General features: G+C 40.9%; 4 protein-coding genes across 10 annotated transcripts in view; 2 read left to right on the top strand and 2 right to left on the bottom strand.

Moving 5' to 3' along the window:
• Positions 1-896, top strand: part of GTF3A (general transcription factor IIIA) — a gene marked incomplete at its 5' end in the record, with an annotated part of 15,550 nt that extends 14,654 nt beyond the window's left edge. The window contains one exon of the mRNA XM_004458543.4: positions 1-896. This exon is cut by the window's left edge and continues 2,698 nt beyond it.
• The window catches only part of MTIF3 (mitochondrial translational initiation factor 3), an 11,313-nt gene extending 2,488 nt beyond the window's left edge, over positions 1-8,825 (bottom strand). Inside the window, exons 1-2 of one of the 2 annotated variants that reach the window (XM_004458517.4) lie at positions 8,596-8,825; positions 1,681-2,196 (exon numbers count right to left, since the gene is read on the bottom strand). In XM_004458517.4, coding sequence (XP_004458574.2) covers positions 1,681-2,140 — 460 coding nt within the window. In that variant the 5' untranslated portion in view covers positions 2,141-2,196; positions 8,596-8,825. Of the gene's footprint in view, positions 1-1,680; positions 2,197-8,088; positions 8,373-8,595 lie in introns of those variants that run through there. The other variant, XM_058277027.2, reaches the window with a different exon arrangement.
• Positions 8,826-80,195: 71,370 nt separating this feature from the next.
• On the bottom strand, positions 80,196-161,515 carry LNX2 (ligand of numb-protein X 2). Its single transcript, XM_004458519.5, has 10 exons — positions 161,332-161,515; positions 123,644-124,155; positions 115,720-115,967; positions 113,814-114,013; positions 103,433-103,801; positions 96,217-96,357; positions 92,008-92,185; positions 87,962-88,193; positions 84,518-84,676; positions 80,196-82,484 (listed from the first exon to the last, which is right to left on the bottom strand). The coding sequence occupies exons 2-10, from the start codon at positions 124,045-124,047 to the stop codon at positions 82,349-82,351; spliced, it is 2,067 nt and encodes a 688-aa protein (XP_004458576.1). The 5' UTR covers positions 124,048-124,155; positions 161,332-161,515; the 3' UTR covers positions 80,196-82,348.
• Positions 161,516-161,656: 141 nt separating this feature from the next.
• POLR1D (RNA polymerase I and III subunit D) lies at positions 161,657-216,753 on the top strand. 6 transcript variants are annotated; one of them, XM_023588785.3, is made up of 4 exons: positions 161,677-161,796; positions 162,147-162,789; positions 189,559-189,633; positions 214,984-216,753. In XM_023588785.3, exons 2-4 carry the CDS (start codon positions 162,764-162,766, stop codon positions 215,246-215,248), a joined length of 366 nt encoding a protein of 121 aa, XP_023444553.1. In that variant the 5' UTR covers positions 161,677-161,796; positions 162,147-162,763; the 3' UTR covers positions 215,249-216,753. The 6 variants fall into 6 exon arrangements, 5 of the variants coding, with proteins under 5 accessions (XP_023444553.1, XP_071064274.1, XP_004458578.2 ...); XR_011645789.1 differs by lacking the exons at positions 189,559-189,633; positions 214,984-216,753 and adding an exon at positions 163,201-163,836 and having other exon boundaries at positions 161,657-161,796; XM_071208173.1 differs by lacking the exons at positions 189,559-189,633; positions 214,984-216,753 and adding an exon at positions 163,694-164,262 and having other exon boundaries at positions 161,684-161,796.
• The last annotated feature ends 71,605 nt before the right edge of the window (positions 216,754-288,358 follow it).

Here is a 288,358-nt window from a genome sequence, read left to right as displayed (position 1 = left end):
TGAAATCGGGAAGAAAGCACAACAGTGGAGCCTGAGAGAAGAGGCCAGTAAGAGACAAGCCTGGTGCCCTCAGCTGAGCTCCAGGAGACGGTACACCAGGAGGGGAAGGCAGAGTCCAGGCAGAGATCACTTGCTTCAGCACGTGGCAGCTGACGGGTGAGAAAGCATCTCTTATGGTGCTTTTGAGCTGGACTTTTCATGGCCTTGGAACTATAAACTTTTACCCCAAATAAATCCCCTTTATATACACCAACACATTTCTGGTACTTTGCTTCGGCAGCCCTTTGGCAAATTAAGACAACTTCTCTCCCATTTGCATGACCAAACCTAGAGTCTGGCAGTACCTAGAGTGGGTGAGGATGCAGGAAAGACACTTTGAACTGCTGATGGGAGGAAGAGGACCTGGCTATTCCAGCGTGGGTTCACGGGACCTAGAGTGTGCGCCAGGAGACGCCGACAGCTCTGCTCCCTGTTCGTGAAAAATGGAAACCCCAGAGTCCATGAAAAAGGATAAACAAAGTATGGTCTATTTGTATAATGGTAATTATAAATTAATTACAGCTATTATGTCAACTTCAAATCTTGAAAACATCTGATAGTATCACATTTTTTCACATACAAAATATACTGCTTAAGCATACATATATATAATAACTGGAATTTAAAGATGTGGATTGGATGTACACACCAAATTCACATGACAGCTGGGACAATGGGATTGGAGAAGGCACAGGGGGCTTCAACTTCTCTAATGTTTTATTTTGTTTAAAAAATCAGAAGTATGACCATGTTAACATTTGTTCGCTCTGGGTGTTGGGTAACAAGTGTTGGTTATATTGCAATATTTTTCTGTATGCCTTTTAATTCCCAAAATAAAAGCATTTTATAAAGTTCTCAGTGAACACTGTCTTACTTCCCTAGAGCTCTCACCAGTTGGTCTTATTTCTGCGAGGGGAGGCGAGGAGAGGCGAGGGGAGGCGAGGGGAGGCGAGGGGAGGCGAGGGGAGGCGAGGGGAGGCGAGGGGAGGCGAGGGGAGGCGAGGGGTGGCGAGGGGTGGCGAGGGGAGGCGAGGGGAGGCGAGGGGAGGCGAGGGGTGGAGAGGGGTGGCGAGGGGAGGCGAGGGGTGGCGAGGGGAGGCGAGGGGAGGCGAGGGGTGGCGAGGGGAGGCGAGGGGAGGCGAGGGGTGGCGAGGGGTGGCGAGGGGTGGCGAGGGGAGGCGAGGGGAGGCGAGGGGAGGTGAGGGGTGGCGAGGGGTGGCGAGGGGAGGCGAGGGGAGGCGAGGGGAGGCGAGGGGAGGCGAGGGGAGGCGAGCCTCAGCTCTGAATCGTGTCACTGCACCTGTCACTGCTCTGCCCATCACGAGCTAGAGGACAAAGTAGGAACAGAGTTTGTGTCCCTTTAGTTGTGTTCCCTTAGTTTTCCCTCATTTTATACTGGTTTAAAGGAAGAAATGATGGACACAGGGTATCAGGGGAAACAAAGAAGAGAAGAGGAAATAAGTGAGGGATAAAGGAGGAAAAAAAAAAAGGGCAGTGGAAATGGTGGTGGAACCACAGATTTTCTGAAAATATTCCAGCTTCTCACTTTTCCACTGTCACAAAGCACCCTGGCAAATGCTAGAATTTACCCGGCTGGTGTGTCATCTAAAGAACCCGGGGAGCGCAGAGCAAGACACTTACCGGCTTTGGGTGTCGCTTTCTCCCTCTCTCTGAGCCTGAGGCGTTCCTCGTGAATCTGGAGCCCCGTCAGGAGCTGGTACTCCGGAGGGTCGGCGCTGCTGTTCCTTCTAACAAGCCGCAGGTCTCGCTGGTCCAGGAGCTTGATCACGTCTGCCCGGTGCATGCTGCCCAAGTCACTGCCCTGCTCGTCAAGGACGCGAATAACTCGCTCACTAATTTTTCTTCCAACATTACTAAAAACTGTTTCACTCTTTCTTTTCTTTTTTCTTTCATCCTGCCTGCCTTCAACAGTACAAAAAGCTTTTGCCTGAACTAGGCAGGAGAGTCTGGGGGTGGAGGCGATAATGGACAACCGGGCCGGTGCGGTCCTGCGCACGACGTGTTCCCCAGAACATCTCAAGCAGCTCGTTTCAGTCCTGATGGTGTGCAGGGCTAACCTCTTTAGAAACAGCGCAGTCATGCTGAGAAGCTGGGCGAACAGCTCATTGGAATCCAATCGTCTGTCCCCGTAGGTGGCTGCGGGCACGATACAGTCTGTGAATGTTACCCAAGTGCTGTTCTCTGGACCCCAAGATCCCCAGTGGGAAAGCTGCAGTGATGTGTGCTGTCAGGTGCCCTGGCCAGGATAACTCATGGCAGTCCTCTCCGTTTATTAGGAGACTATAAGCCATCCTTGCACAGTGCTCCCCCATGCACTATCTCATTTAATTCTATTTCCTACAGCTCCTATAGTGTGCCACTTATGAGAATGTAGTACATAAAAGCCTTAGCAATTCATAAACATCAATCCATAGACTTTTAATATAATCAACTGCTAGTAATTTATCAATATATTTGATGGTTTAGAAAAGATAAGAGCACTGTTAGGGGAAAGGAGACAACCCAGGCAGGAGGCCGGCCCACTGGAAGTATGAACTGAGACCACTGGAAAAGAAATCCCTGACAAACCAGACAGCTGCCTCATAAACTACAAAGACCACCCACAGGCCAGAAAGGCTGCTGGCCATGCACGGTGACGCTGGGTGACTTCTTGGTTGTGACGCCGCAGTTACACATGGCACGTTGATGTTTTGATTGCTTCTCTACCACATTAAGTGTCTCTCTCTTGCAGGGACGTGTTTGGTAAATCGTAGGAGCACAGGCTGAGGAGTGAAAAGAGGACCCACCTTTCACCTGGTGGTTTGCTGAGACACAGCAGAGAATCAAGAACCCAGGGAGGTGGGACTTGTCAAAGATGAGAGAGGAAAGGACCAGAGGCCATCTGCATGCAAATCCCCCGGGTCGTTTGTTAAACATGGAAGTTCCCCGACTAGTCCCAGACTGAATGAATCAGAACCTGGGGTCTGAGAAACCACGCTCCAGGCAGTAGCTGGAGATCACAGATGCAGTCTGCAGTGGGCTAATTCAAGGGTTCTGGAGGTAGGGAAGCACATGGCATAAAGATCTGGAGCCAGAGACCCCTGGGTCAAACCACAGCTCCGTGGGTTTGGGGAGGTCACTCAACCCCTCTGATCCTGAAAAACTGGGGCTAGTAGTACCTCTCCTAGCAGGGTTGTTGTGAGACTTAAAGACAAGGAATGAGAAGTGCTACCCACTGTGCCTGGTACTTTGTGGACACTCAAGAAATGGAATTTATTTTTTCTTTTAGCAAATATTTCTTCTGGTGCACATGCGAGGCGACACAATCATGGGAGGTAAGGGGCCACAGAAAGCAGGGACCAGGCAGGGATCTTGCAAAATGATCCTGCCAGTCCTCGTTATGGACATTTCTGGACCTCTCAGCCACTCTCCTGATTCCTGAGAATATTGCTCTCCCCACTCCCTGTCTCTCTGGTGTGTCTCCCACCAGAATTCCTGGTGATTTCCATATCCTCACTTACCTACCCTGCCTCGGAGTTCCTGGAGCTTCTCCCTCCAATGAGCTGTCCTCCAACCCCCCTCAGCTACCCACTGCCAAGGTCACACCCCTCTGAGACCTTGGCATTACCAAGAAGTATGTCCCTATCACACACAATGCAGATTTCCAGCACTGCCATCCCCTATCCACACCTGTCTGTCCAGCTCACTCTCCCAGCCCTAGCTTTGACCCATTGGGGTCTACAACTCATCGATCCTACCACGTTCACCACCCCTCAACCCCTCATGTTGACATGTGACATGAAAATAAGAAAAGCATGATAGGTGATTAGAAAGTGATGGGATGTGCATGTTCTCACTGCCCCCCTTACCTAGCTTGATAATACCCAAATATGCACATCTGGCTCCAACCTCTCCCCTGAACTCCAAACTTGGGGACCTAATGGCCTATCCAGCATCCTCACTTTGAAGTCATCCGAGAATTGATACGTCCAAAGCTGGATTTTTGACCTTGTACCCAAACCTGCTCCTCCTGCAGTCTTTGCTCGATAGGCAACACAACCTTCCAGTCGCTCAGGACCTGGCCCTTCTATTTCCCTCAGTGATCCATCAGCAGAGCCTCTTGTGCAATCTCCAGAATATCTCCAGGATCCAACCTCTCCGACCTTCTCCACTGCAATCAGCCTGCTCTCAAAACACCGTCACCTCTCACCTGGATTACAGTACAGCCTCCTCTTTGACTGGTCTCCCTGCTTCTGCCCTTGTCCCCCTCCCTGTTTTACCCACACAGAATGCAGAGCAATCCTTTAAAACCGTATAAGTCGGATCTCAGCCCCCACACCCTTCCACCGGCCGCCCACCTTCACGCAGGGTAGAAGCCCTGGACGAGCCTCCACTGCTCTGTCATCTGGCTTCCACCTACTCTCTGCCCACGTGGCCCACCACACCCTTTGGCTCACGCTGTTCCAGCAGGGTGGTCACCTTGCTGTTCCTGCAAGTACTAGCCATGCCTCTCCTTGCGCCACTCTCCCTCAGCTATCTGCACGTCTCTCAAATGTCACCTACTCGGCGAGGGCCTCCCTGCCTGCCCGCTGTAAGACAACATACCCCATCATTTCAAACTCACTTACCCTGACTTTGTAGAAAGCCACTGCATCTGCCTCGACCTGGCCCATTCACTATACATTTATTTGTGTATCTGTTCGCTGCCTCTCCTTACTAGAAGGTGAGCTTCATAAGCAAATAGAAGTGGCCCTTATTGTCCCCTGCTGTGTTCCCAAGACTAGAGCCCAGAGCCTGGCCTGATGTACACTGGCTGGACGAATGTGTGAGCAAAGGAAACAGGTGAGGAGGCATGGCAGAATCTGCTGGCATCTAGCTTCCAGGCCTTCAGGAGTGTCCCCCCCATCTACACAAATCACAAATGCTGGGAAACTGCACTCTTCCCAGTCCTAGCTGGCATTCCAAATCTCCACTGGCCCTGGTGAGGGACCCATGGCCGATGTTTCAACTCAGAATGAATGAGGTGAATTGTTACCTAGTCACTGAGGACTCCAGCTGTGGATGCTCTAAAGGCTCTATGATGGGAGAGGGGGTGGATTTTAAATAGCTGAGGTACTGTTTAATACAAAATTAGATATTTGCTGGTAGAGGAAACCCCCAAACCAAAAATTCAGAAATCTCTGAGGAGACTAGAGAAGACTTTTTTCCATTTATCATTAGATAAGTATCAGCAGCATCAAGTCCCAAATGTCACTAGGTATTCTCTAAGTATCAAAGTGCTAGATGCTATAGGGAATTTAAGTTCCTGCTCTATTAACGTGGTAAGCTTCATGTCTAAAGTAATAGTTTTATTTCTTTCCAAAGTCCATGTCAATAACAAGGCACAGAAGTTGTTACATGCAAAGTCATAGTACTAAATAGATAATAATTGTTAAAATGTGATCTATTCTTTTTTTCTTAGCAGTTCAGGATGAAAGCTAGTGTATCCTGTTTAGTAACTTAGCAACAAATTAAAATAGAAAATACTATTTTTAAATGTAGGATTATTTTCAAACAAATAAACAAACAAAAAACTAGGTACAAAAAAGGTGGAAATTTATAAAGAGCCCTGGTTAATTGAGGATGATGACACAAGTGATTCCTACCCCCACCCCCAGTCTTTCTAATTATTGTTTATAATTTTTTATAAGGAACAGTATTAGTCTTTTATACTAATAAATATATTTTATATAAAATAAAAGTTATTTTTTAAAAAATGCTACAGGACTTTTTAGAGCTTTAAAAACACTTTCCAAGAAGAGGAAGAGGTAAAGGGTAAGAAGAGAAAAACACTGTTACTATGTTTTGTTTTGTTTTTTAAGTTCTTTACCATATTTTGAGTAAAGCTTAAAATTTTCTTAAATAGCAAAGTAATTCACTGCAATTATGCTTTCATACTAGCTAAATTTTGGCTTTAGATCACCAAAGTTGAAGATGTACATGTTTCTTCAAAATATGCCCCGCCTAGAATGAAGCATCCATCACTGTCAACAAGTAACAACACATGGCTAATCTAGTTTCACCTCTTCCACCCGCACCCCCACACATCCTTGGATTATTTAGAAGTAAATCCCATTTTCCCATTTCCCCATTTCATGAGTAAATACTTCTGTATTATCTCTAAGAGGTAAGGATTCTCATCTTTTTTATAACTACTACTACATTTGTCCCAATTAATATAGTCAAATATCTGGTTTTCAGATTTCCCAGATAGTAGTATAGTTTTTTTGGTTTGCTTGCTCATTTATATTTCATTTACAGTTTGGTAGCTTGAAGAGACTCCCACTGGCCAAATCTGGGATAATTTAAGCATTAAGGACTAGGAGTTGTAATGCGTTTCAAGACAGTGAATGTGTAAAACCTAGGAGGGAAAAAGCTCCTTCGCCACCCCTGGACATGACCCATACCCTGTCTCCGTATTTTGACAACTGGTACTTAAAGGGAAAGAACGGAGCACATATCCTACCTTTACAGGAACCGTAATCATCCCCTGTAAATGAGGAAAGGCTCTTCTTTAGAGGAGAATGTCAGCTAATAAATGCAGAAGGAGAGTAAACATAACTAAAAAGGCACCATGTTGCCAACCCCGGGAAATCACGATTCAGGCAAGGGTGGGTGCAGAAATCATCAGGTAGAAAGCTGATAAGGAAACAAGGCATTCATGGGATGCCAAAGTGTCACCCCACGGACAACTTTCAAACAAAAAAGGGAAAAGCACATTTTACCAGGAGGGAGCTGGCCATCACCATGGTAACAAAGGCCACAGTGAGCAGCATCCACAGGGGGCAGCACGCCCTGCCTGCCCATGCCTGTGACGTGAGCCCAGCACCCAGTGGAAGGTGCCATCTTCTAGGAAGCATTCTTGCCGAAGAGGTTTAACCAGAACCTAAGAGTGTGCAGACCTCGCTTCCAATTTATAGGGAATACAGGGCCAGATCTGGAGAGGAACCAAGCAGACGGCATCATGAGGAAACTAGCGGACAAGTCCAGCGTGTGGGACAAGATAACTAGCTTGGGCTTTTTAAAAAGCCAGTCATTGGGAACAAAAAGGAGGGGGGAAGCTATTCCAGAATAAAAAGGGCTCAGGAAACATCATTGTAAAATGCAATGTGTTTGAAAAAGGCAGCTAAAGACACACGGGATGGAAGGGAAAATGTGAACACGGACTAGGTAGTAGAAAGCCTAGGGGGGACTGTCAGTTTTCCTGGGTGTGAAATGGAATTCTTAGGAGATGAATGCTGAAGAATTTAGGGAAGTTTCATGATGTCTGCCACTGATGATGACTGAAACGCACAGTAAAAATGTAAAGTCAGATGAGCAATTATGGGAAAATGTTACTTAATATCTGTTAAATCTAAGTCATAGGTATATGGGTGTTCACTTAAAAAAAAATAAAAAAATAAAAAGCCCACATGGATGCAAAAATTCACTAGTCATGCCCACACGATTATTCCAGGCTGCATTTCGCTGTAATTTAATAAACTGGCATTCTTGCTGTATACAACTTAAAACACATAGTCCCTTCATGTTTCCAGTCTATATCCAAGTCACTTTATGAACTTACAATTCTGATTTTTTTGGGTAATGCATATCGCCATCAAGCCCTATCAACTTGACTCCCTAACTCTGCAGCCCACCCACTTCTTTCCATGTTCACTGACACAACCCCAGTTCACAGCACCCACTCGTTTAAACTAGGCCCTGTCACCCACACCGCAATCCTCCCATCACTCCTCCCCCCAGAGCCTGATATCCCGCACCCACCGCCTCCCTGCAGGTCAAAGACCAGCATCTCCGCGGAGGCCGGAAGCCGTGACGACCTCCAGCTCAGTCCCTGGCACGCTGCCCGGCTGCCTGGAAGCGCTCCATTTCGTGCGTCTGCGCTTTCTCGGGCACCCTCTGCTCTCCCCCACGCTGAGCCCTTATGCTCCACGTTAAATGCACTAAATCGGTCACTTCCAGCACTTATCATCGCCGTAACTCCGGGGTTAACTTGTTACTATTTCTCACCTTCACAAGATGGTAAACTCTACCACTCGGAAAGCAAATTCGATTTATTCACTACCTACTGCGCCCGGCACAAACAGTTGTTAATTCTCCAGACCCTCCCGGCACCCTCTGCTTCTCCGGGGCTGAGGTCTTTCCTAACAAGTTCTGGGAGCCCGGCTTCTCAGAAAACTTATTTTACTTCTTCCAGGAAGAGCGTGGCGCCCAGGGTCCACTTAGGGACCGCTGGGATTCCGTGGCTGCGGTCCCGCCAGCTCCCTGGTCGGCACCCGCCCACCCCGGCAGGGCCCAGCAGGGGGCGGGGCTGCGTGCGTACGTGCGTGCGTACGCGCGCGCGCAGGGGGAGCCGGGATGGCGGGCGGGACGTTGAGGGCGCTGGGAGTGTCGCCGCGGGCGCTAGGCCCTGCGGCTCTGGAAAGCCGAGACAACGTTGCGGCCAGGCTCGTGGTCCCGTGCGAGGTCCCCTGGCACCTCGCGCGCTCCGCTCGGAGGGACGGAAGTGGCACTGACCTTCCGGGGACGTGGCCGGCACCGGGCCGCTTCCTCCGCAGGCACGACCCCTAAGATAACGTCCTGCCGCGCGGATCCCCGCCTTCGCGCGTCGCCTTTAGCGTTTCTTCCCAGGCGCGGCGTTGATAAGACCTGGCGGAAAGAGGCGGTAAAGGGTTATGGGGCCTCAGCTGCTTGAGCCTCGCCTTCCTGTCACATGGCAGGGCCAAAAAATGGCAGAGCGCTCTCTTCCGGCCTGTGGAGGTCTCTCTTTTTATCCGACCCAGCAAGAGGGCGGGGACTCAACCTGAAGCACGCCTGGCTGAGGTCCAGTTGAAAAGGCTGCTCACGCCCACCCGCGTGGATCAGCTCTCAAACTTAATCTTTCTCTTTTGGGGATTCATAAATAATTTCAGACTGCCACAGTTATTAGCGCTAGACATGTCTTCATGCTGCCACAATGACTACAGTACTAATTTAAAAAGCTAATTTTAGGCTAATCAAAAGAATGTTTATTTTACTGTTATGTAGGTGCCTCGAAGTTTAATGGACCATGATTTATATATTCCCTCTCCGTTAAATCATAAGCTCTTTTAAAGGCGGTTTTGTCAAAATAGGAAATTGAAGTCTACAATGTGTGAGACCTTATATAGAATCAACTAAACATAGTTGAAAGCAGTTATCTACAATGATAGTGGCTTTCGCACTACAGTACCAGCTTAATAACTGAGAGGACCCCTCCCCATGTTCTCCTTAGTGTTTACAAAGGTGTCAACAGGGACGAAGAAAGCAAGGGACGCCAGCTACTTCACAAACCTGAAGATACTCTCAGCCCAATACCATGTTTCTAATCTCATAAAATATTAAAGTTGGAATCATTCTCATTTCAGACAAGACTGTGATTAATCTGTTTTTAAAAACATCAGGAAAGGAGGTGTACCCTCCGCCAAAAGCCCTTTTCGATGTTTTAAAGGACTTGGGGACTTCTTTAAGTAACCCAAATCCAGCATGTTGCCACTTAAGCCTTTTCCCCCAGTAGAGCTAGAGAACATCTGGTAACTACACCTGTTATAACCCTTCATGTGCTCTCCAACTATTGTGAGATTCTGAATAAATTTCGTAAGCATTTTTAAGAGTTTTCATAACATTAAACTCCAGATTGATCACTTCTCATGTCAAAAAATATGGCACCAAAAAAATAGAAGCAACCCAAGTGTCTATCAACGGATGAATGGATAAATAAATAAAATGGGGCATATACATACAATGGACTATTATTCAGCTGTAGAAAGAAATGAAATTTTGATACATGGGACAATATGGATGGACCTTGAATACATCATGTTGAGTGAAATAAGTCAGAAAGAAAAGGACAAATATTGTATGATCAGTGATAGGAAATAATTAGAATAAACAAACTCATAGAGTCAGAAACTGGATTATAGGTTACCAGGGGCCACTTAGTGATCAGAGAGTTAATGCTTGAGATGTTCAGAGTTTCTGTTTGAGTAAAGTTCTGGCAAGGGAGGGTAGTGATAGTAGCACAATATTGTGTATGTAGTTAACAGCACCAAATCATGTATGTGAATGTGGTTTATAAGGGGAAATTTTAGGTTGCATATATGTTACTAGAAAAACATTTTTTAAAATGGGCATATGATTTGGTTGAAAACGTTTTTAGAAAGCATGTGATTAGCATAATTTTGTTAAACTAAGTATGCTTAGGTACTTTTGTGATAAATGTTTATGGTTTTTGTGATTGTGGTCTAGTTTTGCAAATTTGCTGTATATTATAAACACTTCTCACTTTTACAAATTTAGGCTTTATTATCAGTTTTTCTGTACTATCTGTAATGACAAGCCGATTAAGTCCCTAAATGTCTGTTGATATTGTATTGATTAAATAAATGATGGTAAGTTACAAAAAAAAAAGGCAAAAAAATGGCATCAGTAATTAAAACACGGTGGCTGTGAATGAGCAAGATAAATTTGTCTAAAGAAAGTGATATATTGTAATGATTTTTTTAAAAGAGTATTTTGCTATGTAAAAGAGTATTTGTATATGGAAATTCCATTTGTGTTCTGTGAAAATTCCGTTGTACAACTGAATGAAGTAGAAAATAGGTTCAAGAAGTCTCCTTTGGAAATGGGACCATTTGTTTCTACTTCAATGGTATTGAGTTTTGAGGGGTTTTGGTTAACATTGGTCATTTTGAAACATTTTTAATGAAAATAATCCCCATTGCCATTGTTGGACGTAATGCAGAAAAAGAAGGAGCTAGTCCATGAAACTTTTCAACCCATGCTGATAATTACTACCATGTAAATCAAAGCAAAACACGACCAATTTTTGACACAGCATTTTACATTTTAAATAAAACCCCTTAACGTTTTAAAACACCCACACAGGACGTTCTAGTTACAAAATCCAGGCCATTTAAGGAAGGCAAGACTACAGCAAAGGTAACATTAACAATAAATTGGTACTCTCTCTGTCTTCCATCTTGGAAGGGAAAAGTTGCTCAAATGGGGAGTTTCCCATGTTTACTGTAGAGGGAAGACTTCCCACTGTACACTGGAGCCATTGTGCTGCCCCTGAAAGTTGCTAAGTCCTGCTGCAAAGATTTTAAAGCTGCATTGCTGGCAGCCTAGGACACATCCGTGACCTTACAAAAGTGGACATGAAAGCTCTTAGTTTTGTCAGTTTTCTTTCTTTCTTTCTTCTTCTTTTTTTTTTTTTTGCAACAGTAAATCTACTAATTTTACAGTCAGTTGAACAGCAATGGATTAATTTGTTTAAAGTCTGCATTCACAAAGAAAATCTGAACTTCAGTGGCTTGAATGCCTGCCACTGCAGTGCGCTATTTGAAGGGTAGACGCTCACACAACTTGTCCTGGAAGGAGAGAGGCCGTCTACTGTCACCTGCTTCTCAGCACAGGTGCTGACCCCGCCGTCTATTCTGGGCCTCCTGACAGGGTAGCAGTAAGGCTGGGCCTTTGTGTGCTACAGAGAACACTGTTCCAATGGTGGGGCCAGTTTGCTCCAGCAGCCACAGGAAGCAGAAGAAAGAAGAGGTTAAGGGCCATCACGAGGGTCAGAATAGGTTAAATTTAGTTAACATCAGGGCTTATAGCTTTTAACAAGAGCCTCAAGAAAACTTAGTCGAAGATGCATTTGTTTCTTCTTTGTCAACTTTTTTTTTTTTACTCTATTGATAGTGACAGCTTAACAAAGTTTTTATATACTAGAGGTTTTCATCCTTTAGAGGATAAAGAACTGTGTTCCTAAAAAGAGCTGCAGGTGGAGGACTTTATAAAGCTTCCATGATTTTCAAATTGGAAACTTAAAATAGGCTCCCTGCTTGGCTAAGTCAAAAATAATCTGTGAGAGATGTTAACAAAAAATCCACATTAGAAATGGAAGCACTTCAGCAATAAGATTCAGAGGCTCAAACAACTAGAAGTTTCTCCTATGTATTTTAGCCAACAATTCCAGCTGTTCTGAATTACCACAGAGGCCTCCTCTTAAGTTTCCAGAGGTGTATTTCTTTAAATTCAAAGGATAGTACTGGGAAGAACTAGTTTATTTCTATGAAAAGGTGGCCATGGATTTCTCTATCTGTCCTTTCTGCTCTATCATTCTGTTACTCCATGTTTTCTCTTCAAGGACCAAATGTTATGGAAATTGGCCGTTCCAAGAGGGTCATGTAAGCTCCCTCCTTTCAGTTGGAAATGGTTGATTGTTGAGCACTGGCGCTGAGTGTGCTGCATCATAAGGAGGCTTCAGATGTTATTTAGCTGCTTGACTTTTGGGAATGAGTTTTATACTTTCATTGAGCTGCGGTTTTAGAAACCTGAACCTTGGTTTCCAGAGCCGTGTTTTCGAGCTGCTGGTCAGCCAGGTAAATATAATCCACACTTCTAAGTACTGTACCATAACAGCCATTTGGAAACATGTTTATTCCAGGTAAAGACTCATTTCATTAATATTTAGAAACTAAGAATAAAAGTTCTTATTTTCCAGACACTTAAGCTTACCTGTCTAATAAACACAAAACTTCTTTATTCTAACCATTTTGAATAAAATTATTTTATATAATGTTTTACAAACTTTATTGCTCTCTGAAATGCAATGTGATGAACATTTTTTAGGAGCAGAGTATCATGACCATACATTATTCTATGATAGTATATAATGCAGTGTCACCTGTATTAATTGCTATTTAATTGCTATACACTACATGGCCCCAACTGCCATGTTGTTTGAAATCATAATTCTACTTTTTAATAGCAAGTCCCTCACTATTATACTGTTAACTGCTCCTTCTTGCTGCTCTAATTGCCTAACTAGCTTTATTAGTGATCCTGCCTGTATTAGTCAGCCAAAGAGGTGCTGATGAAAAGTACCAGAAATCTATTGGCTTTTTTTTTTAATTATTTATTTATTTTTAAAAATTACATTAAAAAAATATGAGGTCCCATTCAACCCCACCGCCCCCACCCCTCACTCCCCCCACAGCAACACTCTCTCCCATCATCGTGACACATCCATTGCACCTGGCAAGTACATCTCTTATAAAGGGTATTTATTTGGGGTAGAAGCTTACAGTCACAACGCCCTAAAGAGTCCAGCTCAAGGTACCATAAGAGATACTTCCTCACCAAACTCTGTTGCCACGTGTTGAAGCAAGATGGCAGGCGATGTCTGCGAGGGTTCAGCCTTTTTTTTCTCTTAAGGCTCTGTGGGCCCAGCTTCTTCCAATCTTAGCTGTAGGCTGGAGGGCTCGTTCCTTTCTAGGCTCAGCAGCTCCGGTCTCTTCACAAGGTCAACTGTAGTCTATCAGGCTCATCTCTCTTCCCAGGGCCTCTGCCATGTCTATGGAGCTGCTTCTCTTCCTCTGTGTATCTTTTCCGTATATCTACATCTGTTTTTTGATTGAGCATCCTTTTATGTAGCCCAGGGGCGAGGACTCAAACTGAGTCATCCTAATGACTGGTCAAATCAAAGCCCAAATCTTGATTTAATAAACTAAAAGTGGAATCTCTGACTTGAATACAATCAAAGGAGTATCATGCCCAGAGGAACAGACCAGTTTACAAACATAATATCTCTTTTTGGAATTCATAAATACTATCAAACTTCCACACTCCCCTTCTAACGTTCTGCTCAGAGTTAAGTTCAGTCTACCCTGGTCTAAAGTGGGGGTGGCCTAAGGTGTCTTTAAATTCTGGGTCCCCCTACTCCAAATCATCCATGCCCTGCTGCCAGGATAACCTTGTTTGAGTATAGATTCACTCACACGTTTTCCCTGGTAAAATCTTTTGTTGCCTTTTCCCAGCCTGCCTGCTGAATTGGATTATAACTTTACCCTAGGGTTGATCGCTCTTTGCACGTTACCCCTGGCATCTTGCAGGAGATGAGGCCTCTTTCCCAGTCTCTGCTCCTGTTTACACCTGCTGGAAGGGGGACCCCACAGTCCAAATGTCCTGCCTCCTACACCCCCACCCCACCCTGACTCTGCTTCCCATTCACAGCTGATTGGACCAAGGCAGAAGTGTGGCCTACATACTGCAAATCAGTACACAGAGTGTGACACCCTGAGAATTTGAACTGGGAGACTATGTGAGTGGCAAAGACTATTTGTGGTAGAGCTATTAATCAGATATCCACACTCCTGTTCTTTCCCAAGTGTGAGCTGAGCTCATGGCTGCCCAGAATAAAGATCGTATGCTCAGTCTCCTTTACAAAATGTTCTGGCCAATAGAATATATGAAGCACAATAACCAACAGTCCTGGGACAGTTCTAGCTTGTGCCTGTTATCCTGATATTAACACCGTCCACCTTTACTCTCACAAGGTTTACACTAAATAAGCAGATATGGTACATGCAAATTCCAGGGAATGCTCTTAAAAGGAGTGTGTGTGTTTCTTCCCTTCCTCCTTCCTGCTGGCTGGAAGGTGGGCATGATGGGTGGAGCTTTGATGGTGCCCTGCAGCATGAAGCTACAGTTGGTAGAGCAATGAGATAGAAGGAACCAGGGTCCTGGTAAATTTACCTCTGGGTTTCTCAAATGAGAGCAAGAAATAAGCCTTTATTTTGCAGCTGTACATACTCCTACCAACACAGTTCTTGAACTAAAAAGTCCTATGACGTTTCTTTCATGACACAAGACAAGGCCATGTGTACACTAGAGTTATTCAGGCAGATGAAGCTGGTGTGCAGTGAGAAGCAGGGGAATGAAATAGACACATGGAAAGAACCGTGCAGAAAGACAAGTGACTGTGGGGCCCTGGGAGAGATGGAGGAAGTAGCCTTCATTCCCAGCTTCCTCATTCTAGTTCTCTCACGATGTCCATGGTCTTCATCCCCTCCCTGCCTTAGGTAACTCTTACGTGGAGGTTTTTTAGTGTAGCTTTCCATTTGCTGCAACCAGACATCTTTCCAGCTTTGGCTCTCCACCCAACAGTGCCCAGCAGCCACACTGAACTTCTTGCTTTCCCTGGCCATGTCTGGGACTTCTCTGCCTCTGTGCCTTTGTTCATGCCATACCTTCTGCTCAGAACACAGAGCCATCTTTCAAGCATGATCCCAAGTACCACCTCTTCCAGGAAGCCTTCCCCTAGCCCAACTGGATGCATTTCTCCCTTCTTCACACCCCTTCCTGTGGCATTGATTTTTCTCTATCTTTTAATATAGTGATTTGTATCCTTGGCATATCCCACTTCCTACTTCATCAACTCCTGAAAGGCAGGAACAGGTTCCTGTCCTAGTTTTTGGGTGTCTCTGGCAGCCAGCCTATTGACTGTGCATCTTTCATAGATGGTAAGTATTCACTGAACAGCTGTGGGCTGGAAAATACACAACTAAGCCTTTTCTGAACGGACTCTGAAATGGGAGAACTAAGAGAAAGCAGGCCTTCTTTTGAGTAAAGTGTATCAGCTTTGGTGCAAGACTTGGTGCTCTTTAGAGGCATCCCTTTCTTTTTTCCAGCTTCCAGTTGTGTTCCAGATAACATAGGGTACTCACTAAGTATTTCATTACAGTTTTAGGAGGAACTTTTCTAATCACTGTGGGAAGCTCTGATGAGATAGGCATCTTTTGTTGAAACAAACTTCTACACTAAGCATCACATTTATTTAACTCTTACAGCAATTTACAGTTACTGAATTAGAAACACAGAAAGTCTAAACAGTTTATGGAAAGTCCCAGAGAGAGTCTGTGACTCATAGAGGAGTAACACCTACATCTTAAGTTCTCCTTGCATCAATTATCCCATTTTGGACTTGATAATCTGCAACCTTTGCAGCCAAAGGGGTTCGTTCAATGTACTCATCGTCATTATAGTCAGAAGGGTTGTTAAATGCTCATTTGTTCAACAGCAGGTTGACCTTGCTATACCCAAGTCAAACAAATAAGGTCTGGTTCCCAGTGCAGGGGAATAGCCAGTCTAGACACTTCTTTATTTTTCTGAACATAGCTGTCAGATTTTATGACTGACCTGGTCAAATGTTTTGGTATCAATGGTCACCATCAAAAACAGATATCATAAAATGGATACAGTTTTCATTACAGTGGCAACTTGAAAATATTATAAGAGAATGCACCAGAATAATGTGGGCTAAAAAAAAAAGCATGCTTACCTCCCATTTATCATGCATCATTTCTCATCTATAATTGAGAGCTGCTGGCAATTCGTAGTACTCCCTTTTCACGGTCAACCATCCTGTCATGATCCTCTGGCATGTATAAGTCATTCTTATTAATAACACATTTGTATAAATAATAGCGTGTCATAGAAGTTGCCGCTGATTTTACTTATTTAATTTTTAAAAAATAAATTAGAATGGCTTTGCAGCTATTCCTTGTGAAATCATCCTGAAGCTCACCTGCATACCAATTGGCCTTGAGGTATGGGAGAGCAAATTGCAGAGTTACAGGTGGAATGACCAATTACCCCAAACCTGTTTTGCCACAGCCCAGCCAACTTCCAGGACCCCCTTAGGTTGGCTGGAGACCTTGCATGACCTTCTTCATCTGCTGGGGCAAAGGGAACTGATCCCCAAGGTGAGAAATGCTTTTCTAGGCTGTAGCAGTTTGATATTATTTATGAATTCCAAAAAAGACATTTGATCATGTTTGTAAACTTGTCAGTTTCTCTGGGCATGACAACCTTTGATTATATTAGATTCCCCTGAGGTATCTAATTAAATTATGTTACAATTAGGGCTTTGATTCAGCCATGTCATTACAATGCTCAGCCTTGAGCATTCCTCAGACTCTCACAGGAAATAGACACACAGGGAAGGTACACAGAGGATCCTGCAACCCAGGAAGAGAGATGAGCGTGGCCTCAGCTCCTATTTTCTCCACAAGGTCAGCTGTAGACTATGGGGCTCTCTAGGCTTTGCCTCTCTCCACAAGGTCAGCTGTAGACTATCAGGTGAATGGCTCTGTCTCTCTCTCCCTGGGACTCCAGCTTCAGCATCAAGCTCCAACATTAAAAGCCCTTAACTCTGTCCTTTGCCATGCCTTTTATCTGTGAGTCCCCACCCACCAAAGGGTGGGAACTCAACACCCTACCGGCATAAGAGGTTTACATAATTATTTAATCCAGTAAACACTTGAATCCAATATAATCTAATATGCCCAGAGGAAAAGACCGGTTTACAAACATAATCCAGTATTTCTTTTTGGAATTCACAAATAATATCAAACTGCTACACCCAACATTTTCATCATGTCAAATAGAAACCCTGTTCCCATTAAGCAAGAACTCCCCCTCCCCCTCACCCCGCACCCTGTAATCTACTCTCTGCCTCTTTTTCTTATTCTAAGTATTTCACAGGAAAGAAAACACACAATATTCTTCCTTACATATCTGGTTTATTTCACTTAGCATGACGTCTTCAAGGTTCATCCGTGTTGTTGCATGTATTGGCACTTCATTCCTTTTTACTCCTGAATAATGTTCCATCATATAGATAGACCACATTTTGTTATCCAATCATCGATTGATGGACATTTGGGCCACGTCCACCTTCTGACTACTGTGAATAGCTAATGGCTTCAGGGCACATATTAATAATAACAATTAATATTAATGAGGATATAGACACATACTTTCATATGCATGCATGTATATATGGCTTACCAGGTGGCAGGACCTCTCCTAAGCACTTCCTATATGTCAACTCATTTAGTTCTCAAAAATTGTATGATTAGGTACTATTATTGTCCTTCTTAGCTATCCTTTCATAGATAAGGAAACTGGAGCAAGAGAGGTTAAGTAAATTGTCCACAGTCACGCAATGAATAAGTGGGAGAGCTGGGATTAAAACCTAGAAAAGTCTATCTCCAGACTCCATGCTCGTAGCTACTGTACTATAGTGCTAGCTAAAATAATACGGTGGCACCTTCAAATGCACCTCTCAGGTTGTACAGTAAAATTTCTCATGTTCCCCCTCAACTAGAGCCCTACATTTTTTACTTTTACATCTTCAGGGCATGATGCTTTCATAGGGGCACCTACACGTTTGTTGAGACCAGCTCAACATCAGGAACAGGCTCGAATGGGAAGTGGCACAGAATTTAAGGAAAAGACACAAGAAGTAGGAAAAGATGGGAGCAGGGGACTCAGAGTCTCCAGGACTCAGAGCCTCGACCCAAGCTTCCACGTCATGTTTATTGAATACCTCAGGGATGGGAGTCGAGTTACTTTTTATTCTTTTAGATAACATTTGGCCAGAGTAACCTCATCCACACTTTTCCCATGTATGCCGTGCAAGGTTTAAATGTTTCTTTCTGCAAACAATTATGGGTTGCTCAGAACAGGGTTCCGTCCTGAAAGGCCCTGATATTCTAAGGCCCGTACCCTCATTCGCATTATGGATACATTTTAACCTCCGGCCATATCTCCACATTTCCCCCTTTTGGTTTTTGCAAAGTAATGAATACTGCTCCGGTGGGTTCTTATATTAATCCCTGAAGGGTTTGTAGCATGCATCTGAGGGCTAAACACAGACAGGAACAGATAACACACCTCCTAGAAGACCCCCTCCCCAACTCTTAATCATGCCATAGGGTTCAGGGATCTTAATCCATCCGCAATTCCTGCCATAGTTTGTGAGGCAGGAAGCGATTGCAAATGAGCATGTTGAATGCTTGTTATTTGGGCTTGTGATTGAGAAATATCTAAGCTTAAATTGTCTCTGTGGCCACGCAAATTGACGTTTCACTGATTCCTAAGTCATATCACTGCTATTATATACATAGGGGGTCACACAAAAACTAGGTATATTCCAATCACATTGTAGGTACAAACGCATATTTACAGTTTGTAATTCTCCTAAGCTTAGAACAGCATTTTATACATAATCTATAACTGCAGTAGATTATACAACAACAAACAATAAGACTTCCAACTAGCAGACATTTAATGAATAGACTTCCATTTCTCATGGGCTTAAGAGTCCCAATTTTCAGGAACTTTATACACTCTTTAAGTATTCATATGAACTTTTACTCACACAATTTTAATTAACAAAGGGTTAAAGGATCCTTTTAATTTTATAATACTTTTAAACACTTTCCATTCAACTTATAACATATTAAAGGAACTTAACTATTTTATTACTTGAATTTTTTCAAGGTAAAAGAACAAATCTTTTGCAAAAGTTTGAAATAAAAAGATACTTTTCAGGATTTGACTTTCAGAAAGCAGGTTTGAACATTATGTTCCTTTACAAAAACAAGAACAAGGAAACAGTAAGGTTAAAGTACAAGAAGCTATTTTGATAAACAGACTTTTTTTGTATACTGATTATTCAGGAGAAAAACTTTATAAACTTTTACTAAAACAGACTAATGACTTGAGAAACTTTGAGAAAGAACAAAATTTTAACTTTGTATTAGTATACTATTTGCTATTAAAGTTTTTAAATCTTAATAGACCATCAAATTTTACTGAACTTTAACCATAAAAATTCCTTTTCTGCACACTTTCTGCGTTTTCTGTATTCAGGTTTTGTCTCAAATTTACTCTTTTTAAAATAAACAATCATTTTATCTTAGGACAAAATTATTTTCTGTTTCCATAATAATAAAAACACATTCTATACACCCTTCATACATAAGGTACCAAAATGATTTTGGAAACTGTCTCCAATCAAACCTTTTATGATATACAATTACCATTAACACTAAACAAACTGTTAAAATAATGATTCAGTTTGGTTATATGCAAATATAACTTTTCTTTATTTCAAATACCTAGTAGCATGCAATACTAGAAAGTCTTTTAGAAACAAGTTGTCAGGGGAGGCTGGCTGCCAACAAGTTTTCCTGTTATAAAATTACTTTTTGTTGTTATTATCGGTTCAATTTTTGTTTAATAATGACTTCTTGGAATTAGTCATTTAAATACTTTAATTCAAACAATGCTTCCACAAACTTCTTATAATTTTTTATAACCATACAGACTATAATTATTTTATTTTAAGACAAATTTCACCTTCACAGAACACATTTCCTTACTTAAAGTTACCATAATATCTTCTATAACTTGCCATATGCATTCAAGTTTTGTCCTGCATATTTCCATTTTGATTTTATGAAAACTAGCCATCTTATTTTAGGACAAAACACACTTTTTTGAACAAACTTACTGAGTTTCAGTCAGCACTCCCACAAACTTTTTACCTTTTTAAATATTCATTTAAGTTTTACATCTTCATTTTATCCTGTGAAGAAAAATAAACTATTTCAATTTAGGCAAGACCTATTTTTTATGAAGAGACTTATAGTAATCTCATTAATCAAGACTTGTGCTAATTTAATTTTTGGCCATTTGAACAGAGCTCTTTTAGAAATTTTTATTTATCAATTTATATTACCATCTGGAGGTATGAAAATATACACTGACATTGAACAAACAGACAAACACAAAAATAATTACAACTCACTAACAGAAACATAAAGCTTGCTAATTTGACCCATAATTCTTGCTTTTTGGTATCACTGTTTCCAAGCCCTCCAGCATTTCACTTCTTTAATTTTACAGCTTTTAAGATTTCTTCTGGAATCCATGTTGCCTGTAACATGAGAGCTTGTTCTTGGAAACACTTTTATTAGTAATCAGCAACCAGTTAGGATAACTTGAGCAGCATAAATACAGTTAAGCTCTTATTGAACAGTTTGGACAGTTAACACACATTTTTTGGGTTACTACTCTCTAAGACTACACTGAGACTTGAAGTTCAGGAGTAAGCTATTGATTCAAAACCAAAAATTCCTTTTGACACCGTGATAAAAATTTTGTACTAATTTTATTAATTTGGCCAAATAGGCCCAATCAGATTCAGCACAGAAACAAAACAGAACACCAGTGTTGCCATGTTTTCCTCCTCTTCCAGCGGCTTAATTCTATCAGCCCTCACTAGCCCACAGCCACATTATCATGTAGGCAGCAGGGGGTTTGCTTTGCACAGTTGCTGCCAGAATATTTTTCTTATCTTAGTCAACACTTCGACAGAGCATTTTCTTAGAAGCAAGATTTCACTAATAAAGGCCTTATTTAGCACTCTTGCCTGTGTGGGAAGTTGTATTTGTGAGTTAACCTTTCCTTGCACAAGCAGCTCAACATGATTTCCCTCCATTCTAGCCTGCAAGATGCCCTTCTGTAAAGAGGCTAATGTAGGCTGGGTATTTCCAGGCACAGGTGTAAGGGGTAGAAGTCAAGAAGGTAGATCAGCTTCCTCGAAATTAATTAATGGAGGGGCCGTAGGCAAAGATAGTTTAGAATCAAAACCTTTAGAAAATTTTATAGGGGAAGGGTCATCATGGACCTTTTCTTCATCTTCTTCTTCATCCTCTGTTTGTAAAGGTTCTAGGATGGACTTAATAATAGTAATTTTTAAAATTCCTTACCAACTCATTCCCTATCAGTTACTTCTACACTGCCCCGTGCTGGGAACCGTGAACAGTGAGCCTCAACAACCAGTAAAAGTTCCATAATAGGGGACTCACTAGCTTTAGCTCCCCCTGCTTTGAGGAGCTGTTTCAGGAGACAGACGTAAGGACGATACTTGGTTGTACTCTCTCCATTTCCCATTGTAACCCTCTATAAGATACACGAGAGTGTCCCTACCAGTTGAAGGCTTCAGGACCGAAGGCTTCAGAGCCACTCGGGGCTCTGCAACGATATACCAATTTCAGTTTTGCTCTGGCGATCCTTCTCCTATTCGAGCCGCCCCATATTGGGCGCCAGATGTTGAAACCAGCTCAACATTAGGAATGGCTCGAACGGGAGGCATCACAGAACTTAGGAAAGAGACACAAGAAGTAGGAAAAAATGGGAGCAGGGACTCAGAGTCTCCAGGACTCAGAGCCTCAACCCAAGCTTCCACGTCAGATTTATTGAATATCTTGGATGGGAGTAGAGTTACTTTTCCATTCTTTAGATAACATTTTGCCAGAGTAACCTCATCCACACTTTTCCCATGGATGCTGTGCAAGGTTTAAATGTTTCTTTCTGCAAACAATTACAGGTTGCTCAGGGCAGGGTTCTGTCCTGAAAGGACCTGATGTCTGTACCCACATTTGCATTATGGAAACATTTTAACCTCCAACCACATCTCCACACATGTTCACTGATGGAAGGTTGGGGTGAAGGAGGGGGCAAGGGGGGGAGAGAGCAAAGGAGGCAAGAGAAGGAGGGCGGGTGGGCAGGGTCTCATAAAATATTACAGGGAGCTAACATTTGCATTTTTTCCCTCTTTATTTTTTTTTTTAAGATTTATTTATTTATTTAATTCCCTTCCCTCCCTCGGTTGTCGGTTCTCTGTGTCTATTTGCTGCATCTTGTTTCTTTGTCCGCTTCTGTTGTCGTCAGCGGCATGGGAAGTGTGGGCGGCGCCATTCCTGGGCAGGCTACACTTTCTTTGGCGCTGGGCGACTCTCCTTACGGGGTGCACTCCTTGCGCGTGGGGCTCCCCTAGGCGGGGGACACCCCTGCATGGCAGGGCACTCCTTGTGCGTATCAGCACTGCACATGGGCCAGCTCCACACGGGTCAAGGAGGCCCGGGGCTTGAACCGCGGACCTCCCATGTGGTAGACGGACGCCCTAACCACTGGGCCAAGTCCGTTTCCCTTTTTTCCCTCTTTAAACCTTCAGCTACAGTCACCTGTTAAGGTGCAAATGGGATGATTTTATCTTTTGGGTGGGAGAGACTTTTCAAAGCAGGACTATGGAAATGAATAATTCACTTCAGTAAATAAATATTTATTTAGCACCTACTGCATATAAGGCACATACTAGAGGCAGCGAACAACACCCCTCTCCTCCTTCAATCAGCTCCCAACCTCGAAAAGAGAAAGAGGCACACCAGCTTGCCACGACTGAGTTGACCGCTGTGGCCACACTCCAAATAGACACAGCACAATAGATCAGCAGGGTCAAGGGGAGGGGCCCGGAAGAGGGGCAACGGAAGGTGGGTGCGGAAGGGGAAGGAGGAGACAAGCCAAGTAGGGACGATTCTCTGAGTGTGTGTAGCTAAGGGTTTTCTCCAGAAGAGAAATGAAAGTGAACGGCAAAACTCACTTCACTATAATGTGTATAAAATTATATTTAAGAAACCAATATAGTAAATGGTATACAATTCTCCATCCATAGTACAGATTCAATCATGTTCAAATAACCCTCTCGTTATGCTAGCAAAGGGTGAGGGTTTGTGGCCCTGCCGAGTATTAATAGTTGATAGAAATGGATGCCCCTATTTCTGATGATTATTGAGCACAGAGTGAGGAAAATGATGTAAACAACATTGCTTCTATAGGTAAGTAATTTATTTTTAAAGGAGGCACCAGGAATTGAACCCGGCACCTCATATTATGAGAAGCAGGTACCCAACCACTGAGCTACATCTGCTCCAACAACATTGCTTCTAGCATGTTGCTCCAAGAGCTCGGCTGCGACTGAGAGGGCTTGTGTGGTACCTGCTGGGACTCCAGCCTGCCCAGTCTCTGCTGCTCCTCCCTGAGGACACAGAAAAACAACCAAGAGTGTGTGCTCCTGCCCTTCCTGGAAAGGCAGATGCCTTGAGCTGTTTTCATGGACCGATGAGTTCTCCTGGATTTGTGTTTCCTGAGCAGAGGCTGCTGGGCGAACCTTGGGCTTTGTCTTGGGATAAAACTGGACTTAAATCCTGCCCTTGCCATTTGTTCATTGTTAGCCTTGGGGCAAATTACTTAACTTCTCTGTCTTGGCTTACTCCTCTGCTAAGCGACAATAATTTAAATCTATAGCTGGAATGTGCATAAATATTAGATACAATACAATGTTTGTTGTTATTGTTTTATGATATACACATTATATTAGGTGCTGTGGGAAGGGCAAGTGCAGGGTTTGTATAAACTGCTGACGTCAGGACGACTACAAAGGGGCCATAATCTTGGGTCTGACCAATAAGAAAGGCTCGGGGAAAACAGCAGACAAGGCCGGACTGAGTGAAATGGACAATGGGTGAAGTTCACACTGACTGCCCCTGAAATGGCCTCACCACCCTGGGCTACCATTACGTTCCCCTATCTTACTCCTCTTTTCCCACCTATAAGCTGACGCCACCATCTTCTCTTCTGCTTCCTGTGAGAATTTCAGGCCCGCCTGGGGTGGGGGTAGGCGGTGGTTTTTTGTCGTGTCAACTTGGCCAACCTACTGGACCCAGCTGTCCAAGCAAACACCAATTCAGGAGTTGCTCTGCAGTTTGGGAGCTGTGATGAACATCTACAATCAGGTGACCTTGAGTGAAGGAGCGTCTCCTCACCACATCCGCTAAAAGGCCTTAAGAGAAAAACGGAGGCTACCCTGGGGAAGAGGGAAGTCCACCTGTTGAACTTCAGCTCCTGCTTCCAGCTTGCTGGTCTGCCCTGGAGTTTTGGACTTGCCAGTCCCCAGAACTGGGTAAACCAGTTCCTTGTAGTACATCTCTTTAGATGTGATCCGTATTCATCATATAATCTGTCCTAGTGGTTCTGTTTCCTGGGAGAACCCTGAGTGATGGGGGAGGTGGATTTTGGCGTGGTTGATCCTTTGGAACTCTTCCAATGAGTTCCAATGAACTCCTCCCCCAAGCTCCCTGTTTCCTGAAGTTCTCAGCTGAGAGCCATGACCTTATTCAACTCTATTTGAGGTTTTCGGTCCTGTTCTTTTCTGGGGAGGTGGGAAGAGGGGAGGAAGCTCTGAGGAGGAGGCATGGAGTGAGGAGGGAACAGTGATGGGGGAGACAGGGCTGGGTGATTAGATAGAATTAGGCTCCCTGAAGCCTGGGGCTCCTTTGAAACAGGGCTTCCTCTGGGGAGGGGGCAGCCCAGTCTTTGTTGAGCCTTCAGAGGGGCTATTTATACGTTCGGTTTTCAATTCAGAGTTGCCTCCTGCACTGGTGACACTCCAGCTTTGCTGAAGTAGTGTTTAAGAAAGAAAGTAGTAATTATTAATGGCACACCCAGATGTGGGGATCAAAATTATTCCACAACAAAAGCTTTCACATAAGCCTTCTACTCCCACTGCTTCAAGGGGAATCTGGGATCATCTTCATTTCTAGCTAAAGCAAGGTCCTTTGGGGAATAAATTAAATAAGTCTTTCTTGCCCTTGAAATCCATCCCTCTCTTGGGCTTTCAAGTCCATATTCTGACTTGTGCACCGTGAGGCTCTTATCCCTCATCCTTCATGCCTCACTGGGGTGGATAGTGAGGTGAGAGGGGAGCAGGTATAGGCTGGAATATCTTATCTGAAACAAAATCTTTCTCACACTCCAGCATTGTCTGTCTCCCTCCCCGTTCCTAGCCTGGCTACTTATTTGCCCAGTGTAGTGTCAGAAGCCTGGCAATTTAATGCCCAAGCCTCAGGGCATGCCCAGCTGCTCCCTGACCACAGCTGGTTGAGAGACCCCAAGTGGTGCCAGTAGAAGAAACACCCAGTTAATTCCTGGTCGCCCCCACCTCCCTGGGAAATAGGCTTGGTGGTCATTTGAAGCCACTAAGTTATGGGGCGGTTTGTTATGTAGTAACAGACAATCACAGCCCATTAGACTAATATTCAGGAAATGAAAATATTGCTCTTTCGGAAAGCAAAGAGGTAATAATTTTTATTAGCAAAATCTAGAAAGGTATTTACATCTTTCGAAGCAGAAACCCTGCTCTTCTAGTAGTACCCAAAAGAAATTATTCAAAAAGCAAAAACCATACGCATGAAAAATGTCATTATAACATTATTTTGAAAAAGCCTGCAAATAATCTAATGGGGCTAAAATTAATGACAAGCATACTAAATTGTGATACATCAATGCATTAGAATGTTAATCTTCTTTTTAAAATGATATGGTAGAATTCCTCTTGGGCAACTCATTTGAAACCAGTGGTGGAATGTTGGTTCCATTTAAAATGCTTGTTTTAATATTTTCAAAGCATACACATTTATATGATTTGCCTACCTTCTGATGTCGAGTCTGAGCCTTTTATTGGGCATAAACTGAGAACCTTTAGTCCCATATTGTCTTGTGCATTGTCATACACTTAACTACATTGTGGTATGAGATATTAAAGGCATATAGAGGAAGCAATATGATGGCCAAATAATCTAGATCCCCCCCACACACCATGTTTTCAGTTATTGCCCTACACTCTATTTCTGAAGCATTCATTTTTAATGCCTGACTTTTATTGAGATTTTCAACTTAGTTTTTAAAATTTTATTTTATTTTTTAATTTTTAAAATATCTTTTTTTAAAGTTAATAGATCACACAAAACGTTACATTTAAAAACATAAGAGGTTCCCATATACCCCACTCCCCACCCCACCTTCATCAGTCTTTTTAATTGTATATATTTTTTAAGATACATAGGTCACAAAAAATGTTACATTCAAAAAATAAAAGAGCTTACCTTATACTCCCCACCTCCTCAACTTAGTTTTCATAGTAACACTTGCTCTTCCTGCACTGGCATGGTTCATGTAATACTTAAACTGTGAATTCATGATATCAGCCATGACTGGCAAGAAGAGACTTGGGCACAAACACAACTGAGTCCTGGTGAGAGGACAATTCAACAGGTGGGCGCAGAAGTGTGGAGGGGTGTAGCCACAGGGAGCCTCTGATCTCAGGTTTTGGGAGAACTTCAGACCTCAGCGAGTTTGCTCGCAGAGACCGTGGAGGTCCATCAGTGGAGGGCAGTGAGAAGCCTTCAGCTCTGTGAGCACTATGCAGAAATTAGTTTTAATATTAAGTGAAGAAATACAAAACGGCATATATACAATGGCAAAAATAAGTGAAAATGTAACCTAGAGGACAAAGACTGGCGGTATATCACAACAAACCAATTCCAATAATCGACAAAGTAAGAACTGTTTCTGATAGCAGTATAAGTAAATGCTAAAACCTAAACTATGTTATCCCTCTGTGTTAAATTCATTTTATGGTCAAGGCCATTGAAGACTTCACCAAGCCTGTTAGAAACATTTTTAAAATGCCATGCAGGTCATGGAAATAATTTCCTTAATGAATCATTATTTTAATGCAGTGGGGTTTATTTATGTCACTATGTCTGTAGTCCAAAGGATGAGCTAAGTGATTTTTTTTTTCAGTTTTCTGCATTTACAAAATGGTAATTATTACGTATCCTCTACACAAAGTTTACATCTCTCTGAAATTTAATTAACCACAGCAATTGTTCCTGGTGACACACGTGTACCTATCTCTTTGGTAGATGAGAGAAATGAGTAGAGTCCAAAATTATCTATGCAAGAATGGTCATGAAGAAATTTATAGTTTGGCTTTGGCAGTATTTTTATATTTCAATATGAAATTCTTTAACGTTTGGATAGATTGCTACCAGTAAGCAAATAATGAAAACGAAATTCATTTCACATTTATTTCACAAAGCACCTGCCATGTTCCTAACCCTGTCCTGGGAGCTGGATACAATATAGGAGAAAGTCACATGTCCTGCCTTCAAGGGACTTCAGATTCAAACTAATTTATATGAACTTGAGTGTTGAGGTACCTCGGAATTAAGCTGTTCCACTCCACTCATTTTACAAATGAGGAAACTGAAGCATGCAGAAGACGAGTAACTCACACTGATGTCAGGCCCCCACTTTGTCATAGTTCCAGGCTTGCATTAGCAAGGGAAATTCATTAGCAAACAGCATGGCGTTCAGGCGCAAATAACTACTTTAATCTCTTTCCATGGTGGGTTGGGATCTTCTGTGTTTACTATTTCTGTTTATAAACATGTACATTACATATGAATTGGGGCGATAGGACAAGTCTCCAGATCTTAACTCAGTTGGCAGGGCTGTGCCGCCGTCCAGGGCAGCCTTGCTGCCCTCTGACCGCTGCTCTTCGCCCCTGGTGCACTGGCCTTCTCTCCTTCCTCCAGGGGCTGACAGGTCTCCGCACAAGGCCCCTGTCTGGGGAGTCGTTCCCGCTGCCCTTTATCTGCAGGGCTAGGCTGAGTGCCGCTGCCTCTTGGGTCCAGTCCAAACTAGGACCCCAGGGATTCCTCCCCAACACTTGTGGGCTTCCCTACGCGCTGCACCCCTTGATCCCAGCGCATCTGAGAAGGTGTGTAAGCTCCGTTCTGTCACTGACCCCCTGGCATCCACCTGAACTCCCGCCAGGTGTCCACTACCTGCGGTCAACAGAGGTGAAGGCAACGAGAGGGGGAGGATCAGAGCCTTAGTGCAGGGTGATTGACGAGGGTCTAGTCTCTCCTGAGCTTGACTTTCCCCATCTGAATCAAAGGCTTCTTGTCTCAAGGAGACAGAGGGATGGGGAGAATCAAGGACACACAGCCCAGCAGAGTGCCGAGCCCAGAGCAGGTCTTTTCTCACCACAAATCCAGACTGATGCGGCCTGAAGCTCCGAATGCCCATGCCCCCACAAGCACCCCAATCGGACTGGCTCCTTGTAAGGAGCATTTCCCGCAGACAGGGAGGCGGAACAGCTCCGAGGCCCTGCGGGCTTCATATAAAGTCCGCAGGTTCTTTGCAACACCTGACCCCCGCCCCAAAACGCGTCTCCATCAGCATCATCACAACTGTCTGCCTGATCCGGGGCCAGATGCCACCTTAGCAGGAGGGGGTGGCGAACACCCTTCCTGGAACTGGACCCCTTGGCTGTTGGACGCCTGCCCCCGAGATGATGGTGGTATAGTAAATAACCGGCGGTTTGGGAAGTGGGTTCTTTCCTCCTCTGCGCTGTCCTCAGCTGGGCGCTGCACCTGTTGAAGGGTTTCCACTGAGGAGCCAGCCCCCGGGGGTGTGATTGCGCCCCGGTGACAGCAAACCTTGGTATAAAGCCACAGACCGTTGCAGAACGATTGCCCTGATGGGAAACGCTGCTCTAGACCCTTGCAAGTGTTCGCAGGCCCGGGAAGCTGAGAGCTGGTTTTTCTAACTAAGACACCGATTCAGATTCAGGGTTGACCAAGGAAGGCCCCTTATAAGGGCCCCTCCACAGGGACCACCTGCTCAAGGGTCAGCTGAGTCAGGGTCCCTCTATGCAAATCTGCTTTTCTTGAAGATAACATCTCCCTGCTGTCCTCCTCCCTTCTCTCTCGGAGCCAAAGACAGCGCTTTCTGGGGGCGCAGATACTATATCTTTGTTAGGGAGCTGGGGCCTTTCTTCACTTCTCTGGGTGCTATGTATTATTGTATGCGACTTCTACATCCAAAATGTGTTTTTCATTTCAAAAAAGAACAAAATAAAGCTGAGGTTAACTCTTGCATTGGGAAGCCCCAAAATCGCAAGGGAGTTTCTGAATCCTACCTGTAAGCAAACTCTCCACAAAAAGAGAACCTGGTGGGAAGCAAATTTGGCCCAACTGATAGAGCGTCCGACTACCACATGGGAGGTCCAGGGCTCAAACCCCGGGCCTCCTTGACCCGTGTGGAGCTGGCCCATGCGAAGAGCTGATGCGCTCAAGGAGTGCTGTGTCATGCAGGGGTGTCCCCCACGTAGGGGAGCCCCATGTGCAAGGAGTGTGCCCCGTAAGGAGAGCCGCCCAGTGCAAAAAAAGTGCAGCCTGCCCAGGTGTGGCGTTGCACACACGGAGAGCTGATGTAGCAAGATAACACAACAAAAAGAGACAGATTCTGGGTGCTGCTGACAAGAATGCAAGTGGACACAGAAGAACACACAGCGAATGGATACAGAGAGCAGACAATGGGGGGAAGGGGAGAAAAATAAATAAAAAATAAATCTAAAAAAATAAAAAAAGAGAACCTGCAGTACATTGTGCAGGAGATGCATTCATTGCAAAAGACTCTTACCAGCTTCCCATGAGGAGAGCGCTTCTCTCTTCATGGGTGGCAGATTCCTGCTGTTTAGGAACAGACAGTGGGGAGATTTCCACCTCCATATTTTCTTCTGGGAGAGCATCTCTACCAAGTAAGGTTGAAGTGGACAGATAGAGGGGTTGACTCTAAGCCCCCTTCTGCTGCTGCCCATTTCTCCCAAATGCCACATATGCATGTCACCTCCATTGCATGTCACGAAGGAACGCTCTTGAGTCCTGCAGATGGTACTTGCCAAACCATCTCCAACTGCAGTCTTCCTTCTAGCAATATAACCCCAGCTCTTGGTACAGACACGCGGTAGATGTGCAGGAGGAGATTCCATCAACATCTGTTACCTTGAATGACATCCATGCTTTGCGTTGGGATGCAGGGATGTTCTGGTTTGAAGAGCCTTTGTTTCTTTGGTGGTAAAAGCAAGGATATAGAACCATGTGCAAGATATAGTCTCAGCTATAAATTTCCTCCCCCCACACACAAGGTTATGCACACATGCATTAAAAAAAAATACTTCCACCAGTACACAAAGTGTAATGTTGTAAGAAGCTGTCTCTTGGTGGTTGGGATTATAACTGTTTTTTAGTTTCATTTTTTGGACCTTTTCAAAATGTCTGTAGGAACCTTATTACTTTTGTAATCAGAGGGAAAAAGATTTTTAATGTCCTTTAGACGAATACCCTTGAAACAAGTTAATGCTTAAGTCGTCCTCGGGCAACATTTTCAGAGGCGTTAATTAACATCTGGGCCTTGGAGAAATGGAGCAGGACTAAGAGCTGCGTTGGGCAGAGGCAGAGTGGCTGCAGGGACGCAGGGAGGGCCTTGGGCCGCGGGGGACAGCGACGCCGGCGCCATAACCTTCCTGCCGCCTGCCTGCGCCTCCACCACTCGCCCCAGCCCCTCCTCCGCCCCGGCTCCCCCGGAGCTCTGAGCAGCCCCGCCGGGAGTTGGAATGTCTCTGGCCTTGCAGGTGACAACTAAATTGCTGTCAGACACTTCTCCAAGCATTTAAAATAGAGGGCATTCCCTGTAGGAACTTGCTTTTCCCGCTGAAGGAAGTGTCAGCTGGGACTGAGAGGGCAGCCCCAATCAGCCCTGGCAGGAAGCAACACCCTCCCCCCCGGCTGGCTGACACCTGCTGAGACCATTCTCCTGGCCTCCCACTCCCCCCACCCCACTCCTGTCCCCACCAGAGCCTCCCACACCAACCCAGCAGGACGCCAGCTGACCCTGCAGCCCCTGGGGTCCAGGCCCCCTCCATGCCCCCATGAACCTGGCCAGCAGGGGACGGGGGAGGAGCGGATGTGAGGGAAGGCAGCCCTCAGACTGGGCCCCTCTCGTCCTGGTGCCCAGGGACTAGCGGCTGTCCGAACTCACCCATCCCCAGGTCCCCACCTGTTAGCAGGACCCACTTGAATCACGACAGGGACGTTTTGTCCCCAGTCTACATAACCTGCAGACTGCAAAGACGAAAATGTCCCTTGGCTCACAGGGCCCTCCTGTGGGCTCAGGAAGCCGCCCCTCCCACCTCCCCGCAGGTCCGAGGTCCTCCCGGCTAAGAAGAGCCGTGGGGGTCAGCAGGGGACGCGCCGGCCCTCTCACGAGGCTGCCGTGCACACGGCCACCCCGCACACAGTGGGGGCTTTCTCCTCCCTTTCCCGAAGTCCCAGCCTGCACCCACCCCCTTGGCAGCGGGCAGAGAAGGGGGGGGTGATCCTTGACCCGGGAGGGAGGTGTGTGGGCTCAGGGGACCAAGGGGCAAAAACAGAGGGACCCCAGGAGCACAGAGGAAGGCAGGGCCTGGTTCAGCCGCACCGCGGGCGGGGACCCATGGAAACAGGCCTCCCAAGGGTGTTCTCTTAGTGAAGGGGCGGCCCGAGTGAGGGAGGCTGGGCCTTGATTAATCCAGATGACTGGGGACTTTATAAGCGGAAGACGTTCAGACAAGGTCAGAGAAAGCCACCCGGAGGAGCCTGGAGTCCACGGGTCCCGGAAGAGAAAGGAGAGGACGTCGCTGTGTGACCTGAGGCAGGGAGAAAGCCGAGGATCCCAAGGGGGCCTGGCAGCCCGCGCCAGTTGTTTCAGACTCAGGGAGAAAGCGTGGCCTTGCGGAAGCCTTGATTTTGAACTTCATCTAGCTTCAAAACCAGGAGCCAATAAATTCCCATTGTTTAAGCCAGTCCACTGGGTGGTATGCGTTGTAGCAGCAACGGCAGAACTAAGTCACCACCTACGCCGTGCAGGCACCCTGGGGTGTGTGGGAGGCTGCCTCAACTCTGACTTTGGGGTCATGGGAGAAGAGAAGGGCAGTGTAGCCGGCATGAGTCTAGTGAGTGAGAGAGCATAAAACCATCCATGTCCCTGTAACTGAGAGATCAGCTCTAACTGACCTCTTGTTTACATTTAATTCTAGTTCTACATATGATCCTATTTTTGATGGATAAATATAATAATTAGGGATCGTATATATGTACAGTCTTATATTCTGCTTTTTAAAATTAATGTTATAAATGTTTTTTATCTTTCAATGTTCTTCTAAAACGTTATATTAATAGGTTTATAGAAGTCCCTCTTCTGATTGTTTAAGAATTTAAATGTAAACTGTAAGGCTTGCTTTACAAAACAGTCATAGCTCTTCTGTATTCATTTCCAGTTCATTATGGGAACACCCAATGCCCTTTAAACAGTGTCTTAATATACCAGAGGTACTTTTACAAATACTGCACAGTGGGTTGGCTTAAGCAATAAGCATTTATTGTCTCCTGGCTTTGGAGGGTAGAAGTACAAAACCCAGGTGTCGGTCAGCAAGGCCGTGCGTTCTCCCCGCGGTCTGCAGCATTCTGGTGCTGGCTTGACGCCATCCTGGGGCTCCCATCTCGGCCTCTGTTCCATGGCTCTCTCTCCTCTCTGGCTTCTATGTCTTCTGGCTTTTACTGGGCTTTCTCTCTTTTATAAAGCCTCCAGACATGTGGATTAAGACCACATATGGCACATATGGCTGCCCCACAACTAATAGTTACATCTTCCAAAGGTCATATTTATAAATGGGTTTATACCCACAGGAATGTGGATTAAGATTAAGAACATGTCTTTTGTGGGGCACATGTTAAACCCTATAAACTAACAGTCCAATGCGTCCATTTCAGGACTCCCTGCCTCCTACGTCCCACCCACGTTGTTCAAGAGCAGTTGATCTGTCCTCAGTCTCTCGGACGCCAAATACCAGGCTAATGACACCAGGGCCCCAGCAGTCCAGCCCTGCAGTTGCTCCTGGCTGCCACATGGTGTCACTGTTGAAGAGTGGTCCAGTACACTCCCCATCCATCCATCCTAGGATGTCCTTCCTAGCACAGCCCCTTTGAGTTTACATTTCCAGGATCAGTCATTGTTTCCTAAGATGTAAGATTTGTGGAAACTTCAGGCATGTCCAAGATCAGCCACATATTGTTCTGAAATCAATTCCTTCACCAATTCTCAGGGGCCTTTATGAACCTGTTGACTCTCTATTTCCGGGATCTAGCTAACATCCCTTGTACTAGATTTGAGCTACCCTGTTGTACCTGGTAGACATTTCTCATTTCAAATTTGCGAGAGCAGTGGCTGGACTACGGATCCATTCAGGGAACCCTGAGCTTCTCAGGCAAATCAGCTTACATCTTCCCAGCTAACAGATCAGCAAACCAAGGAGTAAGCACCTTTGCTAAACCATATATTTATAGGAAAACATTGAAACAATTCTCAGCAGATTGAAGAAGATCTACTTCAGCATGATTTTCTTAACCTGTCTTGAAATATTTTTCTAAATAGAAATCTCATCCTCCAAGCACCCCATGACCTAATTGTGGTCCCATTGCTTGGATGTCTGGTCCTACCGGAGACCCTTGAGTTACCTAACATCCCTTAATAAATTCCTTCTGTTTAAACACCACTGCTGTTTACAATGCCTAATTCCCACCAACATAATCATGTTCTGTACAGGATTAGGTTGCAGAATGCCTGACGATAGCGATTTAAACACAGAATGGTTTATTTGCTCCTATACCAGGACATTCTGAATATGGTAGCCCAGGATGGGTTGGATGGTTTTATGAAGGATTCTGAACTCTTTTTCCAGCCTGCCCTGCTCTCCTTCATGGGTGGCCTTTGTCCCCATGGCCTTCTAGATCTTCTACATTAAGGGTCAGCCAACTTTTTCATAAGGGATCAGAGAGCAGCTGGTTGGTTCTATGGCCTTCATGGCAACTGTCATTGGAGGGCAACAGCAATCACAGGCATACATGAACAAATGGGCATTGTCGTGTTCCAAAAAAACTTTATTTACAAAAACAGTCTGCAGGTTGGATTTGGCCTGCAGGCCGCATTTTCTATGCTCCAGGAAGATGAAAGAAGCACAAGAGCCAGTGTTGGCAGCCTTCTGCTCATCTCATTTGTCAGAGCTGTGTCACATGACTACCCCAGCAGCACTGGAGGTTGGAAGACTGAGCATTTATTAGCACCCTCAGCCCCCAGAGTGGAGCTTCTCAAACGTTTTCATGTCATGTTATGCACAGGAAGTGATAAATCTGTGTGCATGTGGGGCAAATAGTAAGCCCCCAGCCCACCCAGCTACCCTCAGAACTGAAGGAATGATCTTCCCATTTGCAGATACTCATTGGAAGGCCAAGATGTGGAGAAATGAAGTCCAGGAAGCAGGCTGCAGGACAGAACCAGGGCCCACCCGCCCACCCACCGTGTTCACAGACCCAGGGACTGCCGATTTAATACCCTGTGGGAGGAAAACTCTCCTCCACAATACAAACCTGCCTTTAGTCAAAGGAGGCTTGATAATCGAGTTATCTGAGGTAATGAAAATAGTAGTATCTGTTCTAAATTTTGACCGTGAAACTTTTCATAGGCAGTGTGATCTTAAAATATATTTTAAAATGTGGTGAGACCCTTATTCTTGGGCTTACCAGGAGTTGGGAATTGACACTTCAAGTTGGAGTTTATCCACCAGAAATAAGGACTTCTTTCAGCATCCTGTGAGTAGCTGGGACATGATGACAAGCACTGGCCAAAACCATAAAGCCTCCTATTTTAGGATCAGTCTGGATATTTTTAAAAGACTCCCAAACCTCAAAAGCCTCCCCACTGTCCAGATCCAGCTCCTGATTTCCGTGGCCCCTCTGGGACCTCTCTCTGCTTTGAACTTCCTTCTTATAAATGAGTCGCAGCTGCGGTGGGGGACAGATGGCCCTAGAGCTGACCTTGCTGTTACTAGAGATGTGTCCCAGTACCACCTTTGAATTGTTCTGTGTCCCTAGCCACTCTTTGCCTGCAAATAATAGAATATTTGGTTAAATGATCCCAAAGCCAGAAGGCTGTGAGCATTGTTTATTTAACGAAAAGCCTGCAGATGGGCAGCCCACAAGCTCTTTTGGTAACTCAGTGATGTCATCAAGGGCCAGAACCTTTTCTGCCATCTTCCATGGATCAGATTTATTTTTCTTCACGGGCACAGCATCGGCTTGTCATGACAACATCCAAAGCATGAAGGAAGGTGTAGCAGTTTGATATTGATGAATTCCAAAAAGAAATACTGGATTATGTTCGTAAACTGATTTTTAACTCTGGGCATATTAGATTATATCGGATTCATAGGTTTACTTGATTAAGTAATTATGTAAACCTCTTGTGCCAGGGTGTTGAGTCTCCACTCTTAGTGGGTGGGGACTCACAGATAAAAGGCATGGCAAAAGACAGAGTTAGGGTTTTCCGTGTTGGAGTTTTGATGTTGGAATCTGATGCTGAAACCTTAAGCTGGAGCCGCAGAAAGTAAGCACACAGAGGAAAGAGAAGCAAGCCTCTTGGGCTTAAGGGGAGTAACTTATGCCTTATGGCCCAGTATCTGTAAGCTCTTACCCCAAATAAATACCCTTTATAAAAACCAACCGAGTTCTGGTATTTTGCACCAGCAGCCCTTTGGCTGGCTAATACAGAAGGGGATAAGCTTCAAAGTCTTTCTCTTCTTCCACGTCTCCTTGACAGAGAAGAAGCCTCCACCTTATTTCCCCAAGTCTCATTGCCAGAATAGGGTCACTTGCCCAACCTGAGAGTAAACAATGACAAAAAGCGATGAGATTGGCATGACTGTCTCAGATCAATCACAAGTCAGCCCTTGCAGCTGAGCATACTAGTGACCACACAAAAAGGGTTCCATGCACAAACCAGAAGGGGGGATGGTTATCCTGCAGGCAGTCAATGGCATCGGTCATTGTCCCTCCAGCTCTGCTGGTCACTTTCCTTTATCTTTATTCCTTACAGTTATAGGGCAGAGGCCATGCCTTCTGTGTGTTTTTTTTTTAAAGATTTATTTATTTATTTCCCCTTCCCCCTCACCCCGGTTGTCTGTTCTCTATGTCTATTTGCTGCGTCTTCTTTGTTCGCCTCTGTTGTTGCCAGTGGCATGGGAATCTGTGTTTCTTTTTTTGTTGTTGTTGCTTCATCTTGTGTCAGCTCTCTGTGTGTGTGGCACCATTCCTGGGCAGGCTGCACTTTCTTTTGCGCTGGGCGGCTCTCTTTATGGGGCACACTCCCTGCGCATGGGGCTCCCCTACGCGGGGACACCCCTGCATGGCATGGCACTCCTTGCGCGCATCAGCACTGTGCATGGGCCAGCTGGACACGGGCCAAAGAGGCCCGGGGTTTGAACCGCGGACCTCCCATGTGGTAGACGGACGCCCTAACCACTGGGCCAACTCCACCGCCAACCTTCTGTGTTTTTATTATCCCCAATAGAGTGGTCTGTCCAAAGGGAAACCCAAATACGTGCTCCCGTGGAATACTACTTGGCAATAAACAAGGTACATGATGGATATATGGATCAACATGGATGAAAACCAGAGATGTTTGGCCAAGCAAAAGAAGCCAGACACAGAAGAGTTTGTGCTGGTGTATGATTCCACTTATAGGAATACATAGAACGGGCAAAAATAGTCCAAGGTGGGAAAAATCTGAACAGTGGTTGCCTCTGAGGGATTACCTAGGAAGGGATATGGGGATGCTTCCTGGGGGGCGGGACATGTTCTATCTTGTGATTAAGTGTGGGCTACAAGGGAGTATCTGTTTGCCAAAATTTTACTTCTGAGGTGTGCACATTTCCATAAGTGAGTTGAGGTGGGAAGTGGGTGGAGGTATACAGATGAAACAAGAATGGCAAATGTTGCTAGTAGTTGGAGTCTTGGGTGATGGGTACATGGGGTTCATTATTACCTGTATTAGTCAGCTAAAGGGGTGCTGATGCAAAATACCAGAAGCCTGCTGGTTTTTATAAAGGGTATTTATTTGGGGTAGGAGCTTGCAGATACCAGGCCATAAAGCATAAGTTACTTCCCTCACCAAAGTCTATTTCCACATATTGAAGCAAGGTGGCTGCCGACATCTGCCAGGGTTCAGACTTCCTGAGTTCCTCTCTTCCATGGTCTTGCTTTTCTCCAGGCTCAGTGTTTCTCTCTTCCCAGGGCTTGCTTCTCTTTCCTTTGTGTGCTTACTTCCCAGGGCTCCAGCATCAAACTCCAACATCAAAAACCCCAACATCAAAATCTCCAACTCTGTCATTTGCCAGGCCTTTTATCCATGAGTCCCCATCTGCCAAGGGGTGGGGACTCAGTGCCCTAGCAATGTGGCCCAATCAAAGCCCTGATAATAATTTAATCACATCTAGGTTTACAAACATAATCCATATCTATTTTTGGAATTCATAACTATATCAAACTGCTGCATTACCATTCTGTTGATTTTCTATGTTTGAAGTTTTCCAAAATTAAGGAAAGTTAAGTATTTCTCCCATTTCCCTCATGCCAATGGGGTCTTTATTGTGTATCTCCTCTGCCTGAGGCTTTTCTCAAGTAAAGACCCTGGTTCAGCAACACTTTGCTGCCTCCTGGCATCATGAAGCAGGGCCTGGTGTTCTGTGAGCATCTTGGTCACCTGGCAGGGGCCCCGGTGCAGACCCTGTGGACTCTGCTGCCACAATTGGCAACCTTTGGAATGCTTGTGGGCAGAGATGGTCACCTAATCTTTATGTCCAGCACCTAGTGCAAAGCTTTCTTGAGACTTGGTGTTCACCAAATGTTTGTTGAATGAATAAATGAATGGAAGCTTTAAGCCAATAAGTTGCAGTTGTCATAGGCTGGAAACTTTTTAAAAAATGAATGCATCATTGGCAGGACCCAATGTATCAATGGATTGTACTCCAAAGATTCATTTGGATGTGCTGATGAGTTTCTCCTTGTGGTGAAGAGCTCAGAGCAACCCACAAACGATGGTGATCTAATCACCACATCGTAACCTTGTTCAATGAAAACACCCATTCTGAGACCCAGCTCTGGAAAACCAGACTTCAGACAGAAGCTGTCAGCATGTAAAGAGGTGGTCTGGATTTACCGAGGAGCCATGACCCCAAGCAAGGCAGACACGAAGTCCCCTTGGAGCCTCTTCTATTCCAGCCTGGGTAGATGTTTTCCATGAGCTCCTCAGTGTCTGGTTCTTCTCATCGCCAAGGACAGCTTCAGGATTTCCACCCAGGAAGGGGGCTAGGAGGCCATGCCTAGAACCAGTACTGGATCTTACTTAGATTGCAGGTATATGTGGGGTTGCTTACAGGGGGCTACAGAAGACAATGATCAGGAGCAAAAAGCCTAACCCCCCTGCACCACTCCTTGGCGCCGTCACTCCTCATCACACGGCAGTTTGTGTTGCTTTTAAAACTACCTACCTTCCCCATGGAGGGCAGGCACCACAATCGCCTTGTTGTCCAAGGTAGCCCCAGCACCCAGGAGCTTCTGTTGGATGTGGCATGGCGGAGATGCCCAGCACAATACCCCAAGTTGTGCCAGGCTGGGGCGACAGAAAGAAGGCTTTCCAGGAGACAGAGACAGTGTACCCCACGGGCTGTGTGCTGGAGGTCGACTTACAGGATCTCATCTTATATCTCCCAGTGAGAATTCCCATTGTACAGGTGGGGAAACTGAGGCTTGGAGTGGTTCTGCTTGGAGAGAGTAAAGTGCACACACTTGCATACAATACCTACTACCTACTACCTAAATACACAGGGCCAAAGCCCTCATCACGGCTGACTGGCTCCTGTCCCCAAGCACAGTTACTATGACACTGCAGCCAGGACCATCGAAGCCAAGAAATCCTACACCTTAGCCAGCCAGTGTCTTTCAGGCTTGGCATGCATCCAACTGAAAATGCTTGGCTTCCCACTTCTTCTCAAGGAGACCAGTGTATTAGTTTCTTCTGGCTGCTATAACAAATTATAACAAACCTGGTGGCCTAAAATAACAAAGATTTATTCTCACAGTTTAAGAGGCCAGAAGTCCAAAATCAGTCCCACCATGATCAAATCCAGGTGTTGGCAGAGGTGTGTTCCTTCTAGAGGTGTCAGAGGAACTGCCTCTTCCAGTTTCTGGAAGCTGCTGGCATTCCTTGGCTTGTGGCGTTGTCCTCACATCATTCCACCCTCTTGCTTCTGCTGTCACAGCTCTTCTGCTTCTTTAGACTTAGTCTCTTTCCTTCCCCCTCTTTTAAGGACACTTGTGATGACATTTAGGGCCCACCTGAATACTTCGGGATCATCTCCCCATCTTGGAGTCATTAACTTAATCTCATCTTCCAAGATTCCCTTGCCATCTAAGGGAATATCCACAGTTTCTAGGCATTAGGGTATGGACATCTTGGTGTGGGGGCCACATCACTAGCCCACCCCACCCCGCATCAACCCCATGCTCCAGCGGGAGGACCTACAGAGCGGAGTCAACAAACCAGGTAAACAATTCACCTGGACATGCAAGCTTCAAACTACAGTTTGTAGGAGTAGAGAAGAGCAAACTCAATCCCAGGGCTCCTTGTGCAAATCCACATCTTTCCTGTCCTTGGTGAAACACGGGCATCATTTTATGTAACTGCAATCTGAGGACTGATGCCATCTGCTGCTTTCCCACCTAGTACAGCGTGAATCTTAGCTTACTCTTCACTGTCACTGAGAACTTCTTTTAAATGATTCTTTGATGTAAAAGAGGACTGGTGGTAAGAGGTAAGAGGTTACCGAGGGAACAGGGGATGGTTCACATCAGCCAGATGTGTTCCTCCCCTCAAAGTTAGCCTGGGCACCCTGCCCCCCCGGCCCCAGATACCTTGCTCCAGGACAGCTTAAAATGCTGTCAACTGAAAGCTTAGAATGCTGTCACCCCTTTTTCACTGCTGAATGAAAAGGATGTACAGGAGATACACCGAGGGCTGGGAAGAGGAAAAGAACGAATGAAGGGATGAGAGGACATGTTACACAGATACAGTCCTGTGTAGCAGTCCACATGTATGTCCTAGCACGTCCAAGCTCAGCAGCTGAGCTGTGAGAAGACGTTTGCTTAAGTTCTCCAATCCTGAGGCGATGTCTGGCTGAAGCAGCAGCTGCATCTACGTCCCACAGAGAAAGAAAAGATGGCCAGCACGAAGCGGCATGTGAGAGTGCATCCGAAGATTATTCTGACTCTGTCATTTTCTCTTTTTAAATCTTACTGTAAAGGAAAACTGGAGAGAATTTTATCATAATAGGAAGAAAAAAAAAACACCCAACAATACCCTTTGGGCCTGTAGTTTCCGTAATTAGCTCAATGTGCTAATGAGAGCCTGCAGGAGAACAGCATTAATTAATGGGTGAATTTCACTTTAATAATGTATAGGCAATTTTCTAAATGCAGATGGCAGGGTCCGGCAGGGCGGCTCTACCCAGACCTACTCAATATGGTAAGTGTCTGAGGAAAGTGGCTAATTTGTCAAATGCGTCATGATCCTGATTAGAAGAGAAGTAGAGCCGGTTTGCTCCCCGAGGTAGCATTCATCTCCGGCAGCCCGAGAACCCTGACCTTCTTCCCCACGGCCTAGGTTCCCCAGGCTTTGTGTCCCTCCTATTGTCCTGAAACGAGTCTTCCCCCTTTGTGGCTTTCTTTCTCCCCCTTTCTAATCCCAAGGGAAGAAGCCCAATGGGTGACCCGAAAGGGACAGAATGTGACTCGGGCACAATGGCACTGTTTTAGAGAAAGTCCTTCCAGGCAGTGGGACACTCTAAAGTCATCGTTGCTTTAAGAAATAATTTGCAGGAAGCGGACTTGGTGCAAGGGATAGGGTGTCTGTCTACCACATGGGAGGTCCGCGGTTCAAACCCTGGGCCTCCTTGACCCGTGTGGAGCTGGCCCAGGCGCAGTGCTGATGCGCGCAAGGAATGCCGCCCCACGCAGGGGTGTCCCCTGCGTAGGGGAGCCCCATGTGCAAGGAGTGCGCCCCGTAAGGAGAGCTGCCCAGCGTGAAGGAAAGTGCAGCCTCCCTAGGAATTGTGCTGCCCACACTTCCCGTGCCGCTGACAACAACAGAAGCGGACAAAAAAACAAGACGCAGCAAATAGACACAGAGAACAGACAACGGGGGAAGGAGGGGAATTAAATAAATAAATAAATCTTTTTTTAAAAAAAGAAATAATTTGCTAGTAGCCATTTATATGCATTAAAAAACACCTGTAATGCTGATGGTAGCGAGACACTGTGAATGCAATTAATGCCACTGACATGTTTAAAAATGGCCCACATGGGCAAGTTTGTGGTAAATACATGTTACCATGACTAAAATCAACAACAACCCAGCAAACCCCCAAACACCAGGGATAGTCTGAAGCTGAGAGAAGAGAGGAATTCTTCACTTCTTTCATCTTTCTATTTTATAGCCTGGTGAATAAAGGGCTCTGATTTGGGAAAATGTCCAGGCATCAGAACAAGCTTTCTCCTCCAGGATGCATTAAGCACTCCCTTGTGCTTACATGTTGCAAAGCCACAACTACAATAACTTCAAATTGCTCTTGGTCCATAACACCACAACAATTCAAAATTCTTTAAAACTATCATCTTGACAATAAAATCTCAACTCAATACATCCTCTGTTAGCTGGACCCAACCCAACTGGAAAATCCACTTAAATGGACATGGATTTAAGAATCAAAATGGGAAAATGTTTCAAGACTATGGCGCTCACTTAGGAAAAAAAAAAGAATGACAGGATCACTGGTTTATACCTAGTTAAGCCCCTACTTCATGGGGTGTTCCCCATACTCCTGAGAAACTCTCAGTCACTCTGTGGACTTCATAATTCTGCAGTGACATTCACAGTATACTCTGAGGAACTGCAAGGTCTTTAAAAGAAGACCCCACCTACTCATCATTGTGTTACGTCTCCTGAGGCGGAAGTTAAACCATCTCACTTTCTAGGAGCACTTTTATGTGCAGGAGCTGGAATTTCTTCTCTCAAACTCATAAGGATTTGCAAACTATGTTAATCATACATACATTCCTCCTCATAAATAAATTCTGAACCCCACACAGTGCTAAAATCCAGGGTGTGGTAGATGGAATCAACTACCCCAACAAGAGACTTGTTGCTAATCTTAATCTGCATTCCTATGGGTGTGAACCCATTTGTAAATGGGACCATTTGAAGATGTATTATCAGTGAGTTAAGGTGAGGACTCGCTGGTGAATGGGGTCCTCTCAGTTTCCTTTTGGGTTTGGCCCAACCGAATCAGGGTGGGCTTTAATCCACATTGCTGGAGGCCTTATAGAGGGAGGGCAGACCAGAGAAAGTCACAGGAGACCAGGGACATCATGGTGTGATGGAAGACAGCCATCACCAGAATGCTACAGACTTGAGGGAGAAAGCATGGTCTTGTTGACATCTTGATTGGGACTTCTAACCTTCAAAGCCATGAGACAAGAAATGCTTATTGTTAAAGCCAACCTACTGTGTACTCTTTGTCATAGCAGCTCTGGCAAACTAAGACACAGTATAACCACAGAATCTATATATTCGGGAATGTTTCGAGGGCCGCATGGTTGATTTTGAAAGGCCCCCTGGGCCACACAAGGATATAGAGGGGGCCCAGTTATGATCCACCCTGGGTGATGTTCACAGGTACCAGGGAAATTGTGCAAACCTATGTACGACTCCATTGACGGGCCCAGTCAGTGACTTTGAACTTGTAAGTAATCTATTCATTTATCCAACAAACATACAACTTATTACCCCCTCCTTTCTGCCAGATACTAGTGCCGAGGAGTGGCAAGAAGAATGGATAGAGTTCCTGTCCTCATGGAGCATACAAAGTAGAGGCGGAGAGTGATTAAAACAATGATATACATGGTAAGTCAGTTAGGTAACAATGACCCTTTACCATGCCTAGCCAATACATCCATGTGGTTTGGGGTTGTGGGTCTTGGGTGCTAAGGGGATAGGACAGTCTAGTTGAAGCCAAGACCAGAATCCAGCCAGGCCAGAGGCTGTGGGCTGCAGAGAGAGCTGCTTCAGGAGGCAGACCACCTGGACTCCTGGCCCATCGCTGCCACTCACCAGTGAGTAAGAGTGGGCAAGTAACTGAGCCTGTTTTCTCACTTGCAGGATTCGGTGGAGCACCTACCTCGTAGGGCTACTGCGGGCATCCAGGAAAACGACGTAGGTGTGGGGCTTGTGTCCGGCACCTGGAAGATGCTAGTTGTTAGCTTACTAAGAGTCCTTGGCCAGAAATCCAACTTGTTGAGGGCAGTGGGCTTTGGGAGTCTCTCTGGGGAATGTGGAAGAAGAGTTCAAGAGGGAAGGCTGCTCCAGGGCAGAAGGGTCACTGGGTCAGTGGCGGGGTGGCCCCTGGCCCTGGGGCTGCCCTGAGGCTCTGCTTTGCATTTCCAGTGCCAATGAGGTGGGGGTGGCAGGTAGGGAGCTAGGAAGTACGTGGGTGTCCAGGCGGGACAGGCCTGGGAGCCCCTGCGTTTGAAGCTAATATAAGTTCTGAACTTGGAAAGGCTTTCCTAAATCTTCATTGCTCGCCTTTAGGCAGAGGGTCCCGCAGCCATTCAGAGGAGGACGGGACCACGTTTTATCCCCTCCGTCTTAACTTTCCCTGGAAGCCTGAGACATGAGGATGCTGTCCTGGGCTTGTCTGTAGGGGAATTTAAGTTCGTAGTTTGGGTTTTAAAACTGCAATTTGAGCCCATTAGAGACAGATTGGGCTATTGGCATACAGGGGAAAGCAGTGCATTAGCTTCATTCCCGCCTGTAGAGATCTGTAAAAGCCACCGTGATTTTTGCAGAGTGAGGTTGCTGAGGCTGCTAATGAGTCAGGGCAGCACCGGAAGCCCCGAAATCAACACCATAGGGTCAGAAAAAGACAGGAAGGTAAGCAGCAGGACTCTGTGCGTCCCACCGCACAGCCGCTGTGCGCCGGTGCGGGATGCCCGCGCATTCAGCTGAATATTCGCCGTGATGGAAGGATGTCATGATTAGCCCCCATTTCACTGATGCGGAAGCAGAGGCACAGCGATGTACACATCCTGCCCGGGTCAAACGGGCGGCAGGTGGTGGGGCCTGCCTCGGTTAGCACATGCACCCAGCGCAGCCGCAGGCTCCGGGCAGGGGAGACAGGCGCCGTGGAGAGCCTCCGTGCGGGCGCCTGGCCTCCCCCCTCCCTGCACCCACTTGCCATCTGCACTTGGGTGACTTTCCTGACCTGGGTGAGCCTCAGTTTCCCATGTAAATAATTTGCCTCCATTGTGCCTGGCCTTGGACTAGCTAAGAGATGCAACGAGGCCACCCGAGGGGCCCCGCCCGCTGGCCGAAAGGACCCTGGGAGGCTGCGGGCGCATGGGACACCGCGGAACCCAGAGAGGTCCGCAGGACACACCGCCTCCGCCCCCTGCCCTCTCTTGGGCATCGGCCCTGACTTTTGGGGCTAAGACACAAGTGCCCATCTGCCCATGGCCACCCCTTCTGCTGCCTCCCCAACCCGGGGCCAACACCGCGCGGGGACGCGTCCCAAACCCTGGCCTCCCTGGGTGCTGGGAGGTGTGCGGGCGTCCCAGCCCTTTTCTTCCTAACCACCCCTGCTCGACTCCCCAGCGCCACCCCTCCCCCAAGCGGCGCGTCGGTTCCCCGCCCCGGATCCCCAGGGCCCGCTTCCGGTCCGCTCTCTGACACTGACATTGGATTCCTCATCTGCAAGCAGAGGCGGCGAGTGGTCCAGCCCTGGGGGAAACTTTGAAAATGATTAATGTAATTATTTAGAGTGCTTTGAACTCTCTGAGGTTAAGGTTTATTAATAGTGTGATCATCATTTGGATGGCAAGTATAATTAGCACAGATATATCATATATTTTGCCCAGAAAGCGGAGTCTTTAGAAGCCGTTATTTGTAATTTTACGGATTGGCTGGCCCCAGCGGGGCAGCGCGCAGGCAGGAGGCTTTGGCAGGAAGCCCGGGAGGTTGCTGGGATTGAGGAGCAGCCTGAAGGCACGGTGGGGACAAACGGGGCTCCTTGGGGTCCACTGCCCAAGTCAGTGAACACGACGGCGACAAGGACGTGGCTCCAGAGGCACCCTCTTCCGAACGTTTGGCACCCAGCTTCTCGGGAAGCCCGCCACGCGCTCCTCCTTCCGGCTCCTGGGCTGAGCAGTGAGGACTTAACCTTCCCAAAGCGAGGCGTGGCGGGGCCCCTGGCAGGGGAGCTCCAAGCTCTCGGGTTGTTCTGCCTGAGCAAAGCGCCCTCGCCCTGCTAACACGATCAGCGGGAGGCTCTGGGCCCCACCAACGATGCGCTTTAGGGGGTGGCTTTTGGGTGAGGCAGAGTCAGCTCCACCTCGGGGGGCCTGGGCGCAGATGAGCCAGGGGGGCGGCAACCATGCGCGTGCCAGGGAGCTTGGATTCCAGGGCTCAGCGACCCCCCTCGGTTGGCAATTCTTCACACCTGCCGTCACCCCGGATGCCGGAGAGGAACCCTGCCCAACGCAACGCGCGGGCTCCTGGCCTCCGCCCGTGTCTCTCGGTGGCTTTCATCTGTGTCCTTTCCCTGCCGTAAACTGTACCCCTGAGGATACCAGCTCTCCACGCCTTCTGAGAAGCCTTCCAGCAAATGATCGGAACGGAGGAGGGTGGTTGCAGGAAACCCTCGAGCTTCCCAGTCGGTGTCGGAAGAGAGGGTGGTTGCACGGACTCTGCTTCCTCAAATGCCAAGGGCCCGCCTGGAGTTTGCCTCTTCCCAAATCACTGCAGCCCCCACGCCCACCCCCGGCCTTTGGATTGGCGCGCCCACCCTGCTCTGGCCTGCGGCTGCCGCCCCTGCCTCCCCTGCCGGGGATCGGGCTGTTGTTGCACAGGGGGCAGGAGCAGGGCACCTGCGTTGGGAGACGGGGGCGAGGAGTGTGCAGGAAGGGCAGGGAATCGTCATAACTGTGGTGTGGCTCTGGGGGCCGTGCTGAGGGCCCTGGCCTTTCTTTCGGGGCCCGCTGGCCTCCCGAGGCATGGAGTTGCCTTCCTTAGAGCCCAGCTTTTGCAGTCCAGATGCGAATGAGCTGCCACCACTGTGTCTGCAGGCAGACGGCAGAGCGGCAGGAGAGCCGCGCCAGGAGAGGGAGCGGGGTTTACACGTGCACACACACGTGCATATACGTGCACGCACGCAAATAAACACATGCGTGCAGACACATGCACAGAGACACATGCACATGCAGACACACGAACACAGACTTGCACACGTGTGCACGCATACATACTCACATGCATGTACACACATCACACCTACACACGCACACACACCTGCACACGTGTGTACACCTGAGCGTGCACCACACACGCAGAGATGTATGTAAGTACACATGCACACACGCGCACACACATTACTGACCAGTGAGGAGGAGACAGGTGGGTGAGTTGGGCAGCGGGGTTCAGGGTTCCCCTCTGCCTCTTTGTCGTCTGTTTCCTAATCGGCCAGGAGAGAGCCTTGAAAGACTTCGCCTCAGAGGTCCCATATTTCAGCCCCTTGGTGGACCCCGCGGCCGCGGCTGGCGCGTGTCTGAGGTCCGGTCCACCGTGGTTTCCGAGAAGGTCAGCACCGGCCTCTGCTCGGCCGCCCCTGCTAGTTCTGTTACCTGAACCCAGGCGTGCTCCGAGTTCCTCGCACCTTCCAAGCCTGAGGTGCGTGGCTCGTGTCTACGGAGAATCCTTGGCCTCCCGAGGCGGTGTCAACACCCTCATCTCAGCGGCAAGAGGCGAAGGGTGAGCGGGAAGGGGCAGCGAGCCCTGCTTTCCAGGGGCACCCACGGGGCTGGCTCAGGGCCGCAGTGCCCGCCAACCGCCCGGGGCCAGGAGAGCGGGTCACCCTGGGAGCCTGATGAGCTGCCCCTCTATTACGCGAACGTCGGCAGCCCTGGCTGGGTGCCCCATGCGCGGTCTACAACATAAGCTCCAGAGGGTGGTGGTGTGGCTATTTCCACAACTCACTCCCTGGAGGGGCAGGGGCACTTCTTTCCAGTGATGTCTGCTTTGGGCCAAGCCGTCCTCTGCAGGGGATAACCTCTGAGTAATTTGGTCCCAGGCACTGGCTCGGAAGCAGTAGATAGCACAGCCTTGCTGCAAGGCCGGGCCTTCCATGGTGCAGCTCTGGACCACCTGGAAATCAGTGATATGAGCAGTGAAAGAAGAATTTCCAGGTTCGGACCCCCAGAGTCTTATCAAGACTGCTGGATGGCACTGCCTCCGCCCAAAGCTGCTGCTGCTGTAGAACGTGGCGGGCGTGGCGTCCGGGGGAGACACCGGGCGAGGGGCCCTGCGCCGTGCAGTGACTGGTCTCCACTTCGTCCGAGGGGTGCTGTGCAGAGCCTTCCACCTGTACACTCGTTATCCTGGTGGGTCCCTTTAAATTAAAACAATATGTGCCAGCACGGTGCTCTCACTGGTGCCTCAGCTCCATCCAGCCGGCTCCCGTGGGGAGGAGAAGGCTGGAAACTGCATCCTAATGGCCCAATTAGGCCTAATGCTGTGTACTGTTGACTGTTTAGTCACCACCATACTGTGTACAGAACTAATTGTGGTGAAAGCAAATGAATGGTCAGGAAACAAACAGGCTACTAGAAAATAATTACTTGGAGTGTTTCTCTTTAGTACCTGTGCAGCGGATTTCATTATAGTCAACAGCCTCTAAGCTGCTTGAAATAGTGGTATTTGTCATTTTCATAGAAACTTGATAATGACATTAATTTATCTTAATGGCCTGTTCTATTGTTATAAATAGTAAAATTAGCTTAAATTGTCTTGCTTTTGCTGGTTTTGGATGGCTGCGGAGGGCCCCGCAGCAGCCGATGAGTAGATAATTTGGTGTGCTTGACAGATTTCCAATAATTTGTTATGTGGAGCGTGAGTAAATGCTAGCGCCATTAATGTTCCTTTTCCTCTAAATTCATTACTGCCCTTTTCCCTTTTATCTTTTTTCATGTCTGGGCCATTTTTCTATGTTTCAAGTGGAGCCACAGAGCCTATTCATATTCAGCTGGCTCTTAACATTCTGCACATAGCGAACATCCTGTGGAAAAACAACCCTTGATGAAATGATGAGCCTCGTCGCATTTATGACTGAGGAGCGGGCAAGGTGGGGGCTCCCCGGTATCAGGGCCTGGGTATAATTAAGTCAAATGTAATTTTAAAGAAATTTAAATGTTTTCATTTTATGGCAGAGGTAAAAACACACTCCAGGGAGACTCTAAGAAGGTGTAAATGCATTAATAACCTTCGTTCTTCCCTTTCCATGCCACCCCCATGTCAACTCCACGTGGCATTTTACCAAAGGTTATTGCGCAACATTCCCTCCAAATTCGATTCTAATTAATCCCTAAAAATTGTTACAACTCATTTCATTTCTGTAAGCAGATATGTTGACATAATATCTGGAAGGAACGTGAAGGCTAGTCGTCACTAGAAATCCTCCTACAATTTAGTTTATTCACTCTCAGTTCTAAAGCTTGGTCTTTATTTCCCCATCGATTGACAGTGGTCTCAAAATCAGCATTTTTGAGGGTCAGCTCCCTTACTTTCCTGCTGTGGCATGAAGGATAACAAATATTAAAGAGACCCACTGGAGCTGTTTGCCATTTTAATCATGTGTACATTCTGGCTAACAAATATGAAATAGTTATCCTATCCAAGGGATTGAACATTGCAACTCAAAATCAATCTCCTTTTATGATTTTGGCAAAAAAATGTGGAATGCTCGGTGCTCATAGACACGGATTCTTAGCCTGAGCTCCACCACCCATCCCACTTCCACCCAGGGTGGAACACCCATCTGGGGTGTTGTGAGAACATACGTATATTTGGTGAGAAGGAGGCTTTCAAATTATAAACTGCATCTTTTTAAAAAAGCGAAGTTAGCACAAGAGAAAGATTGGCTTTCTTATGATGCTTTATTCTCAAGATATGCAGCATCCTCCTATCTGCAGAACTCTCCCCAGTCCTGTGTGGTCTTGTTGGGAGTGCCAAGAAAAGAAGACACACTGAATTATTTTAAGGAGACCCTGGACACTTCTGTCAACCCAGAAGTCCCCAAATGACAACTTTCATACCGAAACAGAAAATCAAAATGTGAAGAACTTTTCCTTTTCAGGGGCAAAATTATTTCTCTTCTCCACTGATGAAAAGAACAGGTTTTAAAAGCAGCCTTGTTCAATAAAATCACCAAAATGTACTCCTGAGTGTATGACCAGGCTCTTTAAACCTCAGGCAGGAAAGAAGGATAATGTTCTAATAATGTGCTTTATGGGAGAGACGATTCATAAAATATTTTTCCTAAAACAGAAAATGTGTCTGTCTGCCTTGTTCATTTATAAAATAATAGTTTAGCGGAATTAGGTGCCAGCTAAATCCCTTAGTCAGTTTGGTTGGTTTCACCCAGAGTCCATTAGACTAGGTTATGTATCTGCTAAGGAGGCTGCAGCCTGTCAGTGGTGCATAATGGATCATGCAATTGAATAATTAGGATGGTGCCCACCAGAGTGGCTCTAAGTAGAGGGCTGCAGGGATTTCCATTAGAAACCTCCATTTCCGTGGTTAGAAATCCATCTGGGAAGATTTGGCTGAGGCTGAAAGTTAGTGCCAGGTGGGGAACTATGCGGAAAGAATCTCTCCAGGGGAGTGCCCTGGTACCCAAAGGTGAATGTTAGGTGAATTAGAGCTGCGATGTTGGAAGGGCTTGAGCCCTGCCCCTTTCCCTATCTAAGACAAATTTCCCAAGCACCAGATTAGATGGAATCAGCTAATTCCCCGAGGGAAATGCCTGATCTGCTCCTCTTCCCACAGGCTGGAGCCAGCAGAGGTGCTTTAGGGAGTGGTGGCCCCAACCATGCCTGGCCACCCTCCGAGGCCACATCCTCAACTCTAGCACAGAGCCTGGCTTGTCGGGGCTGCTCAGCAATATTTGATGAGCAATCAGTTGCATAGACCTCTGCTCAATTCAGCGAGAAGCAGGAGAAGACAAGGTGCAAACGAAGGGGATAAGGTTAGAAGAAGGACAGGTGTGGCTTCCTGCAGATGCGTTGTAAGAAGAGAATGAAGTCTCTGGGCCATTTTTTAAGCAATCCAGAACCCTCAGCAAGTATTTATTGAGCAGCCACCACGTGCCAGCTGCGCTAGGTGCTGGGAATATGAAGGTGACCACAAAAGGTTCCTGCCTTGAAAAGCTTTGCAGCTCCTGGGGGAGACCAGGCTGAACAGGGGATGGCCCATGTGCAGGGGGCACCTTGGCACGGTGTTGAGCGCAAGCGTTCAAGCACCTGTCTTGATAGGATCTGGGTCTATGGAAACTGCTGCTGGAAGGACAGAAGGTTTTCATTAGAGGCATGACTACAGTAGTTGGACGAGATTAAAACCACCTGACCCCCTCTTATTAGCTGGAGGACAGTGGGCAAGTCCCAGGACGCCTCTTAAGCCCAGTTTACTCCGCGTTGGTTGGGGTTGGTAAGACCCGCCTGACGGAGTTCTGGGGTTTCAGGGAGAGACGTTATGCCTCAGGGCACTGTGAATCCCCAGTATCCGAGTCTTAGTTGTGGTCCTCATCATTCACTGGGAATCCATGCAGGTCCAGGTGACTTCCGTTCCTGGAACACGTACGTACCTCAGCATGCACCCAAACACGTGAATCAGGTCGTGCCAGCCTTACCTCAGAGAGGAAACCTTTAGGAGGCTGTGGCGGGTTGAATCATGGTCCCGGTTTGGACGTGTTCGTGGTCTTGGCCCCCATTCTGGAGGGTGGACCTCCTGTAAATAAAACCTCTGCAAGAAGTTACCCCAGTCAAGGTGTGGCCCAACTGAATCTGGGTTTTAATCCAGTTTACTGGAGTCCCGTATTAGCAGAGCGAATGTCAGGCAGAGCGAGAAGCCAAGAGTGACAGCCAGAAGCTGGAAGTCCGAGGAACCCAGAGGAGAAGGAAGACACTGCCGTGGGCATCGCCATGTGGTGGAAAGCCAAGGGGCCCCCAAGGTCGCCAGCCGGCCAGGAGACGCCACCCCCGGGAGGAAGCAAGCCTTCCAGCTATGAAACCGTGAGCCAATACATTCCCATTGTTAAGCCAGCCACAGTCTGGTGTTTGTTGTAGCAGCCGGGGAAACGAAAACCAAGGTTCAGGGAGGCAGATGTGGCTGAAGCGACTGAGCTTCCGCCTACCACATGGGAGGTCCCAGGTTTGGTTTCTGGTGCCTCCTGGAGAAGACGAGCAAGACAGTGAGCTGATGTGACACATAGGCACAGTGAGCTGACACAACAAGGTGATGCAACAAGCCAACACAAAGAGGAAAGACAATGAGAGACACAACAAAGCAGGAGCTGAGGTGGCTAAAGTGATTGGGTGTCTCTCTCCCATGTGGGAGGTCCCAGGTTCAGTTCCCAGTGCCTCCTGAAGAGAAGATGAGCACACAGTGAATGGACACAGAGAGCAGACAGTGAGCGCAAACAATGGGGTGGGGGTAGTAAATAAATAAAATAAATCTGTAAAAACAGAACGAAGGTTCAGTAATGTGCTCTCCCACGATGGCTGGTATCTAGTAAAATGGCAGGATCCACACCAGGATGAGTCTGTCTCAGCGCCCTTGGGTTCAGTCTGCTTGGTGGGGAGCCCCTGGACCTACTGGAAATGTGCACCCCCACGCGACCTGCACCCCCAGCAGAGAGGAACCCCTGCCCAGGTGAGGGTCACTGAGGGACAGAGGCTACAAGGGACACCACTAGGGGCCGGTGCACCTTCGCCCAAAATATCCCAAAAATGGCTCAACGCCCTTTAAGGTCCCATTCAAAACAAAGACATGCTACAAGCCGTGTCACCTCCCTGGTCCTTCCCCCTCAGCGCCTGCGCTCGCTGTCTCCCCAGCCGCCCCCTTCACCTCACACTGGTTCCTAGCCAGACCCATCACCTCCGTATCTGGGTGCTATCAACCGTCTCTGATTCCCCCTCTCCCACTGCCTCTGCCCCGGACCCTTCACGCTGGCTCAAGTCTCCCCAATCCTAAAGAGGAGCCAGTTACTTAAAAACAACCCTGCAGCCACTCCATCGGTCCCTCAGCTGTGGCCCTCGCTGTGCCATCTCCTCAAGGCTGTGGCTGGCCGGTGAGAATCCAGAAGGGCCCTGCCCTGCCTTCCTCTCGCTCTTCAACCCATAGCAGGCCAAGCCCAGGCAGGGGCTCATGGCCATTCCCTGCTGCCCCCGGCTCCCGCGTCCTCGCGCTGCTGGACGTCTCCACGCCCTGGCACTGGTGGCCCGGCCTCTCCTCCACACTCTCCTCTTCTCCGCTCCCCACCACACGCCCTGAGTCCTCTCCATGTGCCAGGCCACTCCTGCACTCCTGCTGCTGGTGTTTCCCAGGCTCCTCACAGGCCATCTCGCCCACCTCCACGGCCGGTGAGAGCAGCCCGAGAACGGGCTCCCGTGCCCGCTGCCTCTCCCTGCCTGCACGGTTTCCTCCGTCCCTTCTTCCCTCAACCTCTCTCTTCCTTTCAGCATTTATGGGCATCATGCCTGGTCCTGCGCTTGGCCCCTGGGGGCCCGCTTGCGTCCCTCGCACTCTGCTGGCCCCCTTCTCTGGGATGTCCCTCCGACAAAGACCTCTTGAAACTAGCCAGGTGCCCTGTTTCAGGTTCTTGTGGCGGATGTCACACATCAGCACAAAGTCTCAGTGTCTTCAAAGAAAGGGAATTTATTCTCACAAAGTTCTGGAGGCCAACATCCAAAATCAAGGCTCCTGCTGAGGCTCGGGAGAAGAACCTGTTCCACGCCTCTCTCCTCGTTCAGGGGCTGCCAGCGACTCTGGCATTTCTTGCCTCCCGGCTACAAAACCCTCATCCCTGCTTCCATCTTCACATGGCCCTTTGCCCTGTGTGTCCTTGTGTCATCTTCTTCTGTATCTTAGAAGGATGCTCGTCATTGGATTTAGGGCCCTCCTGAAACCAGGTGATCTCACCTTGAGCTCTGTACCTTAATTGCATCTGAGAAGACCATTATTCCAAATAAATAGCATTCTGAGGTTCTGGAAAACATCTTTTGCAGCGTGACACTATTCAACCCACCACGCAGCCCAATCTGAAACCTAGATACGTCCACTCTCCACCCAGCCCTCATGCTCCCCATCGAGTCCACCACAACCATGTCAACCTTGTCTCAACAGTATGCACAGTTCCCACTGTGCCTGCCTTCTGCCTTGCAATGGGGCGCCTGTCCTCATGGAGCTTACAATCTAGCAGCGGGAGCGAGGTCATCGTGGCAGTGGGTGTTGTAAGGGAAAGTGCTTTATGCCGTACTCCTGTCTGGAGACTGTTGGTGGTGCCTACCAGTTCAAGCCAAAGCCCCGTAAAGAATAGTGCAGGCGTGTCTCAATCCAACTCCTGCCTGCATTGCCAGACCATCCCCTGACACCACTGGCTTGCATCCTTTTCACTAACCTCACTTGACTCTCGACATTCCCACACTTAGGGGAGCCCTTAGGTGCCAGGAAGCTCTTAGCATCTGACTTCATCCACTCAACCACATACCTTGGCGGTTCATCTATGCCGTTGCATGGTTAGTGGTTCACTCCTTTTTATTGTTCAGTATACCATTGTATGAACCTGCCACTGTTTTTTTTTTACAATGTATTTATTTCTCCCCACCCCCTTGTTGTTTGAGCTAGCTGTCTGCTCTCTGCATCTGTTTGTTGTGTGCTTTTTGTGTCTGCTTGTCTTCTTTTTTAGGAGGCACTGGGAACCGAACCTGGGACCTCCCATGTGGGAGGGAGGCCCCCAATAGCTTGAGCCACCTCTGCTCCCTGCTTGTTGTGTCTCTCGCTCTGTTTCCTCATTATGTCTCCTTGTTGTGTCACCCTGTTGCATCATCTTTTTGTGCCATCTCACCACACCAGCCTGTCACTTCGACTTGCTGTCTTGCTTGTCTTCTTTTAGGAGGCACCAGGAACTGAATCTGGGACTTCCTATGTGGTAGGCAGGCACCCAAATTCTTGAGCACATCTGCTTCCCTGGACCTGGCACTATTAATTTATCCATTCTTTTGTTGATGAACATTTGGGTTGTTTCCAGGTTTTAGCTACTGTGAATAATGCTGCTACAAACCTTCTTGTCCATTCTGAATAATGCTGCTGTAAGTATCTTGTGCATGTCTTTGGTGGATATATCAACTCCTCTGTCTTAGGTGTGTTCCTTAGAGGGGAACTGCTGGGTCATAGCCTATGAATATGTATGGTTTTAGTAGGGATTGCCAACAGTTTTGCAAAGTGTCTGAACACATTTACATTCCCACCAACAAAGTACACCCTAACCTTGACAACATTTGGTATTGTAAGTCTTCTGAATTTCACCCATTCTGGTGGTGGCGCATACTTTTTCCAGGACCTTTTATCTAATTTAATTTTTTTCTTTGTAGCAAAATTTTCGTTTTTATATTGGTGTTTTAAAAATGACCTGCCATGATAATTTCTTCCAATTCTTTAATGTCAGCATATTTACCTCCTTCTACCTTTGAGATAGATATGAAAATACTTTTTTACAAGTTTTTTTAATAGGGCTTTTTGAGCCTAACTATTTCAACAATTGGGTTAAAGCTGTCTCCTCACAGGAGCATGAAAGGGGCAGCAGCAGAGGGGGCAAGGCAGGGCCTGAAGTCACTCTGGTGTGACCCTCAGCTCTGTCACTTAACCTCGTTGGCTTGGCGAGTTTACACGAGCTCTTGGTGACTCAGTTTCTTTCTCCACAAAACTGGGATAATAATAGAACATGATTTATGGGGCTGTTATTAGGATGAAATAAGTTATTGCACAGAGTTAATACTCATTAAATATTAGCTCTTATTGTCACCTGGTTTCCCCAATGATTTTATTAAAAAATAATTTCCTTCCATATTGTTTTCTTATTCCTTGTTAGTCCTAGTACTAGCTCCAGGAAGTTAATGCATATATCTGGACTCTAGGCTTTATTTTATTTTATTTTTTTCTGCTACTTAGCAAGTATTATTCAATTTTATTGATAGTTATTTTGATAATATATTTTATAATGATCTGAGAATTTAAGCTCTCCTGATTCAGCTTTATTTTCCTTCCCTAATGCAGTACTCTTGTCTATTTATTTTCCACATGGATATTTTAGCAAAATTCCTGTGGGGTTTTTAACTGCTTTTGAATTCTATCTATAATTAGCCACAGGAGCTTTCTGATCTTCCCAGCCAGAAAGGCCCAATACCCAATTTTCCAATAATCCCTTTGTTTCTCTCACAGGAATATTTACTCTTCTTTCAATGGATTTGGAAATTACCACACCATAATAATTTCCAAATATAACCTTTAAAACTTCTGTGACTGAGATTTCCTCATTCACTATGTTTTCTGCATATCCCTAGTATATTATTACAACGTGATTGATTTGGGGAGATTTATTTTACAGCACGTCAGTTTTGTGCACTCAATTTTTCTTTACTAGTTTCCTGTTTGAGGAGGGAAGACAGCCAAGCACAGTGGGGAGAATGTGCGCTTTGGAGCAGCAGAACTGGCTGTAAAGCCCACTCTTTCCTCTCACGGCCTGTGTGTGAGACTTTGGGCAAGTGGCCCACCTGCCATGAGCCTTTGGGGTCTGCATGGTGAGGGCAGGGTCACAAGAGCTGGGCTCTTTTTATCAGACTTTGAGCTAGAGCTCCAGACCTTCTTTCTTAAAAATTACACAAGCCAGATTGGCATTCTGGAAACATGTCGTTAGCAAATGTGATTAATCAACATAATAAACCATTCATTACACATCAATACAGTGTAATGCTCAAAGCCACTCATAAATGTCTAGTTACACACATTTACATCCCCTGATATGTCATAAAGAAAATCATATTTACTCATTTCACATGTTAGAGAGTCACCCCACATACACTTCTTGGGTTGGAGAGAAGGTCAGCCTTTCACAATCTGTGCTGCTGGGAAAAGAGCAGGTGAGAGAAATGAGAGGCCAAAGCTCCAGTGTAGAATCATCTTATTTATAACATAGCAAAATCAACAGGCCGTCCTTGCAATCATTATTTGATTTAGTATTCATAGCAGCCTGTGAAGTAAGAATTATTCCCATTTCCCTGGTAGGAAAACTGAGGTTTAGTGAGGCCAGAGAGAGAGAAGCACGGCTTTGTTCGCTGTTGATGAGCAAGGCTCTCTCTCTGAGGCAGAATGGCTGCTAGACACCTTCTCTATCCCTTTTCCCTAAAAAATCTGCAGAACCTTGTATTCTGGGAGAGTGTCGCTGGACTTTCAGCACAGAGGGGCGGCACGATTCCAGGCTGCCCTGTACACCTGTGCTTCAGTTTGCCAGCCTGTGACTGCAAATGCCACAGACTGGTTTAGCATAAATAACAAGCATTTGTTGGCTCGCAGTTTTGCGGCTACAGAAGTCCAACTCAGGGTGTGGACAAGACCTTTCCCCTGAAGACTGGCGCTCGTGCTGCCCGGCTGCCGGCCTCGGGGTCCCTCGGCGTGCCTCAGCCCCCCGCCCGCGTGGCGAGCTCCCTCTCCTCGCTTCTGCTCTTTGGGTTTCCTCTGATTTCTGGCTTCTCCCCGTGGCCTTTCCCAACTTCTGGCTTCTGCTTTTTCTTTTTTTGTTTCTAAGGCTTCTGGTAATGTGGGTTAAGACCCACCCTCGTTCAGCTGGGCCACATCTTATCTAAAGACAACTTCCGGAAGTCTTATTTACATGGGGCCACACCCACAAGAAGGTGCTTTAAGATTAAGAACATCTTGGGAAATGGACGTGTAGCTCAAGTTGTTGAGCGCCTGCTTCCCATGCACGAGGTCCTGGGTTCAATCTCTGGCACCTCTGAAGAAACAAAACAAAGACCGTTCCTGTGTTGGGGTATGGGATTCACCCACCACAACCCACCATGAGAAAAACAAAAAAGTGCTTACTGCAGAGGAGCTGCTCAGATCACGGCAAGCGGGTGGAGGTCAAGGTGTGGAGTTTCTTGTTAGTAATATTTCTGTATTTTAGCTCTATGTTGTTGACACATCCAACAGTTACATAGGGTAAACCCATTAAAAGCTGTTACCTGCTATTCAATAAAATGGTTATAATTCATTAGGCTTCTAAACTTAAAAATCAAACCTCTGACAAAGCTTAAAATTCGAGGGCGGCATTCTGGAGGCTTTTTAGGAATGAGTAAGTGGGTGCTGCATGGAGCTGTGGGGAAGCCTCTGCCCGACTTGCTCACTGCAGCGTCCTGAGCCCCAGCACAATGCTGGCACGAGGTATGTGCTCAGTTAGCATCTGTTGAAAAACCACCCATAAAGAACTAACCCCAAAATGTGCAAGGACCAAGGACCTTCCCTGCTGCTGCCTCCCAACCCTCGTCCTGCAAGGGCATCTATGAAACACAGCAACATTATACTCAATGGTGAAAGCTAAAAGCTTTCCCCTAAAATCAGGAACAAGACAAGGATGTCTACTCTAGCCACTTCTATTCAACATTGTCCCGGAGATTCTAGCCAGGTAAATGAGACAAGAAAAAGAAATAAAAGGCATCCAATGGAAAGCAAGAAGTAAAACTCTTTTTTCAGGTGACATGATCTTGTATCTAGAAAAACTTAAGGAATCCGCAGCAAAACAAAACAAACCATAAGTGCTAGTAGCTGGGTTCGGCAGGTTTCTGGATGAAAGAGCACTAAAAAAATGAATTGTTTCTCTATACTCGTTAAATGAATAATCCAAAAATGAAATTAATGAAAAAGTTCCATTTAGAATAGCATCAAAGAATAAAATAGTTAGGAATCAATTTAGTCAGTAATGTGAAAGACTTGAACACTGAAAACTACAAAATATATGCACAAGGAATTAAAGAAGACCTAAATCCATGGAAAGAGATCTTCATGGATTGGAAGATATAATATTGTTAGGATGGCAATACTCCCCAGGCTGATGTACAGATTTAATACAATCCATACCAAAATCTCAACTTCTTTTGTTCCAGAAATTAATACACTGACCTTCAATTCAAATGGAATGGAGTGGGTGTAGCTCAGTGGTTGAACACCTACTTCACATGTATGAGGTCCTGGGTTCAATCTTGGAAAAGAAGAATAGAGTTTAAAGACTATTACTTCTTAATTTCAAAACTTAACTTCAAAGCTATAGTTATCCAGACAGTGGGGTGCTGGCATTGGATAGATATATAGATCAAAGGAATAGAATGGGAAGTCTAGAAATAAATTCCTACATTCATGGTCAGTTGATTTTTGACAAGGGTGCCAAGATAATTCATTAAGGAAAAGAATAGTCTTTTCAACAAATGGTGCTGAGACAGATGGATATCCACATGAAAAGGAATGAAGGTGAACCCCTACCTCATACCATATACATTGACCCAAAATGGGCCAATGACCTAAATGTAAGAGATAAAACAATAAAACTCTTAGCAGAAAACACAAGAGTAACTCTACATGACCCTGGGTTAGGTAGGCAATGGCTTTTTAAATATGACATCCAAAGAAAAAGTCACAAAAGAAAAAAGATAAATTTGGACATCATCGAAATTAAAAATGGTTTCACTTCAAACCATGCCATCAAGAAAGTGAACAGGGGAAATGGACTTTGGCCCAGTGGTTAGGGCGTCCGTCTACCATATGGGAGGTCCGCGGTTCAAACCCCAGGCCTCCTTGACCCGTGTGGAGCTGGCCATGCGCAGTGCTGATGCGCGCAAGGAGTGCCGTGCCACGCAAGGGTGTCCCCCGCGTGGGGGAGCCCCACACGCAAGGAGTGCGCCTGTGAGGAAAGCCGCCCAGCGTGAAAAGAAAGTACAGCCTGCCCAGGAATGGCGCCGCCCACACTTCCCGTGCCGCTGACGACAACAGAAGCGGACAAAAAAGCAGACAAAGAAACAAGATGCAGCAAATAGACACCAAGAACAGACAACCAGGGGAGGGGGGGAAATTAAATAAATAAATAAAAATCTTTAAAAAAAAAAAAAGAAAGTGAACAGATGGGAAGCGGATGTGACTCAAGTGATAGAGCTTCTGCCTACCATATGGGATAACCTGGGTTTGGTCCCTGGAACCTCTTGGTGAAAAAAAAAGAAGAGAAAGCATGCCCGCGTGGCAAGCCAGTGCCCATGTGAGTCCTGTGTGGTGAGCCAGTGCCCACATGAGTGCCTGCATGAGTGAGTCACACAGCAAGATGATGACACATCAGAAGAGAGACAAGGGGAGAGTCAAGGTGAAGCACAGCAGAAACGAGGAACTGAGGTGGCACAATTGACAGAGAACCTCTCTCCCCATCAGAGGTCTCCAGGATCAAATCCTGGTGAATCCTAGAGGAGAGAAAATGAGAAGAGAAGACAACACAGACAGCAAAACACAGCAGGGTGGGAGGATGGGAAGGAAGGAAGGAAGGAAGGAAGGAAGGAAGGAAGGGAGGGAGGGAGGGAGGGAGGAAGGAAGGGAGGGAGGGAGGGAGGGAGGGAGGGAGGGAGGGAACAGAAAATATACAAAGTAGAATACAATATTTGCTAATTATGTATCTTTTAAAGGATTTGTTTCTAGAATATGTTAAGAACTCCTACAACTCAACAATAAAAAGTCAAATTACTCTCTTTAAAAATGGGCAAATGATCTAAATAGATATTTATCAAAAGGAAATATACAAATGGTTAAAAGCAAATGAAAATATCCTCAATTTCTTCAGTCCTTAGGGAAATGCAAATTGAATCAGAATGAGATTTGACTTCACACAACCAGGATGGCTATAATTAAAAAGATAGAAAATAACAAATATGGGTGAGAATGTAGAGAAAATGGAACCTTCATACACTGCTAGTAGAAATGTAAAATGTAAAACAGGGGAAGAGAGTTTAGAGAGAGACTATAGTAGGTATGGGGCTTCTTTTGGGAGACACAGAAATATCCTGGAATTAGACAGTGGTAATCGTTGCCCATCCTTGTGAATATACTAAAAACCACTGAATTGTATACTTTAAAAGGGTGATTCTTATGCTATGAGAATTATAGCTCAAATTAAAAATAAAAAAGCTATCGAATTTTTATACATCAGATATATACTGATTTATATATATATATATATATATCAGATTTATACTGATAGAAAATCTATATTGTTTACAATAACAGGAAAAACAAATGTATAAGAATAAATCTAACAAAAGATATGCAACGTATTTTTAGAAAAAAGCTTTTAAATTATTGAAACACATGAAAAATTACCTAAATAATGGATAGAAGCATAAAGTTCGTGCATAGAAAATGTCAATATTGTAAATATGATATTGTAAAGATGCTAATTTCTCTGAATTGATCTACAAATACTCAATGCCATTCCAATCAAAATCCCAACACGCTTTTTCAAGGCATTTAACAAGCTGATTCTACCATTTTATGTAAGAGAAAAGAGCTAATAATATCCAAATAATTTCTAAAGAAAAAAAATGCGTAAGGTCTGTCATATCAAATCCACAGGGAAAAAATGAAATTGGACCCCTATCTAACACAAAGACCAATTTCTGATGAATTAAAGACTTAAATGTAAAGGGAAAATTTTACTACTCATCGGAGAAAATATAGGACAATATCTTTATGCCCTAAGTGTAAGGAAGAATTTCTTAAACAAGTTTCTCAAAGTACTAATTACAAATGAACAGATTGGTAAATGCAACCACATTAAATGACAAACCCTTCCTTTGCTCACTGACCATACAAGGCAGCATCCTGGATTGGAGCTTGAGGCCAAAAAAGGACATTGGGGAAAAGCTGGTGAAACCGGTTCTTGTTAAGGTGCCTGTGTCGCCTTCCTGACTTTGGCAAATGCACTGCGGTAGTGTAAGGCGTCAGTATTAGAGGAACTGAGGAGTGTGCAGGACACCCAGGGATTCTCTTTATTATCTTTGCAACTTTTCTGTAATTCTAATTATTCCAAAATAAAAAGTTTATTTAAAAAAAAAAGACAATTCCCAAACTGGGAAAATATTTTGACAACATGTAATCAGCGAAGGATTGATTTCCAGAACGCCTCTGCTTCTAAGGACTCAGGCCCGCCCTGACTCAGCGTGGCCTCCCTTAGCTCATGGCTGGTTGATGGTCCTGTGGACAGGTGAGTGGGGGCCAGGACTTGAACACGGCCTTTGGGGGACCTCGTTCTCCGCAGCCCGCTGTTCACTCAGCTGCAGGGCGAGGAGCCTCCCTTCCGAGGCCAGCGGTGCCTGCCAGGTGTGCAGCCTCAGGCGTGGTTTAGAGGCTGAGGCCCTCGGTTGAGAAGGTGTGTGTGTGAAAAATGAACAAATGCAAGATGCTCAGAATCTGCAAGAGTGAGAGATCAGCCGTGACATGGGCCTGCCCTTAGCTGAGACAGGGCGTGCCCTTGGGGTCAGCACTGAGCCCCCTCCCTGGGAGCGGGACCAGCCCCCCCACTTCTGCTGAATGGGCTGCCTGCTAACACCCCAAATCTCCTTTCCTTGAGAGGACACCATTCTCCCCCAAGCAAATGGTTTTTATTTTTTGTAATTTCTTGTAATGTTGGATATAATCAGTTTATACGATAAAGAAAACAATGAAACAAAAAATTGAAATAAAGGAAACAATGTTATAAAACAAGTGAGGGATGCTTTGAAACTCTAGGAGATTTCTGCAGGAAGTAGCAGCGTCTCAAATTGGGGCCACCTGAGTTGCTGACGGGCACAGGGCCGTTGGAGGGGAGCCAGGGCTCGGGAGGAAGGGGGTTCAGTGTGAGATGAGTGGAGTCTGGGGGGAGAGGAGGATGTTCAAGGGGCCGGGTGGGGGGCAGCCCGAGACAGGCGGGCGGCTGCGGGTGCAGACACACTAAGCCACAGAGAGGCCCTGGTGCTCTCCTGGGTCCCCCAAGGACTGTTGCCCTTCACACGGGGGAACCTCTCGGACGTGAGCAAGTGAGCCCACGCACCCCAGTTGGCGCCGGAGCCCCAGGATTTCAGCCAGGTCATCCCCACGTCCAACCTCTAGCATGTATTTTCAGTTAAGGTTAAAACACCTGGAAGTCAGAAATGGGATTGATCTTATGATATGTAAAAAACGGAAAAATTAATTCAGGTATACCACATAACGTTAAACCGCCCAAGTGGTGAACCCAAGTCATGGCGCCGCCATCCAGGCCTGGGAGCAAAATACTAACAGGGCCCCAGGAGCCCTTTCCCGTAGGGCCCCTCCAGTCTCCACTTCTTGACGTTTTAGAAAATGGTTAGTGCAAAACAGAGTGAGTCGGGAGGCTCCCAGGACACACGTTCGCTCGTCTCTGTGATGGTTGTTTGGTTTCCCACCATCCAGGAGCAGACATGCCTGAGCTAGGCCCCGAGACCTAGAGCCGCCAGGAGCCTCACTGCGTTTTCCAGGGGCGGCACCTGCCGTGGAGATGTGCATTAGTGACGACGAGGCTTCCTGTGTATCTGTTTCAAGACTTGCCGCGCTGAAAGTATGAATGAATGAAGTCTGTGAAAGAAAGCTCTGAGTTCTAATGTTTTTTCTTATTAATGTATTGCTCCTTTTTTCCTATTTCGTCGTTAACTAGGGGCCTGGAATGGGCTGCGCTCTCTTGCCATCATTCCAAGAATAAGGTCCTGGGAAAAGTTGTGGCTTGATGTTGTCTATGTCATTTGCTTAAGCATCTCCACTGGGTCAGCGATCATCTGCTAGAAACATTTTGGAATCTGCTTTCTCCAGTTTCTGCAAGATCCATGTGAATTTGTCTTGCTCTGTGGCGGGTGTGGATCATAGAGGCATTTTCCCCTCTCTGGCCCTCCGAGCAAATCTCAGTGCTCTTTTGATTTTATGAGTAGAGCTTGAAGACCATCTGGCTCCAAAAGTCTCCAAACGTGAAACTCCAAAGCCCTGGCCAGTTGTCCTGGTTGCACATTGCCGCCTCACAGTGCACAGCCTTGGGGTTGCGTGGTGAGTGGGGTTTCTTTCCTCCGGTGCCACTACCTCCCTGAGAGCTTCATGCCCCAAACCTCTACCACGTCATCCTACCTGGTTTGCCTTCTCTTTCTATTCCTGGAGTTTTATCTTACCCAAGAGTCCCCAGCCAGGCTGACTCACTGCTACGATAACTGAAATTCTCATGATTGCCAGAAAGGAATGTAGGAACTGGCTCAAGTCTCACCCACATATGGGAGTGACGGTCCTAACTGATATATCTGGGTCCCTCTCTGGGATGGGTGGGACCGAGCTGTATTTACTCTTCTACCTTCCTGCCATTCCCAGTCGAGGGCTCGGACCTGTCAGTTTGGAGTTGGCCAAGCGCCTCGCCTCCGACCCCTCTGACAGGCGAAACCTGCTGTGCGCAGAGCAGCTGTGCCCACGGTCCACAGCCCGAGCTGCCAAGGCAGGGCTGAGCTGTTGACCGTCATCACCAGGGCAAGGCTGCCAGCACGACCGCGGAGCTGTGGGTGGGGTGACACACCAGGCCTCCCCTTGCCTCTGGCTTAGCATCGTGGCAGGGCTGCCTGATGCGGACACGTGTGTGGGACGATGTGGGCAAGGAACTAGGGAGTCCGGCCCTGGAGAGAAGCCCCTGTGTGGTTGGTCAGGCTGGGCCAGAGGCAGTTCCAAAGGCTTGAACTGGCAGGGTTCACGGCGGAGCAGTGCCCTCCCACCAGTCGGGGCGCACCGCCAGGGCACTGCAGCCTCTGGAGGGAGTTGCAGTCACGGACTCAGGCCCCGGCCACCCACGCTCTTGCCCATCTCTGCGTACACAACGCGAGACCTTCCGCAGGTGCCTCTGCTGAGACCTCTTCATGGGGGGGGGGGTCTACCCCGAAGACACTTTCCCCACCCTGACTCAGTCCACAGTACCTGACTCAGGACCTTTCCACTAGACCCCAATTCCCAACCCCCAGGTCCCAAGGCCAAAAGCCTGCAGGAGCCTTTTGTTTAGGGCTCTCTGGGCAGGGGGACGTACCCCACCTCTGTGCTGACCCTTACCCGGTGGTCTTGGTCCATGGCAAAATGGAAGAAGGGGCTTTCGCACCTTTGCTCGTTTACCCTCTTATACTCCTGCAGCAGGTGACTAAAACGCTCCACTGTTCCTGCTCTTTTGGCTTTGGTCGTCTCAATAGGCTACGTCAACACCCGGCAGCTCAGTTTAGCTCCTTCAGCTCAGCTCAGCTCAGTTCTTGACAAGAACAAGCACAGATTACAATAAAAGTAATTCCTTAAATCTCTATACTTCTTTTTCGTTTGCAGAGTAAGTTCGCCTTTGTATTAGCAACCCAGCTGCTAAAACAAATACCCTGCAGTGGGTTGACGTCAAGATAGGAATGCACTGGCTCACGGTTTCCGAGGCCTGGAAGGCTGCTTCCCCCAGGTTGCCCTATCTCCTGGCTGGCTGGCCGTCTTTGGAGTTTCTGGCTTTTCTATCACACGGCAGTGCCCAAGGGGCATCTTCCTTCTCTTCCAGGCTCCACTGACTTCCTGGCTTCTGGCTGCCCCCTGGGGCTTTTCTTTCCATGTCTGATTTCCTTTGTTTGTAAAGACTTAGCCCTGTGGGATGAAGGCCGGGTTCAGTGTGGGCACACCTTGACCTAGAACACCTCCCCAGGCCTATTTACAAATGGGTTCACGTGCCCAGGGCCAGGGCTGGGACCTGAGCAGACCTCGTTCAATCCCCAACAACATTCATCATCTCCTGTTAATTTTCCATTTTACTTTGTGAGGTTGGAAAGGCTGCTAGTATTATCCCATTGTACAGACCAAGACACTGAGGTTCAGAGAGGTCAGCAGCTTTGCCCAAGGTCCACAGCTCGTAAGGGCTAACCCTGAAATGTATTAAAGTGTCTGAGTCCAAGTTCAGTGCTCCCTGAACTCTACCAGGGACCCAGTGGGGAGGAGGCCAAGGAAATCTGAATTCCCTCAGGTGAAATGAACGGTTCCCTTGGTGTCTGACCTCAAGCGAACCCTCAGCCTCATCTCTGGGGAACAGCTGCTCCCCGTGTTGCCGTGTCTTTGAAAGGTGCTCCCACGTGGCCAGGATGCAAACGTGTCTCAGGGATGGGCCCCCGCTTGGGCACCTCTCTCATCCAGGACTTTTGTGGTTCCTGATACCTTTGCAGGGACACTCGGGACTTGAGTGTTGGGGAAGTCTCGGGGAAGGCCTTGAATTTCCCCCCTCCTGTGGAGGCCTGGCAGAGTGGGTGCTCCACGGAGGTCTCAGGCGTGGGCTGGGGGGCCCTCCTGGTAGCCCGTGTGCACGTCTCTTACCAATGCCAACTTGGTAGCTTGAAGTGGGCCATGGCGGAAGCATTTACACCACGAGAGCTGACAGCACACGAGGCCGGGCGTCCCCTCTCCCCACTGCAGCCAGAGGAATGCAAACAGGGGGACTGACAGGAGGCCAGGAAGCTGCACCTCGGCTTGCTTTTTTAAGTAAGGTGTGGACATGGAAGCGGTCCACGGGGAGATGCGTCGTGTTCAGAAGGCGGGGTTCTGCCAAGTAACAGAAGGCACGTCGGCTTGAGAGAGGAGGCTCATTGGCAGGCTGCGACAAGACACCCACTGCCTGTGTGGCCGCCCCGAGCCCTGGACCGGGGAGTTGGGGCCGCAGGCGGTGCGAAAGCAGGGCAGGCTCGCGGTGGACTCCCGAGACAACGCCACAGGCAGGCCAGGCAGCTGACGCTCCACCCAAAGGAGATCCTGTTGCATCTGCGGCTCACCACGCTCTGCAGTCTTTGGCTCATGGGTGCCATTAGCTGGTCAGGCTCAGTGTGTAGGGAACGAGGCCACGCAAGGTGCAGCGTAGCTCCACGTTCTGTTCTTTCTCATCTCTGCTCCATGCTTCCGCTTGGTTCACATGGACCTTCTTCTTGGGTTCCCTCCTGAGCAACAGCAACCCATGATGCCAATCCAAGAGCAGGAAGGAGGCTCCTGTGACCAGCCCACCTGGGAAGGGCATGACGAGAGCCATGGCGGCTTTCCCTCGGGGGAACGTTCCAAGGCTCTGCTGATCCCACAAGCCACTCTGTGAAGGCACTGATGGATCTCAGATGGGAGAGGTTAAGTAAGTCCCCAAGCTCACCCAGGTAGTAAGGGGCAGGTAAGGTTTCAAACCCAGGTCAGCCCAGCTCCAAGGCTCCACTCCATGGGCCAGAGCCAGCAGGCTCAGCAACAGGCACCAGACACCCAGAGGCCGGGGTCCCTGGCCTGGCAGAAGCCTCATCTTTAGTGCCCTTAGTTTCTTTTACCACTTGTGCCTTGTCTAATCTAATTTTGAAATTACGCCTTTACGCCTAGACCCCATCACAATGAAATTCTGGAAACATGTGTAGTTTGGATTTGGCAAGAATTGGAGTCAAAACGGTGTGACTGCGGGCAAAGTGTTTCTAAGGTCCCTTCCCAGCATCCACGCTAGGGGACCAGATGGCCAGGCAGGGACGTAGGAGCAGGGGTGGGAGGTGTCACGCGATGGGGAAAAGGACAAGACACCCTATCCTGAGCCGAGGCTCCGTTCCTGGCATCTACACAGAGCTGGGCCTTGGAATGAGAGCCACTCATCTTGCTCAACTTCACACTGTCTACATTGGACAAATTACTTTACCTTAATTTCTACATCACAAAATGGGGAGGATAGTACTTTGTAGCATTGCTTGTCGTGAGGATTGAATGACACAATTCGTTTTAATTTCCACAAGTTCCCTTTCACATCCTTCTTGGGCACAGTGTGACTTGCTTTGGCATTTTTGCCCTCTTTGAGTATACCCTGTACATTTCTTTCAGTTTGACTTTACTTTTGAGACACATGTAATTCATGTTCCCTGAAAAACTGATAAAACATCCAGAAGTCAACCAAAATCGCCCATGAGATTAATGACCAGAAGTAACCTCTGTTAACACTTTGAAACATCCTTCCAGACTTTTTTTAAACATGCATCTGCACATATACTCACATGCACACTGTTTTTAAAAACATTTTTACAATTGGCACAATGTTTGTAACCTAGTTTTTCCTCACTAAGTTCTTTCCATATCAGTGAATATACTTCTATGATAGTGTTTTTTAGACTTCACTTTTTTAAACTGAAATGAGGGTCCCTGAGAACACTCTGGGCCACCCATCCCTTACTTGGTGCCATAGCCCGCTCTCCCAGCCTTTTCTCATCCACTAGGCGGCCACACTTGGTCAGGGGGCTGCAGGGCCACGTGGCAAGGGCACCTTTGCCCCTGTCCTTGACCTCCTCACGGGGCCCTCAGCAGGCTTCGCTTTGCTCTGGAGTCAGGAGACCGGGTTCCACTTTAACCTCTGCCCCTTAGCAGCTCAGTATCTGCGGGAACGCTCCACCTCCCCGAGCTTGAGTTTCGTCATTGTCCTATAAGGAGGCGGCCTTTGGACGGCCTTTACCTGAGTCCAGTCTTCTCAGGGCACACGCTGATGGAGGTATGGTTAACCATTTGTGAAATAGTTCAGTTTTTATTCCAGAGAAAGCACCTACAGTATAATGTGCATCCGAGAAAGGTTTGCATCGTCTGAATTATTTTCCCATTTGAAACCCAGAATCTCACTCAAATGGCTTTCCAACCCATATTGTACTGAAGTATCCTGTTTGTTCCATTAACTATTCACAGAGTCAACTGGGGAACTGTTGTTATTAATTTCAATGGAAAGCTAAAATGCAGTTCATTTTCTATAATTGCAGGCCCACAGTCTAAAGAGCCCGCAAAAGCTTTTAATCTGAGGCATTTTTAGAGGAGTATGATCAGAATTACATTGAACATCTTTTGAAGGCACATAATTATCAAAAGCTCCACAACATTGACATTCAAAGAGCCCATACCATCGACGCTAAACTCACACGCAGCGCACAAGCCAAATGGCCGGCTCGGCACTCGCCCACGGGGAGGGCCCACGGTGTTTGCACAACTTGCTTTTCTGTTTTATTCCAACTGTGTAAGGTCTTTTTTTTTTTTTAAGATTTATTTTTTATTTCTCTCTCTCCCCTTCCCCGCCCCCCAAGTTGTCTGCTCTCTGTGTCCATTCGTTGTGTGTTCTTCTGTGACTACTTCTATCCTTATCAGTGGCACTGGGAATCTGTGTTTCTTTTTGTTGCATCATCTTGTTGCATCAGCTCTCTGCGTGTGCGGTGCCACTCCTGGGCAGGCTGCACTTTCTTTCATGCTGGGTGGCTCTCCTTACAGGGCGCACTCCTTGAGCGTGGGGCTCCCCTACGCAGGGACCCCCCTGCAAGGCACAGCACTCCTTGCGCTCATCAGCACTGCATGTGGGCCAACTCCACACGGGTCAAAGAGGCCCTGGGTTTGAACTCTGGACCTCCCATGTGGTAGGCAGATGCTCTATCCGTTGAGCCAATCCGCTTCCCTGCGTATAACTTATAAATGAGCACTCCTCTTTTGGGGGAGGAGTGTTCACCATTCTTTCCGAAGGGGCGTGCCATCTTACAGGTCTGAAGAGACCTGCTAGGACAAACAGGTGCGCTAGTGTCCTCTCTGGCCTCCCCTCTGGGCACACTTGCAGGATGTGTGGGTGCTGGCAGCCCTGCGCCCCTGGCCTTCCGTCCTGCCCCCTCCTTTGTGCTCTTGACAGGAGGGATAATTGGGTGCCTCCCTGGCATAAGTGCAGAATTCTCTCTGCAGTAGGGGAGGCTGGACATGTTAGAAGGGAGGAGGCTATTGGGGTCACAGATTTGAGCCTGGAGGAGGCAGAACCTGGAGGGTCCCAGGATGCGGTGTGTGTGTGGGGGGAGGACGGATCGGGGGAGGCATGGGAAGGGCAGGGCGGCCTCCCTGAGTCATTCTCAGTTGTCCCCACCACCAGCAAGGGCATGGCACCTTGGGAAACTATGAGGCGTGAGCCCTGGCTCTTGTTTTCAAGGAGCAGAGTCTGGTTGCAAAGGCAAGACTTCACGTGGGAAGAGGTTCAGAAAAATAAGAATAAAACAAAAACCCAACCTCAGAGGGCTTGGGTGGGCCTTCCCTGAGGCTGAGGAGGGAGCGCTCTCCAGCTGGGCGCGGGGGTGGGGGCTCGGGGAACGTCTGGGCGTGGTGAGGCTAGAGTGGCAGGGTCACAAACGGACAGAGAAGGGAGGATGGAAGTGAAGGTTTGGTTCTGGGCAACCAGGGGTGCCTATATCACTGGGAAAACACAGCCAGCCACTTGAACTTCAGCCCCGAACACCAGGTCCTCTGAAACCCCAGGCAAAACGCAACAGAAAAGAGCCATGGGGAAGGGATAAAAGAGACGAAGATGTGGTTAGAGGCAGTGGGTTTACAGGCTGGTAGAAGCAAGCTACAGAAAGAGCAAGATATGGTGAGGAAGAATGTGAAGGCACCGAGAAGAGCGAGATGGAGCCTGGAGAGGAGAAGTATCGGGGAGGGGACAGGCGGGTAGGAGAGCAGGCAGCGAAAACCAGAGTCAGGACTTCCCATGACGTCAGGGCGTTGTAGACCCTAACTGCACAAAACCCACTGGCTCCTGCAGTCTCTCATCATTCCTCCTTCGGCCACAGGGAGCGGGACTTGCGCGCCAAGCAGTGACTTAGATTCATGCCTGAGCGCGTGGAGTTTCCAGGCAGGGGCAGGGCAGAGGGTCTGCTCCTACTCTTGGCAGAATCCTCCCGACTCTGGCCAAGCACGCCAGCTTCCTTCAAGTCCTGTTGGTGCCATTCCCAGCCTCATTTGACCTGCTGGAGGGCCGCAGGGCCTGCCATGGCTGGGCGTTATTAGAAGGGGTACGCCTGTCAATGAGACATGGTATTTCTAAGAAGCCCTTTCCCGTCTGTACTTCTTGAAAATATAAAACCCCGTCTAGAAGATCATGTGAAAATAATTGTGCATTGGGGACAAGGCTGATCATGAAGTGTCAGGAAACAAACCTGCACGGGGGCAGAAATGACCTTCTTTCCAGGTGGCAGGAGCAGCTGGAGAGGTGCAGGCTCAGGCAGGATCTGGCCACTGGGGCAGTGTGTCCAGCTGTGCCTCGCTGCCTATCCATGGAAGATGGTGAGGGGAGAAGTACAACAAACGGGGGCACGGGCCAGATGGTGGAACAGAAGTGAAGGCAGGAGTAGAATTCAGAGTTGTGACTCCCCGGCCAGTGCTCACACACAACATCAAAGGAATTGAGTGCTCACCTAGCACGGGATCTGGTGTGGGCCCTCAGTTTGAATGTGGCACAGAATATAGCACAGTGGGGTCCCGGTCCTCGGACCTTGGGACATTACCTAACCTCTCTGTGTGACTGTCTTCAGAACTAGGGCAATGCCAGCACTTAGTTGGAAGCTTGTTGTGAGGAATAAACGAGTAAACATATCCCAAGTGCTTAGAGCAATGCTCGGTACATCGTCGGCATTCAGTAAATGCCACCGCAAATTCACATAAGCACCGAGCCAAAGGAATCACTGTCAGGTTGAGAGGCTGCATTTCTGGAGTTCTCCCCATCTTTTCCTGAATTTCAAGGTCAAGTTCTCAATGTATGCAGTCTCCAAACCTTGAAATGCACTTGAGGTTTTCTGTCAAACATGTAACTTCAGAGCTGAGAGTAGCAACTGAGAAGAGGTCTCCGATGAAGGTCCTCTGTTGAGAAATTAAAATGGAAAAATAATAGCTCAGATAAAAGGGTGGGCTGAAATGAGCTTGCTTTGACACATCAACCCAAGAATGCGTGTCCCTTTCAAAGTCCAGGGTGAGAGTAAATCAGAACACCGATTTAGCGTAGTTTGTAATCTTGAAAGATTCCTACTCATGATTGGAACTTTTTAAAAAAATTTCTTTCTCTCCCCTCCTCCACCCCCCAGTTGTCTGCTCTCTGTCTGTTTGCTCGTGTTCTTCTGTGTCTGCTTGTGTTCTTGTCAGTGGTATGGGGAATCTGTGTCTCTTTTTGTTGTGTCATCCTGTTGTGTCAGCTCTCCATGTGTGCGGTGCCACTCCTAGGTGGGCTGCACATTTTTCGTGCTGGGGGGCTCTCCTTATGGGGCGCACTCCTTGTGCATGGGGCTCCCCTACGCGGGGTATACCCCTGCGTGGCATGGCACTCATTGTGCGCATCAGCTGCGCGTGGGCCAGCTCCACACGGGTCAGGAGGCCCCAGGTTTGAACCCTGAACCTCCCATGTGGTAGGCGGATGCTCTATCTGTTGAGCCAAATCCGTTTCCCAGGATTAGAACTTTAACTCCTGGCCTCTGCAAAGGTCTAAGAGAATACAGGAAAACTTACTTTTCATCTACTTGGTCACACACATTGTGAACTCCCCAAAGAAAAGGGCTGGCTCACTCATTTCTATGTTTGTTGAATGAATACTGAACGTGGCAAAGTAATCCTTGGTGAGGAAGGCAGATGCGAGAACTGGTGGAAAGCAGTTCTCACCTCATCTTCGGAAAGTGCAGTGCCATCAGAAAGCTCCTGATGAGATGTGCAGTCCCGCAGCGGGCATCCCATAGGGAAAGGGGCTGGGGGGTTCAGGTTTCTGCTGGCCATTTTTTCACTTGCCAGTGGTGTGCAAATGAATAAGTCACTTAACTTAAACCTCAGTTTTCTTCATTTATCAAATGACTGTAATCTGCACTAAACCATACTGCCTAAGGTTACTGTGAGAATGACAACTTCGTAAACAATGCAAAAAGCACAAAAGCAGAACTGCTCAGTGTTAAACAAATGTATGAGGTCATTATGTTAGCCTTTTGTTACCTGCACTTCTTGATCATGTACAGCAGCTAAAATAAGGAAATCAGCCTAGAAAATTATGCCAAAATAGGAAAGCAGAAATAAACGACATTCTTGCATAGACTCACAGACTGATTCTATCAATTTCAAACTAGAGGGGTCTGGTCTGGCTTGAGATGGCCTTTTGTCTCACTTCCAGACTTTTTGGTTTCTTTTGTTTCTATTAGGAAAAATTTCAAATATTCCCTTACCCCTTGCTGTTCCCTTACTCCCATTTTTTTTTGCTTTGTTCGCAGGAGTATTTGATGGCACATCCCAGACAGCATGTGCTTTCATCCACAAATACTTCAACCTTCTGCCCGCCTGCTTGAAAGCGGGCTTCTCTTCGGCATCTGCTCCTTAGCCCTTTGCCAGCCTACGTCCCAGCTCTGCCTCTCTGCTGCAGCCGTCCTCTTCAAACTCACCAAGGAGGTAAAGCCAGTTTGTAGTTCTCACCCCCAACTTCTCTGCAGCTTCTGACACTGTTTGCTGTCCCCTCCTTTAAAGGCAGTGCGCGGCGGGGGAACATCACGTGGTAGGCACAGCTCAGTGCGTGTGGGTGGCTCAGTACCGAGTGCCTGGAGGAGCTTCCAGCTCTGAGGGGGGCAGATTGCACCAGAGGGAGACACGACGGGAGTGAAGGCAGATGGAAGGGCAGGCGGGGGGTGAGAGGAGGCAAGCATGGGGCCAGGAGTCTGGGCAGCCGTGGCGCAGCCGGCACTTGGCTGGGCGTGGAGGGATGGGCAGGACGTGGCAGGGAGGGATCGGGCCAGAGAATCAGCAGGAAGGGCCTTCCGGGAAGAGCGGGCAGCAAGGCATGCCGGGAGGTCGAGATGCATGGCGTGAGGTCTGGGGACTGGAAGGCTCTCTTGTGTGATTCAGGTGCCTGAAGGAATTTGCTGATGAATGTGTCACATTTAGGAAGACACATCGTTTTGAGAATAAACCGAATTTTGAGTTCAGAGAGACTTCTAAAAGTGGTTTTAATAATTCACTTGCCGTGACATTTGGCCATTCCTCGGGGTGGGCGATTCTAGCCTTATCTCTTTGGGTCTACACAGAACTAGAGCTACTTCCCATGGAGCAGGATGCGTCAGCCACTTCATATGCAGTCTCTGAAACTTACAATGACTTGGCAAAGCATTGTTTTTCTCATTATACAGATGATAAAATGGAGGGCCAGGGAGGTTAAGTGAATTGCCCAAGGCCTTCTAGGCTAGTAAGTGGCAGGAGTCAAAGCTAGGTCTGTCTGGCCCATTCCACTGTGCTGTAAAGCTGGCCCTCCTCTACACGGGCCCCCTGCTTGTGCCAGCATACGTCAGTGCTTGTCTGTTACAGATTACAGGGGACAAAGGAGCGGAGGTGCAGCTGGCCTGCCTCAGCCCAGAGCCCCTCCTATCCACAGTCAGCCCACAGGGAGGGACCCCGACTGAAGGCACCGAAGATTAGCCTGCTGGCCGTGCCGCGCTCAGCACAGGCCCATTCGCCCTCTAGCGCATGTTCTGCCCCGCTGTCCCTCCTCTAAGAAGCTGCCCCTGACCTTCCCTCTCACACCATTCCTGGTTCCACTGCTTGTTCTTCATCTACCTGGCTTTACTTTCTTCCCAGCATTTATCACCACCTGAAATTACGGTATTTCTTTTCTTTGTTGTTTACCACGTACCCGCTGTAGAATGTAAGCTTGGAGATTGCAATGATTTTATCTGTCCTGGTAACCGATGGGTTGTGAGCCTCTAAAGAATGGCTGGCATCATACTAGTACTAAATATTTGTTGAATGAAAGAAAATGATCCATCAGGAAGTGTTCTGTGCCTTATGCATACCTGACATTCAGTTAATATTAAAGGTAACAGATGAAGAGGTATCCCCTCTCCCTGTTTCTACCTTATAATCTAGCTGGGATGAGGCAGAGATCAGAGCCAAAAGATTAATAAACAAGCAATCATGTATTAGCATTGGATGATCAATGGATGGAAGACAGAGGGAATGTGATTTTGGCCCAGAGAAAAGAACTTACGATTAGACTCCCCAACAGTGGAAAAGGCTGAAATGAAGTAGTGAGGTCCCTGTCAAAGGGAGCACTCATGCAAGAGTAAGATCATCGTATTAAGAAGTGAGTCCTATGTCAGAGAAACGGGAGAGGTCTTCCAAGGCTAAGGTCCTAGGATTTTAGTTCAATGGGGGAGAGACTGTACAAGGTTTGGAGGCCTGGATGATACTAGCACATCATAAATCCCTTTGGAATGAGAGCAGACAAGAGCTCATTTTCCTTAAACATTTACTAAATATCCACAGGGCGAGCTTTATATGCACAATCTCATATAGTGAGACACCTTAAGCGTCCACCACTCTCTGCAGGGCACCCACACATCTCAATGCAGGCTGGGACCCCAGGAGCAGGAGTCCGGGCCAAGGCCATCCAGAGGCCAGGCAAGGATCCTGCACTGTGACCTCCGAGGCCTGACAGGCCAGAGAGGGAAACAGGCACCGAGAGGAACTAATCTGCAAAACTGCTCTGTGAGCCCCTTCCCTGCAATGTTTGCGGCAGGAGCGGCTCGGGGTCTAAGCTTGCAAAGGAACACACCTCATGACCTTCTCTGCTTGTTCTAGAGTGGTTGGGTGTAAGAAGGCATCCCCCCAAACATCTAGGACAGGTAAAGAAAAATTTTACTTTTAACAGCTTCCCCTACCCCCACAACCTTGACAATGGACAACTGTTCTCTTCCACGAGAGTCTAAGCAATAGGTATGTCTCACTCACCTTTCTTGTGCTAGTGGGAGTCAGTTTTCAGGGATGACTGGAATAGCCCAACTTCCAAGCGCTATTCCAGGAGAAACAAAATCTGTACTGCAGGTGAGTGAGTTAATGGGGCTCAGATGGAAATCTCTAGGTGCCCCCCATAGGCAGCCGACGGGGGCTGCAGCCACCCTCTCCCCAGGGGAGGCGAGCTCTCTCCCATCTGCAGAGATGGCGTGGGAGCTCCAATGCTAGTCTTTCATTCCTGTACTTGATTAAAGATTTAGCATCTCTTACCCTAGGCACTTTATAGCTATTAGGCACTGTGCTTACATGTACAACTTCACTTCTAAAGAGCTTTTGTGTTGCCATAGAAATTAATTGGTGGTATAATTAAATGGAATAGATTTACAGTGTAAAACTGCAAGAGCTTTCTAATGAGGACCCTGAGGAGCTGAAACCTTTTCTTCAGCAGGCAGAGGAGAGACAAGAGAAAATGCTCAGTACAAGAATGCCTGTGGCCTGGGCAGCATTTGAATCTGCCCGTGTCATGTATACGTTTATCACTAATTGTGGATGAATGGAACAAAGTCTGAGTTATGAAGGATGAAATCAGGTGTTAGATAAAAGTGATCGAGGGCCTACCTCAGTACCTTGCACACACTCAGTGGGTGCTAGGTAAACTCTTAAGTGACTATATGAGAAAGAAACATATCAGTTGCTTTAACGTGCATGGCTATTTCTTAAGTACTTAAGTAAACTTGCTAAGTCTTATTTTAACATGCAGCTTAAAGACCCCACTTTCCATGCTTTTAATATGTTAAGGTACCCATTCTTAACATTAAGGGCCAAGTTAACTTTAATCCCATCTGTTTTAGCTTTCGAATTCCAAATCAGTTAAGTCTGCAGGAATGGAGCTTTCCTAACCTTTAGGCATAGATGAGTTGTATTACATATCCTTAGAAGCTGAAACCCAGGTTGTTCCTTTCAAATTTAATTTTAACCATCCATTTATCTGACTAAAGCTTCAAACATTTGAGGAATCAGAAAGCTACAGCCACTTTTAATGTACAAAAGAATGGAAACCAACCTCTGAAGTTACAGCAATAAAACCAGCAGACCCCGTGGTCTTTTAGACAGGAAAGAGCAATAGGGGAGACAGGAGAAGGAGTTAGTGGCTGGAAAACCTGCTCAAGTTGCAAAGGATCTTGAGAAAACAAACCCCTCTAAATTTGTTTTGCAAGACCCTTGGAAGAAGTGTCCAACTGGGGGATAATTTTCCTCTGAAAACATCTCTGGATTTAAAATATAAATTACATTTGCTCTAAAAAGGTTGCATTCAATGAATTTGGCAGGACTGCCTTTTTCCCACCGGAAAATGAAAAATTGCTTTAGTGACTCCCAAACAACTTGAAAACTGGCACCATGACGGTAATGCTATTGCTACATCTCAAGATTTTATGAATGCTTTGATTACAACTGGACTGCAACTTCAATTTCCAGATTGTCTGGGTCAAATGTTGCCACTAATCCTACTCTGCCTTCTGTTTTCCACGTGGTCTTTGTGGAATGTTCCTGCAATGTTCAGAACGATCACGAAATATACTTGTGTAGATTTTTCAGTATTTTACATAGTCCAGAAACTAAATCTAAAAAAAAAAACCTTGACTAAATGAAACAATTATAAGAAACCTGGGTGGAGCTAAAATACTGGTCACCATTTAGGGGATGGTTAGAGTTAAAGCAGTCTAAGATCCTTGTACTTTTCAAAGGACAACAGAGCTAATGAGCAACTTGAGACAGGAAGTTAAATATGCACAAAGGAAAATTTAAGGAACATTTAAGGATAATTAATAAATGGACCAAAATTGATCTATAATTCTAAAAACCAGTGGAAAAAAAAATAAAATGCAGAAAAGCAGGGTAAATTGAAAGGATAACATAAGATAGGGGACAAAAAATCCCAATAACCAAAACAATGTAATTGACTAAACTGACAGAGAAGAAATTACAAAAGTGCATAAAAAAGAATTTGCTTAAGTGTTATTTATATAGTGATCCACATTATAATGATAAACTTCAGTTGATCACATCATTACAGCTGAAAAGTAACAAATTGGGAGTACCTATTTGCTGCACATATAATCCACATCAAAATCTGAAAGACAGAATTTCTACAAATTCTTTAGCTGTAAAGAAACACAGTCCATTGAAAACGGGCTCTTCACCAGTAAAGATATCCGAAAGGCTAGTAAACACATTGCCAGGCTTCACCAGGAATTAGGGGAATGAGAAAAGAAACCATAATGAGGTACCATTTCACCACCTTAGCTTGATAAAACCAAATGTCAGCAAGAATGTGGACACCACAATCCTAGGGGAAATGTACCTGGGATACAACCACTTGGGGCATTAATTACCTTGCAAAGATGTACCAACCCTAAAACCTTGAAATGCTCCCCTTAGCATTTGCCTAGTCAGGTACCCCTGACACTATTATTTCTATTCTTCCTCTGATTTGATCCTACTGCTAGTGGTTTCTAACTGTGGCTGCACATTAAAATTACTGAAGGGCATGCTAAAGCAAACAAAAAAACAAGAAACAAACTTGGTCTCCAAGGCCTATCCCAGACCAATGAAATCGGCTTTCGTATTTTTAAACAGCTCCCCAACTGACTTTTAGTCGCAGAGAGGATTGGCTAAGAATCACTGCCTTGGAGAAGCTCTCCCTTGTGTACAAGGAGATTTGCTTCTGAATGGTCACAGTAGCATAACTTAAAATGGCGAGAAATGGCAATAACCTTAAACGCTCATTGACTGGGAATTAGATGTGGCTCAAGCAGTTGGGTGCCCTCCTACCACAGAGGAGGTTTTGGGTTCGATTTCTAGTGCCTCCTGAAGAAGAAGAGCAAGACAAAGAGCTGACACAACAAGATGATGCAGCGAGATGACACCAGGAGATAACATAAGAAGGAAACACAATGAGAGACACAACAAGCAAGGGTGGAGGTGGCTCAAGTGATTAGGTGCCTCCCTTCCACATGGGAAGTCCCAGGTTTTGTTCCCAGTGCCTTCTAAAAAGAAAACCAGCAAACACAGCAGACAGTGAGTGCAAACAACGGGAAGGGAGCTGGGGGGAGGGAAAGGGAAGGGAAAATAAATTAATCTTAAAAAAATGCCCACCAACTAATGCATGGATATAAAATTGTCATTGAGTATATAGCAGTGAAAATGCGTCCACTAGAGCTGCATTAATAAACATGAATGAATCTTGTTGGAGCAAAAGTTACAGAACAATACATTCATACAATAGCATTTGCATAACATTTAAAAAACATGCTGTTGGGAACTGAATCATGTCTCCTACAAAAGGCATGTTCCAGGTTCCAACCCCTGGTCTTGTGCACACGAACCCATTTGTAAATAGGACCTTGGAAGATGTGATTAGTTAAGGTACCTAAACTGAATGAGGATGGCTGAAGTCCTTACAAGCAAAGGAAATTGGACACAGAAAGAAAAGCCACAGGGAGCAGCCAGAAGCTAGAAGTCAGTGGACCACAGAAGAGAAAGATGTCGACATGTGCTCTGCCATGTGATGGAGGAACCCCAGACTGATGGCCAGCTGGAAGATACCGACCCCGTGAAGCAACGAGCCCTCCAGCCTCTGAAGCCATGAGCGAATAAATTCCGGTTGTTAAACTGACCCATTGTATGGTGTTTGTTTTAGCAGCTGGGAAACTATAAAACACATGCACAGCAATCTATATTTGAAGGATGTATAAATATGTAATATAAGTATCACAAGATGCATGGGAAGGCCAGAAAGAAGTAGATGTAGATGGAGACTGACCTTCTATTCAAGCTGTGTGGTGGGTATACAAGTATGCATTGTATTATATATCCTTTTTTTGCCTGAAAATTTTTCTTATAAACAAAGAGTGAAAAAGCCTAAAATGGAGACAATTTGTGGAGACAACTCTTTGAGGGAAATTTTACTATGAAATGGCAGAGTCAAAGGAGTTTTTCTTTTTTTTTTAAAAGAAATATGCTTGCCCAAAGAGGTCAGTATCAATTTTCCGAAGATGAAATTTGAGCCCTTGGTCCACGTAGGGATTCTAGGCAGAGAAACAGCACAACAGTAACATGTACGGTGACTGCCAAAATGTTTCTGTCTGGCGAAGCACCAAGCAAGCATTCGGTGTGGCTGTGTACGGAGTGGTAGTTTCTATATGGAACTAAGGAAGGATAGGAAATAAGGTGAGTGGGGTAGATGGGGCCAGATCATGAAGAGGCTTTTACACAATTTTGTGCTTATCCTGCAGACAATGTGGAACCATTGGAAATTTAAAGCAGGGCAAGAATATGATCAGAGTGATCACTGGGGTCAGGATTTAGGACAGTTACTCTGATGAAAGAATTTTATCAGAAATTCTTTTCTGTAGAATTGTGACTGAAAGATGGAGAGAAAAATATACAAAAGTAGGCAAATGTTGGGGAAAACGTATTTTGGTTTCGGATATGCTGAGCTTTAGGAAGCTTAAAGCAACAGGGCATTCTGTATATAGCCTGTGGGCACCACAGGCTTAGGGGTGGTTGGTAGGCAAAATTGCAAAATAGCAGTCAAAGAAAGCAAACTATAATAATATTTAGGTAGAAAGTGATCAGGGCTATAATGCAGATATAAAGGCCAATGAGATCTGTAATTCTCTTTAAAGTGGGGAGGAGGGAAGAGGCAGACAGAAATGATCTGTGAAGGGACAGTACTCAGATTACACCTGTACGTATGGGAAAATGTGAACTGCAGGGAAGGGAATTCATTGCAGTTAAAGTAAACAGACGAATACACGTGGAAGCAGGAAACAGCTGGGGAATCTGCTGGAGTAATGGATGGTAAATGGGACTGTGAAATCATTTAGAAAACTGAGCTGGGATCAGATTGTGGAAGACTTGGTTTGAACTTAATTTATTAGGAAATGGGGGAAATGACTTTGTTTCTTTTAACTAAATATTATTATTTGTATGCAGACTAAGTATCCAAGCCATAGGAAGAAGAGAAACAGCAAAGTCAGGACTGCCTGAATTGGTAAATGCTGTGATGCTGAAGTGGTGAGGAGAGGTTCTAGAGCAGCACTATCCTATAGAAATGTAACGGGAACCACACATGTAGTTTAACATTTCCTAGTAACCGCATTAAAAAAAGTAGAACGAAACTGGTAAAACAAATTCTAATAATATATTTTATATAACTCAGTATATTCAAAAGATCATTATTTCAACATGGTGTACTGGTCACAACATTGGACAGACCGCGCCAGTCAGAGGTGTGCTGAGGTAACAATCCCAAGAGTCAGGAGAGATCCTATGTATTCTGTCTATAGGACTGTGAATTAGAGGGTGGACAGGAAAAAAAAATCAGGATCACAGGATGAGTGAACTTCTGCTGTTCAAGAAAAGAGACAACACTGCTATTATGGAAATGATGACTTTTATTTCCATCCTGAATGATTATCACATCATTATTTAAACATATCTGAAAAATCCTGAAATAATTTAAAGGCACAGAACAAATCAAAATATTTAACCAGAGAGTTTAAAATGAGAAAATCCAAATATTTCCATAGTAACAATAAATTATGAACAAGTTTCCATCACCAAACATCATTCTGACCAGTAACTACAGTCTTTTGTAAGAAAAGCTGTAGTTTATGCTGAGTCCATGACTGCCATGATAAAAATAACATGGAAAAATTTTTTCCCTCCAAAAATACTCATTATACCATGGGGTTCAATGTAAGTACTTCATATATAACAAACCAGTAATTATGATATTTGTTGACAGATGGTTACTCCCCAAGAAAAATGATGTACTCTTATAAAATGCTTTAAAAAATAGCAAAGTAGGTTACAAAATTCTATCTGGGAAGCAGGAAAAAAACTTGTTCCATATCAATTAGAATATCAAAGCATTCGAATATCAACTTGCTTCAAAAGCCAATCATCACATAACAGTAATATACTGTAGGGGGCATTTCACTGTATCCTGGTTATATGTTGTCCATACAGTGTAGCGAAGGGGTTGAACATATCAGTAAGCATTACGGTTGCCATTTCTTGTTTATTCAAAAGAGATGTTTTTAAAAAATCACTATAAAACTAACTGAAATCATCAGTGACATGCAGATACACTAAATCCCAGCAAAAAAACTGCTAAGTTGGAAAATAAAGTGGTCATGCTTCACAACAGATGATAGTGTTTTGAAATACATTCTCTCATCATCAAGACCATTTATTCCAGGGGACATTTGTAAATTAGCTCAGATTCTTAACTAGGTTTCTAAATGAAACTTTTTTCAAGTATGCATAATATTAATAAGGTAAAGATACTTTTTTCTTATTCACTTCTTTATGTGTTCTTCCAAAGGAGAACCATGTTGAATAAAGGACAAACAAAATAGGAAGCTCATAGCTTTCAAAAATATTTCAAAAATATGAAATAGTCTAGTGACCAAGAACTGACTGAAAGATAACATGTAAAACTTACTGTTTCAGATAAAAAAAACCAAAACAACTTTTCAGTCTCTTACTTGAAATAATTAAGTTCATTAGTAAAGAAATAATGGGGAAAACAAGGGCTTCTAAAACATTCAAGACTCTTATCAGAATAAAATAAAAAGGTCTCCTATTTGGCTGTGATATATGAGTGTATATCTAACAGCAGTATGGTTTTATCTTTATCATCCATTTTAATTGCATAAATCACAAAAACATTTCCAGTCAAGATTGCTGGTAAGTACAATACAAACTTCAGAAATGATTTTTAGCAAAAACTGCTTCAGAATTTTCCTATGCAACAAAACATTCGTTTGGAAATGAATCTTCAATGCTACAGGACTATTCAAGTAAATGCGGCTTTTACCATCTTCAGAACTAAACTATAATTCCTTCCAAATTCCTCTTTTCACTAGATAACATTATCTTTTATTCTCTACTATTCTAATAATGGTACATTATTTTTAATAAAAACTTCTTGGTGTCCAGCCTATGTCTTCATTATCTATGAATACTGAACGATTAAAGTAGAAATATAATAAACAAGAAAGATAACTTTATAAATAGGATGAATTTTTGAAATGTTGGTACCGATGAAAAACGGGAATCGGTTCTCACCCAAATGAAAATGTATCCATTCATGGCACCGGCTGAGACAGTGGCAGTTAATGCTATTGGTTTCGTTGACAACAGTCTTGGAGGATATATGATGCATTTTATGATTCCATTTTTGAAAACAAAGAACGACCAGAAGTCCTATAATCCAGCTGGTTCTGCCAGTTTGGGTAGCCTTTGTTACGTATTATAGATAACATTCTGATAACTCAGAGTCTAAATTCTGTAAATATAGACTCTGTAAATATAGCAGGAGACTGTTTTCAGGCCAAAAGAAATGTGGCTAACTTGAGAAAACATTTCAGGATAATACCAGGACAATCTTAGTGGTTTTTGGCCCTGCCTATACCAGCTGTGTCAGTAGTGCCTAACAACCAGAAACACAATGAAACCAAAAAGGATTTCTTTCACAAACCTAAAAAAGAAAGATGCTTGATTCAAAACTAATTTCAAAAATCTATATGAGGCTTCCAGGCCAACAAATAACGGTCAGGGTGACTTTGCTCCTCTGCTCCTTCAGCATGGGCACGAGTGCGGAATGGCTCATTCCCACGGTGGACAGGCCGTTCACCGCTACAATCATATCGCCACATCTGGACAAAGACAAACAGAAACATACTTTTGCTATTTTTATGGTACTGAAAACATTATCCTGTTTGAAATTTGTTTAGCTTGAAAATTACAATTTTACTTAACAATTAACTGTCAATTAGTAGGGTATATCATCTACTTTGAGCAACATGTGGGGCAATTCTTAAGCCTGTTTTGGCATCCCCATGCCAATCAAGGATACCCTTGTGCCAAATGTTCTGGTAACTATGGGTGATTTTCAAGGACAAGCAGATCAGCTTAAGCAAGATATGATTAGGGGAGTAAATCTGTTTCCTCTTTAAAAAATATGAAGTAATGCATTTTGAGGGGTTAGTTGCTATTTTGACTTATTTCTATTTTTACTCTTAAGAGTTCAGACATTGAAGAACTGAATTAAAAAGAAAATAAGAACCTTACTTCCTCTTAAGTTACTGATACTGTTCTCCAATCAGAATTATCACAAATGGATGATTAATCTGAGGACTTTCTATCCTTAATGACTTTGGATCTTTAGTTTGTAATTCAATGACCTTAATAATTAAGCTATTTTAGTGTTAGCTATATCAATTTCTTTTTTAGAAGTAAATGGATGCAAATTATAAACTGAGGTCCAGCATAGTTGAGAAGTAACTGAGCTAAAAGAATGGTTATTTTCATTCTACTCTTTTCCTCTTAAAATATTCTTTTTCCATATTTATCAACATAAAGGTGATATGGAACACACTATAGTTGATCAACTTTTCACAGTATCATTTAGATGTCACTTTACCTTTTGAAACAGAACACATTTGCATTTGTAACATTCTTTTAATTTTTAAGAACTAGTTTTTCATTCAAAAACTAGGCATTAGGGGTGTAGCTCATTGATTGAGCACCTGCTTCCCATGTATGAGATTCTGGGTTCAATCCCCGGTACCTCCTTAAAAAAACAAACACAAAGTCAAACCTCAAATCTAGGCACTAGGAACTTACAATCAACCATCTCCTCTCTGTTGTGTGATATCTTTTTTTTTCTTTTTTTAAAGGAGGTAGTAGGGATTGAACCTGGGACCTCATACGTGAGAAGCAGGCACTCAACCAATGAGCTATATCTGCTCCCTTGTGTGATATTTCTTGACTTAATAGTGCTTCCTTTCTTCTACCAGTTCCTGAGTTTGGAAAAGGGCAAAAAAAAAGGTTGTACCTTGAATGAGCAAGTACTTCCTGCCCAGTGTTGGCCGTTAGCAGAGGCTCTGCAGGCAAAGGCTCTGAGCCAGATAGCCCTGCGTTTAAATGCAGCTGAGCCACTTTCAGCTACCTGATCTCGGGACAAATTTCTTTAACCTCTCCAAGCCTCATTTATCTCATTTGTGAAACCAGAATAATAATAGCACTTACCTCAAAGGGTTGTTAAGAAGATGAAATAACATGCACAGCACTTGGCACAGTCTACAAACTGTAGGCTATGATTCATTCATCTGATATTTGTTGAGACCTTACTTTATATGAAGCACTATTATGGCTGCTAGGGATGTAATAATAAATTCAACAAAATCCCTCCCTCAAGAAGCTTGCATAATATAATACCATGAGTAATAGGCATGGTGGAGAAAAATAGAGCACAGTAATCTAATGACAGGGTGGGACCTGAGTCGGTTATTTGGAACACTGCTCAGAGTGAGCAGCGATGTCACAAAATGCCCAGTCAAAAGACTTAGGTTCAGTGCCTGTCATTAGATTAACAAAATCTAGCTGCGAGTGACAAGGTGGTAAAGGTATTGCTTTAATCTAGGTCAGGGGTTGGCAAGTTTTTACTGTAAAGGACCAGAGAGTATTTTAGGCTCTGTAGTCCATGCTGTCTCTGCGCAATGACTCAGTGCTGCCATTGTAGCACAAAAGCACCTACAGACACAATTATCAACAAGTATGCATGGTTGTGTTCCCGTAAAACTTTATTTACAAACACAGAGAGCAGGCTGGGTTCAGTGCTGACCCTAGTGTAGTTCATATCTATCAAATGAACATGAATCACGTGATTAAATATAACAAGACTCACTTTAATCTTCCATCATAATAAGCAGGAGTTCCCAGAACAATAGTTTTAATGAAGAAAGGCTGATTGGTGTGGTTCTCTTCATATCCACCAACAATACTAAAGCCCCAACTTCCCAAAGAGCTTCTTCGTAAAACTATATCATGGCAGCTATGCAGGGCACTATAAATGAACACAAAAATAAATAAAAATGAACACGGAAGCTTTTCTAGCTTGCTAATCTTTGCTGTAACTCCACACCATGTTATACCTGACAGTCTTGAAAAAAGAAAAAGGGCTACTTTAGCTTTTTCTGAACATATAGTTTTCACAACCCATTTTCTAGCTCAAATGCAGTCCTAGGTAGACTTTTCAGTCTTTTCTTCCCAAGTGAAGCCATATCTATACAGATAAATGCCTACACACACACACACACACACAGAGAACACTTAAATAAACTTGGTTTCGGATCACATCTCGGCTTTTTGTATGGAATGGTTTTATGCCCATATTTGTTCACGGCATTGTCAACAACATCTGCAACTCTAAAACTCATCTGTATCTACAAAAATAATGACAAAGTAGAATGAAAATTACTGATTTCAGCATTTAAATGAAAGAAAGAGAAGATTAGTAGTGTAGCTTCCAAAAACAAAAAAAAACCAACTATCGGCATACTCCAATGTTCTACTTTTAATCTATATGAGGAGTTATTTGTTGTCCTTTCTCCTTCATTCAAAATGCTTTCATATTAAGGCAGATTCTGATTGCAAAATAAGGAATTCAACCTGGAAAAAAGTAAAAAAATAAAATAAATAAATCATCTGTGTTTTTCTTTTTGTATCATGGACATTGAGATGAAACAGTTACAGTGTATTGTCAGTTTGGAGGAAGTGCTACTATTAGGAAGAAAAGATGACTTACACTTCCATAGCTCTATAGATTTGGGAGTAAAAACTTAAAACTAAAAATAATTTTTAAAAAACCTAAATGATATAGAGAAAATGCCTCTTAATAGATATTATCTTTCATTTTTAGGCAAAGCTGGATCTACAGGCATATAAGGGAAGGTTTTCTGTTTTTAATCTATTAAAAAGGTTTTCTTAGTAAAGCTGATTCTGTAAAGAAAGATATAACATATAACATGTTAGACATATAACAGACCAGAACTTTTAATCTGTTCTAGTTTTTTTTTAAGCTCACTGATGAAAAAAAAAGGTGTGGGCAAAGTCCCATGAATTGGTCTGCTTCTTTAGGGACAGCATTGGTTATTTTCATTATTCTGGATCGTCCACAAAAAAACAAACAGTTCTCTGGTGCACCCCTGGTAAACTACAGAGGAAGAGCCTCCCCTGTGAAGGAAAGCTGTGCGCTGCCACCCTGCCCAGCAGGAAACCTGCTCACAGGGGTCACCTGCAATCCCACAGACGAGAGGCCCTCGGACCCACGGTTCAAACATAGGTTTGCCATGATGTTGACAGGCATTCTCTCAGTACAAGTGGTTCCAAAGATAGATTTTACTCTACAGTGTTACTTCTCTCCTAAAATCTTTGTTATTCTTCCCGCACATCAGAAGCTGTTCTGAACACACAGGTATATGTGTTGGCCCTCAAACTAGGCTGGAATAGCAGCTAAGGAAAACTGAAGGAAGCAACAGGGCAAGAGAATTTCTGGAGGACAGGGATGGTCTCTCCAGCTACACAGTCAGTGCTCTGCTCCGCAACTGTAGAGCAGGATGAGACAACTTCTCCCCCGCGATTGTGTGAAGAAAGCATTTCAACCACTCTCCATGTAAAATTGACATGTCAAAGTGTCAGGTTGAGTATCTAGAACGATACATTAGGTTTTCTTGATTGCTAAAGCCTCAATTTAGATAGTACTCTGTAGGAGTTTAATAACAATTGTTAAAATTTATGTTAATTGGAAAAAATAAATCAACTTTGGCAAGTGAAATAAACATATATGAAGTAGTTAAATTCACCTTTATCAAAAAAAAATCTGTTTCTCCATCAAGTCCCTAAAGGCTGCTAAGACATGAATTCTATCTGTTTTAGGACTTTTTATTATTATTTTTTAAATCAAGAGAACAGTAGATAAGTTAGATGATCAACAAATAAAATAATAATAGCCTTTTATTTTCCTGTTACTATTTATGGAAATTATTTTATAAACCTTACAGTACCATACAAATGCTAGCTATTACTATACCTTTGAAATCAGATGGCTCTGAAATCAGCACATGCTTATTTTTATTTTATTTATTTATTTATTTATTTTTTATTTATTTTTTATATTTTTATTTTAAAGAATCAATTTTCATACTTGGCTAAGAAGCAAAACACTTCATGATATTTCAGTTTTAGGATTCTTATTTATAGTAAGAATCTAAACTGACTTGGAGAAAAATAACAGCCAGTCATAGTCTTCCTATCTCAATACAAAATAACAAAACAATCATATAACTCGAGAGAGGGATATAGCCTGTGATGCCACTGGAGGTTCAAAATGCTTTCATTACCCATTCGCTCAGAGTCAGGCTTAAAACAGCAAGCTCCTTGTAAAGGTTGTTAGGAGCAATGATTCTTAAACACCAATGATTTGGCTTCAAGAGCTCTTCGGTCCAATAAAAATTGAGTTTCAAACTCTGTCTTACTAGGAAGAGTTAACAAGATTAGAAAAGGTCTTTCATAAAAGGCTATAGGGATGGGGCTTGGTATTTCTGGTGATAAATGCACGTGACGCCTAAGTATCTATCTGAATGAATGGTGGTAAACAGCAGCTTTTCTAAGCAATAGACTGACATCCAACCTCATGGCTGGCCCATGTAAAGGTTCTTGATAGGAATAGGAAGAATTGCCTTATTCATTTTTTTTTTAACAGAAATCTTTTTAGCATAATTCTTATTAAATTTGCCTTTTAAAATGTAATAACCTGGGAAGCGGATTTGACCCAGTGGTTAGGGCATCGTCTACCACATGGGAGGTCCGCAGTTCAAACCCCGGGCCTCCTTGACCCGTGTGGAGCTGGCCCATGCGCAGTGCTGATGCGCGCAAGGAGTGCCCTGCCACGCAGGGGTGTCCCCCACGGAGGGGAGCCCCACACGCAAGGAGTACGCCCCGTAAGGAGAGCCACCCAGCGCGAAAGTGCAGCCTGCCCAGGAATGGCGCTGCACACACAGAGAACTGACACAACAAGATGACGCAACAAAAAAACCCACAGATTCCTGTGCCACTGACAACAACAGAAGTGGACGAAGAACATGCAGCAAATAGACACAGAGAAGAGACAACGGGGGGGGGGGGGGGGGGAGAGGGGAAAGGGAGAGAAATAAAATAAATAAATCTTTTAAAAAAGGCAAAAAATGTAATAACCTGAGAAAACTACCAATTTCTTTCATAACTTGACTTGATGTTGCTACTTTCATCTAACTAAAGCCTTTGTGTTCTTATGGGTGAATTTACTATGTACCTTGGAAGGCCAAGCCACATGACCCATGATGGGGACCAGCTGGCGTCGTACTCATTCTCACTGAAAGCACTTGGCTGCTCTTCCGTGGCCTGGGCTGGCTCCTCCACAATCTGGACCTCCAGCGCTTTAAGGGCGACAGCGGGGGAAGCAGCACTGGCTTTCAGCATAGCCACCGCCTCACTGTGACTTAAACTGGTCAAGTCTATACCATTGATATTTAGCAACACATCACCTATTCAAATGAAGAGAGGAGAAAAGTGAGCGCAGCTACCAAGCACCCTGTAAATCCTGTTATTTATAAACTAATCAACAAAGGTTAGTTCCAATAACTAAGAAGTAAGGTAAAAGACCATTTCTACTTCTCTGTAATTTTTGTAATACGGAGGAAAATCCAATTCATGGAAAATATCATCAAGCAATTCAAAAATTTAAGATAATTTCATAATATATAGGAAAATGTATGGCCTGAGGTACTGTAACCCAGTGCAAAGTGCAAATTATCAGTCTTAGTTTGGCTGTGCCTAGACCCTGGGCATTTCTCTTTTTTCAGCTTCAGTGATTTCTACAGTTCTTTCCACTTCAAGAATTATTTGAGTCTTTTCTCTCAGGATATGAGTTTTTAACATATTTTATTTTGTATTTATACAGTTTTATATATAAAGATAACCCTACATGTTTCATCCAGTGTAAACATCCCAGTAGATAAAAAGAGAAGATATCAAACTTGTGATTTGAACATTTTCACTTGCTTGAGGAAAAAAAAGTGTTTGTTGCTCTGCCAAGTGATATAGTAAAAAGGGCAAAAAGGATTATAAGAAAGGTTAGGAAGGAAAGGATTTGTGGTGTGGGAAGCATAAGCATATCACAAAAGTCTACAGAAAATCCCCTCTTTGAATTTACCATTTATTTCTTAGATTACTAACACAAAACATTCTTATTGTAGAAAACTTGGAAAACATAATAAAATACTTGAAGGAAATAAAAATTACCCCAATTCCACAACTGGACAAATAACTTAAAAAAAAACCCCAGCTTTCTCAAGATATAATTCACACACCATTCAAATAAAACATATAAAGCACACCATTCTATGGTTTTTAGTGTAGTTACAGAGTTGTATAACCATCAGCACAATCATTTTCAGAACATTTTCATTACCAACCAAAAAACCCTATGCCAACAGCAGTCAACTCCCTTTCTCCTAGCCGTAAGCAATCATTTATCTAATTTTTGTCTCTACTGCCCCTTCTGGACATTTTATATAAATGGAATCATACAATATGTGGTCTTTTGCGACTGCTTCTTTCACTTAGCATAAGGTTTTTCTATGTTCATCCATGTTGTAGCATATATCAGTATGTCATTTCTTTTTATGGCCAAATAATATTCCATTGTATGGCTATACCATACTTTGTCTATCTGTTTATTAGCTGATGGATATTGGGCTGTTTCCACTTTTTGGCTATTATAAAAAATGCAGCTATAAATATTCTTGTACAAGTTTTTATGTGGACACATGTTTTCATCTCTCCAGGAAGGGACTTGCTAGAGCATATGATAATAACTGTAATTAATCATTTGAGGAAGTACCAAACTATTTTCCAAAGCAGCTGCATAATTTTAATGAGGGTTCCCTACATCCTAGCCAACATTTGTTATTATCTTATCTTTTTCTTTTCTTTTTAAAGATTTTTTATTTCTTTCTCTCCCCTTCCCCCCCACCCCCCCAGTTGTCTGGGCTCTGTGTCCATTCACTGTGTGTTCTTCTGTGGCTGCTTCTATCCTTGTCAGCGGCACCAGGAATCTGTGTTTCTTTTTGTTGCATCATCTTGCTGTGTCAGCTCTCCATGTGTGCAGCGCCATTCCTGGGCAGGCTGCACTTTCTTTCGCGCTGGGCGGCTCTCCTTACAGGGCACACTCCTTGCGCATGGGTCTCCCCTACGTGGGGACACCCCTGCGTGGCACAGCACTCCTTGCGCGCATCAGCACTGCACATGGGCCAGTTCCACATGGGTCAAGGAGGCCCAGGGTTTGAACCGCGGACCTCCCATGTGGCAGGCAGATGCCCTAACCACTGGGCCAAATCCGCTTCCCTATCTTATCTTTTTCATTACAGCCATCCTAGTTAGGCAAGAAGTAATATCTCATCCTGTTTTTTTTTTTGAGGGACCAGGACTGGGGATTGAACCAGGGACTTGCATGCAGGAGGCTGACGCTCAGCCAGTGAGCCACATTGGCTCCCCTGAGTTGGCTCCCTTGTCTGTTTGCTCATAGTTTTTGTTTTTTTCTCGCTTGTTGTCTGTTTTGTTTTCTTTAGGAGACACTGGGAACTGAACCTGGGACCTCCCATGTGGAAGGTGGGCACTCAACTGCTTGAGTCACTTCCGCTTCCATCTCATCCTGGTTTTTAATTTTGCATTTCCCTACTGACTAATACTTTGAGCATCTTTTTATGTGCTTATTGATCATCTGTATATCTTCTCTGTAGAAATATCTATTAGATCCTTTGTCCAGATTTAAATTGGTTTGTCTTTGTATTGAGTTTTAAGAGTTCCTTAAATATTCCAGAAACAAGTCCTTTATCACATTTTTTATTTGACAGTATTTTCTCTCATTCTGTGTGTTTTTTTCACTTCCTTGATGGTCTCCTTTGCAGCACAAGTTTGTGATTTTGATGACTTCGACTTTGCTATGTTTTTTCTTTTGTTCCTTATACTTTCGGTGTCATATCTAAGAAACCATTGCTTAAGCCAAGATCACAAAAATGTACACCTATGATTTCTTCTAAGAATTTTACTCTTCTATTTATGTCTTTGATACATTTTGAGTCAATTTTTATATATGGTATGAGGTAGGGGTTCACCTCTGTGCTTCAACAAATAACTTTTAAGATGTACTCTTCCATATGAACAAATCAATGGAGAATGTTATTTTTATCCTGGTCATGGAGGCTATTTACCAACACCCACTACCACCTCTTTCAATTATATAGTTTTGATGGGGAATATGAAATTGTCAAGAAGTTTAACCCTAAACCATGACTTTTTAAATAAAGCTTGTCCTCTGCCCTACCTCCTATTCCAATCCCCTCAACCACAGCACTTTAAAGGTAATATATGCCTCTTCTGGAATTTGGAATACAAAAGAGCAAAATAAATCTTACTACCCAGAAATAAATACTCTTTGGCTTTAACCCAGAAATAAATATTCTTTGGCTTTCAAGAAATTTTGTTTTCTATCTAGTCTCTTTAATTTTGCATCCATGATCCCATACCATATAAACAATTTTGCATTTTTTCCTCCAAATTAACTTTACAAGCAATGTTTGCTTTTTAGTGAGACAACCCTTCAGAGCATCTAATCTGCCTCAGTGATGGAAATGTATCTCTTAGAGGATCTTTTCCACATAAAACAATCCAAAAGACTGGGCAACTATTAGCAAATTCTAGAGCTGTCATCAAGCTTCAATAGTTGTCCTTTTTTTTATTAGCATTTTCTAAATCTCATAGGAAGGCATTATACTTTCATTTGCAAGGGACATCATAAAGGATTTTTTTTTTTTTTTTAAGATTTATTTATTTATTTAATTTCCCCCCCCTACCCTGGTTGTCTGTTCTTGGTGTCTATTTGCTGCGTCTTGTTTCTTTGTCCGCTTCTGTTGTCGTCAGCGGCACGGGCACGGGAAGTGTGGGCGGCGCCATTCCTGGGCAGGCTGCTCTTTCTTTTCACGCTGGGCGGCTCCTCACGGGCGCACTCCTTGCGCGTGGGGCTCCCCCACGCGGGGGACACCCTTGCGTGGCATGGCACTCCTTGCGCGCATCAGCGCTGCACATGGCCAGCTCCACACGGGTCAAGGAGGCCCGGGGTTTGAACCGCGGACCTCCCATATGGTAGACGGACGCCCTAACCACTGGGCCAAAGTCCGTTTCCCCATCATAAAGGATTTTAAAAAATCATGTTTACCAGTAAACTTTGTAGAGACTTGATTTTTAAAAATGTAAGTTTAATTCAGGCAGAAGATGTGGTAGCTCAAAATCCTATCTTACCTCTCTTGATCCTGCCATCTCGTGCAAGACAGCCATGAGGTGGCACACTGGTCACAAAGATGGGCAGCTCGCCACTCTTACTTCCCCTGCCTCCAGCAACTGTCATTCCAAGAGACTCGTGTGGCTCCTTCTTTATAGTAATGTGTTTTTCTTGGCATATAACACATTGGGTAAAATCCTAAAACATAAGAAGAAAAATTATTGGATCATGAAAAATATAGAGAGAAAGATGACATAAACTAAAGTATTAACTTATATGGCATTTATAAACTCATATTTTAAAGTTCCTTACTATATAGAACTGAATATATACAGTTCTTAATTGGTAAAAACTCTATACTGAATGTTGTTTGCAATGTAAATTTTGGACTACTGCGTTTTCATGTGACTAGTTATGGAATTGAAAAAAACTCAGGACTGTTCATATATGGAAGCCAAAGCAAAACAAACAAATCATTTGTATAATTATCTTGAACTCTAAGGTAATTCTACAATTAATTCTATAAAAGTCGCGTATATTTAAGAGTTAAGATTCTGATGACAAACCAATTAATTTTATTTTTTCCCTTTATTCTTTGAAAGAAAAGTTGGCAGAGTAAGTATAAAAGGTATGGATTTGCAAACTGCTAGAAATAAGCTGAAGAATTATCTTCCAATCCTTACTGACTAGGATTAACAGAGTTTTAAATCATGAGAAAGGTGTGAATCTTCCTGTAAAACTTTCATGAAAAGCTAAAAGGATACAAAGAACTGAATTTCTGAAAAAGTTAATGATGGGAAAACAGATTTCCAAAAGTTAATATTCTCAGGGAAAGGTATTTTTACTGACTTTTTTGTCACTGACACTGATTGTTGAAACAACCCCTGCAAATAAGTAAAGGAGAATTTAAAACATCGCTTTTCTTTTTGATGAGAATCCAATAAAAGTGAAGTCTATATACTGAATGTTAACATTAAAACAGCAATACTAACTATGCTCACTATGTGCAATGCTAATGATTTTATATGCATTATTTCATTTAATTCTCACAAGAGTTCTGAAAATAACAGGTTTACAGAGGTGGCATCAATCATACAACATTAATGGAGTATACTGGGATTTGAACCTTAAACTTATAGTATCAGTAACTTCTCATGTAAAATTATTTTTGACACAAATTAATCTTAACAAGGTAATACCACTTGTTTAGAAGTTCTATTATTTGAATAGATACACAGAAGATAATTACACATCTTTGAGTTGAAATCTGAATTTTAAAACTGACAGGGCTGATAATTATTTTACTCCTGGGTTGCACACATCAAGAACCACTTGTACAATTTCATAGGAATACTTTAAAAACTATTTTTTTATTTGAAAAGAAATGACCACACCAGGAACTATTAAGATAGGAAAGAAGAATATTTTGGTGAAAATATAGCTGGTTCAGATATTTTATCCAATATATTAAGTGAGCAGAATAAGGGCAATTTCAATATAATTCTACACCAGATAATATGTGAATTGAAATATATGCATATGAAGAGATAAGTAAATTGTATTTATATAAATTATAGCATTTCCTTTAATGACATTATTTTAAAGAGCTGACATGTTACTTGATTATTCATAATGGTATTTACCTAATCCCCAAATCCCTCCTGGGATTCCAGGCCCATCTGCTCTTCACTAGATCTGGAATCCATATATTCTTGAAATTTTATCAAGAGGATAACTTGTAGTGCTCCTAGAAATTATGACCTAGTAAAAACTTGTGACAATCTTAAAGCGATCTCCTATCTAAAGGATATGTTAGTATCGCTCACATTTGGACAAAACTACTTCATTAAAATGACGCAACTCAGGTAAACTCAGCCTTGAGTGTATTTATGTAGGCATTTCAGCCCTCAGGTGTTTAATCAATTTCAGGTAGTTTTTCTTCTTTTTTTAAACTCCTCTAGCTATCTGAAATGTATACATTTTTTCCTCAGGAATCAAATCAAACATTAAAGATTATAATAAGTACACTTCAAAAACCCTTCTAAGGGTTCAAGAGCATGTAAATATTTATCCAAGCAACTACGTAGTGTGTTAATAGTTGACTAACATAAACTTTAATTTTTAACAGTGATTATAGTTGTCTGAGTATAGGTTGCTTTGGTGAAGTGTTGGTGTGTGTTTTCCTTTGGAGATCTTACCAAACCCTTTATTTTTCCTAAACCAGGATTTGACATAACAAATGCAGTATGTTAGTAGTAAATAGCTAAATTAACATTTAAAAATACATTCCATGAGGTCCTTCTAACCAACAGGTTTGCAAATACCTAAAGTAAGAATAAATTCAGCATTGCTATTTAAAAATAGTCACATGAAATTAAAGAGAATAAGATTTAGCAGAGTTTTAGGAGAAAAATACATGTGCTGAAACAAATAAAATAATGTTCTCTATACGAATGTTAGAATGATTAAGTACAGTTTTTAAAATTGTCTTCAAATGATAATGTTGCCATAGACACCTGTATCTCAAATTATTGTGGACTTCAATGAGGTAAAAAAGATTCAATACAAGTTTTGCCTTATAAATTTTTTAGGAATACATATAATTTGTAATTCAAGGACAAGTTGCATGGAACAACTCCTATTCAAAACAATAACTCCCTTTCCATAGTCATCATTATGATGGTAAAATTATAGGTTTCCTTCATACATTAAGGTTTTTGTTCAGAAATGAGAACATAGTCTGTGGATATAATTTCTTTTAAATATTAACTAAACCAAAGACCAGTGACAAGTCTGTACTTAAGCTCAGAAAACTAGATTAACGTGATGGGCCCAAAATACTGTCCCTTTAAGCCACACTTCTTTGCTTGTATACTCTCAAGGCAAGCATCCTCTTGAATAGTTTACCTACATTAAAAAAGTAACTTTAGTGCATAAGAAACTTCCTATGGTTTTTAAACAGATGGATGAATAAGTTATTGTTTACTGAAGCAATTTCATTTTCTATTTTCACATAATTAGGTAAATATTATCTTTTTAAAAATTCTGTATGCCTCATGGTTCAAATGGCATAAATAATATCAAGAATGTAGTAAAGTACCACTCTTTTTGATTTCTGGAACAAGAATGAGAAGGCACTGGCATTTTCAGTCAGATGAAGGACCTAAGACCAGTTAAATACTGACTGAAGAAGCAGTAAAAAAGCTCAACAAATGGGAATTTTAAATGAGTATAGTATTTCTGTAAATTATAACATAAAAAAAATATGCTATATGTGGCAGTTTGCAATTATTTTATAAATCCCAAAGAGAAAGATTATGTTTATAAACTAATCTACTCCTGTGGGTGTGATGCCCTATCATTGCATTAAATTCTGTTGAGAGTCCTTTGATTAGATTACTTGATAAGATCACTTCAGGGCTGTTGATTGGACTATGTCAGTGAAGCCTGAGCTGGCTTGGGTCTCTGCCCTTTGGTGGGGTCTGATATATATGGAAGGTACAGAAAGACACAGACATTGAACAGGAAAAGGAAGCTGCCATATTTCATCCTCCCATGTGGAAAAAAGGACTTCAGTTTGGCCCAGGGGCTGGGAAGGTGGCTATCTTGCTTCACCATGTGGCAGCTGACTTTTGTGAGAAAGCACCTCTTATGGTATCTTAAGTTGAACTCTTCATGGCTTTGGAATTGTAAGCTTTTACCCCAAATAAATCCCTTTATAAAAAGCCAACCCATTTCCGGTATTTTGCATTGGAAGCCCTTTGGCAAACTAAAACAATACATACCTATCAAAATTTATGATTCATTTATTTTAATATTCACATATCTATTATTGCAGACAACCTGACAAATTGCTAATTATGAACTTGTGGATCATATCTTCATTAGGCTTTTTCAACCATATAATCAACTGTTACATTTAAATTAGCTACCCAAGATAATTTCACTTTGAAGTAGGACTAAACAAACAGGGGATTTCTCTGTAAGATAAATGTTTTTTTTCATCAAATCAGTTGACAGAGAAACCTTCCTACCAAGAAATGATCTCTACTGGGTGAGTAACTAGATGACATACTCTCCAAGGTATCAAAACAGGTATTTCACATTCCAAACACCTATGTTCACTTTTTTCAAAAGGATGACAGCCTTCATTTAAATCTTATCAGTTTGTCACAACAATCCTTTGAAGATGACGGAAATTACAAAAACAAAAGAACAAAAAACCTCACCTTGTGTGAGCTGGGTCTGATGTGATACAGCTGCTGGGAGTGCTGTTGACTGCTAATAGGAGTTCCTGCTTCTCGAACAGTGTTACCAGGCTGTGGTTTCCCTGGTCTTGCAATGGTTAAGCTCACCCTCTCTCCACTAGCCTGGAGAAGACATATATACATTTCCACAAGTCATTAATGAGGTTTCTCATTTAGAAAATTAGAGGCAGTGTAATTCAATGCCTTTCTTAACCACTGTATCAGGGCCTGTCCTGGGCAGTGACAGCCATCACCTAGGGGTGAGCAGGGAGGGATTTCGTCTCATTAGCTAATATTTAATACTTCTGAGGTTGAAATCAACATACACAGCTCTTGGACAGGACCCTGGCTCCTCCCTCTCCCCCCGACAGATAACCAAGGCAAAGCAGTCAAACTGCCCTCATCTCCCTGTAACTTCTAAAAGGGTAACTTTCCTTTTAATATTTGTTTGTTCTTTCAAGGTTGGCCTTGGTCTTTTGAAGGAGAGCAAAATAAAATAAAAAAAAAAAGGAAGAACTGATTCAAAACTTGATTAAAATCCACTGCAAAGGTTGAAATAAATCCTGTGGCTGCTGTTTTGGAAGTAATTATCAATGAAACTCTTTAGAGCTAGGTTTCTGCTGTGTCAAATATAAGATAAGCTCAAATACTCATGAAAAGAATGTTTATAGAAACCCCATAAAACAAGAACACACACAACACATACACCCTTAAGTGTTAAATTATTTTAGAGGTCCATGGCTACTAAAATTTAGAGACTCATATCTATCATATTTTAAACAGAGATTATTTATTATATATTTTAACGCTATTTCATATTTGCTTTTAATATACAGACCTGATTTGTTTGTCATGACCACAATTCCCAATTTTATGATTATTCCTATATGATATGCTACTATTATTCCTATATGATAGTTTGCTTTCAATATACTCTGGTAGAAAGTAGGGACTGCCTTATGATTAGAGTCAGAAATACTATGAAATCACTCTATTTTCAGTTCCTAAGTTGGAAAATAAATGATTGTAGCAGTTTTATATAACTGATAATGACAAAAAGAAACATTGGATTATGCTTGTAATCTGATCTGTACCTGGGCATGATTGAGTTATGATTAGGGCATTGAGTCCCCACCCAGTCCCCAACCCTTGGTGGGTGGGGACTCACAGATAAAAGGCATGGCAAAGGACAGAGTTGAGGGTTTTTAATGTTGGAGTTTTGATTTTGGAGTTTGATGCTGAAGACTTAAACTGAAGCCCTGGGAAGTCAGCACACAGAGGAAAGAGAAGCCAACCCCAGGAAGGAAGGAACCTTGAAGCCAGAGTAAAGCAAGCCCCAGGAACGTAGGAGCCCAGGAGGCCTGAACCCTCGCAGATGTCAGCAGCCATCTTGCTCCAAATAGACTCTGGTGAGGGAAGTAACTTATGCTTTATGGCCTGGTATCTGTAAGCTCCTACCCCAAATAAATACCCTTTATAAAAACCAACCAACCAATTTTTGGTATTTTGCATCAGCACCCCTTTGGCCGACTAATACAATGATAATTAAAATTTTTAAAAAATTAGTGGACTTAACAATTATGCATAAAATACAGGATTACAATATATCATCTCACTACCAACACCTTGCATTGGTGTGAAACATTTGTTAAAACTGATGATAACACATTTTAAAAATAATTGTACTATTAACAAAAGTCCATGGTTTAACATGGGCTTCACTGTTTGTGTAGTGGTTTCCTGGTTTTTAAAAAATTCTTTTATCATACATACAATCTAACATCTCCCCTTTTAATCATATTGAGATATATACCTCAGAGATATATACTCCACCCACAATGTTGTGCTACCATTTATTACCAAAACACTTTCATCATTCCAAACAGGAACTCTGTACATTTTAAGCCTTAACTTTCCATTCCCTGTCCCTAATCCCGTCCCCCCTGGTAACCCATTTCTGGATATTGACTCTATAAGTTTGCTAATTCCAATTGTTTCAAATCAGTAAGATCATATAATATTCATCCTTTAGTGTCTGGATTTGTTCACTTAACATGTCTTTAAGGTTCATCCATGTTGTCACTTGTCTCAGGACTTCACTCCTTTCTAGGCTGAAGAATATTCCATTGTATGTATACATTACATTTCATTTATCCATTCATTGGTTGATGGACACTTGTCTTACTGCCATCTTTTGGCAATTCCAAATAATGCCACTATGAATACAGGTTTGCAAATATCTGGTCGAGTCCTTGCTTTCAATTCTTTTGAGTGTATACCTAGTAATGGGATTGCCAGGTAATATGGTAGTTCTATCCTTAGATTTCTGAGGAACTGCCAAACTGTCTTTCACAGTGGCTACACCATTTGACACTGCCACCAACAATGAGTGTTCCTATTTCTCCACATCCTCTCTAAAACCTGTTATTTTCCATTTTTTAACTAGCAGCCATCCTAATGGGTGTGAAATGGTATCTCTTTTCATTCTCATTTCCCTGATGGAATTTTTAAATGGGGCTGTTTGGCCGTCTGTTGTTGAGTTGAAAGATTTCTTTATATATTCTGGATATTAAACCCTTACCAGATATGTGGTTTCCAAATATTTTCTCCCACTGTATAGGTTGTCCTTTAACTTTCATGATAAAGTCCTTTCTTTGAATACCAAAATTTTTACATTTTGATGAGGTCCCATTTTTCTTTTTTCTTTTTGTTGCTTGTGCTGTGGGTATAGTCTAAGAAACAATTGCCCAACACAAGGTCCTGAAGATGCTTCCCTACTTTTCCTCCCAGGAGTTTGATATTCTAGTTCTTGTATTTAGATCTTTGATCCATTTTGAGTTAATTTTTGTACATGGTGTTAGAGGGGTCCTCTTCCTCCTCCTTTTTTTTCCCCCCAAATGGTGATCCTGTTTTCTCAGCAGCGTGTGTTAAGAGACACTTCTTTCCCACTTAAGTACTTTTGTCAAAAATCACTGGTGAGGGTTGATTTCTGAGCTCTCAATTTGACTCCATTGGTATATATGTCTGTCTTTGTGCCAGCACCATGCTGTGTGTTGTTGCTGTTTTTTTTAGGAGGTACCGAGGATTGACCCAAGTCCTCGTACATGGGAAGCAGGCACCCAACCACTGAGCTACATCTGCTCCCCAATGAGGTACCAGTGATTGAGCCCAGGACCTCATATGTGGGAAGCTGGTACTCAACCACTGACCAACATCAGCTTCCCTGAGTTGGTTTTGTTTGTTTGCTTTTGCTTGTGTGTTTTTGTTTCTTGAGCAGGCACAGGGAACTAAATCCGGGGAGGCAGGCACTCAAATGCTTGAGCCACATCCACTCCCACTATGCTGTTTTGATTACTGTGGCTTTGATTTCTTGCCTCCATGATTTCTGATGAGAAATTGGCACACACTCTTATTGGGGCTCTCTGGTATGTAACACATTGCTTTTATCTTGCAGCTTTCAGAACTCTCTCCTTGTCCTTTGCATTTGATTGTGTGATAAATATATGATGTATTTTTCTTCATGTTCATCCCGTTTGGTGTTCTCTGGGTTTCTTGGATGTGCATATTCACATGTTTTGCTAAGTTTGGGCAGTTCTCTGTCATTATTTCTTTGAATATTCCTTCTGCCCCTTTCTCTTTCTTCTCCTTTTGGGACTCCCATAATGCATATATTGGTGTGCCTGGTGGTGTCCCATAGCTGCCTTAGGCTATTTTTGCTTTCAGTATTTCTTTTTCCTTTCTTCTCCTCAGCCTGACTCATACCAAATGTCTTGTCTTTGAGTTCACAGATTCTTTCTTCTGCCAGTTCCAGTCTGCTCTTGAGGGCATTTTTCATTGCAGTTATTGTGGTCTTCAACTCCTGTATTTGTGTTTGGTTCTTATTTAAAATTTCTATTTCTTTACTAAGAGTCTCATATTGCTCATTCATTGTTTCCCTTATATCCTTTCGTTCTGTTTATTTTCCTTCATCTCCTTGAGTGTTTTTTAAGATTTTATTTTAAAGGTTTTGTTCGGTATGTCTACATTCCCACCTTCTTCATTGGCGTTTTCTGGACTTTTGTCCTCTTCCTTTGGATGGGCCAACTTTTACTATTTCCTTGTCTGTGCTCTTTCGTTGCATACTGTACATTTTTATATTTTAAAACATTAATTTTGGGATTTATTCCCTATGATGTCTGTTTCTTGATTTTTGACCAGTTGGTGATAAAACAGATTTTCTTGAGCTTCAACCCTCTTATTACGAAGATCTTCCCAAGGCAAATGCAGTTTACAGGGTTTTCCCTGACTTTCTGAGCATTTGTCTTGGCCTGGGCTTTAATCTCTTAGTTGTTTTGAAGTTCCCTGTTTACAGGAGTTTGGTTGTCCCACCTGTTTCCTAGGAAAAAGATCTCCCACTCCCAAGTTTTGAAGCCAATAGGCTTTTGTCCCAGAGAGTATGTCTTTGTTAACAGTCTCTTTCTCCCATTCTTCCCTGGATATTTTACAATGTTCTTCTGGCCTCTGGAGTTTCTAAATAATTGTTTTAGAAAGTTCCTGCCTGTTTGATACTTGTTTTGGTAGAAGAACTGAATCCTGAAGCTCCATATTCTGCCATCTTCCCACAGTCTTCAGGATAGCCAATTTTAATGTCCTACTAAAAATCATTTCCTTATTCAAGAATCTTATTGAACTAAATAGTTTCAGACAAGTTCTTCCAAACAATTGAAGGAATAGCATTTAACACAAGCCAGACTCCTAGAGCTTGGAGTCTGGGGACATGAACTAAAAGGTAAATACCAAAGTAGAATGCTTAGAATCCTAATATTTAAAATGCAGATACTTCATATTATTAAATGGCACAGTGTGAAGTAGTGAGACACTCCATTTGTGACTTTATTTCAACATACAAAATCATTTTCATCATTGCTCAACATCTCATTACCACCAAATACTCCAAGGTCAGTATTTTGGCTTTACTGGAAAACTCTTTGTTATGCAAATCTAGTAACAGAAGGAAATCCTCCATCTTTCTAGATTGCATGAATGACAAAATATTGTGAATGTGATGGAAGTGGCATTTAGGATTTAAATGATGGACTAACACTTGGGTTTAGGATAACTTTAAACTGACCAAGTATCTAAAATTTGGGGTTTTAAAAACAGCAATTTTGTTAAAGTAAGAATTTTAAAAATGCAGGATACCCAAATGACAATACCCAGAGTTCCTAACTGAGGGGCATGACCTTCTGTGGAGTATAAATTGGTACGATCTTTCTGCAGGAAAGCTTAGCAAAATATCTTAAACCTGAAGAAATATTAAAGTCTGTCAATAAGTTATGGTCCACGGCTACTATAAAGCTATTAAAAATCATGACGTGAGTCTATATTTACTTTCTTGCTACGATATCTTCCACATATTGTTGACATAAAGAGAAAATGACAAACAGCATTTACAAGATGAGTGCATGTATAAGGATTTGTGTAAATATGTAAATATTTATCTGTGAACACAGACAAAAAATGTTTGGAGTGATGTTCACTAAAACATAGATGTTGATTACTTAGGGTTGAGAGTGTATATAATTTTCAATGCCTTCTTCTTTATTTTCTGTATTTTTTCTTTTTTATTCTTTTTACGTGGAGTATGTTACTTTCATAATCCCAAAACAATAAGACTTAATTATTTTCAAAAAGAAACTTAAATTTGGCAACCTCAGTTTTCAATAGTTTGGGAAAAATTATAGTATAAAATATGGTGCAATTATGAAAATTCAAATACAATATATTATCATGTAAACTTAAAATATATTTTCTATTTGTGTGTCTATATTTTCCATATTTTTGGCTAGATATTTAGTGAAGGCTACCTATTTAGGGGTTATCATATTGAAATAACGCCTAAAATTTGCATAGTCCATCTCTTTCTTTCTTCCTTATTGATCTGACATCTCACATTATAAAGTCTACTTAATTCTCCTATGTTGCCTCAAATAAATCTCTTAACTACTCCTTCCTTACCTTTTCTTCCTTCCTTCTCCCCTCCTCTCCTTCCTCCTTCCCTTCCTTTTTTCCCTTCCTTCTCCCCTCCTCTCTCTCCTTCTTCCTTCCCCTCCTTTCTGTCTCCTATTTCTTTATTTTTTGCCTCCTACTCCCTCCAATCTCTACTCTTACAAAATGAACTATTTTCAGCAGATGCAGCAGCTGGCTGATATCCAGAGGCACATATGCTAATACCGTCTTTGATCTGAGGGAATTTTAAGGCACTCAATTTCTTTAAAAGTCTATGAAATGAGATCAATATCTGAATTGCCTCTCAATGCAATCTGTGTATGTGTGTTTGTTTTCTTAAGGCCATATGGAACCAAGAAAGAAGTTTAAAAAAAGGAAGGAGGGAAAGGAAGAGAGTTGGGCTTGGGTTTTTGTACAGTCTTAAATTTTCATTATGTTATTTGATTCTGTGTATATACACATTTTTCATTGACTATAAATCAATCTTAATTTCTGACGCTTGTTTTCCTTTACAGTGTTTTGTTGTACTTACTTTAAGAAAAACACAGTTTTGTTTATCCCTTAACTCTTTAGAAGATGAACATATCATTAAGTGCCATGGCATGTTATAGAACCTGTAGATCTTCTCTGAATGATTTTTCAACTTCTCTAACTTAATGCTCAAGCACATATTTCCTCAGTGAGGCCTATTCTTGCCTACTTGAGAGGCATACTGTGAAGACAGATGTCTGAAACACTTTGAATTCCTAAAAAAGAAAACTCTTTAGAGATAAGAATTAGTCTTAATAAAAAATATTTTTCCTCCTAATCTTACGGTAAAGAGAGTCAAGAGACCAGCTTTGTTAAAACCTTGGTAAATCACAACTCCTTTGACCCTTATTTTCTTTTCTTGTTAAGTGTGGACACTACCATCTGTTATGTCTGGCTTATTAGGTGGAGCCTAGAAATCTAACGAGAAATGAATGAGAAATTATAGTGCCTATACTCTATAAATAGCCAGCCCAAAAGTTTATGGGTATAGAGTTTTTAGAAAAGCTCCTATCTATAATGAAGATGTACTACTATGGATTTTGAAGAATACAGTCATGCTTGATTTTCCAAGAAAATATCAGATTTCCCCTGAAATTTTATGTTATCTGCCAATAAAAGCAAATACTGATATATGATAATTAAGGCTAAGCATACCGAATGAATGTAAAAAGGAATTTACCTGAATGATCTGGGCAGCAAGCTCAGGTGTTCCATGCTTCAGGTCATGGCCATTGATGGCGAGGACTCGGTCATTGCTGCTGAGCCTCCCGTCCTGTGCAGCCAGTCCTCCTTCTAGCAGGTCGAGAATAAAAACACCTGGCTCATCTGTCCTTCGTACTAATTTTATGCCAAGTTGCTCACCAGAGTCCCGTTTATGAAGAACTACGTGGAAAATCTCTTCTCGTGGAGAGATATTATCAGGATGGCTGCATGCTCGGTTGCCAAAGCGTCTCTCTCTAAGTACAGTGAGGTGCAGTGTGCTACATGGCTGCGAAAGGACAGCTCGGGCATAATTATGGGATACATTGCTGATATCATAGTTGTTGACCTAGAAAAAGAATTATGACCAATTAATGATTTTCCCAATTTGTAGAAATGTTTCTATAACATTCCCAAAGGAAATTAATACAGTTAAAATGTTATAAAGTCATTTATAAAGAAAACCACTCTAAAATACAGTTCCTAACTTATAATGACAAACATCATATAGAAAACAGTGGCTAGAATCACAGATGTTAATGAAAGTCTTGAGTTAGTCGTTGGTTCTGCCTCGTACTAACTGGGTGACCCTGGCAAGTTAGACAACTTGAGTGCATTTCTGCATCTGTAAAATGTGTTTCTATCTACTTCATAGGATCAGTATGAGCATAAAGAGGTAACATTAGCATATGGCAAACATTAATGAAATACTAATGAAGTGGAACGGAAACTAAAGTTCTAGAAGACTACAAATTTGCTTTTCTAAATGAAATATACCTAATCTAGAGAAAATAAACTGAATTTTATTTTAAGGACGGTAGTACATTCCAGGTATATAACCTTATTTTAGATGACTGAATTTTAAAGAAAAGCAGATAATCATAGTTTTTACTCTTCTATTAACACATGTGTTTATATATACATAAATACTTTATAAAACTTTGTAACCTTGAAATAAGTATAGCGACTTTTCCTTGGATAAGTAACATCACTGAGGTCTCCCCCACTGTATTTATCTAGGGTTAAGAATTTTGAACTAGCCTGGATGACATCTTTTAAAATTCAGTCATCAAATTCATAGATATCACACACAAACTTTCTATTCTACATTTTGTGACATCTATGTATTTAGTAACTGTCTAAGTCCTTGATAAGATCATTGAATAACATAGGCTCAAGAAGAGAATTTCATGGCAGTTTCTAAAAAAACAGGCTGACATGGATTCATTAGTCAAAATCATTCATGGTTAGTCATATATAAAACTACTTATCTCTAGCTTCACATTTTTTAATTTCACATTCAGATATATCACAAATGACTTTCCTAAATGTCTGGTTGAAATCTAGTTGTCTTTTTCAGCCAGCAAACATGTATCTTCATACTATCTTGAGAAGCAGGTGGAGGAATATTCTACAACTGGCAAAAAATTTTTCCTCTCAGAATGCATGGTTGCCCATGAAATATGAATAAAGCAGAGACCAAATTAAATACTGTTTCTAGATTTTGTAAAAACAGCACTATTGCACAATAAATTCTTTCACATTTTTGGCTAAATATGTTTCTTTACCAATGCAATAAACTGAGAATGCTAAATTATTGATGACAATAAAATATCTATTCTTAATAATGTTCTAAAAGTTCTATTAATTTTAAGTGACACTGACATAATTTAAAACAGTAATATCTGTTCTTAAAAACTGCTCAAAAGGTTGTACATGAATCTTTGAAGAGTAACCAATGCCCTCAGGCTGTATGAGTCTCCTTCGGAAAGAGACTATTAAATAGAACAGTATATATTTTTAATGCAGGCAAAACAAAGTCACATATTGTTATCGCATAGCCTACGTTTATGATCTGCAAATGAACCATCCTAATGCCTCTGGGATTCTTCACATCAGCTTACTGTATTATTTAACCAGCTTATACCAAACCAGCAAGAGGTCAGAGCCCACAAGAGTAAAGATTACCCTTTGTGACTCCACTCATCAGGTTATATATTTATGGTTTTCTTATCAAGTTGAATCATTAACTGGATTTAAGATGACTATTTAGTGTTATTAATACATATGTGTCCATAAATAATAATATGTTTGTATTTCTACAATGTAGACGCTATAGCTTTGGGTTCTCAAAAGTAGTCAATAATTTTGATAATTATAATTTCATTTGAGGTATAAAGGTTGAGTTATGTTACTAAAAAAGACTTCAAAGTAGAAGAGTAAAAAGTCTACTGATAAATGAAACTTGAAAAAATGCTTTACCTCAATGTATTCAGAGAAATGTAAATAAAAACAAAGTACTTGTTTTTACCATGAAAATTTACAAAGAATTAGGAAGATATAAAATTGTTAATACTTAATGCTGGCACATTGCTGGTAACAAAGAACAAAACACAAAAATCAATGTAACCCTGGGTTAAAAATAAATAAACGTGCACTTCAATTACAGTTATGAAAAGCCAGAAGTGGGAGAAAGAAACACTATGTAGGTGTCAAAAATGGAAATTTGGCTTTCTTGGTCTTGGGTACCAAAGTGTCAATATGTCTGGGAAGATGCTCCTGGAAAACCAGTTATAAGACTTCCTCTGTGCAGAATCGGGTCAGGAGCTCAGTAAGGAATGGAGGTAAGGTGCCCTCAAAGTAGAGCCAGCATATGCAGCCAGAGATTTACCTTAAAGTGGCTGGAAAATAGCAAATAGGCAGGAGTGGAAGAATCAGAAACCTGATTTTATGTAAGCTAGGTTGGTTATGCTTCCTGTATTCTCCTATCCAGTCTGCCTCAGCCATGTTAAAGGCAATCAAAGTAAGGATTCTGGGCCCAAGTGTTAAAGGATAATATATCCTAAGAGGCAGCATAGAGGTGGGAGAGGAAACCAAAGCCCAAAGCCTCAATGGAAAGGTCAATCCTGTCTGCTCTGGAACCTTGTTTTTTTTTTCCCCATTTGGAGATTTCCTTTTAAGAGCTAAAACTCCTAGAGGTTCTAAGTTTTGTTTTATTAAAGGAGATGGTTATTCCTAACAGAATGTCATATCCAAATTCATTCTTTATTGATTCAGCAAATGCTTCCTGAGCATTTATTATATATAAGGGTCAGATGAAATATCTGTATCACAATCCCTACCTTTCAGGTGGCTGCAATCACCAGAGAAAGATAGTTTATTCATATGTAAAACACTTAAATGATTTACTGTTATTATGTGCAAAGTGATGAAGAGAAAAGCAATAAATGCTCTCAGTAATTACAATAAGGAGAGTTCAGCATAGGCTTGAGTGGTTGAACAAAGCTTTAAGAACTGAGGAGGACAAAGGAGCCCAAATGAGGGCAGGCAGAAATGTGAAAACGAGCTGCTTGGAGGGAAGCAAAGGGAACTGTTATGTGGGACTCTTCCAGGAGTTCATAAATTCCATGAGGACAGGGACTGTTTTTTGCTCTAAATCCCCAGCCACTAGTACAAAGCCTAGAACTTGTAAGATTTTAAGTATTCAATACAATTTTTAAAATATATTTTTATTATAGAAGTTATGAACTTACAAAATAATGCACATGTATAGAATTCCCATACAACAGTCTTTCACCAACACACCACACCATCATGGACATTTGTTATAGATTATGAGATACCATCATGAGACTATTACCATTAACTATGGTCCACAGTGTACATTTGGCATTATTTCTTCCATAGTCCCCTATTTTTAACACAGGGCATCTTTGGCACTGATGCAAGAATATTACAGTATTGCTGTTAACTACAGTCCATAGGTTACATTAATTGTATTTTTCCCATGCTTCTCATATTCCTCCCAACCTGAAATAGTGAAATACACTCATTCTAGTTTCCAGAAGGACATTCTTGGCATTTGTACTATCAACCACAATTCTCATCTACCTCTGGGTTCACTGTGTCATTCAGTCACTAGATTATTCTTTAGCTTTCTTTCAACTGACATGTATCCCTAGACTACCCTTTTCAGTCATAATCCCTTTTATAAACCAGCTGTGTTAGTTCTGCTCACTATAATGTGTTATCATCAACTCTATCCATTTCCACACTTTCATAGTCAAGTTAATTAAAACTTCTCAGGCATTAAGCATCAGTACTCCTTCACAACCCTCCTCTTATCTCCTAATAACCTATACTCTAGGTTTTAACTCCATGTGTTTATTCTTCATATTTAGTTCACATTAGTGAGACCATGCCATATTCGTCCTTTTGTGTCTGGTTTATTTCACTTTGCATAATGTCTTCAAGATTCATCCATGCTATCATATGTATCCTGATTTCATTTCTTCTTTCTGCAGTATAGTATTCATTATATGTATATACCACATTTTATTTATCCATTCATTCATTGATGGACACTTGGGATTCTTCCATCTTTTGGCAATTGTGAATAATGCCGCTAGGAATATTGGTGTCCAGATGTCTGTTCGTGTCAGTTTTCAGTTCTGGATATATTCCTAGTAGAGGAATTGCTGGATCATATGGCAGTTCTATATTTAGCTTCCTGAGGACCGCCAAACTATCTTCCGTAAACTACGCACGATTTTACGATCCCATCAAAGTGAAGGAGTGTTCCTATTTCTCCACATCCTCTCCAGCACTTATTATTTTCTGTTTTTAAAAAAATAATGGCCATTCTATGTGGTGTGAGATATCATCTCATTGACGTTTTGATCTGCATTTCCCTAATAACTAGTGATACGGAACATTTTTTCATGTGCTTTTTCGCCATTTGTATTTGCTCTTTGGAGAAATGTCTATTTAAGTCTTTTGTCCATTTCTAAATTGGATTGCTTCCTCTTTTATTGTTGAGTTGTAAGATCTCTTTATATAGAATGGAAATCAAACCCTTATTGGATATGTGGTTTCCAAATATTTTCTCCCATTGAGTGGGCTGCCTGTTCAACTTCTTGATGAAGTCCTTTGAATCACAAAAGTGTTTACATTTGAGGAAATCCCATTTATCAATGTTTTCTTTCATTGTTCATGCTTTTGGTGTAAGAGTTAAGAATGCACCACCTACTACCAGGTCTTGAAGATGTTTTCCTACATTTTCTCTAGGAGCTTGATGATTCTAGCTTTTATTATTTAGGTCTTTGATCCATTTTGAGTTAATTTTTGTGTAAAAGTGTGAGATAGGGGTCCTTTTTCTTTCTTTTGCCTATGGCTATCCATTCCTCCCAGCAACATTTGTTGAAAGACTGTTTTTACCAGCTGAGTGAGTGGGTCTGACGGCTTGTCAAAAATCACTTGACCATAGATGTGAGGGTCTGTTTCTGAACCATCAGTTCAATTTCATTGGTCTATGTGTCTATCTTTATGCTAGTACCATGCTGTTTTTACTACTGTAGCTAAGTAATATGATTTAAAATACAGAAGTAAAAGTCCTATAATTTCACTTTTCCTTTTTAAGATGCTTCTGGCCTTTTGGGGGCCCTTATCTTTCCAAATAATTTTTTTTCCCCTTGAGGTACCCAAGACTGGGGATTGAACCTGGGACCTTGAACACTAGCACTCAACAACTGAGCCAATTGGCTTTCCTGAGTTGGTTTTTCTGTTTGTATTGCTTGCTGTTCATTTTTGTTTTTCCAGGAGGCACTGGGAACTGAACCTGAGTCCTCGTATGTGGGAGGTGGTAGCTCAACCACTTGAGCCACATCTGCTCCCCAAATAAATTTGAAAATTGTGTTTACCGTTTGTTTAAAAAATGCTCATGGAATTTTTATCAGGATTGTATTGAATCTGTATATCAGTTTGGGTAGAACTGACATCTTTATGCTATTTAGTCTTCCAATCCATGAGCATGGGATGTTCTTCCAATTACTTAGGTCTTTTAAACTTTCTTTTAGCAATGCATTGTAGTTTTCTGAATATAATTGCTTTACATCCTTGGTTAAGTTTATTCCTAAATATATGATTCTTTTATTCGCTATTGCAAATGTAATTTGCTTCCTTATCAGATTTTGAATTACTAGTGTACTGAAACACAGCTGAATTTTTTGTATTGATTTTCTATCCTGACATTCTACTGGAATCATTTACTAGCTTTGGCAGCTTTGTTGTAGATACTTTGGGACTTTCTAAGTATAGGATCATATCATCTGTGAATAGTGAAAGTTTTGCTTCTTCCTTTTCAATTTGGATACCTTTTATTTCTTTTTTGTACCTGATTGCTCTAGCTAGAACCTCTAGCACTATATTGAACACCAGTGGTGAGAGTGTGCATCCTTGTCTTGTTCTTGATCTCAATGGGAAACTTTCAATCTTTCACTATTGAGTACAGTGTTAGCTGTGGGTTTTTCATATATGGCCTTTATCATTTTGAGAAAGTTTCCTTCAATTCCTGTCTTTTGTAGTATTTTTATCAAGAAAGGATGTGTATTTTGTCAAATGCCTTTTCTGTGTCAATCGATAGGATGTGATTTTTCTTCATTAATGTTGTGATTTGTGCTGATTTTGTGTTAAACCTTCCTTGAATGCCTGATATAAAGCCCACTTAACATGATGAATAATTCTTTTAATGTGCTGTTGGATTCGATAGCAAGCATTTTGTTGAGGATTTTTGCATCTGTATTTATTAGGGAAATGGGTCTGTAATTTTCTTTTTTTGTAATATCGTTACCTAGATTTTGTACTAGGGTGGTATTGGCTTCATAGAATGAGTTTGGTAGTGTTCTTTCTTGTTCAATTTTTTGGAAGAGCTTGAGCAAGATTGGTACTAAATCTTCTTTGAATGTTTGGTAGAACTTACCTGTGAAACCATCTAGTCCTGGGCTTCTCATTTTTGGGAATTGTTTGATGACTGTTTCAATCTCTTTACTTGTGATTGCTTGTTGAAGTCTTCTATTTCTTCTAGAGTCAGTGTAGGCTATTTGTATTTTTCCTAGGAATTTTTCAATTTCATCTATATTGTCTAGTTTATTGGCATACAGTTGTTCATGGTAACCTCTTATGGTCTCTTTTTTCTGTGAGGTCAGTAGTAATGTCCCCATTTTTATTTTTTATTTATTGATCTCTCTTTTTTTGCAGTCTAGCTAAGGGTTTGTCAATTTTGTTAATCTTGAACCAACTTTTGATTTTGTTAATTCTATTTTTTGTTTGTTTTCAATTTAGTTTATTTCTCCTCTCATCTTATTTCATTCCTTCTACTTGCTTTGGGAATAGTTTGCTGTTCTTTTTCTAGTTCCTCCAGCTGTGTAGTTATGTCATTGATTTTAGCTCTTCTTTTTTAATGTCAGCATTGCAGGCTATAAATTACGCTCTCAGGACTGCTTTCACTGAATCCCATAGGTTCTGATATGTTGTGTTTTAATTTTCATTTGTCTTGAGATATGTACTGATTTCTCTCACAATTTCTTCTTTAACACGATGATTACTTAAGAGAAGAGTGTGCTGTTTAATCTCCATATATTTGTGAATTTCCCTTTTTCTGTCTCTTGTTGGTTTCTAACTTTATTCCATTATGATCAGAGAAAGTGCTTTGTTTAATTTTGATCTTGTTGTATGTAATGAGATCTCCTTTGTGACCCAACATATAGTTTACCCTGGAGAAAAATCTAGGAGCACTTAAGAAGAATGTATATTCTGCTGTTCTGGGATGAAATGTTCTGTTAATGTCTATTAAGTTTAGTCTATTTATCATATTATTCAAGCTCTTTTATTGATCCTCTGCCTGATGTTGCATCCAATGCCGAGAGTGGTGTATTGATGTCTCCAACTATTATTGTAGAGATATCTATTTTTCCCTTAAGTTTTGCCAGTGTTTGCCTCTTGTATCTTGGGGCATCCTGGTTAGGTGTATACACATATATCATTGTTATTTCTTCCTGGTGAATTGCCCCTTTTATTAATATATAATGTCCTTCCTTGTTTCTGATAACAGTTTGCTTTAAAGTCTATTTCAGCCCGTATAAGTATAGCTATTCCAGCTTTTTTTTTTTTTTTTGGTTACTGCATGTGTGGAATATCTTTTTCCAGCCTTTCACTTTCAAAATTGGTATCCTTGGGTCTAAAGTGAGTCTCAGCATATAGATGGCTCATATTTTCTTATCTATTCCACCAGTCTATGTCTTTTGATTGGGGAGTTCAGTCCATTAACATTCAATGTTATTATTGTAAAGGCAGTTCTTATTTTACCCATTTTGACCTTTGGGTTTTATTGCTCATATTTTATTTTCATTGTTTTACATTTTTAGTTACTTTTATTGATATAATTTTCATTTCTAGACTCCTCCAAGCCTCTCTCTCCTGTCTTTTTTTTTCAGGCTGTGGCACTCCCCTTAGTGTTTCCTGTAAAGTTGTCTCTTGGTTACAAACTCTCTCAGTTTCTGTTTATCTGTGAATATTCAAACTCGTCCTTCTTTTTGAAAGACAATCTTGCCAGATATGAATCCTGGCTAGCAGTTTTTCTTTTGCAGTATCTTAAATATATCATAACACTGCCTTCTTGCTTGCTTGGTTTCTGATGAGAAATCAGCATGGAATCTTATTGGGTGTCCCTTATATTTTATACATCACTTTTCTCTTGCTGCTTTCAGAATTCTCTTATTCAAATTCATTTTTATTAAATGAATAAATTAATGAACAAATTGGTATGCCTGGAACAAGTCTGGGCTTGATCCTTGAGTCATATCCATGCAAGGAAAGCAGTGTTACAAATACATTACCCTACAGTCATGTCGGATTTGGGGGAGGAGAGATGGGAGGCAAAAGTATTTGATGGGATATCCTACTAAATTAAATATGAAGCAGTGAAGGCTTAGACTAGAGAGGTTACATGGAAAATCAAAGTAAGGGGAAGGTATCAACAGATCACAGTGAAAGACTGAACAACTAAATCAATAGGGGACGAGGCCTAGAGCTTGGGTTCCTAAAAATCCTTTTTTCTTGTTCACAAACATTTCTTCTCTCTCCAAGAGTCATTTATTCTTTTAGCTTCAACTATCATCTAAGCCTATACAGTAGAATTCTCACCATCCCATCCCCTCAGTCTCCACATGCCCTCTAGTAAAATACTATCTTGTGCCAGGCTAGTTCTTTTTTTGGAATACCTATTTCTTCCTAGAGATCATGAAAGGGAAGAAGTAGGGGTGATATCAAATGAAAATGAGGAAAGCTGCAGTAGGGAGTTGATGAGAGATGACAAAAATTTTTTTCTATCTCATCTTTGGCAGTTTGAGATTATTTTATAAATCCCCAAAAGAGAATGATTATGTTTATAAACTAATCTATTCCTCTATGTGTAACACTCTTGATTGCATTAAATTCGTTTGAGGGGCCTTTGATTAGATTACCTGTTAAGTGTTGCTGTAAGCTTTTATTGGACTACATCACTGATGTGTGACTCAGGCTGAGTCCTGGCCTCCATGCTGGTCTGACATTAATGGACTCACATAGAGAGAGGAGGAAAAAGGGAGCCAGCATATGTGACACTGCAGTGAGCAAGAGAGATGACTGCTTAAGCACAAAGCCTCCAAGAGGCTGGGCATGGAGCAGTTCATGAGGAGACCAGCCCTGTTATACGCCTGATAGCTTACAGCTGAACTTGAGAAGAATATGAAACAACCGAGACTGACACAGGAGGCCTGGAAAAAGACAAGTCCTATGCCAGCTTGCAGCTGAAATCAGGAAGAAAGTGGACCAGCTGATCCTGAGAGAGGAAACCTGAAGGGAAGGCTGAAACCCTGGCAAAAATCGCCCATTTTGATTCAAAATGTGGCAGCTGACTGGTGAGAAAGCACCTCTTATGGTGTCTTGAGTTGGACTTTCCATAGCCTTGGAATTGTACACTTTTACCCCCAAATAAATTCTCTTTATAAAAGCCAGCACATTTTTGGTACTTTGCATTGGCAGCTCTTTGGCAAACTAAAATACCATCTTAAATTCTGTTATATAAATTATAAGCAACTAGTGCTGTATGGTTCCGCCTTTTCTAACTTTAGCAAGTGGTGTGGAGAAGGATATATCAGACAACGAAGGCAGTTGATGGATGGGCAAACGGGGCTTGGGATAAAGCCAATGGGAGGAAAGAATTTCAGGACAGGTGAAGGTAGTACTGAAATAACCCATCATGAAGTCCACAGCAGGGAAGGGTCAGGCTACTCAGAAAAGTCTGAACACCCGGGGCTGAATTATAAATGGGTTTGAAATTAGAGGTAGGGAGAAAAAATATATATCTAATATATATACATAGGAAAATAGAAGAAATGCAGATAATTCTAATCGGTTTTACACATAAAAACAACAAAGCTAATATTTATATTATTCAGTTTCCACAAGCCCACAGTTTTCTAAGTTTTACAATTTATACAGAAGAACAGAAAGATACAAGTTAACAGAATAATTAAAATTGGCACCTGAAGAATCTGGTCTCCAGCAAGGAGTCTTCCATCTCTGGCGATTATCCCATCTCGATAGACTTCCTGGATAACAATGTTAATCAGTGGAGTTTCATTGCCACCCACAATGCTAATTCCTAATTGAATATAAGGATTAGACCGATGGATTTCAATTGTGGTTATTTCTCCTTCTGGCAAACTAAGTGGCTGTTGTGCAGCTGTCAAGTTAAAAATGAGAGAGAAAAAAGAAAAACATTTAAATTCTGATTATCTTCAAGTAAATAAGTTATCTTATTATGCTAATAGACTATTTAAAAATTCAACAATACCACTGGATAAGAAACAGAATTACAGAAAAGATCTATGTGTTAAAATTATCTAAAAATTTCTTCTTTCAGGGCGGATGTAGCTCAAGTGATAAGGCTTCCTCCTACCATTTTGGAGGACCCAGGTTCAATCCCTGGTCTGTCTGGTGAAAAAGAAGAAAAAGCGTGCCTGTGCGGCAAGCCAAGTGCCCATGTGGGTGCCCGCAGGGCAAGGCTGAGTGCCCTCATGGTGACCCGAGTGCACATGCGAGTGCCTGCTTGGTGAGCTGAGTGCCTGCGTGGTGAGCCAGTGTGACAAGCCAGGTGCCCACGCAGCAGGCCGAGTGCCTGAGCAGTGAGTCAGTGCCCGCGCCAAATGAGTCGTGCAGGAAGATGATGCAGCAACAAAAGAGACAAGGGGAGAGTCAAGGTGAAGTGCAGCAGAAACCAGGAACTGAGGTGGCACAATTGACAGGGAACCTCTCTCCACATCAGAGGTCCCCAGGATCAAATTCTGGTGAATCCTAAAGGAGAAAGATGAGAAAACAAACAAACAAAAAAGAGAAACAGATACAGACGATCACACAGTGAATGGACACAGCAAAAACAGCAGGGTCAAAGAGCTGGAGGGGAAGAAAAAAAGAACAAAAAAAGTAATCTTTAAATAATTAAAGTAGCTACTTTGTATCATGCAACTAGGGACACTGTGATCAGATTAAGGAATATTAAGAAAAAGTCACCTCACTCCCAAGTGGTAAGAGAGTGTGGCCCATGAGATAGGTGTAAAACAATGCAAGGCAGTATAAATAAAAGACTGACTCTGTGATATGAAAACACTAGGGGCTTTGGGAAAGTAGGCACATCAAGGTCCAGGGAGGCCAGGGAGCTTGAATTTAGCCTTGAGAGATGAAAAAGGTTTAGGACTGTAGAAGGGGAAATTTAAATTTGTATAGAATTTGTAAAAGAGAATTATTTTTATAAGTAAATGCCTAAGACCAGCTACTGAGATTTATAATCAAGGTTTGACTGTGAGCTATTTATTTCCTAGCAGACCACATGGTTACAGTAATGGCTGGTATCAGAGAAGCACTGTAGCAGGAAGCATGGCTTTGGACCTGATATATATCTAGCCATTTACTGGCTGGATGAGCTTGAGCAAATTATTTAGTTTCTCTAAGCCTCAGTTTTCTCACCCGTTAAAGAAAAGCACAAAAAAACAGCACAGAGTAAGCACTTAATCTGAGCTACTATTTTGGGTGTTCTTAATGTTGTTTATTCCTCATGTCAAGAGGCAAACAAGATACTAAACACATAAACAAAAAAAAAAAGAACAATGCTAATGACTAGTGAGTTCATGGACCATAACGGAAAAGGGATGAAGGACCATCTTCCTCTGGGGCAAAGGACTTTTTCACTTAAAAAATGCAAACTGTTAGAACTGCACACTTGAAACAGTGAATTTTGTAGTATGTAAGTTATATCTCCATAGTTACTTTTTTAAGAGAAAAAAAAGTTTATGTTGGGAGAGTGGGAGGAAGTAGAAGGAAGAAAGGAAAACAGTTTGAAGATACCCAATTTGGAAAAGAGATTAGATATGAAAGGAGGTAAACTCCACCCACTGTCAGCTCCAGCGCTCTCCTCAAAGGCGGGGTTGTCCAGGCCAGGTTCCTCAGCCCATGTCGACAGAGATGCTGATGTAAAGTCCCGATCGGCAGGCACTGCTCCCATCCCCGAACTGTCTGTTTCTGGTGACAGAGTCCCTGGATGATCTACTACAGTGGGTCCATTTTCACTCTCAATCTCTGTCTGAGTTTTACTAGTTTTCCTTTTCTCTAGGGCAACTCTCCGATGAGAAGCTCCAGGACATCTAGAGAGAGAATATCAGGTGGTTTGCAGATTTGAAAGGGGAAAAATGTGTTTACTAGAATAAACATTTGCAGAGCAACAAAAGAATGGTAATGACTTCTATGCAAAAAGCACCTAGAAGTATCCACCATGGTACATAAATCTGGTCTTGAGCTCCAGTCAAACGAAGAAGCACTTCCAACTCCACACAGTAGATGAATTCTTAAAAAAGCATTGGAAAGAGCAATAGTTTGGTACATTTCTCAAAGAATGTTTCAATCAAAATTGTATTCAGGTACATATTTAGATCAGCTAAAGAAGTCACTAACAGAAGAAGAGAATAAAAAAGACATAAGATATATAAAAACAAATAGCAAAATGGCAGGCATAAATCTACTTTATCAGTAATTACATTAAAAATAAATGGGTTAAACACTTGAATCAGAAGATAGTGAAGGACAGAATGGATAAAAAGGACAAGAGAGTCCAGAAGATTTGTGAGTAAAAAGAATTGAGAGTCCAGAAATAAACCCATACATTTATGGTCAACTGATTTTCAACAAGGATGCTAGGATAATCTAATGAGGAAGGAATAGTCTTTTCAACAAATGATACCGGGACAACTGAATAGCCACATGCAAAATAGTGAAATTAGACCCATACCTCAGGCCATATACAAAATTTAACTCAAAATGGATCAATGACCTAAATGGAAGAGCTAAAACTAAAAAATGTTTAAGAAAACATCAGTGTACATATTCATGACCTTGGATTAAGCAATGGTTTCTTAGATATGACATTGAAAATGCAAGCAAAGAAAGAAAAAAATAGATAATTTGCACATCATAAAAACTAGAATTGCTTGTCCTTCAAAGGACACTATCAAGAAAGCGAAAGATAATTCTCAGAAAGGGAGAAAACATATTCAAATCATGTATCTGGAAAAAGTCTAGAACTCTAACAATGCAATGAAAAGGCAAATAATTTGATTTTAAATTAGGCAAATGATTTGATTTAGACATTTCTCTAAAGAAAAAATAGAGAAAGAACCAAAAATCACATAAAAAGATGCTCAAGATCATTCATTAGTCATTGGGGAAATACAAATTCAAACCACAAGGATATATCACTTCGTACCCATGAGGATGACTATTACTGAAAAAAATAGACAATAACAAGGGTTGGTGAAGATGTGGAGAAACTTGAACCTTTGCGCATTGCTGGTAGTACTGTAAAATGGTATAGCCACTGTGGAAAAAAGAGTTGGCTGTCTTCAAAAAGTTAAACATAGATGTACTATATGACCCAGCAATTCTACTCCTAGGTATGTACCCAAGAGAAATGAAAACATGAATGTTCAAGCAGGCTTATTCATTATAGTGCCAAAGTAGAAAAAATCTGAATGTCCATCAATAGATAAAACAGATATGCACATGATGGAATATTAGCCATGAAAGGCAATTTAATACTGATTCATGCTACAACAAAAACCTTGAAAACATTCTATTTAGTGAAAGAAGCCAGACCAAAAAAGACACATATTGTATGATTCCATTTATGTGAAATGTCCATAAAAGTCAGTCTATAGAGAAGGAAAGTAGATTAGTGTTGGCTGGGGGGTTGGGGGTGGGAGTGTAGAGTTCTGATAATGTAGAGGTCTAATATGGGTTTTTTTCTGGAGTAATGCAAATGTTCTGGAATTAAGACAGTGGTGATGGCTGTACAACTTTTATACTAAAAACAACTGAATTATATACTTTAAAAGGGCAAAATACATGGTATGTAATTTACATATCCGTAAGAAAAAATCAATTTAATAACTTTATAGGAATAAAAAACATTCCTATATACAATATATATATAGATTATAAGATGTATTCTGATTCAGAAATATTTTAAATTTTTAATGTGTTTTAGAGTTAAAAAGATATTATCCCTAAGAAAACTGGGTATGCCTTCTTGATTTTTGGGAGAATCATTATTAGTGTTTCTAACCTGTCAATAGTTGGAAATTGACAAGTATGGGTGCATATGTAGTAAGGTCAGCTACTTCAAAGGTTTTTAAAGATATAACTGTGTGTTTGGCTCCTGTAGGACTGTCTGAGACTAACAGGTGAAAGTCTTCCACAGATAAGGATAATAAAAATTATAGTCACAGAGATGGAATTAAGGACTTTTTTCATTAAACTTAAGGAAACTAAGTGTGGGGGAAACTAAGTAATATGCACTAAGACACAGAAATAATTGACAATTTATGTTTCTATACTACCAGTCAATGGAAAATGATTTGCATTTCCCTAATGACTAGTGATGTTGAGCATTTTCTCATGTGCTTACTGGTCATTTGGATATCTTCTTTAGAGAAACAGCTATTCAAATCCTTTGCCTGTTTTTTTTTTTTTAAAGATTTATTTTTATTTATTTAATTCCCCTCCCCTCCCCCGGTTGTCTGTTTTCTGTGTCTTTTTGCTGCGTCTTGTTTCTCTGTCTGCTTCTGTTGTCGTCAGCAGCACGGGAAGTGTGGGCGGCACCATTCCTGGGCAGGCTGCTCCCTCCTTTGCGCTGGGCGGCTCTCCTTATGGGTGCACTCCTTGCGCGTGGGGCTCCCCTACGCGGGGGACACCCCTATGTAGCACCGCACTCCTTGCGCGCATCAGCACTGAGCATGGGCCAGCTCCACACGGGTCAAGGAGGCCCGGGGCTTGAACCGCGGACCTCCCATGTGGTAGACAGACGCCCTAACCACTGGGCCAAAGTCCGTTTCCCTCTTTGCCTGTTTTTAAAATCAGGTCATTTGTCTTTTTATTGTTGAATTGTAGCATCTCCTTATATATTATGGATTTTAAACTCTTATTGGACATGTGATTTCCAAATATTTTCTCCCAATGTATTGTCTGCCTTTTCACCCTTTTGACAAAGTCCTGTGAAGTGCAAAAGTGTTTAATTTTGAGGAAGTCCCATTTATCTATTTTTTCTTCTGCTGCCCGTGCTTTGGCTATATAAGGCCCAAGAAACCAACCACAAGGTCTTTAGAATATTTCCCTACATTTCTTCTAGTAGTTTTATGGTTCTGGCTTTTATATTTAGGTTTTTGCCTACTCTCAAATTGGATTATTTATGTTTTGGTTGAGCTGTAAGAGTTTTTAGTTATTCTGGATACTGGATCCTTATCAGATATATGATCTGCAAATGTATCTGCAAGTACATATATTTGTCACTATATTTCTGCTTTTTTACACTATTCTTGAAAAATGAAAGCAGTCTTACCTTAGCCTACCCAGCCCTCCTCTCCTTCTGCCCTCGAAGGCCATGCCTGAATTAGAAAAGGTCTTATCGTGGAAAAAGAGATCTTCTGATTTATTTAACATTTAATGAAAGGTAACCAATACAGATGTTCCACAGATATTCTACAGGCAAAGTGGAGCATTAGCTCCTTAGTTTATGTATTACTCAGAGCTGCAAAGAGAACCTAATTTCTTAACAAGCTGGACTACCTACTACATATGATGACACTGAAAAAATGTCATTTAAAAAGTCTGAAGACTTTTTAAAAGGATCTCTCTACTGCACAAACTTTTTGTAGTTTGCAGTGTTAAATTTATATTTATAGTAATGTTAAGGTGTAATTTTTTTAAGACAAAAAGAAAAATGGTTCTGATCCTTGCCATAAACTAGGACACAATGCATAATTTAACAAAAAAAATTAATATTTACAATTACCATAAGATTTCAATGTTAAATTGTTAAGGGTGGGGTGGGAATGAAGGATAGAGGAAGGGATGAAAAATGCTTTACAGTTAATCTTACTTGGCAGGATTTCACCAAGTAATTACTAAAATGTTATATGATTGGTACAATATATGGAATATTTCTTAAAGGGTTTATTTCTTCTTTCAAAGACAGGAACTTTCCCAGGTCTTTTAAATTTTTTTCATTGTTTTACTGACATATAATTAGTTAATAGGTAGCAATTTAATTAAAAAACACATTTCATGGATATTTTACATTTATCTATAGGAGAATACATCAACTATTCATAAGCCAAAGTAGATTTTTAAGAGTAAAATTTTATTCAAACAGGGAAAGTGATTTTAAAATATAATAAACTCAAGATTGTTAGATATATGCAAATTCCTACCTGAGCTGTGTTTCTGCTAATAATTAATGGGTTTCCAAACAGTAAGAACAGAGCCACAAGACATCCATATAATTTTTATACAATGAATCGTGTTGCTGATGCTGAGTTTCTACGCATTTCCAGATGAGACATCCATTTCTAACAAAGTGAGAGTGTATACAGAGATGTGCCAAAGAGTTGTAATAATCATTACTCTTTCATAATAATCATCAAGACATTACTCTTTTTGCTAGTTTGTGGTAGCTCTAAAACATGTTGCAAATTTTATTCTTCCTACTGCAAGGAGAGGCCTGAATCCCCCTTGCCTTGAATCTGGGTGGGCTGGGAACTGCTTTAAGCATGATGCTGTGTGAGTTTGGAGGCTAGCCTATGAAAGGTCATGGCAGCTACTGCCTTGCTCACTGAAAATGAGTCTACATGTAAGAAGTTTAAACACCAAGGCTAGGGAGTGGATGTGGCTCAAACAGCTGAGTGCCCGCCTCCTACATGGGAGGTCCCCAGTTCAGTTCCCAGGGCCTCTGAAAGGACAAAAACAAAAGACAAGCAAAACAAACAAGAAAACCAACTCAGGGAAGCCAATGCATCTCAGTGGTTGAGTGCCGGCTTCCCACACAAGCTCCCAGTTTCAATACCTGGTCCCCAGTACCTCAAAAAAAAAACAAAAAACAAAACCAAAACCGAGGCCAAGGGAGTGCACGTAGCTCAAGGTCCTGGGTTCAATCCCTGATATTTCTATAAAAACAAAACAAAACAAAACAAAAATCCAAAAACCAAGGCCATCCTGTTGGAAAGGCCACATATATCAGCTGAGCCCATGCTTTTAGTCATCCTCAAAGTCCCAGACATGTTAAAGAGGAAGTGATCTTGGAAGTAGATTTTCCAGGTCCAACTGTTTAGTCCCTGGATTTGAATTCTTCCCAAGTGAGGCCCAGGTATCATATAGCAGAAACAAGACATCACTACTGAATCTTGTTTGAATTCCTGACTTGGAGTCCGTAAGCACAATAAAATAGTTGTTGTTTTGTGCTACTATATTTGGGGTGGTTAGTTTTTCAGCAATGGATAACTAGAACACAGATCAAAAATTTAATTGAACAGACTTTAGATGAGTGCCAAGGTAGTCCTGGTCCTAAATTTCTAAAGGAATTTACAACCCAGCAGAATATTCAAACTTGCTTCCAGAGACTACTGAGCAGCTAGAACAGTATATGGCACACAGTAGATACTCAATAAACATTCAATAAGTGATGAACGAATGAATTGTATTAATATTACGTAGGATTGACTATTGGAAAATAAACATTCCTACCTGGATTTCTGTATTTTTAATGAGACATTATCAAACTATCAACAATCCTAGGGAAAGGTCAGGCTATTCATCATGTCTGTTAAAATGGAATATAAATGTTGTATAAAATTTTATAATCTTTTTACATTTTTATCTTCAGTAGTAACACGTAATTGTTTATATTTCAAATCATCTACCTTTTTATTGTATCTTTCACATTATAGGCCTAAGATACTTTGAAAATGAATAATAGCTTAAATATTAATAAGAACAGCTGGAAAATGGCACTTTAAAGTACATATAATTGTTTAATTGTTATATCAACCTATAGGTGAAAGGATAGCTTGCAATTGCAACAATTTTTAAACTAACATCATAGTTCGATTAAAACATGCTAGAAATACTTTAAATACATATCAAATTTGTATATTTAGGTTAAGTGAATATTTCTAAAAAAACATGAAATATTTATTATCTCACTATCTAAGGAATTAGTAACTGAACTGAAACTTCTTTCAGTTTGTCTAAATCCTATAACTGATGCTCATAAAAGAGTCACAAAAATGATGTCTATATCCTAAAACAAAGAAAGAACTAAGATAAGCCAAAATTATTCCTCAACTTCAATCAATCATAATTAGGCTTGACTCAGACTAGTATATTCAAAATGGTGCTATCAATTTCCAGGAGCTCCCTGCTATCATTTTCAGATTCTGTGTCTGCTGGTGATGGAAGGCACACAAAAACCTAAGGCCACACAGACTTACAAAAATTTCATACAGTTATCTGACACTTTTTCTTAGCTCCTATTTTTAGACGATACAATTTAAAATTAGGCAGCTGCTCTATAAATCTTCATGTTTCTAACTTTTTAATAACATCTTGATCTTTCTCTTATATTTTAATTATTTCTAATGAGTACAGTGAAACCCTTTAAAAACCTGATATTTAGCAACAAAATGAACATGTGCACTCACGTGTATATGGAACCTGTACTACTACACAGTAGTAGAGGTTATTTGACCTGTGGTAGAGTCAGCATGGTATATTAGAATGGTAAACAAGAATATTGAAGTTTATGTCTAACTTACACCATTGGCTAGCTCTAAATCTTTGGAACTCAGTTTTTTATTTGTAAAGATCATGAGACTAGATGATCTCCTTTAGTTCTATGATATTTTATGTGCATATAATGACAAGCTGTTCTATACCACACTTATTTATATATATATTCTTTTTCACAGCAATCGAGATTTCTGCAGATGTATATTGTACAACTGGATTAAATTAGGGAGTTGAGAAACCAACAGTTACTTCTGTCATTTGTGTGATTCCATCTACTTAAGACATAGAGGTATATTTTAACCCCTTCTAAGATAGTAAATAATTTTAAACATCAAGTATTTTATCAAAATCATATTAAGGGAAGTAGATGTAGCTTAGTGGATGACCGCTTGCTTTCCATGAGTAAGGTACCAGGTTTAATCCCTGGTACCTCCTAAAAAGAAAAAAAGAAAAAAAGAAAAGAAAAAAAATCACATTAAATTCACTAAACAATCAGCTAAATAAACAACTTAGCCTTCTAAAAAGCTTTTTTAAAAAATACACATTTAGTAAAACAAAAATCATCACTAAATGTTTAAAGTTTTCCAACCCATACTTCTTGTCCAATCTAGTCCTAACCACAGAATTGTTACATGATCTTAGCAAAAATCATGTACACTTAATTCCATGCTACATCAAAATTGACATTTTTATTGGCTGCATAATATTCCCATTGAGTTGATGTGCTACAGAATATACTTTTAAGCAATTAGCTGATTCCAATTTGTTGAACTATGTTACAGTGAACATCTTTATAAATAATTTTTCCTTCTTTGGATTATTTCCTTAGAATACATTCCAGTGAGAGGGACGGCTAGGTAAAAGGATATTAACATTTACAATTTTTAAAAAAACTACCCAACTGCCTTGCAAAGAGTCTACCATTTTATTCTGACACCCAGGTGAATAAGTTTCACATCACAGCAAAATAATAATGGGTATTAATTTCTAAACCAGTAAAAATATTACAAGTATGACAGAGTACTTTCTCAATGTAGTTTTTCTATTAGTGTTTATTTTATCTCTTCTGTATTAGATTTGCTCATGTCCTTGTCCATTTTATTGGTGCTTTGACTTTTTTATTCATGTTTTTATTTGTTTGAATAATTTTTTTTTTTATAAAGCAACCTAGAATTACTCCTCTTCTCTTTAATATTTTTTTGCCTACCTGTTTTTAAGATGTGCCTCCAGATCACAGCGCTGCATTACATCTTGGCACACTGAAGAAAAAGGGCATAAAACTAGTAATTTGTCAAGAAGCTTATGAACTAGAATACTAGATTTCTTGCACAACTTGAAATGAAGTCTTTTCCGGTCCAATGGACAGAAGTCTTTCTCTTGTAAAAAGTTTCTGAGGCACTTGTAGCAGAATGTGTGTCCACAGGGTGTATCAAGTGGTTGCAACAGAGGCTGAAGGCAAATATGGCAGACTAGGTCATCATCCACTTCATTCTGGTAATTGTACAAGTGGTTTTCCCTTGTCCAGTGTTGCTGGCCACATTCAAAACACAGAGGATTTAAGGAGGAGGAGGTCTGTTCCACAGAAACAATCTCATCACTTGTCGTTCCCATTTTGAATCAACTGAGGCAAATCTCTCTCCTCATATGTTAGACATCCACTTAAGGTTTTGGTTCCTTTAATAGAAAATGACGTACTTGACTAAAAACAAGGTCCGTTTTCTATATAAACAAAACAAAACAAATCCATTAATGTTAATAAAAATGGGCTAAAAGTATCAACACAGATATTATCAATTAACTTTTTAAATAAAATATTAAAATTAAGATAAGATTATAAATTAGCCATAGAAAACATAAACATGAAATGAACTAATTTGCTAGTTGGCTAGCAGAATTATACTGCCAAATTCTCAAGGAAAAAAGAACTTGTGATTAAAAGCAAAGATCCATGTATTATATAAGGTCACATAAGAATCAGTTTGTTTACTGACTGAAACCCCCAAATACTTCACTGTTCAATAACAGTTTCAAAGTCAGTCAGTCTACATAGTCTGGTAATAATGCAATTTAAGGGAAGCGGATTTGGCTCAACGGACACAGCGTCTGCCTACCACATGGGAGGTCCAGGGTTCAAACCCAGGGCCTCCTGGCCCATGTGGTGAGCTGGCCCACGTGCAGTGCTGATGCACGCAAGGAGTGCCGTGCCACGCAGGGGTGTCACCCGCGTAGGGGAGCCCCACGTGCAAGGACTGCAACCAGTAAGGACAGCTGCCCAGCATGAAAAAAGTACAGCCTGCCCAGGTGTGGCGCCGCACACATGGAGAGCTGACGCAGCAAGATGATGCAACAAAAAGAGATAGATTCCCGGTGCTGCTGACAAGAATACAAGTGGACACAGAAGAACACACAGCGAATAGACACAGACAGCAGACAACTGGGGGGGGGGCAGGGAAGGGGGGAGAAATTTTTAAAAAATGCAATTTAAGATAAATTAAGGAATACATTTGCATTTGTCTTCCCAATTCTGGCTTCTGAATGATTTTATGCAATTGTAATATCATGACAAAGATTGTCTTTGAAATGAATTTTTAAGGATAATCCAGTATTTGTTGATAAAAAATGGCCTTTGCTCTCCACTACACTTGGGGAAAAGTAGGTTTCAAAATATGTATGATTTCAATATTCTCTCTTATGAAGATTATAGATTCATCTGTGTATATAAATAACAACTTGTGCAAACCCCATGAAATACAATACTACTTTATGCCATTAAAAACAAACAGGATGTGGCTTAACCAGTTGAAAAAAAAAAGCAAAACAACAACAACAACAAGCAAAACAAATGAAAAAACCAACTCAGGGGAGCTGATGTGGCTCAGTGGTTGAGTGCTGGCTTCCCACATTTGAGGTCCCGGGTTGTTCAATACCTCAAAAAGAAAGAAAGAAAGAAAGAAACAAACAAACAAAAAATAAGTCAAAACAAACCCTGCTGCAATTCAATTAAACAGAAATGACATGTTAAAAATTTTACTTCCACTTTGTATTATGCTATATTTCCATGTGGTCTTGCTTACTAGGAAGAGCAATTTGTATGTGGGGTGAAAGGAGGGAGGTATCTTTACAGCAAAAGACTCTTAAAACAAAGGAAAAAAATCAACTCAGGGGAGCTGATGTGGCTCAGTGGTTGAGTGCTGGTTTCCCACATATAAGGTCCTGGGTTCAGTCTCTGGCCCCAGTACCACAAAACAAAACAAAACAAAAGAAAAACAAACAAAAAACTGTGGAACTGGCACAAGGACAGACCAATGGAATAGAACTGACAGTGTAGAAATAAACCCACTAATCTAAGGCCAACTGATTTTTCACAAGGGTGCCAGTGGAAAAAGAACAGTCTTTTCAACACATAGTGCTAGAAAACTGGATATCCACATGCAAAAGAACAAAAGTGGACCCCTAAACTCACACTATATACAAAAATTAACTCAAAATGGATCAATAACCTAATATAATAGCTAAAACTATAAAACCCTTAAAAGAAAACACAGGGAAATATCTTTAAACCTTGCATTTGGCAATGGATTCTTAGACTTTAAACTGAAAGCATGAGCAACAATAAAAGAGATAAATTGGACTTCATCAAAATTAAAAACTTTAGTGCATCTAAAGGTAGTATCAAGAATATGAAAAGAAAACCAATAGAATGGGAAAATATATTTGAAACCATATATCTGATAAAGGTTTAATATCCAGAATATATAAAGAACTTTTACAATTCAATAACAAAAAGACAAACAACCCGATTGAAAAATGGGAAGACTTGAATAGACCTAGAAGTCTATATAGAATATATATATATTCTGTATATATAGAAGATATACTAATGGCCAATAAATACATGAAAAGATGCTCAACATCATTACCTATCAGGGAAATGTAAATCGAAATCACAGTAAGATACCAGTTTGTACCCACTAGAACAGTTCCTATTAAAAAAACAGAAAATAAGCGTTGGTGAAGATACCGAGAAATACGACACCTCATAGGGGGTATGTAAAATGGTGTAGTTCTTGTGGAAAAGTTTCTAGTGGCTCCTCAGAAAGTTAAACATAGAACTACCATATGACTCTGCAATCCTACTTATAGGAATACAGCCAAAGGAGTTGAAAGCAAGGACGCAAATAGATATTTTACACCAATGTTCATAACAGCATTATCCAGAATAGCCAAAAGGTAGAAGCAAGTCAAATGTGGTATGTACATACAATGGACTATTACTCAGCCTAAAGAAGGAATGAAGTTATGATACATCCTACTACATGGATGAACCTTGAAGTCATCATGCTGACTGAAATAAGTCAGACACCAAAGAAAAATATTGTATACTACTCACATAAAACAGTTTTATAGAGGCAGAAATCAGAGTACAGGTTACTAGGAGCAGGAGAAGGGGGCAAAGGGGATAGGAAGTTCATGCATAATGGATATATGGTTTCTGTTTGGGATAACAGAAAAGTTCTGGTAAAGGATAGTGGTGATTAATCCATTAATACTGAACAGTGGGAGCAGATGTGGCTCAGGCAGTTGAGCTCCCATCTCCCACATGGGAGATCCCAGGTTTGGTTCCCAGTGCCTCCTGAAAAAAACAAAAACAAACAACAAGCAAAACAAATGAAAAAACAACTAGGGAAGCTGATTTGGCTCGGTGGTTGAGTGCCAGTTTCCCACATACGAGGTCCTAAATTCAATCCCCCAGTTCCCCCCAAAAACAACAAAAATCTGAACGGTTGCTTGGGAGTGTTTGAGATGGGAAAGGTTATGAAGTTATGAAGTTTATGTTGTATATATGTTCATGCAATTAAAAAAAAAAAGAGCAACTAAAGAAACAATGACAATTAAATGCAATATATGATCCTGGATGGGATCCAATAATGACGAGTAAAGGCTCAAAAGGACATTATTGGGACATACGAAAAAACTGGAATATAGACTGTAAGCTTTACATCGATGTTAAATTTCTAGAACTAGATAAATGTACTTAACGTGATTACATAGTGAATATCCTTGTTCTTAGAAAATGTACATGAAAATGTTGTGTTCAAAGAGTATGATATATACAACCTACTCTCAAATGTTCAGAAAACAGGTGGGTGGGTAGTTAGGTGGGTAGATAGATAAGGGGAGGGTGGGAGGAAGTAAATGGTGAACGTAGCAAATGTTAAAATTGGTCAATCAGGGTATCTGGGGGCAGGGAGGTATGTTGGTGTTTTCTGTATGGGTTTTGTATTATTTTTCTTTCTTTTTTTTAAAAAGATTTATTTTCCTTATTTCTCTCTCTTCCGCCCTGCTGTTGTCTGTTCTCTGTGTCCATTCGCTGTGTGTTCGTCTGTGTCCGCTTGCATTTTTGGTGGCACCAGGAATCTGTGTCTCTTTTTATTGCGTCATCTTGCCGCGTCAGCTCTCCATGTGTGCGGTGCCACTCCTGGGTGGGCTGCGCTTTTCTCCCATGGGGCGGCTCTCCTTGTGGGGCACACACTTTGCGTGTAGGGTACACTTATACCGGGGACACTCCAGCATGGCATGGCATTCCTTGCACGCAGCAGCACTCCACGTGGGCCAGCTCATCCCATGGGCCAGGAGGCCCTGGGGTTGAACCCTGGGCCTCCTATATGGTAGGTGGATGCTCTATCAGTTGAGCCACATCTGCTTCCCTATATTACTTTTTAACTGCCCTGTAAGTTTGAAATTATTTCAAGTTAAAAAGCTTGAAGGAAAAATCAGTGTAATAAGTACTCTAAGAGTTCTGCAAAGGATTTTATGTCGATAGAAAAATGAAGAGAACTAGTTTCTAACTCGGTTTAGCTTTATGGCCAGAAATACTTTCAGGAGGGGAATATCTATGCATTGATTTGCGACCGGAAGTATTAGCTGGAGAGAAAGGGGGAAAAATGGTCTCAGGCAAAAGAAAAGCAAAAGTGTAGTCACAGAGCCTTGACAGTGCATGGCACATTCAGGGACTATGAAGAAGGTAAAAATATCTGGAGCAGGGAGAGATGCATTCAAGACATATGAATTATAAAACTTAGTGTCCTTGCCACTGAATGGGAAAAGGACACTATGTTAATGCTACTAGCTTTTGTATTTCAATTATTTGTACCACATATTAAAAGAACATTAACCTTTTTGTTTTTTTAAACAGCGTTATAAGAACTGCCAAGATATCAGTGGGTAGCTAGGATTCATATGGGATGGAAGACCTCGGATAAATGTGGTGTGTTTTTAAAAACCACCTAATGAAGTAACAATAATAACAGCCTATGATCTAAACTCCTATCAGTGCCAACAGCAAGACAACAAACATTTCTTGTATTTTATAACCATAGGGCTTGTTCTTGAACTTCTGAGCATGTTTAACTTTTAAAATGTCAATGCAAGGTATGTCAGACTAAAGAGAGAAACATCATTTATTTAAAGCAGACTACTTCAATCTAGGTAGTTTAATAAAGAAATTCTTAGACCCTAGTTTCCTACTCATTATCAATTAGCAAAAAAATTTACATATTCTTTGCTCTTCTTTATTTGTGGTGGCTTTTATTTGAATATTTATTTTCTTCAAGCAAATATACTGCAATTCTAGCCTCCCACATAATGACTAAGAAAGCATTTATCTTAAGATTATTATGCTTTAGCTATTTTCCAGATCTCTAAATAACTTTTAGTTCTTTATTTTCATTTTATCACAAAATCTTTTCATGAGGAAAAATAATAGGTTCTCATTAAAAATACCATGCAAACTGCATCATCTCCACCCCCAAGATGCCTCCACTTTACCATGAAATAAATATTAAATGAAAAATTATCACGGGAAGCTCAGTAACATGTGGATACAAAAGTATCGATTAAAGATCTGAGAGGCAATAGACTAATTAGTTAAGAGCAAATGCCCTGGCACCAGTCTGTGGGTGTTCAAATCCTTGCTCTGTCACTCCAATAGCTGAGACCTAATTGACGTCTTGGTGCTACTGCCTTTTCATCCATAAAATGGAGGTAGTAACAGTGCCTATCTCATAGGACTGACATTAAGAATAAGTAAATTCATATACATATAAAGTGCTTAAACAGTGCCTGGTGCATAAAAGGCACTATGTAAGTTTTAGCTACTATTACTATTACTACAGATAAAGGAAAGAAAGTTCAGAAGGATTTTATGATCTGCCCAAAGTCACCAAATTTACAAGTACTTAGAGAGAAAGAAGATGAACCCAGTTCTTTTTTTGCTTCAAAATAACCCAATAGTAAATTAAGTTTTTCTAGGAAAGGGCAAAGGCATTTCATGAACGATTTTGTGTGTGACTTTTGTAAGGAGAAAGGCAGCGTAATCCCTTCTCCAATCCATCAGTTCACCCCTCTCTCCTAACCTAGGCAGACAATTTTATTTCCACCATAACCCCTTATACTACTTCTCACATTGTTGCCCCTCAGTATGAGCTCTTTAAGCACTAAATCTTCCACAAGGGAGAGGTTCAATAAATGTTGAATCATCAACTGGTGAAAATATTCTCGCTGTTGTCAAGTTGACAGGAGGATATGTGCATGTTTAGATATAATTTTGACTTTACATGTTTCACGAGCACAGGTTGAAATATTAAAATACAAGTTAAATAAATAATAGTCAAACATTTCTCAAAATACAAAGATGAAATGTAGCATAATAAGCATGTTTACAAACCACATTGTCTGTTTAGCTACTATTCCAGGAATGTTAGGGATGGACACTATTAATTGACTGGGAATATTATGACATATTTTAAATAACATTTGAGAAAACAGCAAGTTGTAAGAGAATGGGAGTTATAAGACACTGTTATATCTAACTCCAGGAAAGATTAATATGCTTGTTCTTCCTGGTTTGTGGGACAAAAATATCCTATTGCATCACAAAAACCCTCAGAAAGAACTAAGACTTTTTCAGTTACTCTGCAGACTCCAAAACTATATATTATTCAGATAATTCCTCTTGATGTGATTTTCAGTAGCCCTGACCTAGGAATCCAGCCCACACAAAAAAGATGATAAGCTAAAGACTCCCATCAAAGAATGATTAACTGGGGAAACACCACTCCTTAGAATCACCAGAGGCCAAGAATCTAAGAATAATCTCTCTTCACAATTTCTCCTGGCAAACTCCCACTCACAACTTAATCACAGCTAAACTCTTCATCCTCTGTCCAGGCATATCCGACTCTTCCTGCTTTGGGGTACACTTTCCTTCTTGTATGCTCCTGCTGTTTTTTTAATATATTCCTTCATTTCAGCAATTCCTATGTATTTGCAAGTTTCCTTATCTGTCTCACCTCACCTATGTGAGGTTAGAGACAGTATATTTTTTATTTTCTTGGGTCACACTATGCACTAGAGAAGTATTTATTGCCAGGCTTATATGTGAACCTGAAACATATGAGAGTTCTAAAGCGTATAATATAGGTACGTAAATATATAGGTGAAATCCTGTGCATTTCTTGTGGCATATGCAAAGCAAACAAGATCTTGGTTTCTGCCCTGTGATTAAAAAAAGCAAAGAATATATTATTCCCTTTAATTTTCAAAACGCTGAGAACAAATAAAAAGGTCTATTAGTCAGCCAAAAGGGTGCTGATGCAAAACACCAGAAATTGGTTGGGTTTTGTTTTTTTTTTTAACTCCCCCTTGTTGCTTTTTGCATGCTGTCTGCGCTCTTTGTCCATTTGCGGTGTGTTCTTCTGTGTCTATATTTATTTCCCCTCCCCGGCTTACAGCTTGCTTGCTGTCTGCTGAGTCTGTTGCTCTTCTGCATTTTTTTTTTTTTTGCTTGTCTCCCTTTCTGTTGCGTCACCTTGCTGAGTGGGCTCTCCATGGTGCTTGCAGGCTGGTGGCACTCTGTGGCGCTTGCGGGCCAGGCAGCTCTCCGCAGCGGGCGAGCCCGCCTTCACAAGGAGGCCCCAGGACACAAACCCAGAGCCTCCCATATGGTAGACGGAGCCCAACTCATTGAGCCACAGCTGCTTCCCTGGTTGGTTTTTATAAAGGGGATTTATTTGGGGTAGGAGCTTACAGATACTAGGCCATAACGCATAAGTTACTTCCCTCACCAAAGTCTATTTTCATGTGTTGGAGCAAGATGGCTGCCGACAGCTGCAAAGGTTCAGGCTTCCTGGGTTCCTCCCTTCCAGGGTCTTGCTTCTCTCTGGATTCAAGGTTCCTTCCTTCCCAGGGCTTGCTTCTTCCTGGGCTCAGGGTTCCTCTCTTCCTGGGGCTGGCTTCTCTTTCCTCTGTGAGCTTACTTCCTGGGGCTCCAGCTTAAGGCTTCAGCATCAAACTGCAACATCAAAAACTCTTGCATCAAAAGCTCCAACTGTGTTCTTTGCCATGCCTTATATCTGTGAGTCCCCACCCACCAAAGGGTGAGGACACAAAACACCTTAATGAGGTGGCCCAATCAAGGCCCTAATCATAACTCAATCATGCCCGGTAATAGACCAGATTACAAGCATAATGCAATCTCTTTTTGGAATTCATAACTATATCAAACTGCTATAAAAGGGTTCCCTTACTTGATGATAACAACACAATAAAAAGCTTTCCTTGTATATGCCACACATCAGCTTGGATAGCTGCCTTTGTATAAAATAGCAGTTGTCAAAATTTTGGTCTCAGGATTCCTTTCTCCTCTATGGAAAACAGTTTGGCAGTTTCTTTTAAAAAAAATTATCATGCAACTACTACATGATGCAGCAACTGTACTCTATCTCAGAGAAATGGAAACTTACGTTCACACAAAAACCTATGCATAAATATTTATAGTAGCTTTATTTATAATATCCCCAAACTGGAAACAACTCTGATGTTCTTCAATAGGTGAATGCTAAACAAACTGTGGCACAGTCACACCATGGAATACTACTCAGCATTTAAAAAGAATAAACTATTGATATACATAATCCAATGTTTGGTTAAATCTCCAAAGAATTATGCTGAGTAAAGAAAACCAATCTCAAAAGGTTATATATGGTATGATTCCATTTATATAATATTCTTGAAATGACAACATTACAGAAATGGAGAACAGATTAGTGATTGGAGGAAGGGTGGGGGCTGAAGGATAATAGGGCAACAAGAGGGATCCCTTGTGGTGATGGGAATGATCTATATCTTGACTATACCAATGTCAGTACCTGCTTGTGATACTGTCCTAGGGTTTTCCAAGATATTACTATTGGGGGAAACTGGGATTTGTCAGGAATACGTCTTATAACTGTATGTGAACCTACAGTTACCTCTAAATTAAAAGTTTAATTAAAAAAAAAAAACAACCCAACAAAAAATGACTGAAGAACCCTAACAGCTAGTCTATATAGGTGATATCTTTAAATATTTATCTTAGAAATTTAAAATGTTTAAATGCATATTTAAGTTATCTTAAAAACAATAAAGTCATTATTAATTAACATTTTATTTAAAATGTTACAAACATCTTTAAAAATAAAATATATAGTGAGAAGAGAAGCACTGTTTTTTACATATTGCAAGTGTGGATTCTCATATCTCTGTCTGCATTCAATCTGTGCAGTATCACAAGTCATGTATCTGTTGGAAAACACTCCTGTTACTCAAGAGGGTGAATGACATGCAAATCCCACAAGAAGGATCTGGGAACCCTGGGTCACACATTGTCATGGGAAAAGCCCATGCCATAGGAGTCTTGCCTTTCCTGGAATAAATTTCTTTCTCCAAAGGATTTTTTCTTTTGGAAGAAGAATGTCCAGATAGAAATATTTAGCACACCCTATGCAGTTTTACATGAATTCTATCCTTAAATTAAAACTTATTTCCCATTGTCTATCACACTAAGAAAACTACAAAAGTTATATTTCAACAATTCTACAATTATGGTTCTCTGATTTTTCTAAACAAAACTGTAATCCAGGCACATTTAAGTTATCTGACTCCTGTCCGTTTTAAACAAGCAGGAATATTTGAAAAAATATTTTTGATTTAAACATTTTTAAGATAATACATGTAGTTGGATGTATTACCATTTAATAATCTAGACAATTAGCTAACTAAGCAAGAAATGCTAGAAACTATGCAACTTTGGCTCTGAGCTCTGCCAGCTGGGTAACTGGGTCACCACACAATTCATTTTTTCATTCACCACATTTACTTAATGTCTGCCATGTGCTAGCATATAATATATATTCTGGTGCCTTGATTTCCCATCTATAAACTATCAGCTTTGAAATAGCAATTGATCACACTCGCACACAGTGGAAGTTTATATCTAGCTCTAAAACTCTTACGATTCCATATCCTTTTATATGACAAAACTGATATGTCATTTTTATCTTTTAGTCCCAATATGTTTTTATTTTTAATAAATTAATAATCTCTTAAATGTTCTATTAAAAGGAGGTTAAACTGTACCTACCAGAGAATTTATTCTTTTCAAATATTCTACCTTTAGCTTAATTTTAAACCACTAAATTATGATGTAAAGATAGTTTCGTTTCTTAATGTAAAGGATAAATGCAAAAGCTAAACCGGGTTATCTAATTTCTGCAGACTCAGACAGTTATACTAAAGTTACACTTTTTAATATTATACTAAATTATGACACCTTGAGTAATTTAAAAATGGAATTTATATAAAGCAATTTTGAAAAAGAAATATACCATATGGTATGCAAAATATTCCTATCTACTCTATATCTAGAGATCTGCCAGTAAGAAAAGGCCTCTGGGGAAAGCATTTTATTTCAAGAAAGACAGACTTTTGCAGCATGGCCTCATCCCAACAGTGCTCCTTACCAATTAAGTGGTGGCAATTTCTAACATCTTGGAAAACGTCATAAATTCATGTTGTTCCACAATTACATAAAAGACAGGTGGGGTGGACTGATGAGAACTATAGTTTTAATTAGTTTGATTTTATTGCATATAAGTTTTGCTTAATAAATTTAAATGCTTGTTTACATTACATTCAAAGGCAAGGGTTCTCATTTTAATAAATTAAATGTATCTTCTTTCAATTGAAGAAACATTTGAAATGAAACCTTTCAAATGTTTCCTTTCTGTACAGTAAATTCCAGAAAACATTTGTTTCCAAGTGGCTGATAAAATCTGATTTTCAGTTTTCAATATTTAATTTCCATAATTTTGGATTACAGTACTCCCTCCTGCCCCAATTCTCAATCATCCAAAGGATTAAAAGGTCATCAAACAAGTACTGATTTTGGAGTTAGCGACCTGGGTTCAAACCATGGCTCTGACACTCATTCATTAGCAATGACATACCACTTAAATGTCTGTAAATCTCAATTTCCTCATATATAAAACAGTAATGGTTTCTTGCTTATGACAAAGGATTACTGTGAAGTTTAAAATGTCAGAATCCCAGAAAAAGGTTTCACAAACTACAAAGTGAAGTTATCACACTAATTGATTACTAAGTGAATGATAGTAAAGAATGATGTAGATAGAACACATGAAAGGGATGATGAGCAGTCCATGTTCTTTCTTCTAGGCTAGCAATCAGGAAGCTTGAATTCTATTCTTAGCCCTGCTACTAACAACCTAAGGCACAGCTCACCACTTCACAAAACAAGTGGGACAAACCAGATAAACTCTATAGTCAGTTACTTTATAGATCCAAAATTCTACAATTCTAAAAATGTGTGCTTTCATCAAAACTTCTTTTGATTTTTGGCCTAAAACAGAACATTTACATTTTTCTTCCCCAGAATCCAATTCTGCGTTTACTATACAAAAGGATCAAAACCCCAAGCCTGCCAGGAAGATTTTGTTTTTTACTTTTGTAGTCATTCTAGTACTAGACAGTCTAGATGTCCTGGCCTGAAACTTTCTATTTTCTGAGACAAGTGTGTATGTACAAGAGAGAGAGATAAATGAACACCTTCGGATTTTTATTATGGTAGTATGGCAGAAGATAAAATGCTTCAATTTAAAAAATCAATTGTTAAAGGTTGGTTCCACTAAAAGAAACCACCCTATCCAAACTCAAATGGAAGGGATCAGATTTTCACTTCTTTGGCAAATTCTTTACTCCGGATCATATATATCCTTTTGATAGCGTTTGCCACTATATAATCACCATTCATCTCTTCAACTGACTTTTATAATATTTTATACTTTACAAATGTATAGGTTAGTTTTAATCTATGAGATTTAGGTTACCTATTTTCAGGTACAATATTTACAGAAAAATTACTGGGGAGATAAAGCTATAATATAGAATAGGGCTACTTCTGGGAAAATTTTCTACAGAACATCTGTTCTTTTTGTTTCTTTGTTTTAATCATTCACTTTTATTACAAATTTAATCCTTTTTTAAATAACATTTTACAAATTTACTGTGATTTACAGTTCCAAAGGGCTTTCTTTTGAAATATACATTGATGGTTTATAAAGTTTTTGCAGAAAATTAGTTAAGTATGCAATTAGCTCCATTTTATAATTTGAATATTGTCCAACAAGTTTATTACTTATTCAAAATCAGTTCGAAAGTGAAAGTACAGGCTTTTGTACTGACATCTTCTGATTCATAGTATGATACTCTTTTTATGACTTTTTGCTGCATCTACAGGTATCTAAGAATATTAAATCATGGCAGAAGCAATATATATACATAGCCATTGTTACATCAAAAAATGCATACTGAAAGAACATCTTTTTTTAAAATGTGGGATGTATATTCTTGTCAGGTTTCTCAAAGACTGACAGTTTTTGAACTTGTCTTGAAATAGAGGAATGTATCTATACTAATGAATTTTATGAGAAGTTTAAAAGTGGTAATAATTACTGAAAGGTTCCAATGGTTTTATTCCTAATACTAAGAAACATTTAGAGAGAGACAACCTAAAAAATGAAAGATTTTGCAATTTTTAGCTGTTCCTATATCCTAATCCTACATAAAATCTCCAGAAAAAATCTAAGAGTCTTGTTGAAAGAATACTTCTTAGAATTTAGAATTAAGTCATTAAAAAAAATTAAAAAGCTCCTATTTGACATAGTCAATTTTCTACTCCTCCATTTTTTAAAATTTATTGAAATATATCACTCATACATAAACAATAAGTGTATAATGTTGTGAATCCTCCAACATTTTATATATTGCTGCTTCTTCCTTCAAATTTCTCCATTTATTCAGAGAGCTGGGTTAGGACTTTTTCTTTTAAAATATCCTTAGTAGCACAATATGAGAAACTATCAATGGGGGAAAAGACTTTGTTTTTAGGAACTAAATTCTAATTTAACTTGGATTAAACTATCAAGTGTTAGAGACATAAAAAAGTCTTTAAAAACACTTCAAGAAAAAAATCTATAAATTAACATAAATACTCAACATAAACTATTTATGCTGCAAAATAAATAAAACAATATTTTTTACAACTACTGGAGGCTTATATAATTTCTCTTGATTTACTAAGTATATTCAAAGTTAATCATAACAGTTTAGGGATGCTTCCTCACTCTAAGAACACCTAAAATCTTTAGACCAATAGAAAATCTAGTTCAGGAAACAGGAAAAATATATTTCCTAGGTTTTTATTTATGAAATACAGAAATTTTTAAAATTATACTTCTCTTTAAAAGGTAGAACAATGGATTCACATAAATAATTATTTTATACTACCAACTACCTTATATATATTATAGCATTTCTAGGTATTCAGCATATGCTAATAACATATGGCATAAACAACTCAATACCACATGCTTATAATTCTTCTGAATGTTGATTATGCCCTTCTAGCCATATATTTTATAATGGCTGGAGAAGTAAAAAAAAAATGCACATGGAAAGTGTTGTTATATATGTATGTATGTAGGTAGGTAGGTATGTAGGGGATTGAAGTATACAATATATAAATTAATTATACAATAACTTGCAGTCAGGCTTAGTGCAATTACTTATTTTTAAGGTAGAGGAAATATTAACTACTCAAATGTAAATAGAAAATATTAGCTAAATTTGTATGCTTAATAATCAAAAAGGGTAGTAGATGAGTCAGTCTATATAATTCACAAATGCTTTAGACTATGAATATCAAATTTCAAAGTTAAAGGAGAAATGAAAAAGGTATATAAATATTACTGCATATATCAACTTATGAAAGAAAAGAAGTTAATATAAGTGAATTGTTGAATTTTAAAACATTTTCCTCAAACACCATCCTCTTCTATCATTCTTAAAAAAAACTGAGTAGGGTTATCATTTTAAAATATTTACTTCATTTTTGAAGCCATATATTACGATCAATTATATCAGTTAATTAAAAAAATCACTGGCCACATGATCAAATAAATAAAAATTACCTACTTTAGACTTCAATATATCCTTTCTATAACTTAAATCTTATAACAGTAAAAGCAGTGCTAACTGGTATAGGGGTAACAGGTGACTTTTACTTTCTTCTTATGTTTTACTTCTATTTTCTAAGTTTTCTAAAATGACCATATAAACTTGTACAATAAAAATAGTTCATTTGTTTTTTTAAGAAGCAATGCCCTACTCTTCAAATAAGGAAAAATAGTACAACACAATTTGATAAATAAGGAAGGGAAATAGAGAAAGAAAAGAAAAGAAAACAGCAACTCCATAGGATGGGACCCATGTAGATAGGTGTGCCTAGCTTTCAGCTCGTTTGCAGCTATCTTAGAATCCAATGGTGGGAGCCCAATATGAATGCAGTATAAAGATCTTCATGGTATCTTTACCATGATTATTTTTTTCATATGCCAAATAAAGATCTACACTAAACTTTTTCAAAAGTAGTTATATTTCACAAACACAACCCATGAGGTGTTAAGAGGGGATGAAGGGGTGTTTAGACTAAGAAGATTATTGAGGCTGAGAAACAAAACAGGAAGCTGTTAAATGTGGGATGCTCCCCATCTCTACAAAGGATTTGCTTGAGGAACTGACTAACCACATTCCCAAAAGTCCAGAAGCCACATACTTAAGAGCACAATGCCCCGGTGCAGCCAGGCAAAGTCAATCAGACCAGGGCCTGTCCTTCAATGCTTTCCCCATGAATAACTATGGAGGTCTAGAATTAGGGCAAACATCTAAGATTAGTTCACAAATAGTTTATTCAATCGTACCTAGTCTTTTAACATGAAAGGGACTCAAGCCAGTGGAACTGTACCTGAAAAAAAGTCTCCTACTCTAAGACTGATGGGCCCTATTTTGACCTTTCCATCCCAACAAAGCATAGTAGCCAAGTAAACTTAATTTGACCAATTCAAGATGGTAACCTCAGTGATGTTATATCCTTATGATCTTATACTGTAACCATTAACTTTTTAGCCTCATTTCATCTTAGATATTAATGCAAACATCGGCTGTTAATACTCTTGGACCATTCCAGCCCACCTAGCACTTTTTTCAGTCTGTTCTAACCACCAAGGGCCAATGACCCATAATTACATTGCTCCTTCCCCACAATGTACAGATTTCAAGTAGTTCTGTATGCCTAACTGTTCATGTATCTACCAATCAGTGTCTGTTAAGCATGACAAAGCCAGTCAGATGTAAAAGTATTTTATAAAGTGCCTGGATACTTTGTTCCAAGTTAAATATTTAATTCGACCATCTACAGAAACCAGAAGGAAATTATTTTAGGCTTATGAAGAATTTTTAGTCTTTCAATATATTTTCTCATGATATTGCTTCTGAATGGGTCTCACATTTCACAGACAGAGATATCACAAGGCAGTCAATTAAACTGCATTCAACAAATACTTAGTGACCACTATGTGCTATATCCTGTACTAGGCAAATAAAATTGAGCACCTATTCAGAATTCTATTAATTGAACAGATTTCAGTCTCCATTTCAACCTATATTTGTGTCTTACAAAGGCTGTCAAGAGATGTAACAAATTTGATCAAAATTGGAAATACACATTAAGGTATACATATGTTTACATAAATAATGGTCAATATAGAGCCACAGGGAAATTTTTTATCTTCTGTTGTTAACATCAGAGACACTAGGTTACAAAGGAAACACATATTGCTGTTTACATGTATAATATAGTCAAAATACTTGATGGACCTCATTTCTTAATCTCACCAGAATTTTCCACAATTTCGTATTTTCAGTTTTTGATCTTTACTGTAATAAAATGGAGACTTCAAAATTGGCATTCCTTTTTATATCCATGACATTCAAATACCTTTGTGCACCTATGCTGAGATATCAAAATCAATTTCCATGAACATAAAACTGACTAGTATCTTAATTTTTTAAATATCTATCAACCTCTCTAAAAGCTTCTTGTAAAACATTCATTTACACTTGCCGGGGGCACAAAAATTTCATGAAGTTTCTGAATGCGACCTTAATGCATAAAAGGATCTATAAACCAATATTTTGGCCATGCTTATAGCTTTTTCCTCCTGGGTCTTTAAGATACAGTTCTTAAAAAGAGTCTTTATGTTTCTTTATCGCAACAACACACACAAAAAACATCTGCTACTATCTTGCAAATTCATGCCTCAAGATATAAGATCTCCTGTGTTTTTTCTTGCCAAGGGCACTGGGATATACAACCAACTTTGGGTATAACTGCCTCTGCCCCTAGCTATTAGCTTCCTCAATGCCAAATGAATTTATGGTCCTAATAAGAAAAGTTATGCTACAGACAATATAATTTTGTCTTAACAATGTAAAGATCAATTAATAATCCACATTTACAAAGCAATTGCAAGGAAAATAAATAAATAATAGGCAATAAAAACTAAAACAACAAAGGTTCCTGGTAGAAACAGAATAGCACATACCCTATAGCAATTCTTTTTGCTTTCCAGCAAACTAACTGAGAGAATCTTAAAAAGGTAATGAAAAAAAATGAACAACTTTCTCCCAACTTTTACACTTTGGATTTCAGACTCAAAAAACATTTATCTATTTAAATGTGTGGGTCTTGGTTAACAATGGCAGGTAACATCAAGGAGTATTACAGCAATGCTGATGACATTCTTTTGGATATTGTTTGAAGAAAACTTAAGAGTAAACCACATTATCTTGTTTTCCCCCCTATCAGTTAACTAGCACAATACTTAACCATCAGGTATATGAATTTAGCACCAGGAAATTCATGGATTCATTCAACAAGTACTTGTTGATCACATGCTGTGTGCCAGGCACTGTGCTAAGGGACAGGATAACTAGGGAGAGTTAGCCAGACCCAGTCCCCACCCTCACAGAGCTTAGTCTAGGACAAAGATTTTAATTAGCCAACCACACAAGAAAATGATAAGAGCACATTACACATTATTAGCAAACCATATAACAAGATTCAAAGTAAGCGTCCCTGAGGGTATAATGTTTTAGCTGAGATTCAAGGTATCAGGAAGGTCAAAAAAAAACTGCAAGAAAGCCCATCAGAAAGCATGGGGACAAACTAGGAACTCTGAAGGCTTAAGATCAATTTCACAAAGTGCTATGGACAGCACAGACTAGATATTTCAATGAGGATGAAAAGCATGTAAAACAGGAGTAAAGTAATCCCTTCCCTCAAAGAATATATAATCTAACCAGCAGACAACCAGCATACAAGCGAAGTACATGTGACACAGAGACATGTAAGTACAACTATTGAAAAATATAGCCATCAAAACCCTAGAATTGTACCATACTATCTCTGATGATTTGACTTGGGTCATGTACCTATCCTGAACCAATCGCTGTAGCCAGGGACATGCAGTGCTTTAATGGGCCAGACCTGGATTACTTCTGAAACAAAGTATTGAGTCAACTTCACCAGAAGCACATAGACTAAAGTAGAGAACGGGTGGTGCCCCAAAAAGGAAATCAGAAGCTCTGGATGGAAGGTGAATGGATGGGAAACACCAGACAAACAAACAAACAAACTAACAAAAACAAACAACCCCAAAGGTTACTACTTTAACTTCTCTTTCTCAATGTCCATTTCTCATTTATGTAGCAGTATATTGATCTAATATGTTACAGAGCAGTCCACTGATTTCTCAGGTATTGATCCTAGGTCATAAATGCCTATTTAAAGTTAATCATGCAATTGGCTCATTTTCACCAAAGTGTATTACCTTACTGTTTTATACCTATTTGAACAACCTGGAAGTGTCTTAAAGTTCATTTCCACTGAATTAACTATTTCTTCATCACTTCTCACTATTTCACTATGTTACTGCATGCCAGACATCATACTATTTGCCTTACAAGCATTATTGTTCTAAATTAATTAACTAATTATTTATTTATTTTGAGGTACCAGGGCCGGAGATTGAACCCAGGACCTCTTATGAAGGAAGCTGGTGCTCAACCACTGAGCCATGTCAGCTTACCTAAGGTGGTTTTTTTGTTTGCTTATTGGTTGTTTCTGTTTTTAGGATGCACCAGGGACCAAGTCCAGGACCTCCCACGAGGGAAGCAGGCGTTCAACCACTTGAGCCGTATCAGCTCCACTACAAGCATTATTTTATTTAATCTTGCCAATAAAACCAAAGAAGTAGCTGCCATCACCATTTTACAGATGAGGAAAACAAGATTCAGAAGGTTAAACAATTAGTTTGTAAGTGTCTAAGGTTGGATTCCAACTCTTATCCATCTAATTCCTAAATCCATGTTCAGTGAAATTAGGAAAAGTTTACTGTTTCCTTCCTCTTCTCCATCATTAATGAAAAACATTACATGAGCAACATGCAGCTACAATCCCAGAGAAGCCACATGATTTAAAACAGTCTATCTGAAGACATTGCCATTTAGCACTACTTTTTGTAAAAAAAAAAAAAAAAAGAAAAGAAAAAGAAAAACTGTGATGACAGTTCCAAAGAAAGATAATTGTACAAATGAGCTAGAATGATACTTCTCTGTACTATGACTCCTCAAATAAAGCTATGATTGAGTACAATTCTCAGACAGTCACAAGGTCACATATTAAGTCAGGATAAAGATCACTGAAGCAAAAAGAAACAAAATAAAGGTTTTTTTTTTCTTTAAATTTACTTATTTCTCTCCCCTTCTCTCCCCATCCCCGCCCCTGCCACCGCCCCAGTTGTCTGTTCTCTGTGTCTATTTGCTGCATTTTCTTTTGTCCATTTCTGTTGTTGTCAGCAACATGGGAATCTGTGTTTCTTTTGGTTGCGTCATCTTGTTGTGTCAGCTCTCTGTGTGTAGGGCACCATTTCTGGGCAGGCTGCACTTTCTTTTGCGCTGGCGGCTCTCCTTACGGGGCGCAATCCTTGCGCATGGGGCTCCCCTATGCAGGGGACACCCCTGCGTGGCACGGCACTCCTTGCGCGCATCAGCACTGTGCATGGGCCAGCTCCACACGGGTCAAGGAGGCCCGGGGTTTCAACCGCGGACCTCCCATGTGGTAGACGGACGCCCTAACCACTGGGCCAAGTCCGTATAAAAACAAATGTTTTTGAGATTCATCTATTATGATGTATATTAGTAGCTTGTTTCTTTTCATTGTTTCATAGTATTACATTTGTATCATACACTTACTGATGGACAACTGGGTTGTTTCCAGTTTCTGGCGATTATGAATAAAAGCTGCTATGAGCATTCATGTACAAGTCTTTCTATGAATATATGTTTTCATATCTTTTGGATAAACACCCATGAGTGGAAGGATTGTGTCACAGGGTAGGTATATATTGAGTTTTTTAAGAAATTGCCAGGTAATTCTCAAAGTGGTTATACCATTTTACATCCCAAACAAGAATGTGTAAGTTCTGGTTGCTCCAAATCCTTGCCAATATTTGGTGGTGTTGGTCTTTTTAATTTTAGCCATTATGCCGGATGTACATCAATTACTTTTGAGTTGACTCTATTTATAAGAAAAGTATTATGACACACAAATAACTGAGAGGTACACAAAATAAAGGGCACCAATATGGGAAAATCACAATATTATAAATTTTTATATATAACCTTTATATAAACTGTTTTCTACTTCTAAGTTAAAACTATACTTTCATTTAGTGTCTTAGTAAACACTGTCAAATTTCAGCAACGTTACTTACGAAACTAATGTCATAATACTAACTTCCTGTTTATTTCTTACTATTTGATAGCATCAACAATAAAGGCTCACTTCATCAGCAATTTAGATTAATACATGTGCTGGAAAACATTTGTTAAAGAGAATACTTCAAAGTCTCAGTTTTAAATCTACTTCCTGTTTTCTACACTAAAAGAATTTCGTCACCTTTCTCAACATAATTCTGTTTGGCAATTGCAGGTAATGTTTTTCAACTAAGTTCTGGGGGACAAGAATAGCACCAGATGACTCCTCTTATAATAAAAACAAAATTGCATTATGGTATAATTGTATATTCTGGATTAGTCTGTAAAAGTAGCACAATTGTCCTAGAAGCAAAAGCAAATCACTGTTTGGATATATCATAACCATTTTCAACAGAATACGCTTATATAATCTATGCCATTACAAACTCAGAGGAAGTATACAATTTATTAAACAGCCATTTGCTGATGGCAAAGACATACTAACAATAGTAGCTTACAAAACGCACTAGCAGAGCTTGGATAAAGAATTTCAGAAATGACCAGTCCCTCTTCTTACATACTCTCTTGCTACTTGTTCATAATAGACCGAGAGGCAGACAGTCTTTACATAGCTTTTAAAATTTTCCTTCTCTCCAGAATGCCAGAAAGGAAGCATTTTAAGAAATGCTAGTCCAATGTCATGCTAGCCCAAGGTCATGACACCTTACAATGATAAACTTTAACATAGTGAAAAAATGACTATAACTAAACAATCTACCCATTCAAAAGCAGATGTCTAACAGCCATGCAAGTACCACTCCACAGAGCACTGATTTTTGTTTTCTGAAATGTTTCCCCTATTAAAAATGTATGTTTATGTAAACAAACCATAGGTGCAGACAACACCTGTTTTCCCCACCCGGTGCAGTGGTATAGTCTCAGGAGGAGCAAGCGGCACCTGAGAAGCTGCATCAGGGCAGATGAGCTCAGCCGCCACTCCAGGCAAATGCTCTTCAGCTAATCAGCAGTTCACCAGGCCACATGAAATTGAAAGCATTCTGCAAAAATAACTGTCTTGTCAACTTTGAGCTCTCTTTCTGTCTTTAAGTTCTTGTTCTGGGTAAGAGTTTTGATCCGTAAAGGTTGCAAAAAGTGTGTAATAGTGCTGGAAAAGAAGGCTTAAGTATCTCTCGAATTTCAAATGAAAGCTTTACTATCCAGACTGTTCAAAGAAACAGAGTTGGTAAAGGACAGCAGGTAAGGAAGGGGAGTAAAGTCCTTTGACACTATAAAGGGCATGATAAATTTCAATCATAAATTTTATTACAGATTAGGAAGACTGTCCAACAACCATGAATAGTACCAATGGACAGAGCTATGGTATATAGCTGGTAGAAAGGATTACATATGATTTTTTTCTTTCCCTGGCTTTTCTAATTTCCAGATTTTCTATAAATACCTATTACCAAATATTCTATCATTTAAGTATTTATATAATTAAAAAAATGAAAAATACTTATTCCACAAATTAAACTTAAAAAAAATAGAAAAGAAATGAAATCTAAGGCTCAAAGGGGCAATACAAAGAACACCTCAGCTAAGATGGTAATCACTCTGTAGCAACCCACTTTCTTATGCTTGTTCCTCAATTACCATCTTCTGTTGAAATTTAGTGGGAGGAAAAACACTCCCTTATTCACAAATTATTGTGGAATTATACAAAATAAGTATATAGATCCACGCAGGTAAAAACATCTCACTAGATAAATAGTAGCACAAGAAGAGTTTCAGAAAACAAAGTAAAATCAGAGTCCCTGCTGATAGACCATTACAAAATTAAGGCCTGTTCAGGTGCCAGTCTCTGTAACAAAGAAGCAATGCCCCTTCAACCCCCCTACCCTCTCAAATAGTCTACCACTTGATCTCTAAGACCACTAACCAAAATTAAACATAAAAGAAGGTGAAGCAATATATAAAGAATAAAACTCTTCCTTTTTCTAGATTCAAATGATAGACTAGATGAGAGAGAGAGAAAGAAAGATCACAACAAGCAACCAGCTTTTCCCTCTCAGGTCTTACAGACCGAGACCACGGTTTCTAATAAAATCATCAGCTTCATTAAAATGAAAACAATCTGCATGCCCTATGGATTTTTTTTCCAAGTCCCCTCATTATGAATCCAAGAACATGATTGTGCTCTTCTATGCTTGGAACCTACCTCTTCAATCATCTATGTGGTTTAACCCAAAAGGACCCTTAAAGTCTTTTTCAGCAAGGAAGAAAGTGATTACAATTCTATTAAAACTTAATCTTTTCCTAGAAGCAGACTAGTATAGCAAAAAAGGAAGGATGGTTTTTAGAGCAAGTAAGTCTAACATGTTTTAACTGAATTCAAGGAAAAGACTGTCCTCCCCTTCTTAGAAGAAAAAGATGGATACAACCATGCTTTTCAAAATGAAAGCTATTCCAAAAGTACCTACTACAAATACTAATAGTGTAAAGGTACAATATGCAGAACTGATGAACAATGTAAAATCTCCAAGCCATTACCAACTAGCAAGCAGACTTGATAGGCAAGTAATTTTTAATTCGGCACAATTTGTACTAGCATATTCCCTAATAATCAAGTTTTTAGGCAAAAATAAAGTGGATCCAAATAGATATTCTTCCAATTCTTCCATGGTTGCACTATTATTTGCTAGATCAAAAGAATCTAATATTGGGAAACGGATTTGGCCCAATGGTTAGGGCATCCGCCTACCACATGGGAGGTCCAAGGTTCAAACCCAGGGCCTCCTTGACCCGTGTGGAGCTGGCCCACGTGCAGTGCTGATACGTGCAAGGAGTGTCGTACCACGCAGGGGTGTCCCCCATGTAGGGGAGTCCAAAGCGCAAGGATAGCCGCCCTGTGTGTAAAAAGTGCAGCCTGCTCAGGAATGGTGCCGCACACACAGACAGCTGACGCAGCAAGATGACACAGCAAAAACGAGACACAGATTCCGGGTGCCACGTACAAGAATACAAGTGGACACAGAAGAACAGACAGTGAATGGACACATAGAGCAGACAACTGGGGGGGGGGAGGGGAAATATATAAAAAATAAATCTTAAAAAAAAAAAAAAGAACCTAGTACATGTCCCATTTTCTTGTAAGTTATTATAAAGATCCCTATATATATACTTATACATACATACACACATACATACATACATACATACACACACTTTTGTCCTTAGAATTGACCAAGGACCCCGTACATGGGAAAGCAGGTGCTCAACCACTGAACTACAACTTCTCCCCAATGAGAGTTGGTTTCTTCATTTGATTTGTTTTTTTTTAGGAGGTACCAGAGTTAGAACCCAGGACTTCACCCATGGGAAGCAGGCACTCAAACACTTAAGCTATATCCATTCCCCTAAATATATTTTTATTTTGTTCCACATTTCCTTTAAAAAAGAGTAAGGAACAGGTTCATGATTTAGTTTTTTAAAAAAACACAACTATGTTCAAGTAATCATTTACTTCATAAATAATCATACCTAACAGAGACAACGTCTGCATGGTAATATTAACATTTCCTCCAAGAGGAAAACACTTTTTTCCCCAGGTAATATAATTCACATGAGATTAGCAAACAAAACGTGACAAAGTTAAATTTTAAAAAAGACTAGCAAATTAAAATGAATTCTGAGCTAACATAAATCCGGGCATAAAGCAGTATGTTTGTTTTTTTGTTTTGTTTTGTTTTTATTTCTCTCCCCTTCCCCGCCTCCCCCTCAGTTGTCTGCTCTGTGTCCATTCGCTGTGTGTTCTTCTGTGACTGCTTCTATCCTTATCAGTGGCACCGGGAATCTGTGTCTCTTTTTGTTGCGTCATCTTGTTGTGTCAGCTCTCCGTGTGTGCAGCACCATTCTTGTGCAGGCTGCACTTTCTTTCATGCTGGGCAGCTCTCCTTACAGGGTGCACTCCTTGCATGTGGGGCTCCCCTACGTGAGGGACACCCCTGCGTTGCAGGGCACTCCTTGTGTGCATCAGCACTGCGCATGGGCTAGCTCCACACTGGTCAAGGAGGCCCCGGGTTTGAACCACAGACCTCCCGTGTGGTAGGTGGATGCCCTATCTATTGGGCCAAGTCTGCTTCCCAGCAGCAGTATGTTTTTTAAAAGTTATTTTTAAAATACAGAGATATATGTTGAGTTTATATACACAAAATACATACAGAAGGATATAGATAAAACTTCAAATATTAGTCAACTATGGGGAAAATGGGTGGCCGGGAGAAGGGTGGAAGTGAGACTGTTTTTCATTAAATATATATTTGCACAGATTGATTTTTATGTGTTCAGGAGTATATTCTGTAGGAACAAGGGTACACGCACAAAGGAAATTTATAAAACAAACAAAAAACTGAAGTAGAAAGCAGCCAAGCTTGGTTCTTATATTAAAAGTAAAAACCAAAACAAAAAATCCTAGAGATTTCATGTCATGGTAAGGAATCAAAATGCCAAACTCTTAATCAAGTCACATCTGATATTTATATTATGATTATTCATGGCGGTACTGTTAGAATGACAGTTTTAAAGATTATTCCAAGTAGAAGGTAATGTGATCAAAGCTAATCTATACATTCCTTCCCTTCTAAGGTCTTTAAAATGTTAAAATTTATGAGTGATTTAATAAATCAAGATGTCCATGTTAAAAATAAAAACAACTTTATGGATCACTAACAACGAAGGACAATGACCAAGACAATGCTTTTTCTTCACTGCTATATCTCTGGGTTTCAAAAATGAATAAATAAAACATGAGTCTAAATATTAAGATCATTTTTATCTGTAAAGTTATTTCATACCATAAAAACATAGAAAGGCAGTTATTACTACATGTAGGAAAGTTTTCACCAGACACATACATAGCTTAAAGCAACTCTATTCAAACTCACTGAAATGTCCAGTGTTGTAACACATTTCTGAGAATCAATTTAAAATACAGTTGTAATCACATCATCATAGATATAGACAAATTTGTGTTTTCTTGTATTTATATCTACCACTGAAGCTTCAGGGAAATCTGCTTACACTTTCTTTGTTTCTAAAAATGCACTACAACGTCAACTGATGAGTCATGGGTCACACTCCATATTCTTCTGTACCAAAGAAAGGAGGTCACAGAAGTCTTACACATCGATTGCAAAGACCATCTAAGCTAAACCTCAAACCAAGCCTTCTTTAGAAGGTGGTACAGCTGAGAGCATTTTGAGGAGGTATGAGAAACTTCAAATCAAACTGGAAATCCCACAAGCATTGATAAAAATCATTTTCCCTCTCTCCTCCCTCCCCCTGCCCCCAGTCGCTGGCAGGGTTTTGTTTTTTCCTGATGTAGACCATTTAAATATTAAGTACCCTTGCAAGACTAACAAGTTGATATACTGGCAGGTACAAACTCAAGTATGTAACAAATTTCAACAAATTCCCAGTTTTATGAAAGCCAAAATTATCTGGGATATGGTTTTCTAGACACCTTTCTTCTCTTAATTCCTTCCTACTTTTTGCTATTTAGCTATTTCATTGAGTAGGAGCAACTCTAGGAGATGGTAGGAAAGAACAGGAAGCAAAATTACAGTTATCTGTTTCTTTTGGGCAGTATTAAGTTCTCCTGGTGAGGACGACAAGCTAATAGCTGAAAGGAAATGTGGCTACCAACTATAAATTTTAGTAATCAGTATAACAGATCATTGAGATGGAACCACATTATCTTGTCTTATTTTCATCCTAGAATGTCAGTGTCTGAAATGACCTTTCTCATTAATCTGATAACCTGTCTGTTGTCTATCTCTCCTCCTGCAGGAGCAAGTGTGCATGCATAAGAACAGGAACTCCATAAGAACAGAAACTACCCTTGTGTTACTGCTATATTCTCAACATCTAGAACAGGACAGAGTACATAATAAGAGTCAAGAAATATCCATTGGCGGAGGTGGAGATATATAATCATGTATTTAGCTGTCTTAGGACCTGTACAATCATAAAAATGTTCATATTTGTTTTCACTTGAGACTGTTCTTTACCTCTAATTTATAGTAATTACTAACTTTATCTTGCCTTTCAACGAGACTATGTTCAAGTCTTATCTAAATATACTGGTAGCAAAACACAGTGATTGTAATGAAATTGTAATTTGACTAGACTTAATTTCTGAGAACTTCTATAATTCATTTTCCTGGCCCAAATAGCTAATATAGTACACAGCACAGAGTAAATACTAGAGTATTTGTTGAACAAATGAATCATTTTAAAAGAATTCTAACTAGGGGGTTATTAGTAATTTTCATTTTCTTGGTATATTTTAGCATTCCCTAAGTTTTCTATATTAAGCATTAATTCATCTATGATTTAAAAGTATACAGTATGATTGTAATATTCTTGCATGTTAAAGATGTACTGTGTTAATAGAGGAGTATGGAGAAAAAATATACCAAATGCATGCTATAGTCTACAGTTAGTAGTAACAGTCTGATGATATTATCTCATAATCTGTAACAAATGTTCCACAACAATGTAGTGTGTTAGTGGAGGGATGTTTTCGGGAATTCCATACATGTTCATGATTTGTAAGTTCACAACCTCTATAATAAAAATATATTTTAAAAATTAAATTAAAATATAAAAAATATAAAAGAAAAAGAAAATCACATGCACCCCTACGCCCAAAGGCAAATACAATAGACGTACTTACTGCTTGCTTCCCCGGAGTTATGAATTTAAAAATATGCTTTGAAATGGAGATATTATTACTTTTAAATTGAATCAGAAATGTTTCTTTTAAGAATATTACAATTTAGCTTCCAGGAAGATATCCTTCTACAAATTCTAATATACTTAGAGAGCAATCAATGCCTTTGCTTTTTATTTCAGGATAATTTTTTTTTTTGAAAGACTTAAATAACCAAAAGAGAAATTCCTTATGGAGACATAAAGACTTCTATATTATGAATAAGTGATTTAAGAACTACTGTTGGTCTATTTTGCTTTTTACCTGTCTATAGTAAACCCAAATGATAGAATAAGGAAATTCAGTCACATTTAGAAAGACTGAAGTCAAAACAGAACAATTTGATAACAAGTAAACATTTTGTTAGGAAGAAAGCTAATACTGTATACATTATGTGAAAATTCACATTGATGTTTAAGAGTACTCAGATTTTACCATCCTTCTGTATTTTAAAAAATGGATTAAAAATAGTAATATTCTTTCTGTAATTAGCTATCATACCCCATTTTTAAAAAAATGATAAACTATCTCAGACTCACAAAAAAAATCCTGAAAGCTTTCTCAATGTTATTATATTCCTTCAAAAGCAGAAAAGTCATTCAAATGTGCTAACAAATTTACTCCATATACCTGAGAAAAGAATAGGTCAAAGGTCCAGATGAATTATTTCTATTTTTAACAGAATGTGAAATTAGTCTATTGAAGTATCAATTAATGTATCATCTATAATGAAAGCACAAATCCTAAAGTTAGAGAAATTAATGAGGTTAATAAATATTTCACATGGGAGATAATTGCTGTGGATACTTCTGAAATCTTTAAAGAGTCCTGACTGATCTAAAAAGTCATGCATAAATATGTAATGCATTTGGTCAATAGCTATTGCATTATATATTTAGTAGCAAAAACCTAGGACATAGCTATATTCCACTCTCATATCTGACTTCTTCCCAGGCATTTTATTATTTAACTTCAGCTAAACCTAGAGTACTGATTGTTTCCATATTAGTGTCTTAAAATAGAAACAAAAAGGATAGAGAAAGTCAAACTATTAAGCACCATTTGAGAAATGTGTCCTAACCCAATCACTGACAAATGAAAAATTCTGTATTAGATTTAAAAAACTGTGATATTCTCTTATTTCAACAAGCAAGATTTAATATGTTCAAAATATTTTATGTATAAGTCTTTAATGCAAAATCAAATATTTAACCTTATACCCATGATTTTTAAAACAATAGCGAAGTAAGAAGAATTTGCTTTAACCTCAAGTAGCACTTATGTGATATTTATGAAAATCTAAACTATGGAAGATGGCAACTATTCAGCATGACACATATTTCAATTTTAAAAATCAGAGTTTATCTACTTGAAATAGATCCACAGTTAACCATAATAATGAAAGAAAGAAAAACACTCAATACTTGTATTACTCGCCTATTTAGAGAGATTCTGCTGCAACTTATTTTGATTAAAATCTTTTTAAATCTAAAAAAAAAAAAAAATCAAGAAAGACCTTGGGAAAGAGAATAAAGCAATGGAACCCTAGAACGCATAAAGAAGCATAATGGCAATCAGCCACAAAGGAGACTTTCACCTTCAACCTACACCAGAAAACACAGCAATGGGAATGAGTAAGGTTCATAAAGGTGTTTAAAACTTTTACTAGTCAGTGAGTGGAAATCAATACCAGGAATCAGACAGAATCAAAACACATTTTCAGATACAGAAAGCAAAGTAAATATAGCAATCATATTAAATTTAATCATCCAATTCATGTCAACAATGTCACACCTATATTTACTATATTGCTAGGAAAAAAAATATTCTATGAGTATTAAGCACTCCACTATGACACCTTGATTTTTGGTTTATAAGTGTAAGAAATTATTCCTAAGTTTTTAGTAATGTTCCTACCATGCTCTACCCACTATGACCATGTCTCTATGTACAAATTTCTCTTATTTCCCAAGGAACTTTTTTTAATAATCAAAGACTGCTTTCATTTTCTCTCCATAGTCCCTACTTAAAGAAACTTCCAAGGCCCTTTTCAAATTGTTTGCTCCCACAATTCTAAGTCACAGTGGGAGCTGTGGGCCCCCTGCCCTCCGTCCCTCGCCTGCCTTCTGACAAAATTACTTGGATCAAGAGCAGACCTCTGATCAAACTGAGTCAAGATGCTTCTTCTGAGAATCGGCGTTGGGACCAGTCTCCAGTTTGTTTCTCAGGAGTTCTTCAACTGGAAGGTTACATAAAGCCTATGTAGCCATGTTTTGAATACTGAACTCCAGAAACAGAGAACGCTGGTTTGAAAAAAAGTAGAGTATGGCATGCAGAGAGAAGGAGAGAAATTGCAATCGGATTACAATTTCCCCAGAGAAAGGAATTGTAATGAAATTTATTTCTTGGAAAAAATGTTATTGAAATTGACCGAAGATACAGAAAACCTTAAATAACTAATAACCATGAATGAAACTGAAAAATTGTTCCCCAAATTACCTTACAGAAAGGCACAGGGCCTAAAAAGCTTCTTCCATACCTTTAATGAACAGATAATTCCAGAGTATGGGGTGAAAAAAACCAGAAAGTTCGCAAGTCATTTTATAAAGGCAGTAGAGCCTGCCAGAAAACCTGACAAAGTTATAGTTTACTCTTACTTGATAAAGTGTACACAAAGGTGTTGGTTGGGGTAGGAGGTGGGGTGAGGTATGGAAATTCTGCACAGTATGCCTGATTGTTTTGTAAGCTCACAACTTCTCTAATAAAAAAAAACAAACACATATATATATAAATCTAAATACACACTAGCAAACAAAATCCAGCTATATCATTAAAAGAATTGCAGTGAAAGAGCAGAATTTATACCAGGAATTCAAAGTGTAAAACATTAGGAAATCTATTACTAAAACCCACATCACATTAACACCTAAAAGGAGAAATACCATTATGATAAATGTCCATGAATGATAAAAATTCATTAGATATTATTTATCATATTGAGAAAGTATCCATCTACTACTATCTTGATAGAATTTCTTATAAAGAGTAGTTATTTCATTTTAATCTCAAGCCAATAGTATTTTTTAAAAATCAGGAATACAAACAAACCTGTCTAATATTAGCATTATTACTTTGCCCATGCAATAGAAAGGTCTAAGAGGTAAACCAATAAAAAGGAGAAAATTATTTGTAGGTTATATGATTGCCCTCCTAAAAAACTAAAGAGAATTTGTTGAAACGCATAGAACTAATAATTCTTTAGAGTAGCCATTACAACATCCACCGTAAACTTCCAATTTGTCCTGGATACTGTTCCCATTCTGTTAGCTCAAAAACCTCCTCAACAATGGTGCTTAACCTGGCATGAGGGTATAAGAACGGAAGAAATAGAGGACTTTCTGGAGGGGACAGCAACAAAGCTGACTCTTTAATAACTGCTATAATGGGACTCCTGCAAATGTATAGCCTACAAAAAAGAAAGGCCCTAAAAGGTGGCAGAATTAGTGATGGAGAACAATGGAATCAAGAATGGAGTAATCAAAACAGGAAGAAGAAAACCAGAAGTACTGTGCCATGGAAATCAGAGAAGAAATCTTTTTAAAGGAGGTCAACAGGGTCAAGTTCAATGAAGAAATCCTAAGAATGACAGAAAAGATACTGTTGAATATGTCAATTAGGAGGCCACTTGGCCAAGAGGAAGGGAGAGAAAGCTAGATTGCAGGGACTAAGAAATAAATGAGAAGTGGAAAACTAGAAACAGCAAAATTTAACCCAAAGGTCCCCAGGCTTTTGAAATTTTGCTGGTTCATTAAATCCAAAATATATTTGAGGACACATGGTTTCCAACTTTTAAAATTTGCCATACCTAAGAACAAAACAAATAACTAAAAACCAAAGGAAAAGTTACTATCTCTTCAACATCACTCCATCAAAAAGGACATTTAAACCTGGGGGGAAAAATTCCTTTTCAAGAAAGAATTATTGGCAATGAAAAAGAATATGGTTCTGCCAGATGTTACTGAAAAAAAATTATAAACTAAAATTTTATTTGGCCATATGATGGTATAAATCATTTATTAACATATTAAGAACACAATAGGGAATTTTTATTTGCCAGTACAACAAGAAGTAGAGCCAAAATACAGAATGTCTCCTGACCTGTCAATTCATTGTAAAGTTGGAAACAAAATCCATGATATTTCACTCTATTTGGAATATTCTAGGCCAACTGAGAGCAGGGTGCAGCAAGTCTGTAAGAAAGCAGTCCTGGGTGGTGGCAGGCTACAGGAAGGGCTGTCACCAACCCAGGCAGCCCCAGGTCTGTGATGGAGCCAAGGTTTAGGGACTCCTAATCATTGGAATCAGCAGGTTTGAGAAGGAGTTTAGGAACCTGTATTTTTAGAAGTTCTCCAGATCATCCTGACATTGAGCCACCTTGGAAACCACAGGCCTGTCTTACTTTTTTAGAAGATTAGTTAAAAAGAAAAGGGAAATACAAAACAAAATAGTAACTAGAGGAGAATGTGGGATCAGGGGTGCTCTGTTTGTTTTGTAAGGTTAAAGACTGGAGCGTATTTATAGGCTGATGTGAAATTGCCAGCAGAGGAAAGACCTTAGATATGGAAAAGAGAGTTCTGACAAAGCCATATCCTGAAAAAGCCATATGATATGACAAAGCCATATCCCTTCAGCGGATGGGATCAAGAACAAATGAGTGGAGTAGGTGTAGCTTAGTGGTTCAGTACCTGCTTTGCATGAATGAGTTAAGAGGTCCCAGGTCAATCCCAGGTACCTCCTTTTGAAAAAAAAAAAGAGGAAAAGTTAAACCTCAACAGTTTAAGACTTACAAAGATAAACTGGGAAAGGGAAGGAAAGAAATTTGAGAGAAACGACACCAGATGACCTCAATTTTCTCCATGGGGTGATCAGATTATTTTTGGACTGTTGGAGAGGTGGGGGTTGGATGAAAGGGTTTGTAAACGACAATGGTTTGGAAGGGTCCACGAGGGATGCAGAACAGATTCCTCTATTAGCACTAACACCCCACACAGGATCAGGCCTCTGCCTACTCGCTGGCCTCAACCCAGGCAACGCGGCTCTCCACACCTACCTTCGCCCCTTCCTCAAGCTAGAGTGCATTACCCCTTCTTTACCTATGTGGTATCTACTCATTCAGATCCCTGTCCAAGGACCACTTCCCCAGGAAAGTCTTTCCTGACCCCTCGCTCCCTGCAGACTAGGTAAATTCGCCTTGTTAAAAGCCTAGACCACATCTTCCATTTTGCCCAATGGAAATGTAATGGGAGCTACATGTATAATTTTTCACGTTTTCGTAGGTAGATTTAAAAAAAATAAAAGGAAACAGGTAACTTATTCTTACTAGTTAACCTATGTATCCAAAATACATTTCGACACATAATCAATAAAAAATTGTTAATGAGATATTTTACATTTTTGTACTAAGTCTTCAAAATCTTGTGTGTACCTTGCACTTACTGTAAAGTATATACAATTTACACAAACATTCCAACTGCTCGAAAGCCACACGTGACTCACTGCTGCCACTGGCCAGCACAGCCCTAGGCTATTTCTTCAAAGCACTCACCATAACGGTGTTGATGAATGTCTACCTCCTCTAGGTTGTAAGCTCCATGGGGAAGGAACCATGGTGTTGTTAGCTCAGGAACAGAACACTCAGTAAGTGCCAAATAGGCATTTATTAATGGGCTGTGAGCAACGAGGGGAGGGGGAGGCTTGAGAGGCAATTACCTGCATTTAGAGCCTGGCCATTTAATGGCATTACCAAAGCAGCACAGGAACAGAGGCAGGATTAAGCTGAACGGGAGCTTGTCTGGCAGTAATAGCACAAAAAAAAGTTCACGAGACCTAAGGGTGCTGGGTTCCAAACTGGACAATGAAGACTGCAAGGCCAATGGATAAAGCAGGGTGTGGGAGGTGATTTGGGATGCAGTGATTAGATAGCTGTCTCAGTGAGAAGGAAGATGCTATGATACAAAGAGTAGGCAGGAAAGAGCTAGAATGATTGGCCTGGGGAGTATGATCAGAGAATAGGGAATATGAGTTAAAGATTTCTAATGTGTCCAATCGTGGAAAATGACAGGGTGCCAAATGGATGCTAAAAAGGGGTGGAAGTGAAAGTCACTGGAGTTGAGGAGTCAAGGGTACCTCGGTTACCCTGCTTTGAATGATTAAACCCTAGAATGAATGTCTTGAAAAATTCTAAGTCCAAAAAAGGCAGAAAAAAATTTTATCTTCTACACAGCCTGCTGCTGATCATATAATGTATACTTCAGTATTACAGACGAAATGAAATTTAAAGTCAAAGTTCAAACAGTAAAATGCAGAAAAGAAAAAAGTGGCAATAGTCAATAAAATAATAAAATAAGATATAAGCGAAGGGTTCCGATTTGTTCAATAATTATGTGGTTTAAACAGTATTAGGAGTTTTGATAAAAGGTTAATTTTTAAGTTTAACTTAAAATTGGCATACAAAATTCTGATTTGGGAGCAGGGGGAGGGAGAATAAACATTTCCTGGACTTACTTTGCTTTTATCTATCAGACAGACAGACAAAGCAATAGCAACAGAACCTCTGGAAGTTTTATTACAGAGTATATCTTATTTTACATAATATACAGGTCCTCAAAACTTAGTTGTAAATATATTTTTCAATGGCCCTGATTATACATCTTTGGGCAATCTGCTATTTAAAAGATCTCTAAGATTACTCTTCAGATAAAGAAAATAATTAAAGACTCATTTGTTTTCATTTGAAACCTTTTAAACCTGTTTATAGTATATTACTTGCCTATTGCCTACTTTCCACATTTGTTTCTATTTCTCATTTCTGCTATCCAACGCATTTATAAGAAAAAATAATTTTTCTATTGAGGGATGCAGATTGCAGAATAATCCGAAATCTCGAGGCTGAAAAGAGTAAAAGCATAAACTGAAACCCGGTCTACTATACTGGTTTCTATTTCTTCCACTATTCTTATCAAGTTGAGACTCTGGAGTTTTACTAACCACCAAGAAAGAAAAATTTATGAAGCAACTGCTGTCAGTTTACCTCAGAACAAACTTATATAAATCTGTTCCTCCCTACCACACCCTAGAGCAGTAAAAATAGCTGAATCATAATAGCCATTAATTCTATTACCGCTCCTGTATCTCACTATAAGTACATAGTCCTATGAGACTTTTCCACTGTTTTCTACTTTCTGACAGAAAGTCTAAAACGGATTTTGGTTTTTTATACTTTCAGGCCCTGTATGTAACACGGTTGATTTAGGTCTGGCCAAATCTTCTGGAACTATAATTTTACAAGCAAGACACATATATATATTTTTTTCTTTTTACTACAAACACTGCTTCCTAAGCCTACTGGAGCCTGTGAAATGAGTCTTTTTATTCTTCTAGAAACTTTGTTAGACACAGGATGGTGGGCCTGAAGTGACGTTTGACCATATAAGTGGAGAAATTAAATCGCTCTACATAATAAAATCAAAAGTATAGTAAAATTAAAAAGGGGAAGAGAAGGAAAGAAAGAGGAAGGAGAGTCAGGGAAAGAGCCAACTGGGAATATCCAAGCCTGGAGTTGCTGTGATGAATGTCTAAAATGCATTTTAAGGATAGAAATGTCTACTCAGTTACTCAGTGTTGACACTCTGCCTCCCCCTCCCCCAAATCTTTAAGAAAACTTACTATACTTGCTCCCTTCCCCACCCTACCATCAAATTGCCTTTTTTTTTTTCCAGGAGGTACCTGGGCTTGAACCCAGGACCTAATACATGGAACGGTGGCATTCAACTACTGTGCTACACCTGCTCCCCAATGAGAGTTAGTTTTTTCATTTGTTTTTAGGAGGCACAGGGAATTGAACATGGGACCTTGCATATGGGAAACAGGCACTCAGCCATTTGAGCTACATCCATTCCCCCATCAACTATTCCCCTACCCCCCAGATGGCTCCCTCATCTGTCTGCTTATAGCTTTTGTTTTTTTTTGTCTAGGAGCACCAGAAACCAAACCCTAGACCTCCCATGCGGGAAGCGGGAGCCACTTCTGCTCCCTGCTCTTTTCTTTTTGCACATTATCTTGCTTGATTTTTGTGTTTTTTAAAAGATTTTATTTATGTATTACACACACACACCCCTCCCCTACTGTTTGTGCTTGCTGTCTGCACTTGGTGTCTCTGCATCTACCCAGGATCTCACATGGGGTGGGGGGAGCGCCCAATCATTTTAGCCACCTCTGTTCCCTGCTTATTGTGTCTCCTCCCTGCACTGGCTCACTGTCTGGCTCTTCTTTAAGAGGTACCAGAACTGAAGCCAGGACCTCTCATGTGGGAGGCATGTGCTCAAATGCTTGAGCTACATCCATTCCCCCATTAGCTGTTTTTTTTTTTTCCTATCTGGTTGCATCATCGTCTTTTTGGTGTGCCTCTCCACACCAATCTGGGATACCTTTTTATTTATTTATTTTACCAGGAGGTCCCAAGGATCAAACCTGGGTCCTCCATATGGTAAATAGGAGCTCAACTGCTTGAGCCACAGCTATGTTCCCCATCAACTGTTTTTACCTGCTCCTTCTCATATCCTCCAATGTTCCACTAGCTCACCAATGTTGTCATCACTAAAGGAACAACTAATATTTATTGAGCACTTAGAATGTGCTAAGCACTCAACAACAGCAGTACATAAGTAATTTCGCTTAATCCTCAAACTCTACTAGCCACATACTATGATCATTTCCTAAATTATTAGGAAACCAAAGCTAAATTAGGATAAATCTGGTAGTAAGTGGTAGAATTGGAATTTGAATCCTGTTCTGACTCTACAGCCAGCTTAACAAATACATTCCAATGCCTCAAGCCAAAATAGCCATGAATCCTTCTTTTCTCAATCACATCTAGCCACTTACCAAGTCCAGCCACCTACAACGTCGTAAAGGCCACATCATCCCTACCACCACTGCCTTCATCGAGAATAACAGTGAGCATTTACTAAGTGCCTGCTAGATGCCAAACACTCTTCTAAGCAATGCACATGTTCTATCAAGTTTTATTCCCCAAACCTTATGAGATGAAGAAACTCAGGAACAAAGAAGTTACATGGTTAGTGATAGAGCCAGGATTCAAACCCAGGCAGTCTGAGGCTAGAACCCCTGAGCACTTAACCCCTAGATTATGGCAGCCTCTTTTCTGTCTCCCTCCTGCCCATCTGGACCTTCACCATCCTCCAGACTGCTGCAGCGACATCTTTCTGGAATGTAAATGTTATCATGGCATGCTCCTGCTTAAAGTAATCAGCTCCAAATCACTGACTGGATAAAGTCCAAATTTCTTAATACGGTTGGCAAAACTCTTCATGTTTCTGCTCAAATTGGTTTAATAAATATTTGAGTACTTTCTGCAAGCAAGACAAAGTGCTACATGCTCCTAAATGCATAATACCCCAGCCCCTGACTGCTACTCCAATGCCAGACCTTCAGCCGGACTTATGATAAGCAGATTCTAAAGAGAAGAGCATTTGCAAGTGGCCTACAGGTTGTTGGTCCCTCCACCTAAAACATCTCTAGTAAAATCCCACTCCCAGCGAAGGGTAAGCGATGAGGTGAGGCCTTCCCTGACAAACCACAGGTGGAATTTCCTCCCTCTTTTAAGTTCCTGTAGCACTTAGTTCAAATTATTTTCAGGGACCTAGTGGAATTGTGGTGTATCGCCTTCCAAAGGAGACTAGGAGCAACTTCTGAGCTACAGCCTGGCTTGGCTTCAGTGCCTGATAAGCAGTAGGCGCTCTATTCTTTGACAAATGAATCAACAATGAGAAATTTCAAACTTGAGAAATGGAAAGGAACCAGATACAGAATTAGGAGTGATAGCACACAAGTGGAATGAATTAAAAGTAGTGTTATTCTATTTTGGCCGGATTTGGCCTACATTTTATCTCTATGGGAAAACGCACGTGTGCGACTTGGGCATGGTAAAAAAGCAAAACTTTTTGTTATTCAGGGTCCAACAAATCTTTCACAGGCCAAAAAAGATACAAGATTCCCCCCTCCTTCTTTACCTACTGAAGTATACATTTTTCCAAAAGGGGTTGGGAATGGGAATCAAATCTAGCAAAAATAAGTAATAAAATCAATCTACTGAGATGCGGCTTCATTGGTGCAGCCAAAAGAAAAACCAAAATCTGTTCTGGGAGGAAGGCCAATTTACAAGTAAGTACTGCTGCTGCAAGAATGTGAAATTCAGAAAGTGAAGGCAGTTCCAATAAAGAGCTAACAACTGCTTCCTCCGGCTGCACTGCCTCTCTGCTTTTGACTCAACTTCGTTACTGATTTCTGCGATTTAAAAAGAAAAAAAATCTACACGGTTAAGCTCCGTGCATGAATTTCTTTTCGCTTCCGGCAGGTATAATCTCAAATATAATCCGAGATATCAGAAGAAACACTCCGCGAAAGTCAAAAGTCCTCGGTTTAAACCGTGGCATAAAGCTCTGAAAAAAAAACGAGTGTATGTCCTGACTCCGTGCTTTGTGTACAACTGCTTCCAAATCAAGATCCGTCTTTTGAAATCACCTCGAAGACGTCAAACCTCTCTCCCACCCTCTGCAGCCTTAGGGGGACGGTAAGGGGTCAGGTGACAGGCAACAGGCTGGGCGAGGGTATACTTCTAATAATTCAGTTCTAATAGTCCAGAACACACGATGGGCTGTGGGGGCAGCCGGTGCCACTCTCACTTCCCGACACACACACACACACGAAGTGAAAAACTCGGGCCACCTCCCCGTTCCCCCAAAAAGCAAAGATCAGCAACACCGTGGCCGAAGACCCTGCGCCTGCCCGGCGGCGGCACCGGCGCAGCAAAGCCAGTCTCGCCCCCTTCCTGGAGTGCGCGGGCTCCGCACACCCCGGCCCGAGCGAGACTCGCGGGAGGCGCCGCCGGCGGGGGAGGCTGCGGGGCGCTCCCCGCTCGGCGTCCCGCGCCCCGCCCCCCACACCTGAGGCGGCCCAGGCCCCGCGGGCGGGTCGGTAAAGTTACTCACGGGGAAAGCGCCCGCCCGCCGCGCAGGCTCCCCGCCGAGGGAGCAGGGGGCACCCGGGCTCCGCTCCGCCGCAGTCGCCGCCGCCGATTTCCTGGCGAGCACTAAACTCTGGCCAAGACTTCACTCAACCGCCCCTGCTGCTTTCCCGGGGGCGAGCGGCCAAGCGAGCCGCCCTACCGGACACGCACCTGGGCCAATCGGTGGCGGCGCCGGGCGGGGGAGGGCGGGACCGGCGGCGGCTCCGCCTATCCGGGAGCCCGGGGGGCCGGCTCGGCCCGCCGCACCTCCGGGTTAGAGTGAGCCGCTCGCCGCCGTCCCTCCCCCACCCGCCCCGCAGTCCCCGCCGCCCGCCGGATCTCGCCGCGCCGGGCTCTCCCGGGAAGGTGCACCGGGGAAGGGTCTGCGCGCCCGCGACGCCGGCCCCGGGGCGGGGGGGAACGCGCGGCGCGGGAAGAGGAGCTGGAGGTGTGCTGCGAGAGGGTCAGCCGGGTTAGGACCCGGGCCGCCGGGGTAGCGGGGAGGGCCACGGCAGGTGGCGAAGACGCGCCCCGGAGGGTACGGGTGCGAGCCAGGGGGAGGGCGCGAGCGAGGCCGGTGGCGAAAGGCTGCCGAGGCGGGGCTGGGGCGCCTGGGAACAAAGGTAAGAGGCAGGTTTTGCAGGTGAGGAGGTTTAAGAAGCCCGCAGGGAAGAGAAGGCCAGAGCGGGGGCAGCCGATCTCCAGCAGGAAAGATCCGGGGGGAGAAAGGATAGGGAACAACTGAGCTCTCAAACTCAGGTCCTGCTCCCAAGATAGTGACAGACGCTTGTCCCTTAGCCCTGTCGAGCCCCGGTGATACAAATAAATCCTCGGGTCCTGTGGCGGAATTAACTTCTTCACACACGGCTCCTCCTTTTCTAAGGTGGATGGATCGGTGAGCTTGGCGTGGTCTGTAGAGCCCTTGGGCCCCCTGAGGGCCCTCTTCGGCGTCCCAGGCAAGCCCTGCCGCCCGTCCCCAAGGGCCGGGATTAACCCGCTCCCCCGGGCCTGACCGCGGGCCGCGAGGAGGCCCGACTGGGGGTGGCAGGTAAGGCCCCGCCCCCTTCAGAGCACCTGGGGGAGGGGCCGAGGGCTGAGCTGCGGAGCCCACACCCGCCCGTCCGCGGCTGCCTGCCGCCCCCGCCTCTCAGTGCTCGCCCCCGCCAGCCCCGCGGCCGGGGAGCGTCAGGTGAGCCGCTCCCGCCCGCGCCGTCGCTCGCGCGCGCCGGGGGCGGAGCCTCCTTGCCCCACCCAGCCGCCCGGCCCTGCGGCGCCGCCGCGGCCCCGCCCCCCTCCTTCCGTCCTCGGCTCCTTCCGTCGGCCGTTCCTTCCTTCCTGCCTCGCACGTTGCGAGCTATGGGGCAGAGCCTCCGGGCCGCCAGCGCCACCTGAGGAGTCGGGAAGCCGTCCCCGCAATGGAAGAGGACCAGGAGCTGGAGAGGTAACGGCCGGGGAGGAGGGTGAACAACGGGCGCGCCCCGCGCGGGGCCGGGGCCGGGAAGCAGGGGGTGGGGGGGAGCAGGGCCGGCCCTTGGCGGCGGGCCTGGCGGGGCCGGCCTGACGCGGGGCCGAGAATCGGCAAGGAGGGGTCGAAGCTGACGCCTGGGCGGGGAGGGGGCCGGCTGTGGGGATATGTCTGAGTAGAGACGCGGGTAGGCTAGAAATCAGGGAGGAAAGCCAAAGGTGTAAGACCCGAGGCAAGGCCCGAACTGTCCACCCCCTTAGGACAGCAAGCTTAAAGGAAACGACCATGTGAGATCAGGCACCAGGCCACCGTTCCCTGAGTGGATGGTATTAGTGTCCTCCAGCCCTAAGGCCCTGTACCTAACGTTCACGCTCCTTCTCTCTGCAGATTGTTAATAAAGCCACTGCCTGCTCGACGCTTCTCAGACCTTAACTCCTCCCAGCGCGTCCTTGTTTCTTGCAAGTGAACGCCAGAGCTGGGCCTGCACCTGATAATCTGTAGTCTCTAGTCTGACATTTACACTAAAGCAACCTGTGTTTTCCCATCCCTTTCAACTCTCTCTTAATCCTCCAGCAGGGCCCACCCTATTCTAATCCCTATCCGTTGTGACTCTGCCAGAACTATTTTACCAAATATTTGAGTTTGTGTTTTAAGAAGACTGCCCTTGTGGCCATATGGAAGGAAGGTCAAGTGGAGTAGGGATAAATGAGAGACAATACATGAAATATTGACTGGACGTGGAGGCAGGAAAGTAAGAGGCTAATAGTTCTATGTAATAGGAGTGGACTGGAGTTGTTGCTTTGTGGTATAGTAAATGAAAAACACAAGTTACAAAACAATTTCCAGTATGATCTTATTTTTACAAAAAATGTGTGTGTAGAAAAATAACTGGATTGAAGACCTCAATGGCTGAAGGCGAGAGGAAGACTGCCCTGGAAATGGTCCAGGCGGCTGGAACGGATAGAAACTGTGTGACATTTGTATTGCACGAGGAAGACCATACCCTAGGAAATTCTCTTCGTTATATGATCATGAAGAACCCAGAAGTGGAATTTTGTGGTTATACTACAACCCATCCTTCAGAGAGCAAAATTAATTTGCGTATTCAGACTCGAGGTGATCTGCCAGCTGTTGAGCCATTTCAGAGAGGCCTGAATGAGCTCATGAATGTCTGCCAACATGTGCTTGACAAGTTTGAGGCGAGCATAAAGGACTATAAGGATCAAAAAGCAAGGCGAAATGAGTCTACATTCTAGTCCCTTGTGCAGTATATGCGGGGTGGCAGATATACTGCATCTTACGTGATCATGCAGAGCCCAGAAGTAGAATTTTGTAATCACAGCATGACCTATTCTTCAGAAAACTGCTTCTGTTTACCCAATACGGCTGTTAGATTCCCTGCAAGAAACATTGTATTCCTTTAATAAATTCCCTCTTTTAAAATTTAAACTAGTTTCATTGGTTTCTCTTCATTGCTACCAAAAAATATCCAAGAATAAATGTTTTGATATTTTCCTCTTTTTTCCCTTTTGATTGATCCAATATGGAAAGTATGAGAAAATCAGGGGCTTACACAAAGACTTCGATTATGGGAATGAAAAGGAATATACATTTCATTACTGGTTTGGGGGAGAGGGAGGATGCAATAGAGCATGACCTCAGGCAGATTGGTTAGTTTAAAAAAGAAGGAAAGAAAATGGGGAGGGAAACTTGACTTTTTGCTTCCTAGTTTTTTGTTTTGTTTCAGTGCTTAAGAGAATTTCTTCCTTTGCTAGGTGAGGAATAATTTGAAAGGATTGTGAGAACTCTGATTTTGCGTGGGAGTTTTTGGTTGTATATAGCCCCATCTTTGTGGCAGCATTTATATGATAGATAAAAGTTTACTGACTCAATTTTAGGATCTAATATATTTAATCAGAAATGACCTAAGTAGGTAGAGAGGTTTTCATTGTATTATTGGATAAAATTGAGATGGCTTTTTCTTCTTCCTGAAACACTCTTACTCCATCCATATTCTAGGCCAAAACTGACATGTCAGACTCCCCAGCCATATATGTGGTTTCATTATACCCTGTATTTCTTCATCTTAGCATTTACTGTGCTATTGTTGGTGTATGTATTATCTGTCTTTTCACTGTACTAACTTGCTCATATGATCCCAGTGCTAGTATAATGCCTGACAGGTAGTGGACACTTAGCATAGTAAATACTGGATGAACCATTGCAGGCATGTAGCTTTTCCGTCACTCAAATCAGACCTCTCCTACTTACCTGTGATGGAGCCTGCATTTCCCACAGACCGTCAATTTCTCTAAAGGTATTTCAGTGTTTATTAAGCCCCAGGTATGTACCAGGCCTTGGGGATAAATTAGTAGATGAGATAGATACCGGCTCTGTTTTCATGGAGCATACATTATAATAGGAGTGACATTTTTTTTTTTCAAAGTAATTTTGAGAAAAATATAGGGTCAAGATTGAAAACATGATGGGAATCTGCTTTAGGTATGGAAGTCAGGGAAAGTTGCTTTGAAGTGACCATAAAACTGAAACTACAGGAAGAAGAGGAGCATCCTGGGGCAACAATGTGCAAATGTCCTGAAGTAGGAAACTGGTAGTTTGAAGAATTGAAAGTTTTCAATGTCTAGCATAGTAAGCAAGGAGAAGGGCCTACCCTGTGAATTCGGCAAAAGGAAATGCTGGAATGGTAGGGGATATGGGTTTTAAGTACCTCTGATTACTTTGATTACAATGTGGGGTAATGAATTTTAGAGAGCCCAGAGTAGAATTGGTACAGAATCAGTAGATTTCAGAACAGGATGAGGAAGGTGAGGAAATAGAAAGATGACTCCTACCTACATTTCGGGCTGAATTACTAAATGTGAAAGAATAAAGGTGACATCAGGGTGGGAGGTGGAGAAGGTGAAAAGTTCCTTTTGAAAGTGAAATGCCTGGGCTATCCCAAGTAGAAGGTGTCAGGCAGTTGGGTATGTGCATTTAGAGCTCATGGACAAGATCTAGGCTGGAGATAAAATTTGTGAATCCTCACCATAAAAGTTACTTCAGTCAATAACTATAAAGAGTGACAAAGAAGTTGGCTCAGGGCAACAAAGCCCTGGGCACCCTCAGTTTTTAAAGGGTGGGTAAAAGGCACAACTTAGTGAAGTGGTAGAAGTGGTAGAAAAGTCTAGAGACTTTCAAAGAGGAGAGATAGTGAGTGAGTCCAGTGAAGACACAAACATCAATGGGAGTTAACATCATGGAGATCATTGGGCATGGGCAGCATTAGTTTAGCCCTTAAGAAGAGTAAGCCATGGGAAGCGGACTTGGTGCAAGGGATAGGGTGTCTGTCTACCACATGGGAGGTCCGCGGTTCAAACCCCGGGCCTCCTTGACCCGTGTGGAGCTGGCCCATGCGCAGTGCTGATGCACACAAGGAGTGCCCTGCCACGCAGGGGTGTCCCCCGTGTAGGGGAGCCCCACGTGCAAGGAGTGCGCCCCATAAGGAGAATGATGCAGCACGAAAGAAAGTGCAGCCTGCCCAGAAGTGGCACCGCACACACGGACAGCTGACACAGCAAGATGACGCAACAAAAAGAAACAGATTACCAGTGCCACTGATAAAGATAGAAGCGGTCACAGAAGAACACAAAGCGAATGGACACAGAGCAGACAACTGGTGGGGGGCGGGGGATGGGGAGAGAAAGAAAGAAAGAAATCTTAAAAAAAAGTAAGGCAGCTAACTTTGTACAAAAGAATGGCTTAGTTTGGGTTTCTCAATAAAATACATGAAGGACATTTGGAGAAGTAAGTTTAGATAGGAGCAGGAATGAGGAAAGATCAAAGTAATGGACCAGAGAGGAGGCAGTCAGATTCTGAAAAACCAACAGTCAATTTAAGGAATTTAGCTCTGAAGATGTAAAGAAACCCTAAAGGGGTAGTAAGTTGAGGATCAAACACATCTTCACCTCTTCTAAAATGTTGACTGTGGTTATTTCTGTGGGGATAATTAACAAGATTACTTGCATGGAGTTTAGTACCTCTGAACCCAGTACTGTTAGGAGATGAAAGCCAGGTTCAGTTAGTGGAGATGGAGCTATAGAATGGTGAATGAGAGTAGGCTGAAGCAATTAGTAACAGGTGTGGGAAATGCACCCATTAGTGACTACACTACAGTCACTGCTCTTAGAATGTTTTGTGATCAAATGGTGTGCTGAACTGAACCTGTTTAGGGTGGCCTTTGGAGGAAAATATATAGCTTCAGAAGGGTAAAGGAGGAGAACTGAGGTCATGGCAGACAGGAAAACCACAAGGCCAGTAAATGTGGAAGGAGTGAGTATAAAGTCTTAAGGAACTGAGGGAAAGCTGGATGGGTCTCAGAAAGGGTGAAGGTGATGGATAGTTAGGAACCATACATAATTGGGGGTGGGGAGGTAACTTGATCAGTATCTAATTTCTCCCTAATGATATTTCACTCTAAATGAACTCATACTAATTATTAAGATCAGAAATTCCTTTTGTCTATAAAGTACTATGCCTATTAAAAAACCAATTATTAAATAATATGATTATATACCAAAGGCTTTTGATATGTGATTCTTATGCTTGCCTAGCACTTTCTATTTTCAAAGCACTTAACAATCTATAGATTGCATATTGTTCTAACATCTTAAGTGTTCTAATTATTATAATTCATGGGTTCAAACAAAATCTCTGCAGAGATGAAAAGTTGTCTGTACATAAAAAGTGGTCCATTCAGTAGCATTCTGACCCAAAGTGTATTGCATTTCAGGAACTGTGAAAGCATATCAGGTCCTATGGCCTACTGTTCCCCACCTTTCTTTTTGTTTCCCTTGGAAATGTATTAAGATTGTAGATAGTCCTCAGATACCCAGACAAAAGCTGTCTTATTGGTTAGCATAATTTTATTTATTTATTTATTTTAAAAAGATTTTATTTATTTATTTAATTTCCCCCCCTCCCCTGGTTGTCTGTTCTTGGTGTCTATTTGCTGCGTCTTGTTTCTTTGTCCGCTTCTGTTGTCATCAGCGGCACAGGAAGTGTGGGCGGCGCCATTCCTGGGCAGGCTGCTCTTTCTTTTCACGCTGGGTGGCTTTCCTCACGGGCGCACTCATTGTGCGCGGGGGACACCCTTGCGTGGCACGGCACTCCTTGCGCGCATCAGCGCTGCGCGTGACCAGCTCCACACGGGTCAAGGAGGCCCGGGGTTTGAACCGCGGACCTCCCATATGGTAGACGGACGCCCTAACCACTGGGCCAAAGTCCGTTTCCCTGGTTAGCATAATTTTAGAGTCAGAGTTGATCTTTGTAATTTCTCAAACCAGGCTCCTGGGAAGTTTACCCAAATCCACTAATCACTCTGCCTTCAAGTTCTATTGTAGAACCCCAGCTCAGCCCCTTTGTGTTCATGTTCTCTTAATGTTGGTTTTTCTTTTACTACTTTAAACTTTATAAATTATCCAGGTACAGTCCCTGTGTAGGGCTGTACATTTTTTTTCAGTATTCCAGCCCAGGAACATAACATATTTTCATTTGTTTGAGACTTCTCTTATGCCTGGGGAAAAGTTGAGGATTTCTTCTTACATGAGCTTTGCACATTTCTTCAAGTTACTCCTTGGTGTGGGCAGTTCAGATGGTGATGTTGAAAGAGGTAGTAGATTTGGGTTCAGTCTCTAATCAGATAGGAGGTCCTTGGATAGCAGGTACAACATTATAGTGCTTGAAGGTCTGCATGGTTTGTGGTAGGATCCCAGCAGTAACCGAATAACAGGAATGTGGCGATCATTTGGGAGACTGTCTGGGTCTCAATCAGGAGACTGGGCTTAGGGAGAATCTTCAACCTCAAGAAGGCACAGTTAAGAGTTAAGAGAGGGACTATAATTTAACACTGAGTTAAGAGTGGGTGATACTTTTTTTCCCATAATGGGATTTCTCCCAAACTACTGTTTTAACTCTATTATAGCAAGTATATCTCTAATAGTGGCACTGTTGAGAAATGGTGGATGTAAGAAAAATATAATATAGGTCTGCTGAAAAACTTATCATGCTTATGGAGAGGGCAGACAAGAGTTGTACTGTGAAAAAGAAAACAAATTGAATCTACAATGAAGTGCCCTTCCATGTGATGTAAAGTGCTGAATGCAAAAATGGAGTGGGTGGAAGATACTAGAGAGCCATGACTGTTTAATGAGCAGCCACTGTTCTGGGCTCTATATAGAGCAGATTAGACCGATGGCTTCCACCTTCCAGTAATTCATCTAGTGGAAATGGGCAGACTTGTCAAATCCCGTGGTCTGAGATAAATGGTTTCGCCTTTCCAAATGTAAAGGAGCCATTAAGATTCTTGGACTGGTGAATGCCATACAGTTTTAGTTTTTTAGTCCCATGCCTGTGTGCACAACAGATGAGTGGATGCAAATATGGGAAGACAGCAGTGAGTTAAATGGCATTTGACCAGATGTGACTTACAGAGGACTGGAGTTAAAAGGATGGATACAAAAAAATTGCTAGAAAAAAGAATGAAAGTAGCTTGGAAACAGATTCTATTCAGGGTACAGATGAGAGAAGTGTTGAAAGTGACTCTACAGTTCTGGGGCCCATCTCCATGTTCTTTTACTTTACCCCTTTGTTTCCCTACCACTTCCTCAACCAAAAACCAGTGTGGCAGGATTTACCATCTCCTCTTCTCCCCAGCCTGTCCCTACTCATGGAATCAGTGGGTACAGCCCATGCCTGTCAGAAGAATCAGCAACTTTTTCAAGCGTGTTAGTCCAGGGCTACAGCTGTGAAACTGGGAGCAGAGAGGAGTCGATGGGGCTATCTGCAGACCTGCTCTTGCTGCTGTCTACTCACAAATTTGCTCTCCTCAAAGGGAACATTTCATTCATTCATCTGGGATGCATCTGGCACAGTTGTAGATGTTGGGGACACAGCAGGGAACAAGACTACCCACATGCAGTTTATTTTCCACTGGCAGAGACAAAATAAATATATAAATAGATGATGCACTTGGAGGTATTGATATAAGTGAGAAGTAAAAGAACAGTGGGGTGTGAGAGAAGGCCCTGGGAAGTGGGGTGGCTAAGGAGCAGAGGTGAACTGGGGAAAGAATGAAAGGAAACAGCGATCAAGGATAGATGAAGCCTAGAATTTTTTTTAAAGGATAAATTTAAGTTGTTCAGCAATGGGAAAGCAAAATACTTAACTTTTTAAAAGGAATCAGTTTTGTACTTCACCTTCCTCTGTGTGTGTGATCTTTATTACTGCCTAAATTTATGTCATCTAAGCCTTTTAATCTGTATATGTATTTACTTATCAATTATAGTAAAAGATACTGAGTCATTATGTAGAATATTGTGGGTGTTTTTGATTGGTATGTGTATGTGTAACAGGAATTGTTTTTATAAGGTTTTTTGTTTTGTTTTTTGTATTTTTGAGAAAAGTATACTTTTCTTAGAAGCAAAGATTGATATGTTTGTGTAATCCTAAATATTTTTTTGGGCTAAATAACTGAGGCAGTATAACATGAGAGTTGAGGTGGTTGTTGGAATCACACTGCCTAAGTCTTGATCCTGGCTCCACTCTTTATAGCTATTTGACTTCTTGGTGCCTAAGTTTCCTCATCTATAGAATTAGCATCACAGTAATACTTACCATATAGAGATGTTATACCTATTAATTAGGTAATCTATTCGTAATGCTTAGAACAGGAGCTGACCCATAGCATGTTCTCAGTGTTAGCTATTAATGTTATTACATTACCATTAGTTGTCTTGAACAGCTGGTTTGGTTCCTATTTCTTGTAAGTAACAACTTTAAAGCCAAAACGCAAACAAAAAAAGCCTTAGTGTCACCTGTCATTTTTGTTTCATTTATCCCAAGGCGGCACTATAATATGAATCTGAAGGCCCTGCATGAAAGGTTATTGGTGTGCTAAAGCCATTGCTTTTAAGAGAAATAGCATTCCAGTTAATAGAATATAGATAAAGATCAGTGGATTGTGCTTCTCCTGTTTTCACAATGAAATTGAGATGCTGATGGAACATTTATAATCCTCCCCAAGCTTCAAGATAAAGAGTAGGCAGAAAGGAAAAGCACGTTTTGGAGCCATCCTTTGTGGATGGCACCTGGTTCACTGCCAGGTATCTGGAATATTGGTAGGAAGCCAGGGCTCAATCTAGGAGTCATCTAAGGATTAAGCCAGATAAAATAGCATATATTCATGTTTTATCTGATAATATTTCTTAGTAAATTCCGTACTCTTTATGTGAGGCACTTTACTTATATCCAAAAGAAAAGCTAGTAATAGTACCTACCTCATAGTGTTACTGTGAAGAATAAATGAAATAAAGCACTTAGCACAATTCTGAGTACACTTCCGTACTCAAATATTAGCTATTAACATTATTGCTATATTACTTGTGTAAGCCACTTGACAGTGGTTAGAATAGTGGTCTTCGTAGATTGGGTGTGTCTCATGAGTTGTGAGAATCCTGAAGGCTGGCTTGCATGAGATGGCCCCTGTCTGTCCTTCCACACCATCATCTGTAACTGTCAGCCACACTGCACTGGCCTTGACACTTTTCTCATTTATGCCTAGTTTGTTCCCATTTCAGGGTATGGGCATTTATCCTTGCCTGAAACTCTCTTCCCCTAAACATTCACATAGCCTGACTCTTTCCAAAATCATTTACTCAGAAAGGCTATCCTTGCCCGCTGTATTACTTATCCTTTGCTACATAGCATGTTACCTTAGCTTACAGTTTCTGTGGATCAGGAATCAGGTACGTCTTAGCTGGTGGTTCTGGCTCAGGTTTCCCACCAGGCTGCAGTCAAGGTATCATCCAGGCTGCAGCATCTCAAGGCTGGAATGGGGGAGAATTCTCTTCCAAGCTCACTGACATGGTCTTCTTCATAGGATTTCCTCATGGCATGGCCACTGACTGCCTCCAGAGCAAGCAGTCCAAGACGGAATGAGAGAAAGTACCTAACCCAGAACCAGACTTTTTGTATACTAACCTCAGAAATGACATCCCATCACCTCTACTACATTCTGTATTAGAAGTGAATCAGTAAGTTCAGCCCACACTCATGGGGAGAGGATTACACGTGTGTGAATACCAGGAGGTGGGATGATTGGGACCATCTTCTAGGCTTCCCACCTCAACTGCTTTCTGTAAAACAGCACATATGCCCGCACACTCCATCACTTTCTATTCCCCTGCCTTGCTACATTTCTTCACAGCACTTATTGTTACCCAACACTACATTTTATATTTATCTCTTGTCCAATTCCTTTTTTAATGTAAGCTCCCTGAAGTCAAGGTCTTTGTCCTTGTCTGCCTCTGTATCCCCCGTGCTTAAAATAGTGCCAGGCACACAGTAGGCTTTAATTAGTATTTATTCAGGGAATGAATGAATGTATGCATGATTGAATATCAGTGTCTGGGTATGACCACCACAAGAGAAAAAAAGTGTAGAGAAAGCACTGATGATTCATAATGCCATTATTTTGCATACTCATCAACTGACATTTGAGCTTCCACAACAGGAACAAGCTTAAAGAAGTGAGTGAGGCAAGGAAATGTGGTTTCAATGAGATAAAGAGCTGGAGGAAAGGGTCAGCATCACAGAGAGCCTCAGTAAAGATGATTATACCTTTACAGCATCTGTTCTATTTCCTAGGTGTCCTTTTTCTGTCCCCAACAGCCTTTGGCATCACCATCCTTTAACCATCTTTATCCCATGCTGTGTCTATCTTTCCTCCTGTTGCTCTAATTTACCAGATAGGTATTCCTCCAGTTAAAGAGTTGGCTAATCAGAGGCCTTTCTTTTCCCCCCAGCAATATGGGAAGGTGATACAGATTATCCTGGGGATCTTGTCCTTAAGGATCTCTGGTCAGGCAAAAGTTGTAGAATGATTGTTTTGGGTACCATGAAATGGAATTCAAAGGATTTGATTCTGAAGTATGCCATTATTCAGTGCCAAATACTGCATCCATATCCCTGACCAAATAGTTCAGCAATTTATGTCATCTAGTACGTATAGCAGCTCTTTAAGGCCCTGCTACATTCTGGGTATTAGACATGCAAAATCAACTCCGATTTGTTTCCTGCTTTCACAGCATATGCAATCTAGGTGAACTAATGAGCTGTGTATTATTGTTGAACTCCTGAAGGAAAAGTATCATTTCTTTCAACTCTTCTACCTCATTAAAACTACAACCCTTCCCCCAGCATTCTTGACACTACCCCCCACAGGACTTTTTCTATAGCACTTATTGCCTACATATAATTAGTTATGCATATATAAGTGATTTACTTATTGTTTTTATTTATTGTCTGCTCCTCCCTCCACACATACATATCCACTCACACTATAACGTAAGTTCCACAGGGGCAGAGATATTTGATTTGTTCAGTCATGTATCCACAGCCCATAATAGGTACTCAAAAAATACTTAATAAATGAATAGAAGATGGGCTCTGTATGAAATTTCAGTGACTATCCTAAAAGCTGAGCCTGAATTGGAAGGCTAAAGAAACTTTTAAAAAAGCCTTGGAGTTGAGAAGTCACCAATTTGTGGTTGCATGTCTTTAACTCTAGAGTCTGTCCTATATAGATGACAACACACTGGGACAGAGACTGTCCAGGAAGAACTAAACCTGGAAGCTCCTTTAGGCAGAAGGTGGTCATGAGCAGAGAGGGCCAGGTTAGAGTGGCAGAAGGAGAGCCAGCACCAGGAGACCAGAGAGCATACAGGTCACCTGAGCTAAGGAGTAAGAAGGGTCAGGCATGGTGTTTACACACACCTAAGAAGGCAGGTTCTAGGTCTGCAGGGGCATACGGTCACATCAGTGACCCCAAGGCAGGCACTGTTGGTTTTGTAAGCTCCTGTTCTACTTTACATGCCCACAATACTTTTTTTTTTTTTTAAGATTTATTTTATTTATTTCTCTTCTTCCCTGCCCCCCCTCCCCCCAGGGCCTGCTCTCTGCATCCACTCGCTGTGTGTTCTGTGTCCGCTTGCACCCTTGGTGGCACCAGGAAACTGCATCTTTTTTTTTTTTGTTGCATCATCTTGCTGTGTCAGCTCTCCATGTGTGCGGTGCCACTCCTGGGTAGGCTGTGCTTTTTTCATGCGGGCACACTCCATGTGCATGGGGCACCCCTATGCAGGGGTGTCCCTGCATAGCATGGCACTCCTTGCCACGGTAGCTCTGCACGTGGGCTGGTTTACCACATGGGTCAGGAAGACGTGGGTATGGAACCCTCGACCCTCCCTTTTGGTAGAAGGACGCTCTATCAGTTAAGCCACGTCCACTTCTCCTGAATACTTTTTGATTTGGGAATTTCATAAACCAATGATACTTCAGAAAAATAAAACTAATGTAGAGTTCTTCATATTTTATTTTGCCATTGATAAGGGACTTTCCCTTGCTTTGGTGGAAAATTGTCAGAAGTGCCAGGGCTTTTTTGGCTTAATTCAACATGAAGGGCAAAATAAAGAATTAGAGGGAGTATTCTATAATTTGACTTGTGCTATCATCTTTATCACATTAGCTCCATAATAAGATGAAGAAACTTTCCAGTTTTCCCTTGGATCTCCATGAGCATGTGTTTCACAACTCTTTAATTTTTACCACCATACTTGGTATATTTATGGAATCTCAAAGTAATTTTAATTGAAACAGATTTTAAGTTAAGGATCACTCCTTGAGATTCTCATCTAAAATTATTTCACATCTTTGCTTGTTCTGGTCTGCTGACTTCAGCATAAATCCTGTTGTATAGAATACTTACAGGGTTTTTCTTAAAAGTAGTTAATTTGAAATTAGGGCCGTATGCTTCAGTTACCACCTCATGTTCTTTGTCAAAGTAAATGAGTTGGATTTAAGTTCTGCATCAGACCTTGTAACCTAAGCCTTCTAGACTCAGTTCTACAGTTTTTGTCCTGGTTTTGTTTGCTTGTTTACTGTCTCCATGTTTAAGATTGCACTTTTCCTTAAATGGATAGAAAAATTTAGAGAGTCTACAGACTTACCATTAGAAATTGTTATCCTGAAAAGGCCTGTCTTTAGAGGTGTCAGCTACAGGTGTGTCACTGTCTGTTGCCCAGACTTGTAGCAAGCATGAGTTTCTCTTCCTCTTGCTAGTTTTAAATAAGTTGGTCCCCATCTAAGAGCCATGAGCTTCAGAACAAGCCAGGACTTGAGGAAGCCAACTAGGCTTTTTCCTAGCCAAAACCAGACAGCCTAAAAAACACGTAACTGTGACTGTCAAGTAATGAGACTGATGCGCCAAGCCAAGTAGGAAAACCAGTTTAACCCTCTTTAAGGGTAGACAGTGTTTTTCCCATTTATAGAAAGGAAAACAGACCTGGAGAAGTTACATAACTAGCCTAAGAAGGTATAGGTAAAGTGAGTGGATTTGATCCCAGGACTGCCTACCTTCATAAGCTCAGCCTTTAAACTCCATGATGTTGCTTCTACTGCCTCTCAGGCATGTTTTGAAGGGAACATAGCTTTGCCAGGGCACATATCTAAAGAGAGAAAACAGTTGACCTGCAATCCTTGTTCATGTCTAAATTCAGGCTGAAATGTGGCTGCTTTTTGTAAATCCTGATGATGAAAGACCTGATGAGTAAGCTTGAGGACCCAGATATGTGTTTACTAACACTTGATTCATAAATATACCATTTTCCATATTATTAAACTTCATTCACTTTCTTTAAATATAGTCATTTTAACTTAAAAAAGAATCTATGCAGGAGCACTTAATTATTCACAAAATGTAGAAAACATCTTTGTGGATAGAATAAATAAGGAAATTGCCTGGCTGCCCATTTTGCATTCAGCAGACCTAGTTCAAGCATGAAAGCTAGGAACCACAGTAAAAGCTAAAGAACCAGCTTCTTTTTTGTATATATGAGATAGAGGGCCTTCATATAATTGGTCTCATTTCTGTTCATGTATTTCATAGGTCATAGCAGTTTGAGGTAATTCTTTTCTAATTAGGTTTCTGCTCATCTTTGTTAGACCTGGTTTTGACTTGGTTACCTCTGTCAAACAAGCTAATTAGTTTTATCAGGTATAGTTGTACACAGGAAATCTCCTCTGACTTATTGTAAGACAGCATTTCATTTATATTATTTGAACCCCCCCCAAAAAAATGCCCCAACTTTCATTAAAAAATGAATAATACTAAATATACAAGTTATCATCCAGAAAGCTTTCTTTACAGAATGTGAAGAAATAAAGGGATCTCAATATGAAAAAAATTGAATTTATTTTGCCAAATCCAAATGCCTAAGTGAACCACATTGTCCCTCCTAAGAAATGCCAATACAAGGGAAAAGGAACAAACTTTTAGTGGGTACCTGCTTTGAACTTGGCCCTTAAGATCTCTTGTCCAGTACATCTGCAAGGAGGGGTTAAATCTCTTTATTTACAGAGGGAAAACAGACTAATAGGGAACATAACTGGCCCAGGAGCACACAGCTGATAAGCAGAGCTGACTCTGCTATGCCACAGTGATTTCCAATGTAAAACATGGTTTCTAGACTGAGTGTTTGATTGATCATGCTTTGAAGTTAGTAGTTTAGTTTCATATAAGTGTTCCTTTTTACATAAGTAAGCAGTCACAGCATACTACTTGAAGAAGCATTGTCAAGGCTGAACGTGTTCGTATTGTGCACTCTTCCTGACTTCAGCCAGGACCAAGTTTCCTACAAACCATTGCTGAATAGAGTTTGTAACATTATAGAAACGTGGTAGCAATGGGATAGTGTTAGTGTTTGTGCTTGTGGTGTAATAATCACAGTCTAAAATACTAGAATTATAGTCTGTCCCCACATGATTTCTCCCCAGGATGACCCAAACATGCCATCCTGGGTTCTGGGGGGAAAAAAGGAATATTGATAATTTTCAGTTAAAAAAAATTTTTTTTAAGTCAGCTAACTATATAAGCTGGCAGTTTGTTAATCTCTCTAATCCATACTTTCATTGGCTTTATATGACATTAAACTAGATGACCTCTAACTCTAACATTTGAGAAACTTACATTTTTTTTTTGTAATATGCTTTAATGGATCTTTACCTGAGCATTTTAATTCATTTTGACTTGTTTCCTTCCAAATTATAATAAAAAATAGTCTTGTAAATACTTGAATTTGGTGCCTCTCTGGGAAAACTGAGAATGTTGGAATTAATATAGAGGTTTAGTATATGGCTCAGTTTCTATCAAGCAAATGCTAAGGGAGAATTGTGAATATAGGGGTTCAGTATTTCAGATGTGAAAGTTTGCTCCTAAGCATTTATACGGTGCCCTTTTTTGTCAGCATAAGAAGGTGGTAGACCTTCAGAGCAGGACAAATTATGCTGTTTGGATAATCAGCATGATCTATCTCAGAATGTTCCCCTGCAGTCTCAATTGGATACCTGGCCTTTTTTTTAAACTCAGTTCTTAGCTCTTCATTAGCGTCTCCATCCAGTTAAATTGCAGCCACTGTTCCATCCCTCAGGATGGCTTATTTCAAACTATGTAGTAGATGAGATGATTCTCTTATATATAGCTACTTAAAGCATTAATAAAGAGTCATGAGAAGATGGTTTTCAGGTTTTTTCATGTATTTTTTAAAAACAACGGAGAATGAAATAGTCACTCTTTCGTATTTCTCTTCTTGGCTATATCATCACATGTAAGCAATTTCAAGCCTCTAAATAATAAAGTGCTGCTTTAGCATTTATTTGCTGGTTCTTTGTTGTCTTGTAGCTCGTACCTACACCAGAATTATACTATTCTCTATGGCTTCTTTCTTTGGCAACCTTTGTTGGTGAGATACACATTTAAAGGGCTTTTTAAATCAGTGATGGAATTTTCCTTGCCTTGGGCTTTTCTCCCATATTGGTTAGTCTCCCTGTGCTGGCTACTTCCCCTCAGTAATCTTTGCCGCTGGTCTAGCATCTTCTCCTGTCCACTGAAGTCAGCCACTTTAAGAATGGTGCAGCCAAGAGGGAGGCATCTCTGGAGCTTATCAGAGTAACTGACCTTATTTGCCCAGTTGTGAAGTTTGGGCTGACTTGTTCAGGAAGCTTCTTAAGTTGAGCTTAGTACTTTGAACATCTGTAAACCCTGTCCTCAAAGGGACACTGCTCCCAAAGTTAGGTTTGTATGCGTGTGTGAACTGAATTTCTTTTAACTACTACACTAAAGAAAGATAGGGTTTTGTTACCAATGAACTTGTATAAATATTAACTGAGATTGTTTTGTACTTGTGAAATCGGTTGAAAATTTGCCTTGACCCACTTATGTTCATTGTTATATAAATTAGCACCTGAAAAACTTGATACTTGACACTGAAGCATTTTAAAAAGCATTTAAGAATGTTTAAAACCTAGAAGTTTAACAAATTATTTTTCTGGTGATTTTTGTACTTATTGATTTAGAAAATATTATCTGTGTGTACATATACTATTTTTTCTGAAGCTCTTCCTACCAGTTTCATAGGGAAATTCACCATATTCCTCAAAGAAGTCACCAAGAGTGTGAAAGACAGAAGACCTGGTGATCAAGACGAGGCCCAGGGCCTGGCAGTCCCCTCGCCAGAAGAGAGCACTGGGCTTGCAACCCCACTGGCTCTTCATTGCCTCCAGCTTCTTAAGACGGCTATTGAATGTGCTGGTGTCTGTGGAATGCCTTTCCCTTCTTCCATCTCATTGTCTTCTGCTGGACTTCCTAAGATTAGAAATACAGATGTGGTTTCTTCCTGAATTAAAAGGTGCTTAAACTCAGTTGATGACGTTCTTTATTTGAAATAGCACCTTCATGAGGCTAGTTTCTTTGTGTGTTTCAAAATGAGAACACTTTTTAAAGACCAGGAAATGGTTAGGAAATCCTGCCCATTCTCGAACTTTCTTGTATCTTCATTTATCTATTCCATGGTTCTTGGCTTTGAGTATAATTTATAACCATTCAATGAATCAGACACTCAGATCTATAAGGGGTGGCAGTTTGCTTTCTAGTAGGTTACTGCAGCCTTGACATAACTCAAGGAAATGGCTTTAGTAGCCTTTCCAGACTTTCTGCTGAATAGGCCATCCTCAGGGCTGAGATCCAAAAACTCTGAAGCGCTGTTAGGACAGTCTGCAAAGACTACAGACCAAGCTTTGGGTGAGGTGGATTTTCTGGTATGTAGTGTGTTTGTCAAAGGACAGCATGCCAAATTGTAGAGGCAAACTTTAGAGACTTTACATTGTAATATTTTCTTTTGCACAATTTATGTGACTTTGTTTCTTTTAAGGAACATTTAAGTAACTATTTGGTGAGAGTTTGAATTTTATTTTGTATCTCTGCTTTTTAACCTTCTGCCATATTTTCCTATCCTTTACTAAATTCCAACAGTTGCCATATTACCATGTTTTTACTCTGATAGTGTCTCTCTTTCACACTCATCTTTCTAGACTTTAAATCTCTTTTCTGTCCCATCCTCTGTGATATAACCTGGGCCAGAGGGCAGCTCTGGGCTCATGCCTGAGAGAGCCTCATGTATCACAAACACACGTGGTTCCCTCTGGCACAAGGGATCCAGTGCTCAGTGCACCTCATAACCTGGGAAATCCCCTCCTGGCGCTTTGACCTGTGTCCTTGAATGAGTGGAAACTGTGTGTGACACATGAACACTGGTGAGTTGTGTTACTGTCAATTTGGAATGGACACTGCTTTAGAGTATGGGAAGGATTTGAGCCACATGTGTGCTTAGAGGAGAAAAGACATAGTTACTAGTCAAACTCTTCCTCTCAGCACAAATAATAAGAGTCTACCTTGACAAAGTATTGTCTCCCAGTAGTGCTAAACTTTCATTTCCAGGCTTCTTTTGGGATCTCAGTTCCTGGTGGTGCTCGTGAGTTTAGGTTTTAAATGTTTACATTTAAGTTTATTTACATTTTGACAAATACATTGACATTTTGTTCACATTGAATATAGTTACATTTTGTTTTCTAATACTTTGGATTATTATTGTCCATTGAACATAATTTATGTGAAAATCTTAATTATAACAGTATGATTGTGATGCTGAAATCAAGGTAGGAAGATTAATTTTATTGAATAAATATATAATTATGAATTATGTATTTCCATATTCCTCCAAATATTACTGACTCAGCAATAATCGCCAACATGTTAATTCTGTTGTCTGCTATTTTACTGACTTTCAATCATTAAAAAAAAACTACATTGTCATTTTGTTTTTGCTGTTGTTGTTATGAATCTATATTTGTTGAGGTAGAAGGAGGATTATGTTTTATTTCTTATTTTTAGCTTAAAACTTGTACATATTTAAAAATCAGTGGACTTCAGTCACTCCTAGGTGGACCTGAAAGAAAGGCATGGTTATATCTATTGTAGGCAAGTAGAGGGAGGAAGGAAAGGCTTGGAGAGGTGACTTGGGAACTGAGTTTCCAGTGTTAAGGAGGGAGACAAAGACTGTAGCCTAGACAGACTCCTGACAGGCAGGGCCAAGTGAGGGGTCGAGACTGACAGTCATTGACAGGGCCCTAGAAATGTGCTGATCTCCCTGGGTGTCCCTCTGGTGAGGTCTCGCAGAGAGAGACCAGTAGCCCCTACTGTGACATCCTGCTGTCTCTGTATTTGTGCCCTGGAACCCCAGCACTAAGAATTTTCTTCCAGCACACAATTAGCATGTGCACTAAGAGATGCAGTGCAGAGGATGTTAACTTTTGTGAATGAAGTGGGTTTTTACCCACTTGTATGAAGAACAAAAAAAGTAATATTAGAAGCTAAACAAAACGCTGTTTGTCTCAGATATCCAGAGATGAAGAACTTGTCTGAGATTTTCAAGCATCCATAGAAGATTAAAGGCCACAATCTTGACATCCCTGCCTCCTTCTGACAGCCGTCCTAGGCAGTATCTGCAGTTTCCCCCTATGACTTAAGTGATGATACTAATTGAGGATGTATAGTACTGTTTTGCTCTTGGTCAAATTTGGCCACTTCCAGGTATGGCTAAGTCAGGAACCTCTGGCTGTTGATTCCTTTCCTTACAGTCCCTTACCTAGTGGCAAGTGATTTTACATTTCCTCTTTTGTCAGCCTTCACTTCTCTTGCCTTGACTTTTCTTCCATCTTCCCATCATCTCCTTTCTTGGCTATAGTTACAACCATTGTAAACTGGTTACCTTCAGCACTGATGATGCACTGGACGTGCTGGATGATCGCCTGGCCTTAACCATCAGCCTGTGGTGCTGCACGGAGTCCTGCCAATTTTCCAAGAAGTCTGTCTTCTTGTCACTGAGTCTTGCTTGTTTGAACACATCCAGACCTTCAGAGTAGTCTTAAACAATTTATTGCCTTATTTAAACCTGTTTTTCCATCTGTCATGTGACAGAAACTGTTCTCTACAGTTAGTTGATCCAAGGTGACTTTTTAAAATGAGGGAGGCACAAAGCTTAGAAAACTTCTAAATATTCTGCCTTATGTTCCTGGCTTTCCTTCACCATTTCTCAAGAAGATATGAGCAGGTCCTTGTGACTCTGTGTATCTCTCTTCTGTCCTTTTCAAGCAGTTATTTGAGTTTTAACTTCTCTGATTTTATTCCTTTAAATTTTTCATTTTCCTGTGTTTCTCCTTATGTAATTTGCCTTCTAATTTCTGGTGTTTCATTTTGGTTGCTTTAAATTTCTTGCTACCCTCCCCATATACTGGTATAGTGAACTCTCAGTTGATTTAGATGATTCAAAAGAAACACAGGCCCAGATAACTCAAAACTAATTGTTTGACTTTGGATTTTAAGATGATTTTACACCAGATTTGTATTCCCACTTGGTTTTTATTTAAACAGCTCTAATGATGGTCTTGCATTCCTTCAGCATGTGCCAGCTGGCTAATGGAATGAATAGGTAGGCCTGGGGAAGCTGAGCTGGGATGGAAAGTTGGCTCCATATATACTCATGGATCATTGAAAATTCACTGTAGTTTGTTCCTGTGCCCAGAAAACTGACTGTTTAATGACCCAACTCTCTTGGATTCCTTCTTTCCATTGTACTTTAAATTATTTCTAATGAATTCGTTTTACAAAGAAACCTTTAAGATATTTAAAGAAACTGATTATAAAAATTGCTGTGCTTAATGACATGAAGGACCTACATTCAGAAAAGTACAAAACATTTCTAAAAGAAACTGAAGAAGACTTAAATAAATGGAAGGACATTCCATGTTCATGGATTGAAAGACTAAATAGTATTAAGATGTCAGTTCTGAACAAACTGATTTAAAGATTCAACACAATCCCATTAAATATTGCAGCTGTCTTTTTTTTGCAGACATCAAAAAGCCAACAATCAAATTTTTTTGGTAGGGTAAGGGGCCCTGAATAGCCAAAAATGTCTTTAAAAAGGAAAAAGTTACAGGTCTCTCACTTACTGATTTTAAGGCATATACTTAGCTACAATGTTAAAAACTGCATGGTACTGGCGTAAGGACAGACAGATTGGCCAATGGTACTGATTCAAAACTCAGAAATTGACCCTCATATCTACAGTCAAGTGATTTTTGACATTGCTTTTAAGATCACCCAGTTGGGCCAGGACAGTCTGTTCAACAAATGGTTCTGGGAGAACTGGATAGCCATATCCAAAAGAAAGTAGTCCCTTATCTCACACCTTATACAAAAGAAACTCTTATTATTCAAGTTCTCTGTTTCTTCATTTGTCCTCTGTCCAGATGTTCTGTCCAGTACTGAGAGTAGTGTATTGAGGTCTCCATCTGTTGTAGTGGAGACATCTGTTTTTCCCTTCGGTTTTGCCAGTGTGTGCCTAATGTATCTTGGGGCATTTAAGTTGGGTGCATAAATGTTTGGTATGGTTGTTACTTCTTGGTCAATTGCCCCCTTTTTGGTGTCTGTTTGTGTGGAATGTCTTTTTCCAACCTTTCATTAAAAAATTTTTTTTGCTGTGTACCTAGAACTAAATTTGTTTGTATATTTTTTGATTGTTCAAGTTCTCTATGTACTGAGTTCTTATATATTCTTCTATCAGCTTTTCCTGTATTTTGATTGCAGTTTACACTTGTTTCATCATCTCATTAAAAATTGTATTGTATGTTGATGTTTCATAATCTTTGATAATTTAAATATTTAGACTTCATGATTATGTGAAATAGAAACTGGATTTACTATTTCCTTACACAAAAATTCATTAGCAAGAATTTCAGCAAAAAACCATGGAGACCTACAATAGTTAGGAAAACTACCTGGTTTTCTCATTTTTTCCCTTCAATTTAGAAGGTGATATTATTTCAAAGACAGACTACATACATGATTGCTAGAAATAGTTGTTTTCTTATTCAGAAGTAAAGTCCTGCAAAGGGATTTCAGCAGGAGAATTTGGGGTGGGATGTAGAGAATGCTGTACATTCTTGGGGTGAAATAGTGAGCAGTCTTCCTTCATTCTTCTACCTCTCCAGTTTCAGCCTGTTCTCTCCTAGTTCTTCTCTTTAGCTCAGGGGTTCTCAATCATTTTTGTTCCACGGACCCCTTTGCCAGTATCATGTGAAAAACACAGACCCCTTACTAAGTCCACACTACTGTGTATTTTTAAATAAATGTATCAAACCCACACCAACACGTCCCCACAAGAATGTTCCTTTGAGTTTCAATTCAAGCTCATGGACACCTTTTTAAGAACCCCTGCTTTAGATGAATACAGAATCAGTGGCCACTCTGCTAAGCCTTTTCCCTTCCTCCCCACTCTCCATTTTATTTTGTGCCTTTTAATGATACAGAGAAAACTTTTGCAGCATTTCTTGCATGGATATTTGTGGAGGAGACAACGTAATAGAAATATCAGAGATCTGAATCTGAACCTTAAAAACAGGACCCAAGGTTTGTTTTTGTTCTCTTCCTCCTCTCCCTCCTCACCAATCTTTCTCCTCACTGTTACCGTGACCAAGCTAGTTAGTGTCTCTGAGTATGGCTTTCCTCATCTGTAAACTGGTGGTGATAACTGTGTTACCATGTTCAGATAGGACAGTACTTTGTAAGCAGTGAAGCTCCATACCAACACTAGTTGTTGGTAAGCCAATTACAAATACCTAACTTGAGAACATCTCAACCTTAGGAATGAAACACTGCCTGCCATGTTTGCTGTGGACTGCAGCGATGGTAGCCTTCTGACTGAATGCCTTGAACCCCACCCAGCCTGTGCTCCTTGCATGGTATTTCATCACTATGAGTTAGTTTCAACCTCGGCAGTCTTTCTCATCCATTTACCTTCTTTTGTCTTTAGTTATAGTTGTAAATCAGAAGCCATCCTTACTCATAGCAGATAAAGTTAACAACAGTGCTGGAGATAATTTTTAAGTGAAATCAAAACTAAAAAAGCATCATTGTCAAACTTCATAGTTCTTGAAAATGCCTAGAATATGCCTTCAGGAAGATTCTTTACTGGGTATTGTTTTCTGCAGATGTACAGCATTTCAACTATATTTTGACACAAATAGGCTTTTGTAGGCTGGCCTAGAATGCTAGGCAAACATTTTAACACAGTTTTTTTTTTTTCTATATAGGAAAATGCAATTCATAATTTGGGAACTGCCCAAGCAAGTTTTTTCCCTGATGATTTTTAACCCTTTCTGTTGTCAAGAGGAGAGAGCACACATAGGTAGATCTAAGTATGATAGCCTAGTATTTTTAATTAGAAACTATAACACTGGTTTACTGGAACAGGGAAATATATTTGGAATATTTTCAACCTTTTTTTTAAACTGACATATATGAGGATACAAAGGATCTCTGTTTCAGAGCTAGATAGGATACATTTTCATGAAATACTTATGAGGCAAAGTCTCCTAACTGCATCAGTAGAATGTATTATTATTTTCGGAGGTAGAAGAAGAAGGCTATATAATAATCAGATGCACTTATCTATTCTCAATACAACACAGCTTGGTTGTGAAAATTATCTGATTGAGCAAGTGACCTAAGCAGATGTATATGTTGGTGGGCAGGGTTGGGCCTCTGCACTTCACTGACCTGGTCAATGAGCTCCCCTAGGACTGATGAGAAAGTATCAGGCTGCTTAGTTAATGGAAAAGACATTTTCTCAAAGGTTTTATTACTACTCTTAAAAGGAGTTGATTAAAAGTGATTAATTATACGGAAATATTCAAATGTATTTGTTGGGATTAACAGAGTGGTGAAACACTTTGAAAGAGTATTAGTTAGAAATATGGAGGTAAATGCTAGGAGAAACAGATTTTTAAAAGTTGAGATTGGCCCTGCCCTGATTGAGATGATGGAGTGAGAAGCTTTAAGGCTCCATCCCCCCACAGAAACTTTGAACAACGAGGAAGAACTGGCAGAAATATCTTTCTCAAAGTTCTAGAAAACAGTTAAAGGATTGCAGTATTGGGCAAATGCCGAATCAAGAACAATGCATCTTAAACGTGGTAGTATCTCATTGTGCCCTGGCTGGCTCTTCCTCTGTCTATTCACTGGCTTGACACAGAGCTGGCCTGTGTTCCCAGGGCGGATCCCTGGTCCCAGTTCCAAAGGGACCAGAAAACCTAGTGTACATCCTGGGAGCATGTATGCCTGGTTAGTCTCTCTGTTGACAGCCTCAGAAACTGAACAGGAAACTTGTAACAGACTTGCCACCCCAGAATTTGTTCTGCATGTGGAAGGCAGCTCCCACAACTACAGAATGCTGTGGGTGAGCAGTCAAGTCATAGCTGCCTGGGGCGAGGGATTCCTGGCAGTAGGATATAATGTTTTATAGGAAACAGATGTCATTGGTATCCATGTAAACAGGAATTCCTAGGGTCCAAGACACATGCTTATCAAGGATCAGGGAAGCTCCCAGTGCTTTGACCAGAGCTATTCTCTAAATTCATTATATGGACAAACTCTGAAGGAGAGTACTCACACAGGTCAATCTGTGAAGACTGGGAAAAGTGTTTTCTCTCTCTCTCTCTCTCTCTCTCTCTCTCTCTCTCTCTCTATATATATATATATATATATATATATATATATATATATATATATATTTTTTTTTTTTTTTTTTTTTTTTTTTTTTGCTTGTTAGCACATGACATTCAGGGAAAGCTATGTCATAACACTAGTTGGCTACAACTTTAAGGAACAGATGCTTTAGAGTCCAAATTCCCGTACTAATACATTACAATAACAAAATGTCCAGATTTCAACAAGTCACAAAACATACAAAGAAATAGGAAGCTATGGTCCAGACAAAGGAGACGATTAAAGGATTAGAAACCATAAGTGAGGAGGACCAGAACTGGAACATACCAAACAAAGACTTTTTTTAAAAAAGTACTATATGCTTTCAAAAGCTAAAGGGGGGGGTGGGGAGCAGGTATACCTCAGTGGTTGGGTGCTTGCTTCCCATGTACAAGGTTCCAGATTCAATCCCCGGTACCGAAAAAACAAAACAAAAAACAAAACAAAAAACCACCTAAAGGAAAACATGGGAAAGGAAAAGAAAATCAAGGAAACAATAAATGAAGGCAAAGAGAACATATATAGAAGGATGGAAAGTATGAAAAGGAACCAAATAGAGCCAAAGACCACAGTAACAAATTTTAAAATTCCTTAGAGGGGACCATAGCAGATTGCAACTGGCAGAAGAAAGAATCAGTGACATTGAAGATAAGACCATTGAAATCACCCAGTCTGAGGAGGGGAGGAAGAAAGAATGAAGAAAAGTGAACAGGACCTGAAAAACCTATGTGACATCATCATGCGTGCCAGTATATGCATTTGTGTAAGTCTCAGAAAGAAAAGGGAGAAAGGGGCGAGAGCATATGCAAATAAATATTAGCTGAAAATTTCTCAAATTTAATGAAGTCCAGGATGCTCACATAACTCCACAAACAGGACAAAACTCAAGTAGCCCACAGTGTGACACAGTATAATCAAACTGTCAGATGTCAATGATAAAGAATTCTGAAAGCTGCAAGAGAGAAGCAATGTGTCATATACAAGGGAGCCTTAATAAGATTAAATGCTGATTTCTCATCAGAAACCATGGAGGCACAAAAGCGTGCGATGACATATATAAAGTGCGGAGAGCAAAAGACTGCCAACCAATATTTCTATATCTGGCAAAACTATCTTTCAAAAATGAGGAAGAATTTCTCAGCAAGCTCTGTTCTTTTCCCCCATTTCCTAAAAAATTCTTTTTACTGGCCTAAAAGAAAAGAAAAAAGAGGGAAAGATTAAGACATTCCCAGATCAACAAAAGCTGAAGGAGTTCATCACTGGTAGACCAGTCATGCAAGAGATGCTAAAGAGAGTTCAGTAGGTTGAAAGGGAAATACAATAGTCAATAAATTGAAGCAGCATGAAGAAGTAAGATCTCTGGTAGGGTAATGACACACTAATACTATTGTATTTTTGGTTTATAACTCCACTGTTTACTTCTATAGGATCTAAAAGGCAAATGCATAAAAATAAAATGATAATTCAGTGAGTTGGGACTCATCATAAATAAACATGCCTTTTGTGACAAGAACTACATAAAGATGGGTGAACAGAGGGTTGCAGGAACATAGTTTGTGTATGGTATGGAAGTTAACTTGGTATCACAGCAAACAAGATGATTACAGATTTTGGATGTTAAATTTAAGCCCCACAGTAACTACAAAGAAAATATCAGAGAATATTCAACTTTATAGAGACAGAAAGTAGAATATAGATTGCCAGAGGACCTGGGGAGCTAATGCATGGTGGGTGTAAGATTTCTGTTTGGGGTGATGGGAAAGTTCTGGTAATGGATGAGGGTAGCATAATGTGAATGTAATTAATCCCACTGAATGGTATGCTTAGGAGTGGTTGAGATGGGAAAGTTTATGTTGTATGTATGTTGTCACAGTTTTTAAAAAAAGCAACTAAATAGACAGTGAAATGCATTTTGTGATCTTGGAAGAGATATAAGGGAGAACAGGCTCAAAAGGACATTATTGGGACATATATAAATTTTGAATATAGACTGTAAGCTTTATAACAGTTTTTTTTTCTTGAAATTGATACCTACACTTAAGATGATTACATAAGTGTATATCCTCTGTTCTTAGGTAATGTACGTGGCAGTATTAAGTATTCAAGGAGTATGACATATTCAGCCTACACTCAAGTATTTAGAAAATGGATTGATAGATAGGCAGACAGAGAGAAGTATGGCTAGATGGATGGATTGATAGGTGAATAGATAGATAAAATGAACAGGAAGATGTAACAAAATGTTAAAATTGGTGGATCTGGATGTCTGGAGGGTTAGGGGTATGTTGGAAGTCTCTGTATGGGGTTTGTATTATTTTTGTAACTGTCCTATAAGTTTGAAGGTATTTTTAAAAAAATTTTTAAGTTTGAAATTACTTTTCTTTGGTGAGTAAGGAACGATGGTGTCGTTTTTTGTTTTTGTTTTTTGTCTTTAAGCTGTATGCATGCTTTGATAAAATAAAGCATTCTTTAAAACTAAGAGAATGTTAGTATCATCTGAAAATGATTTAAATATTTAAATAGAATCTATAGTATACATAATAGTATACATAAATGTTTTGGTATAGAATCTATTAATTATCCATTTTCAAAACTTTATGATATATTTATAGTTTTGTCTTTTGGACTATATTTGTTTGCAGCTATTTACTTCTCTTTTTTCTTAACTTCAGTTTTTACAAATAAACATTTGGGCTTTCTTTTTTTCTTAAATGTTAACAAGTGGTTTAATGAGCATCTTTGTACACATAATTTTGCATAGTTATTTGGATATTTCTTTAGGATAGAATGAATTTTTAGGTCAACAGGTATGTGTTGTTTTTTGTTTATTTGTTTTGAGGTGGTATCAGACATTGAATCCCAGACCTCATACATGGGAAGCAGGCACTCAACTACTTGAGCTACAATCTGGTCCCCTATGTACTGCTGTTTTTTTGTTTTTTTTTTTTTGAGGTACTGGGGGCCAGGGATTGAACCCAGAACCTCATATATGGGAAGCCAGCACAACCACTGAGCCATACCAGCTTCCATGAGTTGGTTTTTATCATTTGCTTTGCTTTTTTGTTTTTTCAAGAGGCACCGGGGACTAAACCCACAACCTGCTTTGTGGGAAGCTGCACTTAACTTCTTGAGCCACATCCACTCCCTATGTACCATTTTTAAGGCTTTGTATCTTGTTGCCAAATTGTGCTCCAAAAGTATTATATTGGCTTAAGTCCCCACCAGTAGAAAATAGAGTATCAATTTCTCTCTCCCTCACTAACCGATGGGCAGAAACAGATTTATCATTGTTGGGTTAATTAATATTTCTTAGAATAATTGTGAATTCGAACATTTTTAGTATGGATATATATCTTTGGCCAGTAATGTCTTTGGTTATTTTTCAAATTGATAAGGAAAGAGACAGAATTATTATATTAAGAATATATGATTTAATTATTTCATATTGCAAAACTTTTTCCAGTTTTTCATTTTCTCTTTAACTTTATTTTCAGTGTTTTCCCCTTTCATAATAAAAGGCGTTTTTTTAAACTTTTATATTCAGAACTGTCAATTATTTTTAAAAATTTCCACCCCAGCTTTCATGCTTCAAAATGTCTGTTCCTTTCCCAAGATCATATAAATGGAATGAATTGATTTTCAAAATTTAGTGGGGTGACTGCCTCTCAAATATCTTCCCTTTTCCCCATCAGGAAAGCAATAGAAGAACTCCTTAAGGAGGCAAAACGTGGCAAAACCAGAGCAGAAACAATGGGACCGATGGGGTGGTAAGTTCTTGAGTAATCTTCCTTAAAACTTAAAAGTATGAAAGCAAAAAGTCTTAGCTGGAAATGTAAGTATGTATTAAATATGAATAGAGAGGATGTGAAATCATATATGGAGAGAAAATCACCCAGAGGCAAGTGGCAGGGTAAGAATACTGCAAAGGGAAGCGGATTTTGCTCAACTGATAGAGCGTCCGCCTACCACATGGGAGGTCTAGGGTGCAAACCCAGGGCCTCCTGACCCATGTGGTGAGCTAGCCCACGCGCAGTGCTAATGCACACAAGGAGTGCTGTGCCACACAGGGGTGTCCCCCGTGTAGCGGAGCCCCATGTGCAAGGAGTGTGCCCCGTAAGGAGAGCTGCCCCGCGCTATAAAAGCATAGCCTGCCCTGGAGTGACACCGCACGCACAGAGAGCTGATGCAGCAAGATGATGCAACAAAAAGAGAGACAGATTCCCAATGCCACTGACAAGAATACAAGCAGACACAGAAGAACACACAGTGAATGGACACAGAGAGGAGACAACTTGGGCGGGGGGCGGGAGAGGAAGGGGAGAGAAATAAAAAAACACTGCAAAGGACCCAATGACAGGAACACTAAGAATAAGAAGTGGTGGGAGGAAGAGGGTGAGAACATATGTCATGGTTTCATCATTCCTTTGGTTCACAAATTTCCCAGAGAAATGTAGGTACTACCATGTCCAAAGGTACTTGTGTGAAAGTAATATTATGTTAGTGTTTACTGTTGATGAATTTCTGGTTTGATTATGGTCCTTAGTAAATTAAAGTGACTTTGTTTTTTTTTTGTTTTTTTTACTGGATACCTATAAATTTTTTTGAGTTATACAATATGTTATATAATATATTTGGTTCATAGTAATGCAATAATACAATACTTGTCTTTTTGTGTCTGGCTTGCTTCGCTCAACATAATGTCCTCCATGTTCATCCATGTTGTCCTATGCTTTATGACACTTCATTTCTTCTTACAGCTGTATGATGTTTCATCGTGTGAATAGACCACAGTTTGTTTATCCATTCATCTGTTGATGGACACCGGGTTGTTTCCAGCTTTTGACAATCATGAATAATGTCGCTATGAAAATCACTATGCACATGTCTGTTCGTGTCACTGCTCTCAATTCTTTTGGGTATATACCCAGTAGTGGTATTGCAGAGTCTGTGGCAACTCTGTATTTAACTTTAGGAACTGGCAAACAGTCCTCCACAGTGGCTATACATTCTGCATTCCCACCAACAGTGAATAAGTGTTCCTATCTTTCCATATCCCCTCCAACATTTAATAGGGGCCATTCTGATAGGTGTGAACTGATATCTCATTGTAGTTTTGATTTGCATTTCCCTAATCATTAGTGATATATATATATATTTTTTTTAAGATTTATTTTTTATTTATTTCTCTCCCCTTCCTTCCCGTTGTCTGCTCTCTGTATACATTTTGCTGTGTGTTCTGTGTCCGCTCGCATTGTCCAGTGGCACTGGGAAACTGCCTCTCTTTTTTGTTGTGTCATCTTACTGCGTCAGCTCTCCATGTGTGCAGCGCCACTCCTGGGCGGGCTGCACTTTTTTCATGCGGGGCGGCATTCCTTATGTGTGGGGCTCTCCTACACAGGGCTGCCCCTACGTGGCATGGCATTCCTTGTGCACTGCAGCACTGAGCGTGGGCCAGCTTACCACATGGGTCAGGAGGCCCTGGGGTTCAAACCCTGGACCCTCCATATGGCAGACAGATATTCTATCAGTTGAGCTGCGTCCGCTTCTCAATCATTAGTGATATTGAACATTTCTTCATGTACTTTTTTGCCGTTTATATTTCTTCTTTGGACAAATGTCTCTATAGGTCTTTTGCCCATTTTTTAATTGAGTTGTCTTTTTATTGTTGAGTTGTAACATCTCTTTATATATCCTGGATATTAAACCCTGCTCGGATATGTGATTTCCAAATATTTTCTCCCATTGAGTTGACTGCCTTTTCACCCTTTTGACAAAGTCCTGTGAGGTGCAAAAGTGTTAACTTCTCAGGAAGTCCCATTCATCTGTTTTTTCTTTTGTTTTACTTCCTTTGAGTATAAGGTCCAAAAAACCACCACCTGCTACAAGATCTTGAAGATGTTTCCCTACATTGTCTTCTAGTAGTTTTGTGGTCGAGGCTTTTATATTTACAGCTTGAATCCATTTTGAGTTGATTCTTATATAGGGAGTGAAATAGAGGACCTCTTTCATTCTTTTGGTTATAGATATCCAGTTGTCCCAGCACCATTTGTTGAAGAGACTGTTTTGTCCTGTTAACATTAATTTGGTAGGTTTGTCAAAAACCGGTTGACTGTATAGGTGAGGGTTTATTTCTGGGTTCTCAATTCTATTCTACTGATCAGTGTGGCTGTCTTTATGCCAGTACCATTCTGTTTTGACCACTGTAGCTTTGTAATGTTTCAAGATCAGGCCATGAAATTCCTCCCACGTTGCTCTTCTTTTTTCAGAATGCTTTTGGCTATTTAGGTGCACTTTCCCTTCCAAATGAATTTGGTAATTGCCTTTTCTAATTCTGTAAAGTAAGCTGTTGGGATTTTGATTGGTATTGCATTGAATCTATAAATCAGTTTGGGTAAGATTGACATCTTCACAATATTAATTTTTCTAATCCATTAAAACAGAATGTCTTTCCATATGTTTAGGTCTTTTAAAATTTCTCTTAGCATTATTTTGTAGTTTTCCACATATAGGTCCTGTATTTCTTTGGTTAAGTTAATTCCTAGGCATTTAGTCTTTTTATTGCTATTAAAAATGGAATTTTCCCTGATTTCCTCCTCAACTTGTTCAGGACTAGTGTACAAAAACAGTACTGATTTTTGTGTGTTGATCTTGTATCCTGCCACTTTGCTGAACTCATTTATTAGTTCAAGTAACTTTGTCATGGATACTTCAGGATTTTCCAAGTACAGGATCATGTTATCTGCAAATAGTGAGAGTTTTACTTCCTCTTTTCCTATGGATGCCTTTAATTTTTTTTCTTGTCTAATTGCCCTAGCTAGGACTTCTAGTACAATATTGAATAACAGTGGTAACAGTGGACATCCTTGGCTTGTTCCTGATCTTAGAGGGAAAGCTTTCAACCTTTTTGAGTATGATGTTGGCTGAGGGTTTTTCATATATGCCTTTTCTCATATTGAGGAATTTTCTTTCTATTCCTATCTTTTGAAGTGTTTTTATCAAAAAAGGATGCTGGATTTTGTCAAGAGTGCCTTTTCTGCGTTAATCAAGATTATCGTTTGTTTTTTTTTCCTTCAGTTTGTTAATGTGTGTATTATGTTGATTGATTTTCTTATGTTGAACCAGCCTTGCATACCAGGAATAAAGCCCACTTGGTCACGATATAAGTCTTTTGATAGGCTGCTGGATTCAATTTGCAAGTATTTTGTTGAGAATTTTTGTATCCATGTTCATTAGAGATATTGGTCTGTATTTTCTTTTCTTGTAGTATCTTATCTAAGGCTTTGGTATTAGGGTGATGTTGGCGTCATAAAATGTGTTGAATAATTCTCCTTCCTCTTCAATTTTTTGGAAGAATTTAAATAGGATTGGTGTTAATTCTTTTCGAAATGCTTGGTAGAATTCGCCTGTGAAGCCATCTGGTCCTGGACTTTTCTTTGCTGGGAGATTTTTAATGATGAATTCAGTCTCCTTAAATATGATTGGTTTGTTCTCATGTTTCTTGTAGCGTCAGTATAGGTTGGTTGTGTATTTCTAGGAATTTGTCCATTTAATCTAGGCTGTCTAGTTTGTTGGCATACAGTTTCTCATAATACCCTCTTAGGAGTCGTTTTATTTCTGTTGGGTCAGTTGTAACTTCCCCCCTTTCATTTCTGATTGTATTTATTTGCATCTTCTCTCTTTTTTCTTTGTTAGTCTAGCTCAGGGTTTGTCAATTTTATTGATCTTCTCGAAGAACCAGTTTATGGTTTTGTTGATTTTCTCTCTGGTTTTTTCATTCACAATTCAATTTTTTTTCTGCTCTAATCTTTATTATTTCTTTCCTTCTGTTTGTTTTGGGATTGGTTTGCTGGTTTTTTTCTAGTTTCTCTAGTTGTTCAGTTAAATCTTTGAGTTTAGCTTTCTTCTTTTTTAATTTAGGCATTTAAGGCTATAAATTTTCCTCTCAAGACTGCCTTTGCTGTATCCCATAAGTTTTGATACATTGTGTTCTTGTTTTCATTTGTGTCAATATATTTACTGATTGCACTTGCAATTTCTTTTGACCCACTGATTATTTAGGAGTATGTTGTTTAGCCTCCACATATTTGCAGATTTACTTTTTTCCTGTCTATTATTGATTTCCAGTTTTGGTCCATTATGATCTGCGAAGGTGCTTTGTATAATTTCATTCTTTTTATATTCATTGAGAGCTGCATTGTGCCCTAACGTGGTCTATCCTGGAGAAAGATCTATAGGCACTTGGGAAGAATGTATAACCTGCTGAGTTTGCCTTTTTTTTTTTTCCCCTTTCTTTTTTATTTTGGTTTTTTATTATCTATTGTTTTCTTTTTTAACCCACTGAGTTTAGATGCCATGTTCTGTATATGTCTGTTAGGTCTAACTTGTTTATTATATTGTTCAAGTTCTCTTGTTTCCTTGTTGATTTTCTGTCTAGTTGTTTTATCTAGTGATGTGAATGGGGTGTTGAAGTTTCCAACGATTATTACAGAGATGTCTATTTCTCCCTTCAGTTTTCCTAGAGTTTGTTTCATGTATTCTGGGGCACCTTGGTTAGGTGCATAGATATTTATGACCATTTTATCTTCCTGGTGGGTTGTCCCATTTATTAATATATAAATGGCCTTCTGTATCTCTTATAACTTTTTTGCATTTAAAGTCTGTTTTGTCTGATATTAGTACAGTTACCTCTACTCTTTTCTGGTTACTATTCACATGGAGTATCTTTTTCCAACCTTTCACTTTCATTTGGTTTGTATCCTCAGGTGAGTTTCTTGGATGCAGCATATGAATGGCTCATGTTTTTTTATCTATTCTGTCAGCCTACATCTTTTGATTGGGGAGCTTAATTAATTCACATTAAATGATATTACTGTAAATGCACTATTTACTTCCTCCATTTTATTCTTTTGTTTTTATATATCATATCTTGTTTTTGTCTGTCTTTTTACCCTTTTGGCTGTCCTTTATGCTATTCTTTCTTCTATACTCTCCTCCAACACTGTCTCTCCTGTCTTTTTCTTTCAGGTTCTAAGACTTCCTTTAATGTTTCCTGCAAAGGTAGATTTTTTTTGCACACTCACTTAGTTTCTGTTTGCTTGTGAATATTTTATACTCACCTCCGTATTTTAAGGACAATTTTGCTGGATAAAGAATTCTCGGCAGGCAGTTTTTCTTTCAGTATCCTAATTGTATCTTACCACTCTCTTCTCGCCTCCATGGTTTCTGAAGAGAAATCTGTGCTGAGTCTTACTGGACATCCTTTGTATGTGATGGTTTGCTTCTCCCTTGCTGCACTGAGAATTTTCTCTTTATCTTTGACATTTGGCATTCTGAGTAGTGGGGGTCTTGGAGTAGGTCTATTCAGATTTATTCTGATTGGGATATGGTATGCTTCTTGGACAGTTATGTTCATTTCTTTCATGAGAGTTGGGAAATTTTCAGCTATGGTTGTACTTTTTCTGCCCCTTTTCCCTTCTCTTCTCCTTCTGGAACTCCCATGACATATATGTTGTATTTTGTATTGTCATTCAACTCTCTGAGCTCTGCTCAATTTTTTCCATTCTTTTCACTTTCTGTTCTTTTCTTTCTTCACTTATTCTGTCTTCTATCACTTATTCTTTCTTCTGTTATTTAAAGTCTGCTGTCGTGTACCTCAAATATGTTTTTGATCTCACCTATTTCATTCCCATGAGTTCTGTTACTTTTCTGTTCAGGATTTCAAATTCTTCTTTGCGCCCACTCAGTGTCTTCTGATGTCATTTATCTCTTTGACCATGTTGTCTTTCAACTCATTAATTTGATTTTGAAAATTTGTGCTCATCTTACTGATAAGTTCTCTCAAATTCTGCATCTCTTCTTGGGCTTTGATATATTCCTTTTCTTTGCCATATCTTCTATTTTCTTAGTATGGGTCATAATTTTTTGCTGATACCTAGGCATCTAATTAGGATGTGGGTTACTCAGATGCTCAATATCTTTCTCATTTTATAGGGATTTAGTAGCAGGAGGCTTTGTGTTACTGTTCTTTGATTCGTGACTCAACCTAGATTGTTAGGATTTTCCTGCTGGTTGCTCAAAACTGGGCACTGGACCTGTAATTGGTTGTAGAGTTACTTTCTAGGGCCTTGGGGAGGAAGACTATAGAGGCCAGAAAAAGCCTGTCCTACTTATTTTTAATTTTCTTGCATGCACTTCCTAGTTCTGCCAGCAGATAGTGCTCTTTGGCAGCTCTCGTTTCATTGCCTGGTCAGAGTATATTTGTTGCAACACAGATGGAAACAATGTGTTAGAGCTTCCTGTCTGGAGGCTAGGTAGGTGCCTTGTAATTCAAACATTCTCTGAGACAGTTCTCCAGCATTCTCTGGCAGCCGCCTCCCTTTTCCCAGTTTGGAAATATTCCCACTCCCCATTGAGTCCTCAACAATCAGTCCCTGTTAGTAGAGAAGGAAATTGGGAGGGCTGTATATCTTTAGCCCCTTGCAGGTTCCCAGGGCAAACAATGGTGCAACCCCACCCAGCCTACAAGGGCTCCTGGGACACAGCAGACCAAACTTGTGAGTCAAAAGCTGAGTCAGCCTGTGTCCCTCTCTCTCCCCTTTCCTGGGTGTCCTCAACAAATAGTCCCAGCTAGGGGCAAACCACTGTGTGGTCCCACCTAGCCTGGAAGGGCTCGTGGGACACAGCAGACCAAATTTGTGGGTCAGAAGCCGAGCCAGGCTTAGACTGTGTCCCTCTTTCTCTCCCTCTTCCTGGAGTAGTAGATCCCTAGAGCCCCCTTTTCTGTAGTCGCAGGCCCAGAGGCCCTAGAATTCTGAAGTATCTTTAGTGTGGGGGTTGGTGCCAGTAGCAGCAGCCACTGATTTCAACTCATAGTTCTGGCATAGTGATTTCCTTCCTTTGTCCCTCTCTCCTCTGGGCGGTATCCAACCTTCGCCTGGTATCCTAAACCCTAGAAGATCTTTTTCTAGGCTGTTTCAACCTGTCCTCTAGCTATTTTTCTGGAGGAGAAGAGAGTCCCATGTCTTTCTAGTCCACCATCTTCCCGAAAGTCAGATTTATATTTTATTTTTAAAAATTAATTTTAACTGTAAATATTTTGAATAAATGATAGTTCCATCAAATAGGACTAAAGTTTACTTTTGCAGGTTTCTATGTAAAATGGAGTATGTGAAAACTTAATAATACAAACAAAGAAATGATTTATCCTTAAGAATTAAGTACTCTTTTAGGCACTACCTTATTAATGATATTTGCATTCAGTAATTAGACTGATTTTAGATCTTTTATCTACAATTTAAAATATTATTGCAGTCGAGTAATGTGGGCCATTAAAAGAATAAAATGTAAAAATGGGGTAGGAGTAGAAACTAGACTTCTGAATGTACCTCCTTTTGTGGATTTGACTATTAGAAACCATTCACATAAAATATAAAACAAAAGTGAGGAGGGGCAAGATGGCAGCAGAGTAAGGAGCTCCAAGAGGCAGTTAATCCTACAGGGCAGTTAGAAATCACCCAGAGCTATCTAAAGCACCTAATTGGGGTCTCCAGGAGACCAGAAGAGCACCCTGCAACATCCTTGAAAGAAAGGAAGGCGACTGCCCAGATGCAGTGAAGATTCGTGAGCAGAGCACTCCACACTGTGGAAGCCAGTTCCTATCCTTCACTAGCAGCGAGAGCCACCTTGGGAGCTGTTCTGTGACTGGAGTTAGAAGCTCCATTTCCCAAAAACAGAGGAGGAAGAGATGTTTGGATACTGATTTCAGCTACTGATGAGTAAATTCGGTGGGCTAAAGTGTAATCCTGAGAACAGCTAAGGTTTGAGCCTGTCCAAGACAGAAAAAGCCTAGTAGCTGCCATTTTAACAATGCCCCAAGCATGAGGGAAAGTGGGGCTGACTGAAAAGCACAGTGCCAGTAGGGACAGAATTCTTGCCACCCAGATCAGATTGCAGCTCTAGCCTAAGCCCCAGCCCCACCTCCAGCAGGGAGGAAGCTGTGGCAACTTGCACCAATCTCTCCAAAAAACTGCAGGCCACACCTCAGAGGCCAGTGCCCATCCTCCACTGGTGGCACAAGCCACCTCAGGAGCTATTCTGTGGCTGGAGTTAAAAGTCCATTTCCCAAAAACAGGAGGAATAGAAGATTGGCCACTAACTTCAGCTACTGCTTAGTAAATTCAGCTGGCTAAAATATAACCCTAAGGACTGCTAAAGTTTGAACCTGTCCATGTCAGAAAGAGGCTGGTAGCCACCATTTTAAGTATGCTCCCAGCATGAGGGGAAGTGGGGCTGACTGAAAATCACAATGAGTTAGGGACTGGCTTCATTCCACCCAGATCAGACTGCAGCTCTGGCCTAGGCTCTGGCCCCACCTCCAGAAGGGAGGAGGCTGGGGGAACCTGCACCAGCCTCTCTAGTAACTGCAGGCGCTGCTGGCCAGCACAGACTGAATAGTCGAACACCTGGGGCTCCATCCCCCACCCCAATATGATAGGAGAGGAGCTGTGTTTCCTCAGCCTCTCTGGGCAACTGCAGGCACTTTCAGCCCACACAAACTGGTTAGTTTAACACCTTTGATTCCATCTCCACCTTCACCCCCCGATAGGATAGGAGGAGGACTGATGTATCCTCATCCTTTCCAGGCAAGAGAAGGTAATTTTGGTAATCAGGCCAGAAAAAGAAAAAGCATCCAAATCAGAAAGGGAGAAGTAGAACTTTCACTGTTCACAGATGATTGGATCCTATATCTAAAAAGTCCCAAAAAGTCTACAACAAAGCTGCTAGACCTAATAAATTATATCAGTAGAGTGTAGGATACAAGATCAGTACGTAAAAATCAGTGGTGTTTCTATACACCAGTAATGTGCAATCTAAGGAGGAAGTCGGGGGAAAAATTCCATTTACAATATAAAATAAAAGAATGAAATATTTAGGAATAAACTTAATCAAGGATGTAAAGCACTTGTATTCAGAAAACTACAATGCATTGCTAAAAGAAATTTTAAAAGACCTAAATAAGTGGAAGAACATTCTATGCTTATGGATTGCAAGACTAAATATCATTAAGATGTCAGTTCTACCCAGGTTGATATACAGATTCAATGCAATCCCAATAAAAATTCTACCAGCATTTAAAAAATAAATGGAAAACACAATTACCAAATTTATTTGGAAGAGTAATGGACCCTGAATAGCCAGAAACATCTTAAAAAGGAAAAGCAGTTATAGGACTTTTACTTCTGTATTTTAAGTCATATTACCTAGCTACAGTGGTAAAAACAGCATCTTTACTGGCATAAAGATAGACATGTGGACCATTGGAACTGAATTGTTGGTTCAGAAACAGACCCTAACATCTATGATCACATGATTTTTGACAAGCCTTTCAAACCCACCCAGCTGGGGCAGAACTGTCTGTTCAACAAATGGTGCTGGGAGAACTGGATATCCACATCCAAAAGAAAGAAAAAGGACTCTTATCTCACACCTTTTACAAAAATTAACTCAAAATGGATCAGACCTAAATATAAAAGCTAAAACCATAAAGCTCCTAGAAGAAAATGTAGGAAAACATCTTCAAGACTTGGTAGTAGGTGGTACATAAATCTTACACTGAAATCACAAGCAACAAAAGAAAATATGGATAAATGGAACCTTCTCAAACTTAAAACACTTTTGTGATTCAAAAGACATCATTAAGAAGTTGAAAAGGTGGCCCACGCAATGGGAGAAAGTATTTGGTAACCACATATCTGATAAAGGTTTGTTTTCCATTCTATACAGCTTAACAATAACGGAGAAAGCATTCCATTTTAAAAATGGGCAGATTTAAATAGACGTTTCTCTAAAGAGGAAATATAAATGGCCAGAAAGCACATGAAAAAATTTTCCCATATCACTAGCTATTAGGAAAATTCAAGTCAGAACGTCAGTGAGATATCTCACACTGCATAGAATGGCTATTAGTTAAAAACAAAACAGAACAAAAAAACATAAAACAGTAAGTGCTAGAGAGGATGTGGAGAAATAGGAATACTCCTTCACTGTTCGTGTGATTGTAAAATTGTACAGCCTCTATGGAAGACAGTTTGATGGTTCCTTAGGAAGCTAAATATAGAACTGCCATATGATCCAGCAATTCCTCTACTAGGAATATATCCAGAACTGAAAACTGTGACATGAACAGACATCTGCACACTGATGTCCTAGTGGCCTTATTCACAGTTGCCAAAAGATAAAACATCCCAAGTGTCCCTCAACCAGTGAATGGATAAGTAAAATGTGGTATATACATATGATGGAATACTATGCTGCAGAAAGAAGAAACAAAATTGAATCATGCCAAATGAAATAAGCCAGACACAAATATTGCATGGTCTCAATAATATGAACTAAATACAAAGAATTAAATGCGTGGAGTTAAAACCTAGAGTATAGGTTATTAGGAGATAAGAGGAGGGCTGTGAAGTAGTACTGATGCTTAATGTGTGTAGAAGTTTTAATTAATTTGACTGTAAAAGTGTGGAAATGGAGAAGTGATGGTAACACATGATAATGAGTAGCAGCTTGTTTATAAATGGGATTGTGGCTGAAAAGAGTAGTCTAGGGATGTAAATGTCATTTGAAAGAAAGCTAGAAAATAATCTAGGCACTGAATAACACAGTGAACCCAGAGGTGGGTGAGAATTGTGGTAGATAGTACAAATGCAAGAATGTCCTTCTGTGAACTAGAACGGATTTACATCACTATTGCAGGGTGGTGGGAATGTGAATAAGCATGGGAAAAATTCAATTAGTATAATCTGTAGACTGGTTAACAACAATACTGTAATATTATTGCATCAGTGCCAAAGATGTACAATGTTAGTAATAGGGAGGTATGGGGAAAAAATGCTAAATGTACTCTGTGGACCATAGTTAGTGGTAATAGTCTGATGATATTATCTCATAATCTGTAACAAATGTCCCACGATGGTGTGGTGTGTTAGTGAAGGGGTGTTGTATGAGAATTCTACACATGTGCATGATTGATTTTAAGTTTGTTACTTCTGTAATAAAAATATATTAAAAATTGTATATATAGGGAAGCAAATGTGGCTCAACTGATAGAGCATCCTACCATATAGGAGGTCCATGGTTCAACCCCAGGGCTTCCTGGCCCTTGTGGTGAGCTGGCCCACACATAGTGCTGCCGTGCGCAAGGATTGCCGTGCCATGCAGGGGTGTCCCATGCACAAGGAGTGCGCCCTGCAAGGAGAACCACCCTGCACAAAAATGCAGCCCACCCAGGAGTGACACTGCACACACAGAGGGCTGAAGCTGCAGGATGATGCAACAAAAAGAGACACAGATTCCTAGTGCTGCCAAGAATGCAAGTGGACACAAGAGAGCAGACAGCAGGGGGAAGGGAGAGAAATAAATTTTTTTTTTAATTGTATATATAAGGAAGCAGATGTGGCTCAAGTAGTTGGGACCTACCTACCACATGGGAGGTCCCAGGTTCAGTTCCTGTTGTCTCCTAAAAGAGACGAGCAAGAAAACAAGATGATGCAACAAGTTGATGCAATGAGGAGACACAATTAGAGACACGACAAGCAGGGAGCGGATGTGACTCAAGCAGTTGGGTACCTCCCTCCCACATGGGGGTCCTGGAATTGGTTCCCAGTGCCTCCTATAAAGAAGACAAAGAGATACAGAGACCACACAATGAATAGGTACAGAGATCAGACAGCAAGCATAAACGATGCGGGGGGTGGGAAGGAATAAATAAATAAACCTTTAAAAATGTATATATATAAAACAAAATTAAATCAAAATAGGGGAAAGGCAATCCCTAAAGGTCAGCAAAATAAAACAGATGAACCTTAAATAAGTCAGAGTGGGTAGCTTTATCACACAAAAGGAACTCTTTCCAGTGATCCGAAAATACAGCAATTTGACTCTGTTTCCTAAAGATAAAAAGAAATGCAGAGAAACTGCAAATTGTTTTCAGTCTTCATATTGTTAGTAATAATATTGGTATTGTGATTCTGAAAGTGGTATAGTAGGATAAAGCAAATAAGTGAATACGTTAATGTTATCAGGCAGCAAGCTTTTCAGTGTGAGAGGGAAGAGATACAAATACAAAATCAAAGAAATAAAAACCTATAATCCTAAATTTGAATTGGAATCATCAGTATGAAGACATTTAGATTATCAAAATAACAGTAAGTGTAATAATTGAAATAGCTAAACTATGTTAAAATCTATAAGTTCAAAATGACCATCAAAGCAGTGAACTCAGTGGTTCCCTTTTAGAGGATGCTAGGGAAATCATTATTCACAAAATTGGTAAATAAAAAGGAATAGTCAAACATTTATCCTGTTCCTGTTCAAACTATATCTCAAGTTACAAAATAATTGATGAAAGAAAGCTTCTTTATAGAAGAATTGCAGTTAATAAATGTAGAAGGAATGTAGAATATGGCTATCATCATTTGAATTCTTAACAACTAAATAAAAAGAAGGCAAACAATTTTTGAAATGTACATAAGATTTGAACAGACACTTCACCAAAGAAGATATGTTCGGCCAAAAAGCATATGAAAGGATCATTAGTTATCAGGAAAATGCAAATTAAAATCACAATAAAGGGAAACGGACTTGGCCCAATGGATAGGACTTCTGCCTACCACATGGGAGGTCTGCATTTCAAACCCCGGGCCTCCTTGACCTGTGTGGAGCTGGCCTGTGCACAGTGCTGATATGCACAAGGAGTGCCTTGCCACGCAGGGGTGTCCCCCGCGTAGGGGAGCCCCACACACAAGGAGTGAGCCCCGTAAAGAGAGTCGCCCAGCACGAAAGAAAGTGCAACCTGCCCAGGAATGGTGCCGCACACAAGGAGAGCTGATACAGCAAGATGATGCAACAAAAAGAGACACAGATTCCCGGTGCCACTGATAAGGATAGAAGCAGTCACAGAAAAACACACAGCGAGTGGACACAGAAAGCAGACAACTGGGGAGGGGGAGAAGGGGAGAGAAATAAATAAAAAATAAATCTTTTTTAAAAATCACAATAAGTTATCACTACATGCATACTAGTATGGCTAAAATAATGTAAAGTTGGTGATGTGAAGCAACTAGGAATGTCACACGTTTGGTGAAAATTTAAACTCATTCAACCACTTTGGAAAATAGTTGGCAGTTTCTTATAAGCATACACTCACTATACAACCCAGAGTTCTACTTCTAAGCATCTACCAAAGAGAACTGAAAAATTAAGTCCACACAAAAGTCCATACAGTAATGGTCATAAGCAGTTTTATTCATAATAGCCCAAAACTGGAAACAACCCAAATGTCCATCAACTGGTGAGTAGATAAACAAATTGTGAATTTACCCATACAATTCAGTGCTACTCAGCAATAGAAAGGAACAGAGCTACTGATAAACACTACTGATCTCATCCAAGGCAACCATCGTACTGTGCAAGCAGCAGAAGCACTTTATACATATTTCCTACTTCATCACACACAATATAAAAAAGACCAATACTGGAGGGTCAAGATTTAATTAAATTAATTATTTCTCCTGCTTCATCAAGGACATTTTTAGGTAAAACTGGCCTGTTTTTGTTTTTTCAAATTGTGAGCATATGGTGATATATCACACAGTGACCCTGATTCATGCTTCAGATTTACTCATCATTGTCTTTGCACCCATTGATGCAAATGTGAACCTTAGGAGGAAAAGCAAATAACATCAAAACTGTGGAAATTGTTTTGACTTTGCAGTCAGTTCCCCTCTTGATAGCTCGGGGATTCCCAAGGGACCACAGACCATACTTTGAGAACCACTGTTCTAGAGAGGTTCCAGCCAGTGCAACAAAACAAGAAAAATAATGAAGCAGAAACATTGGAAAGGAAGAGACAGAAGGGTCTTTTGTAAATGGTAGGATGTCTGCACAGAGTGGTTCAGCACAAGATTCAAAGGGATTCAAAATCCTTTTGTTGTTTTTGCCAGCAATAGCCAATTAGTAAATATAATGAGAAAAAGGGAATCCTATTCATAGCATGAAATATCTACACATAAACAAATTATAAGCCTCTAAAAAGAAAATGAGGGGAGCAGATGTAGCGCAAGTGATTGAGCACCTACTTCCTGTGTACAAAGTCCTGGGTTTGATTCCCACTACCTCCTAAAAGCAAAACAAGTGAAAAAACCAACTCTCATTGGTTTTTAGAGGTCCTGGGTTCAATCCCTGGAACCTCCTTAGATAGATAGATGGATGGATGGATAGATAGATAGATAGATGACAAATCTTAATTGAAAGATTTAAAAGAGTCAAATAATTGGAAATACATAAATAATCTTAAATGAAGGATTAAAAAGAGTCAGACGAATCGACAGATACACTATGTCACTGGATGGGAAGACTTTGTATTTTAATACATGCCCAATCAAACTCCTGACAATTTTTAATGGACTATGAGGAGCCAATTCTAAGTTCATTTGGGAATTTTAAATACTCAAGAATAGCTGAGGTGCTTTTTTTTCCCCAAACTTAAACATTTTTCTCATTCCCCACTGTTAGATAATCAAAAATAGAATTTTAAGAAACCTTATGTCTGTGTAGTTACATTAATTTTATTTGGAGTAAATCATAAGTAACCATTAATGGTAATTTAATTTGGGACTAGGAAACAGACAACTCCTCTCCCCTCTCACACTCCCCACACACATGCACAAGCTTTCTCCCTCCCACACCTCTCCCTACATACATGCACCAGCTTCTCTCTGTCTCCCTGTCTCTCTTTCTCACTGTATGTAAATATATGTATATATGTATTAATGGACATACATAATACACAAATGTGTAATTTTTTAGCTAAGCCATTTAAAAATTAACTGTAGGCATCATGAAACTTCACACCTAAATAGCTCAGCATACAATTCCCAAAGGCATTCTCCTACATAATTGCTTTGTCATTACTATATCTAAGAAAAAACGTTAATTTCCTATCCTCAACTAATATCCAAAAATGTCTTTTATAAATACACAGTAATTAAATTAGTATGGGATTAATTTTCACCTTTTGACTTTTTGTCTGTTTCTTGTGGAAGCAGGAATCACTGATACTCATTAATTTCCATGGACTCCTGACTTCTTATCTGCCAGCTTTGGTCCAACACACCCTACCACATGAGAGCTACAGAAGGAGGGCAGGCACCAAGAGCATCTTCCCCATCCATGCCCCTCCAGAGAAAACACCTTGTTTTCCATACATTTAAGTATATATGTATGTATATATGTAAATAAAAAGTTAATCCAAATGGTGCCCAAACTTAGCTGCACATTTAGAACCACTGGGACTTTCAAAACAATAGCAATACCTGTGTTCCCCACCTCTCCCCCATAGAGAGTATTAGCCTAGGGTATGGGCAGGATGTTAGAATTTTAAAAAGATGTCCATGTGATACTAAAGTGCAGACAGATATGAAAACCACCACACTAATCACTTTTCTTTAAAAGAATGATACATTATCTGCTGTATAGAATTAGAAGAATCCACCCCCCTCACACAAGGCAAATAGCTTCCTCTGCGTGGAGGTAACCAGGGCGTCCCACTGTTGTGTCCCAAGATTGAGCCCTGTCCTAGACCTCGACCTCCCTAGACAGCTTTTAAAGAAGTGGGGATATGTCTGTCATCAGTGGAACATGGTCACTTTTTCAAAGCTCTATAAAACCTTTGTGTGTGCTTTAAATTTTAAAATAGACCTAGAATTATTGACATGTTTTCTTCCTTTTTGGGTATTCCATAAAAAAGATCTTAACAAGGTAGTTGCACAGTTGTCAGAAAGAGATTGCTGAACTAAAAAAAAATGACAGTAGGATGCCGTCTTTATTAATTTTTTTAAATAAAGAGACCATTTGTGGTTATATACTTCCTTGGATGTATTTCAGCAAAAGAATCTCTTTAGAAACTGTTCTTGACAGAGGCCCAAGGGAAGCTAAATATTGGCCTATACAACTTTATTTTAGTCAGCATAAAAGAATGTATAAGCATAAGTTTCAGAAACATGCCCAGCTTTATCATCTAAAAGCCATTTTTATTCTGGTCATATTTATTCCTGCTTATCTGTCACCCAATATAATTTTTAAATTTAGTGTCTATGAAACTTTGTCTTATACTTGGAAAGCATGTTTTTTTGTTGTAAAAAGTCAAGAAGGTTGGATCCAAGAGAAGAAGACCCAGTTGTTTTAAAGAGAACGACATTTTGGGTTGCTCACTGTTTTGGTTTGGGGTCAACCTTGTGATAAGGGGCAAATCACTAAATTGTTCTTACATTTTTTGTAATCAGCTTTTTTTTGCCATTTTTTTTCTTTATTTTTAAAGAAATTTTAAATCACATAAAAGTTACATTGGAAGTACAGGGGATTCTCATATACCCACCCCTCTCTCTCCTCCCACACTTCCCCCATTAACAACATCTTTCATTAGTGTGATGTATTTGTTACAGTTGATGAACAAATATTGAAGCATTGCTCTTAACCATGGTCTATAATTTACATTATGATTTACATTTTGTACCATACAATTTTATAGGTTTTGACAAAATGTATTATAATGGCCTGTATCCCACGTTGCAATATCATGCAGAACAATTTCAGTGTCCCAAAAATGCCCCATGTTATGCCTGTTCTTTCCTCTCCTTCCCCTCAGAACCTCCAGTGACCACTGTCTTTATATCAGTGTTACAAGTTCTTCCATTACTAGAATAATGATAATTAGTCTGCTTTGGTCCATGGCTACATTCCCCCCTTATGTTTGTTCATTCCTCCGCCTTGGGGATGGTGAAGTCCGCACTGCTTCTGATTGAGGGGTGGCTTTTGATTGTTGAAGAGTAAATAATTTCACTAGTCTTTATCTACGCATGTGTCTTTTCATTCAGCTAAATATTATTGTGCACCAATAGATAAATTAAGAGGCCAGGGCCAGGCCAGATGCCTGGACAGTTGGCAGGAGTAAAGGAGACTCCTGATGCTGGTCTTCCCAGCTGTTGAGCTGCTCACTGGTGGATCCAGACATGTGAACAGGTGACATCAACACTGCATGCATAAGAACCAGTGGTAAGAGAAGGAGGGGCTCACGTTTCAGCAGGAGTTAGGAGTCACGGTGAGGCTCTGAGCAGTACTGCAGTGCCACAGAGCTCCAGGAAGAAACATGGGGCCTGGAGAGGTTTCCTACCCCTCCTGCCCACCCCATCTCACTGACGGGACTAGAATTTGGCTTGTCTCTAACTTAATGTTCTTTGTGCACCACCGCCTCCCTTATGTGAATTTTGTCTGTTAATACCCCCAAATGTCGATGCTTACTAGTCCTGCTTTCCACATTCCTTTCATAGCCAGTTGTGAAATTGAATCCGAGAGCCCTGACTATGTTACTGTTGAATCATATCTATGTAAGTGATTCTTCTGCTAAGGGAGCAGGAAGCCAAGGACTATAGCCTGGTAGGCTTTCCCATTAAACCACCTTCTTCTTCACTTTATCTTCATGAACCTTTTGCTGCTCTCAGTAGTCTCCCAAAGAGCATAAATGCATAGACAGATAGCCTGGGTTTATCTGTGTAGGCGTTAGCACACGTAGCATAGTACCTGGCATATGGACAATTCTCAGATTTTTAAAAAATCAATCAATATTATATAGAAACACTTATTTTTAGGTATAGTGTTGGAGAGAGAGTGCATTGTACACTGAATGCAGACCTCTGGACTGTTGTGTGCAGAGTAGTTAAGGGTTAGCAGTTTAGTCATGGGGATTATCACATCATTAAATAATTTCTCAGGTGGCCACACACTGAGGCAGTGGATTGCTGGATTATAAACTGTAGCACCATGATTGGTTATGGTAGTTGTGGTGGAATTAAACCGTGTAATGAGTTGTGATGAACTCAGTCTGTCTAGAACCGTATTTTAGACCCACACCCATGATCATACCAAGAATGGAAGACAGATGCTGTTGTGTGGTGGGTGAATGGAGGGTGCTAAGATAAGAGTGAAATGGAGTCCATGGAGTAATGTGAGAGACCTTGCTTCCGTGAGCCTGAGGCCTCATTTCTCAAGGCCTCTATTTCCCTAACCATACAAATAAAAATCATAATTTCCCAATGCCTCTTAACACTTCATGAATCTCAAAGTCAGATGTGTTTGAGAGATCCTCTACCTTTGTCCTTGTCCTTGTCCTTGTCCATGTTGGTGATGTTCTGATCTCACAGTGGCCCATCCTTCTTATGAGACCAGCCACTGTTTACAGGCCCGCTTTTCATTCCTGTGCTGGATGAAGAACCCTCAAGTACCAGCATGTTAGCAGGCTCTCTCTCCTGCAGTGCTCTGTTGGCTGGCCATATGGCTATGCTTCTGCCTGTCTTTCTCTGTTCTACTCCTTCTGCTCCATACAGTACAGTGATGGGAGGGAAGGTGGACTCCGGTCAGATTCTTTGGTTTCATTACCAGTTCCACCGCCTACTAGCTTGAGATCTTGGGTGTTTCTCTACCTCTGCTTTTCTTCATTTATAACATGAATCATGGTTATAAAGATGAAACAAGATAATGTTAATAACATAATGGCGCAGAATAGTTGCTTCGTAAATGTAAAGCTGAAACAAAGTAATGTTAGTACTGTAATGGCCCAGGCAGTGCTTCATAAATGATAATTGTTGTTATTCTTCCATAGACCCTTATTGGCTAATAATAATCGAATATCATGAAACTGCTTTCGAAACTAAAAGTGATAGTTTAGATCTGTTGAATGCTAGATAACTACTCTGTTTACCCACAGTAGAGAGACAGGTATTAAAATCAGAAAAATCACATTCCATTTATCTTCCCCTTTCTGTTCTCTAGGTTCTTTTTACACTTTCCTGTTTATATTAGGATCCTCTGGTGGCCATAACAAAGTGCCACAAACCAGGTGGCTTACAAAACAAATTGATTGTCTCTCAGTTGTGTGGAGGCAGAAGTCTGAAATGAAGGTGCTGGCAGTGTGGGCTCACAGGAAGAATCCTTCCTTGCCTCTTCCAGCTTCGGGGGCCCCGGCATTCCCTGGCTAAGGGCAGCATCCCCAGTCTGCCTCCATCTTCCCTCTGTGTCTGTGTCTCACTGTCTCTTCTCTTCTCATAAGCACACCAATCATCTAAGCAGAGTGAGCCCTACTCCAGGATGACCTCGCTTTAGCTTGATTCCATTTCTAAGACCCTATTTCCAAATAAGGCCATGTTCACAAGTACTTAGGAGGGCTTAGGAGGACAACATAATTTTGGTGGGACACAATTCAATCCTTAACACTGTTTTTCACAGGTTTAGTGGGATAACTGCAAGGATCAAGTACCTTAGTTTTACAAACTTATTTTAAAAATAGAAGGGAGGGAGGGAGGGGGGGCTTAAAATCCTAACTCTGATCAGTCTTAGTTTCTCTAGTGACAGATTCTCTGAGAAATCTGCCTCTAGCCACACGTGTAGACCCCTTCATCAGCAGCTCCTTGGCTGTCTGACAGATTTGGAAGTGAAGGGAAACACTTTACTTTTAAAAATTGAACCTGGGTAGAATGTAGCATCTTCAGCAGTTTTATCCAGTCTTGCAACATTTTGGCCTTATATCCATTTGTGTTGCTAGCACTTTAAATCTGGCTCTTCCTACATGAGCTAGTATAACTTTCTAGAACCAGAAATAAACCAAAAATAAAAATAACTAGCCAGGGCGAGAATGCTGACGTTCTGTGGGTCAGAGCCAGGAGAGCAGCTGCCCGGCACTGTGCCCTGCTTGGCGCTCGCCCAGCATGCTTCCTGGCATGAGCAGGGGCACGGGCCTTGCAGGCCTTATGCACTCAGAGCCTGTGTTCTCACTGCAGGGCTCGGGGAGTTCTCAGTGCTTATGTGGAAAATGGGCATTCCAGTGTTCAGTACCTGTGCCAGCTTATCATGTAATCTTCAGTACAGAAAAAAAAGGCACTAAGAAACTGAGAAAGAAGATAGATCCTTGAAAGGAGGTGATTTCCTAATGTCATAAACGAGAGGAGAGTCATTTTTTAAAGAATTAACATGTCAAGTGAGAGCAGAGACTCTTAAAACTAGAAGGGACCTAAGAGAACACCTGCCTACTTCAGCCTCTAGCTTCCTACCTGATGACACTTTAGCAAATGCAGATTATAAATGTGGAGTAGCCTGCTATCAATGGAGAATTGAGGTGTCCTGAAAAGTGAAACTTTAGGTAAATTTTAACCACGTCTAGGAAATTTTCTGTAAAATGTCTCATTAACTTTTAATGACTCAGTTTTCTTTTTTTAAAAAATTATTTTTTCGTTGAGAAACATCAGAGATTCCTCTCATTCTTAATTAATTTATTACCATAGGTGATTTGAGATTATGGTATGAGTAGCCATCTTAGAAAAGTCTCTGGTATATGAACTTATATGAGAATTACATGTACTCTTGTTCGTGAACAGAGAGTGAATAATCATCATGTAGTCCATGATTACTTGCCTAAAGCCCTTGGGGTCTAGATAGATTTCCAGATTTACATATCTTAACATTTTAGAAAGTCAATACAGGGTACATAGCATGTTCTAGAAACACCCTCAGCAGGGCTCGTTCAACGTATTTTCATTTCTTCAGCAAAACATATACTACAAATGTTCAGACTAAATGAGAGCAAGAATATATATATGTAGACCAGTGTCTGGTCAGGTTACATTTTGCAGCCAAATGAGTTTTGGTGTCATTATAAAAAGAAACTTAGTCTTGGCGGCGGACTTGGCCCAATGGTTAGGGCGTCCGTCTACCACATGGGAGGTCTGCGGTTCAAGCCCCGGGCCTCCTTGACCCGTGTGGAGCAGGCCCATATGCAGTGCTGATGCATTCAAGGAGTGCCCTGCCACGCAGGGGTGTCCCCTGTGTGGGGGAGCCCCACGTGAAAGGAGTGCGCCCCATAAGGAGAGCCGCTCAGCAGGAAAGAAAGTGCAGGAATGGCGCCACACACACAGAGAGCTGACACAACAAGATGACACAACAAAAAGAAACACAGATTCCCATGCCGCTGACAACAACAGAAGCGGACAAAGAAGACGCAGCAAATAGAGAACAGACAACCGAGGTGGGGGGGAGGGAGAGAAATAAATAAATAAATCTTAAAAAAAAAAAAAAGAGGGAAACGGACTTTGGCCCAGTGGTTAGGGCGTCCGTCTACCATATGGGAGGTCCGCGGTTCAAACCCCGGGCCTCCTTGACCCGTGTGGAGCTGGCCATGTGCAGCGCTGATGCGCGCAAGGAGTGCCCTGCCACGCAAGGGTGTCCCCCGCGTGGGGGAGCCCCACGCGCAAGGAGTGCGCCCGTGAGGAAAGCCGCCCAGCGTGAAAAGAAAGTGCAGCCTGCCCAGGAATGGCACCGCCCACACTTCCCGTGCCGCTGATGACAACAGAAGCAGACAAAGAAACAAGACGCAGCAAATAGACACCAAGAACAGACAACCAGGGGAGGGGGGGATTTAAATAAAAATAAATAAATCTTTAAAAAAAAAAAAAAGAAACTTAGTCTTTAGGGGTTTTTTTAAGGAGGTACTGGGGATTGAACCTGGGACCTCGTATATGCGAAGCAGATGCTCACCCACTGAGCTATACCCTCTCACCTCTTCAGGACTTTCTTTTTTTTTTAAATACATTTTATTTGAGAAAATGTGAACTTATTTTTAGGGCTTTTTAAGGTGTGAAAATGTAGATATGAAATTATTGTCCTGTAGATAACATTTATTAAAGATTTGCTTTATATTTCATCTTACTAAATGCTCACAATAACTTTATGAGGTAGGGAAACAGATGCACAGGGGAATTTAGTAATTTTCCAATGGTCACACAGCTAAAAAATGTATAGCTAGGATATGCACTCCAGCCATAATGATAATAAAAGCTAGCATTGACCAAGTGTCTGTTGTGTATCAGGCATTGTCCTAAGGATTTTGCCTGTTCTCACTCATTTGAGCCAATCCACAACCCTTTAAGCTAGGCACTAGTTCAACATTTAACAAAGATAAAGCAGGGAGGTTATACAGTGTGTCCAAGGTTCAGATTGATAGCTGGTATGATTCCAGTGCATGCATATTTGGCCATTGGAACATGTTGTAGGGCTTTTCAGCAATAAAGCAACTGGCTGTGAGGTTCTGCAAAATAAGTCACTCCGTTAAAGGCCAGAGTGGTCTCTCCCAATCGACTTCCTCCTCCATCGGCATTGATGCTGCTGCCCTTCGACTCTGACTTAGCTCATGTATGCATGCACCTTCATATCTGCTTGCAACTACTTGCCCCTCTCATTGCCTAATTGGCTAATAGAGAATGAATCACAGTCATTGTCGTTTCTAAAATGCAAACTAGCCATTTATGAGAGCCTGACTTTTAAAACCCCGGGGAAGCCAGTTCCTCTCCCAGCCATCCTTTTTTTTTTTTTAATGGTTTATTTATTTATTTCTCTTCCCTCCCTCCCCACCCCAGTTGTCTGTTCTCTGTGTCTGTTTGCTGCGTCGTCTTTGTCCGCTTCTGTTGTTGTCAGCAGCATGGGATCTGTGTTTCTTTTTGTTGTGTCATCTTGTTGTGTCAGCTCTCCGTGTGTGCGGCGCCATTCTTGGGCAGGCTGCACTTTCTTTTGTGCTGGGTGGCTCTCCTTACGGGACGCACTCCTTTCATGTGGGGCTCCCCTACGCGGGGACACCCCTGCGTGGCAGGGCACTCCTTGCGCGCATCAGCACTGTGCATGGGCCAGCTGCACACGGGTCAGGGAGGCCGGGGGTTTGAACCGCGGACCTCCCATGTGGTAGACAGATGCCCTAACCATTGGGCCAAGTCCGCCGCCCTCCCAGCCATCCTTGACTTCTCACCTTGAGTAGAATCCCATACACACCTCATGTTAAAAATTATATCTTTGATTTAGAGAGAAGTGTAAAGCCCTGTGTAATTAACACCAGTTTTTTTGTGTGTGAAATTTATTCTAGAAAATCATTTTGTTCTCTGAATAACACTTTTAGTCAATATGTAGTGTCAGTGGATCACACCACCAGTTGGAAGATAGGAAAAAATCTTCTCTGGCATTGCCTTCCCTCTTTAGCATGAACTCTGCAGTTCCCTAGCAGAAGACTAGCTTTCCTTATTTCCGATAAGCATCTGGCTTCAAAGATGATCTCATGCTAAAGATAGCAAAATAGAGTGAAGTTCACCACAGGGTTTGTTTTGACATCCTAGATTGTCACTTCTGGGAATTGTCGCTCTTCCTCATTTGACTAATCCAGATAATTGACTAGTTTTACTAGCACTAAGATGACCTGTTCAAATGAAAATACCCCAGGATTCTTCTATAGTTGGCTATTTTTCACCAACAATCCTTAGCCTTTTATGTGTGGTCTATTTACTCATAAAAGTGATTCTGCATCTGCTTTAGTACCTGGCTGCAGTGGGCAGTGAGGAGTGCGCTCCGCTTTGTACAGGCAGTGTTGAAGGGTTAATTCCTCCTGTGTGCTTTAGTTCCCCAGTTGTTGCTGAGTTTGGCACTGCCATGGCTCGGTTGTCTTCATCAAAGCAGAGCCTGACTCGGTACCACCCTCTGAGGCCACTGCAGGAAGAACGCATTGCCCTCTCGCTACATGCCCTTGCGTGTCGCCCACTAGGTCCTAAAGCTGGTCTGCCCACAGGAGAGCAGCGGCTTTGCCCGGGACTACCAAGGTAGCATCATACTGGTGCAGTCTTTCTGGAAGCTCACTGCAGCTCTGTAGGACAACAGAAAGCTAGAAAGTTCTTTCTTCCCTGGTATTTGCAGGCTGTTTTTTATTTTTTCCCATTATTACTGCCTTTCTTCTCTGCCTCATCGCAGTAAATTCCAGGACCGCCATTGCTGCTTCTAAGCATCCCCATTGTTCTTCTGTCCACAGCTGTCCCTTTCTCTCCACATGTCTTTTTTTCCATGTTCTTGTTCATTCCCTCATTGTTTCTCTTGGCCTGAGCATTACCCAGATGCCGCACATTGGGGATAACCTTTGATTTTTCTCAGGTATTTTCCCTGTCAGGGTAGGCTCAAAAGCTGCTTCTTTGTAGCAGGAGAGTCTCTCTCTCTCCTCCTTTCACCTATTCAGTGCCATTCTGGTTGTCTGCAGTGGTCTACCCTCCATAGAAGCGGCACTACCCTGATAACAGCTTATGTAACATTTATGCCAAACTAGACTACAGAACTACAACACTAGAGTGCTGTTGGATTTACTTGGAAGTATTGTATGGAACCCGTTTGAATCAAAGTTTGATGTGAAGAGACATTCCTTTTTGTCTAATTCCCAATAGGCATTTTCACCAACCTTTCTTAGCCTTATATATGCGAGTCAGCATCCTCCTAAAATAGTCCATTATATAGCACACTGCTCAAGGCATGTAAATAAGCAATCTAAGTAGCTAGTTTCTCCCTTTAGGTGAACTTGAATCATGAGGCTACTTCAGTATACAGTGCACAGAAATTCACCCAGAGGGTGGATGTGCTTGACCAGGAGCACAGGATGGAGCCCTGTGCAGAAAGCTATACAGTTCTTAACAAGTGAAAGATGATTGCATGTTTATGGGTTCTTTAGAAAATAATTTCTAGAATAGATCATTTAGCTCCTGTATTTCAGATATATCAGGGTAATGCTTTCTTGTTCCTCTGAAAGCATATAATACTCTTTTGTCATAAAACACGAGCCGCAATAAATCAAATTTGGGGCACATACTATAGTATAAATACTCAGGTATTTATTTAAAGAAAAAGTATTAATTTTAAATGATGGCATTAATTTGCATTGTGATGAAAACCTATACATTTAAACTACAAGGGAAAAGTCACAATAAGAAAGAAAGCATTAAAGCATTCAGATAAGATTTGGTCAGTTTGTCTTAGAAACTCTTAGTCTTGATTTTTCTCCTGGTACTCAGAGTTTACACTAGGTGGCATGCAAGGAAAGCTGAACAAATCCAGAAACTTGGTTCTGTAGAAACGATTCTTTGGCACTAATCACGTTCAGTAGATTCAGCTTTGGGGTTAGCTATTTCACTTGTGATTGTTTTCCTTTTTTCTCCCCCCAGGATGAAGTGTCCACTTGCTGGTACAAATAAAAGATTTCTAATGAACACAATTAAGAACACATTGCCCCCCCATAAAGAGCAAGACCATGAACAAAAAGAGAGTAGTAAGGAACCTGCAAAGAGCCAGAACCAGAAAGAAGAGAACCCAAAGAAGCACCGAGCCCATCCGTACAAGCCCAGCTTCCACGCGCGAAGCAGGGTCAGTTATTCTCCTCCGAGGAAGCGAAACACCGAGAAGTACGAAAAGCTGTCAAACAAGCGATGAGGCGGATGAAGCAGCAGCAAGCCTGTGACAAGCAGTGAATGCCATTTACACTTGGGACTGGGGTCTTTCTTTAAGCAGAGAGGTTATTGAGTACAAGTTTTTAGCTGGCAGAGAAATACCCAGGAATGATTTTTATAGTAGATCCTTTGTTGTTGTTTTTAAAGAGGCTGTTGGTGTCCGGCAAAATGACCTAGCTATTCTTGAAAGAAATTAGTACAAAGGGATTGGTCTGAAGATGTCTGGGCAAGTTTATGCTCCTTTAGCAGTGTAGGATACAGATATACAGTTTTTATTCTGTCTTGTTTACGAGTTCCTTTCAAAATAAGCAGAACTAGAATTTAAATTAAAAGTTTTCAGAGATTGATGAAACTAGTTCTGATTTTTTTATATATATAATACAATTGTGGTCATTCCTCAGAATTTCTGGAAAAAAAAACTTTGAAATCCTATACTTTACTACTTGGGTGTCACATTTAAAATTTAGATATCATCTGGTCAGTAACCATATTCAAGAAAAGTTGTGGCCCTCTGAGGTTTAGGAATTTACCAAGAAACCTTTGATAGCTCTGTATTTGTTTTCCTTTATGTAAACAATGTAGAAAATTTTCAAAGTGGCTTTGAATTTAGTGCTTTCTCTCCAGAGGTGAAAAAAAAAATGGACTCTTGTTGCTTCATGCATTAAATTCTTTCCTGAGATGTGACAGTTTTTCTGTATTTAATTTTTAGGGGATTGTGTAGGTTTTAAGAGGTACTTTTAAGAGAACCGTCAAAAGTTAAAGTTTGTATAACTAATTTAATGCTTTATCTCGGTTAGCTGACCATCTATAATAACACATAGTGTACTTGTTTCAAAATTCTTAATTATAAACAAAGGGTGTTTACAATGCTTTTTTTCCCCCGTTTTGGCATGAATCTCTTTTAACATACAGTTCCAAACCTTTCAGACCTTCATCCTCAGGAATGTCTCCAAGCCCCCTCCTCCCCAAGCCACCAAAGGAAGAAGAATCAGTCTCTCCATTCCCTCCCCAATTTTCCAAAGCATTTAAGCTTATGCCTCGCTGCTTCCAGATAATCACTCTGCCACTACCATACTTCCATCTTCCCGGCAGCCAAGAAAAGCCCTTTCTACAAGATAGAAGCGAGCACATCAGAAAAGCTAGTGCTGGGATATAGAGAGAAACTGGAATAGATAGTGTATCACTACCCCCACCCCCCGGTTATTCTGCCAAATCTTCAGTCTGCTTTCAGCTAAGAGCTTAGGAGAGACAAATCCAAAGCATTCTCACTTTATCCAATGCCCCTCTCTACCCAGGATAGGGCCTTGTCTTATTACTCTGCAACAGCACACTCCTTTCAAACACACAAAAGGAATTGTATGTCTTTATACAAATCTAGTTATGCATCAGCCTTTATTATTTGTGCGAAATTTGAAATGTTTTGTATTTAAATACCTATTTGAGGTAGCATAGAGTCTTAGAAGTAAAAATAAAGCTGCATTGTACAAACTGGTGTGTTCTTGTTCTTTTAAAAAGGGATGATTAGAACTAGTACTTTTTATACTTACAAATATAGTTGAGGGATGCTTTTTAGCCAACACATACTTAAGCTTTCTTATATAAGTTGTGTTAAAGGGCAAGAGACCTATGAAATTCATTTGTCCTTTAAAAAGCAGATTCTGCTTTGAAAATTTATATTAAAATCTTACTTAAAACCTTGATCAAGTGCAGAGCAAGTTATCCACTTTATTCCCCATGCGTCCAGTGGACTCATGAAGTCAGGGGATGGTGGTTTCCTCTAGGTTCTTGGCTATGTTACATAAAATAATTTAAGAACATTGACAGTTTCGTTAGGCCAGTAAAAAGAATTTATTGAGACCTGGGAGAAAAGAACAGGCTCCTCTAGGCAGGAGGAGCATTTGGGGCTTGCGGGTCTATCTTTATCAAGCGATAGTCCTTTCTTTCCTAATGTTGGCAGAGGGGCCCCAGCTGTTTACGGTTCTGATTGATTACCCCACCCATCACTTCCCCAGGGGGCAGTGAGCTCCCTTGATGGTATGTATCCAGGGCTTTCCCTGGACCCCAAACGAAATCTCGTTCCAATCTCAGTCCAAACGGGGTTCTCCTGGAGTCCTACTGGCAGCCGTCTTGGTGTCGGTCTTCGCTCAGCGGTTTCCAGGCTGGGTTCTGTGGCCCCGGGTTTTGAGGTCATTTTTTCCGCCAGGTCTTAGACTTGGCTTCCCTTTTCCTAAACTGACCTGCCTCAGTCAGGGAGGAATTTGGTCCTGAGAGATCCCACACACCAGCTCTCTCCTGTGGGTAGCATACTGGCACTGTGAAGAGCTTCGTCTGCCTTAGGGTTATTCTCTGAAACCCACTATGACTGTATTTAGAGACCTGAATGGGTCACAAAGCCCTGGATGGAGAATTGGTGAAGTTAAATCTCAGCCCTGCCTCTGCCACTGACTGCCCAGGGGACCTCGTGTGGTTCACTTTTCTGGGCTTCATTTTCTGCATCTGCACACTGAGATGGCTGGACCGAGTCCCAGCATTGGAATAAGTAGAGATAACAGTGTAAAATTTTTATACCTGAATTTCAGGCGCTATGTTTCATGCTTCTACGAGAAAGCAACAAGACTTAAACCCAGACGCGACTGTATTTGTTTCCTAGGGCTGCTTTAACAAATTACCCCAAAGCTGGTGGCTTCAAAAAACAGAAGTGAATCGTCTCACAGTGGTAGAGTCCAGAAGCCCAAAATGAAGGGGTTGGCAGGGCCACGCTCCTTCCAAGTGCTCTAGGGGGAGGATCCTTCCCTCTGCTAGGTTTTGGTGGATTTCGGTCTCCTGGGCTTGTGGTTGCATCACTCTAATCTCTGCCTCCATCTTTAGGCATGGCCCTCTGTGTCTGCTTACTTCCTCTTCTAGTAGGGACACTGATCCTGAGGTTTAGGGCCCACCTGGTTAATAGGGGATGATCTCATCTCAAGATCCTTAGCTTAATTGTATCTGCAAAGACTTTATTTCCAAATAAGGACACACGCACAAGTAGCAGGGATCAAAACTTGGGCATATCTTTCTGCAGGCCATAAATCAACCACAGCAGTGACTTAGCAGAATACTTTTTCTTTCTTTTTTTTTTTTGCTTTACCTCATTTTAGAAAACGTATAATCTCAAAAAACTGCTACATCCAGTCACCTGTCAGTGGCTAGTCTTTCTGAACAGCCTGTATGTGAAGGGAGAAGGAGCCAGGGTGGGTAGTTTAACATAAAGTATACTGAGTACTAATGGACATTTCATCAGATCTGACTCTGGAACATGGCTGTGAAGTTTTTTGTTTTTCGTTTTTTAAATATTTTATTTCTCTCCCCTCCCTCATTTGCACTCACTGTCTGCTCTCTGTGTTTGCTTGTCTTCCTTTTTTTAGGAAGCACCGAGAATCGAACCTGTGACCTCCCATGTGGAGCCACCTCTGCTCCCTGCTTCTTGTGTCTCTCATTGTGTTTCTTCATTGTTTCTCCTTGTTGCATCAGCTCGCCACTCCAGGCCATTGTGTCAGTTTGCTGTCTTGTGCATCTTCTTTAGGAGGCCCTGAGATCCAAACCTGGGACCTCCCGTGTGATAAGCAGGCACTCAGCTGCTTAAGTCACATCTGCTTCGCAGTCATGAAGTTTTGAATTTCTCTGTTTTGTTTTGTTTGTGCAATTCTGCCTCAAACCTACCAGGCAGAATTTATCATTCTCTCATTGGTCATTGATGTGACTTGGTATGGTGCATTGGTTTTTATGTTACACTTAATTACATACATATCTGTCACCCTTAGAGGTCATGCCACCACCTTTGAGTCATAAGGAGTATCCGGTAGATATTCGGGGCTTGTTTCATAGACATTACAGCTGGTGAATTCCTGATAAGATGAAGCCTCACCCCTCTCCTAAAAAGTGTCCTGTGTTCAGGAGCCAGTGGAGGTGGCAGAGGAGCTGAATTTAGAAAGTCATAAATATTCCCACCACAAGGAACTGGTGGGCTCTCCTGAACCTATATGGACAGTTCATACTTTTTGTCTATCACTTAAGGGCCCAAAATTGCTAGGCCTTTTATCTGTGTCTAGTCACCCAACAACCCTTGAAGAAAGTATATTAACCCCATTTTGCAAATAAGGAAACAGGATAAGTTAAAAGTTTTCCCAACATCACAGAGCTAAGAAGTATCCGAAATGCTATTTGGAGCCAGGACTGTTCGATTTCAAAACCTGTATTCTTTCCTCTGCCCTATGAAAACTTGATTCAAACTCAGCTCCCTCAAGACTCAGTACTGGGTTGTCTCAATATGAATCCATGGAGTCTCAATTTTAAGAACCTAAATGCATTCTATTAGTTGAAATTTACTCCCAGAGACCTCTGCTGAAGCCCACGGAACAACACTGGGGAATTGTTTTCCTATAGACTAGTTTAGATAGCCATCTAAATCTAAAAGAAAAACTCGAACCTCTATTAAATGATTAAATGGCAGCCAATGGAATACATCTTGGGGAAACTAAATCCTCCTGTAAAGCCAATAGTTGAGGTAATGTCATATTTAAATCTCTCCTTTTCCCATCCACAGTGTATAAATAATAACATCATATCTTTACACAAATAGAATAGCAAGATTTGGGAGTTAAGAAGTCTCTGGTTCCATGAATAACATTCTTTGATCCTAGGAATGTATACGACCTCTCCCACCTTGGAAAGGAATGCCAACATCATAAACTGAGTCCTGCCCTTGGCCCATCTGAACCTAGATAAAGAGAAGTCTTGTTTGCCAAATGAAAACCTTGATTTTCCATTTGGAAAACACTGTCAGGAAGCATGCACTCATATGCACGGAATACATAAATAAGTTAACTGATCATAGTAAACAGGCAAGACAACATCATAAGCAGAATCCAGAGGAATTTTTTTTAATAAGTAATTTTTATTTTAGTTAACTTGTTACAAATCACAGTTGAGGGCCTGGAGCATTATTGTGAAAAAAGTAAATAAGAAACATAGATTGAGATCATCAACAACTGCTAAGATGAGAACTATTTTTCCCATCTAAATATCACTGTAGTTTTCACCTCTTGTTTTGATAACCTATAAAAACTCCCTATCTGAGATATAAACTCCAGATATAACCTTTCTTATTAAATATGGTAGAGAAATATTTCTCTACCAGATAAATCAATAGTCTGGGTAGGTTCCCTACCCTTACTAAACTTTTTCTCACTAGTGTCTCATTAGTGCCTTAGTTCCCTTGAGATGAGTTAGTATATACTATCCAATTGCAAGCCTCTACTCACTCCAAATTGCAGATCTGTCTACAGATCTGGTGTACATTAATTAATATATACATTACGTATATATTCCTAGGATATGTCTGCTGGATAGTCTCTCAAAGATCAATGCCAGTTTTCAAAGGAAAAACTACAAAACTGGTCTTTAATCCAATATCCTGTGTGAAGAACAAATCACTCATTCATTCATCCACTCATTCACTCATTCAATAAATGCGTGGGGAGCCTAATGTATGCCATGCACCATGCTGGACCTGCCTGAAACAATTTGTTTCTGCTGCTGTGTGTGATCTCTCAGCACCAATTCCTCCTCTGACATCTACTGGATATGCAGGGAATAAAAATGTATAACTTGCTCTTGACATTCAGGTGTATGAAACCATGGCTTCACTTGATGAAAGTTTTAAACAAGCTTTTAATAAAAATCTTACAAGTGGAACCTGCTTTTTGAAGGAAAATTGAATTTTTAGGCCTTTTGCTCTTTAAGACTTACAAAAGAAAGGCTAAGTGTGAGTAGGCTAAAAAGCTTCCCTTAACTGTACTTGTGAGCGTAAAAATGTTCTCATTCTAATTACCTCCTTTCACCTGATCACAAACTTGTTATGCAAGAGTGGTTCAACATAAGAAATCAATTAATGTAATACACCATCTTAATAGAACAGTGGGGAAAGAACTACAACTGAATGATCATCACAGTTAACACAAAGGGCAGTTGACAAAATCCAACACTGCTTCTTGATAAAGTCACTTGAAAAACTAGAAATAGAAGGAAACTTCTTCAACATGATAAAGGGCTTATATGAACAATCCGCAGCTAACATCATACTCAATTGTGAAAGACTGAAAACTTTCCCTCTAAAATCAGAAACAAGACAAGGATGCCCACTGTCACCAGTTATTCAATTTTGTACTAGAAGTTCTAGGCAGAGCAACTAGGCAAGAAAGAAATACAAGGCATCCAAATTAGAAAAAAAGAAGTAAATTTTCCCTCTTTGCAGATGGCATGATACTATATATTCAAAATCCTCAAAACAGCCACAATAAAACTACTAGGTCTAATACATGAATCAAAATATCTTGAAAAAAGTTGGAGACCTCACACTTCCTGTTTTTAAAGTTTAATACAAAGCTAAAGTAATCAAAACAACATGGTACTGGCACGAGGACACACATATAGACAAATGGAATCAAATTAACAGCTCAGAAATAAACTCTTGTATCTATGGTCAATTGATTTTTTTTTGACAAGGGTATACCAAGTCCACTCAATGGAGAAAGAATAGTTTCTTCAACAAATGGTACTAGGAAAACTGTACGTCTATAAGCAAAAGAATGAAGGTGGACCCCTACTTCATGTCACATAAAAAAATTAACTCAAAATAGATCAAAGACCTATAAAGCAGGGAAGCATCTTCTGGATTTTATGTTAAGCAATGGTTTCTTAGAATTTTTATGCACAGCAGAAGCAACAACAAAAAAAAGAAAATGGGACTTCATGAAAATAAAAAACTTGTGCATCAAAGGATTTCATCATGAAAATAAGAAGACAACCTACAGAATACAGAAAATATTTGGAAACCACATATCCAATAAGAGTTTAATATCCAGAATATATAAAGAAATCCTACAACTTAACAAAAACCAACTCAATTAGAAAAAGGGAGAAAGACTCGAATAGACATTTCTCCAAAGAAGATATACAAATGACCAGAAAAACACATGAAAAGATCCTCAACATCATTAGCCATCAGGGAACTGTAAATCAAAACCACAATGAGATATCATTTCATGCCCACTAGAATTCCTGCTATTAAAAAAATGGAAAATTACAAGTGTTAGAGAGCATGTGGAGAAACAGGAACGCTTGTTCATTGTTGGTGGGAACTTAAAGTGATGCAGCCACTGTGGAAAATTTAAGTATAGAATCACCATTTGACCTGGCAATCCCACTTCTAGGTATATACCCAAAAGAATTGAAAGCAAGGATTCAAACTGGTATTTCTACCCTGATATTTCATAGCAGCATTTTTCACAATTGCTAAAATATGGAATTAACTCAATTGTCCCTGAACAGATGAATGGATAAACAAAATGTTGCATATACATACAATAGAATATCATTCAGCCATGAAAAAGGAAAAAGGTCCTGATACATGCGACAACCTGGATGAACCTTTAAGACATTGTGTTGAGTGAAGTAAGCCAGACACAAAAGGACAAATATTGTATGATCTCACTGTATTAGTCAGGGTTCTCTAGGGAAACAGAATCAACAAGAGATATCTGTCAATAGTAAGAGATTTTATAAGAGTCTCACATGTGACCTTGGGGGTGCACAAGTCCAGGTTCTGCAGGCAAGCTGCAACCAGGGGCTCCTATAAAGGTCCTTGATGAGTTTCCAGGAGATGTTGGCTGTCCAAAGGGGGAGCTGGGAAATTCTCTCTGAATGCTGAAATCACTCCCCCTCTGGCAATCTCCCTGATTGGTGTAAATGTTATCAGCTATCCATGCAGTAAACTCACTGGTGACTAAAGTCCATAAATGTCCTTGTATTACAATTAGCCCAGTGCTTGCTTGACTAAATAACTGGGCACAATTACCTGGATGAGTTGACACATTAGCCTAACCATTACACTTACTGATACAAAATAATTAGAATAAATAAATTCATAGAATCAGAAACATGCATAATATGGTAAACATACAGTTTACCAGGGGCCAAGGTGGGGATAAGTAATGAGGAAGTTAATGCTTAATTGGAACCAAGTTTCTGTTCGGGGTAATGGAAATGTTTCTGTAAACCTATAACTTTTCTAATAAAAAAATTATTGGGAGGGTGAAAGAGCTCAGTAATTCCAAGAATATTTATATGTTCTCTTTTTATAACAAGGAATTCTGCTTCTACAGGTTTTACGGTTAAGTTTTGTGCTTAATTTCAGTATATAATCTTACCTAGATGTTTGCTCTTCTCACTTGATTCCTTGGCTTTTTGTTCTTGCCTTTCTTTGAGTTATTTTGCATTAGAACTATATGAATGAACATAGCAAAAATAATATCAAAGTGAAAATGTAAATCAATCACAAACCTATTTTCTCACATAATTATGTTCATTTCCCCCACGATTCTTTGTGAGTTTGGGATGCCCTTTTGCAGGATGCAGTATCTGCTTGGAATATGTGACCAATATATGGTTCTTTTTCTTCCAAAACCAGAATACAGCCGATCTGGGAACCAAGCAGAAGACATAATAAATCTCAAAATTGAAAAAAATGATTCACTCACCAACAGATGTGCTCCCTGTTCCTGAATCTCTGTACTCTGCAGGGCTGCTTCAGTGCCTAATGGAGAGTCTCATGGTTGGCACTACGTCTTGGGAACTGGGGGAAGCTTAAGAGGAATCCTGGTACCCCTCCCAGAGCGAACATGCTCAGGGTAAGGGAAGATTGCCATGATTTCACATCGCCACGGCCACCACGGTCCAGCATGGTGCCAGCTCATACAACACCCGTAAGTGGATGAAAGCGGAGTGCTCACTTTGGATGGCTGAAGTCTCATGGCTTTATGCATTGGCAATTGGAGTACAAAGTGGGCTTTGCATCCACTCACCTCCCAGCTGGGAGACCTTGTACAGGTTTCAACCTGAGCAACCTTATGTGGCAGCCCTGCCAAGGTCTAGGTGACCCCACTAGACTTTAAAAAAAAAAACCTGACCAACTAAGGTGCTGACAAAAGGCAAGAGGTCATGGCACAAGCTAGAGTGTCATGACCAGTTGAAGAAACAGGGTATAACATTGGATAATTTAAATAATTCTTCCTTCTATTTCTTCTTCCTTTCCCTTACCATTGTAAATACAGTATGTTGGCTGTGGTTTGATTTATCCCTTAGTCCACAACAGTGAGTGATGACTGGGACAGATGTAGAAGTAAAGTGAAATCAGCTGGAGATCCTGGCACACATTGGCCCCATGGCTTTGCTTCTAGAAGCAGTGACTGGGTATGGCACTGGGTCCGCCATTAGTGAAGAAGTAAATGGGTTTGTATGTAGGACAGTTGCATTGGGTTAAATTGTGATATTTTTGGAACTCTGTGTGTGTGTGCACAACGTAGGGGTGGGCTCAAATGACTTTCTCTGCCTAGTACCACTCCCTAGCCCTCAGTTTGTAGCAGACCCTGCCCCAGCCAGGTGAGCACATGAGCCAAGCTGGACAATCAGAAGCCAAAAAGAATTTATCCAAGGGTAGGGAGCTGACCAAAGAAGGCTTAGATTGGGCCAGTAGATTATCTCAGGAGCTTGAAAACTGGACAGAAATTCAGAGAACTGAATTCATTAAATGGCAAGATCCAAGAGCTGGTTCTTGCATTTCTGCTGCTAAGGACCCCAGAAAATCTCCATCCTGTCCTTCCCAAAGATTGGTCTTAAGCTGTCCACCAGTTTCCTTCCAATAAATTTCCTTTGTACCTAAATTCATTATGTCGGCTTCTTGCAATCAAAGAACCTTTGCTACTACAACTATGCAAGTATTAAAAGGAGGGGGAAATCTCCTAGATATATTAAGCAGAAAATAGCAAGATACTGAATGATGTGTCTAGTGTTAGTGTTTGTGTAAGAAAATGAAACTGAACATTCTTACACAGGCATAGAATATTTCTGGGCCAATACTCAATACCGGTTGCTTCTGGGAAGGGGAAGAGAGTGGGGAGCAAAGAGGTGGAAAGCAGACTTTTTATGCTATACCTTTTGAAGTTTGAACCATGCGTATTATTTTTTAAATAAATATTTTATCTTAAAACAAAAGAATTAATTGGCATATATACATGTTATAGAAATAATATGTCATTATGTGAAAAATCAATCTGCAGCACTTCAAGCAAAATATGATCCCACTTGGGTATTTTTTTTAAGTGCGTGCATGCATGTGTGTGTGTGCATGGGGGGCTTGGGGTAGTTGTATGTTCCTCAGAAACAGTCTGGAACCATACATACCTATCAAAAGGATAGCAGTGGTTGCACCAAGGGTGGGAAAGAGAGAGTGTAATATATATATTCCTTTACTTTTTTACATTTTCTTAAAAAACAAAAAGCATATCACTTTCGTAACAGAAGAAAAGCGAGTTAAAAAATAGTGTGGGGAAGCAGACTTGGCCCAATGGATAGGGCATCCGCCTACCACATGGGAGGTCTGCAGTTCAAACCCCACGCCTCCTTGACCCGTGTGGAGCTGGCCCATGCGTAGTGCTGATGCGTGCAAGGAGTGGCCTGCCATGCAGGGGTGTCCCCCGCATAGGGGAGCCCCACGTGCAAGGAGTGTGCCCTGTAAGGAGAGCCGCCTAGCGTGAAAGAAAGTGCAGCCTGCCCAAGAATGGCACTGCACACACGGAGAGTTGACACAGCAAGATGATGCAACAAAAAGAAACACAGATTCCCGGATAAAGCAGTCACAGAAGAACACACAGAAAGCAGACAACTAGGAGGGGGGGGGGCAGGGAAGGGGAGAGAAATACAAAAATTTTAAAAAATAATAATAAAATGTGTAGGGCCAACAAGAACACATGCAGTGATTCATGCCTACCCTGCACAGTTCTTTCCCTCCACTTGCTAGTGAGGAGCTCAAGGTAATGGTGGCAGCTGCAGCAGGAGACCCTGACTCTGTGGTCACAACGCCCTGTCCCCAAGGACCTGATGTGTGAGGGAGGGTAGGGCTGCCGGGGGCCTGAGAGTGAGGAGGACAGCATCAGCGAGGATCTCCACTGGTTCTGATACGAAAGGACAGAGGAGACTGAAGTAAAAACAGAAACAAAAGCTTCAGAAAATAAGAGAGAATACAGAATACCATAGTGGAAGGATGGCAGCCAAAGTCAGACAAGAGAAAGTGTAAAATAGGTTGAAAGAACTGGAAGAAGAAAAATGAGCAGAGGAATGGACGGATATTTCACAAAACGAGGTATACAAATGGCCAATGGGCATTTAATAGTGTTCAACATCATTAGTCATCAAGGAATTGCAAATTAAAACTAAAATGAGCTATCAGCACACGCCCACCAGAATAACCACAATTAAAGACTTTAAGAACTCCAAATCTTAGTGAGGATCTGGGGTGACAAGAGTTACCATCTATTGTTGGTGGGAGCATAAAATGGTAAAACCACTTTGGCAGTGGCTTATAAAACTTAACATACACCCACCTTATAACCTAGCATTTCCAACCCTAGATACTGACCCAAGAGAAACTGAAAACATTTAGTCACAAAAAAGACTTGTACAAGATGTTCCTAACATTTGTAATTAATACTTCAAACTGGGCAAAAGCCCAGGGGTCCATCAGTAGGAAAATGGATCCAAAAAACTGTGGTATATATATAAAACTGCCAGCATGGAGATGTTTGCCCTCCCCATGCCCCTTCAAGAAGGATTTGCTGCTCAGCCTCAGGAGTGTGGTCAATAGACAACCTCTAGCACTAGGCTCCTTAGTTCTACCTGAGCTACAAAGTTAAGCCCCTCCCAATGCTGCTTACATTTGGTGACTGAGCCAGGTGGAGGGATTACGTCCCCCACCACTTCTGCTCTGTGTGGGAGATCCAGCGGGCAGTACTCACTCCAGAGTTTCCCAGTAGTTTGGCAGATGCTCTGGCTACTCTGCATGGCCGTTCAAGTTCCTCTGCCCAATCCTGCTTATTCCTGCTTCTTTTGACAGGTGTTGATCCCTAGCAAATATCTTGCAGCCCAAACTGTGTTTGAGCATCTGCTTATAGACAATCCAACCCAGTTCAGTTGTGTCCAGGGGTCGTCTAAGAAAGCACATGATATAATGGGATTTTGACGCTGGATCACTCACCGCCGATGTGTCAATGTCCCCTTTACACAGACAGCCCCTTGCACAAGGTGTGGTTTCAACTATTAAAACTGGTGTTGAGTTGGGGGAGTATACTTGTGGAAGGGAATACACGGCGGGTCCCATGAATCAGGCGTTGGAGACGTGTGAAGGAAATAGATATAAAGATAAGGGAACTGGATGACTATTGCTAAGTGCTAAGATAGCTCCTAAAAGCATGAAAGAAGTGAAAGCCCATGTGTTTCAAATGAGTTACTTTGGATTTTAAGTTGGGCTCTGGGTGGAGATCAGGGATCACACAATGGGAAAAGAGAGCTGGTTACTCACAAGACCCAGAGAGAGAGGGGTGCCGAGAGAGGTCGTCAGGAAGAACACTTGGCTCAGGTGGCTCAACCAGCAAGTGGGAGCACACACGCAGAGCCAGAGGCACCATGGGCTGGTGCTGGTATTGTGGTCCACGGGTGAAGGCTAGATTTCCATTAGGATTCAAGGACGGGTTAGTCTAAAGCAAACAAGCACAAAAAGGAAAAAAGAATGGGGGTGTAAGGATGGTGGGGATGATTGGCTTAGTATTCGGGACAGCCTTTGGGATTTGGGTGAATGGTGTAGATGCTATGAGTGGTGGCCACAGATGTAGGTTTGGGTTCTGGGAGAGTTTATGCCCCAGGGCTGGAAAGCTGTTTATTCACTAGACCAAAGATCAGTGTTGAGGCAAGTGGCTTAGCCCAAGTAAGGTGGATGTTGAGGCAGCACACACACAAATTTGATAATTATAGTACCATTGCTAAGTGAAGTTGAAATGCCTTTATGGGATAGCTAGTCTTTAGCTTTTACCACTGGTAATAGCAGTACTAGGCAATACTTCAGTTTCCTAGCATTTTGGTCATGGCTCCTTCCTGCCCCCAAAGTGCAACAGTAACCCTGTTTTCCCATGTTACTTAGGAATAGCCAACAAAGTACCCCTTTTTATGCCAGTTGATTCAGTAGCATTAAAAGTTGCCATGGCCATGTGGTAGTTTCAGTGGACCCATTGTTGAGGCCCCTGTAGAGGCATTCCTTATTTCATTGTTAGCCTCTAAAGAAGCAGCACACAAGTCATAGGAAAGGAAGCCAAATGTTACAAGTGGATCATTGTGTGTAATAGAGATAGATACCACTGCTAATTTTACCTTTTGTCTATTAGATGCAGTTTTTCTATTTATGGGATAAACTACCCCCATACATTTGTTATTCTTCTATAGAACAACATACTATCTTCACAAGGTATCTCCTAGCTGATATAATAAATGAGTCTTCAAAAGGCCACTCCTTCTCCTCAGGGAAGCAGATTTGGCTCAATGGGTAGAGCACGTGCCTACCACATGGGAGGTCCAAGGTTCAAACCCAGGGCCTCCTGACCCATGTGGTGAAGCTGGCCCACGCGCAGTGCTGATTCCTGCAAGGGGTGCTGTGCCATACAGGGGTGTACCCCATGTAGGGGAACCCCACATGCAAGGAGTGTGCCCCGTAAGGAGAGCTGCCCTGCACAAGAAAAGTACAGCCTGCCCAGGAGTGGGGCCATACACACAGAGAGCTGACCCAGCAAGATGACTCAACAAAGAGAGATACAGATTCCCAGTGCTGCTGACAAGAACACAAGAGGGCACAGAAGAACACACAGTGAATGGACACAGAGAGCAGACAACTGGGGGCAGGGGAAGGGGAGAGAAATAAATAAAAAATAAGTCTTTTAAAAAAACAAAAACAGGGAAACGGACTTTGGCCCAGTGGTTAGGGCATCCGTCTACCACATGGGAGGCCCGCGGTTCAAGCCCCGGGCCTCCTTGACCCGTGTGGAGCTGGCCCATGCGCACTGCTGATGCGCGCAAGGAGTGCCCTGCCACACAGGGGTGTCCCCCGCGTAAGGGAGCCCCACGCGCAAGGAGTGCGCCCCGGAAGGAGAGCTGCCCAGCGCGAAAGAAAGTGCAGCCTGCCGAGGAATGGAGCCGCCCACACTTCCCGTGCCGCTGACGACAACAGAAGCGGACAAAGAAACAAGACGCAGCAAAAAGACACAGAAAACAGACCACCGGGGGAGGGGAGGGGAATTAAATAAATAAAAATAAATCTTTAAAAATAAAAATAAAAAACAAAAACAAAAACAACAAAAGGCCACTCCTCCATTTTGTAAAACCAGCTGCTTTTAGCTGATGGGATCTATGATAAGAACAATGAATCCCTTGGGCATATTACTTCACTGCTATTGCTGTAAAATAAATTTCTGTCAGAGTAAAATTGTAAGGAATAATGTGCAGGTGAGTAAGACATGCGGTAGGACCATGGATAGTGATGCTGGAAACATGGTAGGCAGGAAAGGCAAATCCATATAGAGGATCAGTGTTCCAATGGGAACAAATTGTTGCCCTCTCCATAATGGAGGAAGTCCAGTGCAATCAACAAACCACTGGAGGTTAGCTGCTCCCTTCTTGGTGCTCTATGGGGGCTCAGCATTGATCTCTATGATTAGCAGGTTGGCCCTGAGCAGTAATGATGGCCAGATCAGCCTTGTCAAGATCCTCATGGTAGAAGCCATGCCTAACCTCCATCCCTACCACCACAGGCACTTTATACACAAGCACACCAGGAAATTGAGGAGAGATGCTTATGGAAATTTACACAATGATTCACCTTGTCCACCTGGTAATTGAGAGCCTCTTCTGCCATGGGTTCTCTTTGTTGAGCATGCATGTAGGACATCAGTTTCTCATGCTCTGTGCCATTCTAAGAGATTCATCCATATATCATCTTGCCCAGAATCCCTTGTCTCTAATTCTCTGATCTTGTTCTTACCATGTCTCTGATCATCTGGCCAAACCATTAACCATTGCCTATGCACCTCTAACCCTTTCTTCTTCCAGTTAAGTTAGACAACCAAATGTCCTCCCAGAAATTCTACCCACTAGGAAAAATTTTTCCCCATTGTCTTTCAGGGCCACCCATAGGTAGGACTATAGTGCAATAGCAGTCTACTTCCTGCAGAATTATATATAGACAAGGCTTGGAATTTTTTCTTCTTCAATCTGCTGATCATAGGAACATGTAATGAGGTCAGAGGTGTGGGTTACAAAAAAGGGCAAAAAGCAGGAATAGGTGCATTTCAAATCTGAGCTACTTGCTCATGCATCTTACCTGTGCCTTTAAGACCTGCTTGAACCTGGTCTTATATTAGCACTTTTATCTCCAACTAAAGTGATACTTTGCTTGTGTAAATGCATGACTGTTGGATGACATCCAGGTCATAATGGAAGTTCAGGTCATGTGGTCATTTGTTGTCCTATGATCAGGTGTTTAGTCTCTATTCAGATCCAGTAGCAATCCAGGAGCCTTTTCTCAAGAGAAGATTAACTATTTGCCTAGTAGAGTATGGCTTTTCTCCAAACACTAGGAACCTGAGCTGTAATTCTCCCATATGGGTCTGCCCCAAGCATCTCCATCTGCTGCAGACACAGTGATGATCGTTGAATGTGCTAGATCATAAGGCCTGACTATTACAGCTGCACAGCAGCCTGAACTAACTGGAAAGCATTCTCTTTCATTGGTGCCACTCAGATATAATAGTTTTACCTACCCTGGTAAATGGATAGAGCAGCACACTAAATATGATAGCAGAGGGGATTATATAATTTATTTTCCAACCCAGGTACTTTTGAGAGAAAAGGGTGGGTATTAAAATTACATTAAGACAACAGGCATAATAGGGACTGCTTTCAGGCCAATGAGACACAGAATTGCTCTAGGTCTATATTGCCTCTAAACACAAGCCCATAGAACATTTTGTCTTTTGCTTAGTGCTAGGGAGCGCAAACTATTGTGTTATATACAGGATTTGGTTATAGTATGCCTTTTCTCTCCATAGTTCAAGAGTTTCGCCTGCAGGAAGGTAAATGGAGCCTTACTGTGGGAAGGCAAAGGGGATAACGTAGTGACATCCATGACTGAGTGAAGATGACAATGAAGTCTTGAAGACCTGCATGGAGATGGAGGACAAATAACCTTAGGACTGCTTGTGTGAACTAAATCATAATTTTTACTGCATGATATGTAACCCTACATCATGCTTACTATTGAAGTTTCTCGTTGACTGGCAAGAAGGTCCTGCTTGTCTTTCACCCACCTTGTCTACCTCGCAGAGTTTTTTCTTACACTGAGGGTAAGTGATTCTGTAATCCTTAGAAAGATATGATTATAGCCAATGAATATAAATATACATATATACAATTGTGTAAATTTGTATATCCATGGAAGGAGAAAGGATTATGAGGGAAATCAGCGAGACCCAATAACTTTTGACCTCCAGGAAGATGGGGGATTAGAGAGGTGGAGGGATCACTTCTCTCCCAGAAAAAAATAGCTAGAGGACAGGTGGAGACTGGAGAATTGCTGTGGGGCTCAGGACACCAGAGGAGGGCAAAACACCACCCAGAAGGGAAAGGAATGAAGGAAAGGAGTCTCTGCTGGCTGAAAAATTCTGTACATAGAGCAGCAAAAGCAGCAGTGAGCACCCATTCACCCAACTATGGAGCAACTAGCCATCTGTGCACTACAGTGGCTGCTGACTAAGGGGTTGCAGGAGTCTTCTTCCTTAAGAGAGGCAGAGGTAGGGACACAGCCTAAGCAAATTCAGATTTTGGCCAGGGAACTTGGTCTGCTGCATTGAAAGGGTCACACACTTCCAGGCTGGGTGGGGTCTTGACCTAGTTTGCAATGAGAGCCTCCATTGAGCTAAAGATAATTTGCCTTTCAAACACCCTTCCTACTGCCTCCAGCTGATTGCGAGGAGAGAGAGGGAGTGAGGGTGTGCCTGGCCAAGGGTGAAGAAAGGCTTCTGAGAAATTTTGTTTGTGGGGCTTGGCCAGCCCTGAGGACATTTTCTGTACTGCCAACCCACCTGAGGAGTTACTTTGAATGCATTCCCCTCTAGCACCTGGGGTCTGAGCTGAGGGGTCTGTCAAAGATTGCCATCTGCTAGCCAGAGCAGAAAAGTTCACAAAAAAGGGAAAATAATAATACATAGATAAAAGAGGCAATCAGGACCTTGGAAACTGGCCTGTACCCCATTCCTGGGTCCTTGGCCCTGGTTTGAGCAGTTGAACAGGAGCAATCCTAACTATTCAGAACAAGTCAAAGAACAGTGGTAGCACACATCTACTTAACAGTAAATCCCTAGGCAAGAGAGAAAATCAGAGTAAACTCAGCTTCAGAATTAGATGCCTAGACATTAGCCAAAAAAATTACATGCCATACAAAGGAAAAGGAAGATATGACTCAGGCAAAGGAACAAATCAAAGCTCCAGATGAGATACAGGACTTGAGACTAATCAGTGAGGTTCATACAAATCCCCTAAATCAAATCATGGAGTTGAAGGATAATATGGCTAAAGAAATAAAAGGCAGTAAGAAGATACTGAGTGAGCACAAAGAAAAATTTGAAATCTTGGATAGAAAAATAACAGAGAATATGGGAATGAAGAGCAAAATAAGTGAGATTAAAAATACAATAGAGTTACACCAACAGCAGATTTGAAATCATGGAAAAAAGAATCAGCAATGTAGAGGAAAGAACAACTGAAATTGAAAAGAGAGAAGAACGAGAAAAAAGAATGGAGAAAATTGAGCAGGGGCTCAGGAAGTTGAATGATAATAAGAAGCACACCAATATATGTGTTATGGGAGTTCCAGAAGGAGACAAGAAGGAAAAAGAGACAGAAAGCGTACTTGAAGAAATAATGGCTGAAAATTTCCCAACTCTCATGAAAGACATGACTATATATGTCCAGGAAGTACAGCATACTCCTTTTAGAATAAACCCAAGTAGACTTACCCCAAGACACATAATATGCAGGGTGCCAAATGCCAAAACTAAAGAGAAAATTCTGAAAGCAGCAAGGAAAAAGTGAAACATCACTCTCAAGGGATGTCCAATAAAACTTAGTGCAGGCAGCGGACTTGGCCCAGTGGTTAGGGCGTCCGTCTACCACATAGGAGGTCTGCGGTTCAAACCTCGGGCTTCCTTGACCAGTGTGCAGCTGGCCCATGAGCAGTGCTGATGCACGCAAGGAGTGCCATGCCACGCAGGGGTGTCCCCCACATAGGGGAGCCCCACGCGCAAGGAGTGCGCCCCATAAGGAGAGCCGTCCAGTGCCAAAGAAAGTGCAGCCTACCCAGGAATGGTGCTGCACACACGGAGAGCTGACACAAGATGACGCAACAAAAAGAAACACAGATTCCCATACTGCTGACAACAACAGAAGCAGACAAAGAAGATGATGCAGCAAATAGACACAGAGAACAGACAACCAGGGTGGGGGGGAAGGGGAGAGAAATAAATAAATAAATAAATAAATAAATAAATCTTTAAAAAAAAAAGTGCAGATTTCACTTCAGAAACCATGGAGGCAAGAAGGCAGTGGTATGATATAATTAAGGTACTGAAAGAGGAAAACTGACAACCATGAATTCTTTATCTGGCAAAACTGTCCTTCAAATATGATGATGAGCTTAAAATATTGACAGATAAACAAAAACTGAGAGAGTTTATAAACAAGAATCCAGCTCTGTAGGACACCCTGAAGGGAGTTCTGCAGTCAGAAAAGAAATGAGAAGAGAGGCTTGGAGGAGGGTGTAGAAGTGAAGACTATCAGAAAGGGTAACCGAAAAGGTAAAAAGATGGACAAAAATAAGATATGACATATGAAAGCGAAAGGATAAAATGATTGAAGAAAGTAATGCCTTTACAGTAATAACATTGAATGTTAATGGATTAAACTCCCTAAGCAAAAGACATAGGACAACAGAATGGCTAAGAAAACATGAGCCATCCCTTATGCTATCTGTAGGAGACTCACCTTAGACTCAAGGATGCAAATAGACTGAAAGTGAAAGTTTAGAAAAAGATATTTCACAGAAATAGTAACCAAAAGAAAGTAGGTGTAGCTATACAGGTGTCAGACAAAACAGGCTTTAAATGCAAAAAAAAAAAAAAAAAGTGATAAGATATGCAGAAGGCCATTACATATTAATAAAAGGGACAATCCACCAAGAAGGAGTACAGTCATAAGTATCTATGCACCAAACCAGGGTGCCCCAAAATACATGAGCCAAATTTTGGCAAAACTGAAAGGAGAAATAGATGTCTCTACAATAGTAGTTGGAGGCATCAACATTCCACTCACATCATTATATAGAACAACTAGATAGAATATCAACAAAGAAAAAGAAACTTGCACAATATGATAAATGAGCTGGACCTGACAGACATGTACAGAACATTGAACCCCCAAACAGCAGGTTATACATTCTTCTCAAGAGCTCCTGGATCTTTCTCCAGGATAGATCACATTAGGCCATGACACAGTTCTCAATAAATTTAAGAAGACTGAAATTATACAAACACCTTCTCTGATCATACTCTTAAACAACACACTCTTAAACAATCAGTGGGTCAAAGGAAAAATTACAAGAAAAATTAGTAGATATCATGAGATGAATGAAAATGAGAACACAACTTATCAAAACTTATGGGATACAGCAAAGGCAGTACTAAGGGGGTATTTTATAGCTCTAAATGCCTATATTAAAAAAAAAGAGCTAAAATCAGAGATCTAATTGAACAAATGGAAAAACTAGAAAAATAACAGCAAACCAATCCCAAAGCAGGTAGACAGAAATAACAAAGATTAGAGCAGAAAAAAATGAAAGTAAAAGCAACAACAACAACAAAAAAATAGAGAAAATCAATAAAACCAAACTGGTTCTTTGAGAAAATCAATAAAATCAACAAACCCTTAGCAAGACTAATAAAGAAAAAAAGAGAGGCAGTGCAAATAAATAAAATCAGGAATAAAAGGGGGAAAATTACAACTGACCCCACAGAAACATAAAAGGATCATAAGAGGATATTATGAGAAACTGGATGCCAACAAATTAGACAACCTAGATGAAATGGACAAATTCCTAGAAATGCGCAAACAACCTACATTGACTCTATAAGAAATACAGGAAAGTAACAAACCAATCACAAACAAGGAGATTAAATCAGTCATCAAAAATCTTCCAACAAAGAAAAGTCCAGGACCATATGGCTTCACAGGTGAAATTTACCAAACATTTTGAGAATTAATACCAATCCTGTTTAAACTCTTCAAAAAAATTAAAAAGGAGGCAAAAATACCCAATGCATTTTATGGAGCCAGCATCACTCTAACACCAAAACCAGATAAAGATACTACAAGAAAAGAAAATTACAGACCAATCTCTGTGAACATAGATGCAAAAATTCTCAACAAAATACTTACAAATCGAATCCAACAGCATGTAGAAACAATTATATATCATGATCAAGTGGGTGTTATCCCTGGTATGCAAGGATGGCTCAACATAAGAAAATCAATTAACATAATACAACACATTAACAAATCGAAGGGAATTAAAAATACACGATCATATCAATTGATGTAAAAAAAGGCTTTTGACAAAATCAGCATCCTTTCTTGGTAAAAGCACTTCAAAAGATTAAGTACAGAAGGAAAGTTCCTCAACATAATAAAGAGCATATATGAAAATCCCACAGCCAACATTGTACTCAATGGGTAGATGTTGAATGCTTTCCTCTAAGATAAGGAAAAAAGACAAGGATACCCACTGTCACCACTATTGTTCAACATTGTGCTAGAAGTTCTAGCTAGACCAAGTAGGCAAGCAAAATAATTAAAGACATCCAAACTGAAAAAGAGGAAGTAAAACTTATACTATTCACAGATGGCATGATCCTATATTTAGAAAATCCCCAAATGTCTACAACAAAGCTATTAGAGTTAATGAGTTCAGCAAAATGGCATGATACAAGACCAACACTCAAGAATCAATAGCAAGAACAGACAACTGGGGCGGGGGGAGGGGGGAGAGGAGGGGAGAGAAATAAATAAAATAAATCTTCAAAAAAAAAAAAAAGAATCAATATCAGGGAAGTGGATTTAGCCCAACAAATAGGGCGTCTGCCTACCACATGGAAGGTCCAAGGTTCAAACCAAGGGCCTCCTTGACCTGTGTGGAGCTGGCCCATGCGCAGTGCTGATGCACGCAAGAAGTGCCCTGCTACGCAGGGGTGTCCCCCACGTAGGAAAGCCCCACGTGCAAGGAGTGCACCCCATTAATGCAAGCCACTCAGCACGAAAAAAGTGCAGCCTGCCCAGGAATGGCGCCGCACACACAGAGAGATGATGCAGCAAGATAACACATCAAAATGAGACACAGATTCTGGGTGCTGCTGACAAGAATACAAGCAGACACAGAAGAACACACAGAAAATGGACACAGAGAGCAGATAACTGGGGGTGGGGGGAGGAAGGGGAGAGAAATAAAGAAAAAATAAATCTTAAAAAAAATTTATTAAAAAAAGAGAATCAATAGCATTTCTATACACTAGTAATGGGAAAACTAAGGAGGAAATCAAGAAAAAAATTTCCATTTACAGTAGCAACAAAAATACTCAAATACCTAGGAATTAATTTAACTAGGAATGTAAAGGATCTGTATTCAGAAAACTACAAAATACTGCTAAAAGAAAGCAAAGAAGACTTAAACAAATGGAACGACATTCCGTGTTCATGGATTGGAAGACTAAATATCACGAAGATGTCAATTCTACACAAATCAATTTATAGATTCAATGCTATACCTATAAAAATTTTGGGAAGCAGATGTAGCTCAAGTAGTTGAGCACCTACTTCCCATGAATGAGGTTCTGGGTTCAATCCTTAGTATTCCCTAAAAAAAAAAATTCCAACAGCCTATTTTACAGAAATAAAAAAGTCAATTACCAAATTTATTTGGAAAGGAAAATGGTCCTGAATAGCCAAAAACACCCTAAAATCAAAGAGCAAAGTCAGAGGACTCACACTTCCTGACCTTGAAATATATTATAAAGATACAGTGGTCAAAACAGCATGGTATTGGCATTAAGATAGACACAGTGATCAGTGGAATAATTGAATTGAGAGTTCAGAAAATAGACCCTCTATGGTCGACTGATTTTTGATAAGCCTACCAAGTCCAATTTTCTGAGACAGAACAGTCTCTTCAATAAATGGTGCTAGGAGAACTGAATGTCCATAACCAAAAGAATGAAAGAGGATCCCTATCTCACTCCCTATAACAAGAATAAACTCAAAATGGATCAAAAATCTAATCATAAAAGCCAGGACTATATAACTCCTAGAAGATAGTGTAAGGCAATATCTACAAGACTTTGTGGTTGGTGGGGTCTCTTAAACCTTACACCCAAAGCACGAAAAACAAAAGAAAAAATAGATAAATGGGACTTCCTCAAAATTAAACACTTCTGCACATCAAAGGACTTTGTGAAGTGGGTAAAAAAGCAGCCTACCCAATGGGAGACAATACTTGGAAATCACATCTGACAAGGTCTAATAGCCATGATCTATAAAGAGATTCTACAACTCAACAATAAGAAGACAAATGACCCAATTAAAAAATGAGAAAAAGATCCAAATAGACATTTTTCTAACGAAGAAATACAAATGGCAAAAAAAAAAAAAAAAAAAAAGTTCAGTGGAATGGGTGTGGGAATGGTAGCCATGGGGGCTGCTGGGTGTGGGGAACGGGAGGAAGAGATGAGATGTGGAGGCGTTTTCGGGACGTGGAGTTGTCCTGGATAGTGCTTCACGGACAATTACGGGACACTGTAGATCCCCCCAGGGCCCACTGGATGGAACGTGAGAGAGTCTGGGCTCTGATGTGGACCATTGACTATGGGGTGCAGTGATGCTCAGAGATGAACTTACCAGGTGCAATGGATGTATCACGATGATGGGAGAGAGTGTTGCTGTGGGGGGAGTGGGGGGCGGGGGCGGTGGGGTTGAATGGGACCTCATATATTTTTTTTAATGTAATTAAAAATAATAATAATAAATAAATATTTTAAAAAAAAAAGTTCAACATCACTGTCTATTAGGGAAATGTAAATCCAAGCTAAAGTGAGATATCATTTCACACCTACTAGAATGGCCACTATTAACAAAACAGAAAACCTTCAAGTTTTGGAGAAGATATGGAGAGACAGGAACACTTATTCACTGTTGGTGGGAATGTAAAATGGTACAGCACTGCAGAAGTCTATTTGGAAGTTCCTAGTTAGATACAGATCTACCATATGACCCTGCAATACCACTACTAGGTATATATCCAGAAGAACTGAGAGCAGTGACACGAACAGACATTTGCACACCAATGTGATATTATTCTCCACTGTCAAAAAACGGAAACAACCCAAGTGTCCATCAACTGACAAATGGATAAACGAACTCTGGCATATACACACAATGGGATATTATTCAGCTGTAAGAAGAAATGAAGTCGTAAAACATATGACAACATGGATGAACCTGGAGGACATTATGTTGAGTGAAGCAAGCCAGTCTCCAAGGACAAATATTGTATGATTATGCTATTATGAACTAAATACAATGAGCAAACTCATGGAGTTAATAGCTAGTATAGTATATAAGTCACCAGAGAAAAGGATGTGGACAGAAAATGGAAAGCTGAGGTTTAATTTGTACAGAATTGCTTGTTTTAAAAAGTTCTTTGTAAATGTTTGGAAATGAATAGAAATGGTGAAAGCACATAATAGGATTTGGAATTAGTAGTGCTAAATTATGAGTATGATAGTGGTTTGTTTTTTGTTGTTTTTTTTTTAAGACTTATTTTTTTTTATTTATTTCCCGTCCCCCCACCCCCACCCCGTTGTCTGCTCTGTGTCCATTCACTCTGTGTTCTTCTGTGTCCGCTTGTATTCTTGTCAGCAGCACCCGTAATCTATGTCTCTTTTTGTTGCATCATCTTGCTGCATCAGCTCTCCGTATGTGTTGCACTACTCCTGGGCAGGCTGGACTTTCTTCCACACTGGGCGGGTCTCCTTACGGGGTGCACTCCTTGCACATGGGGCTCCCCTATGTGGGGTACACCCCTGCATGACAAGGCACTCCTTGCACACATCAGCACTGCGCATGAGCCAACTCACCACACAGGTCAGGAGGTCCTGGGTTTGAACCGTGGACCTCCCATGTGGTAGGTGGATGCTCTACCCGTTGAGCCAAGTCCATTTCCCTATTTTTTAATGTTTTTTTTCCTTTTTTTTTTGGAGTGATGAAAATGCCATATTGATTGACGAGATAAATTTAACCCAGTGATTATACCAAGTACCATTTATTGTACACTTTAGATAAATTATATGTTTTATGAACAAAAAAAAAAATAATAGGGTGGGTTGGGGGAAAAATACCCCAAATGTTACGATAAGGACCATAGTTAGTAGTAATACTTTGATCATGCTCTTTCATAATTTGTTACAAATGTTTCACAACAATGCAAGGTCTTTGTGGTGGGGTGATGTATGGGAGCGCTGTATAATGTTATGTGTGCTTGTTTTGTAAGTTCACAACTTTTACGATACACTTATTGTTTATGTATGTTCACATATAAATGATATATGTCAATAAATTGTTTTTAAATTTTTAAAAAAGCAAATTTTATATCAGATATTCCAAAACTTTAGAAAGAATGTTATCATTTCCTTTCTTCTCAAATATGTATTTTATCTGGTTTACTGTCACTCCCCCTTTTTCAAAATGTATACTTGAATTGTTTTTCAAACCTATATTTTATTTACCTGCAGTAAAGGTGGTGGGGGGGGGGGCGGGGAATGGGGGAATTTTGTGTTGTACTCATGTGTAAAAGATAACCCGTGAAATAAATTAATTAAGAACTGAGGTAGACTTCTGCTTCTGACCAAAATGGAGTAACAGAGACTAGATTTACCTTCTTATGTGAAATTTTTTCTTAAGACAAAATATGTGAAAGAACAGTTGTTAAGACATTGGACAGCAGATAACAAAGGACAATGGTCCCTGAATGAAAAGAAACAGATGATGTAAGCCCTATGATTGCCCCCAGCTTAATGCATGCAGAAGAGTTCTAGGCTGTGGTGTAGTGGTTCCGCCAAGTTGGTGAGACAGAACTGGTAGTCCAGGGAAGTGCAGGCAGCTAGAGCTCACAGGAACAGAGTACTTAGAGGAGAGAGTTGCACAAAGAACCCCAAAGATCAGCAGAGGCCTCTCCTCAAATATTTAGCTGAGTATTGATTATAAGATGTATGTGAGGAAACTACTTGAGACTATGAAAAGAACTTCATGAAGAGGTTAAATGGAGGAATCCTCTGAGCTCACTCAGGTAAGGAATAGTGCCTGCTTTCAACAGTCACAGTGGAAAACCGAACAATTCACAGGACATCAACAGAATACACAAAATAGACTGCCTCCATGGTAGGGCAAAATTAGCCCTAGACTAAACGGTGTGCTGATCCCACCAACGTTTTAAAGCAAGATCCAAAAGGATAAAATTGTTTCCGAGCAACTTAATGGCATTCCAGAACAAAGTTCAAGAATTATTACAGGAATACCAAAGCATCCAGCACCAACAGGTAAAACTCATAATATCTGGTACCCAATCAAAACTTAGCAGGCATGCAAAGAGGCAGAAAAATACAAGCCACCATGGGGAAAGAAATGAATCAATCAAAGCTGACCCAAAATGACATAGATGGCAGAATTAGTAGATAAGGACAATAAAACAGCGACTATAACTATATTCCATATGTTCAAGAAACTAGGGGAAAGATTGGACATGTTAAGTAGAGATATGAATGATATGAAAAAAGACCCAAATCAGACTGAGAAGAAAACTGAAATGTCTGAGATGAAAAGTACATTGCATGGGATTGATAATAGATTAGACATCACAAAAGAAAGATTAGTAACTTTAAGAAACGGCAATAGAAATTATTCAAAATGAAACGCATAGAGAAAAAATGCCTGGATAAAAATGAGAAGCACGTCAGTGAGCTGTAGAATGAATTCAAGTGCCTGAATATGCATGTAACTGGAATCTCTGAAGATGGGGAGGAGTGAGCAGAGAAAATTATTTGAAGAAATAATGGCTAAAATTTTTTGAAATATAATGAAAACTATGAACACATAGATGCAAGAAACTCAACAAACTCCACACATAAGAAACATGAAGAAAATTATACCAATTCACGTCAAAATCGAATTGCTCTAACCCAGTGATGAAGAGGCAATGTTAAAAGCAGTCAGAAAGATGGCAGAGTAGGGAGCTCCAGGACTCAGTCCTTCCATGACAACAACTGTCAAACAGGCAGAATTCGCTGATACAACTAAACTCCAGAGGCCAGAAAAGTGGGAGGAAGAGACTGATAAAGTACAGTAAAAAGAACAGAAATTACTCTTTCCATGCAGTGTCCATCCCCCAACTCTCATGGTAGGCCACCATAGACTCCAGACCCTGGCTAGCTGCTGGTGACAGAAAGGGACATAAAAATTCACCTCCCCAGTAACAGGGGTGGGCACAGCAATCACTGATCATGACTTTTTAAAAAAAGATTTATTTTATTTATTTCCTCCCTACCCCTCATTGTTTGCATTTGCTGTGACTGTTTGTTGTGTGCTGGTCTTCTTTTTTTTAGGAGGTTCTATTCATGGTGCCTCCCATGTGGAGGGAGGCCCCTAATCACTTGAGCCATCTCCGTTCCCTGCTTTGTTGTGTCTCTCATTATGATAATTTTTCCTCCACATGGCTCTTATTGCATCAACTTGTGTCAGCTTACTATGCCAGCCCATTGTGTTAACTCACTGTCTTGCTTGTCTTCTTTAGGAGGCAATGGGAACCAAGCCCAGACCTCACATGTGGCAGGCAGGAGCTCAATTACTTGAGCCACATCCACTTCCCTGATCATGTCTTTTGGTTAGTGAATTCAGATCGCTGGGGGCCCACCTCTGAGGGTAGCAATTGTTTCAACCTACTAGGGACTGGGGTGAGGGCAGTGTAGCAGTTAGATATGGTTATGAATTCTAAAAATAGATATTGGATTATGTTTGTAATCTGGTCTGTACCTGGGCATGACTGAGTTATGATTGGGGCTTTGATTGGGCCACATCATTAGGGCATTGAGTCCCCACCCCTTGGTGAGTGGGGACTCACAGATAAAAGGCATGGCAAAGGGCAGAGTTGAGGGTTTTTGATAGTGGAGTTTTGATGTTGGAGTTTGATGCTGAAGCCTTAAGCCAGGAAGTAAGCACACAGAGGAAAGTAAAGCAAGCCCCAGGAAGGGAGGAACCCAGGTAGCCTGAACCCTCACAGAGTCATCTTGCTCCAACACTTGAAAATAGATTTTGGCATGGGAAGTACTTATGCTTCATGGCCTGGCATCTGTAAGCTCAAATAAATACCCATTATAAAACCAACCAATATCTTGTATTTTGCATCAGCACCCCTTTGGCTGACTAATACAGGTGGTGAAGACTTAAAGATGCTGTGCTTCTTCAGGGCTGTTGTAGACTATTAGCTGAAGGGCAATATTTGCTGGGCAGCCCAGGAAAGCTCACTACTGGGGAGCTGTCAGAGAAATTCTTGGCATTCTTCCTGATCCCATCCCTAGGGCACTTTGGAGCCAATATGTGCTCCCTACATGGGTCCCTGGTCCTGTTTTGGCTGGGAAAGACTGATTTGGGAAATTTCTTTCCATTGTGCTCTCCTCCAAGAATTTGCCTTCCAGGCAAAAGTAGTTTGAAACAACAAAAGGAATGTAAAAAACTATAGAGGTGGACAGTTTGGGACAAAGTCCTGCCAGCTTCAAACAGTAGAAGGTCTCTCTTCTGGAAAACATAGGGGACAACCAAACTCCTGAAAATAGGGAACTCCAAAACAACTAACAAGCAAAAGCCCAGGACAAGAATGAGACCCAAAAAGTCAGGGAAAACACTGCAAAATGTGTTTGCCTTGGGCAAACATTCCTGATAGGAGAGTTGAAGTTCAAGAAACCTCTGCTTTATTACCAACTGGTTACAAAACCAAAAAGCAGACATCACATGGAATAAATCCCAAAGTTACTATTTTAAAATATTAAAATGTACAGTGTGCAACAAGAGTACAAGAGAAATAAAGAAACAGGAAATGATGGTCCAGTCAATGGAATAGGATAAAAATCCAGAAAATATCAATGAAGAAGATAAGCATGTGGACGTACCAAATAAAGCCTTTAAAAAATTATCTAAAAAATGCTCAAGGAGCTGAAAGAAAATACAGAGAAAAAGCTAAAGGATATAAAGAAAACAATGAATGATCAATATGAGAGTCTTAGTAAAGAGAGAGAAATTTTAAATAGGAATGAAACACAACTACTGGAGTTGAAGACCACAATAACTGAAATGAAAAATGCCCAGGAGGGTTTCAAGAGCAGATTGGAGCTGGCAGAAGAAAGAATCAGTGAACTCAAAGACAAAACACTCAAAATGAGTGAGGATAAGGAGCAGAAAGGAAAAGAAACATTAAAACCAAAAATAGCCTAAAGTACCTCTGAGACACCATCAAGTACATCAATATATGCAGAAGGAAAGAAAGAAGTAAACTGGCAGAAGGAATATTCAAAGATATAGTGACAAAGAACTTTCCCAAATTAGCAGAAGACATGAATATGCACATCCAAAAAACCAGAGAACACCAAACAGATAAACATAAGGAAAAATACACCCCATGATACTGATGACACTATCAAATGCAAAGTACAAGGAGAGTGTTCTGAAAGTTGCAAGAGAAAAGCAATGTGTTATGTACAAGAGAGTCCAATTAGATCGAGTGTCAATTTTTCATCAGAAACCATGGAAGCAAGAAGGCAGTAGGTTGAAATACTTAAAATTCTGAAAGAAAACAAGTGCCAACCAAAATTGTGATATCCAGGGAGATTTTCTTTCAAAAATGAGAGAAAGTTTAATACATTCTCAGATAAACAAATGTGAGGGAGTTCATCACCACTACACCTTCCCTATAAGCAATGCTAAAAGGAGTTCTTCAGACTGAGAGGAAAGGACACTAGACAGTGGTTCAAAATGTCATAAAGAAATAAAGAACTGCAGTAAAGGTAACCATTTGGGTAATTACAAATGCCGGTATTAATGTAGTGTATTGTTTGGTATCCAACTCCACTTCTTACTTCCTACAGGTGATAAAATGCAAATGCATAAAATTAGTGATAATCCATGTTTTTGGTCATACAATGTACAAAGATATATTTGGTAACAATACAAAAAAAATGAGGGGGGTACAGAGAGGAATAGGTAAAGTATATGTGCACATTATTGAAGTTATGTTAGTATCAAATAAAATATAATTATTATATATTTAGGATGTTAAAGTCTAACCCCCATGGTAACCACAAGGAAAAGAGATGAAAAATATATCCAGATGGAAATGAGAAGGCATTCAATATAGTACAACACAAAAAAAAATAAAAAAAAATAATAAAAGCAGTCATTAACAGAAATGAGAAGAAAAAAGTTTTGACTTACAAAGATTAAGTATCAAAATGGCAAAACAAAGTCCTATATCATCAGTAGTGACTTTAATTGTAAATGGATTAAACTCTCCAGTTAAAAGGCAGAAATTGGCAGAATGGATTAAAAAGTATAACAAACCAAATGCTGTCTGCAAGAGACTCACCTTAAAATTCAAGATAAAAGTAGGTTGAGAATGAAAGGAGGGAAAATATATATATACCACGCAAGTAGTAAGCAAACGAGTGCTGGGGTGTCTATAGTAATATTGGATAATTTTTAGAAACACACAAAGTACCTATGTTGACTCAAGAAGAAATAGAATATCTCAACAAAACAATTACTAGTAAAGAGATTGTATCAGTAGTTAAAAACCTCCCAACAAAGAAAACACCAGGACCAGACGGCTTCACAGGGAAATTCTACCAAACATAACAAGTAGACTTAACTCCAATTCTGCTCAAACTCTTCCCAAAAATTGAAGAGAAAGAAACACCCTCTAGTTCATTCTACAAGGCCAAATAAAGATACCACAAGAAAAGAAAAGAACATACTAATATCGCTTATGAATATAGATGCAAAAATTCCTCAAAAAAATATTAGCTCACCAAATTCAACAGCATTTTAAAAGAATTACATACCATGATCAAGTGGGATTTATCCCTGGTATGCAAGGTTGGCTCAACATAAGGAATTTAATTAATATACTACATTAACAGAATGAAGGGGGGAAAAAAACCACATGACCATTTCACTTGATGCAGAGAAGTCATTTGACAAAATCCAGGACCCCTCATGATAAAAAAAACATTTAGGAAAAGCACACAGCTAACATCCTTTTTTAATGATGAAAGACTGAAAGCTTTCCCTCTAAGATCAGGAACTAAACAAGGATGTCCATTGTCACCATTGTTATTCAACATTGTAGTGGAAGTTCTTGCCAGAGCAATTAGGAAGAAAAAGAAATAAAAGTTAACAAAGCTGGAAAGTAAGAATTAAACTCTCCCTATTTGCAGAAGATATGATCCTTTATAGAGAAAATTCTGAAAATTCTACACCAAAGCTCTTAGAGCTAATAAATGAATTCAGCAAAGTGACAGGGTACAAGACCAACATTCAAAAATCAGTAGCATTTTCATACACAAGCAATTAACAATTGGAACAAGAAATCAAGAAAAAATTCCATTTACAATAGCAACTAAAAGAATCAATTATCTAGGAATATCTCTAACCAAGGACATAAAGGACTTAGACACAAAAAACAGTAAAACATTGCTAAAAGAAATTAAAGAAGACCTAAATAAATGGAAGGACATTCATGTTCATGGATTGAAAGACTAAACATTGTTAAGATGTCATTCATACCAGAAGCAATTTATAGATTCAATGTAATCCTAGACAAAATTCCAACAGCCTTCTTGGCAGAAATTGAAAAGCCAATCGTCAAATTTATATAGGATAGCTAAAGCCATCTTGAAAAGAATGAAGTTGGAAGACTCAAACTGCTCAATCTTAAAACTTATTACAAAGCCACAGTAATGAAAATAGCATTGTTATGACACAAAGACAGGCATATAGACCAATGGAATCTAACTGAGTGTTCAGAAATAAATCTTTATATTTGTAGCCAACTGGTTTTTGACAAGGTGGCAGAGACCACTCAATTGGGAAAGAATAATCTCTTCAACAAGTGGTGCTGGGAAAACTGGATTTTCATTTGCAAAAAAAAAAAAAGGAGGAGGAGAAGATCCCCTATCTAACACCATATACAAAAGTCAACTCAAAATGGATCAAAGACCTAAATTAAGAGCTAGAATATCAAACTCCTAGAAGGAAACAGGGAAGCATCTTCGGGACCTTGTGTTAGGCAATGGTTGTTAGACTTTACACCCAAAGCACAAACAACAAAAGAAAAAATAGATAAATGGGACCTCATCCAAATTAAAAACCTTTGCACCTCAAAGGAATTTATCATGAAAGTAAAATGACAAACTACACAATGGTAGAAAATATTTGGAAACCACATATCCAATAAAGGTTTAATATCCAGTATATATAAAGAAATCCTTTAACTCAACAACAGAAAGACAAACAACCCAATTAAAAAATGGACAAAAGACTTGAAAAGACATCTTTCCAAAGAAGATATACAAATGGCCAGAAAGCACGTGAAAAAATGCTCAACAATATTAGCCATCAGGTAAATGCAAATCAAAACCCCAATAAGATACCATTTCACACCAATTAGAATAGCTGCTATTTAAAAAATGGAAAATGGCAAGTGTTGGAGATGATGTAGAAATAGAACACTCATTCATTGCTGGTGGCAATGTAAAATTGTACTGCCTCTGTGGAAGGCAGTTTGACAGTTCCTTAGAAAGCTAAGTATAGAGCTATCATATGAACCACCAATCCCATTACTAGGTGTCTACCCAAAAGAATTGAAAGCAAGGGCTCAAACAGATATTTGCATACCATTGTAGCATTATTCACAACAGCAGGATTATTCACAATTGCCAAAAGATGGAAGTAACCCAAGTGTCCATCAACCAATAAATGGATAAATAAAATGTAGTATTTGCATATAACGGAATTTTATTCAACCTAAAAAGGAATGAAATCCTGATACATGCAACAACATGGATGAAATTTAATGACATCATGTTGAATGAAATAAGCCAGACACAAAAGGACAAATATTGTATGATCTTAACTGATTTGAAACAATTAGAATAAGCAAACCCATAGTGTCAGAATCTAGAATATCAGTTACCAGGTTATGGGGTAGTGATAAAGAATAGGAAGTTAAGGCTCAAAATATACAGAGTTCCTATTTGGAATGATGGAAATGTTTAGGTAATGGATGGTGGTGATGGTATCACAACACTGTGAATGCAATTAATAGCACTGAAATAAATATCTGAATATGATTAAAAGGGGAAATGTTAGTGTAGCAGTTTGATATGGTTCATTAATTCCAAAAATAGGTATTGGATTATGTTTGTAAATTGGTTTGTACCTGGGCATGATTAAATTATAATTAAGGCTTTGATTAGGCCACATCAGTAGGGTGTTGAGTCCCCATCCCTTGGTGGGTGGGGGCTCATAGATAAAAGACATGGCAAAGGACAGAGTTAGTGTTTTTTGATGCTGGAATCTTGAGCTGGAATCCTGGAAAGTAGGCAACAGAGGAGCTTGGTTGTGAGGAAAGCAAGCCCCAGGTAAAGAGGAACCCTGAGCCTGAAGAGAAGCAAGCCCCAAGAAGAGAAAAAACCAAGAAGACTTAACCCTGGCAGATGTCAGCAGCCATTTTGCTCAAACACGTGGCAAAAGGCTTCGGTGAGAGAAGTAACTTACTCTTTATGGCCTGGTACCTGCGAGCTTCTACCCCAAATAAATTACCCTTTATAAAAACCAGCCAATTTCTGGTATTTTGTATCAGCCCTCCTTTGGCTGACTAATACAGTTTAGATTGTATATATGGTAACATAATAAATTTAAAAAAAAATTTTTTTTAATCCATGGAACTATACTACACAAACAGGGAGCCCTATGTTAAACCATGGACTTTAATTAATAGTACAATTATAAAAATGTGCTATTCTCAGTTGTAACCAATAGTCCACACCAATGCAAGTTGTTGGTAGTGGGATGGAGTATGAGAATCCTGTATTTTATGCATGATTTTTCTGTAAACCCACAAATTCTCTAATGAAAAAAACAAAACTAAAACTGTCAAAGAAAAAAGACACTACATTCAGAGAAACAAAGATAAAATTGAGGTAGGTGGATGTGGCTCAACCAGTTGGGTACCCACCTACCACATGGGGGGTCCTGGGCTCAGATCCTAATGCCTCCTAAAAGAAGACAAGCAGAGGCCACCCCCATTGCAATGAGCCAGACTCCGCCCCTGATGCAACTAGCATATGCCACAGGATAGTAGATGCCTCATCCTGTCGGGACCAGATGTGACTCAGGTCATTGGGCACTTACCTCCCATGTGGGAGGTCCCAGGTCCGGTTCCCGGTGCCTCCTGGAGAAGGCAAGCAAACAATGAGCAGAAAGCTGAGAAAACCATCTGGGAGAGGAGGGATACATGAATAAAAATAAACTAAATAAATAAATCTTTAAAAAAATAATTTGAAAGCAGATCTCATCAGAAAAGATGGAAGCCAGAAGACAGTGGAGCAACATCTTTAAAGTACCAACGGGGGCGGGAAGGGGGAGGAGGGGAAATATTGTCTACCTAGAATTCTTTACTCAGTTAAAAAAGGGTATATATATATAGCTTTCAGAAATGAAAATGTCTGGCATTATTTCAAGATAATAAAAAGCCAACAATAAGAAAACAAACAATCCCAAAAAAATGGGCAAGACTAGAGCATTTTATCAAAGTTATTGAGCATGATGAATGGACAGTGAATTTGTTTCCTAGGACAGAATTCTGTAATCATAGGAATAATTCTCAGTCTTTTAGTGGCTCTGTGAACCTGGGCTGGCTCCTTCACAAATCCATTTTTATAGTTGGAGACTTCAGTGCCCCTCTTTCAGTAACTGATAAACCAAGCAGGCAGAAAATCAGTAAGGACATAGTTGATCTGCACACTATCAGTCATCTAATTGACACTTACAGACTCCTCTATCCAACAACAGGAGAAAACACATTCTTCACAATCTTACATGGAATATTCACCAAAACAGACTACATTCTGGGCCACAAAACACACTATAACAAGTATAAAAGATCAAAGGTGTTCTGAGATGCCGCTACATTCCTACTATTAGAATGGCCAAAATAAAAACTACTGCCACCATTGAGTGCTGGTGAGGATGTGAAGCAACTGGAATTTATTGTTATGCATATTACATCTATTAAATTACAAACCCAACAATATATTGTTATAATTGATACTTTATCATCTGTGGTCATTCCAGTACAGCTTTGCTACCACCCACCCACTTTGTGCTGTTTTTGGCAAACATACTACATGATTATTATGTTTCTATATGTTAATGGCCCAACATTACATTATGTACATACTATTTTATATAAGTGGTTTTCAAATCATTTATAAGGGAGCAGATGTGACTCAAACAGTTGAGTGCACACTTCCCACATGGGACGTTCCACATTCAGTTCTTACTGCCTCCTGAAAAAACAAAAACAAACAAAGAAAAACCACCTCAGGAAAGCTGATTGTGACTCAGTGGTTGAGCATCGACTTTCCATATATGAGGTCCTATGTTCAATCCCTGGTCCCCGTACCTAAAAAATTTTTTTAAATCATTTATAAAAGAAAGGAGAAAAATATGCATTTATGGTCTTTTATATAACATAAGTTACATAATTAACTTTACCAGTCTTCTTTGTTCTTTCATGTGGCTTCAGATTACCTTCTTGATTTATCTGCTTTCAGTCTGAAGAACTTCCTTTAGTAATTCTTTTAAGGCAACTGTTCTAGCAACAGAATCTCTCAGCTTTTGTTTATGTAGGAAAGTCTTTATTTAGCCTTCATTTTTAAATATATCTTTGCTGCATATGTGATTCTTGGTTGACAGCTTTTTTCTTTGAGCACTTTGAATATATTATTCCACTGCATTATGGTTGCCATTGTTTCCACTGAGAAGTCAGCTGTTTGGGTTTTTAAAAAATTTATTGAAGTATACCACTCATACATAAACAATAAGAGTATAGTAAAAGTTGTGAACTTACAAAACAAACATGCACAACATCATACAGGGCTCTCATACCTCACCCTACCTTGGACTTTTGTGAAACATTTTAAACTAATGACGTAAGAGCATCCTCAGGATATTACTACTAACCAAAGTATCTTACATTTGGTGTATTTTTACCCCAACCCACACAATTATTATTATATCATTTATACATGAACATACGTAAATAATAAGTGTATAGTAAAAGCTGTGCACTTAGAGCAAACATGCATAACCTCACACAGGGTCCCATACATCAACCCACCACCAATACCTTGCATTGTTGTGAGACATTTGTTACAAATTATGGAAGAATATCATCAAAATCTTACTACTAACTATAGTCCATATCTTACATTTGGTATATTTCCCCCCCAACCCACCCTATTATTATTTTTTAAACATATCTTTATTACAGAAGTTGTGAAATTGCAAAACAATCATGCACATGTGCAGAATTCCCATACAACCCCCCTCCATCAACACATCACACAGTGGTAGAACATTTGTTACAGATTGTGAAATAATATCATCAGACTATTACCATTAACCATGACCCATAGTGTACACTTGGCACACTTTTTCCATACTCCCCCATTATCAACACAGTACATCTTTGACATAAATGCATGAATATTATAGTATTGCTGTTAACCACCATCCATAGGTCACTACAGTTGTATTTTTCCCATGCTACTCCACATTTCCACTACCTTGCAATAGTGACGTACATCTGCTCTAGCTCACGAAGGACACTCTTGCATCTGTACCATCAACCACAAATCACATTCACCTCTGGGTTTACTGTGTTATTCAGTCCCTAGATTATTCTCCTTTGACATTTACATCCCTAACTACCATTTCCAGCCACATTCCCATTTATATACCAACTATTATTCACTATAATGGGTTACGGTCAACTCTATACATTTCCACACGTTTACAGTAAAGTTAATTAAAACTTATACATACATTGAGCATCAGTAGTCCATCTCAGCCCTGCTTATCTCCTTTAAGAATCCACCACCTATCACCAGGTCTTGAAGAGGTTTTCCTACATTTTCTTCTAGAAGCTTTATGTCTCTTGCTTTTATATTTAGGCCTTTGATCCATTTTGAATTAATTTTTGTATAAGGTGTGAGATAGGGGTCCTCTTTCTTTCTTTTGGCTATGGATATGCAGTTCTCTCAGTACCATTTTTTGAATGGACTGTTTTTCCAAAGCTGGGTACTTTTGAAAGGCCTGTCAAAAATCACTTGACCATAGATGTGAGGGTCGGTTTCTGAATCATCAATTCGGTTCCATTGGTCTAAGTGTCTGTCTTTATGCCAGTGCCATGCTGTTTTTACCACTGTTACTAGGTAATATGATTTAAAGTCCAGAAGTGAGAGTCCTCCAACTTCGCTTTCCTTTTTTAAGATTATTTGGCTATTTGGGACCCCTTACTCTTCCAAATAAGTTTGATAATTGTGTTTTCCATTTATTTTTAAATTGCTGGTGGAATTTTTATTGGAATTGCATTGAATCTGTATATCAATTTGGGTAGAATTGACATCTTAATGATATTTAGCTTTCTAATCCATGAGTATGACATGTTCTTCCAATTATTTAGGTCTTCTCTAATTTCTTTTAACAATGCATTGTAGTTTTCTGAATACAAGTGCTTTACATCCTTGGTTACATTTATTCCTAAATATTTGATACTTTTAGTTGCCCTTGTAAATGGAATTTATTTTCCCTGACTTCCTCCTCAGATTGCTCTTTACTAATGTCTTTTTTTTTTTTCTTTTAAGGAGGTATGGGGGGTTGAAACCAGGACCTTTTACATGGAAAGCGGAAGCTCAAACCACTGAGCTATACTCGCTCCCCTCTAGTGTCTTTTAAAGTCTATTTCATCTGATAAAAGTGTAGATACTCTGGCTTTTATTTTATTTTTGGTTACTGCATGCATGGACTATCTTTTTCCAGCCTTTCTCTTTCAATATATTGGTATTCTTGGGACTAAGGTGAGTCTCTTGCAGATAGCATATAGATGGCTCATATTTTCTAATCCACTCTGCCAGTCTGTGTTTTAGATTGAGGAGTTTAATCCATTAACATCCAATATTATTATTGTAAAGGCAGCTCTTATTTTACCCATTTTGACCTTTGGGTTTTATCTGTCATATTTTATTTTCACTACTCTTTTGAGACTTTTATTACTGTTACTGATATAATCTTCATTTTTAGACTCTCTTCCAAACCTCTCTCTCCTGTCTTTTCTTTTCAGACATTAGCACACCCTTTAGTATTTCCTGCAATATTCTTTGTTATAAACTCGCTCAGTTTCTGTTTATCTGTGAATATTCTAAAATCACCCTCATTTTTGAAAGACAATCTTTCTGTATATAAAATTCTTGACTGGAAGTTTTTCTCTTGCAATAGCTTAAATATATCATACCACTGTCTTCTTGCCTCCCTGGTTTCTGGTGAGAAATTGGCACTTAATCTTATTGGGAATCACTTATAGGTTACGCATTGCTTTTCTCCTCTGTTCTCAGAATTCTCTCTTTATCTTTGGCATTTGACATTCTGATCAGTAAGTGTCTCAGAGTTGGTCTATTTGTATTTATTCAGATGGGAGTATGTTGTGCTTCTTGGACATGGATATCTATGTCCTTTAATAAAGTTGGGAAATTTTCTGCCATTATTTCTTCAACTATTCCTTCTGTCCCTTTTCCCTTCTCTTCTCCTTCTGGGACACCCATTATATGTATGTTTGCACACCTCTTGCTACCATTTAGTTTCCTGAGACCTTGATCAATTTTTTCCTTTCTTTTCTTCATCTCTTCTCTTGAATGTTCGCCTTGTCTTCAAGCTCACCAATCCTTTCTTCTGCCTTCTCAAATCTGCTGTTATATGACTCCAGTGTAATTTTAATTTCATTTATTGTGCCTTTCATTCCCTAAAGATCTGCTATTTTTTTATGCATGCTTTCAAATTCTTTGTGCTCACCCAGTGTCTTCTTACTATTCTTAATCTCTTTAGCCATCTCATTGAATTTATTAAGGAGATTTGTTCGAACATCTATGATTAGTTGTCTCAACTCCTTTATGTCATCTGGAGGCTTATCTTGTTCCTTTAACAGGGCCATATCTTCCTGTTTCTTGGTATGGATTGTAATTTCTTGTTGGTGTCTTGACATCTAGCTTACTAGATATATTTATTCTGGGTGCAGTTTCTCTTTTTAGTTTACAGCTTTCTTGTCCTTTCTCCCTTGCTGCTTTTGTTGTAGGAGGCAAGGATGTAGTTGGTGCTATAAGCTGTGGAGGCTTAAGATGTCCATCTTGCCCCAAGGATCAATAAAACTTCTCTCACCATTCTCCTTACGAGTGGGAGGGACAGAACCACAGTCACATATAATAATCCAAGTTGTGCAGGCCAATACTGTCTGTTGTTGCCCAGATAGACTGATCATCTTCATGCCCCTTCTACTTCTGCATGGGGTGGGGATGGAACTGCAGGTATGGGCTGCAATCTATGCCGGGCAGGTCCAAAATGACTACAGTCCCGGTAGACTTCTGACTATTCAGTCTGTGCCAGTTGAATAACCTGCAGTTACCTGGAGAGGCTTGGCAGGTCCCACCATCTTCCTCCGTGTTGGAGGTGGAGCTGAAGCCTAGGCTAGAGCTGCAGTATGATCTGGGTGAAAAGAGGCCAGTCCTTATTGTTACTGTGATTTTTAATGAGTCCCATTTCCCCTTATGCCAGGTTCAGAGTCAAAATGGCAGCTACCAGCCCCTTTCTGACTTGGATAGGTTCAAACTTTAGCTGTTCTTAGGGTTATACTTTAGCCAGCCAAATTTACTAATCAGTAGCTGAAGTCAGTGGCCAACTGTCTCTTCCTCCCCCGTTTTTGAGAAATGGAGCTTCCAACTCCAGCCATAGAATAGCTTCTGAGGTGGCTTATGCCACCAGAGTAAGATGATGACTAGCCTGCATGGCATGGCCTGTATTTTCCTGGAGAGGCTGGCACAGGTCTCCCCAACTTCCTCCGTGGGAACTGGGGCTTAGGTTAGAGCTGCAATCCCATCTGGATGGAAAGAAGCCAGTCCCTACCAGCACTGTGATTTTCAATATGCCCGCTTCCTGTCATGCCAGGGGCAGAGTTAAAATGTGGCTACCAGTCTCTTTCTGACTTGGGCAAGTTCAAATTTTAGCTGTTCTTAGGATTATACTTTAACCCATTGAATTACACTAATCAGTAGGTGCAGTTGGTGCAAAACCATCTTTTCCTCCCCCATTTTTGGTAAGTGGAGCTTCCAATTCCAGCCACAGTAAGCTCCCAAGGCAGTTTGTGCCACTGGTTGAGGATAGGCGCCAGCCTCCGTGGTATGGAGTCCTTATGAATCTCTGCAGATGGGCAGTCTCCTCTTTCCATTCTCTCAATAATGTTTCAGGATGCTCTTCTGGTTTTCTGGAGCCCCCAAACAGGTACTTTAGATAGCTCTGGATGATTATACCTGCCCTGCAGCAGAAGCTGACTCTAGAAACTCCTTACTCAGCCACCACCTTGCTGGTTGTCTCAGCTGTTACTTTTTTTAATTGGGGTTCCCTTGTAAGTGATGATTCTTTTTTCTCTTGTTGCTTTCAAGAGTTTCTCCTTGTCTTTGACTTTTGGCATTTTTATTATGATTTATCTATATGTCTGTGGATCTCCTTTGCATTTATCCTACTTAGAGTTTGCTGAGCTCCTTGGATGTGTAGGTTATGGTTTTTAAATAAGTTTGGACCATTTTCTATCATCATTCCTTTTCTGCTTCTTTCTCCCCTCTCTTTCTGATTACTCTCATTATAAGTTAGTGAACTTAATGGTGTTCCACATATCTATGAGGCCCTATTCATTTTTCTTCATTCTTTTTTTCTCCCTTTTTTCAGCTTGCATAATCTTTATCAATCTATCTTCAAGTTCACTAATTCTTTCTCCTGTCAGCTAAAATCTGTTGCTGAGCCTTTCTAAGGAATTTTTAATTTTAAAAAATATTTATCTATTTATTTATTCATTTATTTATTTTGAGGTACTGGGACTGGGGATTGAATCTGCAACATAGTATGCAGGAAGCCAGCGTTCAACCACTGAGCCACATAGGTTCCCCTGAGTTGGTTTCTTCATTTGTTTGCTTTTTGTTTGTTTTGCTTTTGGGAGACACCAGGGATCAAAACTTGGAACTCCCAAGTGGGAAGCAGGGACCCAACTGCCTGAGACACATCTGCTTCCTGAATTTTTAATTTTTTGTTGCAGGTACTTTTGAACTCTGGAATTTCCATTAAGCTCTTTTTTATAATTTCTCTCTCTTTTTTGACCTTCTATATTTGGTACATTTTGGTCATCAGACCTTCTTTTACTTCTTTAATCATACTTTAATTCTGTAAACATATTTTTAATTGCTATTTTTAAGTATTTTTCTGTTAAATCCGACAACTGCTAAGTGTCACGGGCCATTTGTGTTGCCTATTTTTTCCAGTGTATGGGTCATATTTTTGTATTTCTTTGCATGACTTAGTTTTTTGTTGGAAATTGGACATTTAGACAATATATGGCAGCAACTCCGGTACTGGTTCCTCCCCTCTGGGGCTTATTATTATTTGCTTGTTTATTTTTTAGTGGCTGGCTGTTTATTTTAGTGAAGTCTATTTCTCTGCAACCCCCCTTCCCACCCAGTGCCAAGTCTCTGATGTTGCTCCTCAGGGGGTGCACAACTTTGGGTGTGTCCCCAATCACCCAAATGACAGTGGCATTAATGGAGGTCCCTTTATCTCTTTCCCTAACCACATCCAGCTGTTAAACCCCACACATTTCTAGTTGAATTTTTGTCATTGTTGTTTTCAACAATGTCCTGGGGCAAAAACCACTGTACAAATTAATCAAATCTAACTCCGGCTCCTTTGAAGGAATAATTTCTGAGGTCAGTGGTCAATATTTGTCCTGATCTGGGGAGGATTCCTCTCAGCTTTCTTTCTCTGGGGTTCCTACCTCCAAATTAAGCAGTTTATAGTCTAGGATGAATTTTCATTATATCCATGAATTTCCTCCAATTGTTTTTCACCACAACCTCCATTGTTCTTCAGAGTGCACTTAGGTTTAAACTTGTTGCAAAAATAAAAGCAGTTCTGTGGAAAGTGATTAGGGACTATCTTTTCTATGGCCTGCCTTTCTCCCCAGGCAAAATCTCTGAAATAGGGTTTTGGACCTGGGCGTGGGGACAAAGCAAGCTTCTCTCTGACTGAAGTCCCCACTCTAACAGCTAAGCATTCAGTGGAAGAAAGGGCAGCTGCCTGAGGTCCTGAGAGCTTATGTTGCCGGTCATGGAACCATGCCTCACAAGCCAGGAAAAAGTGATTGAGGCCCCAGTGTTCTCAGCATGCCACATGCACAGTCACGCCTCTATTCAACAGGTGGAGACTGGATGGAAGAACAAAGCCCCCACCTCTCCACTGCATGCACCGTAGATGGGACCTCAGCAACAGGCATCTTGCGAAGGATGGGAGATATTGAAATCTTTCTCCTCCTGGGAAGAAAGCCCTCCATCTGGGAGCTGGGTGGAGAGAGAGCCCTATATTTTTGACTGCCACTGTTTGGAATGGAATTTCCACCTCACAGAGTTGTGGGGTGGAGAGGAAGGGAGGAATCTGGGTTCAAATACCGCAAACGCTGACGTTTTCACTGAACTTTCATAGCTCTCTTGAGTACATGCTTCTTCATTTGCTGTTTGCCCTTGGGACCACTTCCTGAGTCTTAACATGGTTGTTTCTTTATCATTTTCAGCAGTTTCACTGAGGAGCAGGTCAATGGAACTCCTCAGACTGTAATGCCAGAAGTTGGTCCCCTTTGGCAGTTTCTTAAAAAAAATAAACATGCAACTACCATAAAACCTAGTAATTGTACTTAGACAGACAGACAGATAGATAGATAGATAGATAGATAGATAGATAGATAGATAGATAGATAGATAGATAGAGATTCATTTTTAAGAGATTTATTTTTAAGAATTGGCTTACACAACCATGAGGACTGGCAAGTTTGAATTCCATAAGGCAGGCCACCAGCTGGAAAACTTGAAAAAAGTAATTTTTAAATCCGGCACATCCAAACTCTATAGGGCAGTTACAAGCTGGAACTCTGATGAAGATGAAATTGTATTCCCCAGGAGAAGCTGGCTAGCTGAAGAAGAGGTAGAAATTCTTCTTTCTGACTTCTGAAATCCTCAGTTCTTACTTTAAGACTTCCAACTGATTGGATGAGGATATTCCCCACATTGCTTAGGGCAGTCTCCTTTGTTGATTACAGATGTAATCAGCCATAGATGCAATCTATTGACAAATGGTGTCAATCCATCAATGAAATACCCTCATAGTAACAACTAGGCCAGTGCTTTCCTGGCCGAACAAATGGACACCTAGCCTAGCCAAGTTGACACATGAAATTAATCATCACATGTGGTGAATATTTTTGTATTCTTGTATATGTTCTTGAGTTTTGTTTTGGAATGCAGTTAAGTTGTTTGGAAAACAGTTTGATAGTTGTCCTCTTTTTGCTTTTAAGATTTGTTAGGCAGACCTGGAGCTTAGTGCTAATTATTCCCGACTAGTGAGGAAAGAATTTTCTATGTACTCTTGCCAATGCCCCATAAATAATGAGGTTTTCTGGTCCAGTTTGATAGTTGTCCTCTTTTTGCTTTTAAGATTTGTTAGGCAGACCTGGAGCTTAGTGCTAATTATTCCCGACTAGTGAGGAAAGAATTTTCTATGTACTCTTCCCAATGCCCCATAAATAATGAGGTTTTCTGGTCCGGCTATGGGTAAAAGACATTATTCCTGAGTTCTGGGTACTGCTATCTTTAATCTTTTAGGGTGGTTCTTTCACCAACCTCATGTAGTTACCTCACTGTGTGCACCAATCTCAGCTCAATACTTGAGTACTCACTTGATACTTCAGCACTAGCTAAACTCTTGAGGGGGACCCTCTACAGATCTCTAGATCTCCAGTATTCTGTACTGCAAACTTTTTTTTTGTCTAGGCTTTACAAGAGCCTTAGCTTTGTGCCCTCAACTCAGAGTCAGCTGAGTACCATCTGGGGTCCCTCTTTATGCCTCATCCCAAGCCTGGAGACTATCTTGTAGCAATAAGGAGGCCCAAATGTGGGCTCAACTGGTTTGTGTTCTACCTCTCAGGGATGACTGTTTGTAGTTATTGTTGTTGTTGTTGTTGTTGTTTTCTGATATCCAGTTTTGTCAAAATTATTGTTTCATGTATTTCCCTTTTGGTCCAGTTTTTCAGTTGTTTCAGTCAGGAGAATAATTCTGGTTCCTGTTACCCTGTTTTGGCCAGAAATAGAAGTGTGTTGATTTTTAAATGTAAAACCAACCTTGCATTCCTGGGATAAACCTCACTTGGTCATGATATCTTTTCCTTTTTAAATATTGTTGGATTCAATTAGCTAAAATTATATTAAGAATTTTGCCTCTGTGTTTATGAGAGATATTGGTTGTATCAGTCAAGGTTCTCTAGGGAAACAGAATCAACAAGGGATATCTATTGACAGTAAGAGATTTATCAGAGTATTTTGTGCAGCTGTGGAAGTCCAGGTTCCACAAGCAGGCTGCAACCAGGAGCTCTGATGAAAGTCCAGTGAAGATTCTTGACGAATTCTGGGAGATGTTGGTTGTCCAAAGACGAGCTGGGAAAATCTCTCTCAATGCTGGAATCATTTCCCTTTTAAGGGATTCAACTGATTGTGTTAAACATCATTCACTGCCAATGGCAATCTTCCTGATTGATGTAATTATAACCAGCTATCTATGATTTACCACTGCAGTAAAGTCAATAGTGACTAAAGTGCATAAATGCCCTTGTATTACAGTTAGCCCAGTGTTTGCTTGACCAAACAACCGGGTACAATTACCTAGCCAAGTTGACACAATAGCCTAACCATCACATTGGTTTATGGCTTTCTTTTCTTATAATGCATTTTTTTTTACTTTGGTCGGATAAATTGAATAGTGTTCCCTTCTCTTCAATTTTTTTGAAGTGTTTGTGTATAATTTTATTATTTCTTCCTTAACTGTTTAGTTGAATGCGTCAGCTCTCCCTGTATGCAGCACCACTTCTGGGCAGGCTGCACTTTTTTCACGTGGGGTAGCTCTCCTTGTGGGGCGCACTCCTCACGCATGGGGCACCCCTACTCAGGGTTGCCCCTGTGTGGCATGGCACTCCTCCCATGCAGCAGCACTGCACATGGGCCAGCTTACCACATGGGTCAGGAGATCCTGGGGCTCAAACCCTGGACCCTCCATATGGTAGATGGACACTCTATCAGTTAAGCCACATCTGCTTCCCAGTCTGTTAGGTTCTTATTTCATCATTTTGGCAGAGGTGCTCTAGTTCTCTCAGCTTTGGCTTTATATATATATATATATAAATTTACATATGTATTTTATGTACCTGGGCCAGGAATTGAACCTCAGACCTTGTATGGGAAAGCTGGCACTCAACCACTGAGCCACATTGACCCCTCTAAGTTGTTTTTTTCTTCATTTGCTTTGTTTGTTGTTTGTTGTTTTGTTTGTTTGTTTAGAAGGCACTGGGAACTGAACCTGGGAACTCCCATGTGGGAAGCAGATACTCAAACGCTTGAGCAATATCTGCTCCCTGGTTTGATATATTTTGAGACTGTTGTTAGACACATATTAACTCAGAATTGTTATATTTTTCTGATGACTGGACACTTTATCCCTCTTTGGCTTTATTATTGCTTTTTGCCTTAAAATGTACTATCTTAAATAAATATTGTTGTACTTTCTTTTTAAAATATTTGCATGAATATTCTTCCATCTTTTCATTTTAACTTTCTGTATCCTTGTATTTAAAGTGACTTGTAACAGTATTAAATTGTTTTTTTAATTCTAATCTAACAAACTTCAACTTTTCATTAACTCTTTTAATCCATTTATATTTAATGTGATTACAAATTTTGGTTTAAATTTGACATCTTACTATTTATTTCTATAGTTTCTATTTGTTTCTGTTTTATTTTCCACATTTTTCATTTCTTTTAGAATATTTTTATCACTTCATTTCTTCTAGAATATTTTTATCACTTCATTTCTTCTTTATTACCTTGATAGATATATATTCTTTTTTTATTACCAAAGTGGTTTTCTTGGAGATTACAGTATTCATCTTTGACTTTTCAGAATCTGATATAAGTTAGCATTTTATGTCTTCCTAGCAATGCAAGGACCTTATAATATTTAGTTCCATTTACCCTTTCCTGATTTACATGCAATGTGTATTTTAATTTTCTGTGTTTTTAAATCTCAAAAGATATTATTGTTTTCTGCAGTCAGTATTCATTAAACTTACCACTTAAGTTTTATTCTCTTTATTCCTCTTATATACCCAAGCGTTCATCTGGAAAATTTTCCTTCTGTCCCCAAAACCTGTAGTATATCCTCTAATGTGGGTTAGCTGGAAAATAACTTTTTCTTTGTTTAAAATTGTCTGAAATTCATCTTAATTTTTGAGGGACATATTTTCTGGTTATTGAATGCTAGATTGGCATATTTTCCTTTTAACATTTTCAGGATAACAAGAAATTATCTTCTCCTTTTCTTTTTTTTTCTACTGAAAACTCAGCTGACAGTCTCATTGCTCCTTTGAAAATATACTTCTCTCTCTACCCCACCCCCCAGCTGCTTATAAGATTTTCCCTTTTGCTTTTTATTTTTAGCAATTTTAGCATGATGAACCTAGATCTGTTTTCTCTGAATTCATTCACCTTGGGATTTATACTACTACTTAATTTCGGACTTGAAGTCTTCATTAACTTTAGAAATTTCTCAGTAGTTAATTCTTAAAATATTGCTTCTGCACAATTCTTTCCTTATTCTCATGTTCTATAACTCCAAATACACAAGTTTTAGACCTTTTCACTGTCATTTCTGTCTCTTAATTCCTCTATGTGTTTTCTTTCTTTTTGTCCTTCCATGACTGATTCTGGATATTTTCTTCTGACCTGTCTTCTAGTTCATTAATTTTCTTTTTAAGCTGTTAATATCCTGTTAATCATTTAATTGTATTTTCATGTTAAAATTTCTGTTTTTAGTAGTTTCCAGATATCTGATGAAATTCTTGTTTTTTCTTTTATTTCCTTGAATATATAAGCATAGTTATATAAAAACCTATTTTTTGTATCTCCATTATCCACCTCCCTTGTGGAGTCTATTTGTATTATCTGTTGTAGACTTAGAACATTATCTTGTCTCATCTTTTGCCTTATTATTATTAAATGAATGTTGAACATTTTACGTGAAAGATTTTAGAGATAATTTGGAACCTGCGATGATGTTCTATCCCTCCAGAGAGAAGTTACATTTGCTTCTAGAAGGCGGCAAGAGGCACTATCAATCCCAAATGATCTTAATAATATGAAATGTTGAGATGCCGTGAAACTGAGCTTCAGTTCTTGTGAGGACTGTTCAACCTTTCTTAGAGACTTGTGGATCCCAACTCAAAGACAAGGCCTTTACTTTGGCCCCTTTTTTGTCCTCTAGCCCTACACACCTGCCAGACTCAGCTTAGTTTCTCCACTCAGCCTTTCACCTGCTGCTTCACGATTGGAGAGATGCTCCTAGGAGAAAAGAAGCTAAATTGACCTGTCTTGTGTTTCCTTCTACTCCCAGACTTTAGCCCCATAACCGTTCACTGCCTTGTTAACATGCTGTTGTCCGCAAGCAAATGCTTTTAATATTTTGTCTAGCTTTTCTAGTCATTCTAAATGGGAGGTTTGTTCAAATTGCTAGTCTGCTATTGCTGAAAGCAGAACTCTCTTACTGTTCTTGAAATAAGCTGTTTTCTGCTTCAGGATCTTTGCACGGGCTTCATCACCTCTTCCTCAATTCTTCTTGTTGCTGTGTCCTCCTTCTTCTTCAGGTCTGGGTTTATATGTCACCATGTCAGAGTCCTCCCTAATCCTCCTTCTAAAGTGAGATTCCTCCTATTAATCACAATACCCTGTTTCCTTCGCGGCACTTATCACAGTCTTTAAGTATTTTGTTTATGGCATTGCTTTACTTATTTTTAGTCTGTGTCCCTATTAGGACTTAAGCTCAGTAGGGTAGGCACTTTGTTTCTTTGGTTATCCACCATATCCCCAGTACCTGGTATAACGCCTGGCCATAATGAAACTTCATTACTTAAAAAAAAAATTAGGGTAAAGTTTTAAAGACAATTCATTCTCAATTATGGAAACTGAAAATTAAGCAAAATATGAATAGGTTTTTTAAAATTACCCATTACCCCACTATTCAAAGGTCAATGTATTTTTGTCAAGATATTCTTCTTCTTCTTTCTATGCTCTTATATTTGTTTCCATTGGGTGCTATAACAAATTAGCACAGCTTTAGTTGCTTAAAATGATATTTATTCTCTTATGCTTCTAGAGGTTGTAAGTCTGAAATCAGCTCCACTAGTCTAAAGTCCAAGCATTGGTGAGCTAATTTCATCAGGAGGCTCTAAGGGGAAAATCCATTTCCCTGCCTTCTTCTAGTAGCCACCTGTATACTTTGCTGTGGCTCCCTCCTCCTTCTTCAAAAAACATAACTCCAGTCACTGCTTTCATCATCCTATCACCTTCTTTTTTCTGTGCTCAGCTCTCCCTCTGCCTCCCTCTTATAAGGATGCTTGTGGATTACATTTACAGCTGTCCTGAATAAGCCTGGATAGTCTTCCCCATTTCAAGATTCTTGACTTTATCACATCTACAAAATCCCTCTTGCCATGGAGGTTGCATTCACAGGTTCCAGGGACTAGGACCTGGTTATCTTTGGGGACAATTATTCAGCCTGCCACAACTCTTTTAAGTAGCCGCAATCACATTCTAGGCAGAGCTGTGTATCCTGCAAAATTTTCACTCACCATAGTTTACTCATGATGACTTGTCCAGTACGAATGGGCTCCAGAGTGATAGAAAAGGCTTATTCTCTTTTTTAAAAAATGCATCTCCAATGTTAAATAATGGTGGGATCTTGTAAACATCAAAATCCCTGAAAGGAAGCCATGTGTGCAAGTTGAACCTAATTTTTGAGCAGGAGGAAGGGAGAGAGAGAAACAGATGAATTTGAGGAGATAAGTTCAGAAGTGACTACAACAAAAGGCAAAAAAAGTAAACAGTAGGAAAGAGGTTTTCCAAGCAGAGGAGGGAGGCACAATGGTCAGTTGGAGAAACAAAAAAGTTTTGTAAAAGAAGCCTAGAAACACAAACGTAAACATAAATGTTGATGATTGAAGCATGATTGATAATTGACCAGGCATCCTTCCAGAATGAGAAGCACCTAAAACTTGTTGCCGGTCCTGATAATGTTATCACAAGAAGAATTTCAAGGTGATTTTCTCAGCCAAAGCAACCCTGCACTGCTTCCTGACACCCTAAAACAGATGCAACGTCAGGAACTTCTTAGAGAAAAAGGAAAAGAAAGTTAGTAATTAAATAAGGGAATTGGCAAGTGTGGAGGGAAACGGAAGGGGAGTTTTTTTGTGCTGGGTCAATTTAGCTAAGCCGGAACTATGCTTCCCAGAACTCCTGCTGTGTATGATTCCAGGTGGGGCTTGGCCATGCAAAAACTTGTGGGTGACTTGAACGGCAAAAGTGAAGCAGCAACATCCAGGCTCTGAAGATGGGTGCAGTGTGGCAGGTACGGCTGCAGCTCGCTCCTCGCACCTCAGAGCTGATCTGCTGGCCTGCCTCATCCACCTGGGGCTGCAGCCACACCTGTGCACCTCCAGTTGCACCACACCTGCTTCGGCTCTTCCAAACAGGCCCCACTCACAGAGGAGAGCGCCAGCTTCTTCTGTAGGCCTTCCACACTGTATTAGTCAGCCAAATAAAAATCCAAGAGACTGCCTACTTTGAAAATATTTGCAAAGCTATCAGAAAATAAATGGGTCTTTGTTATTGCTGGGATAAGAGGAAAGCTTGGGATGCACATGAAAGCTATTTAGTCTCTTCTCCAAACAAGTAACTCTAAAGACCTCAAAGTGTAAAATCCAATATATATCTCTCAGTCAACGTATATACTGGATTTTTTAAAAAATGTGTAAAAAATCTAGACTTTTAAGGAAATAAGTCAGCCCACAAAAGTATGACATTGGTTTGATCTCAAAATATTTTTATTTAGCTTAATTCTTTTTGTCCCTTCTTTAGAAAACAACTCGAGAAATCCCTTTTGACGAGGGATAGTATTACAGTTTATAACTCCAACATCAGGGCAAGGATTTTTTCCCCTCTTTTGTAAAATCAATCTGGGTTATTTACAATGAACTTAAAAACCATGAACTTTAATGAAAAAGCTTGACAAGTTTGATGTATGATAGACTAAAGTTTCAAAAAAAAAGATTTTTTTTTTCTTTTTGGCCATGGAATAAAAACATGGCTCTAGCCACTCAGAGAAGCTTCTGGGGGAGCAGAGTAACAGAGTAGCTCGGTGAAGATAAAATTTCTACAGAAAACTAGTCAACAAAGGAGATGTAAATGTTTTTCCCTCAATAGAATAATGTAGCAGGAGGGGGTTGCTTTTTCCCTAACAAACAGAATCAAATTTTTGTGTTTGACTAACAAAAAACGTTAGTTACCAATTACATTATGTATTTTATTTATTCTATTAGGAGAGCTCCTAATAAATATTTCTCAGGAGCACCACAAAATAGCTAAGGTGCGAGACATCCTTGCAGAGGGCTCTGGATTCTGGCATTGGTAGAGTAAAAGCTTACCGGACGCTTTCCATACACTGCTTGCAAGCCTTCCACTGCATGTGCATCCAAGCCCCTTGTTTTGTTAATGCCTTCACACTAGTTGTAAGTAGTTTCTCAAACATAATCTTCAGGCGGGTGTTTACTTTTTCCACTGACTGTTGATTTAGAAGGAGCTCCTTTTCCAAAGAAATCCATCCACTCTTCCTGTGTCTCAAGGCAAGAGAGAATAATTGTGTCATGGCACCCAGCCCGTGTGTTTACAGCTTTGAAATGATAGCAAAATTACTTTTCTCCATTCATTTATTTTCCTCTTAAATCCTGTTTTACAGTAATCATTCAAATGACTGCTCTACATGGTCAGCTAAATAATGCCTTTAGGAGGCTGGCTGTTTTAAATAGAGGAGACTAAATAGCCACTTCTCAGTCTAAACCTTTTAAAAGATGTTTGTTTAATGGAAGAGAAATGCCTGGAATATGAATGAAAATGTGTCAAAAGTACAATTGCATTTTTATTAAAACATTCTTATATAAGAAAATGTAGATTTTATTCCTTGATTGTAACTTTCTTCAATATTGTGCTTTCATTGTCTCTTTAACAGGAAATAAAAAGGGAGATTTTAGGAAGGAAAACAGTTTTTAAATTACTCATAAACTCTACCTAATGATTTGCTAATTAGTATTAAATCAATGACTTTGCAATACAAATATCAAAGAAGTTTTTTACTCAGTATTCCAGCACTACACCCTGAGTTCTAATCCTTTGACTCTGATAAGTTTATTCTTTGACTTTGATGAATTCATTCTTCGTCTCAGTTTAATATTTAAACTACAGAAAAAATAAAACTTGATTCACTTTAAATTAGGTTTAACTCTTCCTTCAATTTGGTAGTTACTATTCAATGCCCACTCCTTCTACCCCAAACAATAATTAGGATTTCAAACAAAAATTAGGATACAGAGTAAGAAAATGCTCCTTAGTTGGATCTATAAGGAGATGAGCACAGGGAGGGAGAGCTAACTCTTTTTTTTTTTAGATTAATTTTATTTTTTCTCTCCCCTTCCCCCCATTGTCAGCTTTCTGTGTCCATTTGCAGTGTGTTCTGTGTCCGCTTGCATTCTTGTCATGCAGCACCAGGAAACTGTGTTGCTTTTTTTAATGTTGTTGTTGTTGCGTCATCTTCCTGCATCAGCTCTCCGTGTGCGTGGCGCCACTCCTGGGCAGGCTGCGCTTTTTTCGCATGGGGCAGCTCTCCTTGCAGGGCACACTCCTTGTGCATGGGGCACCCCTGCGCAGGGGACACCCCTGCGTAGCACAGCATCTCCTTGTGCTCAGGCAGCACTGCGCATGGGCCAGCTCATCAAACAGGTTAGGAGGCCCTGGGTATCGAACCCTGGACCTTCCATATGGTAGGCAGACACTCTATCAGTTGAGCCACAACTGCTTCCCAAGAGAGCCAACTCTTAATTGCTGAATTAGTTCACAAGTGCTACTGTGTTCGGGCGCCTGGGAGAGATGGATATATTCAGATATGTTCAGGACAACGGAAAGTAATTCAAGTTTTATCATTTAATTAGGTATTTTTAAGTGTTTTGCATTCTTTGTTACTTCTTTGTATGGAAAATGTTAGAATGTAGAATGAAAAATGGAATCTTAAAACCACCATTCATCAGTAATTGTTTCAGTTAAGAATCATCAGTGGATGCTAAAATTTGTGAGCAAAGAAAAATGAGAAAGCAGATATTTGCATGGTTTCAGAACATCTCCCCACAAGATACTTAATCACAGGTATCTTTGCTCCTTTGTCCAAAGTGCCATTACATATCTGAAACCCTGCTTTTATGTTGTACTTTACAGAATGCAAAGCACTTTCATTTATATCCTCTCATTTAGTCTTCACAACCTCACTGTGGGAACTGTCATCTGTGTTTCACAGATGGGGAAACAAAGTCAGAACGCTTTGCATATAACACCAGTATATGATCTGGCAGTGGCACAGTGCATTGAATTCAAACATAGGGTAACAGATTAAATAGGACAGAACAAAATTATTTTTGTCAAAGACAATTTCATGGACTGAAAATCTGAGTTTCATGGAACAACTAAACAAGAGATTCTCCAATACACAGAGAAGTAAAAAGAAAAGATGCAAACAGGCAGGACAACAGAGACATTTTCAAAGGCAATTTTTCATCACTTTTCCTCCTGCCTCTGTGGTTGCTGTGACATGTAATCCTGATACTGAGTGAGGACCCACACTGCTTATGGTCAACAAAGATTCTCCCGTAAATAAAAAATACCTTACGTAGTTTTTTGTTTTTGTTTTTACTGCACCAATGTCTTCTAGTGGCCATTTTATAGGAAATGAGTGAGCCTTCCAAAGAAAGATTTTGCTATGAAAATTGATGTGCAAAATGCATTGTTGGGTACTAAAAATATGGGATTTGTGTTCATTTTTTTTCATTTTCAAATATCTCCAGATGTTGCTGAGGGATGCAAAACAAAATAGCTGATACTTCTTCAAATAACTTTTAAAATATGTTTAAAGTAAACAAAAAATTTCTAAGATATGTGTACTTTTAAAACATTGATTTTCCTATTAATAACATCTTCATGAGTATGGTACATTTGTTACAATTGATGAATAAATATTGAAGCATTGCTGTTAACAGGGGAAAATGTGAGGGGGAAGGAGGGGTTATGTGGGCATCCCCTATATTTTTATGTGACTTTTCTGTAACCCAAAATTTGAAAATAAAATGAGAAAAATAAGACACTGGAGGACCATAAAGAAGAAATTGTCAATTTAAGTAAAAGACAACAGATCTTATGGTGATGAAAGGCACAATGCAAAAGAATTTTCTATTTTTTAATTTAATTTTAATTTTTTTTTTTGTTTTTGTTTTTGAGGAGGTTTTGGTTTACAGAAAAGTTACAACTCTGGCATAGGAGGATCACTGGTGCAGGGTGTCAGTGATGGGGGATGTATGGGGAAGATGCATCTGGGGAATGCCTCTGTGTAATATGAGTGTGTTCATGTGGTCATGGGGTATTATCTCAGTGGATGAAGACCTACAAAATAACTAACAAAATATAAAATGCCCATGCTGGGAGTCCTGCTCCATTCTCTAATAGAGTGGCAAGAATCTCTAGAGTACATAGGCAGGACCTAGTAAGAGAAGACAAACCAACAGGCCAGGCCCTTGATATTCATGCTTGTATTTATGAACCTTATTTTTGTAAAATTGAAACAGCCTAGTAATATATATTGCAGAAGAGTTACCTCCTGAAAACCTCCTTGTTATTCAAATGTGGCCTCTCTCTAAGCCAAACCTAGCATATCAGGTCACTGCCTTCACACCCCCACCCCGCCCCCACCCCCGGTGTGGGATATGACTCCCAGGCATGGGCCTCCCTGGCACTGCAGGATTATTACCGAGTGCCAACTAGCAATGCATTTGAAAAAAGACCTTAACTAAAAAGGGGAAATAATAAATACAAATTAGTTTTTATGGCTAAGAGATTTCAAAGTGAGTCAGGAGGTCATTCAGTCTCAGGAGGATCTCACAGACTGCCATAGCAAACAGTGCCTCAAGCAGGGCTGCTCCTGAGGGCTCAAGAAACATCTGGACACTAGGTAGGGCAGAGAACCCCAGTAAATTGGCACGCTGTCAGTGGGTCTTACCTTGGAATATGAATCGTATATCCTCAGTGTAACATACTCATTTATAATTTTCCTACACATGGTTATTCTGTCCCTTTTATTTGAAGTTATAATTAGCATTATAACCCATTAAATATATGTCCCAGAGACTTAAATCTTCAGTCTGTTCATATGCTGGTTGAGCCCTCAATCCCAGCAGAATTGTAGCCCATACCTACTCTCCAGTTCATTGGACTTGCCCAGGACAAATAACAAAAGGATGATGCTGGACCATGCCCACCCCAAAATAAAAAAAAAGTAGCTACAACTGCAAGCAGGCAGTTCCATCCATTTGCCACAGGGATTATAAACATCCTCTCAGTCAGAAGCAGAATGTGTATCACCATCTGCAAATGCTTAAGACTGACAAATGAACATACATACAACCATGGACCAAAGTAGACTTATTATTATTCTAGTAATAGAAGAACTTGTAACACTGACAGTGTAAAGACAGTGCTCATCAGAGGTTCTGAGGGGAGGGAGAAGGAAGAATTGGTGTAACATGGGGCTTTGGGGGGACATTGGAATTGTTCTGCATTATATTGCAATGATGGATATGGCCATTATACATTTTGTCAAAACCTATAAAATTGTGTGGTGCAAAGTGTAAACCGTAACGTGAACTATAGACCATGGTTAGTAGCAATGCTTCAATATTTGTTCATCAATTGTAACCAATGTTTCACACTAATGAAAGATGTTGTTAAAGGGGAAAGTGTGAGAGGAGAGGGGGTGGGGTATATATTTTCAATATAACTTTTATGTCATCTAAAACAAAGAAAATTTTATATTAAAATATAAAAAAGCATTTTTTCCTGCAATTTGTGTGTTATATTATGTATTATATCTTATAGAAAACTTTTTAAAATTTCCTGCCCTTTTAGAGTTAAGATATCTAAATTCCAGCAATGCTGTCCAACTGGAACAGGTGGGCCCTAGACATGCCAGGTCAACCATTTTCTCTGTGTATTTTGCAGGGACAGCATGATCAAAGGGAAAGCACCTTTTATGGGTTGATCCATGTCCCCAAAAAAGATGTGTTCGAGTTCCAACCCCTGGTCCTGGGAATGTGACCATATTTATAATAGATGCAGGATCTTTTAAGATGTAATTAGTTAAAACAAAACCAAAGTAGCTTTGGATAGGTCCTAATCTAACATGACTGGTGTCCTTATAAAAAGAGAGAAATGTGGGCACAGTGACCGACAGACAAGAGGGGGAAATGCCATGTGACGACAGAGGCAGAGATTGAAGCTATGCTCTCTGAGGTGGTGTGAAGCTGTTCAAACATGTTCTTAAAGTTAATCCATTGCTATAGGTGTGAATCCATTGTAAATGAGAACTTTTGATGAGGTTACTTTAGTTAACGTTTGTGTGGCCCAGCCTAAACAGGATGGGTCTTCATCCTATTACCAATAAATAAGACGCTTTAAAAGCAGAATAAATCCAGACATGAGAGGAAAAAAGGCACAGAGGAAGCAGCCAGAAGCTGAAATCAATGGAACCCGGAAGAGAAGGGAGTGACAGGAGATGCCGCCATGTGCATTGCCATGTGACAGAGGAACCAAGGATCACCAGCAGTCAGCCCCAGAATGCCTCAGTCTTTGGGAAGAAAGCATCAGTGTGATGACCCTTGATTTGGACATTTTCCTAGCCTCAAACCATGAGCAAGTAAATTCCCATTGTTTAACCCAACCCATTTCATGGTATTTGCTTGGGCAACCAAGGAAACTAAAACACTGTCATAAACCAAGGGTTGCCAGCAGACACCAGAAGTTAGGAAGGGACAAGGAAAGAGTCTCCCCTTCAGGTTTCAGAGGAAGTGTTGCCCTGCTGACACCTTGGTTTTGCACTTCTCACCTCTGGTACTGTGAGGCAACATATTTCTGTTGTTTTAGGCCACCACATTCATGGTAATTTTTTACAGCTGCCCTAGAAAACTAAGAGCATATACTTTGAAGCTAGGCATACCTATATTTGAATCTCTGCTTTAGCACCTCCTGTGAGAACCTGAAAAAATGATCTTAATCTGAAAACTGGTGATAATAATGCTTACTTCTTACAGATATTGCAAGGAATTAAATGAGATCATGCAAATCAAGTATCCAGCATGGAGTCTGATATAATGTACAAACTCAATATTGGTTCCTTCCCTTTTCCTTCTCTTACAATCCATTACTGGGACAATTTACATGTCAAATTAGCATGTGGTAACTTTCCTCTTGGGTGGTAGGTTCATAAGTGAATGATACATTATTAAAAATTGATTAGTTAATTAAAGAAGGCCATGCATGGACCAATAACGAGAGTATCTCTGAACTATGGATTATGATCAGTCCAATTCTGTGTACCTGAGGTCCAATTTAAAAATTGCACATGATAAGTGTAGCACTTTGATATTATTGATGAATTCCAAAAAGAAATATTGTATTATGTTTGTAAACTGGTCTTTTCCTCTGGGTGTTATTAAATTATGATTAGGGCTTTGAATGGGCCATGTCAGTAGGACATTGAGTCCCACAAAGGAGGCAGGGACTCACAGAGAAAATGACATGACAGAAGAGTTAGTTGCAGTTTTTGACCTGGAGCCCAGTAAGTAAACATATAGAGGAGCAGAGCAGCTGAGCCTGGAGGGAATCGAACTCCAGGGAGAGAAACAGAGCTAGTCGCCTGATAGTTACACCCAAACTTGTGGAGAGAGGCAAAGCCTAGAGAGCCTCATAGTCTACAGCTGACCTTGTGGAGAAAAGAGAGGAGCTGAGCCTGGAGAGAAATGAACCCCAGGTAGAGAGGAACCCAAGAAGCCTGAACCCTGGCAGATGTCAGCAGCCATCTTGCTCCAACACAAGGCAATAAACTTTGGTGAGGAAAGTAACTCATGCTTTATGGCCTGGTAACTGTAAGCTTCTGCCCTAAATAAATACCCTTTATAAAAACCAAACAATTTCTGGTATTTGGCTTCAGCATCCCTTTGGCTGACTTATACAATAAGTGTACACTCTGTACTCCTTTGTCCTAAACATTTAACTTTTAAGTTTGAAAAAAAAATGAACTAAAATGATTTTGAGATTCAGCAACATCTGGAATCATGGCTCTAAGGATTTACATGTAAAAAAGCTGACATGGATAAATTGCACATGAAACCTAATAAGAAGTGGATACGTGCATGAATATTCATTAGCCTGGTATGAAAATAGAAGTCCATCTACTTTTGTAATGTCCAACCATTACTTAAGCATAATAATAGGATGTGGGTTATATTCACTCATTCATTCATTTTCTGAACAGATGTTTTTTGAATGCCTAATATGTGCCAAACATGCTCTCAGTGATAGAGAACAGATATTGATTTGGAAGCTCACTGGTAACCTTGACAAGAGTAGTTCCACCAAAGAGGTAAAGATGAAACATGATTGGATCAGTTTAAAATCTGAAGATTTTAAGGAAAACCAAAATATTGGGGGATAGATAGAAGAAGATTGGAGGCAAGTGACTGTTTTGTTTTTTTTAGGTACCAGGGGCTAGGGATTGAACCTGGGACCTTGTATGTGGGAAGCTGGAGCTCAACCACTGAGCCACATGGCTCCTCTGAGTTGTTTTTTTCATTTGTTTTGCTTGTTGTTTGTTTGTTTGTTTAGGAGAAACCAGAAACTGAACCCAGGTACTCCCATGTGGGAAGCAGGTGCTCAACTGCTTGAGCCACGTCTACTCCCCCCTAGTGACTTTTTCTAATACAATAAACTTTAAAGAGGTTTTAGATTACATAAAAGTTACATTGAAAGCAAAGGGGATTCCCATGTACCCCCCGCACAAACACATCTTTCCCTATTAATAACATCTTCTATTGTGTGGTACGTTTGTTACAATTGATGTGTATATACTGAAGCAATGCTATTAACCAAGGTCTATATTTTACATTGTGATTTACACTTAATTCCAATGTCCTAAAAATGCCCTATGTTCCAACTCTTATTCCCTCCCCCTTCCCTCAGAACCCCTGGTAACCACTATCTTTATATCAAAGTTAACATTTTCTTCCATTATTACAGTATTAATAGGTTTACTTTGTCCATAGTTGCATTTCCTCCTTACCTTTGATCATTTCTCACACTTGAGGATTTGGGGATGGTGATGCCTGCTCTGCCTTGGATTGAGATGGGGCTTAGATCTAATGGGGCAGATGGTAGGAACTGTTTTGCTTGCAGTTGTAGATACTTTCTGTTTTAGGGTTGAAGGTTGTCCATCATCACCATTTTGTTAGTTGTCCTGGGTGAGTCCAATGAACTGGAGAGTTGGTATAGGCTGCAACTCTTCTGAGATTCAGGGCTCAACCAGCATATGAACAGACCAAAGATTTAAGTCTCTGGGACATATATTTAATGGGTACAATGCTAATTATGGGCTCAAATAAATGGGTCAGAAGAATCACATGTAGGAAAATGATTAATGAGTCTAACTCTGTTACATTGGGGAAGTAGGTTGTCATATATTTCAAGGTACGAAAGGCCCACCCACAGGGTGCTGACTTCAAGGGATTGTGTGCCTTTTTCACAGTGACCAGATGGCTCTAGAGCACTCAGGAGCATCTCTAGTTGAGCCTTTGTTCACAGTGGCAGTTACTGAAATCTGCCTGAGACATGCATAAGTGTAACCTCTGAGTGACTTCAGACTCATTTTGAAATCTCTTAGCAATAAAAAATTCTTTAGTTGTTGATATTTCCCCCTTGTTGGTCAAGGTCTTTTTCCAAATGCATTGCTCATTGGTGCTTGGTATTAATTCCTCAGTGCCAGGGAGGGATCATCCCCAGGAGTCATGTCCCACACCAGAGGGTAGGTATCTGCTTAGTTTGGCTTAAAGAGAGGCCACATTTGAGTAACAAGGAGGTTTTCAGGAGGTAACTCTTTTTTTTTTTAAAGATTTATTTTTTATTTATTTCTCTCCCATTTCCTGCCCCCCCCCCAATTTGTCTGCTTTCTGTGTCCATTCACTGTGTATTCTTCTGTGTCCGATTACATTCTTGTCAGCAGCACTGGGAATCTGTGTTTCTTTTTCTTGTGTCATCTTGCTGCGTCTGCTCTCCATGTGTGTGGTGCCACTGGAGGCTGCACTTTTTTCGCCCTGGCCGGCTCTCTTATGTGGTGCACTCCTTGCGTGGGGCTCCCCTACATGAGGGACACCTCTGCGTGGCACAGCACTCCTTGTGCACATCAGCACCATGCTTGGGCCAGCTCATCACACAGGTCAGGAGGCCCTGGATTTGAACCCTGGACCTCCCATGTGGTAGGTGGACACTCTATCCATTGAGCCAAATCCGCTTCCCCAGGAGATAACTCTAATGCAATATATATTACTAAACTAAGTTTCAATTTTGTAAGAAGAAGGTTTACAAGTACAAGCATTAATATCAAGAGCCTAGAGTATTGGTCTGTCCTCTTTTGCTATGTACTGCCTATGTATTTGAGAGATTCTTTTTTTAAGGTGGGAGATATTACAGTTATTTGTAAATTAAAGAGAATTGCCCAGCAGAGAAAGAGAAATTGATGATGTGGAAGAGAAAGGGGGAGGTTTCTGGAGACAAGTCCTTAAGAAGGTGAGAGGGATGGAATTCTGGTACAAGTGGATGACTTAGCTTTAGGAATAGAGAAAAGAAAAGGCAGTGTAGGCACAGGTAGAGATATGCTGAAAGACTGGTTATGGTAAGAAGAGGTATTTTTTCATCTGCTTCTATTTTTCATTGAAATAATGAAACAGGGCCTGGGCCAATATCCAAGTTGGCAAGCATAGAAGACTGACGATCAGAGGTAAAGAAGAGGTCCTGTGAAGTAACCATCTTGGAGAAAAGAAATTCTAATTTGATAAAGACCTGGGATAAGATGGCTAGTTACTGCTCTTTGCCGAGGTGTGTTGGTGCCAGTCCATTGGGAGGTAAAGACAGAACCAGGGCACTCATCTCTGGCTCACTCTCCCAGAGGATACCCTACAGGCAGAAGCAGTTTGCAGAGAACTAAATCAGTGTAGGAAACAATTAAATCAAAGTGACTGTGGCAAAGGATTACCTACTTTAAAATACACAATAGAGCACCTGAGAGGGGATGAAGTCAGTTTCATAGAGAGGAGAGGGAGTTTTTGAATTCCTATATATAAGGGAATTCCTAAGGCCTGGAGTGAAAGCCCAGGACAAAATGCAGACTCAGAAAAGATGGAAAAGACTTTGTATTTTTGCCTTGGACTGATCTTCTTGATTAGAGGGCTAAACTCTGAATCCACTTTTCAAAGACTGTGAAAATGTTCTTTGCCTTGGTTTGTTTTTTGTTATTCCTGACAATCAAGGAAATCTGTCATATCACTAAAAGAACACAAACTTAAGGAACAAATAGCTCAGGACCTAAATCTCAGATTTAACACACTGAAATACTAAATGTACAGCATCAGACAAAAAATTACAACACAAACAAAGAAGCAGGAAATGATGGTCCATCCAAAGTAACAAGATAAAAATTTAGAAAATACCAACAAAGATGAGACTTTGGACATACCAGACAAAGACTTTTTTAAAAATCTTTAATATGCTCAAAGAGACAAAGGAAAACATAGAGACCAAGGTAAAGGATATCAGGAAAACAAAGAATGAACAATATGAGAATCTCAATAAAGAGATAGAAATTTAATAATGAAAGCAAGGAAATATTGGAGTTGAGGACCACAATAACTGAAATAAAAAATTCCCTAGAGGGTTAACAGCAGATTGAAACTGGCAGAAGAAAGAACCAGTGAATTGAAGAGAAGACAATAATTGAAATGATTCATACTGAGGAGCAGAAATTTAAACAGAATGGAAAAAAAGAAAAGAAAAAGTGAACAGAGCCTGCCTGAGACTTACGGGTTAAATATACCAATATATGCATTAAAGGAGTCCCAGAAAGAGAAGAAAGAGAGAAAGGGGCAGAAGAAGATAATGACAGAAGACTTCCCAAACTTAATGCAAGAAATGAATATTCAAGAAGCTCAATGCATTCAAAACAGGAAAATATCAAAGAGAATCACCCCCCAGACACAGGTCAAACTGTCAAATGCCAAGGACAGGACACTTCTGAAAGCTGCAAGAAAAAAGAAACATGTTATGTACAAGGGAGTCTCAATAAGATTAAGTACTTATTTCTCACGAGAAACTATGGAGACAAGAAGGCAATGAGATGAAATGGTGAAAGGAAACAACTGCCAGTCAAGAACATTATATCCAACAAAACTGTTTTTGAAAAATAAGGGAGAGGGAAGCGGACTTGGCCCAGTGGTTAAGGCATCCGTCTACCACATGGGAGGTCCATGGTTCAAACCTCAGGCCTCCTTGACCTGTGTGGAGCTGGCCCACATGCAGTGCTGATGCGCACAAGGAGTGCCCTGCCACGCAGGGGTGTCCCCCGTTTAGGGGAGCCCCATGCGCGAAGAGTGTGCCCCGTAAGGAGAGCCGCCCAGCGCGAAAGAAAGTTCAGCCTGCCCAAGAATGGTGCTGCACACACGGAGAGCTGACACAGCAAGATGACGCAACAAAAAGAAATACAGATTCCCATGTCACTGACAACAACAGAAGCGGACAAAGAAAAACACGCAGCAAATGGACACAGAGAACAGACAGCTGGGGTGGGGGGGAGGGGAGAGAAATAAATGAATAAATAAATCTTTAAAAAAAAATGAGGGAGAAATTAAGACATTCCCAGATAAGTGTAAGCTGAGTGAGTTCATTACCACTAGACCTAAATGCTAAAGAAAGTTCTTTAGACTGAAAATAAAGGACACTAGACAGTGGATCAAAGTGTCATAAAGAAATAAAGACCTCTGGTAAAGGTAACCATATGGATAATTATAAATGTAAGCATGATTGTATTGTAATTTTTGGCATATAACTCCACTTTTTACTTCTTACAGGTTCTAAGCTGCAAATGCACAAAAAGGAATGGCAAGACTATGGTTTTGGAATACAATGTGAAAACATGTAATTTGTAACAAGTACAACAAAAACATCGGGGGGGGGGCCACAGGGAAATATTTATGTATGTTATAGAGTTTAAACTGACATAAGGGAAACGGACTTTGGCCCAGTGGTTAGGGCGTCCGTCTACCACATGGGAGGTCCGCGGTTCAAGCCCCGGGCCTCCTTGACCCGTGTGCAGCTGGCCCATGCGCAGTGCTGATGCGCGCAAGGAGTGCTGTGCTACACAGGGGTGTCCCCCGCGTAGGGGAGCCCCATGCGCAAGGAGTGCACCCATAAGGAGAGCCGCCCAGCGCGAAGGAGGGAGCAGCCTGCCGAGGAATGGCGCCGCCCACACTTCCCGTGCTGCTGACGACAACAGAAGCGGACAAAGAAACAAGACGCAGCAAAAAGACACAGAAAACAGACAACCGGGGGAGGGGAGGGGAATTAAATAAATAAAAATAAATCTTTAAAAAATAAAAATAAAAAAATAAACTGACATAAAAACAAACATGATTGTTATAGATTTAGGACGGTAAATTTAAATCCCATGGTAAACTAAAGAAAATATCTGAAAGATATATACAGAAGGAAATAAGTGACTTAAAATTGTACACTGCAGAAAATCAAATAAGATAAAATTAGGCAGTATCGAAGAACTGAGGGACAAAAAAAGGTATAAGACTTACAAAGACCAAATAGCTAAATGGCAGAAGAAAGTCCTGCATTATCAGTAGTTACTTTAAATATAAATGGGTTAAACTCTCCAGTCAAAAAGCAGAGATTGGTAGAATGGATTAAAAAAAGCATAATGCAAATATATGCTTTTTTTAAGAGTCTCATCTTAAATTCAAAGACATGAGGAGGCTGAAAGTGAAAGGATAGAAAAAATATTCTATTAAAATAGTAACCAAAAGAGAGTTGGGATAGCTATACTAATATCAGGTAAAATAGACTTTAAGTTAAAGGCTGCTACAAGGGACAGTAAGGGCACGATATATTGATAAAGGGGTCAATTCTATAAGACAACATAACAAATATAAATATATATGCACCTAATGGCAGCGTCCCAAAATATCTGAAGCAAATATTGACAGTTTTAAAGAGAGAAATGGCCAGTTCTGTATAAATAGTATGAGACATCAACATACCACTTTAATAGTGGATAGAACAATCAATAAAAAAATATAAGACAGGAATGCTACTATGAACCAACTAAACCTAATAGACATATATAGAGCAGTTCACCCAACAGCTGCAGAATATACTTTCTTCTCTAGAGCAAATGGGTCATTCTCCAAAATAGACAATATTTTAGGTCACAAAACAAACCTCAGTAAATTTAGAAGTACTGAAATCATACAATGTATTCCTTTTGACCACAAAAGAATGAAGTTGGAAATCAATAACAGAAAGAAAAATGGAAAATTCACAAACATGTTGAAATCAAAGAACGAATGGATCAAAGAAAAAAACCATAGGGGAAATTAGAGATTATCTTGAGGTGCATGAAAATGAAAACACAACATACCAAAACCTATGGGAGGCAGCAAAGACAGCTGAGAAGGATATTCATAGCTTTGAATACCTACATTAAGAAAGAAGAAAGATCTCAAATTAGAGATGTAACCTTACAACTAGAGTAAATAGGAAAAGAAGAGCCAACTAAACCTGAACTGAGCAGAAGAAGGAAATAAGAGATTAATAAGATAAATGAAAATAGAGAATAAAAAACCTTAATAGAATCAAAGAAACTAAAAATTGGTTCTTTGTAAAGATCAATAAAATTGACAAATCTTTAGCTATACTGACAAAGAAGAGAGGATACAAAACACTAAAATCAGGAATGAAAGAGGGGGCATTACTCCTGACTCCACGGAATATAAGAGGATACAATGAAAAATTGTTCACCAACAATTAGATAACCTACATGAAATGGACAAATTCCTAGAAACACACAAACTGCCTACATTGACTCAAGAAGAAATAGAAGATCTTGACAGACCAGTAACAAGTAAAGAGTTTGAATCATTAATTATATTTATTTAGGGATACTTGTTCATTGTTGGTCTGAATGTCAAATGGTACAGAAACTGTGGAAAATAGTTTGGTAAAAGTCAAGTATAGAATTACCATTTGACCTGGAAATTCCACTTCTAGTTATATACCCAAAAGAATTGAAAGCAAGAACTTGAACAGATATTTGCATGCTAATGTCCGTAGTGGTATTTTCACAATTGCCAAAATATGGAAGCAACCAAAATGCCCATCTACAGATGAATAGATACACAAAATGTTGCGTATACATACAGCAGGATGTTCTTCAGCTGTACAAAGGAAATTAAGTCCAGCCACATGCAACAACATGGATGAGCCCTGAAGACTCCATGTTGAGTGGAATGAGCCAGACACAAAAGGACAACTATTGTATAGTCTCACTCATATGAAATAATTAGAATATGCAAAACATAGAGTCAGAAACTAGGATACAAGTTCCCATGGGCCGGAGTAGGGGTAGTGAATGGGGTGTTGATGCTTAATTGGTACTGAGTCACTGTTTGGGTTGATGGAAAAGTTTTGATAATGGATGACTGTGATGGTAGCACAACATTGTGAATGTAACTAACACCACTGGATTGTGTATTTGAATGTGGTTAAACAGGAAAATTTTATTTTGTATAAGTGTTACTAAAATAAAATTTTTTTTAAAGCATAGGACTTTACAACACAGTGAACCTTAATGTGTAAACTATGGGTTATAGTTAATAGTATAATTATAATAAAATTGTTTCAACAATTGTAACAACGGTACCACAGTAATGTAACATGTTAATTATAATAAGGAAAAGTATATGTGCAAGAGAAGGTATATGGGAAATATGTACTTTCTATATGATTTTTCTGTACATCCATTAACTTCTCTAATAAAAAAATTAAGGGAGTCCTCCTGAGTGTTGTATATTTTCTTTTTGTCACACTCAGCTTCCCAGGTGCCAGTCCAGAGAAGGCAGGAAGCTGAAATAACCAGGGCTTGGCTTTTGGTGCAGGAGATTACAACAAAGGGGCAACAAAGTTAAGGGTCTTTACTGTAGACTAATCTGGAGGAGGACATGCAAGGAGTTGACAGAGAAGAAGTATTAAGGTCAATAAACTGAGTCCCTGCTGGTGTCAAAAACGCTGGAGTGGGGAGGAGTGCTGGCTAGAACGGCCTGGTGGAAGGGCGGTGGTGAGCACGTAGGAAGCTTGAAAGAGGGATATAGCAGGTGGTGCACTTCTTAGTAAGGACGAGGAAGGATCATGGGAAGTGACGACTTCGGGGAACTGAGAGGTCAAAGTGTAGGATGGATCATATATTCAATGTTGACATTACTCAGAAGGATGCAGGAGTACTTATGGAGAAAGGGGAAATCATGGGGCAATTGGCAGGTGACTATTGGGGTGGCTGATGATAAAGGCTGCTGGTATGCATGTCAACGGACCAGAGGGACTGGAAGGAAGATGGTGGAGAGGGTCTGGCAGGAGCAGTGGGATTCTGTGAAAGATGTAAAGTGGGAGAAAGGTAGTTTCTATTCACGAGAAATGCAGGGAAAGCCATGCTCTTAGGAGAAAGCCAGGTTCAGTTTAAGCAAGGTGATTGAATAGGTTATGAAATCAATTCAGTGGGACATGAGCAAGCTTTAAAATAAATGGACAGAGGGAAACGGATGTGGCTCAACCAATTGGGCTCCCATCTACCATATAGGAGGTCCAGGGTTCGATGCCCCAGGCCTCCTGGTGAGGGCAAGCTGGCCCACGCAGCAAGCTGGCCCATGCAGAGTGCCAGCCCACATGGGAATGATGCCCTGCTCAGAAGAGCCGCCCTGCGTGGGAATGCCGCCCAGCGTGGGAAAGCCGCCCCACGCGGGAGTGCCGGCTGATGCAGAGAGCTGGCACAGCAAGATGATGCAATAAGAGACACAGAGGAGAGAAAACAAGAAGATATAGCAGAATAGGAGTTGAAGTGGCACAAGAGAGTAATCACCTCTCTTCCACTCAAGAAGGTCCCAGGATCAGTTCCCAGAGCTGCCTAATGAGAATACAAGCAGACACAGAAGAACACACAGTGAATGGACACAGAGAGCAGACAATGAGGGCATGAAGGGGATGGGGGGATGGGGGGAAATAAATAAATAAAATCTTTTAAAAAAATAAAATGGACAGAAAATACACTTATGTAGTAGAATAGAAAATATGAGTATACCTGATAAACTTTAGATAGACATGTTTTGTGGAATTTTTTTTTTTGTTCAATTTGTGTGTGTATGTATGTGTGTATTGGGTCTTGAGGTGGCAATAAAACTCTAGGGATAAAAGTTACTATGGGGATAAATGACCTATGGCTTAGAAATAAGAAGGGAAGTAAGGCATGATGGCATTAAGGCCATGGGTCTCTTAGGAGAAAGTGAGTCCTTCAGCTCCAGGTTCTGCTGGCCTGGAGAGGGACTGTCTGTCCTTGGGCCCAAGTTCATGTGGCCATCTTGGCACCTGGCTGCATAGCACAGGAACGTGGAGTGATAAGAAATCCCCCTGACACTGGCTCTCGGTGCAGGGGAAGGGTGCCTCTTTTGCAGCTCAAGGGGCTGTATGGTTGGGAACACAAGGTACCCCCATGTCCTGGAGGTTGTATATTTAAGTCACATGGGGCTGGTGTAGGTTTGCTCAGTCCAGGAACACCTCACAGAAAGAAGATGATTTCCAGAACTGAAAGTGAGAGGCCTAGGCAATACAGGATCCTCAAGAAATGCTTGACTCAATTTCCCTGTGGTTAAGTAAGGACATGCATATATATCCAGTAATAGCAGCAGTGTAGCTGCACTAATTCCCAAGCTACCCATTTTTCCAGAGTAGTAAAAGCAAAGTTGGGTTTATGCTGATTTTGCGTTAACAGGTCGGGGTTGTTAGCTCTGCGAGTCAGAATTCACTGGAACGGAATCACTTCCCTCCAATACAAGATTTCCAAGTGGCACGACTCTGTGGCTTGGCTCGCTTGGGGGCCGTGGTCACCAAGAAGACAACTCAGGACTTAGAGGTGATTCAATAATGAAGTGTAAAGAAAGAGAGGAGCACCTGGTGTGCGAAGGGCAGAGCACTGTGGAATTTCCTTGGTTCTTTCAAGGAACGATTATCGCCCCATCTGTTTTAGCTTCCTAGGCTGCTGAAGCAAATCACAGGAAGTGGGTCGGGTTAAACTATGGGAATTTATTCACTCAGTTTTGAGGCCAGGAAATGTCTACATCAAGACGATGCTTTCTCCCCAAAGACTGGTGTTCTGGGACTGGCCGCCAGTGGCCCTTGGTGCCTCTGTCACAGGGCCAGGCATTTGGGGATATCTCCTGGGCTCTCCCTTCTCTTCCAGGCTCCATATCAGCTTCTGGCTGCTTCCTCTTGTGGCCTTCTCTCTCTCTCTCTGAAATTCATTCTCTTATAAAGGACTCCAGGTGTAGAATTAAGACCCATCCTGATTAAGGAGGGCTACACCTTAACTGAAAGTAGCCTCGTCAAAAGGTCTTACTTACAGTGGGGTCACACTCACAGGAATGGATGAGATTTAAGAACATGTTTTTCTGGGGATACATACAGCTTCAAACCACTATACCATCTGTAATGCTTGGAGGTTCCCAAAGAAAATATTTTAAAAGACAGAAATTCTCTCGAAAAGACTGGTTTCTGTCCATTCTACTTGAGGGCTTCATCATCATATAGGAAAAATTCACATTTAGTTAGTGAGTCTTATGATTCGTGTGGGGTATTCACATCAATTGTTACCTTAGGTTTTCATAACCACACAGAGAGACAGGCTTTCCAGATGACTAAAGGAAGGCTCAGATATGTTCTTCCATCATTCCTTCACTAGGTATTACCAAGTATCTGTATATTCCAGGCATCTTCCCATGTTCCCAGGTGACAAGGAATGGCAGTGAACAACAGAGAAAGACTTCTTAACTTCACAGAACTTGCACTCTGCAGAATAAGTACCTTGCCTTAGGTCCCTCAGCCAAAATATTTAAGTCAGACTCAAGGCCAGAGTTTCTGACTCTCGTTCCAGTGCTCACTCCATTCTATAACCTTTCTTATGAAAAAACAGACAAGGAATCCTCTGATGGCTTCTTTGATTTACATTGCTTTTCCTTCTAAGGGTATGTAAGAGAAAAATGCATTTCTCTTTCCCATAACACCCTGAGCTGGATATTATAGGTTAAAATCCTCACTTCCAAAATTTTCCATAGCCAGACCACAGGGAAGTTGGGACTTGAATGCTTTTGCTTTGGGACTACTGTTTTTATCAATTTAATTTCAATGAAATGTGATTGTTGCAAAACTTATGTGCACTTAGAACACTTTTCAGTGCCCCTGTTTTTTTTTTTTTACAGCCTTGGTCCCAGACCACTTGCAAACTCTCATCTGTGCATTTCTGATTGACAATTGCACACAAACCCTCTGCTGTGCATTTCTGGTTGACAATTGCACAAATGCTCAGCTGTGCATTTCTGATTGACAATTGCACAGGTCCTGGCCTAGGCAAAGGCCACCTATGCAGGGAAGCTAGAGGCAGATAAAGCCAGAGGACTCCGGTCCAATGATTGTGGGCTATAATATCCCAAAGCAAAAATATTTCAAGTGATGGCAGTACATGGTGACTGTTAAACAAATGTTCCAGAACCAGGCAATTTGCCAAGTTGGAGATGTATGTGATTTATGATTTTGCATTAAGGCTGGGCAGAGACCCTGGGAAAGATGGTTAGACGGGTGCTGATACAGTTCCATTTTAGCCGTTTTCTTTATTTGTGCTTAATTAATACAGGCTTCCCCGAAGGAGCTAAGGTTCACTGCCGCTCTTTATTCTAGGGGGAGGGAGTATGAAGAGAGAAACCGGTGGAGGGAAGCCTAACAGTGAATTGTTTAAACTATATCTCTGTTCAGTGTGTCCAATACATTCTTGAAGCAGGTGCTTGGATTCACAGGCTCTTTAGAGAGAATTTCGCAGCCCCAGGAATATATTGGTTAAGAAGAAGAAAGGAGGGGCGGGGGAAACACACAGCATCAGCTGCTAGGAGGGAAAAAGCTAATCGTAGAAACTTCTCTGCAGAGAGAGGTGCAGCTGTCAAAGCAATAAGGTGAATGAGTCTTAGACTGAAATGGATTTTGCAGGAGAACTGCGTTTGCTGATAAATGGGGGAGATTGAACTCTAGCGCTGGCCCACTATTCCTGGGTAAGGCCCCATTTGGGCGCTGACTGGGTGGTCTTAAGCCACTGCCACCCCCGTACATCAGCCAAACCAGCCAAGGCCGCGCAGCTGAGACCCTGGGTGACCTGCCTCAGGAGCCTTTTTCAGACTCCGATTCACTCATTTGTGTCGGATGCTTTTTTTGCTACTTTATTTATGGGATTACATAAATGAGCCATTAAAAATGTAAATCTTCAGAACAGTGGAATAATACAGATTTCAACAATAAGCTCGGGGCGGTACAGTACAGAAACCGCCCTGCGCCAGCGCATCACCCCTGCGGGACTATGGCGACAAAAGGGGTTAAGGGGAGGACAGAGGGGAAGGAAATAAGGCACCCCACATTGTAGCAGTCATTGGCACCGGAGGGAGATTAGGGTGTTTTGTGGTTTTTTTTAAGGAGTATTAGAACAATAACGAAGATGCGTCATTATCATCAACAAAGGAGCTGGGGCATCCCTCGCCCACTGCAGGTGGCAGACCAATCAAGAGCACAGCAATTTGAGAAGTTTATGCCACCTCATTGCAAAGTAACCCTTTAGTGGCTTTTGCAGAAACAAAAGAGAGAGAGAGAAGAAGGAAGGGAGGGAGGGAGGAAAAGAAAAAGAAGAGTGAGGAAGAGTTGAGGGCTGAGTCTCTCCCATTTCCTCATCTAGTTGTCCTCGATGCAGGGTTAAGGACTTGGAAGAAAACAAACCCTGTCTTTCTGCCTGGGCAGTGCTGGGTCCCTCCTCTGCCCGCTGTGAGTTAACTTGGAGAAATGCTGCCCACGGAAGGGAAGCAGGGGAAGGCAGCATGGCCTTGTCTGGTCATCTGCTTGCTGGGCAGTGAGGATGCAGGACTGAGCCTGGCCTGGGAGAAGCCAGAGGAGTAGCTCAGACCCTCGGCCTCAAGGCCGGGAAGGGCCAGACACTTGGGAGAGGAGGACCTCACCGTACCAAGGGAGGGGAGACTGGCAGGAGGAGGCCGAGCAGGGATAACAGAGCCACGCGTGTCGCTTAGATCTGCGTAGGAAGTAAGCAGCGCGTACAAAGAAGCACCCCCTGAAAACCGATGGCTAAAAGAAGTGTTATCGGTGGTGCATTTTAAAGATTTATTTATCTTTTATTTATTTCTCTCCCCTTCCTGCCCCACCCCCCTCCCCCCCAGTTGTCTGCTCTCTGTGTCTTTTCACTGTGTGTTCTTCTGTGTCTGCTTCTATTCTTGTCAGCGGCACTGGGAATCTGTGTCTCTTTTTTGTTGCGTCATCTTGCTGCATCAGCTCTCTGTGGTGGGGCGCCATACCTGGGCAGCCTGCCCCTTTTTTGCACTGGGCGGCTCTCCTTACAGGGCGGGGCGCACTCCTTGCGTGTGGGGCTCCCCTACACAGGGGACACCCCTGCGTGGCATGGCACTCCTTGCGCGTGGCAGCAGGACTGCACGTGGGCCAGCTCCACATGGGTCAGGAGGCCCTGGGTTTGAACCCGGGACCTCCCATGTGGTAGACCTCAGACGCTCAATCTGTTGAGTCGAATCCGCTTCCCAGGGGTGCGTTTTAGACCTTAGGCCCTTGTGAGGAAAGGTTCAGGAAGTTGCCGGTCCTTCCCCTAAAACCACAATAGGGAGTCTGTGGCTTAACTTGGCTTCAGCTAAAGTAGACTTGGTGCTTTAGGATTGCAAATGAATGCTTAGCCATGGAAACCTTCATAAAGGATAGAATACACAAAAGCAGAGCTGCTCTTACTGTGTCTGAATCTGGAGCGCCCCCTGCTCAGCCCTCCTTCTGCAAGGGGTTCCTTCTCTTCTGAGTTTCCCCAACCCCCAGCTTTGCCACAACCAACTTGCAGAGCTGACATCTGGAGGGTCAGGGATTTGTCTGGGTGTTGAGGGTGTAGCTGGTCCTTGACAGAGCAGGAGACACCAGCAGGGGCAGACTCGCCTGTGAGCCAGGTGAGAGCCCCCCATGCCCACACATAAGGGGGGCTTGCCTGGGGTTGGAGGCAGGAGACCTTCACTTTCACAGCGACCTCCTTAGCACCCACTGCCTGGAGAGTCTAGGTCTGCTGGGCTTTGATTCCAGCTGCCTCTTCTCCTCGGAGGTGCACACAGGTCCACGCTGGGGTCTGCTCACCTGGGCAGCCTTCTCTTGGGGCCACTTGTCTTGCCTCTCTGGCTATACCCCCCGCCATTTCCCTTTGCACCCACCAGCCTTATTTGCTTCTTCCTCCACCATGTTCCTGGAAACTTCCAGCTCCTATCCCTAAAAGGTGGCTTTGAGCTTTACAAGATGCCATCATTTTACTTCCCAAAGCCAGTCCAGGTGAAGAAGAGGTCTCATTTATAGCTCTTTGGGGATGTTGTAGAGAGGAAAATAACAAGCCAAATGACCCCTCCCATCGCAGTTACTGAGGGCTTCTGGTCACAGAATTCTCAGAACTCCAAACCCAATCATTGGATCGACTAGGTGGATAATGATGATGATCATCACCCATAGCTCATGTTTGTTGAGTGACTCCTTACTCTCTGCTGGGAGTTTTGCATGCATTATCTCATTTATCCCCACAGCACCCCCTTGGAGAAGGTGCTGTGATCCCAACTAACACAGGAAGAGACATAGGACAACATGGAAATGACACTCTTAGAGCTATGTCTTCTCTTTCTACCTTACCCCTCTCCCCATCTAGTGCTTACCTCCAAATTAGGCAGTTCAGCATGTTTGGGGATTTTTTAATGGTCTCTCCATTTACCTGGGTTGTCTTATATGTCTCTCAGTATTGTTTTTTTTTTTTTTTTCATTTCAGAATTTTTAATTACAAAATTGGACGATTTCCATTGTCATGATCCAAATAACACATGGATGTGCTAGAGTGAAATCAAGAGTCTCGCCCTGCCCCCCTATTGAGCGTTTGGAGTATATGCTTTCCATATTTTGCTACACAAACCTAGATACCTTAGACAGTTTGTAATTTTTAGAGGACAATGTAGTCAATTTATATATAATTCTGTCATTTCAGTTTTGCACTTAAACCATGCATGCCATGGACATCCCTCCAAGTCAATTCATGATATTTCCTTCATTCTTTTTAAGTGCTGCAAATGTTACATAGTATGAAGGAAACTTCATTTATCTCATTGGTAATTGACATTCAGTTTATTTCCACTTTCGCTATTACAAACCATGCCTCACTTTATACTTTTATTTCTGATAAATTTCTAGAAGAGGGATTTCTGATTCAGAAGACATGCCCCTTTTTAAATTTTCATAAATGTGTAATAAATATTCACAAATTACTTCTCAAAAAAGATGTAGAGATTGATCATCTGATCTTATAGAGAGCACTCATCCCTGTACCATTATCCCTCTTTTGGCTTTTTGATAAACTGATGGGCAAACACTGGCATCTTATTGCTTTAATTTGTGTTTCCCTGGTCGCTATGAGATTGAGCAACTTTTTCTGTGAGGACCTCCGTGGCTCCCTGACTCTCACCCCTGATTGCTGAGATTCCCCCAAGAATGTAGAGGCTGTGCTGAGGGGGCCCAGCTCAGAGCAGGAAAAGAAGGCATCTGTGAATCACCTGTGAACATGACAGTGATATTGTTTTCTCCTTCCCACCCTCCTAATAGGGAGAGTTTATGACAACACTCTAAAGAAGGTATTTGCAACCTTTGCTACGTTTTTATGTAAAAATATTAAGATCTAGGCTCAACCTCTAAAAATTTTATTTAATTGGCCTGGGGTGGAATCCAGTCATCAAGATTGTTTTAATACTCCCCCAGGTGATTTCAATGAGCTTCCAAGATGGAGAACCACTGGTCTAGAGATAATGCAGATGAGCCAAAATTGTTAAAATTTATAGAGTGCTTTTTTCCTGGCTCTTATAGCCACTGGCCTGTCACAGTTTAGGACAGTTGGGAACAGAGGGGCAGAGGGGTAGAGAGATTAAGCAGAATGGGGAAAATCCCATCTTCTTCTGATCCAGATAGGAATAGTGGAAGGATGTTAGATTGTGGGTGGCTTAAGAGAGAATGGGGGGAGCAAATGTGGCTCAAGCGGTTAATCACCTGCTTCCCACATGGGAGGT

Source organism: Dasypus novemcinctus, chromosome 15 (genome assembly GCF_030445035.2).
Source record: "Dasypus novemcinctus isolate mDasNov1 chromosome 15, mDasNov1.1.hap2, whole genome shotgun sequence".
NCBI lineage: Eukaryota > Metazoa > Chordata > Mammalia > Cingulata > Dasypodidae > Dasypus > Dasypus novemcinctus.
The sequence above is the reverse complement of the archived record's forward strand: the minus strand, read 5'-3'. Positions and strand labels throughout refer to the sequence as shown.

Excerpts from the sequence above, each read along its gene's own strand:
- LNX2 (XM_004458519.5), bottom strand. The coding sequence starts at position 124,047 with ATGGGAACGACAAGTGATGAGATTGTTTCTGTGGAACAGACCTCCTCC. Across the intron at positions 96,358-103,432 it reads TTGCTGCCCAGATCATTCAG|GCTAGTGGAGAGAGGGTGAG; the intron begins GTAAATTCCTTT and ends TGTCTTCTCCAG. Across the intron at positions 88,194-92,007 it reads AGATGGCAGGATCAAGAGAG|GTGATGTGTTGCTAAATATC; the intron begins GTAAGATAGGAT and ends TCATTTGAATAG.
- POLR1D (XM_071208173.1), top strand. The coding sequence starts at position 162,764 with ATGGAAGAGGACCAGGAGCTGGAGAG. Across the intron at positions 162,790-163,693 it reads GAGGACCAGGAGCTGGAGAG|AAAAATAACTGGATTGAAGA; the intron begins GTAACGGCCGGG and ends ATGTGTGTGTAG.